General features: G+C 37.2%; 1 protein-coding gene across 3 annotated transcripts; it reads right to left on the bottom strand.

Moving 5' to 3' along the window:
- Positions 1 to 4,193: 4,193 nt before the first annotated feature.
- LOC5566051 (mucin-5AC) lies at positions 4,194 to 211,913 on the bottom strand. Of its 3 annotated transcripts, none has more exons than XM_021850087.1 (11): positions 211,071 to 211,913; positions 165,160 to 165,327; positions 34,951 to 36,360; positions 34,601 to 34,726; positions 8,005 to 10,173; positions 7,480 to 7,653; positions 6,521 to 7,423; positions 6,230 to 6,460; positions 5,266 to 6,171; positions 5,065 to 5,205; positions 4,194 to 5,004 (listed from the first exon to the last, which is right to left on the bottom strand). In XM_021850087.1, exons 2-11 carry the CDS (start codon positions 165,232 to 165,234, stop codon positions 4,909 to 4,911), a joined length of 6,231 nt encoding a protein of 2,076 aa, XP_021705779.1. In that variant the 5' UTR covers positions 165,235 to 165,327; positions 211,071 to 211,913; the 3' UTR covers positions 4,194 to 4,908. The 3 variants fall into 3 exon arrangements, with proteins under 3 accessions (XP_021705779.1, XP_021705780.1, XP_021705781.1); XM_021850088.1 differs by having other exon boundaries at positions 8,650 to 10,173; positions 211,071 to 211,912; XM_021850089.1 differs by having other exon boundaries at positions 9,601 to 10,173; positions 211,071 to 211,911.
- Between the last annotated feature and the right edge of the window lie 3,860 nt (positions 211,914 to 215,773).

Raw genomic sequence — 215,773 nt, 5'->3', positions numbered from 1 at the left:
TGCTTCTAAGCTTATGACCCTTATGAAAACTTCTACAATTATTTGCTAAGAGTTTCCTTTGCTGATTGACCATTTTTGCATGTGTATACCATGAAGCAGGTACCGTAAAACGGAGTAACTTTATAGATAGTTTTTTCGAAGAAAACTTGAATATTTATGCATGCTGTTTCAAATAATTATAATATATATATTTTTTAAACAAGTACTGACATCCTGGCCATCGATTGCAGTTGATAGATTGCCAAAAAAAAATATTATGAATGGATATATAATATTTCATATAATCGAAAGTCGGCTTTCTGTTTTGGGGTAGCTTTGATAATGGAGTATAAATCGAACAAATTTGAATGCATTACGTAACATTTATTGGGCATTACATACCTCTAGGCGTTTATCGTTATATGGAAATTTCTGACTTAGATTATAAAAATGGTCCCAGTTTGTGAAAATGATATTCGCTAAGAGATTTGAGACCATATTCGAGTTCTATGATAACTAGGCTGACAAAGATAAGTGACCAACTATTCAAACTGTTTGTAAGCGTTTCAAAAATGCTAAAATCGTTGCAATTTTTCAAATTCGTTTATAAAGCCTCAAATGTTCTCAATTCAAATGAAAACAGCTCTTACATGAAGTGTCATACTAATATTCTTTAGTTTTGCATTCGTTTTCCTTAACCGAATAACATAAATTATGGTATTTCGTTTCGTATGTGGTGGGTAACGCACTAAAAAAGTTACCCGCATTATCAAAGATACCCCGTTTTACGGTACGAAGAATCTATGCTTTGGTTAGTCGGGTACATTTCCAATCCAAAAAGATCCCCGACCAGTGGGATTCGGAAACAAATCCTATAAGGAGTCGGTATCATTTGACAAGTCATAATTCATGTCCTTTTTATCTATGAGAAAAGCAAAATTTTATTGCTCACGAATTATAACTTTTGACAGCAATCAAATAACAGTTCAAAGAGAAAGGGGCTCCAGGTGTTAGTTCAGGAAAACCCCCAGGGATTCGTTCAAAAATTCTTCACGAAATATCTCCAGAGATCTCTCTAGGAATTCATTCGAAGATTCCTCCAGAAATGTTACCAGAAAATCCTCCAAAATAATCTCACCCGTAATCTTTATAGGGGATTCCAGGATTTTTCGCAGGGATTCCTTTATTTAGAGATTTCGCAAGGAGTTCCTGCAGGAATGTTTCCAGTGATTTGTTTAAGGAATACATCGGATAATTCTCCAGTGATTTTTCAAGTGATTTATCCTTGAATTCCTTTAGAGGTTATTCTAGAACATCTTTCAAAGACTTCTCCAAGGATACCTCTAGGAAAATCTCTACAAAGATTTTTGCAAAGATATTCTCCAGTAATTTTTCCGGGAGTTACACTAGGATAATCTCTTCAAGCCTTACTTAAGATATTTCCCTAGTGATTTCCTTCCTCCGAGGATTACTCCGCAGATACATACAAAGTAGTCACCTCAAGATTTTTTTCAGGAAATATTCCGGAGATGTTTTCCGGGATCCTTCCACAACTTGCACCAGCGGTTTTTCCAGGAATTACTCAAGAGATTCCATAAGGAATTCCTCCAGATGTTCTACAACTCACGAATTCCTCAAGATTTTCATCCAGGAATTCTACTAGAGTTACTACCAGGACAATTGCTGCCTGACTTACTCCAAGGATCTCTTCAGATAATACAGGGGTTTCCTCTGAGATTTCTCTAGAGATTTGTTTTGGGCCCACAAAAAAGCATCCAGGGATTCCTCTAAAAAATTCTCTTGGAATTCTTCCAGGGATTCTGCCATGAATTCTTGCACGAATTTTATCAGGAATTATCCTAATAATTTCTCCATGAATTACATTAAAATATGTAAACAAAAAACTCCTCCTGTAAAATCTCTACATCAATTTTTTTTGGAATTCTTCTTGAAATTGTTCCAGAGAAAAAATCCAGAATTGTTCCAGCGAAGAAATTGTAGAGAATCGACTATATATTTTAATGAAATATGCTTATCGTCTACGCAGTCTATATTATAATAAAAAAACATCGAAAAAATAAATACTGCTTAGCCAAAAATCATGTTTTATGTTCCAGGAATTCCTTCAGAAATTCCTCCAGAGTTTTCCTCGGGAATTCCACCATAGTCTCATGCAAGAATATCTCCAGGTATTTTTTTTTTCCAGACACTTTACCGAGGATAACTCTAGAAATTACTCTAGGTTCTTCCATGAATTGCTCGAGAAATCCCTCCAGGAATTTATCCAGAGATTTCTAAAAAAAAACTTCTTCAAGAAAGGAGTTCCAGGAGAATCTTTTAAAAAAAATCTGGCTGGAAACCTGGAGGACTGCTTATTCTATTTTATGGAATCTCTAGAGGAATTCATGGATGAATCTCTGTAGGAATTTAAAGGAGAATTATTAAAACAATACACGAAGGAATTTTTGAAGGCCAAAAACAAATTTCTGTAGAAATTTTACAGGGGAGAATTACCTGAAAAAATCACAAGAATAATTCATGTAGTGAATTCCCTGGGAGAATTCCTAAAGGACAAGAGAGGATTTTCTATAGAAATTTATGAAGTTATATCTTGTGGAATCCTTAGATGAATTATCGGTCGAATCTCCGGAAAAGTTCCTGGAGTGATCTCTGGAGAAAATCTCAGAAATAATTCCTAGGAGGAATTTCTACTTGAGGAATTTCTGGAAAAATCACTGGAGAAATATCTGAAGGAATTCTTTACTAAATTTTTGTAGTGTAACCTGGAGAAAGCCTTGAGAACATCTCTTCAAAAATCCCTATAGAGATTTTCCTTGAGGAAATCCTAAGTGTTTCTGGAAGTATTTTTGGAGGATTATAAGGAGAAATCGTTTGAAGAATCTTTGGAAGAATCTCTGAAGGAGTAATGATTCCTGGAAAAGATTTCTCAGAAATCCATTGACTTGATGAAGATTTCATTGGATGAATCTAAGGTGGAATCGCTGGAAATGCCTCCAAAAGCTCCTGGTAATATCGCTATAGGAATCCCTGTAGAAATATCTTTGCAAAAATTCCTGGATTAACGCTTGAAGAAATCCTAGGAGTAACTCCTGGAAAAATTCCTAGATGACTTGCTCGATGTATTTCTGGAGCCCCATCAGAACCGGTCTAGAAAATCTGGTACCGAACAAAAGTTATTCCTGGAAGGATCCAATAAGTTTCGGAAGGAATCGATAAAACAATCAATGCACGATATCCTGGAAGAAATTCTAAATATCATGAAGTTCTTGAGTTTCCAACAAAATTTCCAGAGGGTTTTCTCGACATTTTTATTGGGTCATGTCTGAAGAGTGAAGACAATTCTTAACATTCTTGGATTGATGTTTGCAAGGGTCTTTGAAGAGATTCATAAGAAAATTTTAAATTAATATTTGGAAGTAAAACATGATTAGTTGAGGGAAATCGTTTGTTCATAATATAATTTGATAACAGCAACACGAGTAACTTCTTGACGAACAATGAATACACCGCACATTAGTTGCTACGACCAACAGTGATGGAACCAAAGACGTGTTTGTTCGAACTGTGTAATAATTTGGGGCCCAGATAGCCGTAGCGATAAACGCGCAGCTATTCAGCAAAACCAAGCTGAGGGTCGTGGGTTCGAATCCCACCGGTCGAGGACCTTTTCGGGTTGGAAATTTTCTCGACAACCCAGGGCATAGAGTATCTTCGTACCTGCCACACGATATACACATGCAAAAATGGTCAATTGGCATAGCAGTTAATAACTGTGGACTTGCTCATAAGAACACTAAGCTGAGTAGCAGGCTTTGTCCCAGTTGGGACGTAACGCCAGAAAGAAGAAGAAGAATAATATGGGCGAACAACTCGTACTTACAGGACCTCGAACAGTTCGCGCGAATATTGAACGGTTTGTTTTAACGAACGTTTGTGCATTGCACACGCTGTGTAATCAGAGCTTAACAATGTAACAATGACTTGAAGAACATAAGACGGTACCAAGGATGGAGATATGCGATCATAATCCGAATATTGTGGCGTGAAATCGTAGCTCCAGATTTTTTTTGGGTAGATGTTAACTGAATAAATCAACAGGTTGAAATTACTAATTCTCTATGAAGTACGCAATTCTACGAGCAATGAAGAAATAATGCAAAGGATTTCGAATATTTTCCATAGAAATATCGATACACTTTTAAAACTATTTGCTTCATATTTATTCAAAAACCTATTTACAATGTTTTACACCACAGTATGAGTTCCCGTTTGCTGTTTATCTCGTCGTCCACTTATTGATTTCGTTGATTGACTCGGTTGGGTGAACGTGCATATCTCATCTCACTATGTACCGCATAAAATTACGTTAGAACGTGCCTCATCTACAGCCGATTCCCTCGACAGATGGCACAATCGATTGCCGAAGCGTAAAATATACCAATTACATTACTTTGAAAATGGAAATATTTTTGAGGACGATGAGCATATAAATTAAATGGAATTTGTAAGCAATCACCTATCGTACAGAACGGAAGCATTATCACACATTAGAACTTGTTTCGTTAGTAAGAGCTTGCAGTTCATAGCATCTAGATTAAAAATACCGATCGGTAGCTATATATCGGATAAGCATTGTGACCAAGAACAAATAATAAATAGACTAAAAGTAAATTCACAGTCTTATCAGTACACTTTCCGTAGAACTCTAATTCGTTTCTCGCACTCATTCATCCGCTTCAAACATCCATTTGGCTCAAACGCACGCTGCTACGTCTCTGCATCGAGCGCAGGAGTAGTCTCGTATTGAGCAAAATCTCATTGTAAGTATAACAACAACTAACTATGCGTACAGCTCTGGAATGCTAACACGAGTATGACTTAAGTCCCGTTAACCAGCTATTTGCCCGTTCATCTACCGCTAAACCTGTAGTAGCTCAGATCGTCCACCGGTGTGGGAGGTTGAGCCGCTGGATTAAAAGCCGTAGTGAAGCTCTTGGCCGCTCCCTAGAATTATCGTGAAGTTATAATTACAATCATAAGGGTAAGGACATCGTTTGGACAAACCTGCAGCGCAACCCCCAGAAACTGCGAAACAGCTCTCGTTACACCAATCGCAGCGTTCAAAAGCTGCCCACCAGGGTTTATTCCTCCAAATCCACCGAACAACGAAGGTGGTTCCTCCGTTACGCTAGGATTGATGGGTTTCTGAAAAAGACGAAAAAGTTCAAAACATGCTGTCACTCCTAAGCCAACAAAAAAACTTACGGCATCCGGATCGAGCCCTTCATCGCGGAACGCTTGCAATTGTGGTCGACCTGCCCCTCCGCCGCCACCACCACCTAATCCTCCACTTAGCCCGAACGTGCTGGACGGTGGTGCACCTCCAACGGACGAATAGCCTGCAGGTCGCTGTCGAGGCTGCGGTGCGGTAGCTTGCCACTCCCGCCACAGCCACGATAGGCCATCAAGAATAGGCCGTGAGGACCGTAGTGGTGGTGGTGGCTCCGGAGGGCGAGCAGTACGCGGCCTTGGACGGGCCGTGGTGATGATCGGTTGTACCGTTGCCTGATCGGTTGCACCGTTACCATTGGTGCGAGGTGATATTTTGGCCAGGATCTCCTCCAGGTTGGCATTGGTGTTGGCCGGCCCGATTCCACGTTGCTTCAGAACAGTTGCGAGGATTGCTTCGTTGGTTTTTCCGTAGAGCTCGGTTGATTCAGCAGATTCTGCAACAGCGGGACTAGAATTGTGCTGTTGTTGCTGACGGAGCAGCAGCTGCTGGAGGGCTAGCTGGTCCACCGAAGGAGTACGGCGAGTTGTGGTGGTGGATGTGGTTCTTGGCGTAGTGGTTGAAGTCGTGGTAGGTTTCGGAGCTGGAGCCAATTGTTTGGTCAGATTTGGAAGGTCTTTGCTGGTTATGGGACGTCCCAGTAGGGATGATAGGAGGCGAAGATCGTTGTTGTAGGATTGAAGTTCTTTGTCGAGTTGTTTCTTGGTCTGCTCGACCTCAATGGGCGAAAGTGTAGGAGGCTTCTGAGTTGCTGGAACTCCGTTGAGTGTGTTACTGATCGAAATACTTTTTGGATCACGGTTGATCGCTAACTGGAGAATTCGATTCGCCAGAGAGCTATCCACCAGTGGATTGGGAGTGGCAAAGTTTGGTAGTTTACGCTGAAACAATAGAGATTATAGAATGCAAGTAACGAGAAGCTGCTACCCAACAACTTACCACGTCATTCAGGAAATCTGGATCTTCTTTGTCAACGATTACCGTACTCAGAGGCAAGGTCGTCGTTGGCCGAATAGTTGTTGATGTGGTTGTTGGACGCGGGGTAGTGGTGGTTGTAGTGGTTGTTGTGGTGGTTGTAGTTGTCGTCGTTGTAGGCTTCGGTTTTTTCGTGGTCCTTCTGGTGGTTTGACCCGGAACTTGACCTCCATTCAGAAATCTCGCCAACTGACGCTGTGGTTGGTAGAAAAGTTTAAAAAACGAATTCATTTCCGATCAAAATGTTTATCTCACCAAAAATTGCAAATCATCTGCGTCAGAGAAGGTTGTAGTTCTGGGCCGTTGAGTTGTCGGAACAACCAGCGAGTTTTGATTAAGGCGACTATTATCTATTGATTTCGCACGAGTTGTTGTTCGAATAGTTGTGGTAGTACTAGGAGTTGTAGTGGTTGTAGGTCTTGGAGTGGTCGTCGTAGTCGTGGTTGTCGTACTGGTCGTAGTAGTGGGTTTTGGAGTTGTTGTGGTGGTAGAGCTTCTTGCAACAGTAGTTGGTTGAGTGACTGCTTTTGTTGCTGCAATATCTCTCTGGTTACCAGCGAGAAACTGTTGAAGTAGTCTAAGGTTGGTTTCTAGTTGATCAGTTTGAGAGCTTCTTCTAGAAGGCTTGGTTGTCGTTACAAACGACGAACTTCTGAACGTCGTGGTGGGAGCTGCAGTCGTAGTTGTTGTTGTTAAAGTTGTAGTCACAGGTTTGGTTGTCGACGTTGTCTTACGAGTAGTACTGGTTGTAGAGGTGGTTGTAGCACGCTCCGTTGTCGTCGACGTCATCGGCATTTCAGTGACAGGAAGTAACGTAGAAGTTATAAAATTGTTAAGTTCTGAAACTTCCGTTTTCGTAGACTGGTCAGCTGCGTTCATATCAGGCGAGATACGCAGTTCAACGTCCTTCGGGATTTGAGTGGGTAGCTCAGGTTGTGAGGTAGACACTATACGATCCAGCATCGATTCCGTACTCGACATAGGTACGCTCTTGAACTCAATTACGCTATCGGGAACTGTATTTTCAGATATTGCCACGTCCTCGGTGCTCGAAACAACTGCAATGACCTCTTCACTATCTGTTGTCGGTTTCCAACGGTAAATCAAATCCGGAGCATTTGGGCGATTGATTCGAACCTCTTCCTTTGGCTTCTTTGTCTACAAAATTGAATAAGGTAGAAAACATGAACCTTTCATAATACCAACCAGTTTACCGTGAAATCTATGTCCAGAGAAACCTTAGTCGGTCCATCGGTTTTCCTTGGATTACTTCCACCCTTGGAGGTGCGGCTCACTGCCAAGCTGAACACATTGTCAGACTTGACTTTAGTGTCCAGTTGATTGTCCTCGTTGTACTTTCTCAATAGTTCAATGATCGCTGTTGTCCCCTGCAGACCCCAAAATAGAAGAAAACTATGGTTAACACAAAATGGATTTTCAAAACTTCAATCATAATTGCTCTACTACAATCTATAAAAAGCGGCCATGATTAGACAACAACTTTTCTAACGTTATGACTAGTAAAAGGTGATTGGTGTCAGTGCGAAAGCGGGATGCTTTGGAGGTTTTAGTGTTTGCATGCAATCAATGTGGATGAGAGGCGTGGCGACGATTGTCTGAAAGAGAGTGAAATCCCGAGGCATGCTTGAAGACAATCTACGTTGCGATGACTACTACGGTTGCACAAAGCATTCTACTGCATAGACACGTGCGTGAGCAATTTGAGTTTCCGTATGTACCGTTACTTCGTTCGGAATGGTAGTGGTAGTGGTGATTCTAGTTGGGGATGCAGTTGTAGTGGTGCTGGTAGCAATAGTGGTTGAACTAGTTTCCGGAGCGATCGTGGAAGGTTCTCGATAGATGGGACTGTTTGGGTCCCGTAGCTGGCGGGGATCAATATCGGTGATTTCGACGCGTCCACGTTGTCGAGGTCGGTCCGGAACGATCGTACCGTTGGGATATCGACGGACGATGGTACCGTTCGCGTAGATACCATAAACGATACGAGGGTTTTCGGTGGTGGTTGATGGCTCGTCGTCTCCTCCGATAATTCGTCGAATGACTGTATTATTCGGGAGGATACCGTAAACAACGATTCCGCGTGATCTAGGTTTTGGCGAAGTTAGTTCTGCGGTGCGAAGGCTGCTTGAGGGCAGAGATGGTGCACTTGTGGTGGTTGTGGTGCTAGAAGTGCTTGTGGTGGTGGTGGTGGAACTCTGTGCAACCCCGACAATAGCAGGACGCACGGCAAATCTTGGGTGATACTCGGAGGGAGTTTCGGACGTTAGGATTCGTACTTGGGGGGTTACATTGAATGGGAACCGAGAAGGGGCAGCCATCGTGGCTTCGAAGGAATTTTGAAACGATTCGGTAGTCCTACTTACGGTCATTGGGGCCGACGTCACGATCGTGGTGATGGTTGTCTGTTCCGACTCCGTAGTTGTCGTTGGCGGCTCAGCAGTCGTCGTAGGTGATGCTGTCGTTGGTTGTTCGGTGTGAGTCAGTGGAGGTGATTTAGTAACGTTAGTGTAAGCGAGCGATTCTGAGACACTGTCCTCACCCGGCAAGTTTGAAAGCATAGCACTACTGTTGTTGTTCGTGGTGGTTGTGGTGGTGTGGAAGGCGATGGCATCTGTAGTGATGGCATTGGCGGTGATGAAGGGGGTGGTATCAATGGAACTAGGAGTAGCAGTGCTAGGCATGAAAGTGTTTTCTGGCTCGGCTGATGTGGTAGATGGCGCATGCTGTATTCCCGAGTTTCCACTACGAATGTCCAAAGCAAACAACGGAGCCGTGGAGGTCATTTGATCCGTAGTCATTGGAACCGAAGGAGTCGTTGTTGGATAGGTCGAAGGTTCAGCGCTTTCTGTTAGTGGCGTGTTAGTGAGCGACTTCGTTAGCATGCTCTCGGTAGCGGAAGTGGTCATGGTAGTTGTAGGTTCCTCAACAGTGACCGTAGTAGGAGCAGTGGTGGTTTCTGGGGATTTGGGGGTCTGAGAGAAAGGAAAAAGGTCGTTCAACAAAGGATCGCTAGCACTGATGGCTAAGGAACGTTCGGTTGAAGTAGGGATCGGGACTTCGTATTCTTCGGATTCCAAGAATCTTGGTCGGAAAACACTTTCCAAATCGTTGGTGTTAATGAGTTCACCCGTTTCGGATAACATGCTTGATTCGGGGCGTACGCTGTCCACCACCGCCGTAGTGGGCTGGACGCTAGTGGTCCCCTCGGCAGGAGTATTATTTACAATAGTGGTAATATCGCTTGGTTCGCTAGTATTTACAGACGCTACGACCAATGCGGTGGGCATAGCAGAGGTGCTACCAAAGTCCAGTACCTTGGTTGAAGGCTTTCGCAAAGTGCTTGGCTTGGGCGTGGTGGTGGTGGTAGTGGTAGTAGTGGTGGTGGTGGTGGTGGTTGTTGTAGTCGTAGTAGTTGTCGTCGAAGTGCTAGAAGAAGAGGGAGGTGCCGGTGCATCGGTGCTAGAAGACAAAAATGGTAAACTTTCTGTTGGCTGCGAGAGGATCTCCGAGAGGGCACTAAAGATCGATACGGTCACCGAGGGCACATTGTTTGGCGTGTCGACATCGATGCGGCTTTGGGTCAACCCGGCGGCCACTGGTTCCACCTCACGCTCGCTTCCACTGTCATTGCCATCCTCGTCCAAAGGAGCCATCCGAAGTCTGTGGGGACGGCTCTGGCCGAGAAGCAACCCTCCTCCTCCTTCTTCATCTTCTACTACTTCTTCTCCTTCTTCTTCCCCGTCGTCGACATCTATTTCGTTAGCGAGTACTGCCGCACTGGAAGGGAAGGTGCTGTTCTTGGCGGTGGTGCTGATGGTTTTGGTGGTGTAGGCGGTGGAAGCGTTAGCAGTCGTTAGCAAAGAGTGGCCTTCAAGTCTAACCTTTGCCTGAAAGGAATGCAGGTAAGTCGGTATTGATCGGTTTAGAGAAACAAGAACAAGTTTGTAGAAGCTTCTATGAGATATTCAACAATATCACTTATAAACTGATTAGGTATGTACAATGCAGATCATAGCAAAAGGAGTGTGTAGTTTGTGCTATCCAAGCGTGAAATATATTTTCCGACGCTTGAGTGAATTTGTTTGTGCTTGTGTTCATGCGGTTGTGTGATTCAACGTAAATTGAATTGGAAACTAAGATAATGTTCTTCTTAATTGGCTTAGAAACAGAGGACAGCGAAAGTTTAGAACGCGGAAAAACTGGCCAATTTCCCCGTGAGAAAGGATACGAGAGAGCAGATAGAGGTGGACAGAGTTTTCCAAACGTGTTTCAGTGTCGCGGCAGTTTTGGTGGCGGTGTTGGCGGAGGTGCCCTGCAATCAGAGAAAAACAAGGAGGGCAACTGAGAAAACGGCGTGTTTGGTGGTGGCTCCGTTTGCAGCTTCGCGATCCAGTCTTTGCGCTCAGCCAAAGTAGAACTAACGATAGTTGTTGCAGTAAAACTAATCGAGTTACATAAAACTTAATATGCATATAAGATCTAGCCAACCGAACAAACGGCAGTGCAGGACCGGTAGATGGGTACCATACTTGGGTGTTGAGCTGCTGCCTGCCATACTGCTCCTTGATACAAATGCTAGTTGGTCTGATGGTTGGTGGGGGGAAGGGTGATGCAGGGGTTGCGGTGAATAAGTAGATGAAAATTTAATTTTGCTAACGACAGGAAGCAACAACGGTGAGCTACTCTTCGGACAGGTACACCAACACATATAATTTGATTGCATGACTTTTCGGTGAGTCAGTCAGTCAGTGGTGAAAAGAGCCATTCTACAACGGTTAAGATATAGTCTATGCACCTTCTAACAGTAATCAAGCGAGTTAGCACTCGTTTATTAGTCAATTGGTTTCGTTCTAGATATCGTTAGTATATCTATTTCTACTACACTAGTACTATTGTAGCAGAGCAGTACCAGTCATTGTTCCAAAAGTACTTACGGGTGGAGACGGGTGATGATTCTCTAAACGTCAATTATGGAGATTGTTAACTGGATAACTAATTGTTTGTAAACTAATCGCTACGTTTAAATTAACTTCAAAATATGCTTCAATAGATTATTCTGTGCATTCATTTATCGTATACACTGTACGAAGACAACATAAACTGATATATTTAACCTTCATCAAGAAATCCGGTACATACTACTACAATACTAAAAAGAAACGATTTCAATTTTTTCTATGATTTCTTCGTGGATTCGGAGAGTTCAGTGGGAACTAAACAAAATGTAGGAATAGGCTTTCTTTTTTAGCTTTTTTAGCAATTCATTAAAAGATCTTGAAAGAGTTGTCTTGTCAAGATGTTGTCAAGTTTGAAAGTCAAAAGAAACCGAGATTGTTTTAGAAAATCGAAAAGTAAGGTACAACGGGATAAGTAGGAAACACATACCGTAAATTCGGGTGACATCGTTCAGAACGGTGAAGTTGATCACCGTGTCACATTATGTCATTTCTTCCTAATGGAGCACAAATAGCAATGTAACCTGCATTGAATGAACTTTGTTCGTCGAGATCGTTGTTCAGTTGTAACGAATATGTATTTGTATGAAAATAATGTAAAATATCAGAATCATGTGCGGTGTAGTTTTGACAAGTACCCGTAAACTTCTAGTTTTAGACAAAGATTTTAACATAGTTTTAACCTGAAAGTTTTTGAGGATGCCCAAAATATATCTCCAAACCAGATTTCATCATCAAAGTTTGAACCAATTTGCTCATTTGGTTCAAATAATTGAATTATTGGTACCGTAACCCGGGGGCAAATTGACCACTGGGGTGAATTTGTTCAGGCGGTACCAAAAAAACATTTCCTCCCATGGATGCTGAAGGTTGCGTTGGCACCACACACATTCCATGTTTTCTAGTTTATAGATGGCTAATGATGATTTTGAACTATTTAATTGTGATCAATTTCGCCCCAGTGTGTCATTTTAATTTTTTGATATTAAAACTATTTTTATGATATGTAAAATATTATTTCATGAAAAATCGATTACAAAAACTGATGAAGATTTGAATGCCGAAGGTTAACACAACAAAAAGTTGTAAAATAATGATCAATTTGCCCCCGGATTACGTAGCAATAATGCAATCTCTTGGAAAAGTGCCTACATTTAGGCGTTTTCCGCGTGTTCTTGAAAGTTAAGGTACTGTGGGGTAAGTGGATACAGAAAAATCAATAGTCAACTTCATTGTTATGTACATCTAACGTGAATAATGTAATTAAAACTTTTTTTCTGTGGATAACAAATGAGGAACTAATATACTTCAAATCATCATTTATTTCGATTTTTTGATTGTTATGTATTGAGTATGAGGGACTTAAAAATTTGCGCCAAATGATCCACTTGCCCCGCAATGGTGGGGTAAAATAAAAAAGTCTGTTCTCAGAACAAATGTGGTATAATTATGTTTAGTAAAAATGATATAACTCTCGTTCTTGTTATAAGTGCTAGTAATGTTACATTCAGTGTTGATAGACTCACACTCAAATCTCGATCAATACGCTCTCCCGTGAGAGCAAACTCATTAGAGATCTGCTTCGCAAATCTCACGCTTGATATTTTGATGCAAAATCAACTCAATCAACTCAAATGAAAAAATGATTCAAACGCAAAACCCGGCAAAAACTCGTGAAATCCGAATGTTGTTATTTACGTTAGAAAGGATTACTATAATTTTACGAGACTAACAAGAAATTATTGCCGTGTGTGAGTAAACTGTGAAAATAAGAGACAATGAGTCAAAAAGGTGAGCCAACTCATCCATGATTTTTTGACTACTGAGTTGCGTGATTGACAACTCACGTATGAAAAATCTCAAGCGTGAAATGTGAGAAATTGAGTTTTTCACAAAACTGGTTACATTTTAATGCTTTAAAATTAAAAATTATCTTTATTTAATCAAAATATAATGAAAAATATGTGTGCATCAGTTCACATTAATTCGAATAAAAAAAAAACAATGTAAGGTACCCCGGGGCAAGTGAGAATCCGGGGTAAATGGGGCGTTTCGTCATAGCTCAACTAGGAAAAGTTTTTCATGGGGGTATTCTTCTAGAAAGTTGAAGATACAATGGGTGATATGAATAAAAAACTTTGAACTTTACTACATGTAGCATCTACTCAAAAACAAAATCCACAAAGTTTACTACACTTTTGGTATGAATAAAAAACTTTTCGAACATGTAGTACTTACTACTTTCGAACATGAGCAGTGACTGAAGCTGCACGTTAAGAAATTTCCATTCAGAGTGCAGAGTGATTCTGCACGTAAAGAATAATCTATTCAGAGTGACGCTTAAAATTAATACAATCATGCATATGAAGAAAATGCATGGAATCTAATCGATTACGCGACAATTTGCACAAATCATGAAGGTGCTGTTATTTGACAAGATTTGTAGTGTAATTTTGCGATTAGTCTGGTATTCTCTCTATGTCTATGATTTTATGATGATGGTACATCAAAGAATTTTCTGGGTGGTTTTCGGCCTTCGCCAACGCCGATGATTTTTAAATACTAGCTTAACATTTATGAAGAGATCTTGAGATTACAGATATCAAATTTGGAACCACATATTTTCTAGCACCAGTACTGAGATTCTGGTGAAATGGATCATTAAAATAACCAAAACGGCCGCTATGGAAAGCATAGATAGCGCCACCGTAGCTTTGTGTGTTTGACAGAACAGCAATGCTGTCACAATGTTAAATCCCATATACAGTGGCGCCTTTGTTTTGATGCGGTGAGCACTGGCAAAAACTATCTTCAATGATCCATTGCGGTAGAATTTTGATGCTCCTCGTGTGTTTTCTTAACAGCATGTTGAATTCCGATGTTCTAAGTGTTTCTGTGATATTCTCGTTATTTTGGTGGGGTTTCTGATAGTATCCTTGGAATGTCTTGAACTTAGAATGTAGAGATTTTTATGAGAATTGTAGTGATTCCATTGGTAGTCGTTAGAATTCAATGAGGATCTCCCCTAAAACACCAGGGTTCCCTTTGAAATTATTAAAATTCTTAACGATTCCACAAAAAATCCCATTGAAATCTATAAAATGTTTACCGACATTCAAAACGTTTATATTAAAGCTTTACTTTGAAATTCCAACGGAACTGGAGATCAACGGAATCTTAAAGGTTTTTACAATAATTACAAAGATTGATTTTCGGAATTACAAATATTCACACAATAATTCGCAGGAATCCCACCGCAATCTCATAGATTCTTACAGAAATACCGTCTCAAAGATACCCACAGAATTCCAAGAGATTAATATTCGGAATCCCATTCCCACCCCAATTCTAGAGTTTTTACCAGATTCCTAATATTTCCGCAATGGTATTTAAATTTTCAGAATTATCATAAAAAATCCGACATCCCTATCGGAATCTCAAAGTTCCTACAGGAATTCCGGAATTCAAAAGGAAATCTGAGATGTCAGAATTTACACGTAAAATTCAGAATTTATCAATATCTAAATTCCTACCGACATCCTAAAATTCCTAGAAAATAACATAATTATCGTAATGCCAGAATTCACACGGATATTACAAATTGCTACTGCCGGTAATCTTACCGGAATCTCAGAATTGGCGGAGCGAAAGTTTTCGTAACCTCAGAATTCCTTTGCAAAACTCAAAATACCTTCCGATATATCAAAACTCATATCGTTTTCCCATGATTTTTACTCAAAAGTAAATTATTCCATTCAATTCCACAAACTCAAAGCATGTGTAGCAACCTCTGAAGCTTTGTAGTAAATGCTACCTTTATTCATAGCAATGCGTTGTTTGTAGTATTTTCGAACATACTACAAACAACGTGTGTAGAAAGGAAAATGACACAAACATGTTCCACTCGTGTTCCACAAATAGCGTTTACTACCGAGAATGTACATTTATAAGGTTTAATCGATAGAACTGTTATATACGCCGAACAATATAGTTAACAGGTCGAGGCGACAAATTTTTGCCTGTCTAGTGTTAGTAGTAACCAACACTACAACATCTAGCCGTTCAAGACCAGGACGTTAGGCAACGATTTGTCGTTTCGATTGTGTTGTTCACACATATGGCCCTCTGTTAAAAACAAATTTTCAACTTCTATTCATTTCTCTCGTCGCTCGCTTGCGATTCTATCCATCTTGTCATTTCATTACTTTCGTTACTCCCTTTCACTCTGAGTACAGTATTGCATTCACCGATAAAAGCCAATAAATTTTCATAATACCGAGAATGTAGTAAACTCAACTTTACTACATTTTATTCATACGGCCCAATGACAAGGAATGTATTTAGTACTAAACATATTGTTATTTTTATTACCATCTGGTTCATGTAACAGTTGTCAGTTCAGCGTCATTTTCAACTTGCATGACATATTGTGACACGTTTCACGTCTTGCATTGACTCGCAAAAAATAAATGTGTTTTAAATCGAATTTTCATCAGTAAGCTATAATTTTTAGTATTATTACAAGTTGCTAACGATAAACCAGTATTTTGATTTCATTTCATATGAAATTTTCGATGGTCTATCTTACCCCAAAATACATTTGAACCTGGGGTAAGTGGGACCTATCAAAACAAAAACCAGAATCAAAACTTTTCGTACACGTTTCATACATTTTGCTAGAGAGTAGGACTAAAACATTCAAACAAATGATTTTTATCAAAAAAGATCAACTTCAAATTACGTAATTGCATAAGAGGGAGAAGAAAAGTGCTATTATTTTTTATATTTCAATTATTTTTTTATTTTTGAAATACGACTTCAAAATTGAACAAATACATAGCTGAAATTTGAAATGCATCATGAGAACGATTACTTTTCTATGTTATTTGAACTTTATTTGTTATTTCTACCAAATTAAGTAGTGATGGAAAACAATTCCATCCCATAAGGTGGTTTTCTGCCATGCATATAAATAATAACAAAACATATTTTTGTGCTACATTTTAATTAGGAACTTATAAATGATATATTTTGAACATGTTTAATTCCTCTTTACGCTTTTATTGAGAAATTTTCAGTTAATATTAAATGTGAGGTGACATACTATTAAATGAAAGGTTTCTTTCTATAACGTAACGCATTTTATGGTTGATCCCTTATGTACATCAAATATGTACTTAAAATTAAAAATCTATGACTTATCAATCCTATTATTGTAATGGTTGACTTACTGATGTGGATTGACGCATGAAACTGGATGTGTCCCACTTACCCCGCTTAGCGAGGTAACTGTGTCCATTGGCTCATTCTAAAACTTTCTTCCAAGGTTTTCACAATTTCGAAATTATTCGATTAGTTTCATGCACACACCAGCAAATATGTTGCCAAAACGTGATCCAACAACACGGATTTGAAAAATATTGACATTTGAATATTTTATTGAACAATTTGTTTGAACTATCGTTTTTTTCGTTCCCACTTGCCCCGCGGTACCTTAACTAGAATAATTTGGAGATAATTCATCCATTTATACACATAAGTTAAACAGAACAGAAGTATTGTAGGATTATTCCTCACGAAGTTTTCGAAAAAAATAGTAGTTTAAAAATATTAGTGACATTTTCTTTTGAATACCAAACTGAAATCCTTTTATTCTATTTATGAATATATTTGTATCATCTGTCTAGAACAATTTATATGGTCAAATAAGTTACAAAAATATGCTTTCAATTCTAACATAAGTATATTTTGTCTTTTGCAATTCAGCTTAGATAAACTACAAAAATTTTCTTGTGAAGTTTGAAATTATTATTCTTTTATATATTTTATACCAAAAAGGTTAAAAAAAAACATTTATGTGGAATAATTCAAATTTTCTATGGTCAATTTGACAAATTTAAGCTGGAAATGAAAAAAGTTAAAGGAAAATAAAATTTTCGTAAGCATTCTGCCAATAAATGATAATAATACTTGATCCACTTACCCCACCCCATTAAAAAGTAGGGGTAAGTGTACCATGTACAATATATCTATATCTGTTTATAAAAATCACATATTTTCCTTTGTGATTCATTCAATTAGAACTGAAATGCTCACCATGTGTCGAAAAAACTAAAAGTATTCGATTTAAGACAGAGGTACAATGGATTTTTGATTGATGAAAATCAATTTTCAAATTAATTATTTTTTGCAGCTTACAAGTTTGCTTGTGTTAGTGTACGTGTAGTACCAGTTTTGCAATAGTATCAATGTGGGTGTAAGAATACAACCAAAAACGAAGCAATGGTGCGAAAACATTCAACATATTCAAGTATTTATGCATAATATTGACAAGTGATCCACATACCCCACTGATACACTTCCCTCGCTGTACTTTTTAAAAAGACACTACACGTTAATGCTTCCAGTGGGCTGTTTGCCCTTTAAAGGAAGCACCACACTAGACAACGGACTAGCATGCAACGCCCAGTGGCACAGTCGGAAAACATTTCTCTCGAAAAGTTTTCGGCCTGAGGCGGGAATCGAATCCACACTTCTTAGCACGATGCGGCTAAATGCCTCGGTGACACTAACCGCACGGCTACGAAGCCCACAAGCCCTTATTATTTTTTAACACCGATATGCGTTTTTTTGGGTACCGTAATCCGGGTAACATTTAATATTTCGTTGGAAAATGCATATGCTGCAAATTTTATATTTTTAAAACAAGTACTGCCACCCATAGCTCGAGACTATATTACTTTTTGAGTTATTTCAAAATTAAAAACACCTCGAACCACGGAATCCGCCTAAAGGTAGGTAATTGCCTAAGAGAATTTTACATTCTTAACAGTAGTTCGGTAATTTTGCCTAATTGAGCATACTTATAAAATTTTTGACAACGGAATCGTTTTCGGCAATGTCATTTTTAGTAAGAACCACATTTTACTTGCTTATATCGTTTGCAGAACTTATGTGAGACATGAATCTTCGGTAGTGTCATTCTTAATATTTAAAATCATTATTTCGAAAAGTTGACAAATTACGCATAAGGTAAACGCAATTTTCGTAAACATATTAACTTTTATTAGCTCATGAATATAAGAAAAATAAGCACCATTCGTGATTTGGGAATGTTTCATCAATAAATGAAAATACGAACTTTTGATGAGATGAGTCCTTCCGATCAATGTTATCCCGCGGATCAATGATACCCCGGATTACGGTACTTCAAAGTACATTCCAGAATAACTTATTCATTAAAACCATCCATGGAACATTGTTGAAGTCTAATATCGAAATAATTTTGAAATTTTGACAATATCATCCAAGCGGTGTTGGTAGACTCACACTCAATCATTGAGTTCTCCCACATAAGCGAACTCATTTGAGATCTGTTTCTCAAAACTCACGTTGGGGGGACGGACCTGGTGTAGTGGTTAGAACACACGCCTCTCACGTCGAGGACCTGGGATCGAATCCCATCCCCGAAATAGTCACAAAAAATTTCAGTGACGACTTCCTGCGGAAGGGAAGTAAAGGCGTTGGTCCCGAGATGCCCCTGGGCTAGGGCTAAAAATCTCGTTAATAAAGATAGAAAAAAAAACTCACGTAATGTTTATGCAAAATCGTTTGCCCATACAAATACCGTAACAAATGATTCAATAATAAAACCCATCGGTAATCTGTCAACCCCCAAAATTATTGTTTACATTAGAAAGTTGTGTTTTTATCAGAATTACAAGGAATAAGTGCTAACGGATGAATCCACTTATGCATGATGTTTTGGCTGTTGAGTTGCGTGAGTTACAACTCATGCGTAAAAACTCTATAGCATAAGATATGAAATGATATTTTCGCAACGCAATCAAATAAAAACTAAAATAAACTGTGTTCTGCAAACTTTCTCACGACATATTTATTGCCTTTCAATCTTTAAAAATGCTGCTTCATGTAAAATTCAATCGTAAACTGAAATTTGAATCTAGGAAAATTTGGAGCAATGAATTTTCTATTTGAATAAAGATAACTACTAGATATGAAGAACCTAAACGTATTGAAACAATATTGATGTGTTCATCTGCTGATAATATACAGTAATACAGTAAATTGATTTACCTGAGCTTCCTTTTTCATTAAAGTTTACTACTGGATTTGAAGAACTTATGGAGATTGCACCGATTTTGAGATGCTTATGATAAATTACAGTAAATTTTTTGATAACTGAGTTATTATTCGATTTAAACTCTGATATCAAAAATTTGCAACATGCGGGCCACATGGCATTTATATTCAAAATTATTTTGTGGGGTGCTAAAAATCTTTTCAAGAACCGCAGTTTGGTGACAACAGCCTTGGGATTTACAAACATTAGCAGTGCGAAATGGTCTGAATCAACAATTTAGCAGGGAAAGTGTTTTCTCTGTTCCAGCTGATTTAAGCCGCATGATGTCTTCAGAGATGTTGTTCGTAATTAGGTTATGCATATTCATAGAAAAAAGTTCAATAGGGTGGTCCTTATTCGAGTATCATCAATATTTTTAGTTCGAGGAAATTTGTGGTTGTGATCTTCTGCAAACATTGAGAAAATGTTATCTGTTTGACACTTCTGTTTTCTGAAGACACTTCTGACCTAACTCTTAATTTTAGCTTAATAAATTGATTCTCAAAGTTTTAACTTAGAGTGGACCCCAAAAACCAGTATAATTTGATCTAACTTTTTTGTTTTCAGTTTTTACGTGAATGTGGTCTTCTGAAGAGCTATAAAATTAACACATTTTCGCAAAATATTGCAAGTTTGTAGTTCTCGTGATTTTGAAGTTAGAAACAAATTTAATGTGAAGATAAAACGAAACTTAACCTTAAATTTTTAAGAGCACACATCTGAATCATTTGATTTGAAATTTGATCGATTGTTCACCATCGGCCAATGACCAATCGATCAAGATTTTAGCCTTAACGGATGTTTGGATCTCCAGTTTTGAGCTTTTGAAGATTTAAGGTTTAACTTCGGTGCATCTTCACCGTTAATGAAAACTATGAAATCCCTAGATACGTACAACTTATTTAGTTAGTTCGATAATTTTTTTAAGCGGCATTCGAAATGCCATATATGAGGCAACTTTTGCTGCAAAACTGTGAGAACGTTATTTTTGTACATATAGAAAATTCACTTAAAATATACCATTGAAAAACTCAAAATTCGTTCGCAACTAACAATATTTTAAAGTTACCGACGTGCTGTCTCCAGTTAAGTTATAGATTTTAACTAAATGTACAAATTTTCCAGTTACAACATTTTGGAGAAATATTATACAAAATACAGAAATGATAAAAGATAATATCTTGTATTTAGTTCTATAAAACATTTCGTTTTAATCAATTCACTAGACGGTTCAAAACACATAATTTTGTCAACTTTGTGCACTATAACAGTCACATTCGACAGTTTTGACAAATTGGAGTAACCATGTAGATTTATCAAATGATAAATACTTTCGATCAACTTAATGAAATCTGTGTATTTGTTCTAGAAAATTCGAAAAAAAAATACCTAGTCATTGATGATAACATCTGGTTTGGAAATATATTATGAGTATCCTCACGAACTTTTTTTTGTTGATACCATGTTCAAATCCTTGTCTAGAACCTAATGAATGTTCTCAAAACCACACCGCACATGATTCTGAAATTTTACATTATTTTCATAGAAATAAACATTCTTTGGCGCAAAAAACTTCACAACACACAACTGAACAATAATTACCTACAACAAACAAAGTTCATTCACTGGAGGTTACATTGATATTTGAATAAAATAGAAGAAATAAAATCGTGTGACATGATGATCAATTTAACCCGAATTTACGGTAACCTCAAAACAGAAAACCGGCTTTCGATTATATGAGAAATTATATATTCATTCAAAATAAATCTTTTGGCAATCTATGAACTCCAATCGTTAGCTAGGATGTCAGCACTTGTTTAAAAATATAAATTATAATTGTTTCAAATAGCATGCATAAATATGACCCATAACGCGAGTAGATCACCTGGTGCGTTATGGGGTAAAGATCTACCAATGAATCCTAGTCCTGATTGCTTCAAACAAAGAGGACAGGATGCTATAGTAATCAAAGGATCACTATTAGTCCTTTTTAAACCTATTTAAAAGTGACAAGTCTCGGTTTTCCTGTAGCCGAGAATGACCTTGAGACAAGGGAAAAAATGAGTCGAAATCAACAAGTTGTTTTCTAATCTTTTATTTATTTAGTTCTCTAGTTTGAAGAAGCAAGGGCTAGGATTCTGATGCATGAATAATATCGGTGTCACTGCGCGCCTGTACCCACCACATTCTTCAAAGGGTATAAATAGCGGAACCTTTTAAAATATTCTCTGCGATCAAGTTAGAAATTACAACTGTAAGAAAACCGAATACTTTATCACTTCTCAATAGTGAAAATGTAATACGACATGCACTAAACAAAGGACACGGAATATACTACAATAGATCAAATATTGGTCGCAGTGGTTTATGTTCCGAACAGAAAAAAAAGGTAGTAAGCGTTTAAAGTATCAATGTGTGTAAGAGATTGGAAGACGATGTTCTCTTGCCAATGGTTTATTTCTTAATGGTTGTCGTTTTGTCATGTCAAAGCCTAGGGTAAAAGCACCGGTTTTGGCCAGCCTAAGAGAAAATGTCAATAAAAATTAAATGGGAAGCCGTATGTATACTACAAATATGTCAAATGCAAGCCTTCAGTCTATATAATGTGTGTAAAATATCAAAACTGAGCTGAAACCAATTTTTCGCTTTGCAAATTCCGTTGGTCAATATAGGCCAACGGAACCAGTTGCGGCCATAGATTTGACTTCGGTTCCTAAATTGGCCAATTGCATTGATTTCTCATGAGAGTGGCCAAATTAGGAGTGCCCTGGCCAAATTAGGTAGATGGGAGTTAAAATTATAAGGAAATTGAGTTGTTTTTCTTATGTTTTAAATCATTTTGGACGAGTAAATGAATGCAGCTCTATCATATCAATGTGATCTACTGAACACAAAAAGTTTCATGCTGATTGGCTATGTAAAACGGTGTATACTCTACTATGGCTACAATTGGCGTATGGCTAAAACTGGTGCTTCTACCCTACTTAATTTAGAAACATTCACCACAGCCTGACCAGGTTCGCCTAGCAAGTTGATTTCGCAGTTCGTATACGTTAGTGTTGATCGTGAACATAGCTTGTAAATTTACAGTCAGTTCTTCATAGCTTCTTATCATGAAATCCGAGTTTGAATGTAACCAATTTTGGGCTTTCCCTTTCAACAACTTGAATAATACCATCTTCATTGTATGGTCTCCAACATTGAGCGCTTGTTTAGTATTGAATAAAATGTTCAAGAAATGATTCACATCTTCATGGCATTGACCCGAAAACGTCGGTAACATCGAAGAAATATCTTCAAGGCGTAGAATATTGCTTGAAATACTTGACACTGGTAACGAGGCTGCAACCGAGACTGGATTTTCAGAAAAAATCGTTCCAATATCTTTTGAATCTACAGATTCTCTTCCGGATGTTAATTGTTGTTCGTTTGAAATGACCACACGAGTAGTTTCTTGACGATGATCGAAGTGTCCATCCCCTAGAATGAATTCCGTTGGTCTTGATTCGTTGGTTTTTCCACATTGAGCGAGACTTCCATCCTCAAGAATGGATTTCACAGGTATGATCCCCGAAGTTCGAGCAGCATTAACGTCTTCCGGAACGATTTCTATTGGTTTGGATCCGGAAGATTGCTTTTCTTCAGTAGTCTTCTGGCTACGTAAAAACATCTTGCCGATAATCCCACTTCTGATATTGTAAGAGATTGAAAGACGATGTTCTCTTGCCAATGGTTTATTTCTTAATGGTTGTCGTTTTGTCATTTTGTCATGTCAAAGCCTACTTAATTTAGAAACATTCACCACAGCCTTTTACACTGTGCTGCTTCAAATTACCAGATTCTTCGAAAGCCGGACATTCGCCTATTTAACGGTATTTTAAGACTAAACGCCGATACTTTTCACTCGATCCATGATTGATCACATGTAGGTATACTTCATGTATCGAACGATATAAAAAAATCAAAACTGAGGATCATCACCCTTATGCTTAAACTTTCATTGCCCATAAATGAATAATATCGCATTATTCCAAGCTGACAACGATATATAATCTCGTCGCTCTTCAAACACACCCCGAAAACAATCCTTTTCTCTATCGAATGACAATAAACTACACGGCTGCAAATATGGGATTATATATTGATGGCAAACAACAAAACACTGGCGTTATTCGATCATAGTTTGTTAGTACTGGAAATAGCTACAAAACACCCAAACAACAAACCCAGCCACAGCTCGTCAAACAGACTTAGCACGATGTTGCGAGCTGATGTCCTTTTGCAAGGGAAGCGGCCCTTCTCGAAATCCCCATCTAATGCTGCTGTTTGTTGTCCTAGTTCTATGTGTAGTTAGTGTATAGATACACAAAACAATGGAAAGCTCAATCCATCAATTTTACGACAAGAGTAGATGAATTGTTATGGCGCTGGCTCGGGTCGCTTCCCTAGCACTCATAAATAGATGTATGGGCTGCGGCTACAGCGACTGTGCACAAGTGGTTATGTATAGAGGGGGGTAGGTGTGTCAAACATATCCTTTCCGTCCCTAGGACGAAACTCTGGACGAAGACAATGACGTTAACGACGACGACGACAACGATGCAGTGTAGTAATCCAAATTACTCCTCATTCGGTTGGTAAGCCTCCTGCCTTCCCGGCGTCGATTCTGTTGTGTCCTCGAACGTGGCACAGACATCTTCTTGGCCCTTATTCGGTTCCAACGGACAGCTACATCATCGTCGTTGTGGACGTCATCATCGACTACTCTGGCATTGGCAGCAAAAACGCGACGATGTTCCAGGTCACTCAAGTTCTTGTTCTTCTGAGTTCGTCGAAGCGATTCGTCAACGGAGCGGAAAGGGTGTTCAGAAGCGTAGGCGGAAGAGCTGTGCTCATAGTGATAGGCAGTAGTAGAAGAGCTTGGTATGGGAGCCACCGAGTAAGAGGGCCATCTTGCAGGTCCGGAAGTTGGGCGATGGTTATTGGAGGAAGCAAATGGTGGTGGCAGCCGGTTGAGGAGTCCAGCCGGTTCGGTTACTGATGGCCAGTCCCAATCGGTATCATCGTAGCCGGTGAGCTGGGTCTGTATGATGAAAATTTGTACAATAGGGAAGCATGCGAGTTGGTTTGGAATAGCTTGGAGAGAGACAGAAATATGTGCAACATTATAGAAGGATCTGTCACCAGAGATCAATTCCTAGCAATAATTTGAAAACCAACAATCAGAAGGGGATAGATGGGTAGGTGAGGAGCTAAGAGACTTCATAACTTTACAATGGTAGTGAAAACAAGGGCAGCTCGGTAAAGATAGATCTTTTTCAAAGATTACTCCAGAAATGAGAAGAGCTTGAAGGACAAGATTAGTGTTGCGCATTTTACATATGCATAATGTGGTAAGAAAGATACAGATGTAACTAAAGGAATGATAGTTTTCAATGTGTGCTTATATTAATCTGACATCGTACCAGTTTGGAGAGCAATTTGCTTCCATCATTTCCATACAGAGGTTGAAAATGCACAGATATGACAAGGCATGGAGGAGAAAAGAAAGTATGAGTCCTCATAGCCACAGACAGCTTGCTGATAGTCGAATGGGAGTTTTAGTTCTCATTTACATGCCAGTAACAGGCTTTGAATTGGTCGGCCTTGTCATAAGGGACCAAGTACGAAACATGGCAATAATAAATTATTACGTCATTATATGCAGATTTATCTTAGCACCATTGCACTTTGATAAGATTCGATGAATATTGTATACTGCGACAGAAATGTAACAAATTTATTTTGGATAAAAAATCGATAAAAGTATGCAGCAAGAGTGCACCAAATGCAGTTACCCATAACAACAACAACGATCAACTTACTGATGCATGCAAGAGAATGCAAGACATTCAGTGTTGACCAGACTCATTTCAAAGAAATTCGAATTGTGAAACCATGAACTGTTATAACTGTGCGTTGTATTCCTGAGATGGAGGGGGAGGTGTTTGGGCTTGAGTGTTGCACATGGAATCCGACAGTTTCGATCTCGGTGGGCCGCAATTCAAGTTTCGGTGAAATGATTCGCACTCACTCATTTCATTTCACCGAAACTTGAATTGTGGCTCTCTGGGATCAAAATTGATCGATTTTGTGTGCAGTACTCAAGCTTAACCATCTGCTTTTCTATCTTAGGAGGATAGAGCATGGTTGTAGTAGTTCGTGGCTTCGTAGTTCGGAAAATGTTATTTTCGGAGAAATGAGTCTGAACAACACTGAAGACATTCCATTGATTTGCCAGATTTGTGGTCATCAAGTGATTCATCTACTCAACCACCAAAGGAAGTTTGTAAGTTTTACAAAATCCGATGCATTTGATTTTGATTTTTGCCCATTTACCATCTTTGAATATTTGGTCAGAAATTGCAATAATTTCTATGCAGACAAAATGGACCAAGTATTGAGAAGCAAGCAATTGATTGATTATTGTATATTTTAGGCAAATTAGGGGCCCAGATAGCCGTAGCGGTAAACGCACAGCTATTCAGTATGACCATGCTGAGGGTCGTGGGTTCGAATCCCACTGGTCGAGGATCTTTTCGTAAAGGAAATTTTCTCGATTCCCAGGGCATAAGAGTATCTTCGTACCTGCCACACGATATACACATGCAAAGATGGTCAAACGGCAAAGAAAGCTCTCAGTTAATAACTGTGGAAGTGCTCATAAGAACACTAATCTGAGAAGCAGGCTTTGTCCCTATTGGGACGTAACGCCAGAAAGAAGAAGAAGAAGAGGCAAATTCTTGAGTCCGATAAAGGATTATGGTAGCCGTACCGAGTATGAATGAAGTATTTTTGAATCCGCTTGTTAGACCAATACACTTTGGACAGTAATAAAGAATATCACTTGTTGAATATTTCTGGTTTTCAATTTTAGATTACATTTTTGATACTGATTTCGGAATTGAAGATATGGGTTCTAGAAGATTTTTTGATATTGATGTCGAAGGGTGTTGTCAACTGTTGTCATCAAATTTGAACCCAGTTTCACTGTGCAAGCATTGAATGATTGTTGTTTTTCAATAAATTGCTGAATCAGATTGAACTAAATCACAAAATAGTGTTCTTTAGTTTAGTAATAGTGGACCAAACACTACTAACTATATGCGGTACTTTTTCAATTAACTACGCAAATAGGGTTACCATATTTGCTCCTACCGAAAAGAGTACTTTTTTTCAAACCTGCAAAAGAGTACAAAAGAGTACCCTATCATGAAGCCTGTCATAAAAATGGAAAATACACTTTTTACTAATTGTCTCAATTTACTTGTGTTGATCATTTTTGTTTTTGCTTGATTCTTAAGTCGTTGGTCGCATTAACTTTATGGAAAACAAAAAGTTGATTTACAAAATTAATGAAAATATTGACTAATTAAGAATTTTTGGTCTAAATGCAATCAATTGTCAGATTCCTACTCAAAACCACTTTTCCTACATTTTAATCACAGTTTAGGTTATCAAGGAGACACTATTCTCAACTTTTTATTGTGGGTTTCACACAAATTAACATTATTTATCGTTCGCCAACTTTAAAAGATGCTTGCGTTTGGCTATTTGTAATAATATTGTCTTTCACATTACTGCCGTGAATCGCAAGTCAGTCCCATCTGTTAGAAGAAGGCATTGAGAAAATGGGGTGTGAAGTTTCCAAACTCATTTTCCATACGAATAATCAAAAAATTCCAGAGGATTGGAAAATATTCAAATCTTAATGAAACTTTCACAATTTGCTTATCACTATGATATCTTTCTGAGAAAAATATAAAGATGATTAAAACACGAATCATTTTTGTGTTACACGGTGCGGAATTCTGTAGTGGGACTGATATGCGGTTACTTTTCATTATGGGACAATTTGACTTGCTGTTTTTTCCGACATTTTCCAAACAAATCTTATTATCTCATTAGGGCAGCTGAAAGAGCATTGGAAGATATGTTGAAAACTGAACTCAACTTAATTTTCACGAAAATGCAGATGGGACTGACTTGCGATTCACGGCAGATTAGTTCTGAAAAAAATAGTATTTAGCAAAAATGTTCTTTACAATATGTAGAACAGTAAAATTTAAAAACTCGGCTATGACAAGTACCTTAAGCGTTATCTTTAAGGTGATTATAGAACGAAGCCACACCTCAAGTTTTCAAGAGCACAAGACTTGAGAACCAAACAGTGCTCCGCATTGAAAATCTATCCCATTGGTCACCACAAGCAAGCAATTTTTTGGTTTTCAACGCGAACTGTTATCAGATTCTCTCGTCTTGTGCACCTAAAATTCAAAGTTTGGCTTCGTTTTAAGTTTTAAGTTTCATAAAAATAAATTTGTTAAGATGTTGATATATGCTTGATTGATTTGATTGTTTACTTCGGTATTTTAGATAATATAATTTTAAAATTGAATCCTTTAAATCCCACATCTTTGTTCAACAATCGCATTGCCAAAATAACTTGTAAGTGCTTGAACAGAAGTCAATATCAACAGTTTAACATACGGTCACTTATTTCTGTAATGAGTGATATCCTGGTATTATTATTTAGCTAATCGTACTAATTCGATTCAGCCAGTTTTTTTTTTAATCATCGGAAAGGGGTTAATCTGCCGAGAAATATTGATAGTTGCAGAAGCAGTTTATTTAGTTGAAACATGTTTGCGAGTGATTTGTTTAACTTGTACTCAACCAAAATATGTGTTGAGTTGGCTTCTTCAACATATTATTTGATTTGGTCGGCAATCGTCAGTAATATCTGAAAAAGAGTACACTTGAGCCCATTTAGCAAAAAAGAATAGTACACAAATTTTGAAGGCAAAAAAGAGTACATGTACTCTAAAAAGAGTACGTCTGGTAACCCTTTACGCAAACAACGCGTGACATGTTTGATCCTGCCCTCATCGCCGGCCCCCGCAGGAGCAAGCGTCAAGGTCGAAGAGTCAATCACAACTCCATTCTCACTTGTGTAATCGTATAAAAACGAGTTGTTTTCCAACAGCAAATCAGCTGTCAAACTTTAGGTGTTGAAAAATATTGAAATTGATTTCATTTTCAAAATTGTTCGTAAATGTAGAGTTGTTTCGTGTCCAGTTTATTCAAGCCATAAAACACATCAGATGTTTCGGCTTCCATCGATATTCAAACGGATGACCGAATCTGAGCGAAGTTTGGTTAAAAATCGACTTGAGCTGTGGATAGAAGCATGCGGGTTGGAACAACAACTCCCGCTTCCCATAAGCGTGTTTGCAGTAGCCACTTCGTGTTTGGCAAACCAACCAAAAGCTTTGAAAAGGATGCTGCAGATTGGATTCCAACGCAGAATCTATCAGATGAGGTCATATCGGAAAAAGCAGACTCTGGGAATATATCGGTAGAATGTGGAGAGGAGGGTAACAACGGCACTGACCTTAATCCAGTTGCCTCGGATATTGACCACAGAGAAAGTTTAGAGTGCAGTGTGATTCAGTCCAGAAATTTTTTTTATTATAGAGAAGCGCGAATTCTGAAACCTAAGCTTTCAAACGTGGTTTCAATCGAGCAAAATCAAGGAGACTCAAAGAGATGTTATGCAAAAGAGACGATGGATGTGTGTTAGTGAAAAGCGATACGTAAGTGACATCACTGATAAGCTTGGTTTCTCATGGCGACTGACAGGATGACACGCACACTAAAACATTGTTTGAATGACCTCAATTTTTGATAGTCATTGCAAATGTTGTTTATAAACAAAGTCAAAATTCTCTCCGCGTTTCTCTAGTGTAATCATATTCTCTGGTTCAGTCCTTTGACTTGACAGCAGTTTGTTTATATTTTCAACCAGCAAAACCTACACGGAGAAATCGACTACCCAAAAAATAAGTTCTTTTTAGTCAAATTTGGGTGAACTGCATTTAGTTTTTACCCACGGTTGGGTTGTTTTGCCTCTCTCGCAACAGCAATGTTGTCAAAAACAGAGAGAGACGCACCGACCCAGCGTCGAAGTTCAATGGAATAAGCCAAATTTGGGTTCTTTCGAGTTTACCTAACGTTAAGTTATTTTAACCCATCACGGAGACTTTGAAAACTAACGCTGGGTAGATTTTTTTTGCACTGAGTTGTTTGATTTGCCGCTGTCAAATGGAAACAACCTAATGATAGGTATATATCAGTTAACCCAAATTTGGGTTATCCCACGGAAGAGCCGAATTGCGTCAAAAGAAGTCAAATTTGGGTTGATTTGCGGCTCCGTGTATGTAGTTGTGAAACAGCAAAAACCACTACCGGGTACCCCCGTTGGTTTGACCACAATTAATCTGAACACTTTTCAATTTGTACCCCGCTAATTTGCACATCGTTCAGATTAAAAATGGTTCAATCGTCATTTAGCTATTGTAACGGAGTGAAGTGAAATGGAACTCTGCGAAACGGAACGCAGAATCAAAACAAAACAGCCAAAGGGGTAACCAGACACCCGTTTCTAGGGTGACTAGATGTTCAAATTAAAAATGAACCCCGATGGTTTGCATGAGGTACGGTTCAAATTATCGGGGGTGTACGGTATACGCTAACCGACGCGCATGATGTCAATTTGCTGTCATTGTTGTTTGTTCATCGCGCACGATGAAAAAGTACCGCGACGTCGAAGTAAAATTGTTTGCGAGAGGTGAGCGACCCAGTGTCATATTCCGGCGGTTGAAATCCCACGGGATGAAGCGGAGTCAGGGCTGTTAAGAATCATGACCGGCTTGCGACACTAACGAAACCAGTCTTCTCATTGTCACTAGGCGAAGCTATGTTTCATGTGCTCACTCCATCAGGTCGCAATAACAGGGCCTTATGAGAGCAATTGTAAATTTATTTTGCTTTTAAAGTTTCTATCTTATTTTGGAAAATTTCGGGAAGCAAATGTGTTCGATAAGTAAAGTAGAGATCCTTAAATGATTCTAGCGACATAAATTATAATCATATCAGATAATTAAATTAAAATTGTCTTGTTTACAATTCTGTCACAAGCCGTAGCGACGGAAAAATGAAGGAGAATTTGAAGAAAGCTTCTGTCATTGTCTCACCGTCCGATGACAGTGAGAGAACCACCTATGTAAAAGGCACGCGACAACTTCTATTTACATTGACGCTTTCCAGCACTGAGCGGAGTTTCATTTATTTCACTATTCGTCGGTACCGGGAGATGGGCTCGGCCAAGGACCGTGTGAGATCCGGGTGGCCGCGTTTGGCGAGGACGCCAGCAGCCAGCAATGTGGTGAGCGAGCGGATTGGCCGAAAAATGAACCGCTCGATCCGGAAGACTGCTGCTGACCTGAATGCGTCGATCGAGACTGCTCACACCATCATAACGAAGGACGTTATGATTCAAGACGTACAAGAAACACAAGATTCACGAAGTAACGGAGGCTACAACGAAAAAGAGGCTGGACAGAGCCAACTGATAATTTTGAGGCACGCAGGTAAGGAGTTGGTGTTTTCTGATGAGAAAACCTTTGTCTTGTAACAGCCGCACAATGTCCAAAATGATCGGCTGAGACCGCCGACATTTGCCAGCATCCCAAAATCCCTCATAAACATCCCGCGGTTCCAAAGCGCCGTGTCGGTGTTGGTTTGAGTAGAAGCTCCCAACGGGAAGGATCATTTCGTATTGCTACAGGACAAAGCATATCGGCCCACACGGTAATAGTCGTCCAAGCGTGGTGTCGAATTTGACTGATTTTCTCGATAAGACTTTGTGGCCTTCCAGCTCCCTGACCTTAATCCTCTGGACTTTCAAGCAGAGCGAACATCAAGTGAGCACTATGGACCAATTTAAGAAGCTCATTTTCAAGATCTGGGACGAGGTGCCGATGTACCAAGTGCGTGCCGCGTGCGATTTTAAGAAACGTCTCAAGCAGGGTTACCACATTAAAATCTGTATTTTTGCTTTTAATTATCTGTAATTCTGTATATTGGAGCAAAATATCTGTATTTTACATCTGTATTTCTAAAAATTGAGATTAAAGTGACAAATATACAAGGAATTGAAGGGAATATAAATCATTTGTAACTACGATACAGAGTTGTCACATCTCAATTTAAAATTTCAAGGTTTTAAAAAATATTTATTTTTAATTTTGTTCAAAAATCAGTGTATGTCTGCATAGTTTTGGCAGAATTCTGTATACAGAATCTGCACATCTGTATTTTTCCAAAAAAATCTGCATTCTGTACATTCAGAATCTTGGTTACAAAATATTCGAGAAAATATGTAAAACACAGATAAGCCTGTACATGTGGCAATCCTGGTATCAAGCTGCAAGCACAAAGAGAGGGTGCTCCCACCTAATATGCCCTAAATTTTCTCAATAAACATTGCGTCAATAGAAAATGAGTTGGAAAAAATCTAGTATTTTCATTTTTTTAACACATTTTTAAAGTGTATTCGAACATTATGAACACCCTGTAATTGCAAAAACTACTATAATTCACAGTGTTAATACGAACCAAACTAAGGTACGATGTCATAGTTGTAGGGTGTGTACACACTTAAAAAAATTTACGGATTACGGTGAAATTTCACCGGATAGGTGTTTGAGAAATTTAGTTGTAATGCAAAAATTTGTACATAAACACACATTCAACTTCTTTATAGTAATTTCAGTTCAAATTAAAACGAATTATGAAAAAGGAAACAGATTTGTTTGATGAACCCGATGGATGAAAATTTGATCTTTACTGAAAAAAGGGCAAGAAAAATTATTGTACACTTGAACGTATAGATCATTTACTATTTAGTAGTAAGTGATTGGTTTTCCGAATCACTTCACATAAATTTCGTTCTAAAAATTACTACAGTACTGACCCGATTTTGTCAGCCCCCGATTTTGTCTGCCCCCGATTTTGTCTACCCCCGATTTTGTCAGCTTTTTGACCCGATTTTGTCAGCCTATTTTAAATTTGTGAAAAAATTGTTATCGTCATGTTTTACCACGTTTACATTAAAATTGATGATGATGTTTGATGTCATGCACGCATGGGAGTAGCCAGAAGGGGCAATAGCAAGGCCTTTTATTATGTGCTAAAAATCGATATTACCAATATAAAGGAGGGGGGAGCCCCTGATAAAAAAAAACTGGCTACGCCCATGTCTATCGCCCTCTTAAAAGTCCATGTAACCATGTAACACGTCAATATGTGAAAAACAGGAACAAATTAAAATGACCCGATTTTGTCAGGTTCCCCATTTTGTCAGCCTAAAATTCATCGAGGGGCTGACAAAATCGGGTCCTTACTGTAATTATTATTTAAGTTCATTTGTATAAGATTTTAATTTTTCTTTTAGAGATTCAATTATCCGGAGCTTAATTCTATTAATGTCACTTTAACCTGATTGCCGTAGCAAGGGAAGGTCATTCGTAACAGCAATTATCCGGAGGATTCGTTTATTCAGAGAGAAAATAAATCGATGCTCCAGATAATCGAATCCGACTTGTACTGGCTTGGTGCATTGTTTGTCTCACAATTGAGAACCGTACTTCTGAGCCCAGTAGACAGCAAAATAACATTTAAATTTCAATGAAGTGTAAAATGAAAGCTTCGGTAAAATAAACAAATTTATTGAGTTTTTACGTTTTTTTTTTTTTGTAAATTTTAATATACAAGCAATTAAATTTTAATTGAATTGAAATGATTTCTGCACAATCGTGTAAAATTGGAACAAATTTGATTTGGAAATACACTGCCCATAACTGCATATTTGTAACATCCGATAAAAGTAGGCATTGAGTAAATGGGATACCAAGTTTTCATTTTACTGCAGTATGGGAGGAAACTAAAATTTCAAAAAATCATTACGAATTCAAAAGAGCTTATTTGAGGCTGAAATTTTGTACAACTCATATCGCATATTGGGTGATTAGTCAGAAAATAATTCTGATAGAAATTTCGTTACTACTACATTATGAGGCTCATGTATAATCTCAATGTGACTGTTATGCGGTTACAATTGCCAATGTGACAAAACAACTTGGTATTTTTTAGAATTTTCTAGAACAATCTCACAGATTTTAGTAAGTTGATCAAAAGTATTTATCATTTGATGACTCTCCATGGTATTAACTCCAATTTGTCAAAAATGTCGAATGTGACTGTTATGCAGTTATGGGCAGTACAGGACTAACAGATAAAATTTGCGTTTATTTCGATGCTCAAAATATGTGCATGAAAGTAAACTTAAAGTTACAATATAATTTAGCTGAAAACATTATAATCCTAACGTACATAATTTACGATCCCATTCTTGCAAATCCATGTTTACACAAAATTCCATCTCATTTACAAGAACACATATATCCAAGCACCGAACCAATGTCCAATTGAAACGAATACAACTTTCCATTCTCTGTTGACCAAACAATCGATGAAGAGCTCTTGTATGTAGCAGATAGTTACATACCAACCGAAATGATATCACTCCACACTTCATAAACTTCGTCCCACAAGCGTACCTTTTGTGTAACAATCCTTTTGCCACAAACAATATACCTAGCACTGATATCGTATCAACGTAATCACCGACAGCCGGTCATTTTGAATAAAGGCACTAAAAGGCATCCTCCCACCAACACAGGCCCCTTTTCTGCTATAAGAACGACATGTAAGGACGCAAGCTTTCGTTTAGTTACACAGCCTGTGCCCGGTTGACTGTCACTCTCTATCTATCTCCCTTCTCAGCGGGGGCGAACGATGATTCTAGTTCCAATTACGGGGACCGGTAGTTTCAATAGCAATTTCAAACAAACTAGCAGTTTCCCATACTTCTTGGATTCCTCGAGACAGGTAAAGACACAAGCCGTTTCCCGTAGGACGTCGTCGTTTCTCCCTATCGTCGTAACCCCATTAGTTTGCCCGGTATCTATAAAGTGTTTATCGGAAGTAATAAGTGTTCGATTGTTTTACCAGTTGCCGATCCGGAGATGCCTTGTAGATAATCATAATGGTTGCTTGAGAATGGTTAACAATGAGGGTAGAGCTTGAACGGGGTATGTGGGACAAGAAATGGACTACTACGGGATGAAGTTGTCATCCGTACCGATAGGAATGATTGGATGACCCTATCTACACGTTGAGAGGGGTTGGGGTTATCTTGGAACTCTGTTTCTCTCAAGGGGGATCATACGGGAAGTACGGATAAACAGAATTGAAAGGCAGCTGACTTACCGTTGACGTCGATGGTGGTGTAGCCCTGAAGCTAGGGATGGTTGGGGTATAGACCGGGGTCTTCTTGAGGTTGGATTCAAAACGGTTTGGTACTCTCGAACCGCTGGCTGACTGCGAACGTTTCAGCTGGGAGGATGTTGGGTGTAAATCGGGCAATCAGTGGTGAAGCAAGTGGGAGATGGCGTACGTACAAGGCCGCATTGGATACAATAAAAATGTTAGTACATAGTGAGTAACAATTTCAACAAAGCGAGATTCGAGATTAGAACATAGAAGCTAATCTACAATCTATAGGAACATTTGCGTGGATTATCTGGTTATTATGGTTATTTCTTGCTAGTAAAACTTACCGTATTAAGTGAGGAAAGTGCCTTAGAACGAGAAGGAATAACGACTGGTTTTACTTCGTTGTTGATTTCGGCATTAGAAGAGATCGGTTTACGGGATTGTCTCTGCGCTGAAGCTGAACGGAATGCACTGGGATTACGAAGGGATGAAATCACGAAACTATTATCACGTTTCGATTCCGTTTCAGCGGAATTGGCCAGAGAAGCGGATGCAGTAGAAGGTGCAGAAAACGTGCGTTTACCTGGTGCAGTACTTCTCGTAGTTGGAGAATACGGCTTTCTGGTCGTCGTTGACGTCGTAGTGGTTGAAGTCAGTTGACTAACAATGCTAGGTCTACGTGAGTAAGCTCTGGTTGATCTTGGGGTAGTAGAGGCTATTTCTGTAGCAAATGACTCTTCAGTTGTAGTGGTTGTTGTAGTAGACGAGGTTCTAGATCTCGGGGTAACCAGTTTCTTGGAGGATCGAGGAGTTGCAACAGTAGGGCTAGAAGCTCTGCTTCTTGATCTTGAATTTTCGCTTGACTCCTCAGATGACGATGTTCTACTTCTTGAGGGTGCCGGTTTTGAAGTTGCGTTAGACTCTCCAGAAGATGCCGAGGCAAATTTCCTCGCTGGTCTTGGAGTTATCACCTTCACAGTAGTTGTTGTACCTTCTGTGGTTGTACTCAAAACCTTCACCTTGAACCGTGGAACATCTTTTTCACCAGATTTCCCGAAATCATTTTCCGTTGATGACTCCAGCTTATTTACGGTCTTCAACTTGTTTTCTTTGAATTTCGCTTTCAGCAACTTTTTGAATTCTTCCGGATAGTTTTCATCCGACGATACATCTTCATTCCTTTCCTTCGAAATAGCTTTGATCTTTCCTCTTGTTCGACTTTCTACAGATCGGGTGGACGAGCTCGGCACAACCTCTTCAACTTCATTCGAAAATCTGCTACTACTGCTTCCTCTACCTCCAAGCTTTCGACCACCCCTTACACTCGCCACCGTGCTCGTACTCGTCGTACCACCTGAATCCCCTCTCAGTCGCGACTTCCTCCGCTGCTGTACTGTCTCTTCCGAGCCCTTATCAGATCTTCGAGCAAAGTCATTCTGATACACAACCTCACTGCGCAAGCTTGGTGCGAACTGTTCCTTGGTCGTCAGTCGCTGTTCAAAATCCTCTTCACTGCTGTCTAACTCTTGGGACCGTGTTGAAGTTGGTTGAGCTTTGGTCGGTCGACTCCGGCTACGGCTGGCGACGGTTCTGGAGGACTGCTCCGCAGCTTGAGAGGTAGGAATTCGCCGACGAACATTGCTGCGGCTGTAGTTTTCTTCACTTTCCAGCAGAACTGTGTCGTCTATCCATGGCCTTGAGGATGATGAGGAGTGGGATCGTTGCCGGTCAAACCGGACCGAACCTCGTTGGGCCTAAAAAGAAAAAAAGAATATTTGAAGATAATGTCTTTGACATTTTCAATCATAGAATAATAGTAATTAATGGACGAATACCAGGGAATCAAACCCAAACCATAGTAATAAGCATTCTGAAAAATTGAATTGAAATCGAATTGGATTTGGATTGAACTCGAATTGGATTTGATTTGGATTTGGATTGGATTTGGATTGGATTTGGATTGGATTTGGATTGGATTTGGATTGGATTTGGATTGGATTTGGATTGGATTTGGATTGGATTTGGATTGGATTTGGATTGGATTTGGATTGGATTTGGATTGGATTTGGATTGGAATTTGGATTGGATTTGGATTGGATTTGGATTGGATTTGGATTGGATTTGGATTGGATTTGGATTGGATTTGGATTGGATTTGGATTGGATTTGGATTGGATTTGGATTGGATTTGGATTGGATTTGGATTGGATTGGATTGGATTTGGATTGGATTTGGATTGGATTTGGATTGGATTTGGATTGGATTTGGATTGGATTTGGATTGGATTGGATTTGGATGGATTTGGATTGGATTTGGATTGGATTTGGATTGGATTTGGATTGGATTGATTGGATTTGGATTGGATTTGATTGGATTGGATTTGGATTGGATTTGGATTGGATTTGGATTGGATTTGGATTGGATTTGGATTGGATTTGGATTGGATTTGGATTGGATTTGGATTGGATTTGGATTGGATTTGGATTTGGATTTGGATTGGATTTGGATTGGATTTGGATTGGATTTGGATTGGATTTGGATTGGATTTGGATTGGATTTGGATTGGATTTGGATTGGATTTGGATTGGATTTGGATTGGATTTGGATTGGATTTGGATTGGATTTGGATTGGATTTGGATTGGATTTGGATTGGATTGGATTGGATTTGGATGGATTTGGATTGGATTTGGATTGGATTTGGATTGGATTTGGATTGGATTGGATTGGATTTGGATTGGATTTGGATTGGATTGGATTGGATTTGGATTGGATTTGGATTGGATTTGGATTGGATTTGGATTGGATTTGGATTGGATTTGGATTGGATTTGGATTGGATTTGGATTGGATTTGGATTGGATTTGGATTGGATTTGGATTGGATTGGATTTGGATTGGATTTGGATTGGATTTGGATTGGATTTGGATTGGATTTGGATTGGATTTGGATTGGATTTGGATTGGATTTGGATTGGATTTGGATTGGATTTGGATTGGATTTGGATTGGATTTGGATTGGATTTGGATTGGATTTGGATTGGATTTGGATTGGATTTGGATTGGATTTGGATTGGATTTGGATTGGATTTGGATTGGATTTGGATTGGATTTGGGATTGGATTTGGATTGGATTTGGATTGGATTTGGATTGGATTTGGATTGGATTTGGATTGGATTTGGATTGGATTTGGATTGGATTTGGATTGGATTTGGATTGGATTTGGATTGGATTTGGATTGGATTTGGATTGGATTGGATTTGGATTGGATTTGGATTGGATTTGGATTGGATTTGGATTGGATTTGGATTGGATTTGGATTGGATTTGGATTGGATTTGGATGTGGATTTGGATTGGATTTGGATTGGATTTGGATTGGATTTGGATTGGATTTGGATTGGATTTGGATTGGATTTGGATTGGATTGGATTGGATTTGGATTGGATTTGGATTGGATTTGGATTGGATTTGGATTGGATTTGGATTGGATTTGGATTGGATTTGGATTGGATTTGGATTGGATTTGGATTGGATTTGGATTGGATTTGGATTGGATTTGGATTGGATTTGGATTGGATTTGGATTGGATTTGGATTGGATTTGGATTGGATTTGGATTGGATTTGGATTGGATTTGGATTGGATTTGGATTGGATTTGGATTGGATTTGGATTGGATTTGGATTGGATTTGGATTGGATTTGGATTGGATTTGGATTGGATTTGGATTGGATTTGGATTGGATTTGGATTGGATTTGGATTGGATTTGGGGATTTGGATTGGATTTGGATTGGATTTGGATTGGATTTGGATTGGATTTGGATTGGATTTGGATTGGATTTGGATTGGATTTGGATTGGATTTGGATTGGATTTGGATTGGATTTGGATTGGATTTGGATTGGATTTGGATTGGATTTGGATTGGATTTGGATTGGATTTGGATTGGATTTGGATTGGATTTGGATTGGATTTGGATTGGATTTGGATTGGATTTGGATTGGATTTGGATTGGATTTGGATTGGATTTGGATTGGATTTGGATTGGATTTGGATTGGATTTGGATTGGATTTGGATTGGATTTGGATTGGATTTGGATTGGATTTGGATTGGATTTGGATTGGATTTGGATTGGATTTGGATTGGATTTGGATTGGATTTGGATTGGATTTGGATTGGATTTGGATTGGATTTGGATTGGATTTGGATTGGATTTGGATTGGATTTGGATTGGATTTGGATTGGATTTGGATTGGATTTGGATTGGATTTGGATTGGATTTGGATTGGATTGGATTTGGATTGGATTTGGATTGGATGTTGGATTGGATTTGGATTGGAATTTGGATTGGATTTGGATTGGGATTTGGATTGGATTGGGATTGGATTTGGATTGGATTTGGATTGGATTTGGATTGGATTTGGATTGGATTTTGGATTGGATTTGGATTGGATTTGGATTTGGATTTGGATTGGCTTTGGATTGGATTTGATTGGATTTTGGATTGGATTTGGATTGGATTTGGATTGGATTTGGATTGGATTTGATTGGATTTGGATTTGGATTTGGATTGGATTTGGATTGGATTTGGATTGGATTTGGATTGGATTTGGATTGGATTTGGATTGGATTTGGATTGGATTTTTTGGATTTGGATTGGATTTGGATTGGATTTGGATTGGATTTGGATTGGATTTGGATTGATTTGGATTGGATTTGGATTGGTCTTCTTGTCTTCTTGTCTTCTTGTCTTCTTGTTCTGTCTTTGTCTTCTTGTCTTCTTGTCTTCTTGTCTTCTTGTCTTCTTGTCTTCTTGTCTTCTTGTCTTCTTGTCTTCTTGTCTTCTTGTCTTCTTGTCTTCTTGTCTTCTTGTCTTCTTGTCTTCTTGTCTTCTTGTCTTCTTGTCTTCTTGTCTTCTTGTCTTCTTGTCTTCTTGTCTTCTTGTCTTCTTGTCTTCTTGTCTTCTTGTCTTCTTGTCTTCTTGTCTTCTTGTCTTCTTGTCTTCTTGTCTTCTTGTCTTCTTGTCTTCTTGTCTTCTTGTCTTCTTGTCTTCTTGTCTTCTTGTCTTCTTGTCTTCTTGTCTTCTTGTCTTCTTGTCTTCTTGTCTTCTTGTCTTCTTGTCTTCTTGTCTTCTTGTCTTCTTGTCTTCTTGTCTTCTTGTCTTCTTGTCTTCTTGTCTTCTTGTCTTTCTTGTCTTCTTGTCTTCTTGTCTTCTTGTCTTCTTGTCTTCTTGTCTTCTTGTCTTCTTGTCTTCTTGTCTTCTTGTCTTCTTGTCATCTTGTCTTCTTTTGTATTAATTGAATGAAAATATTCCAAGAAGTCAAACACACTAAGACCTATGGTCTCAAAAAGGTGATGATTGTCAAAGCGACGACTGCACTTATTTTTCTTCCTTTTATTCTTGTGCATGCATGGGTTCATAATATAACTGAGCACCTGTTCCAAGCTGAATTGAATTTGCCCCAAAGGTACGAACTTCCAGTTTTCCTATATGCCTCTGTTTTGTGATCGTCCACGCCATCGTACGTTTTCGTTATGACATATCAGATTGCATTGTTTTCAAATGGTCATGTTCAACGAGTTGGTGCATAGGCATACCGCTGCAGTTGTTGGTCGTGTGGTGCACCCAGATTGCATTCTCCTGTTTCTATTAAATTTGCAGCCCGGACGAGCTGCTTCTCAAAATTGTGTTTCTCTCTAGATGCATCAAATCGCTTCCGGAAAGCTATTTGATCCTATTTTGGCCATTTTTGGGGTTGGTACTATTTCAAATGGTTTAGAATAGCTTCGTTGAAATCGGAATAGGCATTTGCCGTTGCGGTCAAATTATGGTTTCACGTTGGGAATGCATTCGACCAGCAGCAAACAGGGCTGTTTTCTGATTCAGACACGAAGCATTGTGCGAACCAGACGATATAACCTCAAAGTGTAAAAAATGCTCGCAATCGTATTCGTTTTGGAGCCATCGGCATTAAAAAGCGAAAGGGAAGCGTAGAAATACTCTCGCGACCCAAAGGAGATTGTTGCTTGTTGATGGCAATTCCGTATCAGGTGGCGAAGCAACTGAAGACCCGCATATGTTGTCAGGAGATGGTCCTCGGCTCATCACTTTCAGGTCATTAGTAATTTAGTTCGCTGCTGTCAGTTAGTAGGCAGTATGCAACGTCTAGTGGCTGGCGAATCGTGATGCTCAAGTTTCAGACTGCACTCTGACTGCGCCAAAGTGAAGGTAAACGATGACCCGAGGATAGAAGAAAAATCTCAGCCCGTCAGTCCCAGGGCTGGTAGCGACTGAGTGTTTTAAAAATAGGATACCAAAGAGACCAGATAAAGATCAAACCGGAACCAAACAATTAAACCGAAAAAAAGATAAGAGTTTACATTAGAAATTTTCAGCTTTTAGAGGCGAATTCTGAAGAAATTCTACTGGATGGATGGATAAATTTCTTAAATATTCTGGTATAAATATCTGGAGAAATCAGTGGAGTTACCAGCCCTGAACTCCTCATATGGGGGATGCGATGCAAAGTGACAGATGTTTGCATACCGACGTTGTGTGGAGTGATTATGAAGAGTAGGTATGTATGAATCTTCGAGATGTACCTTAGTCAACAAATGTGGGCCTATTCAACATTCAACTGGTGCAATTATGAGTCGTGGTCGATCGCTCACCGGTGGCGTTTTCTGTTGTGCAACATTATTGTTAGAAGGTCGTGATCTTAAGATCGCATTTATTAGCATGCTGATGAGTGATGATTGTTGGGTCTTAGTCGCTACTGGTGTTGGGTTTGCCAGCGAACCCAACAAAGCATCAAGTTGAGATGAAACAATCTTCATATGATCAATGCATCAGGATTAACTTTTGAACTTCTTCTTTGTGTCACAACGTTTTAGTTAAGTATGAAAAGACGGTAATAGACTCAGTATAGTCCACTAGTCAGTTCAAATCTGCACGCAAAGCTGTACACATCAATAATTTTTCAAAGCTTCTGAACATTCTATCTGTCTCTTGTGCAGGAATAAACTGCACAGCAAAAATCAAATTTGCAACATTTTGTCCTGAAAACATATGCTTATTGAAGCAGTCAAATAATGGTCATTACAATGCACTCCTAATGAATGAACTTGAAAATGATATGACAAAAGAAAATGGTGTAATTTTGATTTTACTAGGTGTATCTTTACAAAAATATATTCTGAAATAAATACTAGTTTTGCTGGCAAGATCTTTAGTATCTTTACTCTAGTTTCCCATTGTCTAATGTGTAGGACTTAATTTTACTGCCAAATTGACCATTTTTCAGATACAAGGAATCCTTAAGCATCGAATAAAACTACTAATTGAATGAACCCTTTTGCACTGATTCTCATCCCGACCAGACATTTGCTTCCGAATTCATCGTGTACAACCAGCATTTTAATGAGCTTCCGCCTCTAAACGGTACACCATGTTGAGATTGCAATCATGCTTGAGGAATTGGACGACATGCTACCTCTTTTGTACCAACTTAGGAAGCATGCGCTCCCCTCTCTCCAGCAAAGCGTTGCGTTGCAATAGAGAGGCCTTGAGCTCAAGTCAACGTACAAGTGCATAAATCATTGATCATCTCTCTCCCGGTAAAGCAAACATTTGCTAGCTGCGAAAGCTAACAGGCGACACGAGCCCGAGATTGAAATTGGTATTTTCCAAAACGAACGCCGTCATTCTCGTTGGTTGGTAGGTTGATGGTCGTAGGATAAAATGGTTCAAAATGCCGCTTTAAGGATTTGTGTCGTTTTCTCGAAATGAGATCCACATTTTGAGGCCATTCGAAGTGCTTACAATAATTATGTCATATTTGCTAGCTACAACCTCGAAAACAGTGTCCAAATTTGTGCTATAGTGAAATTTTGTTTTTGGCAACATGATCATGATTTTTAGTTGCCAAAAACGGAATGTTGCAATAATCAGTACTTTTTTCTGATATTGTTTTGCAGAAATGAGTTTCTTGAAATTTCACTAGGATGTTATTGAACTTATTGAACCGTATGATGATCAGACTTCAGAAAGGCTACTTCACTGTAAATAAATGTACACTAGAGAGATTCAAAATTTGAAAATGTTTGAGAATCCAATCTCCCATATGTCCCTTACCATCCTTACCATAAAAATAGTGTTCTGTGAAATTTTCAGCATTCTAGGTGGTGATTCAAAGGTGGCCCAAAGACAAAGTTTATATGGAAATTACTATGGAGGAATTTTGAGTTATGTTCCAAACACGCTAGTATTGATATGTAAGTACAAACTTATTATCCCATATTAAAAACTAATTCTACAAACCATAATAAAGTAATTTGCTGAAGAGAGAAAATCAATCCGACGGATAACAGAAGAGATATTCATGATTTTGTTTGCTATTATTTACCTTAATATGGAATTATAGCCCTGCAAACATGTACAAAAATCCCAAACAAAATTAGCTCAAAAGGGATTTGTTTCTTCAGCAACATCCTCCATTAAGGTTTGAAAAATGAGTTTTCAAAATAGGATGATAAGTTTCTACTTACATTACAGTGCTAACGTGTTTGGAATATTTATCAAAATTTCTCCACAGTAATTTTCATATAAACCTACAATGTCTTTGGGCCACCTTTAAATCACCACCTAGAAAGCTGAAAATTTCACAGAACGCTATTTTTATGGTAAGGATGGTAAGAAGAAGATGGGAGATTGGATTTTAAAACATTTTTAAAATTTGAATCGCCCTAATGTACACGTAGTGATGTTTTGTAACAGATGTTTCATCTAGTTTTCAACATATAAATGGTTTCAGTGATGCTTTGCTAATTTTATTTGCATAATTGTAAAGTATAGTTCAAGAAAAATCAATAATCGAGTAAGTGGCCTGAACAGTAGCGTGGAAAACCAATCAAACACTGAAGGAACTTCTGAATGAAATCCCGGAGGAATTTGAATAAGATTGGTGGAGAAATATGTTAACCTAATACAGATATAATTAATCAACCAGCAGAATTATGGAAAATAATAAGTATTTAAGCAGGAAATGTTAACAGAATTGTGGAGGAAAAATTTAAAAAAAAAATACGCCATATAATTCATTCAACAACGTTTTGAAAGAGATCGTTTCACAACCGTTGCAAGAATTGCTGAACATTTTTCCAAAGGTGTACTTGAAAGGATGATTCACATGAGAGTTTTGGACTGGCAAAATTGAGAAACCTTTACCGTAAGGACGCCATTCACCGCTCATTTAACAGCATTTCAACATATTGAATTCTGTCAAAAATCGTTTTTCATAATTTTTCAAAGCTTTTTTCACTAGACGCAAAATAAAACAATTATTTTTGTAGAACAAAGGTAGAAATATGAAAAATGTATAATGGTACCGAATATATATGATAATGATATAGGTTTAGGGCGCCATTCACCGCTCATCCTAAGTATGGGGCCCCATAAGAAGCACTAAGTAGAATTAATTTACTTCCATTTGCTGGCAGTTATCTTTGTACTATAATACGACAACATAATAAACCATAGCAGCTAAGAAGCATTTTTAGATCTCCCATAATAAAATCATTGATGAACTGACGTTAACCACCTGAAATAGCATAAAATTATTTATAATCAAAAATATATAATATAAAACCAGTTTAGTTTCATTCTAATACAATCCATTTTGATATTCTTATACATGTTAATAACTTCTATTGTTTAGTTTTTTCAAAATAATTCTATGAGTGGTGAATGGAGCATGAGCGTTGAATGAAAATATTTGAAAAGATCACTGCAGGTGAAATATCTAGAACGTGTATTCTTGAAGCGATGGGTGCGCTTACCCCATTATTTAGCATTTATATGGGAACCAAAGACATGTCCGGTCGTTTATTTTTGTTTAATGCCGAGTCATCAATTATCTGGCATAGACGCATCGATCTTACAGATGTGATCCAACGACTATCCTGTACCGGACTTCAGAGCAACAGGAGCCACCCTTTAGTGCTGAAACCCAAGTAATTCAACTTGTTACATAACAGTTTAAAATTCACAATTTATACATGTTCGGTTGTGTTTTTCTAGTATTCCTGACTTAAAACTAATCACTTGTAGAGCTGAAAAAGCGCAAAACATGGCGGCTTGTATAACATCATAGAACTAAGATCTTGTTCAATCGACGACCAGTAAGCGTACTCCCAACATAATAGAAGTGATGATTATATATAAAATAGTAATTAGTCATCATTAAGTTTTCTGACAGCAAAAAATACTAACATGAAACTTCTATATTTCAACTACATGCATATGTTGTAATCGAGTGCATTGCAAGTGGAATAACATTGAAATAGTAGTTTACGGAACAAGTTGCAGAATGATGATTTTTACAGCACGAGTCGTAAATTTATCCTACGAGGCTTGCCGAGTATGATAATTACGACGAGTGCTGTAAAAATCGAGTTATGCAACGAGTTACGTACAACATTTTTTGCAATTTTGTAGAAGGTCACTTGAGGGTGTCTGAAATTAGATCGGAATGCATTCACCATTATTTTACAATTTCTGAAAAATTGTTATGTTATTATCAGTGCTGGGAATGGTAATAGTACAGGTCGGACTCGATTATCCGGAGACTCGATTATCCGGGGACTCGATTATCCGGGATTCGATTATCCGGAATTTTAGACTCGATTATCCGGAATTTGTTTTTTTATGTTCTTGTTTTAAAATTTTTATGCATAAATCTGAGATAATTGGTATTGCACTATATAATATGAATGGTTTTGCAGTTTTGAAGGTATTTGAGAAAAGGGGGATTTGAAAAAGTGTTTTTTTTGTGTATGCTGGTCAAAAACATTTTTTTCTTGTGAAGACCCCTACTGTTCCTAGAAATAATTTCTGGCTACGCCACCGCATCATATAAATAAAACAATGAAAAAAGATAATATTTAAGTTCTTTTATCGAAGATTTCAATTTTTTTCTTAGTGATTCGATTATCCGGAAAATTCGATTATCCGGAGTGAAAAAAAAAATCGATACTCCGGATAATCGAGTCCGACCTGTAGTAGGCTTGAATTTCGCGAAAACCACGTTGCTTCCCCAGTACAGTAGTTCAAAAACGTGAATCTCATCAAGTAGCCTATGTTGGGTGCATGAATTTTCTAAATCGTTAGTGTCATTGAAGGTTCTAAATGCGGGAAATGCAGCGGGAAACAGAACATTTTTCTACAGTAATTTTGGGTTGCCCTTAGCAACAGGTTTTTGGCAATTTTCAAGGCTCTTTGCCTACAGCAGCGATAGGCATGAGTTTCACCGGCTTCGCTTACTGCGATTGGCTTTGTTTGGCTACTGTAGAATGAATTTCAGATTTTTTCCCAACCCTGGTTATGATTCATTACGCAACTCGAAACAGTTGCGTAATGAGAAAGCGTTGCGTAATGAATCATTACAGCTCATATTACATATGTTTTGTTTTGTTCTGCTTTTCCCTTAGGCGTTACATATTTTGACGGTCAAATGCAACGTTACTGAAGGTATATCATTAAAGCAGCAAGTTCAAAACCTGCTCTAAAGGAGCACTAAAGGCAGATATATGTTGAATGAGCATTAATCTCGTTGCCGTTTAGAGGCATATAATGCAGCATGCCTTACACATCATACTTATTCTGGTGCTTTGTGGTAACAAGGGTCGTTTAATTACGACGATCAATATTTTGAGTTTGTATACCAAATTGAATTCAATGTGTCCTACTTAACTGTGTTACTATGTAATTGAGTTTAATAGTCTTTTTTCATTTTATTTCTTCTCAACCTTCAATTTTATCGCAACCATTACTTTAGATTTGTTCAAAATCATAAATTATACTATCGTGAGGAGACCGACTAACCTATAAGGTAAAAAATATGTGTATTTGTAAATGATTGGTCTGAACTGCCACTTTTTGAAGTCGATCTTGCCCCTGGGTATTTAAATTGCTTTTGAATGTAAGTGCTCGTGTTTTCTGAAGACAACCTGTACCAAATCTATAAAGCAGTAGTTTTTATTGTTTAGCTACTTGCAGACTTATGGAGTTGTGTTTGATCCTTCGACCTTGACGCTTGCTCCTGCGGGGGCCGGCGATGAGGGCAGGACCAAACATGTCGCGCGTCGGTCGAGTGACAGTGAAAAAGTGCCGCTTTCGATTAGTTCTTTTTGATCTTTCGACGTTGACGCTTGCTCCTGGGCAGTGCGTTAAGAAAGTCCGAGCAGTCGTCAGTTGTTTTCCCTCACGGGTCGTGCGCCTATTTTCTCGGAGTGCTTTTATATAGCCGAGCAAACGAGTGAAGCTGAAAGAGGATTGTTGCTGCTCGAGGATGACGGATCAATTGGTGAGCTCGTTTCATGCTACTGTTTCTAATCTATAAAATATGTATGACTGCAGCATTAATCGTTACAACGGTGAGACGTAAATATGATTTTTTTTAAATATGAATGGTTCGTCACTGTGAGTGTCGGCATAAACTCTGATTCATAAATTATTTATGTCTTATTTTTTTTTATTCAATATACCTTCTTCTTTTTACCTTTATTTTTGTAATTAAAAAAAACTTTGAATGGTTCGACACTTCAAGTGTAGACTTCCGAAAGGTTCACTTTATTCAACAAACTTGAAAGGCTCGTCACCTCAAGTGTCGGCATAATTTTTCTCTTTATAGATATTGTTCATATCAAATGAAAATATTATAGTTACATATAAGCATGTTTATATCTCACAAATAATTATTTATCATGGTCTAATCGCTTACCAAAGTGAATCCTGTGACCCAACGATCCTTCCCATTAACAAATATCCCTCCCAGTAACCTTTGTGGAGATGCAGAGACAAACACGGTCTCCAAATAGCAAAGGTTACACACTAACATTCCTTCCCCCAATCCCACCTGACTGCAAGGACGTGGCCGGCGCCGTTATTGACCATGTATAAATAGAGGCACTGAATTATGCACACTGAAGAAGATTATGGCCAATCCCAGCCGAACTTCTAGTTGATTCTTTGTGCATTTTCACTGACTTCGGTCAATCACGGAATAGCAACCATTGATATGTGTAGTCAGTCTAAGCTAAGCTAAGCTAAGCTTTAGCTACTTGCAGACTCATGTGCGCTCGTTACTCAGTGTGAATGCCTGAGAGGGGGTGTTGGAAATCCAGTAGAGATGCATGCATATAATTTAATGAATGTTTGCAAATAGATGAACATCTTCCATAGTAAAAAAAAGTATGTATGGGAACCCTACTAGTTCGGAGAATTTAACAGAATGTCGAATCCGAGATACGTTCGGCGTGAAACTAGGGAAGTATGAAACAAGATGAAACTGAAAAATGTAATGGAAAATGTATTGAAAAATGTTGCCAAAAATATATTAATTCAGTAGCCAAAAACGAAGGGTGCCAAAAATGGAGCATGCCTTAAACGGAAATCCACTCAATTTTTAATCAATTGCGTAGAATCGCTTATTTGTTAATAAAATCATCTGAAAAGCTTACGACTTAGAATAAAGTGACAAATTGATGAATTTCACCGGGAAACTCAAGTTTAAGTTCAAGCCCATTGTCGGCAACTCTTGGATAAACACCTTTGACGATCGTTTGGCAAAGATTACAAATTGAAACGTTCTACGATTTGATTCAATGAGTCGAGCCATTAAACCCCATCAGTGCGTATTGAGCCATGTCCCCCTACTTCTGCGCTGCCAAACGTGGGCCTACCATTCCGACCGACATGTTCCCGGGAGTGTGGTTATTTGGTTTTCGCATCAGTGCACTTCAGTGGCAACGGTCTAACGTCGTGTCGTGCCCGGCTGTTTACGGCACTTTGGGGACCACCTAGGCCAGACACGGTCTATGCGAATGTCTCTTGCAAGGATAAGCCAGCTTCCCGTGTCAGCTATGAAGCCGCAATAACTCCGGCACGAGGTTGCATTCGCACTACATCTAGGTACGAGCCTACCAGCCAGCCAGGGGTTGTCTTATTTAGATTAATCCCTCGGCTGAACAACACCACAACAAATAGAAACGGGCCTCTGCAACGGGGATGCGTTCCGATGGATGAATTGCACCTGCTCATGTTGTAGATGGTAACAAATGATGTTAGCTGGGGTTCTTGATCTGGAACATTAAGCGTTGGGATTAATGCGGGCGTTTTGAGAGCCTTCCAAATTTCTTGATTTGTGATACACACTTGACGTATTCACATTTAAAAGCGTTTATGTTTCGATTCAACTGTTGAATGAATGTTTCTCATAGAATTACTGCGATTACTGAGAAATATTTTCAATTTTATCAGAATTCAAGATACTTTCAAGTGTTACGTTCACAAAGTCTGCAAAGTTACATTCAAGTGTTCAAAGAAGATGTGGCGATGGTCAGATAATAATTCCTCATCTGATACATGCCCATTCATCAAATCGTGGCTGATTATGTTCGTTATGTCCACCACTTCATCTCTAGCAGACACTATGAAAGTTGGGCGATTGCGGATAAATAAGTTTAACAACGATTTCGTTATCACCGTTACCTAGATAGAAGATCCCCTTACGAAGTTTAGGTTCTTAATACTCTTGTTTATGGTCTGTAAAATTTTGCATAATTCCGCAAAACATGATCATTGCTGTTCTTTCATGCTGAAGATTGTTCTGAGCTATCCTGGCCATAGTCATTATCTTAAGTAAGCAGGATTAAGCTTTTTTCAATCTTAGAACGAAAAAGACCAGCAACGAAAATTATACTAAACTTAAATCACTTCTTCTTCTTCTGGTCATGAAGTGTCAAAAACACCCACTAATAAATGGCACAGCATATTTGCTTACGCCAGTCGGTTTTTTAAACTTAAATCACTATCGCATCAAAATCAACTAAATTGAGTTACAGTTCAATAATATAAACCTCCCTAGTCTATTCAATTTTCACGCCAATCTCTAGGCTACAGTTCGCACATAATTCGATTCTAAGCACCTGTGAAAGCTTACATAACCGTGGCCCCGAAGTCAGCGAAAGTCCCATTTAAGCCGACAGCCAACATCCAAATAATGTCTATGCTTAGTGGCACTCATAGGTATTATCAAATTTCAATTTAAGGAAATTATCTCCAGCTAATTTATGCCCTCGGCCGACCGTGCCCTACAATACAACCTGTGCTCCTTAGACCTATGCCCGTCTAGGCCCTACATCCATTCTTCCCCGTGAGTTTGTAGGAAGGAGCCTATGTGCGAATGGTAACTGCCGTTTCACCTCTTCTAATTCACTTGCTTCATTATATGGTTGTTCCTCGTGAGACCTATTATTTTCATTTTCAGCATCCACCAACAGTGTTAGTATGCTGCAGCGCGTGCTGGAACAGTTAGAAACCTCGGTATTCATCCGTATCTATCGTCGCACAGTGGGCAAATCTGACCCGAAATCGTATTTTTTACGGATAGGAAATAGTAATCACCCTTCATAATTAAATGTTGTGCCACAAGAAGGTTGGATTTCCACAAAAAATGATTTTTTGCCAATAAAAGTACTATTTTTCTCAAAACAGTTTTTGTTACGAAAATTATAAAAGCAGATTCTAAATCAGCTTGTCCGAATCTAGTAAAACTATTGCAAATGGTCGAAGTGCGCAAAAAAGTATCAATGTTGTGAAAGGGTCTGAATATGCTTAATTGATCAAAATTGTAAATTGAAAAAAGTCGGAAAATCGATTCCTCGTGATTTCTTCATAGAAATAGGTCAAAACCAAAATCTTCTTAATTTTGTAGGGTCCATTTTTGCCCACTGTACGTCTTTACACCCAATCGCACAGCCTTAACAAACGGTTGGCCTGGAGACAAACGAAAGGTGCACATAATTGCCATATTATTACGATTTATGTAGCATATGATTACCCGCTGCATTCCTTCTCCTTCCCTGCTCCAGAATGAACCGCGTGGGAGAAATTCCCGACCACCGCGCGCTATTCAACAGTCATTAGAGCCGCGAACATGAGTTCCGGATCAAATTCTTCCGGCAAAGTCACCCGCAATCAAAAATTCGCACAGCGTGGAAATTTTCAAGCCTCATTAGAGCCTGAAATTCATAAAATCGAAAAAACTCCGGCTCTTCCGATCGATAAACGATTGTTTATCCACTAATGAGTCTTGGCTGTTGCGTCGATGCCGTTGGCGTTTTGCCAGGCGAAGAATTGGCAAATTTTCAGATGATGTTGATTAATGGAATCGAGAAACACCGTGCCTATAATTCAGCTTTTAATTGTTCTGCAAATAAGATTGGGTGTTTGGCATTTTAACAACAACTAAACGCTTCTATCAATACCAGACGAAAGGCGCACCAAATCAATCAATGTATCGAATGATTTGCGTAATGGCGTTCCTTGTGATGAAGTTTCAATCAACAGGGAGCAACATATTGTTGATGTTTTAGGTTTGCCAAGCATAGAACCAACATCCAACGATGCTCCTAGGAGATAAGAATATCAGAAGGGCTTGGAATTAGCATAGTGATAAAATAAGCACAGACAAACAGACATAACACTTTCGGAATTTCCACCGACCACTCATTTAGCGATAATTTGAAATTCGCCATGTTACAAATCTCACAACCAGAGTTTTTCTTAGCGATTGGCGTTTTACACTATCGCCATCTGCCGGTCTTGTTGCACGAAACACCTTTTCGTTCAACATGCTGACCAGATGAAATAAGTAATTTCTGATTCTATACCATTTTTTAAAGCAAAGTAATATGAGAACCATGAAAAGAATGGGCAAATTTCTAAGAATACTTTATGAATAGTCTCTAGATTGTCGAAGATTAGTTTTCCGACGTTCATGCCAGCCTCGAATTGTATAAAAAAATCATCAAAGTCGGTAATATTTCATTGATGTTCCAATGCTTAATTGCATCCTTGTTTTTCATGTTGAATAAAACTATTTAAAAATTTAATAATTAAGCAACAGACAACATGCTTCTAGTTTTATTAATAAATATTTAAAAAAATATATAATAATGATATTATCCAACATATTTTTAGTTATTTTTATATATATCGAGGTTTTTTAATAGATCGAAATTTTCAACAGCTAGGATTTTTTTTCAAACAATCTGATTCCAAGCTTAGTTAAGTCTATTTATACATCATGTAGACCAATTCGCTAGATCTTATATCCCTTTGAAAGGTTTCCAACTGTAGACTTACTTCAAGACTAAATAATCTCAATACATTTTAGTCCTCTACACCATTTTTGAGCAGCAGGTGCGAAAGTTTTTGCCCGGTGCATTTTTGAGTTATTCTGGTATTATTATTATATTTGTCCCGCTGTCTACATTTTCATTGGATAATTGCCCTTCTTCCATACATAGGCTGTTCTTTCGAGTTATGCTGTTTGAACAATTAATTATGTTCAAACTGATGAATAAACCCATCAACATACATTCCTGTTATAGCTATTGCCATTTTCGTAATGAATCACCCTTCTTTTAGAAGTTTGCCGTTCTTCCGAAATATACCGACAGAAACATTTTTGACGAGAAGACTCATCAAAAAATTTCTCTTCTTTCAAACTAAGGTTATTCTATTGATTAATTGGATTATATCAGGGCTGCGAATGGTAAAAGTAGTAAGCTTGAAAGTCGCGAAACTCAAGTGGCACTTCTCACTACAGTAGTTTGAAAACGTGTATCTCACAAAGTAGCCTATTTTGGGTTCATGAATTTTCTATATCATTAGTGTCATCGAAGACTGTAAATGGGGGAAATATGCTTCGGAAAATAGAACATTTTCCTACCGAAGTTTTGGGTTGCCTTTAGCAACGGGTGTTTTACTACATTCTAGGCTTCACTGACTTCGATTAACTCTGCTTGGTTGTGTGAATTTCATGATTTTTTGCAACCCTGGATTATACACAAATTATGTCACGCACATTTTTAACATATTGGACCAACTCCCTTCTTGTCAATTTTATAAGGCTTGTGACGCTTCCTTTAACTTCTTCCGCATCTTTGCAATGAAACACTAGCTTCAATTTTATGCTGTGATAGTGTTCCAATTGATATCATCTCCTTCTTTTTTTTTTCTTTCTGGCATGACGTTTCATGCATGCTTCTCGACTCTATGTTCATATTAGCACTCCCAAAGTTAATAACTGAAAATATTCTTCACCAATTGACAAATGAATTCTATGCCATCAAAAGTAGAAGCATATTTCATTCCTAAAAATCCTCGACCGGCGGGATTGGAACCTGCGATATTAGCTGGGGCCTTGTTGAACAGCTGCTCGTTAATCGCTACGAATATTGGGGTTCCACGAAAGTTTATTTTTTGTGCACTCCGGGAAGTGGCATTCCGGGAAATGGGTTTCCGGGAAACGGGTCATTCCGGGAAATGATTTCCGGGAGATGGCACTCCGGAAAATGGTTTTCCGGGAAATGTCATAGAATCAATTTGCTCATTTATTTGTCAAAAAACAGACCGTTATCTTAAATAGAATTTTTGCTATGGTTTCAGTTCACCTTCTTTCTCTTATGTGTGACATTACTTCTTCCATGTGACAAAACATGTGTCTCTACCAACTATTTCATATGGTTTTCATCATAACTGTTTATCGTGTGCTTTTTGCCTTTCTCGTACACTAAAGTACAGTGAAGAACAAAACTCCTGAGTTGGAAATATATTAAATATTAAAAATGAACAACCCAGATTTAGAACTTTACCATATAATTCCACTAGAGCAGGGCTGCCCAACGTACGACCCGCGGGCCGCATTCGGCCCGCGACGTCAATTTGTGCGGCCCGCGAAGAGCTTGAAGACGATTCTCATATCTGGTCCACATACTGATCTGTTTATTTGAAGTTAGAACATACCAAGCATCATTGTTTAAAGTTTCGATTAAATTTCACGCTAATATTTCAACTAATATGATGACTCAATTAGTATTTAAATCTTCTAAATTTACTTGATATTATATTTTGCTAATACTCAGTAAATCAAATTGTCACCGAAACAAACGCAAACAAAGCAATAAACCTAGCGCTATCGCAATTTTTTGTCCCAACTTTTGCGGATTTCTTGACGGACACATGGAACAACTGATGCACCTTTTTCAACTCGTGATTAATTAGTTGTTGTTAATACTATAACATATGGTAGCACTCTTCTTTGAAGTTAATAAGCGTTGAAATTATTCTACGTATAAATGCGAAAAGGAAAAAAATGACCAAAATTATTTTGGAAAAAAATGAGATAATTGTTTTTGAGCATCCTTGTAAGGATTCAGTAAGAATTTCACTTAGTATTATATAAAGATCTTGCAAAGGAGTTGTGTATCAAGATTGTTTGAGGATCATAATGAGATATCATACTCTCTAATAATTACAATAATTTTATTGAAATTTATACAACTTTTTATCACGACTTTCTTTAATATTTGATAGGCGAGACTGAACTTCAATCGATCTTAAATGAAATATGATGGGAATAAGCTAAATAAGTCGAACAGAATATCGACGCAAAGAATTAATTCTTACAAACTCCTGTACCAATGTACAGTAGTAGTTACAAAAAACTCTCACTAAATTATCAGCAGAATTTTTCAAAAGCTTCTAAACCAAGTTTTTCCACTAAATCCTGTGTGGATCGAATTCTTAACAGGATTTATATACAATCCTGGACAAATATTTCGCAGGATCGATAACAGGATTATAGAATGGAGATTCTGTGTTGGATTGTTACCAAATGAATTCCTTCATAACCCTAGGCAAAATTGTTAAATAATGGTTGGCGGAATTGTTACAACATTCTGCGTAGGATTCTTATACAGTCGAAGCTCGTTATAGCGGCATCGCAAGGGATCGCCGTTGATGAGATGTCGTTATAAATGACGTCGTCATAAAGAAGTTAGATGTCGTTATGGAGCATGGAGGAAGAAAATGATCAGAATTTTACTAAAATAATTAAAAAGGCGGCGTTATACTGAGTGACTACCAAATACATCTCGAATGTCATAATAGAGAACGGTAGAAACATAGAAATGTCGCTACAAATGTTAAAATTACAATGGAAATTTGAAGATATTATTGGAAATGTCGTTATAAAGAGATTTGACACAAAAACAGTTGTTGTTATAACGAGTTTTTACTGTAACGTCTTTAACACGATTCTAATACAAAATTAAGTTCAGGATTTTCAGTGCTTCTTGACCTAAATACTAACATAATCTTAAAACACAACTCCTTCGCAAGATCTTGATAGAATACTAAAAATTCTTACTGAATCCTTATAGTAGGATGCTCAAAAACAGTTATTTCAAATTTGTTTTCCAAAATAATTATGATTAAAAATGGATTTTTTTTGGCCCGCCGTACAATATTATTGCTGGAATGTGGCCCGCGGCGCAAAAAGGTTGGGCAGGCCTGCGCTAGAGTGTGCATTCTTTAACAGATATGCGTATTTTGACCTCAATTAGGCCGGAACAAATCTTAAAATCTTCTTTTGTCACCTTCCATCAAAATGTGTCGAGGGGGGGGGGGGACAAAAAATAATAAAATGGAAATTCAGGAAAATTCATCATTTTTTATTCTCATATGGTGAAAAACCATGTTTTGCCACATATATCCGTCAAATCAATTTTTTTTAATATTAAAAACGACATTTTTTAATTGTTCGTAACATCGATGGCATAGCATTTTTTTTATAAAACGGCTTTCAAATTGTACTCTAGCTATTACCAATTTCAAGAAGACTGCGAAAATGTTGCACTTATATGCAACTTGAAATCATATTTAGATTGTTTCAATTTGGTCCAACATGTATGTAACATTAGGGCGATTCAAATTTTAAAAATGTTTGAAAATCCAATCTCTCATATCTTTCTTATAATCTTCACCATAAAAATAGTGTTCTGTGAAATTTTCAGCTTTCTAGGTGGTGATTTAAAGGTGGCCCAAAGACGATGTAGGTTTACATGAAAATCAATATGCAGAAATTCTGAAAAATGTTTTAATTGCGTACTGTATAGTACTGTAAGTACATACATATCATCCCATAGGGAAAACTTATTCTTCAAGTCTTAATGAAGGAAGTTGCTTTTGAGCAAATTTTGTTTGGGATTTTTGCAGATGTTTGTAGGGCTGTGAAGCTAAATAATAGCTAACAAACTCATGAATATCTTTTCTCCTATTGGTCGGATTGAATTGCTCTCTTCAACAAACTTCTTTATTATGGTTTGAAGAATGAGTTTTTACTATGGTATGATAAATTTGTACTTACATTCCAGTACTAACTTGCTTAGAACATTTTTCAACATTTCTCCATAGTTATTTCCATATAAACCAACATCGTCTTTGGGCCACCTTTAAATCACCACCTAGAAAGTTGAAAATTTCACCGAAGAATAATGAAAATCTACACTGAGATGTTTTATTTATTTTCCCCTTCTGACTTTTTGAAAATTTTGAAGGGGGGGAAGACAAAAGTAAAATTTTAAATTTGTTCCGGCCTTATAGGGCTTATTCAAATAAATATTAAAACTTATAATGACAGTATCATATATACTAGAAGCATTCTTAGGGCACTGGCTTGTATCAACTGATAGATAAGCAAATTATACTAATATATAGGGAGCCGGATCCAATTCTTGGCACTTTTGATTCACTTCGGCAGTGGGGTTTTTGTAAGCTACAAGGTTCATATTTGGCCATAATATGCGTCGTACGCTTCTTATTGCAAAGCATCAGACGATTCGGCCGAGAAAACCACCCATGTCAAAGTGAATCATGGAAGTGCCCAAGTAGCTCTGCACCCTAGTCAGCGTTAACCCTTAAAAGGCGTCTTTTGGCCCCAAATGCATTCATAAAGATTTGGATACCGCTGGCACTCTGAATACAAGGCCGGAAGTGTAGAGAACACCTTCTATTCCATCAGTGATTCTTAGTAAAATTTCAATATATTTCAAGTTTTGCGAGCTCATGTGGAACTTTATTTCACCTGGCCATTTGACATGTTCATATGATGGAGGCCACAAGTCTCAATATCCCATATTCCGAAGAAACACCCCAAATCAAATGTTTGTTTTCATACTGTGTCATATAAAATCATATTTACTCGTCAGACAGATTTTTATCGAAAGCCTTTCTGGTTATTTCGAATACAGGTGACCATTTTAAGTCCAGTTCCAGTTCCCCGTTTTCAATTCCAAAACGATCGATTTTTATAATTAAAAAACACTATAAATAGTGAGTGATTCCAAGCAACAGCACCAAAATTTGATAATTTTTTTAATTCATTTTTTTCTATTGAGCTGAAACTTTGCACAGTTTTCCAGTTCCATCTAAATCGTCATTTTCCGATATCAAATCTTCAAGTTGAGTCACGACTAACTTTTCAAAAGGGTGTATGTGAAAATGGTTCAAAAATATTCAATAAGCTGCACAGCAAAAACGGTTCGTTCGATTGTTAGACAACTAAAGAAACAAAGTTAGACAACTAAATAAAAATTCAAAAAAAAAAATACACACAGTAAAAAAAAAAATTTTTGCATTAAAAAACATAATTTTTGACACATAAACTCAAATATCTCAAAACCCTATCGGAATACCAACGTAATTTTTTGAGGGAAAACGGTCCATTATATTAGCTATCCACCATAAAAATGATGGTAAACCAATAAACAAAAAAGTTATGACATTTCAAACATGTCACAATTTTCACATTTAGTAGAAAAACAATTTTTTTTTTCGGTGTAAATTATTACGGGAACCGCAGTTTGTTGCTGATTTTATTGTTAAGGGCCTTGCGTGAATTAAACAAGTCGTTTTCATGTATTCATTAGTATTATGTATATTATATGTATAAATATTATATGTATATGTATATATGTATAAATTAAAATGAATTAACAGATTACACGAAAATTATTGTTGAGAACAAGAGCGATGGGCATCTGTATGGGCGATGTATTTATCTGTCACATGCTAAAAAGCTAACATTTATTCATTAGATAAAAGGTACAAAGTTGTTATACTTAAAGCTAAATAGGTACTCACAACTTCGGTGTTTTCCCGTATTAGAGTATATGTCTAACACGCCCGTGCTGCATTTTGTTCTCGTTCGTACAATTTTATGACTTACTCTATTCTACAGCACGTATAGGCATCACAGACAAACATAGAAAATCTAGTACAACATGAGTTTAGTACAACATGCATCTAGTACAACATCACTTTGACAAGTGAACGGGGGTTTGCATATTGTATTCTCATGTAACACTTCCCCCCGTAACACTTCGGTCATAGCTATACCAAAGTTTTACTTCATTTCATCATCTTGAAGAGATGAATATACATGAGAATATTGAACATCACACAGCATGTAGCAAAAAACGAACAAATTAACCGAAATGGTGCTATTAACAGTGAAACCTTTGGGACATGCTTTATCACTAGCTCGCGTTCGATCCTACGTTGCCCATTCGTGGCATGTAAAACGATCGGTTGCTTCCAGCTTCGCGTTGTCCAGTTTCCATTGGTTGCGTTATTTCGGTGTTGAAGCGCTTTGCTGCCGTATGAATCAATTTCTGCAATAACGAATCAGCTGCATTAGGCAGTCCTCCATGATGAATCGAAGTTCTTTTTATTTGGCCTATGCTGTAAAGCTAGAATTTATTAAATATTTAGTCTTAATTCTAACATTTATTATATTGTATACTTACAACTTCGGTGCTTTACATCCGTGCTATTGCTTGTTTTCATTTACTTTGACAGTACGGGTGCAAAACAAAACCGAAGAACACAACATAAATAGTCCGACAAAGTACAGGGGTTCACAAAACATTTCTCACGTAACACTCCCCCCCGTAACACTTCGAGTCAGATTTATGCCGAAGTTTTACCTCCTTGTCGAGATGTTAAAATGAACTCACGAGAGAAATGTAGGTTTTCTGTACACTAAATTAAACAAACTATAACATAATCGAACAATACACTTCGAAAACTTTTGGGACATGCATTAGGGCAGTCCGCTTACGACCCTACGGTGCAGGTATGTTTGCTTGTAAACGGTCTGCAGCGGCTGTCTTCGCGTCGTCCAGCTTTCAATGGAAGTATCTCTCCGATGTATGCGTCTGCGTTTTTCTTTAGCGTTGTGGAAACCATTCTCCATAAATTCCGATCTCCTAATTGAGGTTATCTTCGGCGAGATGATGAACTTGCGAAGTTCTTTACAGTGTTGAGAACAAGAGCGATGGGCACCGATCTTACAGCGGGACAAATAAACCACGAATGTATTTATCTGTCACATGCTAAAATGCTAACATTTATTCATTAGATAAAAGGTACAAAGTTGTTATACTTAAAGCTAAATAGGTACTCACAACTTCGGTGTTTTCCCGTATTAGAGTATATGTCTAACACGCCCGTGCTGCATTTTGTTCTCGTTCGTACAATTTTATGACTTACTCTATTCTACAGCACGTATAGGCATCACAGACAAACATAGAAAATCTAGTACAACATGAGTTTAGTACAACATGCATCTAGTACAACATCACTTTGACAAGTGAACGGGGGTTTGCATATTGTATTCTCATGTAACAATTATTTTTTTTTTTTACCAGGATATTTTTTTTAGAGTATGATCGATGAGTTTCTAAATGTTATATATAAACTTTAAAAGTTTTGGATTTGGGTATGCGTTATGAGATCATGAAAACATTTTATTAATACTTATTTATTTATTTATTGTTATTCAATTTTTTTACAATATCGAACACTTTTGCATCATTATCAGTACAGTTCGAGTATAGTTTTGCTTTAATTTTATGTTCTGACAATGGAATGAAACAGTGAAATTTTTGGGTTCCTTGGATCGTTTTCGCGTTATTATATTGCTCGCTGAGCTCTGATGCCGTTAATTCGTACTCTTCAGTAGTAGTAAAACAAAATGATAATTTTGTTAAATCTTCTTCTTTTCTGCGATTCGCCCAATCAAATAGTTCTTTTGCAGTTTTAATTGGATGCTCACGTTCTTTGGCTAAACTTGCTCTTGTGGCCATGCGCTTTATGGTTCCTCCAATAGCATCACAAGGACCTTTGCCATGTGACGTAGCAAAGAAATGCCATTCTGCATCAATTCCGTACTTTGATTTAAATTGACATAGGCTCGAAAAATTCTTACGGTTTTTGTACTGCGATGCTGCTCCATCAGACATGAAATATATCTTTCTGATTTCTTTATCCTTATCAACGCGTAAAAAGTAAATCATTTTGGCAATGAACAAATTTACAGATACTGAGTCGTGTCTTAAATCTTCGGAAATTACAATAAAACTAAAATGTTAAGTTTGCGTACTTCCTAGAGTGTCCATCCCGGGACATCCCGGGACAAAAAATCCCGGGATTTGTCAAATTTCGGGATTTCCCGTTTTCCGGGATTTTATTTCTGACATCCCGGGAATCCCGGGTTTCCCGAAATGTAAGTAGAATTTAATGAAAATCACTAAATTTCAATGAAAATCAATGATATTTTTCCTCACTATCAACCTTATTTTATAAACTAGAAAAGCATAATGAAAGAGAGAATAAACGAGGAATTATCCTAATGAAAAGATCAATTTATCAAGTAAGAATCCCATTTTTTATTGGTCTAGTTGCAAAGTTTTAATGCTTTTCTTTTCAAAATAAGCCTACACTGAGGTAACAAATTTGAAAATACACCTAAATTGCCGCAAGTCATTACCATCTGTAACAAGTAGGCATTGAAAAAATTGACTGAGAAGTTTTCAATCTCGTTTTCCACTCCATACCGTTTTGATTCATATTACGGACACTTAAGGCCTCTTCGAAGTGTTAGCATTCTAAAAGCATATAAATTAAATCAATCTTTATGTATCTCAGCGTTATTATGCTATCAGGACACCTACCTCTCGAATGGTAGGTGAAGATTTGAATTCCACAACTCCAATAAATTTAAATAAATAGAAATGTGTGTCCTCTTCATGATCCTTATTCCGGACACCACCTCACTTTTGCTTCTTATTCCGGACGCTTTGATTCGAATTCCGGACAGCTCGTGAAAAGCAAACTTGGAAAAGTTGATTTTTTAAATAAACACTACCAGCCGTTAGAAAAACGTCAAAACTAGTTGCGCATTGTAAATTTTCATGGATTGCTATGTAAAAATCTCTTTAAAACAAGTACCCAAATTGTGAGCTTTTCAACGGCAAATTTTGAAACATTTCAATTGAAACCTTTCTCATACAAAGTTGAGTGTCCGGAATTTGAAGCTGTCCGGAATTTGAATCAGAACGGTATGTTGTTTTCCATTCACAAAAATCCAGGAGATTGGAACATGTTTTGATCTCAATGTAACTTTCATAATTTGTTTTACAAGAAAAAATATAGAGATGACCAAATAACGGTTCACTTTTGTGTTACACGATGCAAAAATCTGCATCTTTACTTTTCAGTATGGGACAATTCGACATGGTTTTTTTTCGTAAAGTGATTTCTCGTTAGTGCAGCTGAAAGAAGATATAATGGATACTGATATCAACTTAAATTAGACCAAAATTCAGATGGGACTGACTTGCGATTCACGGCAGTAAACTTCAGTCAATAATTTTCAGTAATCAACTTTGAGCAATATTTACAATACTTTCAATGATCTTTAATCGTTTCTTTTGTTCTAAAGGCATTATGACTTTTCAAATGTTTGAAGCAAATTGCTTTGAAACTATGACTTAAGTTTTAATCATACTTCCATTCATGTGTTATAGAGAATTTGAAAAAAATCATCGCAAACCCGTAATTGGTCAAGCTAAGTTTTGATTTTTGTTAGGTTACTTCATCATAATAAGAAAGTCTTATCTGAAATGTGATTTGCTATAATTAACATATTAGGGGAACTTACGTATTCTCGGCTGCGCTTCTTTTGTAATTTTCTCGGACATCAGCAGACAAATTATGTGATTATCTGTTTACAATTATGCGTTGTTCAATTCTCTATCGATTCACACCGACGGACTTGTTAAAATGCTTTTGGAAACGTTTTTATAACGCTGCGAACATCTCTTGTCAGTGTGACTATTGTCGGCAACCTCATTCTTTTCGGCAACTTTTCCATGTTGAATCTCTTCGGCAGCTCCAGTCGCAGTCTGAGGCATTTTGAGGCATGTTCATTTGAATTGATGACGTCTTTTGCGATACTGTTTGTTCAGTCTCGTAAATATCGTCAGCGGGAAGCGAGCAGAACAAAGAATCATCTGACTGTTTTCATTGATGTGTTTTGATAGAAAAATACTGTGTATTTGGCGTTTGAAATATGGTTGCCGATGATAGTCGAATGTTGCCGAAGCCGTAAGACTCCCTATTTTGAAAAATTACATTATCTGTTTATTTTATTGAAAAAAAGTTGTATTGTTAAATTTGCACTTCCACTTCAACCGAAATGGTAGTTTTGTGGAATATTTGATATATCCCGGGATCCCGGGATTTCCCGGGACAAGCATTGATTTTTGTCCCGAATCCCGGGACGATCAAAATGGCCGGGAAATGGACACTCTAGTACTTCCATTGAAATAAATAACGAATGGATGAATTGTAGCTTGTTGTACGTTCCAGTGATGGGACTGCACTTCATCTTGCAATACAAAGCTATAGTTTTCAGAAAAATCACAAATGACTAAAAATTCACCATCTTGTAATGTATTTTTTAAAAAGCGGGATTGCTCTGTTTTTATAAAGTCGTGAGGAATTAAACTTTCTAATTTCAAGCAAAAAAATTACACAAACTCATCTACAGGTTTTACAATAGTTTCTAGGTCACACCTATCCGTGGTCACCCATTGCTCAAATGATAACTGATCAATATAATTTTCTTCAAACTCAGCGAATAAAGTATTTTCCAATGATGAAGAATCTGGACAATCCGAACAAGATCGTAGATAGCAATTTGATGTTGTATTTTCACACAAAAGACTACCAGTTAACATTTTAATATCCTTTGATAAATTGATTCTTTTCAAACTATGTAAGATTAGGTTAATATTTTCGTGTGTTGTGCACACACAAACATTATGTGTTCCTGAATTGGATAGAAGCTTGCATTGCCTTGGACGAAGGCTTGCAAATGAGGAAAAACCTACCTTAATATTTTCGTTAATTTCCTTGAAGCGTGTATACGCTTCTTTCAAAGTAGTCATCATTAATCGTTTTTGGATTGCTTGACGCTTTCCATCTTTTTTACAGATACATAATCTTTTTGGCCAGGCATAGCTCTACTTACTTCATCGTCTTCAAAATATTGAATTATTTTTTCTTTTGTCTCATCTGTTAATGAAGTACTCGACCTAGCATTTTTGGTTGCAAGACAGTTATTTTTGAATTGTTTTGCCTCTTTTGCTGTATTTCTATTGGTTTTGAACTCATCAATGGCGTCTTGAATAGACCACGAGCTTGGCAGCATCGACAAAATCAATAATTTTTCTTTCCTTGTCGTGGCTAGATTCGAGAACCTTTCCTTCATATTCATAATTACCTCATCGTAGTCTGTATTTTCCACATCCTCAGGTCCTAATTTGAAGAGGTTTCTTCGTACAGCTTCGTTGATTTCACGGTATTTTTTCTCGGGATAATTGACGTAACCTATCTTCGTCCATTTAATCGGAGTCACTTTTATTCCAGCTATCCCTTCGTTGAAGCGTTCGATGTTGACCTTCTGGATGCACTCATCTTCTGATTGATTTGTTGAAACAGATGTCGCTGATGGTACCGTGGCAAGACTATGTGCACTTGGTACTTCTGGTAACTCCTCAGTTGTTGTCGGTGCATCTAGTAATTCCTCAGTTGTTGTTGTTTTCGAACTTCCTGCAACCTGATCCACCGATGATGTACAGATTGCCCGTTTGTCAACGTTTAAACGGCAGGACGTACAAATGCGTAAATTTGTATTCAATGTAGACATTGGAGCATAACAAGCCGCTTTCAGTTTATCTATGGTGCTTTCGGTGAGATTTCGTAGCTCTTTCGAACACTTTTTCTGCAAACGGCCTGCAACAGTTGAGAAAGCGACTACTCATGTTGCTCGTTAGATTTTAATAAACAAAATCACTTTTAAGTTTTTACTGACTAGTTTGGTGTCGTTTGCTTGACTGAAGAAAAATTTTACAATTAAATCTTTTATAACCATAGTGGTAGTATATTTTTAGCTTTTTCGTGAGTATGTTCATGGTATGTACCTATCATGTTTTTGATGTTGTTGAAGTTACTCGCTTTCTCCCAAATATGATTAACAAAGTCTATTCTCTACCAAGGCGGGTCTATACCCAGGTGTAATCAGATTTTAACTTTGTGGAGAAAACCAGCGCCGAGAAAACCGACCTGCTTTACGTATACTAGATCACCTGGGTATAGACCCACCTTGTTCTCTACGAGGTAAACTTTTTGCAGGTAAACTAGTCGTATACCTGTATAGAAAACTTTTTTTGTAGCTTTTGTCTTCAATATTAGATTTCTTATAGGTTTCTTTTATCAAAAGGTTTCAACACTATTGAGAGAATTTTTCTTCAGTTACGTACAATAAAAAATATGACACTATCAAGACTTTAGATCACAACACTGGATCGCGTCTAACTTTCTAATAGATGCTATAATAGTTATGAATAATTAAATAAAATATCATGAAAACAACTTGTTAACCTCATGTGGTACCCTTAACAAAAAATCAGCAACAAACTGCGGTCCTAAAAAAATAAATTAACAATGAAAAAAATTTTTTTTCACTAAGTGTCAAATTTGTGAAATATTTGAAATGTCATAACTTTTTTGTTTATTGGCTTACCATCACCAAATTTTTATGGTAGATAGCTATAATGGACCGTTTTCCCTCAAAAAATTACGTTGGTATTCCGATAGGGTTTTGAGATATTTGAGTTTTTGTGACAAAAATGATTTTTTTAATGCAAAAAAAAATTTTTTTTACTGTGTGTATTTTTTTTGGAATCTTTATTTAGTTGTCTAACTTTGTTTCTTTAGTTGTCTAACAATCGAACGAACCGTTTTTGCTGTGCAGCTTTTTGAATATTTTTGAACCATTTTCACATACACCCTTTTGAAAAGTTAGTCGTGACTCAACTTGAAGATTTGATATCGGAAAATGACGATTTAGATGGAACTGAAAAACTGTGCAAAGTTTCAGATATTTTTGAAATGGTCGATCAGAATCGACTTGCATGCCTCCGTGGAATCCCTCTATTATGTAAAACATCAAATGACACTGCTTCAGCAAATAGACAATTTCAGAGGTAAATATGAGACATACTGGAAGTATAGGGGCCTTTTTGGGGTTTGTTCAGTACTGGTGTTTCGTTCCGGAATTAAAATACATATATTTTTGATTCCATTTGGAATTCTAGAATGAAGAATGAGAATCGTAGCAATATGATGATTCCTCTCAGGAATTTCAGCAGTTTCAGTTCAGGATAATCTTGGATTTATCGCAGAATTCGCATAAGATAATTCGTAATATTCACATCGAAATTCCTCCCAGGTGAATCATTAGAATATATTTTGAGATTTATATCTGAACCCACTCTGGATTCTCATCGTAATCCTTGGAGGATTTTCTTTAAAAAAAATTAAGGTATTTCAGAAGCATCCTTTCAGAATTCACATCAGACTCATCTCATGATTTTCATTATAGTACTTTGAAATTTATATTCAAAGTTCGAACATCTACGTCAGAATCTTCTCAGGATTCTGAAGAGAATCTTTAGAGGATTCTCTCCTCTCAGCATTCTCATCAGAATTCTCTCAGAGTTCTCATCAGAATCCTTTCTGGATTATCAGCAGAAGGCTCTTTGGACTCTCTTCAGGATCCTCTCATAATCCTCAACAGAATCCTCTCAGGATTCCGATAAGAATTTTTCCAGAATTATTATTATTATCTTCATTGACAAGATTTGCAGCTCGAGGCTGGCTCATCTCGGGATATTTTTCCAGAATTTCATCAGCATCTATGGTGAATTCTCATCAGAAACTTGTCAGGAATCTTACTAGAATCGTTCTAGAATCCTCATCAGAATTTCTACAGGTTTCTTATCGGAATCTCTACAGGATTCTCATGTGAACCCTTACAGGATATTCATCAAAACTCCTTCATTTTTCTTTTCAGACATTTCCATGGTTCTCATAAGAATCCTTTCAGAAATCCCATAACACCCATTTTAAGATTCTCATCAGAATCCTTCCACAATCCATTCTCCACAAAACACTTCAAGGATACCCCACATTATCCTGGATTCTGAACAGAGTCATTCCAAAATTCTCAATAGATTGCTTCCAACATTTTTAACAGAAGCTATTGAAGATTCTAATCAGAATGCTTGTATTATTCACTGCGTAGCTTTGCGCAGTGGCGATATCGTAACCAATGAGGTACAACCGAGGAGCGATTATTGCTAGTTGAAAAACAAATTATTCACTGCAGAATCCTTCTAGGACTCTTTTTCAAATCTTTCGAGTGTTCTAATAAAAATCCATCCAGAATGTTTACAGAAATTCTTCCAGTATTCTGATTAAAATCTTTACTAGATCCTTACTAAAAAAAAAAATCTGGAATTTTCACCAGAATCCTTCCTGGATTTTTATCATCATATTCTTTTTCTTTCATTATTATTGAGATTTTTTACCTTTTATCTTGGCTGGTTCATCTCAAATTCATATTCATAAACTTTCCAGGATTCACATAAAATCTTTCCATGATATTTGTCCAAACTTCCTTATCATCCATTCAGATTTTTCATCAACTTCCAGTATGAAATCAAAAAGTGGAACTGTGTTCCGTCATAATGTTAGACCTTAATCTAAATACTCTTATATTGCTTCCGATAGTTTAAACTTTACGAAACAGTGAGATTTTATATTTCTAATGATGAGAACTCCTTTAAATTTGAATTTTTTGGCACAAGACAATTCTGCCTTAAAATTATCATTTTGTATTCCAGGAGCTAATGAACAATACTCCAAATGGCCAGAACATACACGTCCAGGATGTTTCCAAATTTTCGCTGAAATAGTGTTATTTGATGTCAATGGTTAAGTGACTACTCTGGTTTGAAAATGTTCCACATGAGCTTTTTGCGAGCTCATACATGCTATATTCATATTGATTCACATAAAAAGGTCAGAAATATTTTGACATTTTACCAACACTCACTGATGAAACAGGAGGTCTACTCTACATTTCCAGCCGTGTATTCGGATTGGTCACCGGTTTCCAAATCTTTGTATATGGAGGTACAACCAATCCCCTGCACAAAACTGTTAAAATTTTGAGAATTGATCAATCGAGTCAAAAGATATGATCAGAAGAGCGCCTTTTAAGGATCAAGTCAGAAAGGACCAAGTACAACATTTAGGGAAAACGGATTATTCTATTAGTAAATATAAAATTACCTTTGCCCTATTTCACGTCGATCAGATGGAAAAAAAGAAAACAAATCTCGAATACTTTTTCAAATCGACTTAAATAACGTTTATACGCTTTTGCGAAAATTAATTGAGAAGAATCTAAACCTTTGTTCCACAACTGTTTTAAAATGACTCCTCTTTTAAACATATTTTCGCATAAAATATGATGACAAAATGATTTATGTACCAGTGTCAGATTGACTCAAGTAGTGTTTTGTTTTGATTCGTGGTTAAGATAATATGTCTCTCCATATAACAAAGCGTTGAAAGTAGTGATTAAATTTCGAAAGGTAAAAATCCGGGTCAAGCCTTATTGTAAAGCAGGAAATTGAACGTTTTAGCTTAGCTTAGCTTAGCTTAGCTTAGACTGACTACACATATCAATGGTTGCTATTCCGTGATTGACCGAAGTCAGTGAAAATGCACAAAGAATCAACTAGAAGTTCGGCTGGGATTGGCCATAATCTTCTTCAGTGTCCATAATTCAGTGCCTCTATTTATACAGGGTCAATAACGGCGCCGGCCACGTCCTTGCAGTCAGGTGGGATTGGGGGAAGGAATGTTAGTATGTAACCTTTGCTATTTGGAGACCGTGTTTGCCTCTGCATCTCCACGTCCTACCGTTGTATCGATTAAATGTGCAGTCATACATATTTTATAGATTAGAAATAGTAGCATGAAACGAGCTCACCAATTGATCCGTCATCCTTGACTGAGCAGCAACAATCCACATTCAGCTTAACTCGTTTGCTCGGCTATATAAAAGCACTCAGAGAAAATAGGCGCACGACCCGAAAGGGAAAACAACTGACGACTGCTCGGGCTTTCTTGACGCACTGCCAAGGAGCAATCGTCAAGGTCGAAAGATCAAACAGAACTAACCGATCGCGGAACTTTTTCACTTCACTCGACCGACGCGCTCGTCATCCGCTCCCGCAGAAGCAAGCGTCAAGGTCGAAAGATCAAACAGAACTCAGTAAAGCAGGAAATTGAACGTTTTAAAAGAAAAACCCGAGTAGGATCAAAATGGAATGAGTAGAATTTTATCTGAGCAATATGATGGGTTTATTATGTCAGTTCGGAGATATGGCCCTTTGAATACTTTTTGAGGCATGCCGGTTTTCATTTAAAATGGTCATGTTTGATGACCTGTAGTTTTATGTGTAATGACCTGAATCACATAAGTAGATAAAAAAAATCGAACTCAGTACTATATCATTTAATTCCACTTTGTATCCTTTGACAGATACGCGTATATCGACCTCAACTGTAAGGCCGTCTTCAGTGTCGTATACTAGACTCGACTTTAAGAAAACCATCGTGTGCACACATTATATATATACATGATTATTGAACTTAAAACAAAAAAAACAAATATCTCAAATCTAAAGAACATACATCGCTCAAAATTTGAGAGAGAAATGGTCTTTGCTCCCAAACCCGAAAAAAAAAACACAAAACTTAAAAAAAGCCTAAAAAATAAAAACAAAATATTTTTGCAAGAAAAAAAAATCCGTGTTTTATATTTTTTTCTGAAGAGTTGAAATCTTAAGCTTTCATTCCATAAAAGAAAGATTGGATTGGAAATCGGTTGAGCTGTTCAAAAGTTATGATTTTTTAAAAATAAAAAAATCTAATGCAGACCTACAGTGTGTGCCGATAAAAAATGACTGATTTTTCATTTTCAAAAAATATATCTCGAAAACTAGAAAACATACATTGTTAAAAATTTGTCAGTAAACGTAAAATTTTCTATACTTTCAAAAAGAAATGAAAACAGCACTAGCCTCTTTAATCCCGAGGCCTTCAAAAGACGAGAAAAAGGAATTTGTTGATTGTTTTTTAATGTAAAAAAAAAACAAATTTTTGAGAAATTTTATATTTTTCATGAAAAGTCAAAATCATTAGCTGTCATTTCGTTCAAGAAATTTAAAAATCAGTCAAGCGGTTCAAAAGTTATGATTTTTTTTTTAAATATAAATTTTGCAAAGTCGCCAATTTTCTGATCACCCTATTTTGGAAATGGTCACATTAATCAGAAAATCCAAAAACACATGTATCCTTATTTTGGATAAGGAACAACATCGGTTTTTCATCGATTGGCTGTATAGGTATTCCACTAAACAGCCCGAAGATTCATTTGCTGAATGACATAAAATTTTGGCAAACTTAAAATAATTTAGATTGTACCATTTTTGTTCGATTTTAATATTTGTTTTACACATGTCTTAATGTTTTGATCATCTAAAACTTGAGAACATGTGTTTAAAATGTTAAACTCCAACACAAATGATAAAACAAAGTTATTTTTTGATTCGGCCTGAGTAATGCAAAAAAAATGCAAGACATTCCAAGGATTTGGCAGGTTTTTCGGCATCTAGTGGTTTATCTTCTCAAGCATAGATGATAAATTATACAAAATTCAGTGCATTCGATTTTGATTTCTGACTATTTACCATATTGATCTACGTAAATTGCAACAGTTATACAGAGCAAAACAATTTCGATGTTCTTTGGATCACATAATGTATCAAAAACAGTTAAAATAGAGGTTTGAAATATGTTTTTTCCACGATGTAAAATTTCTTTCTGGGTGTTATCCGCTCTACCAATCTTTTAGCAGCTGAAAAGTCTTTTGCTTCAACTTTGGACAATTGATTGATATGATACAATTGTTAAAACATTGTTCAATCATGATGTGACATTGTATTATTCGAATGAAAATGAAGGGGGATTAGTGGCATAATGAACAAACGGGCGAAATTTTATATTCTCTGCAAATATCCAATTTTCATAAAAAATTGTATACACTGTATTAAATCTGTGTTGTATGTAAACTGATTGATGGTATAAAATATTATGTTTTGCTTCAATTGTTTTTTCGAAATTTGGCATTGAGTTTCTCTATTCAAACTAACTCATAAACAAGGCGGTGAAATAATCTAATTTCAAGCGTGTGCTAGAATAAGGGCGTATCTCGCATGATCGATTTCTCTTCATCGATCCTTTCTTCTGTGAATAAAGGTGACAAGGTGCAGGTTTGTTTGCATTTTTCACTTCAGGTCGCTAGGCAAGCGATGCAATCTTATTTCCTGCGGTGAAAAAATGTCGACAAACTTACGTCTTGTCATTTACATATTTACGGACGAGATGATCGATGAAGAGAAATCGATCAAGTACGTATAAGCAAAATTATGAACACTCAACACGTAGAACAAATAAAACAAGAAGGACAAAATCTATTGTCAATTTTTCCCTTGAAAAAGACAGCAACAAGTGGCCGAAAGCACAGGTAAAATGCAATAAAACGTTCGCCGATTAAGAGTGAGATAGCTGACAATCAAGAACTTATGTTTCAACTTTCAGTCACAATCCCCAATAAATAAGAAATTGCAAAATGTTGAACTTTGCACTTCTTTTTTCTCATAATATGAATATGTAAGATGGTAAAACGAAACAAAAAATCGAATTTTCAAGAGCGCTGGTCTAGAGAACCAAAAAGCGCTATAAGCTGAAAATTTGATCATTTAATCATGACCAGAATACAACCAGTCCATCAAATTTTCAACGCGCAAGGTTGTCGGTTCTCTAGATCTGTTAACTTGAAAATTTGAGGGTTCGATTTATAATCACCAAAACTGTTTCGATCATATGTTCCTTCTTGTTTTCATCTTCAATGTTTTTTTTTCTTTTCGACATTTTGTTTTCGACCTTTTCCCCTAAAGACGTTTCGTTTTTTTCTTGTCATTTTTGACTCAGAATTTCATTTTTCATTTAAAATCAAGTCCAACAAAAAATAAAGTCGAGTCAAGTAAAAATCTCAGGTTAAAATGTAGCAAACGTCACTGAAGACGGCCTTAAAGTGGATGTAAAAATATGTGTTTCTGTCGAAGCACACAATTTTTTTTTATTTACTTACATGCATTCCACTAAATAGCTCGAAGGTTTAATAAAAAAAAATGAATTCATTTTTTCTCTTAAGCTACATGTTTTCTAAGAAGCAACAACGACCAAGAGAAAGAAACGTTAAAACATTGAATGTGATATGAATCGACTATCCCTAGTTTGAAATGCCTCTTTCAAATTGATTTATCGTTCCATAGAATTGAATAATTGCTGCTGATACAACGGTGATGTAAGAAGCAAATACCTGCTCAAAGCCGACCGATCGGTAATGTTTCAGTAGTTGTAGGTTTCCAGTTAATTTGCATAACACAACTTAGATGCTTTGCCACCATTGAAAGAATCCTAAAATCAGATGAATGTGAAATTTATCGTTCTGAGTAAGTCCTCATTTCAAACATTATATATCTTAATTCATTCAATAATATACAACCTGTTTAGCTATAAGAAGATTTCAACGCTGAAGTATGAAAAAACGCTAATTTTAAGCTTCTAGTTTAAAAACTTATTCTCTATGTTTGCTTTCCATATCTAATTTTGATAAAGGTTACAGTTTTCGTTCTGTACCCTGACGAAAATACCGTAGAGGATTGGTTACCAAACCTCTTTTGACCTATAATCAGGTTTGGTATGTTGCTCGAATGCAATAAAACAGGTGGACACCGTTCATTCATTAACGAGCTTTTCAAAATTACGATCAAGCTGATTACGTGGTTCGGACTCAAAGTTGAAGGATAAAATGATCGATGGAGAACAAAACGTAATGAAATCAAAAAGTATGGGTTCCATGATTATTTATTCCTTCTGTTTGATTCTTTTTCCCTCATTGTAGATTGGTATTTTTTTTTTCGATAATAAAATAATTTGCGGAACAAAAGGACATACAAGATGATACCGCAATTGAGATGCCGATGCCACACCATTGCATCAAAAGTGGCCTCTCACTTTCCTGCTGTAATGGGGCCGAATTAATAGCAAAAGGTATCCGTTGCGCTTTTTTTCCTCATGGGTGTATCATCGTGCTCTTTGCTGGTTTCGCCGATATTGCCCTGTCTGTATATCTACAATGGAGAATGGACGATTTTAGAGGCAACAGCAACTTTCGGTACGCACGAATGACTTCTCGCCAACTGGTCTCACTGATTGCAATATATTGTGCAGAGTCTTGCTTCATATCGATGAGCACAATCAGAGAGTTGATTTTTCACGATAAAGATTTTTTTTAAATCGAAATAGTCATATCAAATGGAATGTGGGTCGTGGGTTGGGTCAGAAGAATATGCTTTTCTTTTTCAGTTTCAGTTCACGTACAATATTTTGAAATTGATTTTTTCGTAGAAAGGTTACACAGTAATACATCACTCTGACCTCTTTTTACAATCATTTACGGGGGCTTGTAATGAGCTGTCCAGTGCCAATTGCTATTCTTTTCAGAAGAGATATGCTGAATTCCATTGCGTTATAAGTGAGGTGCTTCTTCTTGGCATTACATTCTCACTGGGACAAAGCCTGCTTCTCAGCTGTTCAATGAGCACTTTCAGTCATTAACTGAAAACTTTCTTTGCCAAAGTTGCCATATTCGAATTCGTATATCATGTGGCAGGTACGACGATACTCTAGGCCCAGGGAAGTCGAAGAAATTTCTATTACGAAAAGATCCTGGACCGAATAAGAATCGAATCCAGACACCTTCAGGATGGATTTGCTTTGTAGCCTCGGACTTTAACCACTCGACTAAGGAATGCTCCATTTGTAAGTGAGGTTAGGAATGATTAGAAACTTCGGAGCCCCTGTTTGGAGTGACCACAAGTTATCCGTACGAATATGTTAAAGCAGTAAGTTTGACACATTTCTGAACTCAAATATTTGTGAAACCTAGCCAAATGTTTTGAGCAGTCTTAGCGAACATTGTTTTTTATCTGTATGAATGAAGAGATATGAGTTTTTTTTTTTATCTCGAGACCATCTTGAAGCTAAGAACACGAAAATCCACTCATTTGAGCATTTGAATTCAGAATTCAATAAGAAAATATCTCTAGAACAGCGTTATGCCCTCGGGCAAACCGTACCAAAAAAGTTTGATTGCGCTTATCTCAGTTCGAAGACACCACTTTAAAAATATTAAAAACTCTTTATTATTGCTATCATACAGATGCATAAAAAAGTACACTGAAATTGATTTTCCATATTTTCCACAAGAGTTATTCTTTCGCATATTTTGATGCTCGGATACTAAATATACGGACACCTCGAACAGTGTACATTGTACAACTCCCTTTTTTATTTTATTTAAATTTCTTCTCATATCTCCTTAAATTCAAAAATGCTCCCGGTTGATTATCTGCCTTTCGGTGTTATATTCTTCTGTTTCTTGGCATTACGTCCTCACTGTAACAGGTTAGTGTTCAATGAGCACTTCCACAGTAATTAACTGAGAGCTTTCTTTGCCAAAGTTCCCATCTTCGTATATCGTGTGGCAGTCTCTTACCAGTGATTCCAAGCAACAGCACCAACATTTGTTAAATTTTTTAATTCATTTTTTTTCTATTGAGCTGAAACTTTGCACAGTTTTCCAGTTCCATCTAAATCGTCATTTTCCGATATCAAATCTTCAAGTTGAGTCACGACTAACTTTTCAAAAGGGTGTATGTGAAAATGGTTCAAAAATATTCAAAAAGCTGCACAGCAAAAACGGTTCGTTCGATTGTTAGACAACTAAAGAAACAAAATTAGACAACTAAATAAAGATTCCAAAAAAAATACACACAGTAAAAAAAAATTTTTTTTGCATTAAAAAACATCATTGTTGACACAAAAACTCAAATATCTCAAAACCCTATCGGAATACCAACGTAATTTTTTGAGGGAAAACGGTCCATTATATTAGCTATCTACCATACAAATTTGGTGATGGTAAACCAATAAAGTTCTGTCTGGAGTCTGGAGTTCTGTTCAACAGATTGAGACCGTATGAGGAGTCCTTTGTCGGCGAATACCAAGCTGGTTTTCGAGAGGGCCGATCAACGACGGATCAAATGTTTACCCTGCGTCAAATCCTAGATAAATTCCGGGAGTACAACTTGCAGACTCATCATCTGTTTGTAGATTTCAAAGCAGCGTACGATTCAGTGAAGAGAAACGAGTTGTGGCAAATTATGTCCGAACATGGCTTTCCGGCGAAGCTGATTAGACTGATTCGTGCAACGCTTGATGGATCAAAATCAAGTGTGCGGGTGGTGGACGAGATTTCATCATCGTTCGTAACCTTAGATGGATTGAAACAGGGTGACGCTCTTTCTAACTTGCTGTTTAACATAGTGCTCGAAGGTGCTATCAGGAGAGCCGGTGTGCAGAGAAGCGGTACCATTATCACACGTTCTCATATGCTCCTTGGCTTCGCGGACGATATCGACATCATCGGGATTGACCGTCGGTCAGTGGAAGAGGTGTTCGTGCCTTTCAAGAGGGAGACAGCGAGAATCGGGCTCACGATCAACACCACAAAAACGAAGTACATGATAGCTGGTGGTCAACGTGGGTCCGGACGTGTTAGTGGTAGCGAAATGGTGCTAGGTGGTGATAAGTTTGAAGTGGTGGAAGAATTTGTGTATCTTGGAACACTAGTGACATGCGATAATGATGTTACCCGCGAGGTGAAAAGACGTATTGCAGCTGCGAGTCGGGCTTTCTACGGGCTCCGTAACCAGCTGAAGTCCCGTAGCCTGCAAACGAAAACAAAACTCGCGTTATACAAGACACTGATCCTTCCGGTTGTCCTTTATGGCCATGAATCATGGACATTGAAGGAAGTCGACCGGAGAGCTTTCGGGGTGTTTGAACGTAAAGTGCTGCGAACAATACTCGGCGGTAAACTAGAAAACGGCATCCGGCGGCGTCGCATGAATCACGAGTTGTACCAAGTGTATAAAGAGGTGGATATTGTCAAGCGCATAAAACACGGCAGGCTGCGTTGGGCTGGTCACGTTGCCCGTATGCCGGAAGAACGACAAGCAAAGATAATATTCAACAGAGAACCCGGACGAGGCCGCCGACTTCGTGGTAGGCCGCGCACACGATGGCTTTTTGCGGTTGAGGAGGACTTAAGGGCACTTAACGTTCAGGGCGACTGGAAGCGATTGGCCCAGGACCGAGCCCAGTGGAGAAGACTCATCCATTCGGCGCAGATTCATCGTAGCGAATTGTAGCCCATCAAGTATCAAGTAAGTAAACCAATAAACAAAAAAGTTATGACATTTCAAACATGTCACAATTTTCACATTTAGTAAAAAAAAAATTTTTTTTTCGGTGTAAATTATTACGGGAGCCGCAGTTTGTTGCTGATTTTATTGTCAAGGGCCTTGCGTGAATTAAACAAGTCGTTTTCATGTATTCATTAGTATAAATATTATGTATATGTATAAATATTATATGTATATGTATATATGTATAAATTAAAATGAATTAACAGATTACACGAAAATAATTTTTTTTTTACCAGGATATTTTTTTTTTGAGTATGATCGATGAGTTTCTAAATGTTATATATATACTTTAAAAGTTTTGGATTTGGGTATGCGTTATGAGATCATGAAAACATTTTATTAATACTTATTTATTTATTTATTGTTATTCAATTTTTTTTACAATATCGAACACTTTTGCATCATTATCAGTACAGTTCGAGTATAGTTTTGCTTTAATTTTATTTTCTGACAATGGAATGAAACAGTGAAATTTTTAGGTTCCTTGGATCGTTTTCGCGTTATTATATTGCTCGCTGAGCTCTGATGCCGTTAATTCGTACTCTTCAGTAGTAGTAAAACAAAATGATAATTTTTTTAAATCTTCTTCTTTTCTGCGATTCGCCCAATCAAATAGTTCTTTTGCAGTTTAAATTGGATTCTCACGTTCTTTGGCTAAACTTGCTCTTGTGGCCATGCGCTTTATGGTTCCTCCAATAGCATCACAAGGACCTTTGCCATGTGACGTAGCAAAGAATTGCCATTCTGCATCAATTCCGTACTTTAATTTAAATTGATATAGGCTCGAAAAATTCTTACGGTTTTTGTACTGCGATGCTGCTCCATCAGACATGAAATATATCTTTCTGATTTCTTTATCCTTATCAACGCGTAAAAAGTTAATCATTTTGGCAATGAACAAATTTACAGATACTGAGTCGTGTCTTAAATCTTCGGAAATTACAATAAAACTAAAATGTTCAATTTGCGTACTTCCATTGAAATAAATAACGAATGGATGAATTGTAGCTTGTTGTACGTTCCAGTGATGGGACTGCACTTCATCTTGCAATACAAAGCTATAGTTTTCAGAAAAATCACAAATGACTAAAAATTCACCATCTTGTAATGTATTTTTCGTATTTTTTAAAAAGCGGGATTGCTCTGTTTTAATAAAGTCGTGAGGAATTAAACTTTCTAATTTCAAGCAAAAAAATTACACAAACTCATCTACAGGTTTTACAATAGTTTCTATGTCACACCTATCCGTGGTCACCCATTGCTCAAATGATAACTGATCAATATAATTTTCTTCAAACTCAGTGAATAAAGTATTTTCCAATGATGAAGAATCTGGACAATCCGAACAAGATCGTAGATAGCAATTTGATGTTGTATTTTCACACAAAAGACTACCAGTTAACATTTTAATATCCTTTGATAAATTGATTCTTTTCAAACTATGTAAGATTAGGTTAATATTTTCGTGTGTTGTGCACACACAAACATTATGTGTTCCTGAATTGGATAGAAGCTTGCCTTGGACGAAAACTTGCAAATGAGGAAAAACCTACCTTAATATTTTCGTTAATTTCCTTGAAGCGTGTATACGCTTCTTTCAAAGTAGTCATCATTAATCGTTTTTGGATCGCTTGACGCTTTCCATCTTTTTTTACAGATACATAAAATTTTTTTTCGCCAGGCATAGCTCTACTTACTTCATCGTCTTCAAAATATTGAATTATTTTTTCTTTTGTCTCATCTGTTAATGAAGTACTCGACCTAGCATTTTTGGTTGCAAGACAGTTATTTTTGAATTGTTTTGCCTCTTTTGCTGTATTTCTATTGGTTTTGAACTCATCAATGGCGTCTTGAATAGACCACGAGCTTGGCAGCATCGACAAAATCAATAATTTTTCTTTCCTTGTCGTGGCTAGATTCGAGAACCTTTCCTTCATATTCATAATTACCTCATCGTAGTATGTATTTTCCACATCCTCAGGTCCTAATTTGAAGAGGTTTCTTCGTACAGCTTCGTTGATTTCACGGTATTTTTTCTCGGGATAATTGACGTAACCCATCTTCGTCCATTTAATCGGAGTCACTTTTATTCCAGCTATCCCTTCGTTGAAGCGTTCGATGTTGACCTTCTGGATGCACTCATCTTCTGATTGATTTGTTGAAACAGATGTCGCTGATGGTACCGTGGCAAGACTATCTGCACTTGGTCGGCGTTAAGTCAGAGTGGACCAAGTGACATTTTTGATATTTTGAGAAAAATGGGTTTAAAGTCTAACGCTCTGTAATTTTTGAGCTCGTTTAAATTTTGGTTCAATATTTCTGCACCTCTTTGTGTTACTTTCAAACAATATAATGTGAAGTGATAATCATGAAAAATCATTATCCAAACCTCTAATAGAACGATTTTTTTGATGGCATATGTGTACTTGGTCCACTCTGACTGAACCAAAGTCCACCGGTCAGTGAGTTGGTTCACTCTGACTGAACAATTTATTGGAAAATAACAATCATTTAATACTTGCATGGTCAAATTTGGCGCATATCTCTAAAAGAAACAGATTATCACACCAGTATCTATATATTCAATGATCCATATAGTCAATACCAAAATCAGTGGCATTACGATATCTTGAAAATTAAGGTTTCGCAGATGCAAGGCATGGAAGACCAGAAATATTCAAATATGCGTTCAGTCAGAGTGGACCATGTGAAAATCTTGAGTACCGACCAAAATATGCTGGTCCAATAAGCGGGTCCTAGGACATGCAATACTTACACCATAGAACTACCATAAACTTCTTTCGGACTCTAAAATTGACTCAAAAAATGCAACAATCAATTAGTTTATTGCTTTTCAACACTTGGTCCGCTCTGTCTGCACAGAAATTATTACAATTTCTGACCACCCATCCGAATTTGGTAAATGGTCAAAAATCAAAATAAAATTAATCGAATCAAGTAACATTCATGAATTGTTATTGAAGGATAAGTAGAAGAATCATTCGATGTCGAAAAATCTGACAAATCTCTTGAAATGTTTTTCATTTCCTCACATTCCGCAGAGTGCTGATCATTTTCGCTGCTATAGTAATAAGCACTTGGTCCACTCTGACTGCACACTTTTATCGATTTTATTGATCATCCAAAGTAAATTTATTACATATCTCTCGCAGTTTACAGCATCCATCAAATCTGATCAAAGTGTAACGGAGGTAAGGTAATTTCGCATCTAATGAGACAATAATATAAATTTATCATGTTTTGTACTTGGTCCCCTCTGACTTAACGCCGACCACTTGGTACTTCTGGTAACTCCTCAGTTGTTGTCGGTGCATCTAGTAATTCCTCAGTTGTTGTTGTTTTCGAACTTCCTGCTACCTGATCCACCGATGATGTACAGATTGCCCGTTTGTCAACGTTTAAACGGCAGGACGTACAAATGCGTAAATTTGTATTCAATGTAGACATTGGAGCATAACCAGCCGCTTTCAGTTTATCTATGGTGCTTTCGGTGAGATTTCGTAGCTCTTTCGAACACTTTTTTTCTGCAAACGGCCTGCAACAGTTGAGAAAGCGACTACTCATGTTGCTCGTTAGATTTTAATAAACAAAATCACTTTTAAGTTTTTACTGACTAGTTTGGTGTCGTTTGCTTGACTGAAGAAAAATTTTACAATTAAATCTTTTATAACCATAGTGGTAGTATATTTTTAGCTTTTTCGTGAGTATGTTCATGGTATGTACCTATCATGTTTTTGATGTTGTTGAAGTTACTCGCTTTCTCCCAAATATGATTAACAAAGTCTATTCTCTACCAAGGCGGGTCTATACCCAGGTGTGATCAGATTTTAGCTTTGTGGAGAAAACCAGCGCCGAGAAAACCGACCTGCTTTACGTATACTAGATCACCTGGGTATAGACCCGCCTTGTTCTCTACGAGGTAAACTTTTTGCAGGTAAACTAGTCGTATACCTGTATAGAAAACTTTTTTTGTAGCTTTTGTCTTCAATATTAGATTTCTTAAAGGTTTCTTTTATCAAAAGGTTTCAACACTATTGAGAAAATTTTTCTTCAGTTACGTACAATAAAAAATATGACACTATCAAGACTTTAGATCACAACACTGGATCGCGTCTAACTTTCTAATAGATGCTATAATAGTTATGAATAATTAAATAAAATATCATGAAAACAACTTGTTAACCTCATGTGGTACCCTTAACAAAAAATTCAGCAACAAACTGCGGTCCTAAAAAAAATTAACAATGAAAAAAAAAATTTTTTCACTAAGTGTCAAATTTGTGAAATTTTTGAAATGTCATAACCGTTTTCCCTCAAAAAATTACGTTGGTATTCCGATAGGGTTTTGAGATATTTGAATTTTTGTGACAAAAATGATGTTTTTTAATGCAAAAAAAAATTGTTTTTTACTGTGTGTATTTTTTTTGGAATCTTTATTTAGTTGTCTAACTTTGTTTCTTTAGTTGTCTAACAATCGAACGAACCGTTTTTGCTGTGCAGCTTTTTGAATATTTTTGAACCCTTTTTACATACACCCTTTTGAAAAGTTAGTCGTGACTCAACTTGAAGATTTGATATCGGAAAATGACGATTTAGATGGAACTGAAAAACTGTGCAAAGTTTAAGATATTTTTGAAATGGTCGATCAGAATCGACTTGCATGCCTCCGTGGAATCCCTCAAGATGATACACAATGCCCAGGGAATTCAAGGGAATTTCCATTACGAAAAGATCCTGGACCGTCCGGGAATCGAACCTAGACATTTTCAGTATAGCTTTGCTTAGTAAGCGGACTCTAACCACTCGGTTAAGGAAGGCCCCATATATACGGAGAACATCATGGCCGTTAAATTTGTAAAAATATAAATTATTTATCAACGGTCTTAAATAAGATAAAGTGTATTTGCTAATAGATGCTTTCTATGTTATATCAATACAGTAATTGACTCTTCAATTTATAAAGATTTGGTATCAGTATCTTTTCTAGGCCAAACTGTGGTGAACTCGGCACCAAATGCACTCATATACGAAGTTCATATGTTTGAAAGAATCCGCCCACTAGATTAATTTAAATGTTTCAAGAGTAGCCTTCAACCTATAACAATTTGAGAACCCAATGAACCAAATGCTTTATTGAGTTGAAAAATTTAAAATTAACCAAAACTTTATGAAGCGATTCCAATTGTACCTTAGCAATTGTTGATTCAAGTCAGACATTCTTTGCAATCTGCACACACACAATCCAATGCTCCCTTCGTGGAACCTTCCCACCGCTTTCGACTTAGCTACCACGTACCTGTAATATCTTGATCAACCCACCGAAATAGAAATATGAGATTCGAGCTGAGTACAGCACTCCGAACGAAAGGTACCTTACATGGGTCAGGAAACTTGCCAACGACAACAACGCCAGAGCCACAAAACCAGTGGGTCAAACATCACGTCTTCGGCGCCGTCATCGCATCGTTAAATGGCTTTTGCCGGTTGATGTTTTTGTTTCATTCCAATTCATCCACCAGGCTAATGAAGTCATTTCTATTCGCCGGGGATCGATGGACTCTCTGGCACGAAATCAAACAAACCGCCCGCCGACTCGCCACCGCACAGAGGTCCAGTTTTCTAAGAAGCTGACAAAAACTCTATTTCCAAACATGTTTTTAGTTGACAAATAAAGTTAATTATTCATCTACAATGTTGAACAGTTAAGAACATTTATGAGAAGAATCTTCTTGCCTAAGTATCCCTCGTTCTTTGAAAAAGTGGAGAACCTCAAAATGCATGGACAACAGCAATTTTGTTAAAATGTTGTTCTAAGAAAACCAGAAAATGGTAATTAAATAACGCATATTTCGACCTCATCTGTAAGGCCGTCTTCAGTGTCGTGTACTAGACTCGACTTTCGAGTCTACGAAATACGCGTATCTGTCAAAGGATACAAACTCTAGTGGAATTAAATGGCATAGTACTAAATTCGGTTATTTAATTAACTTCCAGAAAATGGTGTCTAAGTTCAAAATAGGGTCTACAACCCTCAAATATGTTCCACAGCACTTAACAAGATTAAAACTTAAAAAAAAATTAAGAATACCTAATTTTTACTACGTTTTTTTCGTTTAATTTGGACCACTGTGCACCGTTGTTGTTGTTGCTGCAAGCCCTAAGCTCCATTATGTAGGCATTTATCGATAATACCTACATGATCGAATGTGGAACAGTAAGCCACTGCCACCGCTACCGGCAATGACCGTGTACCACAGTTCAGGTGGATCTAACGAAGGCGAAAGTCGAACGGATGTTTTGTGTTTTTACTGACTCCGGGTTAACTTCTTTGGTCGACGAGTGATTTAAAAGATTTGCGTGCACGGCTTTTTGCGGAGATTTAACTTCAGACGAATGATTGTTGGAGCGTGGAGAACGATGCAATGTTACTAGAGAGCTCATTAAATGTTAGATGAATTAACAAAAAACACAAAATAATTGCGGATGGTTTCAAATGTTCTGAAATCAACATCTCCAAGATGAACATACAAAGCAAAAAAGCAGAGTATTCATTCAGAGTTCCATACCGGTGAAATTGATCAAAAGGTTGAGCTGATCAAAAGCTATGATTTCATTTTAAATAAAAAAAATCGAATGCGCCGAAACCTACGGTGTGTGCCGATAAAAAAAGGACGGATTTTTTATTTAAAAAAAAATATATCTCAAAAACTCAAAAACATACATTGCTTAAAATTTGACAGTAAACGTGGAATTTTCTGAACTTGCAAGAAAAATGAGACCAGCAACAGCCCCTTTGGTCCCAAGGCTTTCAAAACTCGAAAAAACGGAAATTTTATATTGTTCTTTAAAGTCAAAATCTTTAGCTTTCATTTCGTCCAAAAAATTAAAAATCGGTAAAGCGGTTCAAAAGCTATGATGTTTTTTTAAATAAAAATTTCGCAAAGTCACGATTTTTCTGGTCACCCTAATTCGGAAATGGTCACCCTATTTCGGAAATGGTCACCCTAATAAAAAAAATCCAAAAACACGTGTATCCTTGATTCGGATAAGTAACAAAATAGCAAATATTCACGGAATTCGGTGTAGTGGGTCATCGGTATTTCATGAAATGGCTGAATTCTTATATTTTTGTAGAAAATTTTATGATGAGGGCTTAGAGAAATTCAGACGAAATTTTGGAGCAATTCCTCGAACCATTTGTAGAAGGTTTCCCGAAAAAGTATTCTAGAATATATTATAGAAACACTTGCAAGAATTTAAAAAAAAATCTAATTTAATGGATAAATCTTTTTGAAAGTCTTGTATCAATTTGATGTATAAAATGTATTGTATCAAATGAGGAAGAAATTGATGTAGTAATTGAAGAATTTCCAGGTAAAAAAAAACATCTTAAGAAAAATCCTGTAATCGAAAAGTTCCCTGAAGTATGCCTGCACTCAAAAATCCTTGGGAGAGTTTGTTGATTCTCGAACAATCCTTTACGAAGTATGAATCTGAAGAAAATATCATATTCCTCGAATAAACATTTTTGGCAAAAAACGAGAAACACCTTTAATGTCCTTACATTAAAACAAAATTCCTCGAAGTTAATCTTGGAGGGATCCTTAAATGGTTTCCATATATTCTAATAGTCAGGGCAAATTAAATCACGATTATCAACCCAGAGATGGCGGAATATATGCCCTTCGGGTTGAAAATTATTTTGAGTGTGTTTTTATTATTTGATTGTACTTGCAAAACAATATAAAATTTTAGGCAATGGCTTACAACGAAAGCTTTTTGATCAAATGAAAAAAATAAAAGAAAAAGTTTTCTGAAAGTGTCCTAGAAAGCAAAATTGGATTTGTGTTTCTGAAACAAGCCTTTCAAGAATATATAAAATCCAGGAGGAGAGAGGAATTCATGTAAAAATTTCAGAAGGAGTGCCTTGGAAAAAGCCTAAGAAAGGTGTCATGAAGAATTTCTAGAGAATTCTGGGGAATATTTTTCTTATTCGTTCGTTAAAAAATCTCTATAGGAATCCATTTGCTTTGTTATTCCTTAATGTAATCCCGAAAAAAATCCAGAAAAAATGGGAAATTACTAAAATATATACCAATAATGTATTTGTAAGAATACAAAGAAAATATGATGGACGAATCTCTTGAGACATATGTTGGGAATACATCTTGGAAAAATATCTATTGCTGCAAAGGAACTGCGAAGTGCACCCCTTCAGAAATTATTTGATGTTTTGCTGGATGAAGGAAACCCAAAAGTGAAGTCATGAAGAATTTGTGGAGGAATCGTCAAAAGAATAAAAAATGCATGAAGTATCAATACGCGTATTGCTACAGAAATCTCTAGCAGAGATTCGGAGGGTACATATACTTCAAGAATAATTTCTGAATTAATCAAAGAGTTATTTGGGGAGCTCTTAAAAGAATGTTTTTTGGATTGATAATGATGTGGAAAATTTCCGGTTGAATGAATGAAATGCAACAGTAGTATCTAAAAAATCGTTTTAAGATTGTCCATTTTGATTTTTTCCTGGATAAATTCTTTAAATATACGTAGATGAAAGACAGCACAATTCCCGTATGGTGTTCTTGCAATTACTGGGAAATTCTTGGATGGATTTTTGAACAAAGTTCTTGAAACCATCAAAAAGGTGCAAATACTTGAAGAATTCTTCTCTTGAGAAACTATTGTACGAATGTCTACCATGAAAAATCATTAGTAAATTTTCTGCTCAAATATATGGAATGGTTAACCGATAAAAACACTAGAAAAAAAAGTTTAGTGGGATTTGAGCCCTAATTTCGCGAGAGGAAGCCGCGTCCAATACCCCTCGCTCATCTCACCTCGCCAAAGGGAATGAGCTCAATTTGTAACAATTTGTATTGTTATTCAAAAAAAGTTTCGTGGCAATTCGTCAAGCGAATATGATTACGTTTTGATCGGAATATTGTTGTAAAATAAGTGTGATCAAAATTACTTACGTCTCAGCTAAAATTTCGTCGGCCGAATTTTTATTTTTATTGCTGTCTAGAGAAATGTCTATTCTCTTGAAGGCAGTCCTAAAAGGCACACCCAGAAAAATTTCCGGAGGAATCCCCAAAAAATTCCGTGCGAAAGCTGGCGTCCAAGTAAGTTTTCTGAGATAAATAAGAAGTTTAGGCATGAATTTGTGAAAATGAAATTAATGTTATTAAGAGCCTCTTAACTCATATCCTAACTTCAACATTGTTATCGTATTTCTTAACGGAATATCTAGCCGTTCTTCAAAATTAGCATCGTTCTCAAACAGTTACACTCAAAAGTCGCATCATTTGCATGAATTCCCAGCTGTCTATATTGAAAATTCAATTGGATTGCTACGTTTATTAACCGTGTAATGAATTCAGAACATTAAATCATAGACTCGATTCTGAGCGTATTAAATTCCTTGTAAAAAACTTCAGCAAGAAAGTTTTGATAATTTTCACAAAACAAGGCAGTCATTGAATATCCTGCCTATTTATCAAATGTTAATTAATTACTACTGCGAAAATGATCAAGCTTTCAATTGATAACTGTGGAAGTGCTGATATTATATATTAATTCCTCTACCGGCAGCTCCATTTTTTGTCAAAGAAAAAATATTTGAAACGCATTTTTCTTTGTTTTAAAATATTTCTGCCCCCTTTTATACATATTCTCAAAACAAATATTCTATTTATAGAGTTTGTGTCGATTTTAAACAACTAATGTTTGGCTCCGACCAATGCGTATCAACTCATACATATCTTAGACGAGGAAATTTTCCTCATGTTTTGTTATTCATTTTTCAATCTTCTTGTGAAAACATGAAGCATCAACATTTTCAAGCTATGAATATTTATGTTTCTGGTAGCACTCTGATTGCATACAAATCTTCGGATTTCTTGGCGACAACTAAATCGATCCGCAGATTTTTTTAGAGTGGCTTCTAAATACCTAACCTTGTTAAGCCTATATAATTATTATTTCGATAAATTGACTACAAACAAAATGGAGCTCAAAGAAATTTAGTATGGAAAGTATCGATCCTCCAAAGAATATCGGAATATCTGAAAAACAAGATTCAATGCACAAAATCCACATAGATACTAAAAAAAACAAGAGTTTCTTTATGAAAAATGGTGCAAAAATATGAAAGAACAAAAAAACGAAAAGTTTTGCTTCTTCTTATTGTTATTAGTATTCCTCTTCTCTTCTGCTCCTTTTTCTTCTTTTTATTATTGGTATTTCGTCCTCACTGATACAAAACCTGCTTCTCAGCTTAGTGTTCAATGAGCACTTTCACAGTTATGAACTGAGAGCTTTCTTTGCCAAAGTTGCCATTTTCGCATTCGTATATCGTGTGGCAGGTACGATGATGCTTTATACCCAGGGAAGTCAAGGATATTTCCATCACGATCTTCCTGGACAGACCGACAATCGAACCCAAACACCTTCAGCATGGCTTTGCTTTATAGCCGCGGACTCTAATCACTCGGCTAAGGAAGGCCCAAACGAAAATGTTATCCAATTTAAATAATTTATAGTAGAAAAAAACAATGCCGGCGGTAAAAGGATTAATCTGAGATAAAGGGTCTCAATGCTAGAAAGAAGAAGAGCATGAATCCACGCAAATGATAGCGCTTTAATATTCAAATTACAAGCGTCAATGAAAAAGTGCACCGTATCGTACTTTTACACATTTGAGGAGATTTTTACTCTCTCGAAGCTCATTTTACTTGTTCCAAAATTCAAAGTTTGAAGTTTTCCCGGAAGCTCCATTATCCAGTACGAAAAGCTCCTCCCCTTTTCATCTCGTATGCACGCGAAAATAAACAAGGAACAAGAACTGGAACAAGTAGAGCTTCATCCTCGAAACTAGTTCTGATGCATACCATCCAAAGTCAAGTGAACAATCTCTTCCTGGTGGGTTGGTGCCACAATTTGCTTTTATCACTACAAAGTTGCAACGGAATCTCGTAACAACGAGAAGTTCCACGCAATTCACCAGGTTTTTCCTCTTCGATTACATTCACTTTTGCGTTCTCGTGCCGGGCAGATTGAAACTGATTTATCCGGACCAGCTTGCGGAGCAAATATCAAGGTCACGCACGATGCCATTACGTTACGACGAATCGAAGTGTCCTGTCCAGCGGTTCAGGTTCACTGCAGGTAGAGCAAACTGTTGAGGTTGATATGTTGCATCATGGCACCCTTTGAGATCGTGAGAACGAGAGAGACAGGATACAACCGCTGGTGTTGAATGGGACTTCAGCCTTTTAATGCCATAAGCTCAAAAAGCTGCAGGGGTTTTGGGAAAATAAAAGGTTCATATTTTGACAAAACAATCGCTTGTCAAAACGGATTAAACCATTAATAGTTGCTCATTTGTTTTTTTTTTCATGTTTATCAGGCAAAATATAATTTGAAATTTCTCAAAAAAACTTGGACTTGTGACTGTTGCAAATTATCACAAAGAAATTACTTACACAGTATTAAAACCACGTTATCAGCACTTACCTGAAAATATAGAGAAAAAATTGATTAATTTTAAATTGAACTCAGATCACAGTCATATGATTTGTATAAATAATAAGAGAAATCTATAACACCAGCTCGAAGCAACAAAGGATCAAAAACCAAAAGGGCGGAGATGAAAAAATAAGAGATGAAAATAGAAAGTCTTATTCAGAAGGAAAAAATTATCACCAATTTGGCACAATGTAGATAATTTTTGACATTTTGCCTTTTCGTCGTTTCATCGTTCATCCTTTTTCTTTAAACTTAATTAGATTACATGTGACATAGAACAATTTACGTTATATCTGATGGTGGGCCAAAAGTCACTATCTCGAGAGCTTCTGTTCTTCATCTGGATATTTTCAAGACATTTTTAATGGATACTGAAATATCTTCTACATGATTGTCTGAAATCTGGTTCAGCCCCACAATTAACTGCAAATGTCATGCATCAACACGTCAAATCAATCCATCATTAATGCATTTTCGTCAAATATCAATCCCATTACGTGAACTTCCTGCTCCCACGGGGTGCCACTGGAATCGATCAATTTCATCGTTGACTAATGTATTCATAAATTTGCTTAAATATCACGCACGCAAACCCTTTTAATCCATTGGTCACGTTGAGTCGAACTCTAAACACACATCGGTATCAGAAACTCGTCCAAATTTGCCTGCTGGCAAAAAACCCAAAACTACTAGGAAAAAAATGGTCATCCGCTATAAACGGATTTGTAGTGCATAAAACCAGTTTTTTTGTACTGTATCCAGCTCTTAGTCACATGGGAACCGGTAGTCAGAGTACGGTGCGGTTTGGTTAGTTTTTTATCTCATTTTTGACATTTTCCGGGGTTCACCAATGCGGCCTTGATATTTTCTGCATGATGCATTTTAGTGCGCCAAACCATGTGTCGCCGTCGTCGTGGCTTTCTGCTCTGGTTTAGCGGTAGGCTGCTTTGTACGTCTAGTGCACTTTGGACGAGAAATCAAAATTGCACGTCAAAATAAAAAATAAAACTGCGTGGCAATATAGTGCTATAATACAGCTAACATGCTCTATATTAGCCGAATAATAGTCCTATGAGGCCAAAAAGGCGAATTATTAGGCAAGGATTCAATAATTTAATAACTCAAAATATTTAAAATTTGTATTGTTCGTTGATAACATTTTATGGTTAAGATTAATCGACGCCACCCTAAAAATAAGAAGATCACAAAACTTTAGTAGATTATGCACAATGCTCAAATAATGTTTTGTGTAAAAGTATTAAAATTATATGTTTCTATTGTAATGTATCAATCCGAATTGTTTTTCGACAAACTTCAAAGTTCATTCCTAAATAAAGAGTTAAGATACAGTCGAACTCTTAAGAGTACATAAAAAGTTATGATTTATAAAAGCTACAGTAAAAATTTTATAAGGTGCCACGGAGCACCTGCGAATGTTTCATGAAACACCAAGTGCTCCGGGGATCTGAAAACCACAGGATGGACTTAATTGACTATTATAACTATCTAATATGATATTAGATGACCTGAGTTAGTCTACCTCTTTTTCTATGCATTTTTTTAACTAATTATCAGGATTCTTTTTTCCTATGTTATGCATATTCATAATAACATGAACAATTATGAAGCAGTGAGTGCAAAATGCTCTCCGCAAAAAAGGGCTTAACAATTATCATTTTTTGTTCCTCAAAATCATAATCCTAACAATTGTGCTCAATTCAATTTCAAATGCATCTCCATAACAACGTTTAGGTTGATTTTCGTTTATTGTTAAGGTGCTTGGAAGTTTGACGCAAAATATTGATTTCTGGCCCACAGTGCAGTGGACTTGGCTACCTATCATATGTTGTAACTAGGCGTACTGTGTCGAACGGATTACGCGTGAAACTCTGGCATAAAAACGGACACATTAAACATATCGCTCAGATGGAGCGAAACCGACTCTCTTTGTCGTCAGAACACTAAAAGGATGTGGCTTAGCTTGTGGTTCCAAAGGATTTCAGCCAAAAGCTAATATAAATCTTTTTTTTTTCAACTAAGTGATCCATAGCTTGATACATTTTGAAATTCTGTCATGATTTTCAACGACACGTTCTTTAGCTCATAAATCTTATTTACTAACCATAATTATCATTGGAAACCTAACCGGACGGTTCAACATGCAAGTATTTCCTAGTATAAAACTGGACAACTTTTTCTATCTAGATGTTCTTTTTAGCTATCTTGTATTCACTCAACAGCTTTGCTGAACCAGTTTATCAGTTGGCATTACGTAAATTCATGCGAGCAAAAAAAAATCGGACGCATAAAACATATATTTACACACGAACACCCAGACCACATTTCGGAGCACACTGCATGCGATGTGGCTTGTTTTATTTTTTACTCTACTTAATGATACGATATTCTTGTGTTTAATAATACCCCTTTTAGTATACCGCTCTATGCAGCTGATTTGATCATGTCACGACAACCTTTTCAAGTATGACTTTTACGATTCGTGTGGTTTGATTCATTACCCAAAACAACAATCTGGAAACTTATCGCTCGAATCATCTCGATTTCCGACAAGTTTCATTTATCCGGCAAAGTGCTTCAGGAAGAGAACTGCTTCAAAGAACTCTTCCAATGGGGCACAATTTGTAGTAGAAACTTCTCCTGCATAATAATTTTATTCCCTGCTCTGGATCACTGATATGTACTCTCCTTACCATGGATTTGCTACAAAGTAAAATATCATATTGGAAATAGCTGCGCATCTGAAGAAGTTGCCATAGTATGGCACACATTGTGCCAACAACAACGACGCACTAATTGAAATCCGATGCAATTAATTATGGAACGAAGACTGATTAAAAGCGACATGCATGATGTATGCCATAACGAGCCACAGAGGCCACCACTAGCCCCACTGAACGGGTAATGCAATGCTTTGTACTTGCACTCCGATGAGGCTAATTATGGATTAAAGCTGTACATAAATGAAAGATTCTGGAAATTAACATGGTGTAGTACAGCAAGTGAAGTACATAATCTGGTAAAACTTTGTTTATGTTTATGTAAAAGGCACATTTAGACAAACTGGAAGCAATGACTGAACATCTTCTTAGAGTAAGAGGCTTGCAAAATGTAAAAAAAGATTCCTATAATAACTGACACTTTTTAAGCAAAGGCCGTAGGTCAGAGCAAAATAAGACTTATGAACAAGATTCATGATCTTTCTTCTTGGTATTACGTCCTCACTGGGACAAAGCCTGCTTCTCAGCTTAGTGTTCTTATGAGCACTTCCACAGTTATTAACTGAGAGCTTTCTTTGCCAAAATTTCCATTTTCGCATTTGTATATCGTGTGGCAAGTACGATGATACTCTATGCCCAGGGAAGTCAAGGAAATTTCCATTACGTAAACATCCTTGACCGATCGGGGATCGAACCCAGACACCTTCAGCATGGCTTTGCTTTGTAGCCACTGACTCTAACCACTCGGCTCAGGAAGGCCGCTGTTTCATGATCTTTCTTGGAAGATTTATCATATTTTCAATAAAACTTGTATTTTATAGGAATGAAAGTAAAATTTCAACAATAAAATATAATTACAATAGGGAAAAAATAAATTTCCAAAAAAAAATATGACGATAAGTTTTTTAAATAACTTTTGTATTCTGATGAAGTAACTAAGCTTCTACTTCTTCTAAGCCAAACTTCGTATAATTTCTCGACAGAAGGCTAAACTACCCCTAAAGTAATCATGAATAGCACACTAATGGATTCGGATAACTATCTCCGATCAGAAATACAGGCGGTTGAAAAATGAGTCTGAGCATCACTGAATTAACCAATTGCTATATGGGAGTTTTCGACGTATCCTTCAGCACCAGTTGAAGATTTCCACCCTTCATGCCTCTTCAGAACATAAACATCTATCCTAAAATCTATCGGTAGAGACGCGGACGATTGAAGAAAACAGTGTCCTTTGTAATCTCCTTGATTAGACTTCTCCGATAGGACACCAGCCAGGGCCAATTCCGCTGCTGAGTGTCGATCAATCGGAACATCAGAATCGAAATCGCTCGTTGTTTCGAATAATTATGCTATCCTGACGATTTTTTGAAAAATTATGACAATTGCTCAGTACAACCTACGTTGATCAGAATTTTTCAAACATACAGACGGCCATGTGCAGATTGATGAAAAATACCGTATTGATTCATATTACGGACAGCTTCTAATTCCGGACACTCTACTTTGTATGGGAAACATTTCACGCGAAATGTTTCAATTTTTGCTGTTCAAAAGTTCTCAATTTCAAGGCTCGTTTTAGTAAACTTTTTCCATAAATATCTTTGAAAATTTATAATGCCCAACTACATTAGATGTCTCTTTGGTGGTTTAACGATTTCGAATGATGATTTGACTGTTCCATTAATGATTATCATGAGCTGTCCGGAATTCGATTCAAAGTGTCCGGAATATGAGGCAAAAGTGAGGAAGCGTCCGGAATAAGAATCATGAAAAGGCCACACATTTTGATTTATTTAAAATTATTGAAGTTGCGGAAGCGTATTCTTCACCCACCGTTCGAAAGTAAAGGGCTTCCGACGCTCGATAGCGCTAAGGAATCATACAGAATGATTTATTTTGTATGCTCTATGCTGGGTTATATTTCCCTGAGTCCTTAAGTGTCCGTAATATGAATCAAAACGGTAGTTTCAAAATTATTCCTCAAGTAATCTTATATGCAATTGCAAAATATTGTATGTAACTTGGTGCAGAACTCGATTTTAATAGCACTCGTCGTAATTATCCAACTTGGAACATGTTGGATAAACGTACGACTCATGCTATACAAATCTTCATTCTGCACCTTGTTGCGTAAACTACTATTGAAAAGAGTATTTATGGACGATACAAAATAAATTTGTAAGCATAAAAGTTGTCGCATGGTGAAGTGAAAAATTAATTTAAAAAAAGTAAGAGGTTGTTTCCCAGATACAACCGCCAAGTTGACGTTGGATAACGTTAGCTTCTTCTATTTCCTGGCTTGAGACCATCACGAACTTATGAAAGATTTCTAATAATTTAAATCTGATCAATTTTCATACTATTTGTAGCATGTCAATTCTGACCTATTATGGACAGTGCACTATGTGCCAGGGATGCAATCTGGCGGGGCATAGGTGGCGCCACAATCTAACTTTTTACTGTGACGTTCTAGAGACTTGACATGTTCGGCAAAGTTGTTCATTTTGATATAATAAACAACTCTCTCGAAGGCGTCAAAATTCCACAGCCTACTGTTTTTGAGTTATTGGCAAAATTAGAGAAAATTAGTGAAAAAACGATTTTTTTCACCGAATTTGACATTTTTCCTAAGAACTATGTCATATAATATTTTTTGCTGATAAATATATAACAAACGCAAGCTTTGGTGGAAAAAATTCATGGGATAATAATAACAATAATAACAATAATCGCATTGACAAGTGACATTATTTAAGGGATGATTTTTAGCACTAAAAATACATTTGTTAGAAAATGTTGGTACATGAGCCAGGAGGCTGACCGTCGTACTTGTTTTCCTACATTCAGTTGTTTGGCATTTCCAACATTTGTATATGAAAAATGATCAATTTCGAATTACGGTACATGTAATCTTCAAAACGTCAAAACCTTATAAAAGCAAGAAAAATGGGCTTTTCTATTGAAAATAAGACATGCCTCAATATTTACCAATTTTTCAATAGTTTAGTCATGGAAATCAATAGTTTTCATTATTCGAGTAGATTTGTAGAAAGATTTCCAATCGATTGGTGCAAGAATCTTGAAAATCTATGCAGGCTTTAGTAAGTTATTAAGAGTTAAAATTAAACCACTTTTCGTGACGCGAGCGATTTTTCGTTTTTCGAAATTGTACCCCAGTATGTTGCCGTAAGACGTTAGCCAACGTCAAAAGAAGATAACTTTTGCGTCTGCTAAGAAGAAATTGCATCTGGCGGTAGGGTAAAAGCACCGGTTTTGGCTAGCCTAAGAGAAAATATCAATAAAAATTAAACGGGAAGCCGTATTTATACTACAAATATGTCAAATGCAAGCTTTCAATCCATAATATGTGTGTAAAATATCAAAACTGAGCTAAAACATTTTTTTCGCTTTGAAAGTCCCGTTGGTCAATATAGGTCAAAGGAACCAGTTTCGGCCAGAGATTTAACTTTGGTTCCTAAATTGGCCAATCGCATTGATTTCTCATGAGACTGGCCAAATTAGAAGTGCCCTGGCTAAATTAGGTGTATGGGAGTTAAAATTTAAGGAAAATGAATTGTTTTTCTTATGTTTTGAATCAATTTGGACGAATAAATGAATGTTGCTCTATCATGTGAATGTGATCTATTGAACACAAAAGGTTTCATGCTGATTGGCTATGTAAAACGGTGGATAATCCACTGTGGCTACAACTGGCGTATGGCCAAAACCGGTGCTTCTACCCTACTGAGGAAAATTTTATCTTGGCTTTGGCAATGACGGCGCATCACAACGGAGATTGGAAAACATGCGAACGCAGTGACGACATCAGGCCTTATCGTTCCCTCTCCCTCCCCCTGTGACGGAACGATATTCACAGGGGGAGGGAGAGGGTCTTCCATAGTGTTACAGCCCTTATACACAATTTAAATCTTCCATACAAAAGTTGTTACGTGGGGAAGGAGGGGGTCTAGAACTGGCACATTTTGGGTTATGTAATATCGTCCCCTTAATGCTACAACTAGATAACTCGAAAATCAAAATTTTGGGATGTGCCACTTTGAAAATATGACCGTTTTACAAGGTGACGGTTAATCGCAGAGGATATGGTTGAAAAATAAACTTTAACTTGTGTATTTTGAATCACACGCTTATGAGCTGTAGGTATTTTACAGATCTAATTAATAAAAATGTTTTGGCATATTGAAGTCAAAAATTTCAAAATTCGAGTTATCTAGTTGTAGCATCAAGGGGACGATATTTGAATCATTCCTTAACAATAGAAAATATATTTATTGCATTCCGACAGCACGACTCGGAAACATTCTCGATTTGTCGTTTTGTCAATTATTCATAACTAATCAGATATTGTATGATGCTACGGATCGAATAAATGTAAGAATATGGTAAACACATTAGCAAATATTACACAAATAACTCTTTAGGACACATTTGTTGGCACTGGAAAGGGCCGATTTAACTGTGAGAATCGAGTAACGCGGACACATTTTGCCAGCGAACAGGTTGAAATCCTCCTCGCCCGATAAGATTTGCGGTGGCGATGATGATGGGCGCTTGAACAAGCGGCTTGAGCTGATTTTCTTCAGCCATCTTTTAGCCAGCGATTTCACAAACCGGACACTGGATTTGCAGCAGCTTAAGGTGAAGATGAATCGAAGCCAAACCTCAAATTTTCGAAAGCACGGATCTGGAGAACCAAACATACGTTTAAGCTGTAAACTTAATCGATTGGTCACTCGCTGGTGGTGACCAATCGATTAAGTTTTCAGCTCAAACGGGTTTTCGGTTCTCCTGCTCTTGAAAATTTGAGGTTTGGCTTCGATTCTTCTTCACCTTAATGATTGTAAATTATTGATGCTGGTTTTCTTGTCCACACACTAAGGGTGAGTTACGAATTTTGATAATAACTCAGCAGCGGAACATTCGGTAAAGAAAATTTGTAGATATTGTTGGAATTTTACTGATTTTGGTAAAATGTTTACCGCAAATCACTAAAAATTTCACCAAAACTATTATTTTTGATTCACCGACAGTTCTGTTGCTGTGACTATTGCCAATAATGTTGCGTGAAATATTTTTGAAACTCTTTCAAAATTAAATTGTCGTCCTGAAAAGGACGGTTGGGTGAGGATATCGTCGATCGCCATTTCATGCTCAGGTTTTGTGAATTCAGTGGTAGTTTTGCTGTCGGTGATGGGGACGATTTAGCTTCCAAATCTGTACAGCGTATGGCCCTGCCACTTCAGAGCGTAGCCGACAGAATTCTGGATGACTTCAGCACACCGCGGGTTTCCTCGTAGATGAGACCGGAGGTACGATTGACGTCGCCACGGCGAGCCAGACGGCGGATGGCGGGCTTGGTGATGATGCAATGGATGTTGTCACGCTTGGCGCTTCCTTTTCCGAGGCCGGTCTAACTTCGGCAACGATTGTAACAAAACTGATGCTCGGCCGCCGGCTCGGCTGCTTTTATGCGGTACGCGATGGAATTCATTCTTCTTGCTCGCTCGCTGTTCACTGTTCGTCTCGCTCGCTCGCAAGAGAAGGTCATAAAAGGGACCGGCAGCCGCGCAAATTCAATCATTCGTTTGTTTCAATCCGTCCAGAGAACACTACTACGACGATGGCTGGAAAGCAGCCCCTCGCAAGCAGCCGGTCACGAAAGTCGCTCGCAAGAGCGCCCCAGCCACCGGAGGAGTCAAGAAGCCGTATCGCTATCGGCCAGGAACGGTCGCTCTGCGTGAGATCCGTCGCTACCAGAATTCTACGGAGCTGCTGATCGACAAGTTGTATTTCCAGCGCCTGGTCCGTGAAATCGCTCAGGACTTCAAGAGCGATTTGCGATTACACAGCTTGGCGTCATGGCCCAGCAGGAAGCGAGCGAGGCCTATCTTTGAGGCTACTAACATGTGCGCGATCCACGCCAAGCGTGTCACCATCATGCCGAAGGCCTTCTAGCTGGCTCGTCGTATCCGTGGCGAACGAGTTTAAATTGAATTAGGACGCAATTTCAAGCAAAAAGGGCCTTTTCAGAGCCACAACAATGTATTCCACGTAAAAGAGTTACGGCTTAAGATATTTCACCTATTATTAATTAATTAATTTATTTAATTGCCAATTTAAATTTCGGATGATTAGTTTATCAACGGCAAACAAAGTTTTATCTAGGTTCCCGTCGGGCGGCGGTAGCATTTTTGCAGTTTTCTCTATGCGCTTATTTGGTTTCGATCGACAATTTCTTACCAAATCAAATCATCAACAAAGCTGTTGCTGATAAGTTTTAGCTTTCAATTCGACAAGTTTATACTGATTGCTTTGGCATGCATGTGGCAAATGACTGACCGAAATATGAATCCATCACATCCATTCACCAGTAATGTCGCTCTTCACGGTGTAAAATTCTCATAACTCTCTTTCAAAATTAAATTGTCGTCCTGATAAGGACGGTTGGTGGTAGTCACAATCCATCGAACTGGGTTTTCATTCCATTCTTAGACAGAAACACACCAAAAGATTACCGAAGACGATTGAATTAAAATGCGGTCGTGCGCGTGCGCGTGAAGTGGAATTTGATTGGCTTTGACTGAACACGAGATAATAAAGAGAAGTAAGAAGAAGACCGAAAGGGGCGTTTCCCTTCGAATGACGAAAGTGGCTAAGATATCTCTCAATGATGTCTGTGTCAGGAATACACAGGAAAAATGTGCTTTTCTTCGAAAAATAAGACATGCTTCGATATTTCTCAATTTTTCAATAGTTTAGCCATGAGAATCAATAGTTTTCATTGTTGGAGTAGATTCGTAGAAAGATTTCCAATCGATTGGTGCAAGAATCTAGAAAATCTATCCGGGCATTAGTAAGTTATTAACAGTCAAAATCTAACCACTTTTCGTGACGCGAGCGATTTTTCGTTTTTCGAAATTGTACCCCAGTATGTTGCCGTAAGACGTTATCCAACGTCAAAAAACCCACAGATAGGCTCTACACCTAAAGTGGCTGACTAAATCGACTGCTTTTAGGTTGAATATTATTATCTGTGCTTGTATTGCTTTTTAAACTACGTTCGTCTTGTTTTTTTATTGTTTCCCTGAAAGCTACGTAGCTTAGCTTAGATCCCCACACCCCTATCAACACACATCGTCACAAATTGTCAAACAACCCCCCTCCCCCCTTAAAGCTACGTCATTTATGATTGGTCCCTTAAGTATGTTTCTCTTTTAATCGTTCTGGTACTACTCTGGCCGAAAAAGATCTTGGACACTTTAAAAAAAACACCATATAGCAAATTTTAGGATTTTTGGATTTCTTGGAGACGTCTCAACCGATTTACGTGATTTTTTCAGAGAAGCTCATTACTAGTCTATATCTTTTTTTGGCATTTGACGAAATGACTAAGAACAAATTGGCAACCAAAGGAATTTCATATGGGAAGTTTCAGTCCTCCAAGGAATATCGGAATATCTTGAAAATCAGATGCCTGATCGTCAGCATCGACAAAGATTTTGAAAAAGAAGAACTTGTGAAAAAAATGGTGCAAAAATACTGAGATACAAAAAAAATATAGTGATTTGATTTTTTTGTGGTGGTAATATGAAGCTGCCGATCAAGGGGTTAAGCACAATGTCTTGTGACCTCATTATTTCATGAGATATTAGAATAACGACTGTATCGGAAATAAGTTGGAAACAGGAAAGACGTTTGACGTCCAAGCTGAATGATTTTTTTGTTGCAGATTTTCTGGTGAATCTGCCGAATTATATACCCGAGTAACACACATGTTATAATTGTGTATTATCATATATGACTAGTTTTGGTCATATATCAGTTGATAATACACAATTATAACATGTGTGTTGCTGGGGTCAAGTTCAAGATAGGCCAATGAGTTTTTTAAAAATTTATGTTTCAGTTTTGTTTAACATTTTAAGCGATTTAATATTTATAGTGAACAGAACATAAATTTAAAATTTTTGGGTAAATATCAACTGTGATAGAATTTATGTTTACTTTACATACCACTAAACAGAATTCTAATAGCAAGTTCCAGAAACTCTATTTCTGTACTCTTAATTCAAAACCTACAGTTAACTCTCCCTTACTCGATATTTCGTATCTCGATATCGAGTTAGAGAACCATAGTAAAAGTTGATTTCCATGGCTACCTGGATGGTCCCTTGGATCGCATATGCACTGGTTTTGTGTTCTATAATTCGATATCTCCCTAACTCGATGGTCCCTTCTATATCGAACTAGAAAGAGTTGACTGTATTTGCTCAACTGTGTTACCATGACACGGGTACCTCACATGTCCGATGGAAAGGGTTTCCTTCGTAATTGTGGAACACCCTTGTGTGGCCGGCTCTCAACCGGGAAATTATTCTTTGGTCCTTCATTGACCTCAGGTCTGCCCAAGCATCAATGCTACGTTTGATTTTTCGCAGATAGGCCCCTCGTGAGTTCGCCCACTCTGCCTGCCATGTCTGGCGTGAAATCAACCAACCGTCGAATATCGGCAAGAGGTACCCTAGTGTTGTAACGAGGGCCAGAAGGGCCGGAACCTGCTAGGAAGCCTGCGGTTACATTACCAGGAACGCAACTATGTCCTGGGACGCACATTATAGAGACGTCGTACGGAGCTTTTTTATTATCCCCTGGATCCACGGGTGACAAGGGGCTTCGGACTGGAGCGCTGTGAAGCAGTTCGCTGAGTCGGTGATGATAACTTGGGCTAGTAGTGTGTGCAGTGGTGGCATATAAAATAGCAGCTGCTTCGGCGTAGAAGATTGACCTCTATTCGGGGAGGCTGGTTGCTAGATTTCCATCCGTTATATTGTGTATTTCTTTCACTACTGGACTGCGAAGTGCGGCCTCCTAAGTGCGAAAGTTTGAATAAAAGTGCGGGATTTCATTGAATCCTTCAAAGCACTTATTCTCTGATTTACGAAGAATAAGTCCCACGAAAACACCTACCCGATTTGATGCTATTGCGCACTTTTTTTAGCGTTTCCGCACTTGTAAGAACTTCTGCGATAGTCCAGTGGTGAAAGAAATGCTCAATACCTATTCCAACACCTCGTACGGAAAGGGATCCATCACTGTATCGTCGCTGGTCTGCTGAGTAGTCTTTCCTTATAATCTCGGCGACGGTTTTTCGCAACCGAATGGATGAGTTTCCTGCTCTAAAGCTATTTTTTATTCTGCCATCAAATTTAAGATTTGAGCTGCGCCATGGGTAAGCGAGCTCGCTTACCAGTGGCGTTCTCTAGCAGGTGGTCTGCTTCGTCCCTGAGACGAGTTCTGCGGTTTCCCGCGGTCCTTCCTGCGATGGTGGCTGCTTTCGTGCAGAGGGTCACGATGACGAGGAAGGGAAATGGAAGGAGTCCGGCTTTCACACATGCAGCGTCGGTCGGAATGGAAGGGAGAAGCCCTGAGACAATTCGTATATATCGGTTGTAGATCGAGGAGAGCGCGTCGATGATGTTATTCATAGCCAGATACGTTATTTCCAATCCGTGCAGCAGGCAACTATCGATAATGGCAACGGCTACACTGAATCGGATATTCCGGTTGTTGCTGTGATTAGGTTTCGATAAGGATCTCAATAAATTTAGGCGACTTCGACTCTGTCTCCTTTATAGTGGGGCTTGAAGGTCGGCATGGCATCGGACACTTGTAAAAGCCGGCATAGTGAAGCCGACGGAGGAAGCCCACTTGGCTACTCTGGTAACGGCAGCTTGGGCTTTTCTTCGTGTAGCCGCGATTGTAGGTCCAGATACGTCAACGTAAAACAATATTTTGACGCCGTTTGGAAGGTCTTGGAAGACGCCGTTCATTATTATCAGGAATAAAGTCACCGATATGATGGATCCTTGCGGAACGCCGGTCTCTTCTCTGAATGGATCGGATTTGGTTTTTCCGATGACCTCCTTGAAGGTATGATTGGTGAAAAAGTTTTTTTACGAAGTGCAGAACGTGGTCGGTGAAGCCCAAACTGGCTATTTTTTCCTAAAGGGAAATAATGTTAATATATATCTGCTGTCTGGATACCTCGCTAACGTCTACATCTTCACAAAGACCAGGGGAAGAAATGGTTGTTTGTGGGAAAATTGTTGGATCATCGTATTCTCTAAAAATCTAATTGTATTCGTGTTTCTGTACTCTTTGCGATACATCCAAAACTACAGTAATTTTTAAATCGACGACTCAAGGTCCAAAAACTAAAAGAATTTTGTGATTCGTTTTGACGAAATTTATTTAAAAGTTTGCTAAGGAATATAATTTTGAGGCAAAATAATCTGATTAGTCCTTACTTTACAAAAAAAATAGTAAGATTATTTAAGCCGAGACATACAGTCTACTGTCAATCACTGTTGTTGAAATAGGCATTGGTAGCCTGAAGATGCCCTCAAATTTTATAATGTTTGAATGAGAAATATTTTGAAAGCGTAGAATAATGAGACGTTTCCAGATTTTAACAAAGGGGTTCTGCGCTAGTAGGTAAAGTAATAAAGCTAGAAAGAATATGACGAATTCAATGTTTGCAATGACCTGTAAATAAATAAATTGTTTGAAAAATGAGTAAATTAGGTCACTGAATGAAACTATCCATTCAAAATGTATGTGCGTAATATATTTAGATCAATCATTGGAAGTGAATATTGCTAGATTTGGTCGATTTGATTTAATGTGATTGCCTAATTAATTATAAAAGTACCCGAAGGAAGTCGTCACTATAACCTTAAGATCATAAGTGACTATACCGGGGAGGGCATTCAATCCTAAGTCTTCGGCGTGAGAGATATGAGTTTTAGATACTATATATGAAATTGAAAAAAAATCCAATGAATACCCATCCCAGCTTAGGTCTAAAGAAAATAAACTAGTACATGCGCATGAGCGCTAATCGAAGAAAGAAAATTGTGGAAGATTGTATCTACCAGAATTATGAGTGCGATAGGAACTTTCATATTCATTTGCCTGGTATGAGACTCCACAATTCGTTTGCTTAAATGGCATTCCCCGAGCAGTAAAGCTTAGTAAAATCAAATTTTGGTATGGACATCCAAAAGTGATATTAACTTGATAGATATAAAAGATAAAAATTCTGAAAATGATATTTAAAATATACTCTTGGAATACCATTAACATACCATATTTAGCTTTTGTAAAATCTAACCAATATTATTAGATCTGCAAACAACATATTTTGCTATGGCTCAAAAGTTCCAGGAATGAAATTTTGATATCATCTTCAGATTTTTCATCTCGTAGTCATGACGTAGTCAATCAAAACAATATCTCGATTGATGGTCAGTGCTTCGCTTCTGCTCGGGTACCGATTGATTGATTTATGGTTGCACTTGTAATTCGCACATACCAATTTTTTGTTATCTTCTTTCACAGGACGTTCTTTGCATAAGGAAACCTTCACAAATAATTCGTTTGATAACCATGTGGCAATAATGGGGCCCAGATAGCCGTAGCGGTAAACGCGCAGCTATTCAGCATGACCATGCTGGTGGTCGTGGGTTCGAATCCCGCTGGTCGAGGATCTTTTCGTAATGGAAATTTTCTCGATTCCCAGGGCATAGAGTATCTTCGTACCTGCCACACGATATACACATGCAAAAATGGTCATTCGGCAAAGAATGCGCTCAGTTAATAACTGTGGTAGTTCTCATAAGAACACTTATCTGAGAAGCAGGCTTTGTCCCAGTTGGGACGTAACGCCAAAAAGAAGAAATAAGAAGCCATGTGGCAATGTTTGGTACCATGGCCCCACTTTTGACACTAAAAAAAATTTATCATTATTTTTTTTTTTTTTCAATATTTTAATATTAGTATTATTTTTTTTTTTTTTTGTTGGAGTGCATTAAACCAAATCCATTTCAATTTTCAGCCAACAGTATTTCGTGTTTTTCTTTTTAACTCCTTCGACGTGGGGAAAATTCAAGTAATTCGTTATGTAAATTTTCGTTATCTCATTAGTTGATTTATATCCGCTTGTGGAAACGTTCCTGGCGACTTTTAACAAATGTTTAGTTTTGTCGATGTTATTTAAAAATGTGTGCTTACTCTATTCAATATGTTTGAGAACTAGTTCGTGATCTTAGAGCGTGGTAGTCCCCATTCTTTTGAGATTTGAAGGAAACCCTTAATTCTCCTAGAAATTTTCAAGATCTTAAAATGGTGAAGTTCAGATGGTGACACGTTTTGCTTGCTTACTTGAATCTGTAAAGCTGCATTGATTTGCCGATCTGAAAAAAATGTCTAAGACATGGATCTGTATGCTTATTTTGATGAAATATTCAATATTGCCCAACATGGAAAGGTAACGTTTATTCTGAAGAATCGTTCGTCCTTTCATATTTGCCAAGTTTATATTTTAAAACTCACTGTTTTTGAAAGAAAGTTGTGAATTCGGAGGTTTATAATAACAATCATAATGCAAAATGAAGTTTGTAAAAGCTATGAAAAAATATCTAGATTATCTAGATGCACATTTGATGAACCCATAACAATTAGAAACAATTTGCTGAATCAATTGCCGTAAATTGCCGATTCTCATATTGCAATGACTTATCAAAATTAACAGTCAAACTCTTAACTGCTGTCTGGACTCGAAAACATTAATAGACTTCGAATGTATATGCTTGTGTTTTCTGCAGACAAGCTGTACAAAATCTATAAAATGTGAATTCTATTAATTATTTAGCTACCGGAAAACTTAAGAGGGCTTGTCACTCAGTGCGAATGTTTGGGAAAATGTGTTGAAAATCCAGTAGAGATGCATATGGATCGGTGTTTTCATGAAAGTTTTCATATTTCATATAACGAAGGGTATCAGAACTAACTTGGAAGAGGTGATTTCGCAATTTGGAGGTAAAAAACACCTCCAAACACTAGCGATTTTGCGGTGGTATGTTGACGTTTGATTACGAATCGGTAGCCTCAGTAATAAGTTATTGATTTTTGTATGAGTTGCAACTCTTTGACTGTAATAACTGAGCTAGCAGCATCACTGGATATATTAGAGATGGGCAAAAGGAGTCGGAGCCGTTCAAAGATCCGGATCACTCACAAGAACGAGTGATCCGTGGCTCTTTTTTGGCGAGAATCGGTTCCTTTGAACAGCAAAAGTGACCCGGAAAATGAACAATAGGATTATTTTTCCCTATTCTCCTTCGTTCGTTCTCGGCTTTATTATAATGCTTGACACGTACCTTGCTTTGCACGCCACGGCACAAATGAAAATACAGTACCTATGCTGCAGCTTCGCACTCTCAGCCTACACAGCCAAACAACTAACCCGCTCACTTGCATACAAGCAGATGAAAGATGAGAGAAAAAGTACACACGTTAATGCCAAAGCACATTTTGCTTCCTTCTTTCGTTTCGGGTAGGGGAAACCGGTCATGTGTATCGAGAGTTTAAGAGCGAAAGATACGAGAGATACGCAGTGTTGCCACATTTTTTCGAAACTCATCTGTGTTTTTGGTTGAAACAATTTTTACTATCTTAAGTCAGCCACCAAAAATCTTGTTAAAAATGTGTGTTGCGCAAAATTCTAGAATTTAAACTTTTCAGATCAACAAGGATATTTGAAAATGTATAATAGCTGTTCTTGGCATGTCAACAATTTTTAGTTTGAACTTATTCTACTAAAAGTAAGGTAAAGATGCATAACTGTTTCTTGGAAATTAAAATACCTAAATTCGAATAACAAACCCAAGTAACAATTTTAGTTCTACGAATGATTTCCAGGGTGCTATAAACAAACGCATATAAAACCACGGTCAAAGAACTTTTGCCTTCATCGCATCCTCCAAAAGCTCTTGTAGGCTAAAACGTGACTAGTTGGCCCACTCTAAAAGAGGCTACGAAGTGTATATTTATGTCACACGAATAAAGCTAAATAGAATTGATTGTAGCTATTTTGAGGCCGCCTGTTCTAGATAAATGTCGCTTCATCTTAAAAATGATTTTATCATAACGTCGATATTGCCAGATTTATTTCGACGTAAACAAAACAAAATAAGACTGAAAACACGTCTGTGATAGTTTATTTCGTTGTGCTTTTTATTTGAAGTGATTTATTTGGATACAGTGCTCAAATTTATAGTGCCGAGAGAGATTTATTGTGAAATGTGATGAGAAAGAAGTAAATTTGCCTGTACCCCCCCCCCCTGAAAGTGGCATTTTTTTTAGTTATTTAGCAATTGCTAAAATAAATCGCAGATGAAGAATTCTACATATTATGGTTTAATTGGGCAGTAATTCTGCTTTAAAATATATTCTGTCAGTTTAATCATCACATCATAGCATTTTATGAGTGAATTCATGAAGATAATATGATTTAAAAAAAATAAATTGTGGCAACCGAAGTGAATTTAATATGGCGGAACCAAAATTGATAGAATGCCATCGACAAATGCTGTTTTGTCATCACAAATACACAAATAAGGGCACACTGTTATGCTTCGGCATTTGTGGATATAAAATTGCCTGCTGATTGTAGATGAATCAGCTTTTTTTTTGCGTTTTATGGTAACTAAGCAGCATTCAACAAAGTTTGCAGTTGGGGTATGTTTTTATGGAGAATATTTGCAAAAAAAAAATGAAAACGGATATTACTGTGTCATTTTTCCATCAGGAATAAGTGTTTGCAATGCATCGCAATGTATTCGCAATGCATCTGAAGAGATTTGGGCTAATATTAGAGGTATGAATAAGGTAAGTTATCAAGATTCAAGTGCAAGTCAATCAGTGTAAAAGCAGCTTTTATGACAACAAGGTGTATAATATTAATCTTTTATCATAGCCGTTTCAAATAAGTGTCATTCAGCCACCACTAGCGGTTTAAATGAGGTATTATATGCTACAATAAAGCTGGGTTTGTAGCCACAAAATTTTAACTTTATAGTTTGTCTCTAAAGATTTTGAAAACAACTAAGAGCTGTCTTACAAAAAATCATCTTCTAGCAACGTTGAATGACGCCTCTAGCTATCATAGCATTCACGTAACTATAAAACATTAATAAATCCACACGAATGCCAAATTGCTGTGGAATTGTTACTTAGGAGTAATGGCATTTCTGCTTTAAATTTTCCGATACCATGTCCTAAACTAGCGTAATATTCCAAAATCTTGAAAATCTTTTTTATCTCAAAAATCTGTGATCTTCAATCACAGATATCTGTAGGCGAGAACAGGAAAAATCTGTGTAATTACAGATAAATCTGTGTATGTGGCATCATGTCGCGTATGCATGTCGCGCAACAGAAGTAAACCGCTCTTTTTTCCGTTCGCTCTTCTTTTGCGAGCTGCTGTACAACTGAGCCGTTCAAAAGATCAGGGTCTCTAAAATGAGTGTTTCGGATCGAATTCGTGCACTAAAATGAGCCGGTTTGCCCATCTCTAGGATATATGCAGTAAAACATGCATGATTTTTGTGTCCCAGATGCAGTAATGTTGCCTGTTCAGAAGATAAATTAATTTCAAGAATTTGATTTTGAATCAAAATCACGGAGCAAAAACAATTTTTTGGACCACCCTATTGGGTAAGAGAAAAGTAGTTCAGAGAATTCGAGAGAATATCGAGAGAGATGGTGCTCCGGGATACAATCGGCTTTTGTTCAAAAGACCAAAGCAAGAGACATGATAATCATTACAAAAAAAACTAATTTTGATTTTATTGATGATTTTTGAGTCAGAACTGACCCAAATTGCACCGTTTTTCAAACAGCCTAAAGTTGTCAAAGTCCTGTTACTTTTAAATATTGATTGGATTATTTGACATACACAAATCTAGATTGGTTCCAACCAATCCATTAAAACACAAGAGCAATCAAACGAAATGTCCTTTCGATTGGCACCCCAATTTTTGGTTTAAAATATCACCTCATTATCATAAACGCGCGATCAGACAGTAGTGTCAACCAACGGTGAATAAGTTTCGTGATAAATGTGCACCAAATCGAACAAAAATCACAAGTTGGAACCCCGGCTATAAGTTCTCTAAAGACCCTGCCCATGGGCTCCAGCAAATGACACAGAAAGGAAACCGGTATTGCATAATCCGTTGCAGAGTCCGGCCGACATGTGTGAGTTTGCCGTCATTTGCTCTCCGAGGGCGGCCAATTCTGAATCAAAACTAAACCTACCGAACGCAAATCAACCATGTTAACGAAAAATAAACTCGACCTGTTAAACGGAGCAAAAGCTTACCCGCAAAAAAGCCAGTTAAAACAAAAGTGCTGTAATCGAGGCACGACAAGTTTAACCTTGCCTCCAGCTGTAGACCATTGAGACCGCCATCGTTCCAAACGAGTGGGCCTACGGGTCGTTCCCCTTACCGCATCTCCCGCAGCAGAACCCCACTGGAGATCATAGCTTCGACGCTGACTAACTGTGATCAGAAAGAAAGTAAAATGAAAAGGGGTGTAGAACTGATCTCTTTTAACAGACGTCTCTTAGAGTGACTACATGGTGTATTTAAAACCGTTATTTATAAAAATGTCCACCAATTTGGCACCATTCAAAACATTAGTATTACGGTTTTTCCTCCGTGAATTTGAAAAAAATCAAAGAGAGAAACGATAGTTATCGTAATTTGAAGGCGTACCTATCGAGACGATTTTTCTTTGCAAAAGTAAGTTTTGAACGGCTGACTTTAAATCATAGTGTCATGCAATCCAAAAAATGGACTGGATCAAGAATCTGAATTTTGTGCCACACTACTGTACATCCCATTATTTACAAATTAATGAGCTATGAACTAGCAAAATTTGTTGAAATTAGTAGAAAAATTGATTTGCATGCGGCTCAGATGACTCTAAACTTCTGTACGATAATTTGAATGACTGTTTTAAGAATTATGAACAGTTTTCTGATTTTTCCGTTGAAATTTTGAAAATTTTCTTCTAAAAATGTAAGATTACTGTACTGTTTTTCAAATTAACGTAGAAGGTGCTAAGTTGAGCGACACATTGATGGTCATTTTTTCGTTAATTACGATTTCAGACAAACCGTGATTAGGTTCAGAGAGCAAGCAATTTTTTTTCAAACGCGCATCATCTATGGCTGCAAACGGCGCGGGAAAGTAGATCACGCGAAATATGGCCTTCAAAGCCACTCAAGTTTACTCTCGAGCCCTTCTTGGTGCAAGCTAACTAACTCCAAGCATTAACCTCGAGGAGCGTGGTAACGCGAGTAGGTGTACCACGTTGAAGACGAGCATCCAAAAGGGAAGTCGCCGCTTGTGAAAACTTGATTCCAGATGCCGAAGATGTTTTCTCAGCCTACCATTCATGGCGAAGTGCGTGCTTTACAGGTGACTATTATGCTGCACCTGTTTGCATGATTCGGCAAATCAAGAAAACTGAACTGCTATGGTGTCACAGTGACTTTCTCCAATCCAAAATTAGATTGCCGCGCAGTGAAATTCAAATAGCTGTAGTTACGTGTTGATGGATAAACTTGGGCCAGGGCTTTCCCGACAATGGCAAAAATTTAATATTTAGCCATCTAATGACGGGCAGTAAATCAAATTAAGCGTGCGTCGATTCAATGGAAATTAGGCGAGATGTGAATTTGTACATGCAAAGCGTTAGTTAAGCGTAACTGAACTGGTACTTTGGAAGACAATAACTGTTGGAGGTTATACAATAAGCGATCCAGTTTTATGTTTTTGTGCATATTTGACACGTACCTCTGCAATTTGGCGTGGAACAGAATTGATTAAGTCATGTTAATGCAGTTTCCTACAACAGTAAAACAACACAAAATGGGAACAATCTTTGGGGCAAATTGGAAAATTTTCATAACCCGATACGGTCCAAGATTCAATCGCATTTGAACTTGTATGTTTCCTTCTGCTTTATCCGATATAATTTCTTATGACCGAGTTAATATTATTTACCCGACGTTTTGACAGTTGCGTATGATTTGACCATACACGAATGTGACAATGGCAACATTGAACTCTAAGCGGGGATGCATACTCTAAATAAAACATTGTGTTTTTCATTTTATTGAAAGATCCAAACATTTTTGTTTATCGAAATAATCGCCTAGATGGAGCATGTGGGGGAGTTGCTGTCATCATTCATAGACGTATAAAACATCTACTTTTTTCATTATTTGAAACCAAAAGTTTTTAAAAAATTTTGACCTTTTGGGTGTTTCTGTACGCAGCTCGGTAAATATACTCTCATAGCTATATGTCTCATTTCAATAGCCTGATAGCCCTACTTGTTTTTTCTCTTCTAGAAACCCTTCTACGACTGATTTGTTACTAACGAATTTTGATTCTGATCATGTTCCTGTTACATTTCAAATATCCCATGAAACGATTCTCAATCGTATCAAGTCAACTATCAATTATTTACGAGTCGACTGAAATACATATTAAACATACATCGATAGTAATCTTGATGTTATTATTTCTTGATATTGACAATGCAGTCGAAGCTTCAACAAATTGCATTGTTGAAGCAAGGCGCATTTCAATACCAAAATGTAAGGTAAATTTAAAATCCGTGATCATAGGCCGAACGAAGCATTTAACGATAACAAAAAGCAGATATTAAAATATTAAAATATTTACAGTTCACTGGTTTATTGGAAGATTGTAAAACAAAAAGGAGTTGAGGCGAATGAACTAGCTAATTAGGTTTAAAGTCTCATTAATATAAAAAATAGAATACGCATGGGTTATTTGTAGGAAAAACCCTTGCGCACAATAGATACAATCTCGAATGGATTTCAAATTAGAAGTTTGATGAATTTCTGGCTAAATTATTGATGATTACTGATTAAATCTTTGACAAATTGTGAAAACAAATTCTTGTTTGTTGCACGTGGAATTCCTCCATTCGTAAACGAGCGGTATGATTGACGGAATGAACATTTGGTCAAATTTACTCTTTAAATGGGTAATAGGGATTTTTTTTAGATAATGATTATATTGTTCAAGACTGGACTCAGAAAAAATGAGACACACAAAAATTATCACCAAAAATTCATTTTAAATCGGATTGATCGGATTTTCAGGGATTGAATAACTATATATAAGCTATGTTTTGGCATATTTTATCTATTGAATTTCATCCCCCAAGCTGAATGCTCGTACATTTCTCTTAGCACTGCTCATGAGACTTTGGGCGAGGCCTTGCGCATCTTTCTTACACAATTTCTCCCAGTTTTTCTTCAAAGCTTCATCAATTTTGAATGTTTTTCTGCGTTTCTTCAACTTTTTTTTCATTATCGCCCAACTTTTTTCAATTGTACGAAGTTCTGGTGCATTTGGTGGGTTGAAATTGACGCCCTTTTTTTCATACCAATCCATTACAGGCTTGGTATAATGACATGAGAGAGCGGAGGAAGGGCAGCAAGCGCTTCTGCAAGCATTCCTCTCGATAAATCTGCCCGTTTATGTTGCCAGTTGTAACAAACGGTTTGCTAAACCGTCCGCACTCGCAGATCGCCTGCCACAACAGGTACTTCTTCGCGAATTTGTCCATCTTTCTTTTCCTGATCCTCCATGCGGGACGTACCGAGGCCGGGGATTTGATGTATGCCTCGTCGTCCATGACGAGACAGTCTGGCTTGATCAGCCACTCTCGGTACAGCTTCCGCGCATGCAATTTGGCCACCGTGTTTTGCTTGTCAGTCTGGTTTGGCACCATCCTGACATTAAAAAACACGTAGCCCAGCCCGCTTCATGGTCTGCTGGACGAATCACTTCGACGAATTGACCTTTTTGGCCATGTCTCGGGTGGAAAGGTTTGGGTTATTCTTGAAGTACTGCTTTATCTTCCACGCCTTCTCTGGGTATTCCGTTTTCGGTTTTCGGCCGCTTCCAACTTCGTCTCCTGGAACATCTTCACAACGCGGTACACGATGGAATGGAAGAGTCCAAGCCTTTTGCCGATCCATCCGTGCGACTGACCATGATCATCGATTATCGATTAGATTCGAATGCATCTTGAAAACTACTTGACAGATCGCGATTTTGCACACATAAACATAGTATTCTAAGCTAGTATTATCTAAAATTTCATTAATGTATACCCACGCGATAAAAAAATACACCCAAAACAAAGTGTCGCATTTTTCCGAGACCAATCTTTACAATAATGATTGGCAGTTAATAAACCAAATGACCGTAGATCAAAGGGATATCATAATTCAGAAGCCTGTTTTTTTTTTGTATTCATGGGGAGTTTCATAGTGGATTCCCTTCAAGTTAACAAAGTTATTGAGAAACCCTGAGTGGTTAATAGAGAAATAATTCTTAGAAGTTTGAAGGATTCTTGTTGGATTTCTGATGATGTTCTAAACTAAGTTCTGGTAAATCCCTTATTAGATTACATTTCAGATTTCTGCTGAGTTTTTACTAGTTGCTCAATGCCTTCCTGGTAAGGTTATTTACGTATCTATGAGCATAACATATTTCCAAAAATCGTGGAAATCGTTTGTTCTATGATGTCATGGCTAAGACTGCATCAGTAAAGAGATGGCAAATTAGTTTGTTTTTCATTTCATCGTAGATTTATTTGAATACTTTTCATAATGCATTATGCTTAACCCGTAGCAATCCATGTTTTGGGCATATAACGGAAAAGTTGCAACAGAGTTTTTGATGGAACCTTTTTTTTTGTGCTCTAGAGTGGCCAGATCTGTTGGTAGCAAGTTCATTCTTCATTTATTGACATATTGTTTTCCTTCAGGAAATGTCGCAAAATAGACCATCCTGGAATCTGTGCGATGTGCTCAGGAGTGGCAACATATGTTTACACAGGGCTTATTTCTGATTTATGAAAGCTGAAATGTCCCCTAAGAAGCCTTAGCAGAACTGCGGTGCTTAAGAGTCACCGTATTGGTTGACACCTAGTTCATCTCCATTAATAAAAATAATATTTCGAATTCACGAAGATTGAGACGTCATCCGACTTGTTTTGGACACAAAAAAGAAAAATATCCCCGGTAAGGACCTGGCCTAAACTGTTCTTGGAGCTCTGGAGTGGCCACATGAGTTGATATTAAGTTGTTTCTATATTTATTAACCTGTTCTTTTTTCGCAAAGATTGAGACGTCGCCCGGCATGTTTTGATCAAAAAACGGAAACGTCTCAAAAAACGCCTTCGTGGAACTTGTGCCAGGATCTCTGGAATAGCCACATATGTTCATATCGAGTTTTTTCTTCATTAACTTACATGTTCTCTCGAATTCATGAAAATTGAGACGTCGCACGGTATGTTTTGGACTCAAAACGTAAAAGTCCCTAAAAGGGCCCTGACGGAACCGGCTACGATGTTCCGGAATAGTCCACTTATTTAAATTATGTTTAAATGATGACAATCGATCATTATCTTAGGTTTAGCATAAAAACTTCGGTGTTGTAACTGCAATAAGTAAAAAAATAATCACGTTTCCCGCTCTCTCGTGACCCCAGTACAATCCGGAATATCTCCGGCATGATCCCGAGTTCAGTATTGTCCATTTATGTCAAATAACTTGTAACTTTTTGAAGTCAACTGATGATGGTTTCAAAAATCGAATGGAAATAACGAAATGGCAGCTATTTGAAAACACCTTGTCGGAGGTCGGGTAGGGGAACTGGGGGTAATATGCCCATAGGGGGCAAAACGCGCCACCCTCGATTTGGACGAACGGTGTGGTTTAGAATACTTCTTCTCCCCCTAGGTTATAGAAAATGGATAAAAATGCTTCTCTTAATAAAGTGTTATGTGTTTTTCTCAAGAAAATCGTAAAAAACGTATAAAACCATTTTTGACTATTTTCGTTGCAATTTTGTGCGATCTTCAATGTCAAATTTTAGGTCGATAAATAACTAAATTTCTGAAACTATCGCCGATAGCCAGCTTGTGCACTGTCATAGTTTGTATAACATGCAAAAAATATGTTGAATTTGTCCTTAAAAAGCTTATTGAAGGACCTAAACTTTAATCAACTCGTGGGGCAAAACGCCCACCCCTATTTCATAACACCAAAACAGCCGTTTGAATTCAAATTCTACCAAATGTAATGCCATATTGAAGTTACGCGCAATTTGGAACCTTACAAATATACATTTTTCGCATCAGCATGTATACTATTATTGAACAATAACATCTGAACAAACGCCCGGATGTATGCAACCTATAAACAAGCATGATTGTGTGCGTACGTTTACAGCATGGCTAACGCCGAACTGAAGCGGGGCATTTTACCCCGCAAAACAATACATATACAGCTAAGCAAGCATTTTTTAAAAATTTCTTTATAAACCCCAGAAAAGCTAAAATGGATAGCTGTTTCTACTATTTGAAAGAAAACATGTTTGTTTATTCGACCATAATTCGAAAAGATCATAAAATGACGCTTTTCACATCTAAAATCGTTGTTTTCCTTAACGTGGGCAAACTACCCCCAGTCCACCTACGTGAAAGTTAAAAATGTGAGAGGCAATTACAACGCTCTCGTGATCAGGCTATGAAAATTATATGGCAGGATCTGCAAAAAGAAATAATAATGTTTTTCTCAACTAAAAAATAAAAATTTGGGAAATAAAATTTCTCAATTTTGACCCGGGCTGTAGGCCTTACTTGAAACTATTGAAATTTTTGAAAAAACCTCGGAAGCCAATTCCGGCCTTGAAAAAGGAAAACAAATTATTACTAACTAGGGTAAGTGTTCCCTTAGTTGTGGATGTTACATTACATTGATTATTTCATTACATTAACCACCGAACCGATACTGCCAATCGACGTATTGGCTTGTTGATACACGGAATAGTTGAAAAGAGCATTCAAATTGCTTTAAAACTGATGAAATATCACTAAAATTGCTAAAACTTTACTTGCTTGTACCAATAGTTGCGGTAAAGTGTTCCTATAGTGGAGCATCCCATAAGAAAACCACGGATACCACAACTATAGAAACACAAATTAAAAATATACCGCAACTAAAGGAACAGTGTACCATTAGTGGAGGTATTATTTTTCACTGATATGCCGTGGGTTACTGCGATATAATCATTTTTCTTTTAAGTCAATGGTCGTTACTTCCCGTTACATCATAAACATGTACATTAATTGCGCTTCTTGAATTTAGGCGATTAAATGAAGTTCAATTGTGCTTAGTACCTCCACTATTGGTACATCTACCCTAATTGCGAAAAAGCTCAAAAACTTGCTTTACAGTTTGCTATCTTTTTCTCAGTTTGCTATCCACATTCTTAACCCCTCTACCGGTAGCTCTAATTTTTACCGCAAAAATAATAATCAAATCGCATTGGTATTTTTGCACCAGTTTTCACAAGCTCTCTAAAAACTCTTCTAGTTTTAGAACATGTGTCGATATTGATTATTGGTCATCTGGAACCGGAGATATTCCAAAGAGTCGACTATTTAGGTCCAAAACATTGAGAAAAATTTGGTGGATTGTTTGAGAATGGTTGATTCATACAGAATCTGCGTGGCACGTGGTCATTCGATGATTGATTGTTTGTAGAACAAAGATACCGGAAAAATAAAGCTCAGTAAATTGTTGAATAGTCGTTTCCAACGTGAAAAATTCTCTCAGTCGTGTTCTGCTCGCGCTTATAAAAAAATTACCACTTTCTGCTAATGGATTTTATTGCCATTCCGGTTCTGCTGATAAATACTTTCACATGTATTCTGTTTGTTGTTGAGCTGTTGGAGTCCAGGAATCTGATGTCAACGAAAACAGTGTTGAATACGGTCGTTCTACAACTCACCTACATGATGAGTAATTTTGCCAACAGACAAGAATAACGTTATTTGGTGAGCTCGTTCCTACTTATCTTTAGTTTTCAACAAATAAGCCCTCGAGTCTCCTCAATTTTTCGTAACACTGAACTACACTACACTGAACACTTGTCAACTACCCTTCGTATAAAATAATTCTCCAAATTTACAATAATATTTGCTGTTCTTCAGAAACTAAATGTACTTTTGCATTATTTTATCCATTTTTTCATTTTTAATTTAGTTCTATATTTTTGTTAAATTATAAACATTCCCACGACATTTAATTTGATTCATCAAAATGCCATAAATGATGATATCTTTTAAATTATCCATGACTGCTGCGGGAGAGGTCAGGATGAGTTTTTATCTAGTTTCAGAGAGCGAGTAATGGCGCTGTAGCCTAGGCTTTGCAGCCAGGACACGAGTGAGAATTACCAAGGGAACCGGAGATATTCCAAAATTCCTTGGGGGGACCGACGCGTAGTCATAACCCACATAAATAACTTAGGCTACAGAGTATTAATCGCATTCGGATGTTTACTCCTTGGAACAATACATTGATGAGAGTATGTTGTGAAAAAATGAAACACTTTGGTGGAACCGTCTTTGAGTATTGAGTATTTATGTTTCTGGTACCACGCTGGCAAAATAAAAATTTTGAAAACCTAAAAAAAACTCATTTTCTAATTTTTAGATTTCTTCAAAAATACTGAACCGATTTGCATGATTTTTTTAGGGTAGCTCCCAGATAAGGAAGAGATCTGGGAGTCACCAATGTATGATGATGTGAATCATGCTTAGCCGGATTCGCGACATAATTCGATAATCGCATCGTACGCCATACAAGTGTTCTCGTCTCTGCAGAAGCAAGCGACGTGATCAATAGATCAAACACTACCAACGATCCACGGCGCTTTTCATTTCACTTTGCGAATGACGAGCGACGTCAAGGTCAAATGATCAAACACTACTCCTTAATTTAGTTTGACTCGCTTTCGTCAAAAATCAATTGTGTTCTAGCGCTACTCTTCATGTGGAAAAAAGAGTTTTTTATTTACAGAAATTCTGCTACAAATTTAGCCTGAGCTTCCTTGCCCATAACTGCATATTTGTAACATTCGACAAGAGTAGGCATTGAGTAAATGGGATATCAAGTTTGCATTTTACTGCAGTATGGGAGGAAACTAAATTTCAAAAAAATCATTGAGGATTCAAAAGAGCTTCTTTGAGGCTGAAATTTTGTACAACTCATTTCGCATATTGGGTGAATAGTCAGAAAATAATTCTGATATAAATTTCGTTGCTACTACATTGTGAGGCTCATGTATAATCTCAATGTGACTGTTATGCGATTACAATTGCCAATGTAACAAAACAACTTGGTATTTTTTTCGAATTTTCTAGAACAATCTCACAGGTTTCAGTAAGTTAATTGAAAGTATTTATCTCCAATTTGTCAAAAATGTCGAATGTGACTGTTATGCAGTTATGGGCAGTTCCCGTTTTTGCTAGTTTTTTTGTATTCTGGACTCTCCCAGAGTTTTTTTTTTCAGAATATTCTGAAAACTATTAACGATTTTTTTAAGAGATCCGCCACAGTGTTGTCTACAACTAAAAATTTTCCCTGGATTTATTATACAGTTTTGTTTAAAATTGCTTCTAGTAATTCATTTTGTTCCTCTACTTTAGTAAAATTCTCATAATCGACAATTTTTCAAAAAAAAAAACTTTCAAGTGTTTGTTTTTTGGAGTTCATGTATTTGATGAACTGCGAGTTTTCTTCCGACTGAAATAAGAAATTTTTGTCTCGTAAAAAAGACTTCAATGCGCTCTTTTCGCCCATTTATGGCGATCAAGTCTTATCCCGGACAAATAACGGGAGTGGCCCATTTCATATAAAAACGTTTCGCATGCGGATGTTTGGCATAATGGACGTTTCGCATAAATCAGATTCACAGAAGAACATGTAGCATTTTAAAGAAGGCATACAATTATCATTATGCCAAACATCCGTATGACAGACATCCTTATGCGAAATGTCCCACCCCCACAGATAACTGTCAAAAAATATTTCAAATTATTGCGGTTCTCTACGTTCTAAATTCACTCAATATGTAGATTGGTTAATATCCACATAGAACGTACTCTAATTTCTTAGTCAGTTTTATGAATAATATTTGTAGTTTTGATGTCACTTCTTGGTCACAATTTTGATCATTTTAGTCACTAATTATTTTGGCTGTCTGACCACTACCATCCCTGCACGGATAAAAATCTGATTCCCACACCATGATCTACAAGTCATGAAATTCATGAATTGATTGGGCCATGATATCAGGACGACAAATCATGGTTCCTGGAGTCAAATCAGGATTCTTCATAAACGTAACATCAAGAGTGACAACACAAAGCGGTGCACTTTGCTTCAAGTCATTCGCATCGATCACCCGTTAATCATCACAAAAGATTGGTACTGTGGTAAAGTACGTGGCTCTCTATCAGAAGGTTCTTGATTCGAATCTTGCTACTACAGCATATTTTATTTTTTTTTTGTTTTCATTTTATCGGGTTGACTGACAGAAATATAAATAGATCCGAAATGGATGCGCGAATCATGATTTTCGAGCATTCGATGCATGATTTCGAGCACTCAGCTGCAACTTGGGTCGCTTTACGACAATCTGACTCATGATATCTTGAGTCCAAATCATGGTGTATTTTCATAAGATGAAAACACACTGGAATCATGATATCCAGGTGCATAATCATGATTTAAGATTCTGATTTCTACCCGTGTGTTGTAGTTGCTGCCCCAGAGATTTTTTTTTTTATATTTTCAGAGACTACTTCGGGCATCAGTCCAGCAATTCCTCTATAGATTTTCCACAAATTCTCCAATGAGTTTTAGGAGGTTTTTATGGAATGTTTGAATCTCTCCTTAATTTTATTCAAGAAATCCAATGTAACTACCTCTAGTAATTTTCACAAGGATGACTCTGAAAAAAAAACAGCTACTATTTCAGGATGTTCTCTAGAAATTTCCCCAAGAAGTTCCTGTGGCGATTTTTTTTATTTACTGTTTCAGGAATTTGCAAATGGATTTTTTCATGAATTCAGTTACAATTTGTCTATGGAATCTCTCCAAAAGTACCGCTGGAATCACTTCCAGAATGTGAACTCAAACATTCGAGGAATTCATAATTTTTTAACACACCGACTTGTCAATGCTTTCAGTGGACGGATTTGTCATTTGAACGAAATGCAATGCCCAGTGGCGTAGTCGGAAACTATTCCTCACGAAAAGCTTTCCGAACTGAAACGGGAATTGAACCCACGCTCCTTGACACGATGACGACACTAAGTTCCTCAATTACTCTTGCAGTTCTTCCCAATAATTCACCTGTAATTTCTCAAGTAACTTCTCCATGGATTCTCCAGCATTTAATTTAAGATTTCATACTGGCAAATACTATAGTGATTACCCTGGTGATGATGGATTTTTTTACGTCGTCAGTAGCTTAAAGCACTTGCAAATATATAAATTAATTGAAACAGTCATTCAAGTCCTTGTACAAAAGTGTGGGGTCACCTCCCTTAGTATGTTGAATTGTGCTCAGTCTGCATTTTTATTCTAATTCTTAGACATGTCGCTACTTCAAGCAAAATTTAAATAATATTTTTAATAAAATACGAAGTAACATTAATTTCGAAGGAGCCATAGAGAGTTTCAATTAGACACATATTCGAACTGAAGCTCTATCTTTTATTAGGTTGATTTCATGAAACTTAGATAATATCGCAAATACGTTTGTCTTATCATGTACATCTCTTACAGTGGACCACCATATCAATGAATATAAATTATCCAGCCAGAAGACATCCCACGTTTAAACAGTTGCTCTTCAACGTCCTAAGTGTTTGAACTCTTCAACCTTACTGTACCGTCGACCATGCTTTTTTGTTGGTTCCCATCATCGCAGTAGCATAAACACACAAGTCATGACCGGTGAGCTCCACACCACACCGTGATGAAAGCAGAACATGAACATCTCATTACAATCCATCAAAATCTCACCGATGGGTAGTGGCCTATCAGCCCATCTGCGACGCGTTCCAGCGCAAAAGTAGCTATTCGCAAATTTCGTTTTGACCATTTCGAGCCTAGTGTATCCGTACGAATCCGAATGGTTTACGAATGCGATAGTGAGCCCTCTCTTCACCTCACGTGTATCACTCCGAACGACACTAACGATGATGATTATAATGATCGCCGTCGCTTCCTAGTCGTGTAATGTTAGGTACCGATGGCCATCATTCTTTTCCACATCGATCATTAACATTTAAGGGCTACTGCTCACTACCGCGCTACTGCTGCTGAAGAGGTTCTGCACCCGGGGTCTCGCTCGGAGTTAGTTAGTCGGTAATCCGATTTGATTGAATTTCTTTCAGCAGTAATAGCTTTTGAACCGCCATCCACGGAAAATCGCATTAGAGAAGAAAACGAAACACACACCAATTTCCTCATCAATCTTGCAACGCAAGCTTCGAAATCCCATTCATTAGAGTCGCCAAGTTAGTTGACTAATGGTTTTCTTGCTTTTCTTTTCGGAACCGAACAGCAAGCCAACCGATGCGAAGAAACACAGAAAATTGTAGCTGAACTACGTTTGAATAACGTTGATTTGCGTGGAATAAAACGCAACCAGTGACATAATTCCTCGGATATATGTGTGGACAAAAACGTAACACAATTTTTGAGATACGAGGAGATCAGCAATTGAGAGCATTCACCGTTGACAAATGTGCAGTTGAGTTTTTTTTTCTTCTCATTTCGAATTGATGAAGTTGTCACCGCGTGCGCGTGCTCTATTTTAACGACTTTGACGCGGTGTTGTCACCGTCACATCACATCTATGGTTGTTTAGATAGCCGAATCGCGTGCAGGTAAAACCTTTGACATGTTTGTATCTTTACAACTGATGCACGATATTGCCCAAGTAGATTCGGCGTCGGTTGCATGGCAGTTGAACCAAATGAGTAATTACGGTTAACCTAGTTAATATGTAGGGCCAAATCTGGAACAGAAATAAAACATGTGATTCGACAAACTACCTAATATGTTGATCACAATGTCGACAAATCACGTGGCCCAAAAGAAATAAACTTGATATCGCACAAACCAATGTTTCTTCTCATATTCTAAGCATTTCAAGTAATCGTTTTTGTAATGATACCGTCGATGGGGATGACTATGGGCCAAAGAGGTGAGAATAGGTCAAAACAGGCATTTCAGAATTCCTTCCCATTTGATTTTGAAGCACGGTTAAAGCAAACGAATAAAAACATCTGTATAGCTTCATGATTGGCAATGTTTCGCAAAATTAATAAATGTAACAAGCTTGATAAATAATAATATCGAACGAGAAGCCCAAAAAAAGAGAGCGATGCTAAAAACATTTTTTCTTGAATTAGTTAACGTATTACGCGTGGTAAAGATGGATAAATTATGGATGAAATTATGAAAAAAAAAATCCCAGCCGAGCACGTGGATTTTAACGTAGGACTATAAATTGGAATTTCAAAACCAAGAGCGTTCAGTTGGCATGAAATATTTTAAAAGTTCATAACTTTTTGCTGCTTAACGAAATTCCTTGATTATTACCTCAATTGAAAGTAAAGGCATCAAAGGTTCATGACGTTTACATAATGAATCCCACATATCTGTCAAAATAGTTCAGTAACTGTTTAAAAAGAGAACGTTGATTCCAAGCAAATCTAAAACAGGGGAGCTAGAGAAAAGTTGACGTCATTTGCTTTTCACTCTCCGCTTGGATCGCATCTCAGCAGGCAACATATCGGCTTGCTCTGACCGGGAATGCTTCTCAGGTACAGACATCGATAGCGAAGGACCCCCCGTCCGAAGCCAAAGCCCTCACCGCTGCCGCCGCCAAGAAGAAGAGGAGCACAGGAGAATAAGATGGTTGTGGCCACCATCGCATCCCTAAACGAACGGAACGGGTCATCCCTGCAGGTGATCGAGAAATACATCGACGGAAACTACAACTGCGATGTCGGCAAGATTGGAAAGAGTGAAGTAAATCCCGGAAAATTGTGGCTGTGGCTGGTATCCGAGAATCATCAAACCTCATCGGGCGAGGAGGATTTCAACCAGTGCGACGTCAAAATGTGTCGGTGTTACTCGAATTCAACAGGGCCAACAAATGTGTTCTAAAGAGTTATTTGTGTAATTTTTCCTAATGTGTTTACCACACACTTGCTAAAATCTCTTAATTCTTCTCGTAGCATCATACAATATCTGTTTTATTACGAATAATCGACAATACGGCAATTTAAGGATGTTTCCGAGGACGCTGCTGCAGTGCCGTCGGGATACAATAACAGCATAATGCTCATCTTGTACATCCCTGGCCAAGACATCAGTTTCATATAGCCTATTTCCCAGATCAGAAAGCAAAGAATACGAAAAGGAGGAGCATCATCTGCTATTCTAAGGGTATAAAGCATACCTCCTTCGATGAATTCGGTTTCATTCCATTTTCGCTTTCGAGCTGGTCAGAACTCCGCCGAACCTGCTCAGCTCCTCGCTACCTGTACAACAGAGCGCTTGATCATGAAACAGCTTACGTGTTACTAGAATTCAAGAATTCAATCGCCCCTTTGCAGGGCCAACAAATGTGTTCTAAAGAGTTATTTGTGTAACTTTTCCTAATGTGTTTACCGCATACTTGCTATAATCTCTTAATTCTTCTCGTAGCATCAAACAATATCTGAAATGTTATGAATGATTGACAATTGCCAATAGGGGCCTTCCTAAGCCGAGTGGAATCTGCTACTACAAAACAAAGCCATGCTGAAGGTGTCTGAGTTCGATTCCCGGTCGGTCCAGGAACTGTTCGTAATTGGAATTTCCTTGACTTTCCTGGGCATAAAGTCTCATCGTACTTGCCACATGATGTACGAATGCTGTTCTTAAATTCACAAACCAATACATTCTGAACTATAACTAAAGCAATTATGACAATTGACTTAAATTGAAATGGAGCAAATCACATGGCGTAGTTAACGTCATGCAGTCGTATCTTGTACACAACCCCCACTGATTTTTTAAAGTATGTTACTTTGAAATCCGAAACTCTGAAAAAGTCTCCAAACCAAATGACAGATCTCCCTCAAAACCATAACGTAATTAAATACTCACAATCACAGCACCTATCATCTATCATCAAACATCTTATTATCTGCTAAAAGCTACTGCACCACTATTGTTAGAGTCTGACCCAGAATTGATCAAAGTTGTGTCCATAGTAGTCCTACGTCAACCCCGCGGTAATACATTACCCACCCCAACTTTTTTTTCTCTTATAAGCAGGTGAAATCAACTCACCTGTAGAAAATCTGAACTGCTACGGCAAATGAAATGTAATATGTTGTTAACAAAATGTTAATAAAATCTTAAATTTGTTTTACCAAATTAGGATGATAGTTTTGTCTGATAACACAGACCACCTAGATATAATAAATAAATGTAATGTTTGGAACGATACTAATAAAGAATTAAAAAAAGCTAGCCGTTGCTCAAGAACGTCCCGTTCAGTTTGCAATTATGATCGGGGCTCTCGTGTAGGAAATGAATAAATTGATCGCTGTAAATGTTCATGGTTAGGTTAATCGTACAGTCCTTGATGATTGGAGCACCAAAAACATATCTTTGACTTTACTATAGTACCGTTGATTCAAATTCCGAACAGAGCGAATAAATCGTATTCAAATGAATAATTTCGCAAATAAATGTATCTGAGCTGGTTCTACTGGTCTCAAACTATAGACTCATAACTACTCCCGAGACATAAAATAGATTGGAAGACGTTAAAATTGGATTGAAACTGATCGCTTTTTCCTTATAATTTGATGACATATTTCAGAAAAACATTTCAACCAAATCGCCAAACAAAAACCGAGTGTTCGGAATATGAGTCTGTTCGGAATTTTAGACAAAACGTTAGTAGTTTTCTTGGATGCAATTTTCGGCTTGCACCGGTTCCTATTTTTGAACTGCACAATGTTCAAGCCTACTTGATCGCTGCGTTCAAAAAATTGAACTGGAACGCAAATTGAACGCGTTCAGATGCATCACTGTTTCCAGGTGTTCCTCCAAAGATTTGTAAAGGAATTTTGTTAGAGATTTTGCCCGGAGTTCCTGCAGGAATGTCTCCAGTGATTTCTTCATAAATTCCTCCAGTACAATCTTTACAGAAGTTCTTCCAGGAATTTTCACAAGGATTCCTCCAGGATCTGTTTCAGGGATTCTTACAGGTGTTTCTCCGGAGAACTCTCCAGGGATTTTTCAATCGATTTCTTCTGTTATTCCTTCAGAGATTCTTTAAGAAAAACTTCCACAGAGATTTCTATAAGATTTCTTACAGGAAAATCTCTACAAAGATTCCTGCAGATACAGTGCTGTTCTGAATAATAGCAGCGCATGTCGATTTTCATACAAAATGCTCAACTTTGACATGCTGTAGTTTTGTTCCCTTTCAAGCAATCGAGCTGAAATTTTCTCCACAGAACTACAAATATAATCAATTTTGTAACTACCAAATTTCAGTTTTTTCTGAGTCCCTGCCGAAAAGTGAGACACTAGGTGAAATTTTTCGAAAAAATAGCAGTTTTTCATTTTAAAATTTTTCTTCTACAAATATTTTAAACATTTTCGGTTTAGGTGTAGGTTTGATAAGAAGGAGGAGATTGTTCCAATGGCAAGTGATATACAATTTAAAACTATAATGTCAAGCCGAAATTCAAATTTTTAAAACTGCTATTTTTTCGAACAATTTCACCTAGTATCTCACTTTCCGGCAAGGGCTTAGAAAATTTTGAAATTTTGTGTTTACAAAATTGGGCATATTTGTAGTTCTGTGGAGAAAATTTCAACTCGATTGCTTGAAAGGGAACAAAACCACAGCATGTCAAATATGAGCATTTTGTATGAAAATCGACATGCGCTGCTATTATTCAGAACAGCACTGTATATTTCTAAGGCTTGCTCCAGGAGTACTAGGGCAATCTTTCCAAAGATTTCTGCAGTACTTCCTCAAAGGATATATATAAAGGAATCCCCAAGTAGTCCTCTCGAGGTTCATCCAGGAATCATTCCGGACACTCTTCCAGGATTTCTCCACAGGTAACTCTCAGACCTCCAAGTATTTTCCAGGTATTCCACAAGAGATGCCTTTAGGAGTCCTTCATTAATCAACTGAAATCCCCAAGGCAGCATTTTGGGACCAATATTATACAATATTTTCACATCTGACTTACCTGAGTTACCTCAGGGATGTCAAAAATCTTTGTTTGCGGATGACACAGGCCTCTCCGCCAAAGGACGAAGCCTGCGTGTCATCTGTAGTCGATTGCAAAAAAGTTTGGATATTTTTTCTTCATACTTGCAAAAATGGAAGATTTCTCCTAATGCTTCCAAAACTCAACTAATAATATTCCCACATAAACCAAAAGCTCTTTATTTGAAACCTTCAAGTAGACATGTTGTCACGATGAGAGGGGTTCCAATAAATTGGTCAGATGAAGTTAAGTATCTAGGACTCATGCTAGATAAGAATTTAACTTTCAAAAGTCACATTGAGGGCATTCAAGCCAAATGTAATAAATATGTAAAATGTCTCTATCCCCTTATTAATAGAAAATCAAAACTTTGTCTTAAGAACAAGCTTTTGATATTCAAACAAATTTTCAGGCCAGCCATGTTGTATGCTGTACCAATATGGACTAGCTGTTGTAATACCAGGAAGAAAGCTCTGCAGAGAATTCAAAATAAAATTTTGAAAATGATTCTGAGGCTTCCTCCCTGGTATAGTACCAATGAGTTACATAGGATATCCAATGTTGAAACATTGGAACAAATGTCAAATAAAATAATCAATAATTTCAGGCAAAAATCGTTACAATCTTCTATTGCCACGATTAATGCGTTATATGTTTAGGTTAAGTTAGGTTAAGTATATTAAAAACTTTTTTTTTCTCTTATAAGCAGGTGAAATCAACTCACCTGTAAAAAAACTGAACTGCTACGGCAAATGAAATGTAATATGTTGTTAACAAAATGTTAATAAAATCTTAGATTTGTTTTACCAAATTAGGATGATAGTGTTGTCTAATAACACAGAACACCTAGATATAAGAAATAATAAATGTAATGTTTGGAATGATACTAATAAAGAAATTAAAAAAAAAAAAAAAAAAAAAAAAAAAAAAAAAAAAATCAACTGAAATAATCCTTCAGCGATTGAAAGAAGATTTTCCTGAGATCCTTTCAGGGATTTCTCTACGGAGATCCCTACAGAAATTCCTGCAGAGATATCTTCCGTTTTTCCCTTAGGAATTTCTGCTGATCGTTCCAGAAAAAAAACTCTATTTTATTATACAACTGAACACTTAACTTGTGTTAAATGAGCGCAATATGGTGCACTAAAGGTACTTTCCTAAAACATCAAAAAATAACTTTTAAGCACCGTAAGAATTAAGGAATTATTCTTTAACACATAAAATTTTGATTATGTGGTAAATTAAGCGCACAAATCCACATACAAGCTGTTAAACTTGTATGTAAGTTGAATGAAATCGTTAAATAATACATTTTCATATTATTTGTTATGGTTATATCGGTCATGCGACTCAAAGGAAAAGGGAGTCTATAGAAGATTTTTTTACAAATGATGAAATGAATAGGTGGATAGGCGTTGCAAGGGAGCGACAAGATTGAAATTAATTAGGTGGTGAAAATTGAGCAAGTCATAGGGGAACCAGTAATGCATCGAAGCGTCCTGTATTTTACCTAGCTTCTCTACTGGAGAAGGGTTGGCTCAAAGCTTTGAGCTTTGCTACCAACACAGCCTGTGTTCCCCTATGGCTTGCTCAATTTTCACCACCTAATTAATTTCAATCTTGTCGCTCCCTTGCGACGCCTATCTACCTATTCATTTCATCATTTGTAAAAAAATCTTCTATAGACTCCCTTTTCCTTTGAGTCGCATGACCGATATAGCCATAACAAATAATATAAAAACAATCACGGTCGATACCTTCTCTACATAATACATTTTCAACAGACAATATCTCAAAAACTTGATGTGCTATGATATTTTTGATAACGGCAATGCACTATGGACCGGGGACGCAATCTAGCGGGACAAAATTAATAACTCGGTAATGAAACTTTTCCGGTGTTTGGTGTTTTCGGATAGTTCGTAAATCGTCCGCATAGGTGGCGCCAGAATCCAACTTTTTACTGTGACGTTCTAAAGACTTGGCATGTTCGGCAAAGTTGTTCATTTTAATAAAACAAACAACTCTTTCGAAGACGTCAAAATTCCATAGCCTACTTTTTTCGAGTTATTGGCAAAATTAGAAAAAAATAGTGAAAAAACGATTTTTTCACCGAATTTGACATTTTTTCTAAGAACTATGTCATATAATATTTTTTGCTGATAAATACAGGGGGAAGTCCTCTGTGCCCGGACACTTTTTGTTTTTGGAAATATTTCAAATTTTACATTAGTTTTACCGTTAATTTTTGCACAGTATAAAAAAATCACATTATATTAAGTAAAAACTCACATGAGAACAAAAATAAACCTTTACAATTCATTTTTATGATGGAGAACATTATGTACCAAAAACGGTGTGCGCCGGACACTATGTCCTCTATGGCCGGACACTATGTCCTCTATGTTCGGACACTATGATTTTCACCATCAAAGTTTACACCAAACCCTCAGAAAGGCCAAGGGATGCTTTGTATGTCAGCACATGCCTTGTGAGTTCAATGTTTGCATGATGTACAGCGTATGAAGCATATTAGCGAGATCATAGGTCAGTTCCATAAACTCCTTCTTGATCAGTGCCATAGATCGATTCGCCATATGACGCCGTCTATGTTGAATAAACGGTTGCTCGTATTCAGATGAAAATGTCTTCGAGAATTCAAGGCGTTTATAGTTCTTCGCCATTTCTTTGTCAGCTCGAAGGTTGAAGTGTGCTCTTGAGTACAGTCAACTCTCACTTACTCGACCTTTGTATCTTAATATTTAGTTAGAGAACCATAGTAAAATTTGGTGTTCATGGCTACCTCGATGATCCCTTGATTCGCATATTTGCACTGTTTTAGTATTCTGTCATCGAGAGTTAGGGAGATAACTCGATGGTCCCTTCATTATCGAATTATGGAGAGATGACTGTACATCATATCTTGCGGTTGTTTCTCGTGCGCTCATTTGCCTTAAAAACATCATGTTTACAGCACTTTATAAGGCCTCCAAGGACCGAAAGTTTTGTTGTTTATGCTTTATTTTTGTTGCTGTTTGTTTTTTGTACCCTAGCAAATTATAAATTAGATCCCATTTATTAGGTTAAAATTTTCACTGTCCGATCATAGAGGACAAGAGGTGTCCGGCCATAGAGGACTTGCAATGGTTTACAAAAAAAGGATTCTTTTCTTTGAAATTCTATATTTTCTAATAAATTTTGCATTGTGATTGATGCAAAACTTACTGCAGTCAACGTACGGAGACAACTCAGCTTAAATTATAAGAAACATTTGTGGCTACACTTGTATGAAATTTTATCGTTACACATTTTTTTGGTAGATGCTATCAAAGTAAAACTTTTAACAGCTACTGTTTAAAACTACAAATTGAACTTAAACACTTCACTTTTTGCAAAAAATAAAATACTACAATCACTGTAAGGCGAGCAAATACCGTTAAACTCTAATATGTGTTGCTTATCTTGACAGATAGGCCTATTTCGCTTACAGACTTCTTCAGTGTCGAGCACTCGAGCAAAAACTTCAAAATTTGCATCAGTATATTGCTCACCTTGAGCCATGATGACAATAATTACCTGACACATGACCAAGTTTTTCATGGCATACTTTATCATTTGAATTATTGAAGAAAAACAAACATGTTCCCAGTTTTAATCTACACTTTCATCTACATTACTCGATATCAACTCAAGGAACTACTCTTAAACTGAATTTCATGGCTACTATGATGGCTCATTTAAACAGGTTTCTGAAAGTTTTTGTTCCATGACTTGTTATTTCTAAAATTTGATCGTCCTTTAGATTGACTCATGGAAATTTAACTGTTTTGGAGTAATATAATCATTGTAGAAATTTAAATATCTTAACAACACCAAAATATACCTTTCTGAAATTTTAACATCCGTTTCATCAAGAATTGTTCAATGTTGCCTGAAAATTTAAACTTGCGATTTTTTGCGCATTTGGAGATAATAAGATTTAAAAATTGCTCTATTTTTCAAGTGTTTTCATAATTTCTTATTTTTTATGCGTCGCATTATTAAAAATTTTCCACCACAGCTTATGTTTGTTATATATTTATCAGCAACAAATATTATATGACGTGGTTCTTAGGAAAAATGTCAAATTCGGTGAAAAAAATCATTTTGACGTTGGATAACGTCTTACGGCAACATACTGGGGTACAATTTCGAAAAACGAAAAATCGCTCGCGTCACAAAAAAGTGGTTAGATTTTGACTGTTAATAACTTACTAACGCCCGGATAGATTTTCAAGATTCTTGCACCAATCGATTGGAAATCTTTCTACGAATCTACTCCAATAATGAAAACTATTGATTCTCATGACTAAACTATTGAAAAATTGAGAAATATCGAAGCATGTCTTATTTTTCATAGAAAAGCACATTTTTCTTGTGTATTCCTGACACAGACATCATTGCGCGATATCTTAGCCACTTTCGTCATTCAAAGGGAAACGCCCCTTTCGGTCTTCTTCTTACTTCTCTCCATTATCTCGTGTTCAGTCGAAGCCAATCAAATTCCACTTCACGCGCACGCGCACGACCGAATTTTAATTAAATCGTCTTCGGTAATCTTTTGGTGTGTTTCTGTCTAAGAATGGAATGAAAACCCAGTTCGATCGATTGTGACTACCACCAACCGTCCTTTTCAGGACGACAATTTCATTTTGAAAGAGAGTTATGAGAATTTTACACCGTGAAGAGCGACATTACTGGTGAATGGATGTGATGGATTCATATTTCGGTCAGTCATTTGCATGCAATCTTTCATTAGCGTCAACATTAGTGCTTTTCGAGAATCACAGGGCCAAGAAATCAATTTCCCATCGCGCTCTTGCAGGGCAATCTTCGACATTGTGCACGGGAAAAAATTCTGTGGTAAAAATAACTATTTTAGCTGACTACGCCCATTCTTAAAACTACCATGGAAATTCAGACCAATATACTATGTTTACGGTGCACCCCACCGCATTACTGGTACATTTGACAGAAATAATTTACAACAATCTGATTTCAACTACAGACATGGTAAAATCAAGCGCATTTCTGGTCTGCTGAAAATTGCCGGTGCGAGCGCTTAAGCTAACCCTCTAGAATGGTAGTTTTTACCGCACAATTTTTTTGCGTGTGTGCATGAGAGATAAATTGGGGACGGCACTAGAATGAGGATCCCGGTTTGCCTCGCATTTAGCGATGATTGAATAATGCCGTTGTCGTCGTCGTCGCTAACCACATGCATGACAAAGCGATCAGTATAAACTTGTCGATTTGAAAGCTAAAACTTATCAGCAACAGCTTCGTTGATGATTTGATTTGGTAAGAAATTGCCGATCGAAACCAAATAATCGCACAGAGAAGACTGCAATAATGCTACCGCCGCCCGACGGAAACCTATGTAAAACTTTGTTTGCCATTTCACTGGAAAACTAATCATCCGAAATTTCAATTGGCAATTAAATAAATAAATTAATTAATAATAATAGGTGAAATATCTCTAGCCGTAACTCTTTTACGTGGAATGCATTGTTGTGGCTCTGAAAAGGGCCGTTTTGCTTGTGTCCCAATTCAATTTAAACTCGTTCGTCACGGATACGACGAGCCAGCTAGAAGGCTTTCGGCATGATGGTCACACGCTTGGCGTGGATCGCGCACATGTTGGTAGCCTCAAAGATAGGCCTAGCTCGCTTCCTGCAGGGCCATTACGGCCAAGCTCTGTAATCGCAGATCGGTCTTGAAGTCCTGAGCGATTTCACGGACCAGGCGCTGGAAAAACAATTTGTGGATCAGCAGCTCCGTCGAATTCTGGTAGCGACGGATCTCACGCAGAGAGACCGTTCCTGGCTGATAGCGATACGGCTTCTTGACTCCTCCGGTGGCTAAGACGCTCTAGCGAGCGACTTTCGTGGGGCCGCTTCCACCAGTGGACTTACGGGCAGTCTGCTTGGTAGAGCCATCGTCGTAGTGTTCTCTGGACGGATTGAAACAAATGAATGATTGAATGTGCTTCGTTGTTGTTGTTGTTTGAGAGGGACTTTAACCCGAAGGTCATTCGTCCCTTATCGCTGGGTTTTACAGTTGGTCCAGTAATCCGGTTGCAGTCAGGAATCCAAGAAGATCCGTTTCCTTTGTTGTTGATAGCACCTCATCCAGGGTGCCACCCAAGTTATAAGCCAAGCGTTCATTGTTGTAAGTTAAGCATTCAATTAAAATATGGCGAACAGTTAGTGGGGAATTACAAGAAGTGCAGATTGGAGGGTCAACTTTATCGAGGCGGTATTCATGAGTAAGACGGGTATAGCCAATTCGAAGACGGGTGAATATTTTCCGGTGTTTGGGGTTACTATTGTCGGGCCAAGGAAAGATTGAAGGTTTGATAATTCTAAGTGAGATGTCTCTACTGTGGTGCCATTTTGTGTTCCAGGATTCAAGAATTCTCTCCTTTGTCCATCTCAACACGTCGATAGATGGGACGGAAACATCCTCTGGGTTCACACCACGACCCTCTCCAGCCAATCGGTCCGCCTCCTCGTTACCATGAATGCCAGAGTGGCCTGGCACCCAACAGAAGGTGACCCCATTGGTCAGAGCGAGTCCTTGGGCTTCCTGAAGCCAAGGATGTTTCAAGGAATAAGAATTCATTTCCTGGAGACAACTGGCAGAGTCGCTGAAGATAACTGTACTTTGAAGATTCTGAGGTGAAATGAGATGGACAGCTTTCATTAAAGCATAAGCTTCGGCACTGAATATGGAGTAAATTGAAGGGAGCGCAGAACTAATATTAGAGACATTTGGACTACCTGTGATGCCATACCCGACCTTACCATTTGATACAGAGCCATCGGTGTGTAAATGTTGGAAAGTGCTGTATTTGTCTGCAACAAGTTTGTGGAAATGGGGTTGAATTATTGATGAAGGATCACCAGCTTTAACTTGGCTGAGAAGAGAAAGATCTATTTTGAGGAGTGGTTGATTCCAGGGTCTATTTTTGGATCGAGGAAGAGTAGCTATGGTGGGGAAAACTTGATTAGTAAGAGATTGAAACTTTTCGGTTGTTCGTTTGACTGAAGGGACATTGTATCGACCGCCAAGACTTAGCCACCTGGTAGCTTTGGCCACTAGGCATGTTGTCAGATGATACTCAAAAGGTAATTGTCCTGTCTCGGCCATTATAGCAGAGGTGGGACTAGTGCAGAAAGCGCCCGATGCGTACCGAAAGGCTTTGTTGTATAGAGGACTTAGCCTTTTGTTGACGAGATCCCCTCCTCTGCTGAACATTCCAACGCCATAAAACATTTTGGGTAAAAGCCAGCTATTGATTATTTGGTTGATAGTTTTCCTATGTGCACAGGGTATTCGAGATCCTAGGACTTTAATGAGATTGGTTCTATTGCAGATTTGTTTGCGAACGGAATTGAGATGGTGAATAAAACTTAGGGACCGGTCAAGATGTATTCCAAGGATTTTTAGGGATATTTGAGATTTAATAATAGAATTGTTGAGGGTTATATCAGGAAGTTTGGACATTTTTTTTCTATTTTGACTAATGTGGAGGAGCTGAGATTTTTCGGGGGAAACAGTAAAACCATTTTCATCAGCCCATTTAGCTATGGTATTTACTGCGGATTGAATTCTTTTCCTGGCGAGTGACTTCATACTATGAAATGTGATTATGGTTATGTCGTCTGCATAAACAAGGATGAAAACATTAGGAGGAATAGTTTTGAACAGGGACTGTATAGAAATAAGGAAAAGAGTGGGAGCTATCACCGAACCTTGAGGAATACCATTTTCCTGACATCTCAGCTCAGATCGATTATTGCCTAAGATGACCCTGAATCTCCTGTCTTTGGGGAAGTTTTGTACATAACGACCCATGCGACCTTTGATGTTCCATTCCTCAAGTGATTTGAGGATGGGAAATCGCCACGCACGATCGTAGGCCTTCGAAAGATCGAGAGATACAATGTCACCATGCATTCCCCTCTCCAGGTGAGAGTCAATGATATCCTCGAGTTCAGTTAGGTAGTCGTCAGTAGATTTATCAGGACGGAAAGCAAACTGTCGATCATCGATTAAACCTTGGGATTCCAAGAGAGTGATGAGTCTTCTATTGACCATCTTCTCAAGAATCTTCCCAATGCAGTTTAAAAGAGTTATGGGACGGAAACTATCGGCACTATTTTTATCTTTACCGGGCTTAGGTATGGGAACAACTAGACCTTCTTTCCATGAATCAGGTATTTCACCTTGATTCCAGATATTGTTGAAGATTGTAAGTAGGATGGTTTTACCAATAAGGGGAAGATTCTTGATGAGAGGGTAGCCCACATCATCAGGACCAGCAGAAGAGCCATGGACTTTGTGGAGAGCCCATTGTAATTCATCAAAGGAGAAATTACGGTTGTATTCCTGGGAATCGTCTGATTCAAGATTAAGGGGAGCGGATTCAATGGAACTTTTACGGGAAATAAAACGGTCGGAATAATTGGAAGAAGAGGATGATTGGGCGAAATGATCTGCAAGGTGATTAGTGATAGTGGAAGGGTCCTCAGTAATTTAGTTATTAATTCGAAGTTTAATGGACTGCCTGGCTTTTTTGCCACTTAGTCTATTGATTTTATCCCACAGTTCTTTTGATGAACTTTCTGGGTTGATGGAAGAAATGAATTGATCCCAACTATCCTGTTTGGCCAACTTGACTGTTGCTCTTGCAGCGTTCCTGGCAGCTTTGAATTCTGCGAATATTTCGGAGTTCTTACGATCCTCCTTTGGCAACCTCTGAAGAGCACGAAGTTTTTTACGGCGGAGCTTGACTGCAGAATGTACATTAGAATTCCACCAGGGGACAGATTTCTTACCTGGAGCACAACTAGATCGGGGAATGTGATTTGAAGCAATTTGAAAGAGTTGTTTTACGAAATCATCAGCAGAATTGGGAGGATCAACGGTGAAAGCATGAAAGACCTCATTCTGGTAATTAACCCAGTCAGCCTGCTCATACTTCCATCTAGGACGACATGTTGAAACAGGAGGAGCTCGATTCAAAGAAATGACAATTGGAAGATGGTCGCTACAACAACAGTCATCATGGACCATCCAGGACAACTGGGAACCAAGGCTATGTGAACATAATGAAAGATCAAGGGCTGATGAATTTCCTGTAGAAGGACAAATTCGAGTATGGGTACCGTCATTCAGAAGAGTTAATCCAAATTCGTCGAAGAGTTGCCCTAACATCACTCCACGGGAGTTATTATCGGAACAACCCCATAGAGTAGAATGGCCATTGAAATCACCCATCAAAAGGACTGGAGATCAAAATTGTTTAAGAAGTTTGGAAATATCGTTTTTGATGGTTTTATTGGAGAGGTGGCCAGGTATGTATAATGAAAAAAGTGTTACTTTACATGGGTAATCTATTTCGATGCCTATTGCAAGTACTGAGGAGGAAACATCAATTTTACGGTGAGGAATATCACTTTTAATGGCAATTGCTGTTCCAGTTTTAGAAGGGTTGTCAGGGTTTTCACGTATGTACAGTGTGTACCCTTTAATAAAATTGGGAGGTGTTTTCGATTCAGGCATCATTGTTTCTTGCAGAGATAAACAAATAGGATCAAATTTAGAAATCAGTAGTTGTAACTCTGGTATTCTAAATTTAATTCCACGAAGATTCCATTGTAATGCTAGGCAGGATTGAGATTGGGATTTGGGGGAAAACTGGCTATTTACTCGGTTTGTTGTGTTGGCCATTGTTGGGACGTGAGCGAGGGGAGTCAAGGCGAGTGGAATCCATAAGATTTTGTAGATCGAGGATACCAGGGGGATTTGCAGGGGATTTGTTCAGGTTGGTGTTTGATTGGGTGTTTGAGAGTTGAATTTGGTCAGCCAGAGGTTTCTTGGTGATTGGGGCATAGATTTCAGTTGTTGGGTGTCGCTTATGTTTATGAACGCTTGGCTTAATAAAGGCAGCACTTACCTGGGTCGAGGTGCCACCTTTCGGTTGTTCCGTTGTCGATTGCTTCGCGCTGGAGTCGGTTTCCATCTCGGAGCAGCTTTCATCGTCCTTCGTCAGCTGGATTCGCTTGCTTCGTTTCTTCTCCTTCTTGCTCTTGCTCCTTCTTTCCAATTCTTCAATCCGTTTGGTGAGCGTTGCGATGGTCTCCGTCAGTTGCTTGATGGTGGCGTCCTTGTTATTCAGCAGCTCTGATTCCGATTTTCCTTGGGCAATGGTAAGGCGATTTTGAACTTGGCTGACAGAGGCGTACGATCCACCGCCAGCTTTGACCTGTTTGATGGCTTCTTGCTGGGAGATTCCTTTGGAGAAACGTAGCCGGACAATCTCCTTCTCCGTGGCGTAAACCGGGCAGGAGCGGTTGGATGGTCCGTGGTTTCCTTTGCAGTGGAAGCAGAAAGGTGCTTCCTTACATTCCTCATCCATGTTGTGGGCTTGGGAGCAGTTCCTGCATTTCGCGGCATTCTTGCAGCGGGTTTTGGTGTGTCCATATTCGAAGCAGCGATAGCAGATCATCGGGTCCGGTACGTAAAGCCGGGTTTTGATTCGCAGCGGACCGACCTTGATGTAGTCGGGTACTGCAGTTCCGTTGATCGTGAGGATAATGGTAGGCGTGTTAATTGGCTTCCCATTCTCCATCCGTGTGATGCGCTTGACACCAACGACACCATCCTTCGCCATCCAGTTCAGCAGCTCTTCCTCGTTCTTGTTGATGATCTCGCGACAAGAGATCACGCACCGTCGCTTGTTCAGGATCGGGTGGGGTTCCACCTTCACCGCCGTTCCGTCAAACAGGGCCTTCATGTTGAGGAGCTTCCTCGCTTGTCCCGCATCACGCACTCGCAACACGTATTTCAGTCCGCTCGCTTCAGTCGTCGTATTTTCAATTTCGCCAGCCAGATCGTGCATGGATTTCCCCACGATAAATGGGCAGAGCTTCGTTTCCCCGTCAGCCGCAAACAGTGACAGGATCTGCAACTGGCCGATCCCGACACCGCCCATCCATTCTGGAACCGTTGGTCTTCCGTCAACTGCCGTGGGAGGTAGCCCAGGGTCCCACCCTGAACTCGCCGCCATGATGGCACAACTTCACTTCACACTTTTTTCGCACTTTTCACTAGTCGTATCAGTTCTTCACGACTTCACTGTACTTCACTCCTTCACTGTACTTCACTCCTTCACTGTTTTCACCACCGAAAGTGGTTCGCACTATTCCTCCACCGGAATCGGTTGGAGATACGCTACTGTTCGCTCGGAATTAACTCGCACTCACAAAAAAGTACGTCCGCGCGCACTGGTGGTTGGTAACTGAATGATGATTGAATGTGCGCGGCTGCCGGTCCCTTTTATGACCTTCTCTTGCGAGCGAGCGAGACGAACAGTGAACAGCGAGCGAGCAAGAAGAATTCATCCATTGCGTATCGCATAAAAGGAGCCGAGCCGGCGGCCAAGCATCAGTTTTGTTACAATCGTTGCCGAAGATAGACCAGACTCGGAAAAGGAAGCGCCAAGCGTCATCGCAAGGTTTTGCGTGACAACATCAATTGCAACATCACCAAACCACCGCCGTCTGACTCGCCGTGGTGACGTCAAGCGTACCTTCGGTCTCATCTACGAGAAAACCCGCGGTGTGCTGAAGTCATCCAGAATTCTGTCGGCTACGCTCTGAAGTAGCAGGGCCGTACGCTGTACAGATTTTGAGGTTAAATCACCTCCATCACCGAAACCAGAATTCAAAACTAGCACTGAATCCATCAAACCTGAGCATGGAATGGCGATCGACGATATCCAAACCCAACCGTCCTTTTCAGGACGACAATTCAATTTTGAAAGAGTTTTGAAAATATTTCTACCATGAAGCGCAACAGTATTGGCAATTCTCACAGCAACAGAACTGTCGGTGAACTAAATAATAGTTACTCGATTCTCACAGTTCAATCGGCTCTTTTCAGGGCTAATAAATGTGTACTAAAGAGTTATTTGTGTTATATTTGCTAATGTGTTTACCACATTCTTGCTATAATTCATCTCTGATTAGTTATGAATAATTGACAAAACGACAATTTGAGAATGTTTCCGAAGACGCTGTTATTGTTAAGGAATGATTCAAATATTTTGAATTGATTGCTAGAAATTAACAATGATTAAGTATACACTTAAAAATCAATTCTTCAGTATAACGGACTAAGCTTCTGAATACATGTAAAGTGATTATTTTGTATTAACACAAAATAATAACACAAACGTCTATAATAAATCAGAATTGACATGCAACAAATAGTGTGAAAATTAATTGGATTTTTAGCAGGAGAAAACTTTTATAAGTTCGTGACGGTCCCAAGCCAGGAAATAGAAGAGGCTAACGTTATCCAACGTCAACTTGGCGGTCGTATCTTGGAAACAACCTCTTACTTTTTTTCACTAATTTTTTCTAATTTTGCCAATAACTCGAAAACAGTAGGCTGTGGAATGTTGACGTCTTCGAGAGAGTTGTTAAATTCCACCATGTGCATGGTGGATTTTTTAAGATAGCTCAAGAGGTAACACACGAATTCCTCCATGAATTCCTCCTAAATTTTCTAACCTTGGCTTATGGAGTTCTCTTGCCCGAATCCAGGGAATTCGGAAACATTGACCAGCATCCTTTGTTGCTTCTCTTAAGCCGGAGAAGCTGGTCATGGTCAAATCTATGTCAAAAGGTCGAAAATCTTTTTTTAACAAACAAATTATTCTCCACCTTCCGACTTATTCTGAACTAGTACTGATAAATGGTGTTTTATCGCTTTGGGTAGAATAGAATCTAACGCAATCAATAAGAATTGTATACGCACAGCACGACACTACAATAAGCACTGAATACTGAACCATTAGATCCTTATCATAAACCTGTCATCTCACATTCGTTTATGCTAAGTAACATACCTATCTAGGTCAGTCCACACGTTTTTCTTCGCACGCATGAAACTCTTAAAGTTCACCAGTTTCAAAGCACATGACATTCACGATTTTCGGAACAAACTGTAAACCTTCGGCATCGGCGGCTTCGCATCAAAGGAGCAAACTACAAATATAAAATTTAATCAGAAATCGGATAAAATAATTTCAATTCAAATATAACAAGATCTCCGTGGTGTATTTTAAATACAGTTGAGTGACCTAAAATTAAAGTGAACCAGTTACGATTACTACTGACTGGCTGCACTTTTACCAACGAACACGAAATTACGCAATGCGACGCTGGACTTGTTCGCTGGTCGCGGCGGTGGCGGCGGCATGATTGTAAAAGTGCCCTACTGCACTTTTCTCCTTGCAAGCAGCCAGAGTAGCCGAGCTAGCACTATGGCAAGCTTATTAACCAGTCGAAGCAGTTTTTCTCCGACTTTTTTCTTTTTTCGCTCACTCAGCCACCCGCCCATGTTCCTTCAATGCAGCGCTGCATCGTGACAGTAACTATAAAACTGCGTTAAGTGTTACCGATGGCATTAGGTACATAGAGCTATGGATGATGCACGGTGCATTTCAACTTTTCCGAATGCTCCACTTGTTCCCCCGCAATGTGTTCATAGTAATCTTCGGGAAACTTTCTCGAGAAATTCTAGTCAACAAATTTTCAGAATTTCAAGCATATTTTGATCACTAATAACCTCCTAGTACTCCATCGAAAACACTTCCACTTCGATTCTTTCCCCCTCAGAGGGACGGCTAAAAGCAGCACTATACACTGGGATCTCAATTTAAGGACTAGATCGGGGGTCTGTAAATTGAATTGGTTTGTAAATTGAATCAGTTTGTAATACGATGGGATCAAGTTCGTTAAACGAGGTTTTGGCTTTTGGAGTTTCATACAAAAAGTTCGTTTTCAGTATTATGCTTCTTGGTATGTCAAATATAAGGTACCCCGGGGCAAATGGAAACTAAAAACATGATAGTTTAAATAATTTGTTCAATATATTTTTAAATGCCATATTTCGCAAACTTAACAACCGGGTCATCGTTTAAAATTATGAAAACCTTAGAAGAAAGTTGTAAAATGAGCCATTAGACACAGACACCTCGCTAAACGGGGCCATCCAGTTTCAGTCAATCCACATCAGTACACAGTTAAAAATAATGAAGATTACACGTCACGTAAACTTCATTTATGCAATGTAAACATGACGTCATGTAAATTCAAGTCTGAAATCATGTAAAAATGTGTTATATGTCATGTAATCACACAGAATCCTGCTGAATTACATGACATATAATTGAAGTTTACATGACATATCATGTAAATATCCATGATATTCAACGCTCCAATTATGTGCATTATATGTCTCAGAAATTTACTCGTTTCGTTCGAACTGTGTAAGTCAACCATTGCAATAATATGATTGATAAATCATAGATTTTTAATGTTGAGTCCCTTTTAAAAAAATATAATTTCAAATTTATATTTTATGATAAAAATCATTTGTTTGAATGTTTTAATGCTACTCTCAAGAAAAATGATTGAAACGCGTAGGAAAAGTTTTGATTTTGGTGCTAGTTATGATAGATTCCACTTATCCCGGGTATAGAGATATTTTCTGGTAAGTTAGACTGTGCATTGGTCCATGGTCCGAAGCACGTGTTCACTAATTTGACGTTTGAGCGGTGCCGAATTCACTCGTTGCTATGGTCACTTAAATAACATGGCACCGCTGAAACGTCAAATAGTGAACTCGTGCATTGGTGCATTGTGGAAAGAGTTTCTTAATCCAAGAATTTCGAAAGACCACACATTAGGTAATTTTTGGTGCAAAAATAGTGAGAACGTCTTTTTTGTAAGCTGCGTTAAAAATACCATTAAATGGCTCGAAAACCGCAAGTAACCCACAAGATTTTAGAATTATTGGCGTGCTATCTTCAGCATAGTGTAGGCATAAACTAGATCTACAAGTTTCTTATGTACTTTTTTATTTTTGAGAAATCTTATTTTACTAGTCTTATCCACTAGTAGATAAGAGTAACTGACACTGAAGAAGACTGCAAGTGATAGTCGAAATACGCGTATCTGTCAAAGATAAGCATTTAGGGAGGAAATAAAAGGTACAAGGTACTCCAATCTACTTTTAAGTTTCTCTATTGAGATTCTGCTCAGGTGATTCGAATACATTAAAAAAAGAATAGATCAATTTCCTTAAAGTTTAAGCTTCTATGCAATTAATTTTGCCACGGTGTTCCTAAATTCACCACATCCCATAAGAAATCATTGGAAGTGGCAAATTCAGGAACAGACATTATAAACATGGCGAATTCTGGTGCAGGTGATAAAATATAATATAAAAACAGAATTTGTGATCAGTTTTTATATTTTTCGTACTAATCAATAAATGCTGTTGTTTAACGTATTGACAGTATTCAGAAGTCTTATGACTGATTAACAATAAATAATTTTCCTTGCGGTGGCAAATACGTTTACATCTATCCTATCATCATATCATCATATAATAAACTGATTCAGACTAAACAGCAAAGCAAAAGTTGAAAAAAAAATCAGTTGAACTTATCATTACAATAAATAATTTTACATTGAATCGTATTAACTCGGTTTATTTCGCTAAAAAAAAACAAAGTAACGTGTTTTGGATATACGTTAAAAAATACTTGCTAGAACGGGGGTTTACTGTACCATACTTGAACGGTACACCGATGATTATGTGGTGGAAAATAGTACTGCACGAGGAAAGCGCCTTCAGTAGCAGCAGCAGCACCCCGAAGGAACGAGGAAAAGTTTTATGCAACGTGTTGAAACTATTAAACGCATCGTCGTGTGAAAAACTTCTCCATAACCAACCAAGTCGACAAGCGAGGACGACGACAGCAGTAGTGACGGAACTTTCCTAACGGTGCAAGTCTTGACGCTAATTCGAGGCGAATGATCAATTACAGACCCCAACCAAGTTCCCGGATGGATACCGGGCGGAGCCTCGACCGATAGACAACACGTTTCAAATCATAATAATCATAATAGCAAGCACCATCGCAGTAAAACTTGGTTTCCAACCGTAAAAGAAGGTTCCTGCTCCAGATTACCGGTAAACCACACCTGTCAGCATCAATCACTTAGCAGCCAAGGAGAATGCATTTGGTGAAAAGAAACTTGGGGTTGGATCCATTTATTCCCGCTGTTTCTTTCAGCTTGGCCTGAGAGCACTATGATCGCACAATTGAGCAGGATTTGTCGGCAAATAGCATAATGGGTTATGGGGGGTATCAATCACGTGGGATAATGCTCGAGGGGTTATTTGAATTCGCTGCGGCCAAAAACCGCAACGTTTTGTTGGTAAGCCGGTAATTTCTTGCCAGTTCTGTTTCCAGCAACGACTGACTTGCTACAATGTAGAGAGTGCTTTTCGTCGCAATGCAATGACTAGTCAAACTCGACGCTTCTATTGTTGGTGAAAACCTTAATGGAGTACGTTGACAAATGGCGCCTCCAATCCATCTTTGTCGTAAAATTTCAACCAAGGACAAGTCAAATATGTTTCTTAACATAACGCAAAACTACACACTTAGAATTTATCACAGATTTCTGTGAAATTTCACCGAAATCTCAACAGCAGATTTTTCGGTGATCCGTTCGGTGATTTCTTATTTCACAGAACGATCTGTAAAACTTGATAGAGTTCATCTGTCAAAAGAACCGAAGTGTTCGGTGAATTTGTACAAATATTCTGTGAATTTAATATTTGTTTTCAGATGTTTCACCGAACAGTTCGGTACTGTTTTACAAATTTACTGTGATTTATTGGCTATTATGCATTTCACCGGACGATTCGGTATATGTTTACAGAGTTCCTGTTAAAAGGAAAAGTATTTTGACTTCGTATATTCGGGGTTCTGATTTTATTCCAATCACTTCGAAGTGGTGCTGCTTTCAAACAATGAACGACGCAGATGTAATTAAAGGCTCCAACGCAATAATTGGAATTTCAAACACCGTTAGAAAGTGAAAACACTTCATCTCTATTTTCCACTGATCATGTTTATTCAAACTTTTAACAATAAAATTGATAACTACAGAAATATCAACCACTTTAGACTTATTTGGAAGTTCTATCCACGGTAGTTAGTTACATTTTGAAATTGCAACACTATTTTTTCACTTTGTTTAACGTTCTTAAATGAAAGAAGTATTCTGGATCAGCCAGCGGTTGTCAATATGGCCGACAATTGATTTCACAGATTTTTGGTGAAAGTAGTAAACTGTTTCATCTTCACCGAACTAAATGTAAAAGTTCCACAGAATTTTGTGATTTTTTCGCCTTTACAGAACATTTGGTGAATTTTTGACAGTTTAGTTGAAAACAATTGTGTTTCACCGTAAAATCCGTAAAATCATATTTCACTGAACTGAATCTGTGGATTATTTTACAGAATTCTGTGTTTAATTCTAAGTGTGTACGAATATAAAGTAAGCCATATATTCCGTGAATAGTGGAAAACCAAAAAGCGTATGGATTTGGATTTGGATTTGTCTTCTTGTCTTCTGTCTTCTTGTCTTCTTGTCTTCTTGTCTTCTTGTCTTCTTGTCTTCTTGTCTTCTTGTCTTCTTGTCTTCTTGTCTTCTTGTCTTCTTGTCTTCTTGTCTTCTTGTCTTCTTGTCTTCTTGTCTTCTTGTCTTCTTGTCTTCTTGTCTTCTTGTCTTCTTGTCTTCTTGTCTTCTTGTCTTCTTGTCTTCTTGTCTTCTTGTCTTCTTGTCTTCTTGTCTTCTTGTCTTCTTGTCTTCTTGTCTTCTTGTCTTCTTGTCTTCTTGTCTTCTTGTCTTCTTGTCTTCTTGTCTTCTTGTCTTCTTGTCTTCTTGTCTTCTTGTCTTCTTGTCTTCTTGTCTTCTTGTCTTCTTGTCTTCTTGTCTTCTTGTCTTCTTGTCTTCTTGTCTTCTTGTCTTCTTGTCTTCTTGTCTTCTTGTCTTCTTGTCTTCTTGTCTTCTTGTCTTCTTGTCTTCTTGTCTTCTTGTCTTCTTGTCTTCTTGTCTTCTTGTCTTCTTGTCTTCTTGTCTTCTTGTCTCTTGTCTTCTTGTCTTCTTGTCTTCTTGTCTTCTTGTCTTCTTGTTCTTCTTGTCTTCTTGCTTCTTGTCTTCTTGTCTTCTTGTCTTCTTGTCTTCTTGTCTTCTTGTCTTCTTGTCTTCTTGTCTTCTTGTCTTCTTGTCTTCTTGTCTCTGTCTTCTGCTCTTGTCTTCTTGTCTTCTTGTCTTCTTGTCTTCTTGTCTTCTTGTCTTCTTGTCTTCTTGTCTTCTTGTCTTCTTGTCTTCTTGTCTTCTTGTCTTCTTGTCTTCTTGTCTTCTTGTCTTCTTGTCTTCTTGTCTTCTTGTCTTCTGTCTTCTTACCAATATGAACCCTTTTAGCATAAATTTGTTACTCTTTTTGAATTTATGAATTTAACCAGCCACTCTTTTCGATCGTTTGCGAAGCTTTAACTTGCAAAATCCGTGTACCTAGTGAAGAGGACTGAGCCTTTTCAATCTAGTTCCAGCTTCTTGTCTTTTATTAACATTTAGATTTAATGCTCGAAGCGATGAGCAAGTCCTATTACCACACAGTTCTAGTAGCGATGAATCCATTTCGTTTGAGTGATTTATGGCATGATGAAAATTAAAACCTTTAGCGAGGTGCAGAGCACAGGACCATACAATTTCGGTTGTGGATTGGCAGTTGTAGATTCGAACAGGATCTTCTGAGTATTAGGCAGAAGAATAGCGATCGAGCTCCTATAATTCATTAATACCTTTTCCAATCTTAGTAGAATAAAATTCATTACAAGAAGTATATGGTAAAATTGAAGCCTTCGACAGTACAGAACATGCAACGAAAATGTAAGCCTAATGGATTTGTATTAACATGTCATGACACGTGTGCTGATATAAATCAGTTAAGCTAACCAATTATAGGAGCTCACGTCTCCTGCTTATTAAAACCGGGCATTAGGCATGGCTTACAATGGACAAACACTATCAATGTTAACCACTCCACTGGTATCCAATGACCCAGGACCATACTATAAACCTCAAAGAGCAAGGTTTTACTATAGTGAATTGATTCCTTTCCGGACCCTTCGCAGGCCACAGACTGCGTTGGCCAGTGCCAATGGTGCAGGTCGGGCGGCATGGCGTGAACTTTCATTTTTCCCTTCAACACTGTGGCCTTCGTACGATCAGCCAGACACCTTTTAATGGTCCAACAAGTTCGAAAAGGGCGTGCAAGGCGTCAAAGTACAACCGCTCTGCTCCACATTCGATCGACCACCATCTCAGTCTTATGCTTTTGGTTAAAGCATGCATAACAAACATCGCCAACCCATTTATTCCTTCTTCCAATCGTTATCGCCATTTTCAAGACTGGCGTAGCTAGGATTTCGGGGCCAGGTGATGAATTAAATTGGATAGAACGTGTTATCAAGCCGAATGAGATCTGTTCAAAGTTGTCTTGAGAGGTCTCTCAAGTAATTATAAATCACCCGGAGAGATCGAAAATGAAATAAATGATTAATTTGAACTGTCCACAGTTCAAGCAATCATTATGAAAAAGAGAACCCAATCTGGCATTCTTCGAAAAGGACTTTCTCAAGAATATTATTTAGTTTACTTCAACAAAATTGATCTGAATAATATTGAAACTTCAGAAAAAAAAAAACAAATCTTATGTTAGATAGAGGCAATCATAAATCTAACTCGTGCCAGGCAGATGAACGGTAACATTTTTCGCTCCCGGGATTCCCCAAGCAGAATCTCTCTTTTCCAGTTAACGATCGCTTGCTTAAGAATCAAACCCATCAGGTAAATTGTAATCATGCTTATTCACAAGTTAATTTTCTTCCGTACACTTATTAATAGAAAATCAAAACATTGTCTTTAGAACAAGCTATTGATCTTCAAACAAATTTTCAGGCCAGCCATGTTGTATGCTGTACCAATATGGACTAGCTGTTGTAATACAAGGAAGAAAGCTCTGCAGAACTCTTATGAATTAATTATATTAAACATAAATTTTACAAAATCGGGGAAAAACTTATTTTCTAGATTTGAAATTTAAATAAAAATATCTCGGTTCCCTATGAAATCTCGGACCGCAATAAACCGCACCTCCTAGCTACGCTACAGATCTGGATAAAGAAACATGCAAAACCGCATTGTGCCAACATCCAGTGGTTTGTTTACTGTCCTGTAAAGCTTTGGAGACCTCCTCTGCAAGCCGCCCTCGCTGCTATTGGGCGCTTGATGGTGCACCCCTTTGCCATTCATTCGGAACCCATGCAAAACAATTAAAACCCTCTTGGCACCAACAGCCGGAGCCAATTGATAGCTATTGCCTGGGGCCGTTGATTGCGGTTTTTTGAAAGTCAACAATTGGTGACAGGGCACTTTTATGCCTCAACCTTAATCTGGGGCCTTACCGTTTTATTACTGTTTGATCAGATCTGTTATTGGTGCAAGGTAACCTAATCAATCAACCATCACCGTTTGATCGTCTGACTTGAACCGAGGGATTTACTTTCATTAGGTTGGAGTGGGCAACCGAGTCAGGAACAGTGCAATTGTTCAATTCTGCCTAAAAACATGAGCTGATCAAGATTTACCTGCTAGACCGCGTGAAAATTCCTTTATAGGAACAGACCAGCAATTATATTGTAAAATCTGTAAATTGATCAGCCATTTCGGTTGGCCAATCACGAACAATTCATCAGGTGCGATATCGGTTACCACACTGCTGCTCCAACTCATGCTAGGTGAACCTTATTCTTGATCAGTGCTTAACTATGACCACACACCTACTACAGAACGTCTTGGGGGCACCCACTAGATCGTGATGCAGTAAACATCTATTAGGTTGATTGCACCGGTGGCAGGAGGCGATTTTGTACCTTTCGCTCAATCCGGTGAGGGCCGATGATCGAAAAATTTAAAAGTACCCGATTTATTACAGAATAATTGCCGCTGATTGCCCCTGAATGTTTTGTCAATTTTATCCTTCGGCCATCAATCGGTCAAACGTGAGTGGCGTAATTTTGGAGCTAGTTAATAGGGTGCAAATTTTATCGGACAGTGGGCGTTTCCAAGATCGAAGAATAGTGATTGGATAATAGAAGGTCCCTTCTGAGAAAAATTGAGGAACAATGGAGCAACGGCAAAAATAACGCTTAAATAAGCATTGTTGCTCAGGAGGCACTGCCATATCTCTCTGGTGGGGGTGCAACATAGAATGCATAGGCAACCTTGACTTATAAACATAGTTTCAAACCGTGATTTACTTGACGTTCAACAAATATGCATAGCAATGAATATTCCTTGTAGTTGTTTGGCAAACATTCTAATTAGGCATCCTTTTCAGACTTCATTCTTTTAGACCCAATAGCATTCGGTTCGAACAAAACGTGTAAAATTCTGTGATATATAATGCACATTATTGGAGCGTGGCATGTCATGGATATTTACATAATATGTCATGTAAACTTCAATTATATGTCATTTGATCCAGCTCGTTCGAGTGAGATTATGTGAAATATAACACAATTGTACATAATTTCAGACTTAAATTTACATGACTTTATATTTACATCACACATATAAAGTTTACATGACGTGTAAACATCATTATTTTTAACTGTGCAGTAAATTGGTCAAGTCAATAGGATGAGTTAAGAAATGTTAGGTGAATTGTCAATGCTGAAGGGGGGTCAGGCGATGAGAGCAGGATCTATAGTATTTATTTATTTTTGTAATAAAAAAAAACTTTGAATGGTTTGACACTACAAGTGAAGACTTGCGAAAGGTTCACCTTATTGAACAAACTTTGGATGGTTCGCCATAATAGCAAAGGTTACAAACTAACATTCCTTCCCCCCAATCCCACCTGCTTGCAAGGACATGGCCGGAGCCGTTATTGACCCTGTACAAATAGAGGCACTGAATTATGCATACTGAAGAAGATTATGGCCAATCCCAGCCGAACTTCTAGTTGATTCTTTGTGCATTTTCACTGACCTCGGTCAATCACGGAATAGCAACCATTGATATGTGCAGTCAGTCTAAGCTAACCTAAGCTAAGTTAGGTGAATTGTCAATGCTGAAGGCCCAAGAGTTCTTTGTATCGCCATGTGGTTCTCATGAAAGTTATGGTGTTAGTATGTAAGGTAAAAAGTTTAACTTCATCATGTTAGTATGAATGTCGACAGACGACGAACGTTCGATGCATTTTATGAAGATTTCGTCAGGTATAGCGAGGTTGAAACTTACGCCTAACTGAACACTGAAGGGTATGCCTTAATGATTTGTTACTTAACTGCGCCACCGATAAAACATGCGTTCAATTGAGTACTGGAAGATATGCATTTCAGCACACAAATAATAATTTCTACGAATAAGAAAGTATGACTATTTCCAAACGGGGCTGGTGGTCCTATGGCTACCGCTCCTGCTTCATTTACGGTCATGGGCTCCATCCCGGGCCCGTGCCATTCCTCGTTCTTTGTAATTATATATACAGTCGAAGCTCGTTATAATGGCAATTTTTATTGCGACAAAAGCTCTCTATAACGACATTTGTCGGTCCCTTGAAGCATATTTCAGTATTATAATCATTCTCTATAACGACTTTTCTCTTTGGGGGGGGGGGGGCCTTCCTTAGCCGAGTGGTTAGAGTCCGCGGCTACAAAGCAAAGCCATGCTGAAGGTGTCTGGGTTCGATTCCCGGTCGGTCCAAGATCTTTTCGTGATGTAAATTCCCTTGACTTCCCTGGGCATAAAGTATCATCGTACCTGCCACACGATATATGAATGCGAAAAATGGCAACTTAGGCAAAGAAAGCTCTCAGTTAATAACTGTGGAAGTGCTCATGAGAACACTAAGCTGAGTAGCCGGCTCTGTCCCAGTGGGGGACGTTAATGCCAAGAAGAAGAACGACTTTTCTCTATTATGATGTCGTCCCTTGCGATGTCGTTATAACAAGCTTCGACTGTATCACCATACTATCTTTCACTTTTGAGCTATTCGTTGATAGCTAAAACCAGAGACGAACAAGAAACCATATCCTCACGCTTCCTTTCTTCCATCATTGTAGCACGCCTCTCCTTACGCCTAATCCATAGGCAGTCTGATAACCATGGTTACGGACATAAAATTTTATGAATTCATGACTTTTTGTTCATGAATCTGGCAACCGATTTTTTTCCGTGCAAAAGCAAGTCCTAGCCATAAAATTTCCAATTGCCTTATCCAAAAACCCCGCTTAAACTGGCGCAGATGAATTCGTTTTTTTTTTTGTATAACTGAATACTGCACGGTGTGCTGAAACACACATATTATCGAACTTGCATGAACCTCCGATCTTTTTTCACTAAAAGTTAGCCTTGGTAGTCAAAAAAAGCTTGCGGCATATTAAAAAATCTTTCATCGGCAAAAAATTTGAAAAAAGTCGATTTTTGTATTCTTGCCCTTTCTCCATATAAGCAGAGTTGCTTGATGTCACTATCAACGCTTGAAATTTGCTGATTTGTACAGGCCGACTGCGATACAATTCGGATCATTCCATATCACATCAACATCATGCTCTCTACTCCATCACCAGTGCATTGATTGCGATAGACTATGGATATCACTGATGGCTCAAGTTAAGCCTTAAATTAAGCAAATAAAATGGAAATGTATCAGTACGATATTCTTGATAGTGCTGCAGACGGATTGAAACTGTCTGTTGGTCACTGAAAAACATTAATAGCGTGGGTAATTACCACGTGATCACTCATTCTGCAGTGATTGTGATCTAGAGTGCGATGTCGCATCACAGCTGTTGGTTGTCAGATCCAAGTGATATTGATAGTTTGCAACTGATATTGATAGTTTTAGTCCATCAGCCATCAGCTGATATGACCGATATTGTGCAACTCTGCATATAAGGCTCATAAGAGAATATTAGAGTTACACTAATTTTTATGAATTTTAACGGTTAACGACCAATTTGACGTATATTGAACACGAATGAATTATCAGATGTTTTAAATTGAGCATCATTTCCTACGCACACTCGTACAATATGACCAGCCCATGGTAGTTTGCCATTTTATAACGACTTCACTTATTGACATAACCTTTTATACATTTAAAATAAACACACTACAACTCATCAATCTAATCCTGGCCGGCCTAACCTTTTTGGTTTATTTTAACATAAATGGTTGATCCGTTTGCAATAATAATCCGACCAGAGAAATTATTACGTTTAATGAAAATACTAAAAATCACTAGTAAGACGAGCAACTACCTTTAAACTCTAATATGTTGCTTATCTTGACAGATAGGCTTATTTCGTCTGCGACTTACAGACTTCTTCAATGTCGAGTGCTCGAGTTTGGGCAGGCCAGTAGAAGCATTAGCCGTAGAAGGCCAATGTCGCGACTGTTCGTGTGACCAACATCTAGTTTGCCACGCTCTGACAGCCTGAGTACCGGGCCTCAAAGTGTCAAATCAATTTTAAAGACCAAAACAAATCATTGGCATTTATAAAACAGCAAAAACTCATAACTGAAGGTAAAAATAATTAAAATCAGTTTTGTGGTAACAGCGCCACTAGCGTTCTACTACTAATATTTCTATTGGCAGGCCTGATTTAATCCTTGTTCCCAATTCTACTGCATAATTGGAATCATTGGAAAATATTAATAAACATGAAGCTTTCTTAAGATAGTTGCAAGCCAATAAAATTAAACAATTACATACAGCCATAAACATAAACAGATATACAAACACATAGGGCACTGCTCTGTTTCGATTTTATATGGCATCTTTTACTCCTTCTTGCATTGTTGTTCACAATTATTTTGAAAGAGTGAAAGATAGAGGAAGATTTTTACGCAGAGCTCTATACGGTATGTCTACATTGAAAACTAGAGCTTATACAAATATTGAAAAATATCTTTACATATACAGAATATATAAGGGTTTTATGTAGAAAAATTAGAATTTCAAAACAAAAAATCTCTAAATACCTTACATGTCATGTAAGTGTAACAATATAATGCGATATTTATAAAGTTTTTATTCAGAATTGTATTGAAATCTTGTCGCCGCTCATTGTAAAGGTTTATAGAACCTCACACCATTAACGTATGCTTAGTTCCATTCACCTATCTTAAACTAAATACTAAAATTTATGTCTTCATGTTTCACTCAATTCTCCAACCTCGATATTAAGAGAGTCATCCATTAAGGGAGGTACCGAGTTACAGAACACAAAACCAGTACATATCTGGACAAACATTTGAGAAGGGCCCAAGAGGTCTTGAGCCTTTTTTCAGAAACGTTGCTGTTGAGCCCTTTTTAGCCCGCCCACGCAAACTAACCCCACTATCAGAAAGATTGGTGTTAGCTCTTCCTGATAGTGGTATTGGTGAGCGTGATCCAGTTGAATTGGGCTCAACAGCAGCTTGCAAAGCCAATGTTTACCGATGTCGATGAGCCCTTTTGAAATGTTTGTCTAGATATACAATCGAAAGGACCATCGGGGTAGCCATAAATCTAAATTTCACTATGGTTCTCAAACTCGAGATACGAAATATAAAGTAAGGGAGAGTACAAACGATCACGCTCTACTGTGCGCAATGCGAAATATAAGAGCAGATTATTGAACGCGCAAAACTTCATGATGGACTTGAAACCATATTAAGACTGTATAAGCTATTCACTGTAAATCATGTTAAATTGATTTTGGTCATACGCCAGTTGTAGCCATAATGGATTATACACCGTTTTACACAGCCAATCAGCATGTAACCTTTTGTGTTGAGTAGATCACATTGACATGATAGAGATACATTCATTTATTCGTCAGAATTGATTCAAAACATAAGAAACACAATTCACAAGGTTGATGATACGTGATAATTTTCACTACAGCTGCAAGATTAGGTTCATTGTCAAATAATGTGAATGTTCATGCTGAGAATGAAAGCTTCTTTGTTTATTTATGAGACAGATGAATGAACTCCTTCTGAATCAGTGAGATACTATTTCACTGTTTGGGATGAATCTTAAGTTTCCTTACTCGCAATAATATTCATTGGGTATAGGATATTCATCGACAGGTATATGATGAACCGATTCTATCGTGATAATTTTCAGCATTCATTCTGATTATCACTCATAATGAAAATATCACCAGTACGACAAGGCGAAGTTGTTTCGAGTATATTGCAAGTAGATTTGGAATTTGAAAGTGATTTGTGATTAGAAAAATTAGCTAGGAAAATGTGTTCTGCTCGTAGCCGCTCAATGGCTTTCAGTGATTCTATCTATGCTATCCAGCGATTCTATAATAAATACCCGAAAACCGTTTACCCGAATGCGACATTTACCCAAATTATATATAGTATTGTGAATCAGACACGATCTTCAAAAACTAGTACTTTTGCTTCATAAGAAACCTTCAAAACTCAAAATTTATATTTTCTGTCATTTGATTCCGTGTCATTTGAACGAATCATGTACTAACAAATAGTGTGGTTAATAACAACTCCATGTTGACTCATTCCTGTGGCATTCCTGCAGCAATCTAAATGATTATGTAACAAATACCTTTACCCGAATGCAACACTTACCGGAATGCGACATTTACCCGAATGCTTCATTAACCCAAATGTAACAATAACCTGAATTAGGTCCCCAGTGCTTCTAGATACAATCATTTGCTATAATACAGAAGTCTTACTTGTAGTTTGACTTTCTGGACCTTGGTAATAGCACTCGAGTTCAATATCGCCCTGAAATAATTTGATACATTGTTTACTGGCTGGTTGTGTTCAATACATCACATATTTTGCGTGAACGGCTATTTGGTTAACTAGATTAAGGCTCTTGAAAATGTCCGTTTATTGGCATAAATTGAAATAATAGCACGTTTTTCATAGTAAGGTAATCAATAATACTTAAAATGTAATCATATCCAGTTAAGTATATCAAAAAAGATAATTACTACTTATCAGTTGTAGTGTCATTATTATGATGCCAGTACCAATCAAAAACAGGCAAAAACTAGGCGAGTATATCTGCTGAAAAAAGTCTATTATGTAAATAGTAGATCTGAGAGTTGGGACGTTACAACATAAAGAAGGAAGATACTACTCAATTAATTAACGATTAATAGGAAAAATAAATCATATTATGGGAAACCATAAATAACAAGAAAGAGAAGAATAGAGGATGGGAAATCGTGTTTGTTCATATTTTCCAAATTCTATACAAAATAGTTTGCATAGGGTGAGATGATTGAAAACCAGAGGCCAGTTTTAACATTTTAAATTGTTGCAACAACAAAACTCGAAGGATTTTCCACAATATGATTGTTCGGAAACGATTTAGCCATTGGCTAAAAGTCTTAATATAAAGTTTAGATTCAATAGTATGAACAAGCTAAGAGACTCTTAATTCTTTTCGAGTGTCAAGTAAGGCGTGTTGTCACTTAAAAAACGGGGAATTAGTCAACTGACTGTTGAAAATCAAATTACTTGTTAGCTCATGACTCGTTAATAAAGAAAGACCAAATTTGGCACTATAAAGGATTCTTATAAAGCAGGAGTTTCAGGCGATCGTGTCTGGTACACTATACAATATACAATTCAGGAAAATATAATTTTCGGGAAAATGGTATTCGGGTATTTCTTATAGAATCAAAACTAAATTCTAATTCAATACATTGAAGACAACCAGCCAGTAATCAATGGATCACTTTGAAGTATTCAAAAAATCAACTCAAAGTCCATAAAATCAAACTTCCGGTAAGATTTCTGATTATAGTGAAACCAAAATTATTGAATCTATAATAACTGGGGACCTCATTCGGGTGAATATCGCATTCGGGTATTTGTCGTTCGGATATTGGTTACAGTATCTGTCCAGCGAACCAGTCAATATTTCAGAAACGCTGCTAACACCTATCTCTAAAAAAACTGTCCCGTTTTCACTCATGGCAACTAACCTGATTATGTGAAAAAAAAGAGACCGCGATAATCAGTTCCCGATTTTTCACTGAGAATGAACGTTTGTTATTGCTGATTGAGAAGCGATAGTTTTGACAATTGAAAACTAGAATGAATGTCCGAGAGCTTTTTTGTAACAGGCAATGCTGAAAACCGACGAAAGCTCACAGCTGCAAAAATATGACAGCTGTGTTCGTGACCGGAGCGGTCAAACCAAGGCACGTTGAGATTTGTGATCCTTACCGGCCAAAAAAATCGAGATGAGTGTTCACCGATACGATTATTTGGAACCTTGACAATTCATTTCCCTTATAATTTGAACTCCCATACACCTAATTTGGTCAGGGTACTCCTAATTTGGCCACTCTCATAAGAAATCAATGCGTTTGGACAATTTAAAAACCAAAACTAAAATCTCTGAACGAAACTGGTTCGAGTGGCCTATATTTACCAACGAGATTTTCATAGCGAAAAAATGGTTTTAACTCATGTCGAATTATTATACATACATTACACACTTAGATTAAATTACTGGGTTCGGTAAAATTTTACTGGGTTTTGGAACTACCGAAAAAGTCAGTAAAGTGAAAACTGTCGCCACGCGTAATTCAAAAGCAAATTTCACCATGTTTTATTTTTATCGATTTATGATATAAATAGAAAGCTCTCTGCAAAATTTCAGTGAAAAATCTCTGTTTTTCGATTTCTGGTATTTTTTTTAGTTTACTGACTTTTCGGTAGTTCCAAAACCCAGTTATTTTTACCGAACAGATTGAGTGTGTATATGAATTGGAAGCCTGCATTTTACATATTTGTAGTAGAAATAGGGCTTCCAATATAACTTGTACTGACATTTTCTCTTAGGGCTGGCCAAAACCGGTGCTTTACCGTACATGAATATGTAGCCTATGTGTATCCATTTCAGGGATTTCCTATTCTGATTGAAAAACTCTGCCGCAAACGTCAATTAACAAGTACTGATTTGATTCAGCTATTATGATCAACTCCTTAGGTATGGAAACAATATAGACACCTGATGGAAAAAACTTGCATAAGCTCACAGTCTATGTCTAAGTTGGAACGTTTTTCCAGAATGAAGCATACAAAGTGTTCGTATAAATAGCTAGTTATCCAGAAAAGAATAGTGATTTTTTATTAGATAAAATGCGGCATACCACCATGGGCTGGTCATATTGTATGAGTGTGCGTAGGAAATGATGCTCAATTTAAAACAATCTGATAATTCATTCGTGTTCAATATACGTAAAAGTGGTCGTTAACCGTTAAAAAATCATAAAAATTAGTGTAACTCTAATATTCTCCTATGGAGAAAGGGCAAGAATACAAAAATCGACTTTTTTCAATTTTTTGCCGATGAAAGATTTGTTAATATGCCGCAAGCTTTTTTTGACTAGCAAGGCTAACTTTCAGTGAAAAAAGATCGGAGGTTCATGCAAGTTCGATAATAAATGTTTTTAAGCACACCGTGTACTGGAGTAGCAACCACAGGCGACCAATAAAGCTCAAATAAAAAAAGTAAGACTTTTTCATTTACAAGAATATGTGAGTGATTCTATGTTTAATAATACCTACGTAGTACGTAACTAAAGGGATTTCCTAAATTAACGTAACAAATGACATTTTTCCTCAGATTCAAGCCTAATTTGATAAATTACAAAATCATCATAAAAGAGAAATAATATATAGGTCATCCTTTTCAATTAAAAATCCAAATTATCAGATAAAAATATGTATATTTCTCGATTACTTTTTCAAATCAACGTAATGTAACTTTCGTACGGTTTTGAGAAAATGATTAAGAAGAATCACAGCCTGCCTTTTTAAAGCTAGTTTAAAATGAATCCTTTTTTTAACATTTTCGCAGTGTAAATCTCTTAAATTTTGCACGCAATCAGCTCGCGTTAAAATACTAGATAGTTTCAATTATTTCCCACAAAAATTGTATGACAAAATGATGAGCCCAGTAAACACGTATATGATAGGATATAAGAGTACAAATGTGGAGGCGATATACGTACATATTGCATGCAGCCTTATGGCGCATGTACGTATAACGCCTCCACATTTGTACTCTTATGCGCTATCGTATACGAGTTTGTGTTTTCTGGCCGTTCCATTCAGTTTCTTACGACGTTTTTGTACCCGTATAAAATCGACTCAAGTAGTGTTTTGTTTTTATTAGCGTTAGCGTAGTTACGGTATACTACGTAGATTGGATACTAGCAACATTCATGTTTCTTTTTAATAATCTCATTCTGACTACACTTTTTTATATTAAACTTTGGGAGGGATTATTAGAGTATGTTTAAAACTACAAATGAACTTTAACACTTCACTTTTTGCAAAAAAAAAAAAAAAAATACTAAAATCACTAAGGTGAGCATGGCACTAAGGTGAGCATACCTTTAAACTCTAATATGTGTTGCTTATCTTGACAGATAGGCCTATTTCGTCTGCGACTTACAGACTTCTTCAGTGTCGAGTGCTCGACTTGAAGAGAATATCGCATGGATCTATTATTTATACTAGAAAAAGTGTGTGGGTATGTTAGAACTAGATTTTACCTGTAATCGTATACAGGAGGTCATTTTTTTAATTGTGTACCTAATCAAATGAAAGGATTGTCAAAATTACAAATTCCTGCTTGTTTGGCTGGTGGTCAATCAATGTGTTTATGTATTGTGTGTGTGTGAAGGTTAGGTATAAGTCTAAACAGCCAAGAGTACCCATTTCCTTGATCTTTGTTTAGTAATTTATTGTGGTTTTGTTTGAAAATTTCTATGCTTTCCGCTACGTCAAGTTTCCAAGGATTTGAAATATGTCGTAAGAGTTTAATATCTTTTGTGTTAAGGAAATGTTGTTCATTGTAAATATGTTCTGCAACTTTTGATTTGAAATGGTGTACATGTCCTTTTTCTGTGTCTTTGTGTGCTTTAGTGACTTCTGCTACGTGTTCTTTAAAACGTGTATTGAGAGTCCGTTTTGTTTGTCCTATGTAAATTTTATTGCAGTGGTCGCATGTAATTTGGTAAACGCCTGATTTATATAAACTGTCAATTGGGTCTTTTGTTGAACCTAGGAGAGTTTGGAGTTGGTTGTTTCTACTGGTAAAAACTAACTCGAAACCAAACTTTCGTAGGATTGGGCGTAGCTTTTTTGTTTCATCGTTGTAATTGACGGCTATATGTTTGAGTGTTGGTTGTTCTTGTGTCAGAGTAGTAAGTGAACGTTTGTATTGTTCTCGTGTGCTTTGTCGATGAGTTGTTGTATTGTTTGTCTTGTGTAACCGTTTAATTGTCCTGTTTCAAAAATGTAGTTAAGTTCCTTTCTTCTACCAGTTTCACTGAGGGGGATTGTTAGCATTCGATGTATCATGTGATTGAAGGAAGACATTTTGTGTTGGTGTGAGTGATTTGATGTGTTTGGAATAATACGTTGAGTGTTAGTTGGTTTTCTATAGATTTCAAATGTAAGTGATGAGTGTTCCTTTACAATAAGTAAATCCAAGAAAGGCAATTTGTTATCCTGTTCCACTTCGTAAGTAAATTCAATGTTTTTGTGAGCCTTATTAATTGTTTCTAAAGTTTGGGGTAAGATGTGTTTTTTAACTATGCTGAAAACATCATCAACGTAACGCCACCAGATTTCAGGGAGCTGGTTTTTATCTTCTAATCGTTTCTCTAAATTTGCCATAAAACATAAAACGTACATACATTAAATTAACTAAACTTTGCATGGAAGAAAACTATTTTTCCTTTAGAGATGAAACATATAAACAGTTAAATGGAGCCCCAATGGGAAACCCTCTTTCTCCATTTTTAAGTGAGATTTTTATGGCAAATTTAGAGAAACGATTAGAAGATAAAAACCAGCTCCCTGAAATCTGGTGGCGTTACGTTGATGATGTTTTCAGCATAGTTAAAAAACACATCTTACCCCAAACTTTAGAAACAATTAATAAGGCTCACAAAAACATTGAATTTACTTACGAAGTGGAACAGGATAACAAATTGCCTTTCTTGGATTTACTTATTGTAAAGGAACACTCATCACTTACATTTGAAATCTATAGAAAACCAACTAACACTCAACGTATTATTCCAAACACATCAAATCACTCACACCAACACAAAATGTCTTCCTTCAATCACATGATACATCGAATGCTAACAATCCCCCTCAGTGAAACTGGTAGAAGAAAGGAACTTAACTACATTTTTGAAACAGGACAATTAAACGGTTACACAAGACAAACAATACAACAACTCATCGACAAAAGAACACGAGAACAATACAAACGTTCACTTACTACTCTGACACGAGAACAACCAACACTCAAACATATAGCCGTCAATTACAACGATGAAACAAAAAAGCTACGCCCAATCCTACGAAAGTTTGGTTTCGAGTTAGTTTTTACCAGTAGAAACAACCAACTCCAAACTCTCCTAGGTTCAACAAAAGACCCAATTGACAGTTTATATAAATCAGGCGTTTACCAAATTACATGCGACCACTGCAATAAAATTTACATAGGACAAACAAAACGGACTCTCAATACACGTTTTAAAGAACACGTAGCAGAAGTCACTAAAGCACACAAAGACACAGAAAAAGGACATATACACCATTTCAAATCAAAAGTTGCAGAACATATTTACAATGAACAACATTTCCTTAACACAAAAGATATCAAACTCTTACGACATATTTAAAATCCTTGGAAACTTGACGTAGCGGAAAGCATAGAAATTTTCAAACAAAACCACAATAAATTACTAAACAAAGATCAAGGAAATGGGTACTCTTGGCTGTTTAGACTTATACCTAACCTTCACACACACACAATACATAAACACATTGATTGACCACCTGCCAAACAAGCAGGAATTTGTAATTTTGACAATCCTTTCATTTGATTAGGTACACAATTAAAAAATGACCTCCTGTATACGATTACAGGTAAAATCTAGTTCTAACATACCCACACACTTTTTCTAGTATAAATAATAGATCCATGCGATGTTCTCTTCAAGTCGAGCACTCGACACTGAAGAAGTCTGTAAGTCGCAGACGAAATAGGCCTATCTGTCAAGATAAGCAACACATATTAGAGTTTAAAGGTATTTGCTCACCTTAGTGATTTTAGTATTTTATTTTTTTTTTTTTGCAAAAAGTGAAGTGTTAAAGTTCATTTGTCATTCTGACTACTTTCAGATACAAGGCAGGGGAGTATACCTTGTTCAAATCATAAACAAGAATACTAAAAGCATGAATATCACTATTCCTGGCCACGCCCATCTTTACCGTAACTTGGGATTGGGGAAGGAAATGTTGATGTAGCACTTACTTAATGAGAGGCCACCGACTCAGCGACACCCTCATAAGTGCTACGGTGTTTTGTTTTTATTCGTGATTAAGTCACTTTTTCTCTCCATATAACGGAGCGGTGAAAGTAGTGGTTGAGATGTGAAAGTCGAAAATCGTACTTACGTCGTTTTGTAAATCCGGAAATTGAACGTTCGAAAGTGGAAAATCGAATTGGTTTATAGCGGAGCATGTAGATTTTTGTCTGCGAAATACGTAGAATCGATAAACTAGGTTTGTTCACTTTTTTGTCTTGAGTCCAGGCTTGATAGAAACTCCTCTTCGATGCAAAGAGGAGGCTATTTTGCCGTTTTTTCTGAGGAAAAAAAACTGAACTCAAAATTTTCAACACAGATCCTCAAGCGATTCGAGTGAGAATGCTAAAAAATGGGAGGATTTTTTCAGGCACTCTCTCTCTCTTGTTGCGATGCTCACTTTTACTCAACCTCAAAACAACTCTTGAGTCTCCCGCCAGAACAAGACAGTCCTCGGGGAGTTGTGAGACCACTCTTTTTGATGGAATTTTACTCTGTTGTGTTTTGTGCTGCATCTTCCTCGCTCATTTTTCGTTGCCTCTCTGTTTAGCATTTTTTCGCTCCCTCGCAAAGAGGCAAGGACAGCACGCTGCTCTAGAGTATTTCACCGAACTCTAATGATGGTGAGGAGTATTATCCAGCCTGCTTATGTCTATTTGAATAAGTTTTCGAGATTTGTCTTGTTGTAAAGGTTATTATTGTGTTTATTTTTAACGTTAGCTAAGGGGCTTCAATTAGAAGGCAATCTAAAGGTAATTCTGTACATCAGTCGATAATTAACTTTCAGTATGATCCACTACAATGCCTTCAAAGTTCTCGAAACGTTTTGGAACCGCCTAGACTGACGCGACGAAAACCGCTGCGTAATCGCTTCGCTGTGGCTTAGACACGCTCACCATGTACATGCAGCCAAACAACAGCGAAATCGCGAAGATTGTTTGTCACCGTCGCTGTAAAAAAAATCGTTTCGATTTGGGGTTAGCCTTTATCCGTGAACAAAACAAAGCGAAAATAGATCGCACACTTCCACAGCTGTGAAATGTTTGTATTATCTTTCTCCTATCCATATATGGAATAATGAGGAAACAGAACGTATGAGGTTCAAAAAATTTATCATGTTATAATGTTATATTTTTCATTCGAGAATCTTGTAAAATTCCACAACAGACTTATCAAACAGCACTCATTACATAGACAGATATAATTTCATGAGAAACTCTTTTTGGTTATCATCCGCATTGATCATTGGCTTTCATAAGACAATCTAATGGAGTATGATTTTCTTAACAATTTCATACGAAAATCTTATGAATTACGTGGAGCGATGGTAATAACATAATATTTACGATAGAGATTCATAAGCGCGCGTGTGACAATGATTAGTAAAACTTGTGAAAAACCGTCGACTTTCTATAAAAAAAACACATAAGAATTTCATACGAATTTCTCATGGATTAAAGACAAAAGAAGCAACTAATGAGACTCATAAGAAAACTTGTGAACTTCTATCGATCATTTCGTTCATGATGTAAATGGATATAACAGCATAAGATACTCTTCTGAAGGATCATAGATATCAATTATGGAATTCTTTAGGACCATTATGTGTTTAGAGAATTGCGCTTTAAATTTAGGAATATAAAGATTTTCAAAAGATCTCTAATGTCTCTAATGATAACGACAAGAATTTCCTGTGAATATCGAACGTTTAGTGTTTCATAAGAACTTTATGAAAAAGAAAAAAAACAGTCGAGAAATCAATTCACAAGCGTTCTCTTATGAAATACGTATGCAATTTCTGCCTCCGCAATGGAAACTTTCCTGTGTCCATCGCCAAAAGCAGCAAATGCTTTTATGCACCAAATCAACCACTGCTTCCGTTAAGTTCATGTAGTAGCATGATTAGCGTGCAAGCATGGCGGCTGTTTTTCAACAATGTTCTAGATTCAAATCCGGTCGTCGGCACCAGTTTTCGTTTATCCACATAGTGATAATTCTCGGGAGAAGTTGATGAGCGGAAAATATGATGGAGTGATAAAGAAATTATCCCCAGAAAATAATTATTTTCAGTTATTCTCCATTGTAACTCTAGGTAAAATAAGTGTGAGCGAAGTAGAACATTGGCCATTATCCATTGCCCTATGATGTTCATGTGAGGAAGCTAAATCGCATTGTTCCTTCGTGCAAAAAATCATAGATAGAGTGATGTGCTAGTATCTATCGTATTTAGCATTGATCAGTGAGAACTGCAATTTTCCCAGTATTGCAGTGAATGATGCTGATACAAACCGATACCAAACAATTCTTTCCCAAAACGGCTTCAGCATTGTGCAATAAGATTTGATAAATCTCTTTTTGGAAATAATACAAAAAAAAATGTTTCCAGATTCGTCTCACAACTTGCGGCTTACTGTGATATAGTGAGTGGTCAAAACACAGCATATCAACGCTATAATAAAATGTTTTACTAGAACATAAAGATCTACGGGCATCTCCCTTCATTCCTTCAGCATGATGGAATATACTAATTCCCTTTAAAATTTATTGCTCGTCATTTTGTTTACATTCTCAATTTTACACGGTCGTTGAGGAAATTAAATAAAATCTCGTGAATTATATAACTTTTACGGCGTGTGATTGAAATGAAATCCTTCAGTGAAGAAGTAGGTTTTCCATAGAGAAAAAAGTGCCCGACGAAGTAAGTCACACAGGGGGGTGGGATGAAACTTGTATCATAAAGTGGTGTGACTGGTGTCGATCGTTAAGCATTTCTCTCAAATCGTGTTCGTCCATGCGATTTCGGTGAAAACGTGCAATGTGGATAGTTGAACTGAAGTTATATAACGAAATACAGTAGTTTTATTGTATTTTTGGTGTACAAGTGTACAAACCATAACAGCTTTCACAAAAATACACTTGGAAAATGAATCTATGTTGCATGTAAGTGGAAATATCCACCGTGGTGGAACATTTTAAGAGGAAAATAACCATCAATGTTTTCAAATTTTTTAAAACCAGTTTTTTTGTTAAAAATTGAAGCAATGTTCATGAAAATCTATCATTGCATTGCACTTGCTATGTGTAATGCAATGATAGATTTTCATGAACATTTCTTTAAATATGAAAGAAAAACTGTTTTTTAGTTTTCTATGATGGCTGATTATTGAATGATGGATTCTTGAGCCTTAAGTTTGATACGATGGATAATAGCGCTTACGACGAAGTAGAACGAAACCCTTCGAAAATTCAGCACCCTGGTTTCTATTATGGTTGGTTTGCAAGTAAATAATAAACCGTAACCGAGCACGTGGAATTTTTCCACAATTTCTCCCATAATTTATCCATCTTTACCACACGAAATGAGTTAATTAATTTAATATTCATGCGGATAGGATTACCGAACATCTCAATATATGTGTCAATATACCGAACAATATAGTTAACAGGTTGAGGCGACAAATTTTTGCCAGTCTAGTGTTAGTAGTGACCAACACTACAACATCAAGCCGTTCAAGACCAGGACGTTAGGCAACAATTTTTCGTTTCTATTGTGTTGTTCACACATGTGGCTCTCTGTTAATTCTCAACTTCTATTCATATCTCTCGTCGCTCGCTTGCGATTCTATCCATCTTGTAATTTCATTACTTTTGTTACTCCCTCTCACCTGAGTATAGGTATTGCGTTCACCGAAAAAAGCCAATATATTATCATAGTAAAAAATACTCCAAATTCAATCATTTATTCACGGAAAAGTGTACCGGGACAAGCAAAATGGCCTAGAAATTGACACTCTAGTCGCCATATTTTAACAAGATTTGATGATTATTATATGATTCATAAAGAGTGGCAACCATATACAGATGAGACGTCTTAATAGACAGAGGTCGAAAAAAGGGAAATGTATCAATAAAAGTTGAAATCAGTGTTGCAAGAAATCACGGTAGTTGACACGTTATCGTTGACATTCAACAACCTTTGCCTTCAACATTTACATCACGAGCGATCAAGCGAACGAACGAAAGAAAAATGTCAAATGAATGCAGCTGCTTACGATGTTGTCGACCGAAAACGGTTGGGTTTTGTTAATTTATATTATTTATAGTAATCAGAACTGCTTACACTGTAATCCACATAACAAGCAAGATTCAACTTTTAATTACTACCGCAATTGTAAACATGCACTGTTATTTTTGTCATGTTTGGATTAATGGGGTGGCGACAATTCTAGCGCGTACTAAAAATGAAGAAAACTGAAAGTAAATTTTTGCTCAATTAGAAAAGTATTGACTCGTTTAATTTGCCTAACATTTCAAGTACGTTTCTGTTAAACTCTGACATTGTATTTTCAAAACACCAAGATACTGATAATTATATGAAAAAAAGGCTTGATTTATCACTTACTCCGCGTATATAAAAATTCTGGAGTAATTTAGTCCAATTTAATGTTAATGTGAAATAAAATAAAACAAAATAAAATAAATAAAATATGTTTTTAACGTAAGGAACTAATTAATACCGTCAAACGGGGCTTCTTTTGACATTATTTCCACATTCTTTAACTTTGAGGATTTATAACTCTTAGAATTATGGATGGATATTGATAATTTTTGCCTATATTTAAGTTGTATATGTACGTACCAAATGTGCAAAATATGAGGCAAATCCATCAAGAAATAACAAAAATACTTGAATAGCGAAAAAAGTGTGTCCTTCAAGACAAAAAAGGGGCTACTTTGGACATTTTCACAATTTGTCAATGAAATGATTTTTCCTTATAACTTTCAAACTGATTCAATAGATTGTCGTCCACTGTGATGTTATTGAACGTTTTCCATTGATAAACTTAATGTAGAAAATCGCAAAGCAAGAATCAATTACACATTAATAACAAATTTCAACGAAACATGCCATTCACTATTCTCAGTTTGAAGTATGAAACTTAAATTTTCAACTTCCTCTTAAATGGAACTATCAGTTACGAATGCTCGATTTTCAAGTTGACATAAACGAACGACGTAACTACTAGGTACTGCGATGATAAATGAGTTATGTACAAAAACTCTTTTTTTTCTATTCTTACTGTTATATGGACGATATGTAGAAGGATCACATTAATACCGGTAACTAATTTACTACCAGTATTTAATTTTCATTAAAACCGCAATCTATGAAGTAAAGTTTCGCAAGATCGTAAAGAAGTAAAAGTTTGCTTTTGTAATATGCTTTTAGCTTCTAAGCAGTTTAGAGCTGGCTTAAGAACAGTTTAATTTAAGCATTTGAAAGATGCAACTGTTCTGTACTACAAATTCATGTAAAATATGACGAAAAATAGTTTTTTAGAGATGATGCTGTGAATTTGGAATTGGTACGGATTGAAATATGTGTGTTTTATGTCTATTCACTTGAACAAACATTTATTTTATTTTTTTCATGTTGTAAAATACACAAACCAAAACATTATAATAAAATAAAAGTCGCAAAAATAAGATCTTTGATCTATTATTTTAATAAAACAACAATTTTAAGCAAAATAAATCACATGATTTTTATGAAACATGACGATTCGATAGTTTTGTGATGCTCCCAATAAGTTTCCACGACATGGGTAAAATTCAAACAATGTTTGTATAGCCAATGTTTTATACCTTGTGAATATTTATTCGAGCTTTTTTGAAATGTTTTCTTGTTTATCCTGTTATTGTTGATGTTGTTCCAAGAAAAAAATCATGCCTAGTGGTAGAGCATATATTGGTTAATAAAAGTGCTGAAGACACAAAATTGTTCAGATTAATATTTACGCTGCTAATAAATACAAAAGGTGAGTGTTCAAAGTAGCCCCTGGAATCAAAAGTAGCCCCGTCCGACGGTACTTGAAAATTAAAGCACCATTAAGATTTTTGGCAAAATATTTCATTCCAAGCCAACACAAGACGTTACACGTGCCGCAATTTTGCATGCGAGTGGAAAATATCGCTTAAATTACAACTGTTACACAGTCCACATAAAAAATGAAAACAACTGTCAACCTCCAAACCAAAATGAAATATTCTACTATAATTCTTCAGTAATCCAGAATTTGAGCACTACCGAGAAATTCAGTAATTCAGTAACAAAAATTTAACTTCCGAGTGTTCGGTACGCTCTTCAATTGCCGAACTCAGCTGTGAAAATTTGGGTAAAAGAATTAACGTATAGGGTAGATGTACCAATAGTGAAGGTACTAAGCACGATTGAACTTCATTTAAGAGCCTACATTCAAGAAGCGCAATTAATGTACATGTAAATGTTGTAACGGGAAGAACGACCCAATGAGAAAAATGATTCATCGCAGTAATCCACGGCATGTCAGTGAAAAATAATAACAACACTATTGGTACACTGTTCCTTTAGTTACGGTATATTTTTAATTTGTGCTCCTATAGTTGCGGTATCCGTGGGTTTCTTATGGGATCCTCCACTATAGGAACACTTTACCGCAACTATTGGTACAAGTGAGAAAAGATTTAGCAATTTTAGTAATATTTCATCAGTTTTTAAGCAATTCGAACGCTCTTTTTAACTATTCCGTGTATCAACAAGCCAATACGTCGATTGGCAGTGTCGGTTCTGTGGTTAATGTAATGAAATAACCACCCACAACTAAGGGAACACTTACCCTACTAAAAAAAATGTAAATACCTTTTTTTCACTATATAATATGTTTGCAATTAATCAATTTAGGGGACGGACCTGGTGTAGTGGTTAGAACACTCGCCTCTCACGCCGAGGACCTGGGATCGAATCCCATCCCCGACATAGTCACTTATGACGTAAAAAGTTATAGTGACGACTTCCTTCGGAAGGGAAGTAAAGCCGTTGGTCCCGATGAACTAGCCCAGGGCTAAAAATCTCGTTAATAAAGTCAAATCAATCAATCAATTAATCAATTGCATGAAAATTTAAAATATTTAAGATTAGTAAAATACAGGTTTTAATATTCCTAGATGAATGTTTTCGTTTGTTTTCCTGTAAGGCTATTCGAATTGGATGAAAATGTTCATTATTACGAATCTGATCGTTCCATCTATGGAATTGTCCACTTCTATACATCTTGCATCTGATACGGTACACTTGGGAATATTCAAAGCTTCTAAAAAGGTTTCTCTTTTCTTCAATCAGATTCCACGCCATGTTACTCTTCTCGATTCCCACACCCACGCAATTAGGGAATACGGCGCTTTCAAGGTTAGTGTCAACTGCGACAATGGCTAAATAACGCGATTGAATCTCTCTCGACAAATGTGTCACCAAAGCAGCTGATTTGCATACTATGCAACCACCCCTAAGGGTTAGTAAGCAAGACAATGCGTCACAGATATGCGAGTTGATAAGCACAGTACGCAAATAATTACCTTTGCCGTTGCTGCACCTTAACAGCTGAATGATTTCTTCGGGAAGATTGTTAATTGCGAAGAAGAATCCATGTGTCGCCAACCAGTAGTCTTGTTGTGTGCCGAGCATTGTTCATGTGAGCATTAAATGCAATTGTCTGTTTCCGGTGTTTAATTACGGAAAATGCAACGGAAGACAGTTGATGCGGTGGAATTGACAATAACCTACATTTTTGTCAGCGATGCAAATCTGCGGAAAATGATGAACATTTCAAAACTTCCATTTTGTAATTGAAACCGTTCTATAGATGGAACTAACAAGATCAATTTCGAAATGTTGAACGTTCTTGATCTTAGGTTAAGTAGTAGCAGCTATTATGTGTACCTACAAGCTTTCACTTTTCACAAAGTCCGTAAACCAGCCGGCAAATTGAGCGGCTGCTGCGGCTGGCTTCATAGACGCACCGAACCGCGTCTAAAAACCGACACATTCTTTCAAGGTAACCCCGAGAGAGCACCATACTAACTATGAGCGTATCCAGAGTGGGGCTGGGGAAGGATTCTAGGATTAATTTTCTTTATTTCGACTACACATTTATATTTTTAAAGGCTTCCTCCTAATATTCGTCGGATCATTACACTAGTGGTACATAAGGGCGGTTCACAATTTAAAAAATGTTTGAAAATACAATCTCCCCTTACCATAAAAATACTATTCTGTGAAATTTCTAGCTTTCTAGGTGGTGATTTAAAGGTGGCCCAAAGACGATGTAGGTTTATATGGAAATCACTATGGAGAAATTTTAAAAAATGTTCAAAACACGTTAGTACTGGAATGTGCGTATGAACTTATCATCCCAAAGTAAATTCTCATTTTCAATTTGAATGTTTCGTTATTTCGAAAATTGTGATGCAATGTGACTTGTGACTTATAAAAACAATTTGCTTCGAGATAGCTCTGAAAATGTAAAAACAAAACAAATCTTTTAGAAATTACACTTATTTGGCTTCTGAGATGTCATTGAAATTCTTCCAGAGCCATTAAAAAAAATACTAGGATTCATGTGAAATATTATTGCATAAGCCTAGGCAAAACGGCCTACATATACAATAAAGCTAAAAACAGTCTTACAGTGGGTCTTTTTATTTCACACATCCTAAACTGACTCAATCTTCGCCTTTACATGGAAAGCCAATTTTATTGAGATTGAGATGTGCTGATTTTTTTTTTTTAAATCTTATTTATTCATTTTTTAAATCTATTTCTAATTATTTGAGAAAAAACCGGCCCACCAAAAAGTTCGAAAAATGTAATTTTACGAATAATTGGTGAATAATACTTTTGAGGTCATTCGCCATCCCTGACTGCGCTCATGGTACCGACTTAAACGACAGCTTCGAACCACTGTCGCAAATTATCCCACTTTGAGATTGCGCGCTACTGCTTGCTGTCATAAAGTAGACCTTTGCTACCGCGCGGTACCGTCATCGATCCATAAAAAATGATTCAGAGCAACAAGTCGAAAAGAAACTCTCGTTCGACTTATACAACCTAAATTTCGGGGCTCAGGTTCAGTTCACATCACTTGCCATAAGCTGTACGCGAATATTTGTGGAGCATGTTTGTGCTCCGGGGATGTATGGAGTAATACTTACGTTAATGGCATCAATTAATCCGAAAATTACAAATAACGACAAAACAGTCGTTATGAGTAGTCTGCTCCACCTCATTTCATCGGATTGTTAGCTCTGTGGCCCACGGGGCCCTCCAGAAGTGGGCACGTAGACTTCGCACAGGTTGATCGAACGTCCGATGGCGGGAAGCTGTGAATGGGAAATAAATGACAAACTGTAAGTGAAATCAATTCTTGCGAATTATTGAAATGATTGCAATCGTACATAGCTGTTCAGAGTTTTGGTCCAAATTGCGAAAGCTTTCTCCAATCAATTCGAAAACACCAAAAGTTTCGCGTGTGTAGTTTAATACACAACAACTATTCAAACCAAAAAGAAAAAAGTTGATGTAATCGTTCGCAGCCAAACGAGAGTTTGAAAATGACCCAACGGAACAAAAAGTGGGAAATATTTGCCGACTGAAATTTAATAAGCCTAACATGGCGTGGACAATACCCTAAACTGGAAAACAAACACCGCCAGGGCGGCGAATCTAATCCGTTTCAATTACACAACTTGCGCTGGGATAGACAGACGACAACCGCCGTAGGAATTGCAGAAGTCAGAGCGAAACGATACCACCACCACCACCACCGTAGCGAAGTTGGCCATTCAACTTGATCTTGTTGAGATAAGTATCCAGTTCGAATGCATAATCAGATTAAGTTAAGGCATCGGGCAGATTGAGATAATTGCATAAAGCCGTGCCACGTGACCGTTGCAAGAATGTTGTATGGAAGTATTGTAGCAGTATCACAAGCATCTACTCTTTATTTTTAATCTTCAAGAAACTTCCAGAGTATAGCTTACTATTCTTGGTTGATATATTTAACAAACGTGTTCAGTTGGCATATTTTCCTGAAAAGTGGAAAACGACAAACCGGACAAAAATCCTGCAGGAGCTTCTAGCTATCGTTCAATCAGCTTGCTTTCCTCAACCATTGAACTTTTTGCAAAGGATGAACAGAAAGATGGTCCACATCGACGAAAATTCATTTTTTGCCGATGAATAGTTTTGATACCGACATGGACTTTCGACCACTCATCAACTCTTAAGTGTAACAAATTTGATTGATTCCAACAAATCTGAAGGCTGATCTTGCCCTTCTAGAAAATAGAAAACGCATTCGACATTGTTTGGTATGATTGTAAAATTAAAAAAAAAAAAAAACAATAAAAGAATTTTCCAGCACACTTTGTTAGAATACTCTAAAGTTTTCTTCCAACTCTTACACTTCAGAGTAATTATAAGAATTCCAAGTCTGAAAGACTTCCTGTAAGAGCTGGTGTTCTTCAAGGCAGCATTTTGGGTCCAATATTTTCCCATCTGACTTATCTGAGTTACCTCAGGTATGCCAATAATCTTTGTTGCGGACAGTGGTGGAAAATGAAGAACGCAAAATGAACCAATATTAAGCAGGATCCACACTCACACGGTCACAAACCAACAGCGACCGATTTGCTCACAGATTCTTGCATCGGAGAACCAGAACAAAACAAATGTAAAAAAGCGTGATTGCTGAATGAGCAGAGTCTGCTCACAGCCGTTCTTTTTTTTCGTTCATAGCTGTTTTTGTGAATAATTGGGTGGATTATGATTATAATAGATAGATTTCGAACTAATCTACGACAGTATTGAGAAAATTGACCTATATATGGTGTTATTGTAGAAATATCACAGGGAATCGGACGCGTGATTGCATGTCAAAATAAAATGATGCGATGCTCTCTACAGTATATGTGTTCGGGCGATCGTGAGCAAAGACAGCAAGAATACAATCGCACAAAAAGAACCACCGATGCGGTAGCATTTTTCTGTCGTGCATGAACAGACTCTGTTCACCGTTTTGCAGCACTGGTTGCGGATGACACAGGCCTCTCCGACAAAGTGCGAAGCCTTTGTGTTGTCTGTTCTAGATTTCAAAAAGGTTTGAATATTTTTTCTTCATTTTTGCAAATTCTTTCTTCATTCATGCAAATTTGTATCCACTGACTTTGTCTTAAGACCAAGCTTTTGATCTTCAAATAAGTTTCTAGGCCGGCTATGTTGTATGCTGTGTCAATATGAACTAGCTGTTGTAATACCAGGAAGAAAGTTCTGCAAAGCATACAAAATAAAATTTTGAAAGTGATTCTGAAGCACTCTTTCTGCTTTAGTACAAATGAGTTACATAGTACATCCAATGTTGAAACATCGGAATCAAGGTCGAAAAAAATAATTAAATATTTGTGACAAAAATCGTTGCAATCTTTTATAGCCACTAATAACACGTTATATTTTTCGATTCAATTGGGCAAATTAATTAAAATAGTTTTCTTTTCTCTTAGAAGCAGGTGAAATCAACTCACTTGAGAAAATTCTGAGCTGCTACGGCAAATAAAATGTAATATGTATTGCTGTGTGCATTTGAGGTGCAAATCTTCACTAAATGTCCCTCAAATGCGGTAAGACAAAACAATCAAAGGACACCTAGCAACGATTACACATATCACCGCCAACCTAGCATAGAAAAGCTTATTTTGACATCGGATTGCCTGTAGAAAATCTTACCGCGTTTAGTGTTCCTGCATTTGATATTTGCGTTTCAAACGCACACAGCAGTATTTAACAAAGTGTTAATAAAAGCTAAATTTAGTTTTATCAAATTAGGATGATAGTGTTATCTAACATAGTTCACCAAAAGGTTTTTCCAACTTTGCTTCAGTAAATCTTTCAGAAAATCTCTCGGAAATTTTTCAAGGATTGCTTATTAAATTGCAGCACAACTTATCTTGGACTACCTATAAGGACTCCACCTAATATTCCATTAGCAATTGAACATGATTCAATTAGAAAAAATGTTCTTAGCGATTTCTCACAGAAGTTCTCCGCAGATCCATCTGCTTTTTTTAATGTTTCTTTAGGTTTCTCTAAGAATCAATCTTTCGAAAATAACATTTCAAAATTAATTCAAAAATGCCATCCCAAGAAAAGTCGAAAAGAATCAAACATTCCTATAGAATTTATTGCAGAATAATTTAATCTGTTCTTTCAAACACTCTTCCGCTAAAATAATTAAAAATTACCGTTGCAATATGTTCAAGCATTTCTTCAGATAATTATATTATTGTTTCTTCTAGGATGTCTTCATCCAAATATTTTCCAGTGATTTTTTTTTTTCTTCAAACAGCACTATCAATTCTTTGAAGTACTTGAAAAATCAACAGATTCACTAAATAATTTTCCAACTCGCTTCTGAACTGAAAATTTCTTCAGGTCATCAGGTATTCTTTAAAATTCTAGAAATCTATTCTCTCTCCATTTTTGGTTCAGGAAAAACTCATAAAAAAGTCTGAAGATTTCTTTGCAAATCACTCTACAAATCACTCCATATCCTATTTATATTACACTTCTTTGAAATGAACTTCTAAAGAAATTTGTTGAATAATTTCAGCTTAAATTGAGTTCGGTAAAATATACTAAATTACTGTTGGAAATTTAATTACTCACCGTAGAATTTCTGAAACTTTTTGACGAATTTCCTAAATATATACTTCACATAAAATCTTAAGTGACCTTTGTAAAATTTACTATAAAAAATATTGTTCATCTTCTTCGTCTTTTCTAATTCCAATGATTGGTGTAGAAACGGATGGAATTTTAACTGACGGTATTTGTTCTTAACATCTTAGGAGATGTTTTTCATGAACTACGAAGTTGCATAATACTGTGGCGAACATACTGATGTAGAAACCAATTTTTACCTACTTAAAAAATCCTAAACAAACTTTTTTTGGAGGGACTTTTTTATTTACAGATTATGATTAACATTGCCAATGAGGGCTTATGAAAAAACACGTATTGTAAGTTTCAACTAAATTTAAGTCTTGGAGGAAATTTTTGCATTACTTTGAAAATATATCAAGGGATTCCTTATTGATTTTCAGGAATCAGCAGCCGTACGAATAAAAAAAATGTAATTTTTCAAAACTTCTACAATTTTTCTTTTTTTATTAATTTCTGTTGCTGTTGTTTTATGAAACATGAAAAAAAAATATGCAATGTTCCTCTAGAAAGAATGGATAAACAACAAAATGTTGAAGCAGGTAGTAACAACAGATGGGCAACGAAAGATAAGAGATTGTATTAGATATTTTCTCTAGAGTAAAAATAATAAGATAATTATATCTTTTTTAATGAATAAAAAAATCGCGAGAAGTTTTATCAAAATATTTTTAAGGAATTATCCTTGAAATCTAGCAGAATTCTTAAATTAATTTCTGGACTCCCCAGAATTCTACCAGAAAGGCTCTAAGAATTCCGCCCTGGAATTGCACAATGTTTCAATCCCGGAATATGGATTTTGACAATAATGGATAAAACTGTTTCTAGAGAAATGTTTGGAGAAAGATCATCCCTATTCTTCATTTTCTTTTGAATATCCTAACAATCAATCCACCTAGGCAGCGTCCACTTATTACGTAACGCTAAAATTTGAAATTTTTGATCTCCTCCCCCTCCCCTTCGTAACGCTTTTTGTATGAAAAATTTAAAAATTTTGTATTTTGTGAACGCTTAAGCCTACACCCCCCCTCCCCCTAGAGCGTTACGTAATTTGTGGATGCCGCCCTAGCAGTGAGATAGTAAAACTAACTTTTCATAACATTTAGATACACTTTTGGTGTCCTCGGCAAAGTTGTTGAATTTGCAATTTCAAACAACTTTGTCGAAGACACGATTTTTCTATCTCTTATACTTTTTGAGATACACTAAAATCTCAATTTACGAAGTCTTTTTTTACGCTACCGCAATTTAAGTCACCTTTTTTACGAAGTAAACTCAATTTAAGTCACTTTTTTTACGCAGTGCGTAAATTGAGTTTTGACAGTTCTGTGGGAAATCATTGACCTCCGGTTTAGGAGAATCGGTGGAAACCCATACAATATGGGTATTTTTGGAACGGGCACGAGAGGGGGTGACGAAAATCGATGTCCGACGCCATTTTGAAATCCAAGATGGCTACCTCTGGTTTGGGAAAATCGTTGGAAACCCATACAATATGGGTATTTTTGGAACGGGTACGACTAGGGGATGACGAAAATCGATGTCCGACGCCGTGTGGAATCCAAGATGGCGACCTCTGGTTTGGGAAAATCGTTGGAAACCCATACAATATGGGTATTTTTGGAACGAGCACAAGGGGATGACGAAATTCCATGTCCGACGCCATGTTGGAATCCAAGATGGCGACCTCCTGTTTAGGAGAATCGGTGGAAACCCATACAATATGGGTATTTTTGGAACGGGCACGACTAGGGGATGACGAAAATCGATGCCCGACGCCATTTTGGAATCCAGGATGGCGACCTCTGGTTTGGGAAAACCGTTGGAAACCCATACAATATGGGTATTTTCGGAACGGGCACGACGAGGAGATGACGAAAATCGATGTCCGACGCCATTTTTGAAATCCAAGATGGTAACCTCCGGTTGGATAAAATCGTTGGAAACCCATGCAATATGGGTATTTTCAGAACGGGCACGACGAGGGGATGACGAAAATCGATATCCGACGCCATTTTTTAAATTAAATTCACCTAAACCTCAATCAACGAAGTCTGTTTTTACGCAAATTCAATAGACGTCACTTGTTTAACGAAGTAAATTCATGAACATCAGTACAGATCAGTACATTGATCCATTTGCTTATATTAAGGCGAAGTAGGCCGTTATTGAAATTTGTAGTGGGCATCGATGATTGTGGCCAAACTGTCCCACGATTGCGAATTAAAAAAAATCACTTGGTTTTGCACTGACATTGCTGAAAATGTATCAGCATATTTTCTATATGTAAGCTCAAGTAGTGATACTTTTATGAATCAATATTACTTAAGATGACTGAGTTTTATCACTTTGAAATTGCAATCTGGAAAATCAACAAGGCTACCAAACCGAATGACGGGCTACTTAGCCTTAAGAGTTAATATTTTATGCTATAATTAAGTATCATCAATGTATATATATCGTGGAGTCCTCGGAAGTACGAAAACATCGACACAACTCAATACAACACTTCGTTTGCAAATATGGACAGTAAAAGGCCCTTGCAATATTGAAGAACTATCTATTGATGATTGGTTACGCTTGTATATCCTTATGCCCATATTCGATAGAGATTTTAGAGGACCAAGGACATCCACACAAATTCATACAATATACCGTTTACCCACAGAAATGGTAAGGGGCCTTTGGAGTATTTGAAAACTGTCTTCTAATCACTTATTATGGCCGTAGATCCAAAGACTTTTATTCAATGGAGTCCTTGGAGCACCGAAAACATCCGTATAAATCAATAAAATATTCCGTTGACTTAAATGAATGGTTAAGAGACTGTGCCATATTAAAAAACTACCTATAGACCATTGATCACGTTTGTAGATTCAAAGACCTCTATTCAATGAAGTCTTTGGTGGACCTAGGATATCGGAACAAATTAAAACAATACTCATTTTACTGCTACATATAGATAAGGGCCTGTGCCATATCAAAAAAGCATCTATTGATAATTGGTTACGCTTGTAGATCCTAAGACCTATACTCGATATAGATCTTGGAGGACCTAGGACATCCACACAAATTATTACAATACACCGTTTACTCACATGAATGGTTAGGGGGCTGTGGAGTAAATGAAAACTATCCTCTATTCTCTTAGTACGGTCGTAGATCCCAAGGCCTATATTCAATGGAGTCCTTGGAGGACCTAGGACATCCGCACAAATTATTTCAATACACCGTTTAATCACATGAATGGTTAGGGGCATGTGGAGTAATTGAAAAGTTACCTCTAATCTCTTATAACGGTCGTAGATCCCAAGGCCTATATTCAATGGAGTTCTTGGAGCACCAAACCAAAAACATCCGCACAAATTATTACAATACACCGTTTACTCACATGAATGGTTAGGGGCCTGTGGATTAATTGAAAAGTAACTTCTAATATCTTATAATGGTCGTAGATCCCAAGGCCTATATTCAATGGAGTCCTTGGAGGACCTAGGACATCCGCACAAATTATTTCAATACACCGTTTAATCACATGAATGGTTAGGGGCATGTGGAGTAATTGAAAAGTTACCTCTAATCTCTTATAACGGTCGTAGATCCCAAGGCCTATATTCAATGGAGTTCTTGGAGCACCAAACCAAAAACATCCACACAAATTATTACAATACACTGTTTACTCACATTAATGGTTAGGGGCCTGTGGAGTAATTGAAAAGTAACCTCTAATCTCTTATAACGGTCGTAGATCCCAAGGCCTATATTCAATGGAGTCCTTGGAGGACCTAGGACATCGGCACAAATTATAAAAATACTCATTTTACTACTATGAATAGATAAGGGCCTGTGCCATTTCAAAAAAAAAACATCAAAGGATCGCTAAATATGCCAGTACATTGCAGGTATATATTCCAGGAAGTTTTTGGATGAACTAGAACACATGTTGTACTCACTTAATTACCAAAACTTGGATCTTACAATACAAACGCTTCTTAAAAATATAACAATCTTCTAGGGTCCAGTATTGTGAGACATTCTTCTACATAGAAATGATAAATTGGCAAAACCTCGTTTTACGAACTGAGCTCCCTCGTTTTACGCACCAACTCAATTTGCGCACCCCCGATCTAGTTCGTAAATTGAGGTTACAGTGTATATGGCGTTGTATGTGAATGGCCCTAAAAATCATATTTCTAATCATAACTTTTTTCCTAGATTTAAAACAGTTTTTTGTGTATTCAACAAAGTTGTTTGTCATGAAGAACCGTGTATTTGCTGAACATGGCATCAAGCTATTTTTTAAGGTAACAAAGTTATACATGAATTACTCTTTTCTCAAGGGATAGTTTAAGCCCCTATAAAAGTTATTCGGCGCAAAATGGCGCAGACAACTCTTACAAATCATGGAAATACTATATCTTCCCTTTCAGCGGTTGATTAAAACATTTGTCTATAAGCGTCTTTCCATGGGTTTTTACTATCAAACAAATAAGCCTTACTAAAACGAAGGCGCTAAAAGAGAGGCGCTATGTTCAGCAAAAACACGCATTCTAAGATATTTAACAACTTGTAAACAACAATGTAAAAAATCTTAGTAAAAAGTTATGGACAAAAATTATTTTGAACGACTTTTTCCATACAACTTTGTGTACATTCTGTTAAAAGATTCGTAACTTTTTCACAAGTTTTTTTTTACATTTTTCATGTCTTCTACAAAGTTGTTAGATATCTTAAAACGCGTGTTTTTGCTGCATACCGCACCTCTCTATCTCTTGAAAAAAATAATTATCGGTTGCATTAGTTTTATTCGGGCTTAGTTGTTTGATAGTAAAAACCCATGCACTATGGGCCAGGGACGCAATCTTGGGGGACAAAATTAATAACTCGGTAACGAAGCGTCGGTGTTTGGTGTCTTCAGCAAAGTTTTTTGTAACAACAAGGACCTTCTACTGACATAAACGTATAATTCATAAATCGTCCGCATAGGTGGTGCCACAATCTAACTTTTAACTGTTACGTTCTAGAGACTTGACATGTTCGGAAAAGTTGTTAATTTTGGTAAAATAAACAACTCTCTCGAAAACGTCTAAATTCCACAGCCTACTGTTTTCTACAGTTAAACCTCCATGAGTCGATGTTCGATTACTCGGTATCGACTCATGGAACCATACTAAATTCAAAATTTCATGGTTACTATTATGGTCCCCTCAAGCAGCATTCCAAGTCATTTCTGTTCCAATACTCGATATTTCCATGAGTCGATGGTCCCTTCAGATAGCGACTCATGGAGGTTTGACTGTAGTTATTGACAAAATAAGACCAAATTAGTGAGATAACTATTTTTTTTTCACCGGGTTCGATATTTTTCTTAAGAATCATGTCATTTAATTTTTTTTTTTTTTTCAGATAAAAAATATAGTAAACACAAACTCTGGTGCAGAAGTTTTAATAATATGACGCTTAAAAATTAAAAAATAATGGAAAAACTTGGAAATTAGAGTAATTTTGGAACCATAATATTTCCGAAAGAGGCAACATAGAACAATACTAGAAGAAATGAATGTCAAAATATCAGAGAGGTATATTTTGGTGTTTTTGAGATATTCTCATTTTTTTACAAAGATTATATTACTCCAACACAGTTAAATTTCCATGAGTCGATTTGAAGGGAGAATCGACTTTAAGAAATAATGAGGCATGGATCAAAATCTTTTATAAAACTGTTCAAATAAGCCATCAGTTGATATCGAGTAATGTAGATGTAAGTGTAGATTATAACTGGGTACATGTAAGTTTTTCTTCAATGATTCAAATGATATAGTATGCCATGAAAAGTTTGATTATGTGTCAGTTAACTGATGGCTCAAGGTGAGCAATTTATTATGTGAATGTGTTACTTTTTAAACGGAAAATCTAATTATGAAGCATATTCCTGTAGATATCTCTAAGTACTAAAATTTCAGAGTGCACGATCTGTTGTCATGAGCTTGTAGATTTCTTGTTAAGCGGGATGAGCGTTGATCCTTGCATGTTTTGAAACAGAGGATTCAGATCAAAGGTAGCAATTTGCAGATTCCTTCGACTTTGAGAACTGTTAGGCTATTTAAGCTTAACTGTTAGTTAAAATTCCGGTGATTTGTTTAGATGGAGAGCTTCCAAACACAGTAACAGACGAGTTCCAGATGAAATTAAGGTGAAGATGAATCGAAGCCAAAGTTCAAATTTTCAAGAGCACGGATCTGGAGAACCAAAAATTCGTTTGAGCTGAAAACCTAATCGATTGATCACCACCAGCTAGTGACCAATCGATTAAGTTTTCAGCTTTAATGGATATTTGGTTCTCCAGATCCGTGCTCTTGAAAAAAAATTAAGGCTTGGCTTCGATTCATCTTCACCTTTAAAGCCAACTTGTATTGTAGGCCGATATAATAAATTCATGAAATCATAAAATATATGTTTTTTCGTTAATTTTAAAATACCCTAAAATATTTGCCACGAAAATATGAATCGCGTAATGGAAGGAAAACCTTAGAAAAATGAAAAAATCTCAAAAACACTAAAATATACCTCTCTAAAATGTTGATATCCGTTTCATCTAGTATTGTTCTATGCTGCCTGAAAATTTGAGCTTGCGACTTTTGCGCTTTTGGAGATATTTAGGCTTTAAACTTTTTATTTATTTTTATTTTTCAAGTTTTTTCATTATATTTTAATTTTTAAGCGTCGTGTTATTAACATTATCCACAACCGTTTGTGCTTGCTATATTTTTATAAGTAAAAATATTATATGACATGGTCATTAAGAAAAATATCAAACTTGGTGAAAAAATCCCTTATTTTACTAATTTAATCTTATTTCGTCAACAACTAGAAAATAGTAGGCTGTGGAATTTTGACGTCTTCGAGAGTTGTTTATTTAACCAAAATGAATAACTTTTCCGAACATGCCAAGTCTCTAGAACGTCACAGTTAAAAGTTAGATTGTGGCGCCACCTATGCGGACGATTTACGAACTATCTGTTTATGTCAGTAGGACCTTTGTTACAAAAAACTTTGCCCACCAAGTGCCGGAAACGCTTCGTTACAGAGTTATTAATTTTGTCCCGCCAGATTGCGTCCCTGGCCCATAGTACCATGGAAAGACAAAAAAAATGATTTGCTTGCTCGAAACCCCTAAAGGATAAATTCTTTACTCATTCCTAAAACATGATTTGTACCTTACGCACACATATCACACTAGTCTTAATTTCGAGATTTTTTGACAACGTTCAGAATATATAAGAGTCATCTTGCACAAACCTGCACAACATAGTTTTTCTGTAGGTTGACTAGAACAGATTGGATGCGAAAATACCGAGTAAGGTTATTTATCATTGAGCGTAATAAATACTTCGCTTTGGGTGTCAATAGAAATGAATATTTGCTTAAAAATAATGTAATAAGATACTTATATAACAATACTAAATGATTCCATTTCTAAACATTCACAAGCTACTCACAAGTGCCGTATAGCTTAACGAAGCCAAAATTACAAGTTAATGAAATAAATTTCTTAAAATAAAGAAATCGCGTAAAAATAGGTTAAACATGCGATGATGATAAAAGTTTTAAAAAAAAATCACAATTTAGTCAATCAGAGTAAAGAATCTTCATTAGATTCAAGACTTTTTCCAACTTTTGTATGGGGACTAATCAATGTGCAACGCGGGCAAGAACATTGTCTGGTGTCTAAGTTGAACGGAGTCGTCGGAACGACTAGTTCGACAATTCTTAAGGAAAAAACATAGGGTTAGGGACTTCAACATCTCTAAGGTCCAGAAGCTTTCAAAATCAAATCCCGTCGCAGTGAATTAAAAGCACCAAGAATAGAATCGTAGTAATGCTGCAATGAGGTACTTAGCAGAACGTACAATGCTGTGGATAAAAAGAAGCAGCATTTTTCCCTTTCGCGTACGTATATCAGCTCTAAACATACAGCAGTCGTATGTTGGGCAAAAGAAAACTGCCAGCTCCCGCATTATGAAAAATCAAGGATGCCATTCAACAGGCGCTCGACGATGGACCAGATCTTTAGCTGTACGGAGAATCCTCCAGAAAATCCGGCATGTTAGGTTCATACGCATAACTTATCGGTTTACGGTTAGGCGTACGGTACGGTTTCAAAAGGTCTAGTTAATTTGGTTGCTTCGTGGACGATATGGAAGTCGTCGGCAGAACATTTAAAACGATAGCAGATATGTACAGGGACGTACAGCGCAAAATAGCAAATGTAATACTGATGTAATGTGAAAAAACAAAATTATGCAAATTAAGACAGTTCAACACAAAAGAATGTAAGACAGGAAATAATAATTGAAACGGCGGTTCAAAAGAATGATATAATAATGCAGCAATAAAAGGAATATTACGAGAAGATTAGACAATGCAAATGCACTGAAAAGAAAAAAAAACAAATCTAACAGACAAAGCAAACATGATCAGTGGCGTAGCAGCACAAATGAAATAAATGGTTGTAAAGTGTCACTGATGAATTAATGGTTATAATTACTATACCCATGAGGTCGGATGAAATAATACCGGAAAAGATCTTCGACTCGATCAGTAACATCCAATCAAACCACGCAGTAATAAATAGCTGGCATATATTCAGGTGAATGTCATGCTCTAATTATCCTTTCATTTCCTGTTATGACATTTTGATGATACAACAAAATGTCAAATAAAAAGTGAACAAAAAGCATGAGAAAATTAAAAATTATATCTTTTTATGAAAACAAGTGAATCCAAATGTGACTAACGTGAAGGTGATATTTTTATAAGACAACCATGATGTTACATAGTTACTGATTTGTTTATTTTGTTTATTTTTATTTATGGATGATTATGCAAACTTTATACTGACAAAACGACCAGTTAGAACTAGTAGAACAAAGCTTATGTACATCTTTTTCCATATCGCTAAACACTTCCAAAAATGGATGCGGGTCATAATCGAATCAAAACCAACATTCACAAAGCAAACGTCGAAAGCTTTTCCACCCCCATTGAATGGTAATGATCACAAAAGCATTTCATCCATCAAGACAAAGAGCTGGACAGAGCGACCAGGAAAGCCATTTAAGACCCTCGCATACCTGTGGGTACTCGCGTCAATGTGAAAGAATCGTCACCCACCTAAAGCTCGATGACTGATGTCCAGTCCATCCAACCGCTATTAATCATAAAAATGTTTCATTCAAGCAACAAATTTCCCTTTCTAGTGTCAAAAAAACATCGCTGAAATCAACTTCAACGAAAACAAAAGCAAAACAGAAAAGATGATTGGATGTGTAATGAACGGATGGCCTCGACAGTGAAACGCCGTGGGACTACTCTTTTCTTGGGGAAGACGGTGAACAGTGCACATTACATCATTCGAGCTTTTCCGTGGTTTTCTCTAAGGTATAAAAACTGCAGTACAGGGTAGAATAGAGTTTCCCAAGAAAAAAAAATGTAAATCAATTACGTAACACAATTCATTTTTTTTATTGTTTAATCCTCATCCCCCTGGTCATTTTTTTTTCTATGAAAATAAAAAATAAATTTTATGGTGCGTAAGATATTTTAGACACCCTCCCCCTCTCCTAAAAACCCTTGCGTAATTAATAGACGACCCCTAATCGAACATTTAAATAATCATTATTGAGAAAAGGGTACATTTACTTATTACGTAAAAAACCTATATAATCGAACTTTACTTTCAAATTATGCTATTTTTAGTAGCCACAAAAAGTAATTACACTCAATAAGAAGAATTCTGACAAGCATGACACCAATGACAGGGCACTTTTACGATTGCGGCAGTAACTAAAAGTCTACAAAAAAAATCAATAAGTAGCTTATAAAAAAGACATTTTGATCATCTCATTCTCATTCCAACATTAATTTGAAAACAATAATAGTACAACTCTTTTAAATAAAATAGGTTTCAAGCACTTTTAAATCTGTGGCAACACAGCATTTTGTCTAATTTTCCCCAACGTACATTAACTGCTGAGTACTGATGCCACCTCCTCCTCCACATAACTCGCCGATGAGAAGGAAGCGGAAGAAATGGGTGAAAAACTCGAGAAGGTCCATAGAGCACATTGAGGTATGTACATAGCTAGCTGTGATGTGGCAGAGAAGACAAGACAGCCCTAATGACAATGAAGAGAGCGCGCGGGTGAACGTTTGGCGTAATAGTTTACCCCCATCATGAATTTCGCGCTTGGCTGCCGACCGAAAACTGTCATTGGATTTGCTCGCAAGACGACTGGCAGGCGTTTTCCGCCAGGGCACCAATAAATCGCAATGGTGCCTCCAAATGTAATCAAATGTTGCCATATTTGAGTATTGCGTTGCCATTTGGCTGCCACGCTTTTCCGTTAGATATGCGTGATCATTGTGACGAATTTGGAATAGCATTTAGGTTAGTTGAGAGCATCTAGGTTAGTTGAGAGGTTACGAAACGGGTTAGAGATTTTCTTTCGGAATGTGCGAGTGATTTGAGAGGATGGCCAAAACCTTGCACAAATCTTTCAAAAGGAAAGGAATGAATTATTGTTTGAACAGATCTGAATCATGATTTGCATAATTTTTAAGAATGACCTCGACATAGCCTATCGTGGCGCTTGCAAAGATATTGATCATAACCTTTAAGGTGATGGTGCAATTACGATGTTTTATTTTTTATTCCCTAAGTTTATTTGTAAGCACTCCATGGACTTGGCCGTTGCTATACTATGTATAGTGTTTCTGCAGGATATACTGCTACAGAATACTGCTGGGAATCGAAACCACATCTATCCACTTACAAATCGAAAGTGTATCCTCGAGGTTTCAGCATCCCTCGGAAGTTATGTGTACAGATATTTATTATAAAATAACTATTGTGTCGATCAATACTATTTTTATGTCACAATGTAGCTTCAAGTATACTTACTAAAAAATGCACTATTTCAAATTTCGTTATATATCCTGATATTTGATATGGTCAAACCATAGCTATTCCTGCAATAAAGAAGGCTGTATACTAAAATCGACATTTCTTTAAAATTTTGTTTAATTTTTTTTTTGCATGAGCGGTTATTGGAACACACAATAATACCTAATGATCCAATAACCGCTCACGAGGTCCTGTGTTTTCAATATAAAGAATAGTTTTATCAAATGAAAATAATATCAGACGACTTCATTTGAAAATTGTTATTATTTCTAGAATATATCCGTGCGAAAAATGTTGGTTTTTGACACGAATAATTAATTTTTACACTAGTGAGCGGAAATAGGGGCACTGATGGTAGTCACATTTAAGCAACGATTTTTTAAATGTCTTTATTAGTATTCGATTAACTATCCTATGATTACATATAATTTGCAATTGGATTAGATGGACAAATTGATGTGAAGATTTGCGAAAAAGTTACACGTCTTCTCAGTGAGAATCGAACTCACGACTCCACGATCTCTACGCCATGAGAGGATTCATGAACGCAGAAGTTAACCTGAATTCGATTTCAGCTCAATAATCACGTGGTCCTTTTTCGCAAAGTGCACCTCTTTCGGAAGAATTAGATGCCCATCCAAACACAACGCTTTCCATATATATCCAATGCCTAACCCGAGAGCGCATTGTTTTTTAGGTATAGGAATAGCACACTACACTAGCCAGCAACTGCGCTGGCTGAGGTTTCTATTGTGTCGAATTCAGGTTAACTTCTGCGTTCATGAGTCCTCTCATGGCGTAGTGGTAACGCGCCATGATCGCTAGAGATCGGGGAGTCGTGAGTTCGATTCTCACTGAGAAGACGTGCAACTTTTTCGCAAATCTTCACATCAATTTGTCCATCTAATCCAATTGCAAATTATATGTTATGTTTAGCTTTTCGGTAGTTGTTAAACTTCCACTCGGCTGGTTGGCCGTAAACCACGATTCATAATTAAAAACAAGTATCCTATGATGCTATGCTATGGACAACGTTTGGCACATAGTGAATCATATACCTATTCTTTCGGGAGAAAATCATTCTTCCAAGAAAATGTTTTTTCCCTCCAATTCCCTCAATTCGACTTTTTTTTCCTTCATCGTTTAGTACTTTGGACGTTTTGACATTCGACTTTTATCATACAACCGCTATCAAGGAAACATCAGTTGGCCATGTGGTTAGTTCTGACAGCCAATTAAGCGCATCGTGTTCTGAGGTATAATAAACAAAAACTTTTCCTAAGGAATGTTTCTCGGCTGTGCTATTGTAGCATGCTTTTTGATTTCATAATATTAACAGTTACTTGTAACGTTGTTATTACTCCTTTATCCAACTCTAGTTATTTGTCTCTTTTTCATTGTCTGCATTCTCATCATCATTCAGGTGTTCATCGAAGTGCTCATTCCACCTTTCGATCACCTCGCGTTCGTCAGAATGGCGCTGAATGCCATCAAAGCTTGAGCTTTGTTGCTGATGAAGTCATTAGATGAACAGGAATTTCGAACCAGATAACTGAATCATGGATGGTCCATTATTCCTGCGGGTGATCGACAAAACTGGTTGAATGATGGCTGGTCCATTAATCCTGCGTGATGATCGACAAAACTGGTTGAAGGATTTCGAACGATGATAAAACAGAAAAAGAACTCAGGCATGTGTTCATCGGCAGCTTTGGCATCACACGAGCAAATTCATATTTCCTATTGACAGCTGTTCGCATTAGTATCGGTTTCAGTATAATCAGTATAGTTGAGTCTGTACAGGGGAAATCGGAATAAAACCGACATCCTGAACTTACTACAGTTGACTCTTCATAACTCGATATTCAAGGGACCATTGACTTATAAAATTATCGAGTTATAGAACATACCGACACAAAATAAAACAAAAATCAAAGGATTAGTTTTTTGTATTTTCAATATTTTTATGATCACTTTTGTAAGAAAGCATTAGTATTTTGTTGATGGCATTTTGAAAAATTATATTTCATAACTTTTTTCAAATTGCTCGAGAAAAAACTTGTTTTTTTGTTAAAAAATAATTTCTTTATTTTCACGTTTTTTCAATTTTTATTACAACTTGCAAGTCTTTATTTACTTCCAAACCCAAAGTGGTCAATGTTTCCTTGTTTTTAAAAGGATTTTTATAGATATCGAGTTATAGAGGTAAATTTGCCTCACACGTGACTTAAGAACACTTATGACACAGAAAAATTCCCTGAAGGTGCCGATCTTACCCCGAGTTCCGTTTTGATTCATATTACGGGCAGCCTCACTCGGACACTCTGCTTTGTATGGGAAACATTTCACACGAAATACTTCAAGTTTTGCTGTTCAAAAGATCTCTTATTCGAGGCTCTTTTGAATAAGCATTTTCCATAAATATCTATGAAAATTTAAAATGCCCAACTGGCTGAGACGTCACGGTTTGACTATTTCAATTGGTTATTTGACTTATCTATTTATGATATTCATGAGCTCTCCGGAATCCGAAACAAAGTGTCCGGAATATGAGGCAAAAGTAAGGCAGCGTCCATAATGATAATCATGAAAAGTCCACTTATTTCTTTTTATTTAAAACTATTTGTGTTACCGAATAAAATATTCAGCCACCATGCGAAAGTTTCATTTCTAATGTTTTTAAGGCTCGCGGAGGAATCATGCAGAATGATTTATTTTACATGCTTCTTTATGAGTTACAGTACTGGACAGAATAAAGTACGCATTGGCCGTTTTTCCATACAATATGGTCAAGTTTGGAGATCTGAATCTCAGCTTTTAGAGGTCCGATTGAGCTGAAATTTTCACCACAGCCTAGATATAACATAGATTTTACTCAATTAAAATATCACTGCATTTGAAACACAATCTTTTAAATTATTGAAAATCTCTCAATTTGCAAAAAATTGCAAAATTTAATTTTGAAAATATTTTGAAAACAATCAGTTTTACCGAAAAATGATGTTTTGCAAACTTGTGTACATCAAATTGTACATTTTTGCAGAAGGACATATTGCTCTAAGTATTTTCATTTAAAAATTATTTTTACTTTAAAATTTTGTAATTTTTCTCGAAATTTGATATTTGCGATAACTTAAAAGTTCGTTAATGAAAAACTATGAATTTCTAGCCTAGCAAATTTGAGGTTACTTTCAAGCTGCGGTGAAAATTTCAGGTCAATCGGACAACTAGAACTACTTTATTCTGTCCAGTACTGTATACTCCAGTGTGTCTTAATATGAGTGTCCGTAATATGAATCAAAACGGTAGACATTTTCTCAATAGATCTTTCAGCTATAGAAAAACCAAAAACGTTCAACTTTGCATTCTGTCTGCGAATCAGTGATTAATGATGATATGGTAAAATAGTTGAGTACTACTTACTTATTTGGCTTTACATCAATTATCTTGATAAAGCCTCGCCAACAATATTTCGCCAATTCCCTCGGTTCATGGCCGCTTCTCTCCATCCTCGACTGTGACCCACGCTCTCCAGGTCCTGGTGTACCTGGTCAATCCACCTAGCTCGCTGCGCCCCACGCCTTCTTGTTCCAACCGGATTCGTGGCGAACACCATCTTTACAGGGTTGTTGTCCGGCATTCTTGCAACATGCCCTGCCCAGCGTATCCTTCCAGCTTTAGCTACCTTCACGATACTGGGTTCGCCGTAGAGTTGAGCGAGCTCGTGGTTCATCCTTCGCCGCCACACGCCGTTCTCCTGCACGCCGCCGAAGATCGTCCTTAGCACTCGGCGTTCGAAAACCCCAAGAGCTTGCAAGTCCTCCTCGAGCATAGTCCACGCCTCATGCCCATAGAGGACTACCGGTCTTATGAGCGTTTTGTACATCGTGCATTTGGTGCGGGGGTGAATCTTTCTTGACCGCAGTTTCTTCTGGAGCCCATAGTAGGCACGACTTCCGCTGATGATGCGCCTTCGTATTTCCCGACTAACATTGTTGTCAGCCGTCAACAAGGATCCGAGGTAGACGAACTCGTCCACCACCTCGAAGGTATCCCCGTCTATCGTAACACTGCTTCCTAGGCGGGCCCTGTCGCGCTCAGTTCCGCCAACCAGCATGTACTTTGTTTTCGACGCATTCACCATTAGCCCGACTCTTGTTGCTTCGCGTTTCAGGCGGGTGAACAAATCTGCCACCGTTTCAAATTTTCTCCCAATAATATCCATGTCGTCCGCGAAGCAAACAAATTGTCCGGATCTCGTGAAAATCGTGCCTCGACTGTTAAGTCCGGCTCTCCGCATGACACCTTCAAGCGCAATATTGAACAACAGGCACGAAAGTCCGTCGCCCTGTCGTAGTCCCCGCCGAGACTCGAACGAACTGGAGTGTTCGCCCGAGATCTTCACGCAGTTTTGCACACCGTCCATCGTTGCTCTGATCAATCTTGTGAGCTTCCCGGGAAAGCTGTTCTCGTCCATGATTTTCCATAGCTCTATGCGGTCGATACTATCGTATGCCGCCTTGAAATCGATGAACAAATGGTGCGTAGGGACCTGGTACTCACGGCATTTCTGGAGGATTTGCCGCACGGAAAAGATCTGGTCCGTTGTCGAGCGGCCGTCGATGAAACCTGCTTGATAACTTCCCACGAACTCGTTTGCTATAGGTGATAGACGACGGAAGAGAATCTGGGATAGCACTTTATAGGCGGCGTTTAGGATGGTGATTGCACGATAATTTTCACACTCCAGTTTGTCGCCCTTTTTGTAGATAGGGCATATAACGCCTTGCTTCCACTCCTCCGGTAGCTGTTCCGTTTCCCAGATTCTGACTATCAGCCGATGCAGACAAGCGGCTAACCTGTCCGGGCCCATCTTGATGAGTTCGGCTCCGATACCATCCTTGCCAGCGGCTTTGTTGTTCTTGAGCTGTTGAATGGCATCCTTAACTTCCCCCATCGTGGGAGCTGGTTGATTTCCGCTGTCCGCTGTGCTGACGTAGCCATCGCCTTCGCTGTCCTGACCTTCTGTGCCTGTGTTCTCTGCGCCATTCAGGTGTTCATCGTAGTGCTGCTTCCACCTTTCGATCACCTCGCGTCCGTCCGTCAAGATGCTCCCATCCTTATCCCGGCACATCTCAGCTCGCGGCACGAAGCCTTTGCGGGATGTGTTGAGCTTCTGATAGAACTTCCGCGTTTCCTGAGAACGGTACAGCAACTCCATCTCTTGGCATTCCACCTCTTCCAGGCGGCGCTTTTTGTCCCGGAATAGGCGGGTTTGCTGTTTCCGCTTCAGTCTGTATCGTTCCACGTTTTGCCGCGTACCATGCTGCAGCATTGCAGCCCGCGCTGCATTCTTCTCCTCTAAAACCTCCTGGCACTCCTCGTCGAACCAATCGTTTCTTGAACTCCGTTCCACATATCCGACAACGCTTTCGGCAGCGTCGTTAATGGCTGCTTTGACTGTCCTCCAGCAGTCCTCAAGAGGGGCCCTATCGAGCTCGCCCTCATCCGGCAACGCTGCCTCAAGATGCTGCGCGTACGCATTGGCGACATCCGGTTGTTTCAGCCGCTCGAGATTGTACCGGGGCGGGCGTCGGTACCGTACATTGTTGATGACGGATAGTTTTGGGCGCAGTTTCACCATCACCAGGTAGTGGTCGGAGTCAATGTTGGCGCCACGATAGGTTCTGACGTCGGTTATGTCGGAGAAGTGCCGTCCATCGATCAAAACGTGGTCGATTTGCGATTCTGTCTGCTGAGGTGATCTCCAGGTGTACCGATACGGGAGGCTGTGCTGGAAATAGGTGCTACGAATGGCCATGTTCTTGGAGGCGGCAAAATCTATCAGTCGTAGGCCGTTCTCGTTCGTCAGCCGGTGGGCGCTGAACTTTCCAATCGTCGGTCTGAACTCCTCCTCCTGGCCAACCTGAGCGTTTAAGTCTCCTATGATGATCTTGACGTCGTGGCTTGGGCAGCGGTCGTACTCGCGTTCGAGCTGCGCGTAAAATGCGTCCTTGTCATCATCAGTGCTTCCGGAGTGTGGGCTATGCACGTTGATTATGCTGAAGTTAAAGAATCGGCCTTTGATTCTTAACTTGCACATTCGTTCATTGATCGGCCACCACCCGATCACGCGCCTTTGCATATCACCCATCACTATGAAAGCTGTTCCCAGCTCGCGTGTGTTGCCGCAGCTCTGGTAGATGGTATGATTACCTCTAAACGTTCGCACCAATGCTCCTGTCCAGCACACCTCCTGCAGCGCTACGATGTCGAAACCGCGGGTCTTCAGTACATCGGAGAGTATGCGAGTACTTCCAATGAAGTTGAGAGATTTGCAGTTCCACGTACCGAGTTTCCAATCGCTAGTCCATTTTCGTCGCTGTGGTCTTTGCCGATTGTTCCGGTCCGTATTCTCTCGTTGACGTTCCTGTGCTGATGTGTTTTTACGGTTGGCTTGCAGGGCCTGACACCAACCCCCTAGATTTCCGGAGGGCCATAGTGCGCAGTTTAGCTTAGAGTCCTTCTCTGGCACTCGGACGATGATCAGCCGCCCTTGACATGGGGAACAGACGCTGTTGTGAGCCGCTCCTAACGTGGAGTACAGACGCTCCAGGTTTGCAAAAGCAAACCCCCCCTTCCCTGTCAGCATACGACCAAAGTTCCCACCGGGGGTTGGTTACCCGATCTTCCCCAAGGTTACTCGTACCCCGGCCAGTACCACGAGGAGGTAGGGATAGGAGTTGCTGGGCAAGAGGCTAAGGACCGCACAAAGGGGTCTATTTTATTCCTGCAGGTACGCGAGGTACCAATGGTACGCCATGCCCAGCCATTTACCGTGTTTAAGCTGAAAATAGTTGAGTGAAAATGACATAAAAATCTTGCAACTTCCATTTTCTCTTTGTTGTCCATCATTTTGTTGTATATTTTGACAGTTTATTGGATGGGTCAGTTGAAATGTCATCCAAAACACAACATTTCACAAATAAAGATAGATTGTGGCAAAACTGCATGAAAATCTGCTCAAAAAATGGAAAATCCAAGAGTGTCGGTATTACGCACAGTGTCGATTTTAACCCGATTACCCCTACCTACATTATCGATTGTATCTATTTTCGGATTTGATCCAATGTTGCCCTAATTTGCACACAATTCTCAGTTGACTTAACGACCAAATTTCTGTTAAAGATCTAATCAAGCTTCATCCAGAGACCACAACGGATCTTGCAAGGAAACTGCCAAAATTTGTCATGAAACTCAATAAGTTACTGCCAAGAATCTTGCCAGCAGAACTATGATCTAGTGATTTAGAAATAAATTCATCCAGGAGTTCTAAAAAATTGTCAAGAAATTTCTTCAGCGATACTTCCACACATCCTACAATGAATCCCAATTTCCCCAAGAAATTGATCCTGAAAGTACTTCAATTTTTTCCAGCGAAACCTTAACCATACCTTTGATTGATTTCTTTGGAATTTCTAACGAATCATGAATTGCTTTGAGATTTTTATACAAAGATGTTTCTTAAAACTTCTCCTAAAAATCATGTATGCAATCCTAACCGAAGTTTTCATAGATTTTGCATAGAAAAAAAAGAAAATTATAAAAAGGTTCCTCGAAGTACTCATCCAAGATGATACTTTTAGGAATTCTTTAAACATTTTTGAGATTTTTTTTCTCAGGCGTACTCTCAAACTTGTCCAGAAATAACAACTGGAATTTAACTTCACGATTTTTTTATCAAGGATCACTTCAAGAATTTCAATAACCAATAATGTTTTCCTTTTAATATTTACAAAATAATTTGCCTTATGTTTTCTTAATATATCTTCAGAGATTACTCAATAGGAGGCGATTTATTTTTCGAAAGTTCTCAAAATGAAAAATTCGTGTGTGTGAATTCAAATCACATAATAAAAGAAACCACAAAATTTTGACCAAAAATTTTGAGATTTGGAGGTGGCACAAGCGACTTGAAGGTCAATTTCCAAGTAATAAAATTTGACCTTCAGTTAATACTTCATAACTTTGTTATTTTCTAAACATTTTTTAAAATTTTGGCATCATTCTCTTCAAAATTAATTTGTGAAAAGTTTTTAGAACATTAATAAGATCCATAAATTTTTATATCAATTGGGTATTTAAAATGTGTGCAGTATAAAACAAGTAAAATGACGATCTAGAGGACGATTGAAAAAAATTATATCTTATTTTATATTTATATTTATAATTTATATATTTAAAATATATATATATATATTTCATATTTTTTTTTGTTGTTCCTTACTTATGTTTTATCTCCCCCTCGAACCTTCCAAGTGGTCTCGGCCATAAAAAAAAAATTAATATCTGTATCAGCCTAACTTAACTAATACTCAGCCGATTCCAAATCTGGTTATATGTTTTTTGTAGCTAGTTTAGTTGTTTTGAACTGTGTGTGCAACATTTAATTCAAAAATTGTTTTGACTTAGTTATTAGTTAGAACAACTAAAACAACATGAATTTTTAATAAACAAAAATCAAATTTCTTTAGAATGGTTATTTTGTTTTTGTGGGATATAACTTTTGTACTTCCCAGACAACCAGAAATCGCATAAAAGTTCACGTTATATCTCGTTTATTCATACTAATTACATCAAACCCGCAGAACACCATGGATGAAATCGTCAGTTTGATAAGTTTCCTCGCATAAAACAATGTTTCTCTGAGTTCATTTGTACATTTTGTTTCGTTCCGCGCACTTGCACAGAATAAGTCGAATCAATCCGTAGCAGCTGTCAAATCAACATTTGTTATCATAATTTGAGTCGCATAAGATCACAGGTTAGTTCGGTAGAATATTTCTACAATCGCATTGTATGTTATTATTCATCACATAATATATGCATATATATCGCCTCCACTTTTGTATGTAGAAAGCCTTTTCGCGACATCTTATATGTGAAATTTTGCACATACAAAGCCTCCAGGTGATTTCTTTATACGTACATTTTGGTTGTCTGGGTTTTTATCGGAAATTTATAAACCATTTCGTGAGTTTTACAGTGCATGTACACTCCCGTGCAAAAGTTTGGGTTCACCCCCTCAAAAACATACAAAAGTGTTCTGTCTACATCTCTGTGATTACACGTCCAATTGAAACTCTTTAAGCCGCATTCGAAAGGCAAAGAGTTATCCTTACTTCGTATGTATTTTTCCAAAAACATTTTTTGAATTTTGTATACTAAATTTCTTCTTAACCTAAACTTTTGCACGATACACCATACTGAGGAGTGAACCCAAACATTTGCACGATGACTTGACTGACTGTTTCATTAATTTTGAATACTTTTCAGATTTTTTCGCAAAAATTTCGTGGGGTCTCTTCAAAGAATATAAGTTTACGATTCTAATGACACTTTGATTTAAAATTTTGGTCGACCCAATGCTGAGGAAATTAGATATGACTATTCAGTGTGTTTTTTGAAAAATGTCACAACTTTAAGTAAAAATTTAGTATACAAAGTTCAAAGAATGTTTTTGGAAAAATACATACGAAGTAAGAATAACTCTTTGCCTTTCGAATGCGACTTAGAGAGTTTCAATTGGACGTGTAATCACAGAGATATGGACAGAACACTATTGCATGTTTTTTAGGGGGTGAACCCAAACTTATGCACGGGAGTGTATCTTCAATGAGCGCAAACATATTTGTAAAAAATGTTGCCCAGACCTTTTCAAATAAATTTTAATGAAAAAAATAGTTTTAGCGTAATTTAACGTTAAACCGACAAAAACTTGAAAAAAAATGATATTTTTAGTTAGAATTTCATAGTGAAGAGCTAGCCAAATATGTTAACATTCACGTTAATAAAGCAAAAAGAAAGTTAAAAATCCATGTTTTGAGCAGTTTTTGTTTAATAACTAAGTCAAACGATTTCTTGTCTATATGTGTTGGAAAAATATCAATTTATCTCTGAAATTATATTAAAAGATTTTAAATCAGTTAAGTATTCATGAATTCTTCATAACTTTATTGTTTTCTCATAAATTTAAAAGATTTTAGCGTAATTTACTTTAAAATTAAATTTATTAAAAGTTTGTGAAACATCAAGTTTATTATAAGTTAAACCTAGTCTTACATAAAAGCTCTTTTCTCTAAATTTACTCTTATTTTACAAAAAAAAAATCAACTTTATTGCTTAGTAAAATAAGGGAAAATTTGGAAAAAAAAAAGTGCTTTTAACCCGTATAGGCCTGAGTAAAAGCAAAAATACTAAAACCCTCACCGCTTAACAAGGATTCGTTATTCAAATATTTTTTTGTCAAACGGGTTCAAACGGATTCGGAAACGGATTCAAATATTTTTTTGTCAATATACTGGTACACATATCTAGTTTATAGAAGTGTCCAGAGAAACTCGGGAATATTCCTATGGCCGTTTTTACTCCAGTGGGTTACTGGGTGAAGTCAGGTAAAAAACATGGAACATGGAAAGTTATCTTTATTTGTTTCCAATGGCAATTTGTATTTACATTAATAATTAAGGTCTGATATTCAACATTATTAAAGAACGGTGCAATTTACAATGTACTCGATGTGAACACTCGGATTTAATGTCCTGAAGAACCGACTCTAGATCTAGAATTTTTTGGTACTAGACCGTTTTAATTCTCTAAAAGTAGAGATCAAACATAATAGTTCACTGAAATGTGTTCCCCTAAGCTTGGCATAGATGTTAAAATACAAATTGACCACTTTATCATAAATTTGAGGCGTCCCGGAGACCCGAAAATAATTATTTGTGGGATGAATCAAATGCAGGACACATGGTTATTCAATTCAATCGTTTCTCAAAAGGTCTACGCTGACGCGTTTTTCTTGAAACTTCTTGATATAGAGACTACATTAAAGCCGATTCCTGGAAATATCTGTGACTGGAAACTTGACTAACTCCAGGGGCCCAGTGGCACAAAACCCTAGTCACCCAACCTGACCCAGTGATCCACCGGAGCATTCCCAAGATCCTTTGACCACTTACTAGATATGTATGCCCGTATACTGACAAAAAATAATCGAAATTCTTTCACTCAGGCCTATACGGGTTAAGTGAGACTAGATTTAACTTATGATAAATATTATGTTCCACAAAATTTGAAAAAAAAAGTTAAATTAATTAAAAGCTTTAAATTTTGTTACAAAACAACAAAGTTATGAAGACTTAACTTTAGGTCATATATTATAAATTGAAAAATCTCTTTCAAGTCGCTAGCTCCAACCTCTAAATCTCAATGTTTTGGGCTCAAATTAAATGTGGTTTTCATTCACAAGAGCACACGAATTTATGGTTTTGAGAACTTTGATTGGCCGTCCGTGCTTGCTACTCCAGTATTGCCATATCAGCTGCACTTACACAAGGAATCAACCAGATGATTGCTTGAGACTAACATACACCCTCAGTGTATAAATGCTGGTGATCTTCTTTTTTTGCGTCTACGCCAGTTCAAGCCGGAAGGTATTGGGGTAAGATAACTGTTTTATGACAGAGAGGTTTGCTGGTTTGGTTAGGCAGTCTATGCGCCAGGCGTAAGAAAAGGCGTGCTATAATGATGGAAGAATGGAAGCGGTTTTTTCATGTCCGTCTCTGTTTCTATCAAATACTATGAACGAATACATTGAGTGTGATAAGTAATGGACGATAGAATCAAGTGAAAGATACCACTACAAAGTACAAGGAAAGGGACGGGCCTGGGACTGAATCCATGACCTTCTTGCTTATGAAGCAGAAGCGGTAGCCATTAGAACACCAACCCCTTCACGAATTTGTAGTTTTAAGAACTTCCAAAAAATAAGCCGCTTGTCAAGGCATTGGTTTGACAATTATTTCGGTTAATTCTCTTGGAACATTGACAATTCCTTCAATTTATTCTGGAACTCAACAAAACTTTGTTGAGCTATTCCACAAGGGATCGGCATAAAATCCTCTAGCAACATCGCCAGGAATGCTACATAGGATTGCTCCAGGAAGCTTGCAAAATATACCATAAACTTGGATTTTCGTTAAAAAAAATCCACGGATATTTCTTCCAAGTATTCTTAATTAGGTTGCTATTTCTGCAGGACTTTATCTGCCATATCAAGATCAATCTCAAGTTCAAACTTATTTCTTCATGACTTTTTCTATGGTGGTTCATTGAAGATTTTTTTTAAATCTTGGAATTCATCTTCAAGGTTTCGTAAACTCCAAAATATTATCTTTTGAAATAAAGATAATCAAAAGGCTTTGAATGTTTTCAGGACTATTCTCAACAGCGAAGAACACGCAGACAGAGTAATATCTTCTGTATCTTTGTTACATGTAAGATTGCCTCCATGAAATCAGAAGTAAAAGAATCAAACTGCACCTATTCTGTGGAAAAGCCAGCTGCACTATAATTTACTGAATCGCCAGAAGGCCAAACTCTACCGGTCTAATTAAAATTATATCACATAACTCTACAGTGCGTGCACCCGTGCCGTACCTGTAATCTAGCAATACACACATCTTTAACGAGGTAACTTCAGCTCGCGACACTAACTCAACTCTACTGATTTGCATCTTGATGTCGCTGGTACTGCAGAGACTACACACCTCGGGCAACTGGGCATTCACCAATGAGCCAATATCTCATCCGTGTACCGATCCAACCGTGTACTCCAACTCATATTACATTACACCAACTGGTTTCAAATGAAAGGGAATTGACGAGACGACGACGACGGCGTTACCCTATCATCAAAAGTAACCGTTTCGCCTTTGACTGGTCTGGGGCAAGATCTCGTCTTGGGATCTAGTGAGAAGGTGCGGATAAGGGTGGCCCTTCTGCTTTATTGCAGTCTCTTCTATATTAATTGGAGAATTCTCCAATCAATAGTAAAAGAAATTAAACGACTACAACGCCAGTATGGTCTAGAGCCGTCTTTCCCATATATTTCTTCCATACAAACTTCAAGCTTGTTTAGCACCCCGTCAGAGGTGAGGGATTTTGCAAAATCTTTTCATAGAAGCTTTCGAGCGTCGAATTAAACTAAGTTAGGATGTATAACTGAAAATGTTTGTGCTTTAATCATTATGACCCACCCTAGTGCGGATACTTTATTCATGCATCAGTCGGTGGACAGCCGCAAGCGTGCGAGTGTTCCGATCATGAAGTTTGATCTTAGCGTGATCGAAGCTAAGAGTAAGTCCGGGGGGGAGAGAAGGTCGCAAGGGCTTTGGAAGGACGCTCTCGGGGTAAAAGTACAAGGGCCACTGGCGGCACTTGACTATCTGGTAGCATGATAGGTATTAGTAAGTTGTAAAGAAAATTATTAGATCAAACCGGTCGACAAAGAGTACTTTGTAGTTGGGCATTGGCACTTAGACATGACTTTTGTACACTGTGAATGATTCGTTTTAGTGCGGTCCCAAATGAAACGTGATAATCCTACAATTTCAGTAAGACCGCTCGAACAGTTAAAGTTATAATGGCATAACAGCTAATATAAATGAACAGAGTGTGCCATTAGCAGTAGTAGTAGTAATAGCAGCGCAAGCGAAAGCCTTAAATTGAGCCTTTGAAATGGCGTGGAAAATGGCATACACAAAATCTCGTTTAGCAGGTTTTATGTTATCCCAATAAAAGCACTGGGTCAACTGATTGAAGCGTGTCAGTAGGAAGCGAAAGCAATCTCTTTAATACGGCGGTGGTGGCTGCGCACTTTTGCACTATATGGCTCTAAAATGCTCATATATCTCTATAGTTGGAATAGAGCCACCTACTTACTTAGAAGCCATCTCGCAGGCAGGGTCCGGAATGGACAGAGCGTTTTATGGTCCATTGCATCAATGCTAGGTTAATGGTAATCCTTTTAGGCTTGATCGTTATGTGGCGTTCATTGGCGTTAAGTACATTCATCCTCGTGAAAAAGTTAAGGATCATCTTTCAACCCTCAATAGGCTACCTCATGATGAATTGTGGTTCGTTTCAGACCCACTATTTCAACAAGCAGATAAGTTAGAAGGTTCCAAAGGCTGGTATTTACGGCAGATTTGTCTGTTAAGTAAGAGACTATGCCTAGCATGTCCGATTAGATCAAAAATAATAACACTGCGGAACAAGTTTTTGTCTCCAGCATCAAAATACCTCTATTTACTTAATTAAGCGCTGCTGAATCCATTGCCGTTCACAGAAATATCATAGCACGTCTAGTTTTTGAGATATTGGTTGTTGAAAATGCAAAAATTGACTATTTCAGCCAACTTGCATGCAAGTTTGCCAGCTTGTACGGCAATTTATTTACTTAATTTGTCACAGAATTCAAACTTTATGTGTATAACAATACTTATCATCAAAGTTTAAAATATTTTTGATGCGGAAAAGTTATTTTTTGATGGTTTAGAAAACTATTGTATTTTGCCATACAAGAGAAACGAAGAATTTCGTATGGAGACTGCAAGCATGTTGAAAAAGATAGGTTCAACCTAAATTTAATTGTAAAATTTCAACCAAAATATATCTAAAACGAAAGTTTAAGTCCATTTTTGCATGCTTGGTGGATAAGATTACAAAAAAGTTTGATAAAATATTCTTCAAATTTTAGGTAAACATCAATAAAACCAATGTTTTATACAACTTTGGCGACCTGTAGCTAAAAATTGGGACGTGCTGGGAAATTTCTGAGAACGGCATCAGATTCAGCAACCCCAAATCTACTAGACACATAATTTGATCCTTGAGACACGCAAAAATGTCATTTTTGTTGCGCTGTGTAATTCAACTACTAAAAAGAGCTAAATAGTTAGTACAGAAAACTATTAACTATTAATGTACAACGTACTCCTCTATGCTGTAAATAGAGTACTTTTCAGTGTTAGTTGTTGTTAGTTGCCTTTCATTTTTCGTTGGCGGAAGATACCGGCAGTAACCCTTCTGGGGCATCATTTTAAGAACAAATATCCTAAAAGGAATATTTACCTGAATTGTTGGATTTGAAACTATTGTGAACGTGGCAAAAATGTAGAAGATCGTTCTTCCGAAATGCACGCTTTATTCCAAGGGTAAAATGGGGTTTATGGACAAAAGGTCGGAAGACAAAACGTCGAAAGGACAAAAGATCGAAAGACAGAAGGTCGAAATGACAAAAGGTCGTAAACGATTTGTTGGTGGGAAATTTTTCCTTCTTTGAAAAAAAGAATTTCGACTTTTTTAATTTTTGTTCTTCGACCTCCTGTCGTGTATCATGTTGAAAATTGCATCGAAATGAGCAATCAGTTGAATGCTATAGACTAATTTACCGAACAACAAATCAAAGCAGCCCAGGCTTTTCACTTCAAGTGAGGATGCAAAGATTGCCTCTAATCGTGGTCGATTATCCAACATTTACCCGAATGATTTTTTCTCGAAGGTTTTTTTCCGAAAACCATTTTCTCGAATAAACTATTTACTTGAATGTACTGTTCACCGAAAGCTTTTTTCAAAGACATTTCCCAGATTTTGATCAATTATAATTACCCAATAATTTTCGGTATAACAGATTGAATTTAGTTACTTTGACTATCACTTCAAATTAATAGCTCTATTATGATCGATTTGAATCGAAAGACGACAGCCGAGCTTTTGCGGTTTCAGGAAAATTCATTATATTTTTAATTGGCAGGTCTGCTTTCAAACAAAGAATAAAGTATTTAATGCAACTAGGTACCTATACTAAGAAGCGCAATAAACATGTAAAAACATAGAGGGTAGTTTTTAAAGAATATTTAAGAGGTGAACAAATCTAATGCTTGATGACCTTTTTTTTTCTAAATGAAATCTGGCTGAACAACTGATTAAAACAGTTTGCCGAATTCAAAGGCGTGACTCAAAAACCACATCATTACACAGCGTAACATAAATGACATTTTGCGTGTCTCAAGAATCAAATTATGTGTCTCTAGTAGATTTGGGGTTGCTGAATTTGATGCCGTTCTCAGAAATGGTCCAGCCTGTCATGATTTTTAGCTATAGGATGCCAAAGTTGCATAAAACACTGGTTTTTGATGGTCACATAAAATTTAAAGTATGATATATCAATCTATTTTGAGATCTCATCCCCTAAGCATGCAAAATAGGACTTTAACTTTCATTTTAGATATAATTTGGTTGAAATTGAACGATTAAATTTAGATTCAATCGATTTTATCACCATGCTTGCAGTCTCCATGCAAATTTCTTCATTTCTCATACTTATATGGCAAATTACAATACTATTCGAAACTATCAAAATAACTTTTAAGCATCGAAAGTATTATGAACTTTGCTGATAATAGTTGTTCTACACGTGAAGTTTGAATTCTGTGACAAATTAAGCGAATAAATTGCCGTACAAGTTGGCAAACTTGCATGCAAGTTGACTGAAATAGTAAAATTTTGCATTTTCAACGATAAATATCTCAAAAACTAGACGTGCTATGATATTTTTTAAAACGGCAATGGATTGAGCATATCTTAATTTAGTAAATAGCAGTATTTTGGTGCTTGAGACAAAAACGTGTTCCGCAGTGTTATCTTCATCACATAAATAAGAACTTCGAGAGAATTAATGAGTCGATTAGTTTTATCGTGACGCATCTGAGAGTTGAGCACGTCGTGTATTCAGTAGGCTAGTATTCACCACAATTGCTGAAGCAGTTCAAATTGGTGCAAAATTTACTTATAAAATTGTTATCGGCTTACGTTTCTCTAGTGGATCCATTTTCTTAATATTTTGTATTGAAATGCCCGTTGTTTTTTTTTTCTTTAATATAAATAAACACATCATCGTTTAATTTTCTAACAGCTAATAACAATCAGTTATTACTGAAACTCATTTCATACATGGATTAAAACTCATAAGAGATCCAAACTTTTTTGCTTATCGTAATGATCGACTTGATGGGGAATGTGTAGAAGTTTCTGTTGAAACACAGCTTGATAAATATACTTCCATAGCTGCCGATTTGCCTTCTCAATGCACTGGGCAGCAAATTAATTTGCTTCAAAGTGACTTGCGAAAACTGACTCGCAATAAGTCAAAAACATGTGTCGTTGGTGGCTTTAAAGTTAAACATCGCTCATGGAATAATTCGTAAAGTAACGGCATGATGAGTGCTCTTCAGAATATTTCTCAATTCAGTACCCTGATAGGACTACTTGTTTTTCCTCTTCAGAAACCGTTCTGCGATTGATTTGGTTTTGATAGACACTGTTGTAGCCATATCGCTGCTCTGGACTCTGACTCTAAGACCCTTTGGAAATTATCTAAAATTTTAAAAAGCATCAGAAGCCAATTCCGACCTTGAAAGAGGAAAACAAATTATTACCAACTAATTGCGAAAAAGCTCAAAACTTGTAATGCAATTTTAAAAGCGCATAATCGTACTCACAAATTCAATTGAAAATCAAATTACTCAGGACTTCATTTTCAATCAAGAGAACGTTTTCAAAAATTCCTGGTAGACTGATTTGGAAGAAGTGATAACTATTATTCAAAAACTAAAAAATATGAGAGCTCCTAGCGATGATGGAATTTTTTACTTCCTCATCAAGAAAATTCCAGAATGTACCATGTCTCTTAGTTGATATATTTAACAAATGTTTTTAGTTGGCATGTTTTCCTGCCAAATAGAAAAATGCTAAGGTTGTCTTCTTCTTCTTCTTCTTCTTTCTGGCGTTACGTCCCAACTGGGACAGCAATTTTAAAATCAATAAAGGTTGTAGCAATTTTAAAATCAATTTAACAAAAATCCTGCAACAGTTTCTAGCTATCGTCCAATCAGCTTGTTTTCCTCTATCAGTAAGCTGTTTGAAAAAATCATTTTAAACAGAAAGATGGTCCACGTCAACGAAAATTCAATTTTAACAAATGAACAGTTCGGATTCCTACATGGACATTCGACCACTCATCAACTTTATCGTGTAACAAATTTGATCCGTTTCAACAAATCTAAAGGCTATTCTACTAATCTTGCTCTTCTGAACATATAAAACCATTTGACAATCTTTAAATTGAAGGCTTCTTTATACAATTAAAAAAGACGTTAATTTTCCAACATACATTGTTAGAATAAATCAAAGTTATCTGTCAAATCTTACACTTCAGGAGAATTATCAGAACTCCAAGTCTGAAAGACTTCCTATAAGAGCTGGTGTACCTCAAAGCAGCATTCTGGGGCCAATATTATACAACATTTTCACATCTGAACTACCTGAGTTACCTCAGGGATGTCAAAAATCTTTATTTGCGGTTGACACAAGCCCCTTCGCCAAAGAACGAAGCCTGCGTGTCATATGTAGTAGATTGCCAAAAAGTTAGGATATTTTTTCTTCATGCTTGCAAAAATGGAAGGTTTCACCTAATGCTTCTAAAACCCAAAGAATGAAATTCCCACATAAACCAAAAGCTCGTTATTTGAAACCTTCAAGTAAACAAGTTGTCACGATGAGAGTAGTTCCAATAAATTGGTCAGATTTATGGCCCAAACTAGATAAAAAAATTAAACTAAAATTGTTGCAATCTTTTATTGCCATGAATAATGCGTTATATATTTAGGTTAAGTTAGGTTAAGTTAATTCAAAGCATTGTTTTCTCTTATAATCAGATGAACTCAACTCACCTGTAAAAATTCTAAACTTTTATTGCAAATTAACTGTAATAAGTTGTTAGCAAAATGTTAGTTAAAGTTTAATTCAGTTAAACAAGTATGTTGTCGAACACAGAACATCTAGATATAATAAATGAAAGTAACGTTTGAAATTATACTAAAAGAGGAATTAAAAAACTTAAGGTACCCCGGGGCAAGTGAGAATCTGGGGTAAGTGGGACGTTTCGTCATAGCTCACTTAGGAAAAGTTTTTCATGGGGGTATTCTTCTAGAAAGTTGAAGATACAATGACAAGGAATGTATTAAGTACAAAACATATTGTTATTTTTATTACCATGGGGTTCATGTAACAGTTGTCAATTCAGCGCCATTTTCAACTTGCATGATAATTTGCGACACGTTTCACGTCTTGCATTGACTCGCAAAACATAAATGTGTTATAAATCGAATTTACATCAGCAAGCTACAACTTCAATTATTATTACAAGCTGATTACGATAAACCAGTATTTTGTTTTCATTTCATATGAAATTTTCGATGGTCTAACATACCCCAAAATATCTTTGTACGCGGGGTAAGTGGGAACTATCAAAACAAAAACCAGAATCAAAACTTTTCGTAGACGTTTTATACATTTTCCTAGAGAGTAGCACTAAAACATTCAAACAAATGATTTTTATCAAAAAAGATAAATCTAAAATTACTGAATTGCATTAGAAGGAGAAGAAATGTGTAATTCTTCTATATGTTTTTTATTAATTTTTTATTTTTGGAATACGACTTTAAAATTGAACAAACACAGAGATGAAATTTGAAATGCATCATGAAAAAGATCATTTTTCTATCTTATTTGAACTTTATTTGTTATTTCTACCAAATTTAGTAGTGACGGAAAACAATTCCACCCTATTAAGCGGTTGTCTACTATGCATATAAGTAATAACAAAACATATTTATAATTTCGGCAATTATTGATGGTTTATGTGCTAATTTGTAATTAACAACTTATACCGTGATGAATCAATACCCGGACGCTTAAGACGACAGGAGTTTTCAAATTCGTGTTTAAGTATGTTTTGTTGGAATTTTCTTGAAAATTTATTGTTCAACACATTTTTACAAACCAGAACTTCATGAAAGTGATAACATTTCCATTATTAAACATGATTTTCACAAGAAAATTGATAAAATATTGGTGCTTACCTTGTCCTTAAATCCGGACACTGGATGCATAAGATGTTTTTAAATCCGGACACTGTTACAGCTTGAAATATTTGAATATTGCTTATGAAAATCATTTCAAACTCACTTAAATATCACTCTACAATCAAATCGATGTACGTATTCCCCTCACGGTGTTGCAAATAATAGCAAGTAAGTGATAATAATGTTTTGGTTACCTGAACTGGATCATGTATAGCTCGAACTGAAGTATATGTGGCTTGAGTGTCAATAACGAAAGACATATGCGATATATCTTGCATTAAATCAAACCCTGATTACTCACACCGCTTTTCATGAATTATTTTTCAAATCTTCTCTTATTTTTCCATTAAAAAATTACTTTCATTTGTTAAAATAACGCCTTCCAAATCATGTCCGGATTTGGAAACACTGAATCGTAATCCCGGACAGTCTATTTACACACCATAAAACACAAATTGCCATAACACTCTTCAACAGTGAGGCTATTAAACATTCAAAAAAGCTTTCTGTAAACCATTATGTTCACAACACTGCATAAAAAATGTTTCACAAACTTTTTCTTCAACAAAACAAACGTCGTCATTTGGTTTGTGCGTCCATAGATTTTGAACTTGGCTTTATATAGACCGCGACGAAATGACGTCCAACAGGAACAACTAGTTTATTATTATTTTTATCAATTATTTGGCAATGGTAACTAGATTTAAAATAAAAGTACAATGATCTACAATATTAAAAGTAAAGAATATGAGTAATATCCAAATATATAAGTGTTGAAATCTAGCTTTAATTTATTAATATTGTTAGAGTGTCCGTATATTGGTACCGTCCGGATTTTGATTCATCACGGTAAATGATTTATTTTGAACATGTTTAATTCCTCTTCACGCTTTTATTGAGGTAGGTATTTTCAGTTAATATTAAATGCGAGGTGACATACTTTTAAATAAACGTTTTCTTCCTAAAGCGTTACGTATTTTATGGTTGATCCCTTATGTACATCAAAAATGTACTCGAAATTAAAAATATATGATTTATCAATCCTTTTATTGTAATGGTTGACTTACTGAAGTGGATTGACGCATGAAACTGGATGTGTCCCACTTGCCCCGTTTAGCGAGGTAACTGCGTCAAATGGCTCATTCTAAAACTTTCCTTCAAGGTTTCCACAATTTCGAAATTATTCGATCGGTTTCATGCACACACCAGCAAATATGTTGCCAAAATGTGATTGTGCTGTTGGATTTGAAAAATATTGACATTTGAAAATTTTATTGTACCATTTGATTGAACTACCGTTTTTTTAGTTCCCACTTGCCCCGCGGTACCTTAAACCAAGACATCGCAGAACAGCTAGTCCTAGAGGGTCATGCTGGTGCAACATCAACAAAGATAAGAAATAAGTCTACCCAAATTGGACCTGCCAATAGGTCAAGACGATAGCTGGCTGTCGTCCAGAATGGATTAGAATGGGTGGATCCTGGGTGCTCAATATTAAAAGTAGTGAGTAACAACATGCAACTCAAATTTAAAAGTAGTAGTAGTAGTAGTAGAAGTAGCGACTTCAAAACCTGCAACCCCATACATTGCAAGCAAGACCATTCCAAACATTGTATCGATAACACAGCGTAACAAAAATGACATGTTTGCGTGTCTCAAGAACCAAATTATGTGTCTCTAGTAGATTTGGGGCTGCTGAATCTGATGCCGTTCTCAGAAATGTTCCAGCACGTCACAATTTTTAGCTACAGGTCGCCAAAATTGTACAAAACACTGCTTTTATTAATGTTTACATGAAATTTAAAGTACAATTTATCATACTTTTTTGTAATCAAATCCACCAAACATGCAAAATAGAACATGAACTTTCATTTCAGACATAATTTGATTGAAATTGCGCGATTAAATTTCGATTAAACCTATTTTTTCAACATGCTTGCAGTCTCCATACAAAATTCTTCGTTTCTTCTATATGGCAAAATACAACAATTCTCTAAACCATCAAAAAATATTTTTTCCGTATCGAAAATAATACAAACTTTGATGATAAGTATTGTTATACACATAAAGTTTGAATTCAGTGGCAAATTAAGCCAATATATTACCTTACAAGCTGGGAAACTTGCATGCAAGTTGGCTGAAATAGTCGTTTTTTGCATTTTCAACAGTCAATATCTCAAAAACTGGACGTGCTATGATATTTCTGAAAACGGCAATGGATTCAGCAACCCTTAATTAAGTGAATAGCGGTATTTTGGTGCTGGAGACAAAAACGTGTTCCGCAGTGTAATATATGTTTATACGCTCAGAAACTCCAGTCGCCAACTCCCCCTTCCTTATCAGCTCCAATTCCATGTACCAAATCGAACCATATCTCTCGCTAACAGCAGACCGGTGACCAACCAAACCAGACCACCAAATCAGCGGAGCTGGTCCACAGTGTTGTAGATACATACCTGCGAGGACTGGTATTGCATCACATCCTGGGCCTGGTTCTGTCTCACCAGTCCAATGGTCCGGACTGAAAAAACAACCCGGCAAAACAACAGCTGACGAAAGTAAAAGTAGATTCGTTCGCGCCAGTGCGCACACTAGGGTGTCCCAAAAGTTTACTTTGTGAGAAAACATGGGGGCTCAACCTCCAAATGTTAGATAAATGTTTTTCAATGAGACTTTTTTATTGGGAGATCCCAGTTATTAACTGAGGATGTGCTCTTAAGAGGTCTAATCTGACAAGCAGGCTCTGTCCTAGTTGAAACGTATCGCCAGAAAAGAAGAAAACGATGAGGTTACCCATTGAGTTTTTTTTGAAAAAAAAAACGAGTTTAGCCCGATCCTCCAAGTGTTCTGACTAAGCAAACTTTTGGGACACCCTAGCGCACACACATTTGCGTGCAAATCGAGCCTCGTACGGTTACCTGGCAAGTGGAGCCCACGTAAAACGTTACAATTTAATCGATTCCCGTGTATGTGAGCGTTATAAGGCGATTATTATAAGCATAATGTCCCTGCAGTATCGATTGACACCACCGTACCCGGCTGGGACCCCATCAATGTGGGGTTGCGGGAACTCAGACCACATCATATCGCGCTTTATTAATCACCCATTTGGCATTTCGTTCCAACGCATCGCGCTCGCCGATCAGCAGCCTCATGATTTGACGAGAAAACCGTTAACGCCATATTGGCTTGGATGCAGATAACTAATTTGCAAGTTATAGTGCAAATGAAGAAGATATTCATATGTTTAACCGTTGCAGGAGTGCAAACGTTCGGTGGATGCAATAAATTATTTTGGATTAATATTGTCGTGACATTTGGAGTTTGTTGGCCTGGTTGGCACTTGGAAGAGTCGAGAGAAAAGAAAGTTAAAAGCTTTGAATACATAGTTTGATTTTCATTTTCGTTAAAAATTAAAAGATAACGAATAAAACGGGTCAGAATATGGGTCAATCCAAACGGAGAAATTGAGAAAAAGGGAAAATCATCTCACCAATCAAAGGAGTATAGGGCAAGTGTACCATTAGTGGTGCACCTAAGGGAAAACTGCTAAAACATGGTGATAAAACCATGAAATATATCATTTTAATGTATCATTTGATAGATCTAAAATCCTTCTATCACTCAAATGTATAAAAATCACGATTCATTTTAAATTTCCCTGCAAAAAGATTTACATCAATAATAGGAACACTGTTCCTTTAGTGGAGGTATGTTTAAAACCATTGATTTCTTATAGTAAACGCTCAAAAACATATTAGAAAAATGGTTATTATCTTTTTGTGTTGATTGAAATATTCCACAATTTGATCAAAAAATTTAAAAGTGATTTATAATAGTTTTTCCGGCAACTGAAAGAAACATATTTTGTGCAGTTCTGAAAAAAAATATAAAAAAAGGTTCATAAATACGAGGCGATTCCTGACTTTCTATAAAACTTACATGTTCTTCATGAACATAATGTTGAGTTAATCCTTCTACCGACAGCATCATTATTTTACCAGGCAAAAATATTTTATAAGCAATATTTTTTGTTTTTGACATGTTTCAACCGTTGTTTCTCTGTCCCCAAAGTTTCTTATCTTATAATCTGCGCCGTTTTTTGATCATTAATCACTTGGTGGTAATATTTCAATGTACCTACTTTGGGAGGACCAATACTCCACTTATAAAACTTCTTTGTTCGCAATTTTGTTATTAGTCAATATATCAAAAAGATTGAACTTACAAAACCAGGCATTGAGAAGCTTTGAAAAAAGTATTACGAAGCAGTTAGTTTGTCTGCAAATAATTTGAAAACCACAAAATTATGTTTATTGAACTCTTCCGCAAGAGTGGCTTCAGAAACATTAATGCTCATCACTCAAGAACGGTTTCATCAATTTTCTTCATTTTTGCACAACAGGCTCCTGTTCCCAGATGTTCAATGATCAAAATCAACACATATCAGTAGCGTAGCTAGGGGGGTGCGGTGAATGTGGTCCGCACCGGGCCCCGGGTTCTTAGGGACCCAAAATCATGATGAAAGTTTCTCATACCATTAGAAACTGAGTTCAAATGTACAGAGTCAAGAAAAATCAGGTTTGGGAGGAATTTTTAATTGGTCATGGGTAGGGCCCCCTTTATAATCCAGTATATTGATAAGGGTATCGTTTATTTTAACGCTATAGAACAACACTTTTTTATAGAACATCGTGGTTTTGGACTCAAAAGTACATTGTTCTGTTCTCAGTGCGCATCGTACCTTCGTGCTGTGCGTACATTCTCTCTACTCTTGGAAGTTTTTTAAAAACTGCCTAAAGCAATTAAACAGTACTTTTAAGTGCTACAAAAACAGTACTTTTTTTCTACTATTGATTTCTTTACCCGTGCTTTCGATTTTTCATTCTTCTTGGACACCGACTTGGGAAAAAAAAACTTCTTAGGAGGTCTCGTCTTCTTTCGTTTATTCACTAAACATGGTTGCAACTACAAACAGAAGGAAGAGTGAATCTCTGAATTCACAACTTTTTTCCAAAAAAGTGGGATTTGAAACTGTCGCTTTCTCCGGAATGCGAACTTTCTTCCAAGGGTGAAATGAATAATGTTGATAATTACATTGAAATAAGCAATCAGTTCGATGCTCTTCCGAACACCAAATGATAGCAGTCTCTAGCCCAGGCTTTTTGATTCAAGTGAGGAAGCAAAGAGTGCCGCCTATCGTGGTAAGTTGTTCTGGCAGGAGGCAGGCAGGAGATCTTGACCTCCATTAGGGAATCAAGGTATCCTTCCAAATCGCAAAGAAAGGAGACTGTCGCGGAAACTCTTAAAGATCGTGAACTTCTTCTCAAACATCTTGAAGAAAAGAAGCACAATTTTTTTACTTATGACGACAAAACTGAACGTTTGTTCAGAGTTGTCTTGAAAGGTCTCTCAAGCAGTGCTATAAACAATCGACAGTTTGCGTGACGTTCGTTTCGTTGCCATACTCAGCAGTCACAGCAAGAGCTTTAAAATGAACGTCGACAAGCACAAAAAAAGTGTCAATTGAATGTCGCCTGACACAATTCCATTTGCATAAATCATAAGTTTCGCATAGAATTCAGACATCGGATCATAAACAACATCAATAGTTTGATCTTGCCTATTATGTCGAATAATAGGTGAAAGCTACACAGAAACATACAAAACCGTAACGTTTCCTAGCGAAACTATCGTGGTGAGTGGCATTCAATTGAAATTTTTCTTCTCGACATTCGTTTGATAGCTCGTGTTGAGAATATTTAAGGGAAGCGCTACCGAATAACAACGAAAACGTGTCGACTACCGTGATTGCTTACAACACTGCTCTCAAGTGACTCAAGTCACCTGAAGAGATCAAAAATGGAATAAATGATTTACTTGGATTTTCCCCAGTCCAAGCAACCATTATGAAAAAGAGAACCCAATCTGGCATTGTTCGGAAAGTGCTTTCTCAAGAATATTATTTAATTCACTTCAACAAAAAAGATCTAAATAATATTAAAGCTTTCGAAAAAGCTAGACTTATATTCAATGCCCGTATGACATAGGAACATTTCCAGAAACCTGGAACAAATTACCAGAACCCCACTCAGTGCCGTCGGTGCCAAAAGTGGGGTCATGGTACAAAAAAATGCCGCATGGATGCTAAATGCATGATTAGCGCTAAGGACGTCTGTCCAGTGAAGGAAGATACCACCAAGTTTATATGCTCGAATTGCGGGGGCCATCATAAGTCAAATTTTTGGGATTTCCCTTCCCTTCATTCATAGGCGTATGAAACATTAACTGTTTTCGTCATTTGAAACTTTAGGTGTTTCAGTTGAAACACAGCTTGGTAAATATACTTTCATAGCTGCCTATTTGCCTTTTCAATGCTGGACAGCAAATTAATTTGCTCCAAACTGACTTGCAAAAATTGACTCGCAATAAGTCAATTTTTTTTTTGTTATTGTTGACTTTAATGCCAAACATCGGTCATGGAATAATTGACGGATTTCACGCCAACTCGACCCGCGATTGGCAGCACCCCTTCAAAATTCAATAAAACTTTCTGGATGTCAAAAGTAAGTGAATCTAAGATACTTTGCATATTTTGTTTTTTTTTTTCAAAATCGATCTAGACTAACATTTGGAAAGGGTCAAAGTATTTTTTTTACTTTTTTTATAAACCCGTTTAACTCAAAAACGATAAGACCTACCAAAAATGTGTTGTATGGGGGACTGTCGTGAAATTTCCTTAAGTTTTAGAAAAAAATATTGAAAAATTAAAAACATTTTCTACACTGAAAAAAATGTTTCAAGTCGATTTGAAAAAAACGGCCAGATTTTGATCATCCTTCAGATTTTTTTCATCTTTCAAAACCATAAAAATCTGTCGGATTGTCAGACGGAGTTGATTTTCTCATAAGCAGTATGGTGCGAGATCAATTGAATGTAATAAAAAAAAACTCTGTATAACTCCGTTTTATTTCTTTTAACTACTCTCAATGAAACAAATATAATCTATTTTGTGATTAAAACTCATTTATCACTTGAAAATATGATCATACTAGACTATTTAAAGCGAAATCGACTTTAAAGTTTTGAATCATTTTTTTTTTCAGTGTAGAAAATGTTTTTTATTTTTTCAATATTTTTTTTTAAACTTCAGGAAATTTCACGACAGTCCCCCATACAACACTTTTTGTAGGTCTTACCGTTTTTTGAGTTATACGGGTTTATAAAAATAAGTAAAAAAAACTTTGACCCCTTCCAAATATTAGTCTAGATCGATTCTGAAAAAAACAAAGTATGTAAAGTATCTTAGTTTTACATACATAGTCTTCACACCCAGAAAGTTTCATTGAAGTCCGTCAATTCTCAAAGTAATTCAAACGGCAGAATTTTATTTGATTTTATTACTGGGTTTCGGAACTACCGAAAAAGACAGTAAAATGAAAACTGTCGCCACGCGTAATTGAAAAGCAAATTTCACCATGTTTTATTTTGTATCGATATATGATATAAAAAGAAAGCTCTCTGCAAAATTTCAGTAAAAAATCTCTGTTTTTCGATTTTCGGCATTTTTTTAGTTTACTGACTTTTTCGGTAGTTCCAAAACCCAGTTATTCTTACCAAACAGATTGAGTGTGCATGCTGATTTTGATTCTGATCATGTCCCTGTTACATTTCAAATACCCATGAAGCGATTCTCAATCCTATCACTTTAAATTATTTTCGAGCCGACTATTGATTCTAATCTTGATGTAAACATTTCATTACAAACTAAACTTGATATTGACAATTCTCTTGAAACTTTAACAAATTCCATTGTTGAAGCCAAGAGCATTGCAATTCCAAAATGTGAAACCGTGATTATAGACGATGATCTTAAACTCTTAATCAGTCTTAAAAACGTGAGGAAAATTAGATGGCAGGATTTGCAGAATGAAATCAAGAAACGTTTTTCACAATAAAGAAACAAACATTTTGAAAATAAAGTTTCTCAATTGGATTCTGGTTCTAAGCCCTTTTGGAAATTATCTAAAATTATGAAAAAACCTCAGAAGCCATTACCGGCATTGGAATTGGAAAACAAATTATTACCAACTAATTGCAAAAAAAGCTCAAAAACTTGCTATGCAGTTTGAAAGCGCGAACAATTTTAATTTAGGACTTACTAGTCCAATTGAAAATAAAGTAACTCAGGACTTCGAAAATATTCTCAATCAAGAGAAAATTTTCAAAATTTCTTGGGAGCCTGATTTGGAAGAAGTGAGAACTATTTTTAATAAATTTAAAAATATGAAAGCTCCTAGCGATGATGGAATTTTCTACATCCTCATCGAGAAACTTCCAGAAAGTAGCTTATCATTCTTAGTTGATATATTTAACAAACGTTTTCAATTAGCCTATTTTCCTGACAAATTGAAAAATGCTAAGGTCATACCAATTTTAAAACCAGACAAAAATCTTGCAGAAGCTTCTAGCTATCGTCCAAACAGTTTGCTTTCCTCACTCAGTAAACTTTTTGAAAAGGTCATTTTGAACAGAATGATGGCCCACATCAACGAAAATTCAATTTTTGCCAATGAACAGTTCGGATTCCGCCATGGACATTCCACCACTCATCAACTTTTACTTGTAACAAATTTGATCCGTTCCAACAAATCTGAAGGCTATTCTACTGGTATTGCTCTTCTAGACATAGAAAAAGCATTCGACAGTGTTTGGCATGAAGGTTTGATCGTAAAATTAAAAACTTTAATTTTCCAACATACATTGTTAGAATTATTCGAAGTTATCTGTCAAATCGGAATCTATGACAAAAGGCGAATGACAAATGGTCGAAAGGACAGAAGGTCGAAAGACAAAAGGTCGAATACGTTTTTTCAAAGAAGGAAAAATTTCCCACCTAGCAAATCATTTTCAACCTTTTGTCCTTTCGACCATTTGTCTTTGGACCTTTTGTCCTTTCGATCTTTTGTTCATAAACTCCAGGTCTGAAAGACTTTCTGTAAGAGCTGGTGTCCCTCAAGGCATCAATATTATACAATATTTTAACATCTGACTTACCTGAGCTACCATGCCCACACAGTTACGGATCACCCACAGTGACGGATCACTTTGCCGTTCATTATTGGATAACTCGCTCAAAACATAAACATTGACGTAAAACATATTTATCCCATGTTTTACTATTTCTCTTCTACCATTTGTAATGTTAATCACAACATTCAACCGTTAAATAACGGTGTATTTGACAAATGTTTAGTTGGTACCACACAGCTATATGGTCGTTTTCTGTAAGAAGTGCCGTCAGCATTCATAAGCTCCCACAGGTGGTAAAATTCAAATGTAGCATTAAACATGCTCGTTCGTTTCGATTTAGTATGAATTCATTTTTGGAAAACATTTTTCTTTATTGTTGATTCTAAATACCAAATATTAGCACTTCTAACTAGTGATCCATAGTATGGAACAGGAAATGATTGTTTACCACGGTTATGGGCCACTTCCACAGAATGCAGATTTCTGCCATTTGAAGCAGTGGATTCGAAATTTTCAGACATTGCACTAAGGATCAAACTAATGAAACTTCAAGATTTGTAAATTTATTTTTTTAGCAGACAAAAATGGTTGAAAAACTTGGTGTGGAGCGAAAACAGTTCATGTCTCAGTTACTACAATGCAGTATCACAAAAAAGGGCATTTACCCATGTGTCCAGCTCTAACACTGCTATTTTGTGCAGTAATATGTGACACATTGTTAACTTTCGCCAAACCATGCAATACAGATGCATTGAGTTGAAAATCTCTTGATTTTGCGCACTGATCCGTAATATGCCACAATTTGATCCATAGAAATTATATTATGAAAATTGATCCATAATATGATTTTCACAAACCGATACAATTTTTAATTTTTATGCAATCCTATGTAAATATTACACTCAAAACAGTTTACTAACCGAAGTTCCAATTTGAAACGATTCAATTCGTGCTTTTAAATTACAATTTTACGTTTTCCATGTCGTTTTATTGCATTTCATAGGTTGGACTTCACACTATTTTATCCATAACTGTGGGGTCATGGTACCTTACGGATGTAAAAAACCCTTGTTTGCGGATCACACAGTCCTCTCCGCCAAAGGACAAAGTCTGCGTATCATATGTAGTCGATTGCAAAAAAGTTTGGATATATTTTCTTCATACGTGCAAAAATGGAAGAGATCTCCTAAAAACTCTACTAATAATATTCCCACATAAACCAAAAGCTCTTTATTTGAAAACTTCAAGTAGACATGTTGCCACGATGAGAGGAGTTCCAATAAATTGACCAAATAAAGTTAAATATCTAGATAGATAAAAAAATAACTTTCAAAAATCATGTTGAGGGTATTCAACAGAATCATTTATTCAAGCACTTATTAACAGAAATCGAAACTTTGTGTTAAGAACAAACTTTTGATGTTCAACCAAATTTTCAGGCATTCCATGTTGTATGCTGTACCAATATGGACTAGCTTTTGTAATACCAGAAAGAAAGCTGTGCAGAGAATTCAAATTAGAATTTAGAAATGATTCTGAAGCTCCCTCCCTGATATAGTACTAATTAGTGATCCTTTATAGAGAGATAAGCGAAAGTAAAATGGAATGATTTGGCAACAGACCAGCAGTGCTGATTTTGCTCGGCGTCGAGAATAATATTGTAACACGGACATGACTTCCTCATTGCTAAAAAGTGTATTTTGTTTCGTTATAGATCTTTGAGCTACATATCCAAACTAATAAACAGCCGAAAAAATCAACAACTAATAATCGCATTGACAAAAAATTAAAAAGAATAATATTTCATTTTTTTGCTTCATGCAAAATTACTTTTACCGAAATAATTTCAAGCGGATTACATTACTCTTCAAGAAAAGTTCAAAGCAAACATAACGCATGTTCGTTTGGCTCACACTTTGACAGCTCTCGCTGCTCGATTGGCTCACACTTTGACAGAAATGTCAGCTTCCGCGAATCTCTCTTATAAAGGATTACTAGTACTAATGAGTTACATAGAATATCCAATGTTGAAACATTAAAACAATAATTTTAGACAAAAACGTTGCAATCGTCTGCTGCCACTATAAATGTGTTAGGTTAAGTTTAGGTTAAGTTAAAAGAAGCGTTTTTTTTTTTCTTTTATAAACAGGTGAAATCAACTTACCTGTAAAAAATTCTGAACTGCTGAATCTTGAAATTCACTCTACAGTAGCCAAGCAAACCCATTACTAAGTGAAGTTTTCATATTTTTTCTTGTTAATAAGATGAATAAGCATTTGCCCTCAAAATTAGTGTGCATTATCTTTTGTTTTATAATAAAAGTACTGCCTGCAGCAGAGTTGTATGATCCAGTATTTTGGAATTTTATTAAACGTAATGCGATGCGACATAAGACGAAAAGGAAAAGCACAATTCAGATGTAATTTATTGGATACCCAATTTTCTTTCAACATCGGAAATCGCCAAATCGATAGGCGAAAAATGTTGCCACAAAAACACGAAATTATAACTAATTACTCACTTGCCAAAAACAACGGTCGTAAACTTCGCCTCGCTCTCTATCGATTCAGTCCTGAATGCAACCGGATGCACAAGCGCAAGTATCTTTAGCGTATAATCCACACTCGTCGCCTTTTTTTCTACTATTTCCAATCTCTTGAATTTCTCACTCGAGCGCGCAAACTTCTTTCCTTTCGCTTTCCTCAGGGTCACCGGGCAATTGCAATCTTTCACACACTTCTGCAGGTTTCCACTATCGCCTCTTCAACTCTCGATAGCGGGCACACTTCTCTTCGTTCGATTAGCTGGTTGATTTTCTTCGGAATGGACCAAACTATTAATTCCCACTACGAGGCTTGATCTAGCGAAATCGAAAAACCAATCAAGCATAAACGCTTTGTTCCGAGTATGAAATTTGGGAAATCGTAACCCTCGAATCGTCAAGATCAACCAAATACCTATAAGCGACAATCACCACTTCTGCTCTGGAAAACCTCCCAAATGGTTTCACTTCACTTATGCGCGCTAAGCGGCTTTGGTCGTTTGAATAAACTCACAAGATCACACTTTGCTTAATTTTTCAATTTTCCAATCATCAATCATCGGAGACTAGATGGGCGATGAGTTGTCGAATCGCGGGCTCTTCAAAATGCGGAGACGTTGTGTTCAAGTGTTGCATTCACCGAAACCAATTTGACAAAGCGCATTTGAAATCGATCCCTGTTTCGAATGGCTTTCCGCCACCACGCTGCTCTATAGGAAATTTCTGCGCGCGCCCAAGATTTCGAGGCTGCGAGGCGCTTAGTTTCAGGTTGAGACGTCCAATCGGTAGTGCGCGTAAAATTCGACTAACCTGTGCGGCCCAAAGCGCAACACGCTAGACGCCTCCTGCTGCTGCTGCTGCTGCTGCGTTCTGCGGGGTGTTGTTGCGCTCGAGTCAACTCACTTGGAGCTTGTTGGATTGGAGCACTTTCGTTGAACGAGTTGAAAGACTTAAAACCGATGGCTGCAACAAGGTGGAACTTGTATATCTGCGCTATTCGAGCGGAGCTGAGACAGGCGACAAACAACGACAATGATGTCGCTTTCCGATCTACATGCATTCGGACGCTGGAAATTCCTTTGGGTATTGAGCCTACCTTGCCATGCGACAAGCTCCGGCAACGTGTCCCTGTATCGATGCTTGTATCGCAACGGCTGCTACAAATCCCCATACTAAATGCATTTTGCGTGATTAAAAAGACACCTATACGAATGTGATTTGTGACGTATCCTTTTGAAACTTCTGTTCTGCTCTTAGTTACACTAAAATCTCGTAATTGTTTTAAATTGTTTGTTTATTAGTATCATTCCAATCATTACGTTCATTTCTTATATCTAGATGTTCTGTGTTAGAAAACAAAATCATCCTAACTTGGTAAAACTAAGTTATGGATATATTAACATTTTGTTAACAAAATATAACATTTTATTTGTTGTATTGAAGGCTCTAAATGCAGGAAATGCAGTGGGAAATAGAACATTTTTCTACTGTAATTTTGGGTTGCCCTTAACAAAGGGTGTTTTCGAAAAGGAATTCATCCCGAACAGAAACAGTAACAGAAGAGTGTTTTGCTATATTCAAGGCTTTTTGCCTACAGCAGCGATGAGCGAGAGTTTTACTGCCTACACTGACTGTGATTTGCTTTGCTTGGCTACTGTAGAGTGAATTTCAAGATTCAGCAGTTCAGAATTTTTTACAGGTAAGTTGATTTCACCTGTTTATAAAAGAAAAAAACGCTTCTATTAACTTTACCTAAATTTAACCTAACACATTTATAGTGGCAGCAGACGATTGCAATGATTTTTGTCTAAAATTATTGTTTTAATGTTTCAACATTGGATATTCTATGTAACTCATTAGTACTATACCAGGGAGGGAGCTTCAGAATCATTTCTATTTTGAATTCTCTGCACAGCTTTCTTTCTGGCATTACAAAAGCTAGTCCATATTGGTACAGCATACAACATGGCATGCCTGAAAATTTGGTTGAACATCAAAAGTTTGTTCTTAAGACAAAGTTTCGATTTCTGTTAATAAGTGCTTGAATAAATGATTCTGTTGAATGCCCTCAACATGATTTTTGAAAGTTAATTTTTTATCTATCATGATCCCTCGATATTTAACTTTATTTGACCAATTTATTGGAACTCCTCTCATCGTGACAACATGTCTACTTGAAGTTTTCAAATAAAGAGCTTTTGGTTTATGTGGGAATATTATTAGTAGAGTTTTTGGGATATCTCTTCCATTGTTGCACGTATGAAGAAAATATATCCAAACTTTTTTGCAATCGACTACATATGATACGCAGACTTCGTCCTTTGGCGGAGAGGCCTGTGTGATCCGCAAACAAGGATTTTTTATATCCGTGAGGTACCATGACTCCACAGTTATGGATCAAATAGTGTGAAGTCCAACCTATGAAATGCAATAAAACGACATGGAAAACGTAAAATTGTAATTTAAAAGCACGAATTGAATCGTTTCCAATTGGAACTTCGATTAGTAAACTGTTTTGAGTGTAATATTTACATAGGATTGCATAAAAATTAAAAATTGTATCGGTTTGTGAAAACCATATTATGGATCAATTTTCATATTATGGATCAAATTGTGGCATATTACGGATCAGTGTGCAAAATCAAGAGATTTTCAACTCAATGCATCTGTATTGCATGATTTGGCGAAAGTTAACAATGTGTCACATATTACTGCACAAAAAAGCAGTGTTAGAGCTGGAAACATGGGTAAAATGCCCTTTTTTGTGATACTGCATTGTAGTAACTGAGACATAAACTGTTTTCGCTCCACACCAAGTTTTTCAACCATTTTTGTCTGCTAAAAAAATAAATTTACAAACCTTGAAGTTTCATTAGTTTTATCCTTAGTGCTATTGTCTGAAAATTTCGAATCCAATGCTTAAAATGGCAGAAATCTGCATTCTGTGGAAGTGGTCCATAACCGTGGTAAACAATCATTTCCTGTTCCATATTATGGATCACTAGTTAGAAGTGCTAATATTTGGTATTTAGAATCAACAATCAAGAAAAATGTTTTCCAAAGATGAATTCACACTAAATCGAAACGAACGAGCATGTTTTATGCTATAACATTTGAATTTTACCACCTGTGGGAGCTTATGAATGCTGACGGCACTTCTTAAACATTTGTCACTGTTGGTGATCCGTAACTGTGTAGGCATGGTAACTCAGGTAAGTCAGATGTTAAAATATTGTATAATATTGGTCCCAAAATGCTGCCTTGAGGAACACCAGCTCTTACAGAAAGCCTTTCAGACCTGGAGTTTATAGACAAAAGGTCGAAAGACAAATGGTCGAAAGGACAAAAGGTCGAAAATGATTTGCTTGGTGGGAAATTTTTCCTTCTTTGAAAAAACGTATTTGACCTTTTGTCCTTTCATTTTTGTTCTTCGACCTTTTGCCTTTCGACCTTTTGTCATAGATTCCGATTTGACAGATAACTTTGAATTATTCTAACAATGTATGTTGGAAAAATAAATTTTATTTAATTTTACGATCAAGCCTTCATGCCAAACACTGTCGAATGCTTTTTCTATGTCTAGAAAAGCAGGACCAGTAGAATAGCCTTCAGATTTGTTGAAAAAGGATCAAATTTGTTACACGAAAAAGTTGATGAGTGGTCGAATGTCCATGGCGGAATCCGAACTGTTCATTAGCCTGGGACACGGTTATATGAAAAATTTAGATTCTCGCTCCAGTCCACTTTTTGGATTGCATTTAGGTCCCATAACAACTGTGCAAAATTTCAGCTCGATCGAAGGAACTATATTTTAGCGCCAGTCGTTCAAAGTTTGTATGGGATTTACTATGGGAAAACTTACTTTTGCAAAGAAAAATCGCCAGAGGTCGCCCATTAACCTCTATAAAAATTCTGAATACAAACTTCGATAGGTATTTCTACGATGATCAACATTGCCTAAGACCGTGGAACAATCCGATGCTTGTGAAAAAAGTTATTCAGCATAGACTTTTCGGAAATTTTTCCCGATTTTGTTATTATTGTTATTCCTTTACGTGTTAATCAACGTCGCCTTGCCAATAGGTTTTCATTGAATAACTTTTTCACAAGTGTCGGATTGTTTCACGGTCTTCGGCAATATTCTTCATCGTAAAAATACCTATCGAGGTCTGTGTTCAGAATTTTTATAGAGGTCAATGGGCGACCTCTCGCGATTTTTCTTTGCAAAAGTAAGTTTTCTCATAGTAAATCCCATACAAACTTTGAACGGCTGGTGCTAAAATATAGTTTCTCCGATCGAGCTTAAATTTTGCACAGTTGTTATGGGACCTAAATGCAATCCAAAAAGTGGACTGGAGCAAGAATCTAAATTTTGTCCCACACTACTGTTCATTTGCAAAAATTGAATTTTCGTTGATGTGGACCATCATTCTGTTCAAAATGACCTTTTCAAAAAGCTTACTGATGGAGGAAAGCAAAATGATTGGACGATATAAAGAAACTTCTGCAGAATTTTTGTCTGGTTTTAAAATTGGAGCACCTTATCATTTTTCCATTTGTCAGAAAAATATTCCAATTGAAAACATTTGTTAAATATATCAACTAAGAATGATAAGCTACTTTGTGGAAGTTTCTCGATGAGGATGTAAAAAATTGCATCATCACCAGGAGCTTCCATATTT

The sequence above is a fragment of the Aedes aegypti genome, chromosome 3 (genome assembly GCF_002204515.2).
Source record: "Aedes aegypti strain LVP_AGWG chromosome 3, AaegL5.0 Primary Assembly, whole genome shotgun sequence".
Lineage (NCBI taxonomy): Eukaryota > Metazoa > Arthropoda > Insecta > Diptera > Culicidae > Aedes > Aedes aegypti.
This window is presented reverse-complemented; position numbering and strand designations above follow the sequence as displayed.

What these genes read in the sequence shown, in the direction of transcription:
- LOC5566051 (XM_021850087.1), bottom strand. Translation starts at nt 165,234, where the DNA reads ATGAGGTGGAGCAGACTACTCATAACGACTGTTTTGTCGTTATTTGTA. An exon ending in CACTTTCCTCACTTAATACG is followed by an intron (nt 34,727 to 34,950) that starts GTAAGTTTTACT and finishes ACATCCTCCCAG; the next exon opens with CTGAAACGTTCGCAGTCAGC. An exon ending in AAGGGCTCGATCCGGATGCC is followed by an intron (nt 5,206 to 5,265) that starts GTAAGTTTTTTT and finishes CGTCTTTTTCAG; the next exon opens with AAACCCATCAATCCTAGCGT.